The sequence below is a fragment of the Choloepus didactylus genome, chromosome 4, assembly GCF_015220235.1.
Source record: "Choloepus didactylus isolate mChoDid1 chromosome 4, mChoDid1.pri, whole genome shotgun sequence".
NCBI classification, from domain to species: domain Eukaryota; kingdom Metazoa; phylum Chordata; class Mammalia; order Pilosa; family Megalonychidae; genus Choloepus; species Choloepus didactylus.
In genome coordinates, this window is record NC_051310.1 from 97488733 (window position 1) to 97777090 (window position 288358).

Here is a 288358-nt window from a genome sequence, read left to right on the forward strand (position 1 = left end):
AAGTTCCCGGCCATAGTTGACATGGCCCAGAGTAGCAGGTGGCAGTAAGCTTTGAACCACAGGTCATCCACACAGTCCCTTCTGATGGACGCTGGAGTTTTCAGGTTTTTTGCTATTGCATACAATGCTGCAGTGGACATTTTTGTACAAAATATCTTGGTAAACTTTTGTCTGTGTCTGACAGAGAAATTCCTGGCAGTGAAATGCTGGAACAAAGAGTAAAGAAATGTTAACGTTTTGGCATATATTGCTAAATTTCCCTCTCAAATGATTGTGTCAATTTACACTCACCAGCAATAAATTCTCTCATATCCTGGCCAGCACTGGCCATCACACTTGCCAATTTAATAGATTAAAATATATGTAATCTTAATCGACTACCCTGAACTCCCCATTTCCCCTGTTTGAGGCCTCATAGGCATGGAGATGCCCAAGGAGCCCCAAGATTCCAGCCCCAGCTGTGGGAGTCTTCCCAGCCCAGTCTCCAGACACGGGAGTGAGCAGACCCAGGAGTGTTGCTGCCAACAACAGCCCTCAAGCCAGCCCAGCTGACACCACGCAGAGCAGACACAGGCCATCCTGCAAAGCCCTGCCCGATTTGCAGATTCGTGAGCCAAGGAAATGTAATGGTTTAAGAAAAATACATATATATGTATACAGATATGTATCTTCATTTATGTTCCTTTCATGTTTGTTTTAATATCTACTGATGTAATGCATTTGGATAGTATCTTTTGACTCATGATGAAACCTGGGAACTTTATTAGATACACATATCCTCCACTTGCCTTTATCCTTGACCCTTTCGTTTTTTGTTTTTAATTATTTATTTTTGTGGTAAAATATATGTAACCCAAAAATCATTTTAACCATTTTAAGTGGACAATTCTTTGACATTAAGTACACTGACAATACTATGTAACTTTCACCACTATTCCCAGACTATCTTCATCATTCCAAACCAAAATTCATACTCATTTAGTAATTACTCCCCACTCCCCCTTTTTTTGTTTCCTGGCTGCTAAAGCAAATACCATGCAATGGGTCAACTTGAAATAAAGGAAATTTATTGACTCATGGTTTTGAAGCTAGGAGAAGTCCAAAATGACACCATCAAGGCTGTTTACTCACAGAAAATTGGGGCGTTCTGGGGTGGCTGCCAGCGATCCTGGATTCTGGGCTTTACTGCCACATGGCAGCATCTCCTGGCTTTTGCCTTCCCTTCTGAGTTCCATTGACGTTCAGCTGGTGGCTGCTGCCTCTGCTTTCTGTGACCTTCCCAATGAGGTCTTCAGTAATGGGATGAAGACCCATCCTGATTCAGCTGGGCCACACCTTAACCGAAGTTACCTCATTAAAAGGCCCGATTTACAAGAGTTCACACCCACAGGAATGGATTAAGAACATGTTTTTCTGGGGTACATTCAGCTCCAAACTACCAAGCCCCCTTACCCCCACCCCTGGTAGCCACTATTATGCTTTCTGTCTATGGATTTGCTTACATTCTAAGTATCTCATGAAAGTCATAAAATATTTGTCCTTTTGCATCTGGCTTATTTCTGTCAACATGATGTCTTAAGGGTCATCTATGTATACCCTGTGGTTTTTGATGGCTGTATCTCTGATGGTTTCCTTTATAATGTTAAACCTCTTTCTCTTTTTTAATTAAACCAACCTAAATAGCATATACATTAACTCCTTGCTGGTCAAGATGAGGAAATTTGTGAACTTCTTCCAGTCTTCTCTGAGAGTTATTTAATATTGTTGTACTGACATGACATAATACCCACTTTATGGAACCATTATGTTCAAACTTTATGTTTGGCAATGTATTGGCATAAAGTTTCAGGGTCTGGCTCTTTTCTTCAGCACTTTATATACATTGTTCCTTTGCGCTGGTCTGAGGCCAGGCTTAAGCTTTTCTTTTCCCTTAAAAATGACTGCTTCTATCCAACTGCTGAATTCTGGCGATTCTTACTCATCCTAAACAATCAGAAATGTTTCTCGGAAATGTTTTGTTGTTGATTTCTCTGAATCTTTTCCTCCTAGAACATGGTATGCCATTAACAACTGTTGATTCAGCTTTCCCCCCCCCCCATCAGTTTGGGAAAATTAATCTTCTATCATTAACTTATTTTTAGTTTTGTGTTATTGGGGTTTTGAGCGTCAATTTGTTTCCTAGCTCTGAAGTTGTTGGTTTTTTTTTTTTTTTTTAATGTCTTTCAGTTTTTTATCTCTTCTTTGAACTGTTTTTATTAAAATCCAAGCTCTTGGTGAGTTCTATAACTCAAAAAAGTCCAAAAGGAGAATACCTCACCCCCACCCCCCACCCCCCCACACATCTTGGGCTACATTTTCTCTGGGATAGATTTTTTTTTATCTGTACTTGTTTTCTAATTATAAAATGTTTGGATTGATGCCATATCTTTGTTTGTTTGTTTTTCTTCCTCTTATTCTTGCTTAATAGACACAGCTTTTCCCAGACTTTGGCCTATACATGTATTTTAGGTGAATTCTCCCTGACTCCTTTCCCTCTTTATCTGAGATTTGTTTCCCTGGCAGCTGCAATTCAAGGGCTGAACATTGCTTTGTCTTGGTTTTTCTGTAACTGAATAGGAAAGGGTGAGGGGCTTAGGCGAGGATGTAGGGGACCTCCCTTGATGGGGTTCAATAAACTCTGCCCTCTGGTTTTACTAAGTGTCCTAGACCAGGCCCCATGGGGATTGGGGGTAAATACTATTCCAATGACCCTCACGACAGCAGAGTCCCCTCCAATTAGCAGCACACTTTGAACCCTTTGCTCCCCTCAGGGAGGGTCAGGCTGGGATATTTGTTTTTGTTTAATTCACTCAACTCTAGTAATTATTCCTTTATCTGCCCCTGCCAAAGAAGGGAAGGCCACACAGAATGTGGCCAGGCCCAGGGAAATGCAAATGAGGCACTCACGTTAGGCAAAAAAAATTGAGAGTCAAAAACTCACTACAAGATAGATAATATCTTAATGCAATATTTTAAAAACTAAAATAAATGCAAAAAAAAAAAATCCATGATGAGCAAACAAATCAAGGTTTTAAATAAAGAATCCGACAGGGCCAGGACTAAGGTGAGCCTGAGGCTGAGTTATGCAACTGCAGAGCCAGATCTACTATCTTCAACCAACTACGAGGTTCCTGCTGTCAGAATAAGACCTGAAATCTTTATTTTTTATTAAAACAATATTATAGCAATGTTAAAAGACCTACATAAAAGAAACCAACAAGCCACTTCAGGTATTCAAGTTATTTTCATTTGATCAAACTTCATTTCAGTCCTTTTGCCTGAACGTTATCTTCCCATAGTTGGCATCTTGGCATAAATAGAATCTTGTTTTTGCCTTTTTACACTTAGCATTGCACTGTAACGTGGTTTCCATCTAGCTGCATGGTCTTCCAATTTTAACATTTTAGCGGCTGTGTAACATTCCCCCCCCTACTGCTGTACCATAATTTACTTAACAGATTGAGGTAGTGGAAAAAGGAGGGTCAGACGATGGTACCAGGTATGACCCTGTTATGGGTCTAATCTCTGTCTCACTATCTACATCCCCTTTTTGGAGCCCCTGCTTCAACCCAAGGCTTGGCTGCCCTGTTGCATGAGTGACCCTAGCCCCACTCTCCCAGCCCCCTTGCATGGTGCTGGCCAGTTGGACCAGAGGAGGGCCCCTGACCCGGGAGAACCCACCCATACATTGTTCTAATTATTATCAGTGGCTCCCTCCTTGGCTTCCTCCTCAGCTCCCCGGCCCCAACTGACCTTCCAGGTATCCACCTCAGCTTCTCCTGTCCTTCAGGACTCAGACTCCCTAGACTGGGAGGCTTTCATCCTAAGGGATCCCTGCCACAAGCCTAAGTGAAGAGTCCAATCTTTGCCCACCATCAAGGTCCCTCAGCTCCAAGCCCTGGCCTTCCCCAACTTGGTCAACAAGGTGCCTCATGGCCTCACCATAGGAATTTCATCAGATTTCCCAAACAAAAGGTTGATTTTTACATTCAATAAAGAGCAACACCTTGCAAAACATTGGTGACCCCCAATTTATTAAGGCAACAGATAAGAATAAATAATTTTCACAGGAGGAAATGATTTTTGGTAAGCATTGGGAAAACAGGAAATCTCACTCACTAATAATGAAAGACATTCAAATTAAAATAAGTTAACAATTTAGAACTTGTGCTGGTTTGAATGTATTATGTCCCCCAAAATGCCATTATCTTCAATGCAATCTTGTGTGGGCAGACGTATTAGTGTCGATTAGATTGTAATTCTCTGAGCGTTTCCATGGAGATGTGACCCACCCAGCTGTAGGTGATAACTCTGATTAGATCATTTCCATGGAGGTGTGGCCCTGCCCATTCAGCATGGGCCTTGTTTAGTTTACTGGAGCACTATATAAGCTCAGACAGAAGAAGCGAGCTTGCTACAGCCAAGAGGGACACTTTGAAGGAAGCACAGGAGCTGAGAGAGGAACTGCAGTTGACAGAGACATTTTGAAGATGGCCGTTGATAGCAGAGTTTTGCTGACGCTTTGGAGGTACTAGCCCTGTGTTTGCCCTGAGAAGCTGCAGCCTAGAGAGGAACATCCAGAACGTCCTGGGAGAAAGCCATTTTGAAATCAGAACTCCAGAGAAGGCGCCAGCCACGTGCCTTCCCAGCTAACAGAGGTTTTCTGGACGCCATTGGCCATCCTCCAGTGAAGGTACCTGATTGTTAATGCCTTACCGTGGACATTTTATGGCCTTAAGACTGTAACTGTGTAACCAAATAAAACCCCTTTATAAAAACAAATCCATTTCTGGTATTTTGCTTAACGGCAGCATTAGCAAACGAACAGACCTATTGAACTAAGTTTTGCTCTAGGAGGTCAATAGTATTTGTTGAATGAATTAATACATTAATGAATTTTAAAATAATGTCCAATTCTAGAGAATTTTGGGAGAATTGATGGGTCTGCTCATATATTGTGACAGTACAAATTGATAAAAGTCCTTTTGGAAGTAAGAGGGCAACATAGAGTAAGAACCTGTCCAGCACCGATACAGGGACAGGGCTAAGACTTCACGTGTGCTTTGCTTAGTCCCCTCTTCTAGACAGTTAAACTGTGAACAGAATGATCAAACCAGTTGCAGAAAACTAATCAAACTGGCTCCAGCAAAAGCTTTATTATAAGAATCCAGAGCTCTCAGACTCCAGAAGAACCCGAACAATCAAAACCAGGATGGTCAGAAATGCAGTGCAAGTCTAGAAACTTTGCCAATGGAAGTTCTTGAAACTTCAATTTAGTTGCTTCACTATTAATGACGCAGAGATCAAATGTGTCTCTGGCTGAGAGACGTCTGATTTGCCAACCTGGTGTGGGTGGGTTCTCCCGGGTCAGGGGCCCTCCTTGGGTCCAACTGGCTCGCACCATGCAAGGGGGCTGGGAGAGTAGGGATAGGGTCACTCATGCAAACAGGGCAGTCAAGCCTCCGGTTGGAGCAGGGGCTCCGAGAAGGGAATGCAGATAGGCAGAGATTAGACCCACACACTCATAAGTAACAGCGTCAATAATGAGCCCCTTTGGGACTTTAGAATTTACGTCTACTTCCCATTAGCCATCTTACTTGGGCCCCAAACCTCCCTGCAGTGGAAGTGTTGGTAGCTCCGGTCTGAAGACGAGTAAGCCAAGTGGGGAAAGGGCTTTCCCATGATCACCTAGCCAGCAAGTGCTTCTTCATGTCCTTCATAAAACCCCTATCAGGTGAAATAGAATTGCCTGTTCTTTACACCTTACAGTCCAAAAAAGCAAGACACAACTTGGGAAAGTGCTTTGGTTAGAACCCTTCTCCATCATTACCGTATCTAAATGAAGGGAAGCCAATTAAAAATTAAGGGATGTAGCCACTAGGGGGCAGCAGAGACTGGCAGTGACTCTGCCTCCACTCTCCAGCTGCCTGATTTGCCACCAATTCTTTGGTGAGAATACTTCAGCTATTATTTTAATTAGCAGATCACTCAATCCATGTTTGCAAAATATCTGTGAAAATCGGCATACACCTCCCTTTCTGACTTTCTGTTTGAAACCTACAGGATTATCTGATCTGTGCACACTGTTCTACATAGAATAATTCATTTCATCCTCATAGCAACCCTACGAAGTAGGTACTACATTATCCCCATTTTATGGACAAGAAAATTAAAGCACAGAGAAGTTAAGCATTTTGTCCAAGGTCACACAGCTAGGAATTGACCAGACCAGGATTTGAAACCAGGCAGTTGGGCTCTGGCCCACATGTCCATGAGGACCTTAGTGATGTTCCTGGGAAGAGGGCAGCTCCTGTTCTCCTGACATCAGTGCAGAGCCACGTGTCTGTTGACTTGTCCACTCACCAAATACATACTGAACACCAATATGTTCCAGGAATGTGCTAGATGATGGGGATAAATGGTGACCAAGACAGGCAAGGTCCCTGCCCCCTTGGTGTTTATAGATATCATTAAAAGAAACTCATTGCCATTTACCATTTATGGGGCATCCAATAAATGGATTGGGCAGGCTTCTTACATACTTTACTCCATTTGCCCTTCATTACCCTGCAAGACTGATACTAGCATTTATGGCAAGGCCCATTAGAGCAAGGCTCTGTGATTGGACTGCCCAGATCTGCCTTCTACTAGCTACATAATCTTGGGCAAGGTATTTAAGTACCTCACCTAAGCCTTGGGTGCTAATAACAGTTCCTACTTCAGAGAAGTGTTATGAGAAGTAAATGAGAAAATCCACTTGAAACATTGAAAGCAGCATTCAGTATATGTCAACGATTAGATTTTTCTCAGTGTTTAAGTAAGTGAACAGAGGCCCGTGGGGATTAGGCCCCTTGCCCAGAGGGAGGGGCAGAATGACACCGTCCCCCACCCTCCCCACCCCTCAATCCCGAGGCAGTGCCCTTTTTACCGTGGTTCCAAATTCTAGGAAGGTGGAAGTCTTCCTGGAAGTGATGGAAGTCTGCATGGGCCAGAGATTGTTCCAGAAGAAGAATGGCCACCTGCCCATGCAATATATGCAAGAAAGTAACCTAGAAATTAATAATTAACAAATGATCATGATTACTGAATCATTATATAATTTTTTTTCTTCCCATATTGTAGAATAGCCAGAAGTCAATACCTGAAATTACTGAAACTCAGCTAGTCTCAGCCTTGTGTATACTCACTATTGTAATGATTATTCTAGCCTCAGCCCTGTTTATAGTTACTTTCGTAATGTTCATTCTAGCCTACTCTCTCCACCCTGTGTGTAGTTACTATTGTAATCATTATACTAGCCTAGTCTCAGCCTTGTTTATATTTATTATTGTGCAGGTTATTCCAGCCTGGTCTCAACCCTGCTTGTACTCAATATTGTAATGGTAACAACTCCATCTCCCCTTGTGTGACTCCAAAAAACCCCAAATTCCTTGGATTCCTGGAGACAGATTTTTTGGACCCATGGGCCATCTGATCTCCTGCTTTGTGCATAGCCATAAACTCTGTCTCTTTGAAACCCCAGTGTCATGGCTTGGCTGTTGTGTGCATCAGGCAGAGAACCCAACATTTGTTTGGTAACAAGAGCAGAGTGATCTGCCTCATTCACGCCAGGAACCCCAGCCGTTCCCACCACCTTCGCTCTGTATCTCAGATAGTCGACGGCTGCGGGCCTTCACTCTTAGGTAAGATGGCCTCACCCTAAAAGGGCAAAGACCCGGAGCAGAGCTGCCAGAGGCCAGGGTAGGCTGTGGGAGACTGCAGGCCGGCCGTGCTGTTTGCTGGGACCAAGGAACTTCTGGTGGGTAGATTTCAAGAGATTTCAGTGTCCTAACTCAGAGAACCTGGGGGCCCTCACAACTTGGTCTAGCTTCTAGTTAAATCTGAGCCTGCAACCGGGGGCCCTTGGTAAACTCTCCATTTTTGGTAAATTGACTCAAACTCGGAGTTTCTGTCCAACTCTGGATCTCAGCAGCCCAACTTGGAGGAAATTTAAATCTTAGGGCACAATATCCTGGAAAACCCAGAGCAATTTTTTTTTCTCCAGACACGAATGCGCAAGGTCCCGAGGCAGAGTTTCTGGGGCCTGGAGTGGGGTGGCTCTCTGGGCAGGGAGGGCTGCAGTGGGGGGACTGGCAGGAATTCTCCGGGGACACCTGGTCGGCTTCACATTGCTGTTCCCACCAGCCCGCAGCCTTCCATGCAGGGCACCCACGCTTGGGCCACAGGCCTGGAAACCCTGAGCCTCGTGGAGCCTCACCTTCAGCCTCGGCCCCAAGGTGGACAACCTTGACCACTATACCGGATGTCTCTGAGCCTCCTGTCTTCTATAAACGTGGGTGACAAGCCCTGCCAGGCCTCCATTTACCAGGGCCTGGAAAAAACGGGCAAGAGGGACCCTTGTTCCAATGCAAATGGGGTCCCTGACTCCCCTAGGAAAGAACATTCCTTCAACGCTAAGGAGCTCTTTGCTGCTCCATCGAGACTCCTTGAGGATAAGGATGAGGTTTCCTGCCTTTGGGCTCCTACTTCTAATTTTAAATCAATGTATGCCCTAGGACAAAAGCTTTCTCTCCTGGCCTTAACTGGATCAGATCAGCATTTCTCAAACAAATTTAACCAAGGGAAGTGCCTCAGAGGAGGGTTTGCCTTTTCCAGCCAGTTCTTTTGGTTTTGGAGATGTAGAACCCAGAGGAAGAAAGGGGAAGAGGAGAAGAGGCTGGGACTCCCAAGAAGGGGGGCAGAGGGCCAGTAGGGTATGCAAGGGGTGGGCCTGAATCAAACAAAATAGAATCGCAACTGCGAGAAGGGCCATGAGGCATGTGACAGGGATTTTCCCTAAGGAGGTCAGTAACAGGTGGCTGCCTGGTGGGACTGGAGCCCACCTGAGTGGACCAGAGGGCGTTCTGCTCGGAGGTGGTGGAGGTGACAGTGTGTGTGTGTGTGTGTGTGTGTGCGTGTGTGTGCGTGTGTGTGTGTGTGTGTGTGTGTGTGTGTGTAGGATGTGGGCCAGTTGATCTTGAACATCTCTTTAATAATATTCTGACTTCAAGAACCAGTAGAGAATCTGCAACTGACTCTTCAAATGGGCAGTTTGTTATTACACACTCTTGGTAAATATTATTTCAATGAGGTGTAATAGTGCAGCAAATGAGGCCATAATTTATGTAGTCATTCCCGTGTAGTTGAACATTTAGGTTCTTTAAATCTGTCACAATTATAAATAGTGCCTCAATGAACATCTTTATGCTTAAGCTTTATTTGCTTAGGCAAATTCCCAGATAAGTAATTAGTAGGTCATATAAAATGAATGGTTTTTAATGCTCTTGATTCGTAATGCTAAATACATTCTAAAATGGTTATTCCTTTAAACACTTTTTATGTTGGAAATATTTTAAACACACAGAAATTAGAGTAAATGGTAAAATGAATCTCTAATCTTGATCACCCAGATTTAATAATTATCAGCACTTCAACAGTCATTTTTAATCTTTGTTCCTTTTTTTTTTTTTTTTTTTTTGGTGGGGGGATGTCTGGTGTATTTAAAAGCAAATACAGGCATCATGGATTCTCACCTATAAATCCTTAAGTTTGTACCTGTAATTGATGGAACTCCTTAAGAATGCACAAACCTGTATCAAATACCCAATACGTATTCAGAAGTCCCTGATTGTCTAAAAGATGTTAAGGTTATTTTGAAAGTTCCTATTTCACTGCATTTCTGCTAACACTGGAAATTCCTGTGTCAAAATAATTTTGCTAATTTGATCAAAATTATTATTTCTTTGGTTGGATTTTTTCCGTGCTTATTTGCCATCTTGCCTTTCTTTCCTTCTTCCTCTCTCATCCCCCCACCTTCCTTTTTCTTTTTTTTGTTTTTGAATTGATCCTTCATTTTTTTTGCCTATTTATCATAGTAATATATGTAAGCTTTACAAATTTCAACTTTTTATTCAAAAACTACACAAGCAATACATACTCATTATAAAAAGAATACAAGATGCTGATAAGGAAAAAAGATAAAGCTACTTGTGATCTCAACTCTGATGAGATTTTGGATATATTTTCCAGACTTATTCATATTAACATACGTAATTTGCTTACAAACATTTCATATACCATTTTATAATCTGATTTTTTCATTGACTCTTTCCTATTGATAAATCTTTTTATTGTATTATAATGAATGCACAGTATTTCCATTATACCTTAGTCTATTTAACCAATCTCTGATTATTGATTATTGAGGCTATTTCAAATTTGTCATTATCATATGCAATGCTGCAGTGAATATCCTTGCCACAAATCCTTGTACACTCCTGTAGCTCTTTCTTTAGGATAAATTCTTAGATGGAGAATTCTGGAGACAAAAGTCTATGCACATTTTGATAATACTAAGTTACTATATAGAAAACTGTTACCACATTATTCTTCCAACTGCATTGTCTGAATGTCCATTTCTTCATATCTGTTATAATTATTTCTAATATTTGCTACTTGATAGGTCAACAATAGATCGCTCTGTTGTTTCCATTTGCAACCATTTGCAGAGAGGTTGAACTTTTAAATACATTTATTTCCCATTTGTATTTTTTCGTATGTGACTTGACCTGTTCTTGTTTTTCTTTTGGTGTTTTCCTTTGGTTTTTCTTACTGCTTTGTAAGAGCTTCTCATATATGAAGTATCATTTAGAGTCCCAGCAGGAAGCAGATGGTGTATGTGTGTGTGTGTGTGCATGTATATATATATATATATATATACATGCACACACACACACACATATATATTAGTTCATTGAATTAATTTATTCTCTACCTTTTTTCTAAAATATATTTAAGGCAGTTGTTTAGAATGCATACAATTTAAGAATATAACATAAATAAGGAAATTAGGATAAACAGAAAATAAGGTTTTTTTTTAACCTATATTTCCCTTTAGTCAAGTTTATGGACATGATTCCAAAGAAGTTGGATCTGTGATCATTTTTCCTCTAAACCAAACAGAGCTTGCCTGAGTTATATAAAAATCATCAATAGAGTTTGCTAACATCTTATTTCCTAGGTCACTTCCAATGAAAAAAAAGTTATATCTGTGTTCTATAATTTTGAGAAACTTAAAGTTACTGACAGCACAAAGGAAAACAATACAACCCTATTTCCACCACTCAGATTCAACACTGGTTACTAGACTGTCATTTTTAACTTCCGTTTTTTTAAAAAACTTTGTCAAAAAATTTTAAAACAACAACAAAAAAACATTTCAAACAAAACAAAACAAAGGAATAAGAAAAACAATTAACCTAAAATAGCTATATTGCTTCCATGTTCCTGCATACCCCAAGAAAATTAACAAACCATAACCAAACAAAGGAATAAGAAAAACAGATAACAGGTGGCATATTAAGGGGCATTTATTGTAGGGACCTTTTACAAATGGCGTGAGTGAAGTTTAGGGACACTACAAGGAGTGGTGCGGTTCCCCTGGTCTTGAAACGGTGTAAGCAGTGACCATCCCAGGCCTGGAGGCGCCAGCAGAGAGAGCAGCTGAGTAGAAAGGGCCCCTGAAGGGAGCTCTGGCTTTCCTTAGAGAGATGCAGCCAACCCACAGAGGCGCAGCCAGGAGGCAGGTGGTGAAACGAATTCTCTGACCCAGCACTTGTCTCCCTTCCTTTTGTCTCTTGATGGTGCCTCCAAATGGCCAAAGCCCCAGGAAGCCAGCAGGCCCAGGCCCTGTTAATGGCTTCCCCTCAGGCTCTGAGGCCCCAAGCAGGGTGAGGAAGGTGTAAATGGAAGATGCCCAGCTCATCTGAGTTGCTGAATCTCTTCTCTGGCATATGCATTGTAAATGCACTTCCTTAATTTATTTGCTTTTAGTATTACTTAGTATTTAAAAATTTAACAATTTTTTTTGTAGTCATATCAGTCAATCATGATGATTTTTACCTTCAGTGTTTCACTTAGAAAAGCATTCCCCATCTCCATTATTTTGTTATTATTCAAACAAAAATAGTGTTTTCCCTCTAGAGTTGGAAGGAAAAAAAAATCCATTAAAAAGCCACAAACAAGCAAAACCCCATTTTAGCAGCTTGTTTCTTTTAAGGGAATTCACACAGTTCTTTCCAGGGAAATATACATTTCTATACTCCTCCCTTCTATTTTGTGTAATTGGTTTGTTGAATGAGCTGATCTGGTAGGATCCAAATTAAGAGAGAGTTTTAGTTTTTTTCCCTCAGTGCTGCCTTAAAATCCCCTTTGTTGACTCTGCCTTCTGCCAGTGAGGAGCAGTAGCTGGCTGCTACCCGCTTGTGAGAATCACAGCTAAGTAGACTGGAAATGTGTGAACTGGCTGTTAAACCATCGAAGCTTGAAATTGGTCACTATGGGAGAATTTACACCAGGGGAATCAGCAAAAGCTACAAATCAGGGCCTCCACCCACCCCATGTCCCTAAAGCCGTTTACCTGCACACCACAGCTCTCCCCACTCAGGCTTCCCTGGTGAGCACCTGCAGGAGAGAACAGGGAGCATGGTCTGGTCTTTTCTGCTTCCTTCACCTAGCTTTTCCATTCTGCATCGCCCATCTCTCCCCATTACTGCTGGCTCCTGCAGGGCTGGGGAACAGAAGGAGGGATCCTAGGAAGAGGAGTAAAAAGTCTCCTCTGATTTGTGTCATCGTAAACTGTCCTTAGCTGCCCACTTTTGACAGTTATCCAGATGTTGGCTGTCTGGTATGGGATGTCTTTCTGGATTTTTCTGAGACACGCCCTTACCTACTTTGATCTGAGTGATACATTTTACAGTCAAATACTGATGAAACCCCTTCCTCCTTCAGCTCATGACTTTGGAGGTGCCCCATAGCCTCTTTCTGCTTGGATTCCCTTCACCTAAGCAGGGAACCGATTGGGGCAGGTTCCCCTTAGGTTGGCTCACGCTGGGCTACACCAGCCTCTGTGATGTGTGCTTGACTCATGGGAACCCCATTGTCCAGCCAAAAGGTGGAAGTGCATCTGCCCAAGGGCTGCCCACTCTCCTCCCAGCCCCAGCCTGCTTCTGCTTTCAGTCACCGTCAGACGAGAGGGGCTTTCAACCTCTACCCTCCTAAATGGAAGGGACAGGTGGCAGCTCTCCAGAGAATTCTCACGCCCAGCTCTGGCAGCAGCTGGGTGGCCTGGGAGTTTTGAGGGCTCAGCAAGCATCCACCTAAGAAGTAAAATGTCAGTCTTTCCTTCCTGCAAACACCCCCAATCTCCCCAAGAGGGGTTCCCTTTGAGCTTCCCATTTGTCTCATGGGGATGTGCCTCAAGAAAAGGGAAATCCCACAGCACATAGCTCCATCGTAGCCCAGCCCCCCACCCCCCACCCCCAGCTTTGAGGAATCTCTAGCCTACCCTTCTCTTTCATAGTCTGGGGAGAGGGGTGGTAGAGGGCAGATAGTCACCTCTTACCAAGTCCTCTGGGGATGTGTCCCAAAGCTCTCCCTCAGATCATGGGGACAGTTGTCACCTATGGTCCTCAATTTTGAGGCTTTTGCCAAATTTCTGAGACAATAGGACAACTCCCTTCCTACCCACTGATTAACTGAGGTTTTTGGAGAAGACAACCCTGCTTAAAACTTGATCACAAGAAGGAAAGACTCTAATTGCAAGACCTCTGTTGATTCTTTGTACTGCTGAAGAGTGGTAATCCAGAGAAGATGGTTCTTTGCACCTTGATGAGGGTTTGGATATGAAAAGAAATTCCTGGGATCATTTTTTTTATGGGTGGAGGGAGAGCAAAAATGCTGTGTATGGTAAGCTGAGGAGAAAGCTGAAGTTTCGGAAGCAGCCTGACCCGGGAGTCTGCTTAAGGCCTGTGCATGTTGGTGGGTGGGAGGAGGGTTGGGGAGTGGGTGTGTGGAGGAACTTTTGGGCAGGGATGACTAATATTCTATTTCAAGTTGTTTCCGATGCCATATTCCCAATTCTTCAGCAAAATTCTGCTACAAATAATTTCCTTGGGTTCATGGTAATTTTGGGAACTCAAGAAGGAAAGAGTCTGTTTCACATTTAGGTCATAGAGGGTGGAAAAAAAGAGACCAGCTCTACCAGGTGAGATGGAGGAGGTCACGAAGTGAAAGAAGCAGTGCTGAGGAGAAGTAAATACATGGTCGTGAGTTGAGTGCATGCATGTGTGTGCACATGTGTGTATATATGTGTGGGTTAGCACTGAGTGGAGGTTGCTGAGTTTCTTCCAATTATATCCTATGTAGGACTGACACAGGTTCTTAAATATTAAAAGAAGAGGTGGTTCCCCAAATGCTGAAGACATCCAAGCAGCCAATATTCATTGTGAGGAGTCTGGAGGCAGCAAGCTATTTAATTTTGTCTTCTTAATCTGACCTGAGAGCCTTTGAGTTCTGGCAAGGAAGCTTATGCCATTTGCCTACTTTTCTTGCCAAAGTGATTGGATTCCTTCTGGTATCTCACGGCACCCCATCAGTCATTTTTATGTTTTCTTTCCATTGCCTTTCTATTCTCTCATTAAGTAGACTGTATTTTATTTGCTCTTGTCTTCTGCAGTGATTTGGAAATGAAAAGTCTCATTTTAAGTGCTATGAATCACTATCATCAGTTTTGTTTTCAAAGATAGACTTAAACTTATACTTACAAAATTGTCAATGTCGAGGACAAGAGAAGACATTTTTCTCCGCTAGGATGAGGAATTTAGCACAACATCCCCACTCTGCCCACACACTCCTCATGACAGGTTCATTATTGCATTCTGGGTTTATAAAACCCAACTTTCATCTGTGAATACTATCAATCAGCTATTTCAAAATTGCTTCTGACTTTTCACCCAATTTTGTGTTATTATTTATAAAACTCATGTCAGTATTTTTGTGTTTCATTGATTGCTGTGTCTGCTGCCAGCTTTGTTCTCCAACCCCTTCCCCATTCTGAAATTCTCACACTTTTTCTTCTGTCTGACTTGGAGAATATCTTGGAGTAATTTTTCAGGAAGGGTCTCCATGTACTACTCTTTCTAAATGCTTGTATAGCAGAGACTAATTTTCTTTTGCTCTCATCCCTGAATAATACCCAAGCCTTAACTTCTCTGTAGAGTTGTTTGCCTTGTCTTCGAGAGTTTTGGGAGCTGAGGGGTGGGGGAAGGGGGAGGAATCCTTGCAGGAGAGGGGCCATTTAGATATCCTCTGATTCTTGGCCAAAAGCTCTCTCTCTTTGCCACAGTTCTTCACATCCTCATGGCTGCATCTTTTTTATAAGAGTCATTCCAAAATCTGCTTGCTAGGCTTTTACTGGATCTGTAAAGACATATTTTTCTAACTTAATTGTGTAAAACACCGCCCTGGTTAAAAGGCAGAGTCTGATTTGGCAGATTTGGGGTGGGCCTGAGAGTCTGCATTTCTGACAAGCATGCGGGTGATGCTGATACTGCTGGTCCAGGGACCACGGTAGCAAGACTTAAGAGATTTTGGTGCTTTCAAAGCACTTTCACGAAGGTAGTTTATTCCATCTGATGCGTGTCATTGATTTCTGTGAGGGAGGCAGGAGACAAGTGTCGGGCAAGGAGATTAGTAAGGGGAGAAGCTTGGTGAGCCTCTCTCACCCCCCCCACCCCGCCCCGTGCCTGGAACCCAGCCCTGAGGACACAGGAGTTCTCCAGGGGCCTGTGGCCTGCTCCTCCCTGTCCACATCCTACTCTTCCTCATGCCAGTGGGGAGAAAACACCACCCCTTGCTAGTCCCTGGGGTAAGGAAGTTGGAATGGGGTCTGCAGGCAGCTGAGCCACAGCACATCTCTGCTGGATGTTGGAAAATCAAATGGCCCCTGCTCTGCAGGAGGCTACAGTCTGGTGGAAGGTTTAAGACGCAGCCTGCAGCAGGGTGCACGTTATCAAAGCACTGGACCAGGACTTTCAGTGGGGAGCACGGGGCAGGGGGGCGGGGGGAGATGCCATGGGGCTAAGCCTTGACGAGTGACTTGGCATAAGATCAGTGGAGAAGAAAGAGGGAAGGATGTGCCAGTTGGGGGAACAGGCTCCCTGCAGCACTATGGGGACATGAAAGGCCTTGGACAAGTGAGAAATGCCGAGCAGGGGCCCAGTGGGGGGTGATGAAGCTGGAGACGCAGGTCTGTACCAGGTCAGGGACCACCTTGCGTACCCAGCGCAGGTGGCAGACAGTTTTCCTGCAGGCGATGGGGACAAAATTTCCCCAAACCCCTGCCTCCATCTTCCTGCCACTGCATTTTAAGCAGAAGGTCTGAACTCTGACTTTCCTGATCTGTCAAGAAAGTCTACCACCCCCCTTTCCTGAAGCATCTCCCATTGTCCTGTGCTCCAGGCTGTGCAGGCTCTGTTCTCTCTTCCAGGAATGTTCTGACTGTCTTTCTTTACTTGATTAGTTCTACTCATCCTGCAAAACCTCCTCTGAGACTCTTTTCTGACCTCTGTCTCCTCCCAGGCTCCCAGGAGACTCTGAGCTCCATGATGGTAGAGGTCAGGTGTGCTCGCCTTGGCACCTTACACCTTGTTCAGTGACTGCCCTGTGAGATATCTGGAGACAGATGAAGGAACGAATGTTGGAGGACCCCCTGAAGTTCCTACCTCTCTCTCCACTTTGATTTCTCTCTCTGTGGCTCCTTTTGCTCTGCATTTAGCTGAGTACAGTCTCCTCTTTCCCAATTGATTCTTCACTATAACCTGCTTCCCCAGTCCTTCCCAAATATCTTTTCTACTTCACCCATTGAACCAGTGTAACTGCTAGTTGAGGTGTCATTAGTGATGTCCTTATCATCCAATCCAGTGGCCCTTAAACCTGCCCATTGTCTGCCCACCCAATCTTCTACCTTCTCTTTCACAATTGCTCCCCAATTTATGCCTGGGAGTTCTCAAGCCCCACACTCCTGTTCACCACCCCTCTGCTCAGGCTGTGCCTCTTCTTTAAAAGGCCATTTCCCCTGTCCCTAACTCCCAGGTCTGACTCCTGTCCCACCTCTACCCATGGACCTTCCCCGACACTACAGGTAATAACAATTCCTCCCTGCACACGGGACTCTACACCACTCAATGGGTGGGTAATTGCATGCTCTCCACTGGGGTCATTTTATGCCCCTTTTTGCATACAGTGCCTGGCCCAGAGCTGGTGCTCCAAAATATTTGTGAACTCTTCCTCCAGGTGAAGTTCCTTGAGAGGGCCTTGTATTCTCCACTGCCCGGCTGACCCATTATGCCCAGAGCTGGCTTGCTAGAAGTATTTGTTATTGATAGCTTGATAGCCCTAATCTGGCATCACTCCTTTTAAATGGATTGAATATACCCAAATACCCACACACCTAGATGATTAGGTAATTGAATAAAAATAGCCCAGTGCATAAGCCCCAATAGCTCTCTGGAAAATCATCAAGAGCAGTGCTGCCCAACTGAACTCTCGGTGATGATGGAAATATTTTATAACTTTGCTGTTCAATACAGTAGCCACTGGCCACATGTGGCTGTTGAGCACTTGAAATGTGACTAGTGCGGCTGAGGAAACAGATTTTTAATTGTGTTTAATATTAATTTGAATTTAGGTAGCCACACGTGGTTAGTGGCAACCCTACTGGATGGTGCAGCACTAGAACATTCCCAGTTCCCCCTCACTTCTTCTCTCCGGACCCCTGGATCCTGCCCATCTCTGCCCAGGGGCCCGTCTACCTGCCTCTCACCCCTCTTGTCTGGCAGCTTGATCTGGACCCATTTCTCCACCTCTTTCTCCACACTCGCCTCAGACACTGTGTTTGGCCTCTCAGTGAGCCTGTGAAGCAGGGTCCATGTTCCCTCCAACCCAGTCCCCACCGGCCCCACTTCCTGCCTGGCTTCCCTCGGATGGCAGCTGACTGATGACTGAGGAACAAGGAGGACATTGCACTGGACATGACCAGTCACGTAAATGCCATCGTATTTCTCATGAGACCGTCTCCACCTCCTCTTACATGTGTCCCCTTGGAGCAGGGCCAGTGTCGGACTTTGCTAGATGAACAGTTCTCAGGGAAAGGGCATGAGAAGGAGAGAGAGGGGCAGGCCCCTGGGGTGATTGTCTCTATCTTATTTTCCTTAGATATCTGGTTTGAGATGAGACCCACTTTAATGAAAAACCAAACAAGCAGACAGGATGATGATATCTTTTGTATATTTACTACGATACAGCAAGATTTTCCATACCAGAGATGATGATCTCTCCTTTCGAGGGATCCAAAGGACATTTGCACACATGACATTTAAGACAATTCTTCATTTCTCCGACAACTTCCAGAAGTGCACATATAATAAATAAATAGAAAATATATCTTTGTCCACGGTGATGCCTATAAGAAATGTTTACATACAAAACATGCTTACATCTAACTCCCGAAAAAGGACCAGCTATTTCGGCAAGAGGAAAAAGACAAGCATTTCAGAGGAGTATTGTTTTTCTCAAAGGCCTAACTCTCTTTAACACTTACAAACAGAAACAGTGACCGCAAGAACAATTTTCTAAGCAGTAGGAAAAATTCTGCTACCAAGAAAATGCCTAAATCTTGGCTGTTGGTGATGGTTCAGGAAAGAATGCTTTATGTACAGATCTGACACTGTCAAACATACATACAACTCTGGGAACTTTTAAATAGATATTTTTGAAATGAACTGAACCAAAGACATTTAACATTCCTGGCCCCTGAAAACGATCACATCCTAAGTGGTTCACAGTGTGAGATCCTTGCACTAAAGGAGTTTGAAAATTTAACAAAACTGGAGACACAAAGAACATGAGGTCATTTAAACTCCCCTCCCCTTTTCCACTCATTTTCCTGGAAGAGTTCCCTCCTGTGGTTTTGGCCTGAGAACTGCTGTGTCTTAAGAGAAGGAGTCCCATTGTCCACTCCTAGCAGCCAAAAGACCTGTTTGGTTGGAAACCCCTTTCCGGGAGTTGGCTCAAACCAGGGAGTTGACTTGCTCACCAAGTCTTCTGGGTGCAGTTGGGGGTGAGCCAAGCGAGCCCTCTATGAAGGGAAGAATTTGTGGCTGGTGCAGGAGAAGGGACAGATTTACATCATCACGAGACCCAGGGAGCCCCTGGTACCTCATGAGAGAGTATATACAAACCACAGATAGAGTTTTACCTCTTCCAGGAGTTCTCAGCTCTCTTCAGGGTGGGAAAGGGAGAGAGCAGGGTTTTAATCAGTAGCTGAGAGGGCCTGGGGTGGACCTAACAATTCTTCAGACCCCCGAGACCAGCCAAGTTGGCTCCCCGAAAGCATTTAGAAGTGCTCTGATGCCATCTGCTGGGCTGCACCTGCAGAACTGCAATAACAGGTAGCACCAATGGAATTAGCCCAGGTGCTGTGCACTGGAACATGGTACTTCAGGTGGAAGGAACCAAGTGAAGGCAGCAGGGACCACCAAAACTAAGAGGAGGTGTGGGTTTGTGGGCACCGAGAGAAAAAGTCACTGGTTAATGATCTTTAGTTTCTCTTCATTCAAGAGGACTAGGGTACGCTAGGGCCGGCTGTTGAGGCAGTGTGGTGTGGCAGAAAGTGCTGGAGTGAGGTTCCCGAGCCGGCCCTGCCCTGGCCTGGAAATTCCTTCCCATCCCAGGGTCTCATTCTCACCATCTGTAAAACGAAGGGTTTGGACTAGATATATGGTGAAGTCTTTCCCAGCTCTGAAATTCCAAGACCACCGAGGCACGAACACATTCTCCAGTGTCCTAGAGTGCTTTTTCTGCACTGTCTCCCAGAAGAAGGGCAAACGAGGCACCAGCAGATGAACTCACTCGCCTGGACTCGATCCCCTCTCCTGCAATCGGGGTGAGCTGGGGACTGAATTCCCCGCGCTGCGGCATAAGCCCAGCCCACGTCTCACGCATGCGCGCTCCTCTGTGGCCAGCGGAGGTGCCCCTGCAGTCACGCGGCTTTGAGTGGTGACAGAGGTGAAAGGGCTCCACCTCTGCATCATGACAGCGGCAGCCTCACCTCCGCTGGCCGAAATGCCCCCTTGCCCTTCATCCCAGCATGCACGGTGACTTCTGCCGTGGGAAAGGAGCCGGCTCTTAACACGGTAGCCCAGAGGCAGCCGCCTGAGCCACCCAAGCGTGCGATTTCACATTCTTTCCTCTGAATTTGCACTGCTCTCCATTTCACCTCTCTTAGATTCCTCTGCCTGGCATCAGCATGTACATACAATTACCTGCCTGCCTCACCAGACTGCAAGCCCCTGGGACTAGGAATTACTTTTTACCCCTTGCTCCTGTATGCTCATGTCAGCTACTGCTGGATTCAAGGTACAATCTGAAAAGCCGCAAACTTCCGGAGTCTCAGAGCAGAAAGGCCTTTAAAAGTCACCCAGTCCAGTTCCCAACCTGTTACCTGAAGTCTCCCAAGAGGTCAGACACCTCCAGTGGATTGCCCCTTATCCAAAGGTAGCCAGTTCTATCTCGGAGAGCTCTTTCTACACACCAGCTCCTAATTCCATGACTGCTGGTTCTTGTTTACAGGAAGAAAGATTTCCTTAAGGCCAGGGCTCTTTCTCCTACGTCTGTCTCCACAATGTGTGTGCTGGAGAGCATGGAGATCTGTGGAGCAGAGGGACCCAGCGCCCCCAGGCTACCACCTTGCTGGATCAAGGCTCCTGCTGCCAGCACTACCCAGTTCTCCTTGAATGGTCCCTACACCCCCTACCCAAGAGGCACAGATAGGAGAGAAGCACCCAAGAGGCTGTGGGAAAGAGATTTCCATCGGCCACCACTGCTCCCAGAGCTGCAGGTAGACACTAGAGTGGGGGCAGGTGGGCAGCACCAGGGATGGCTGATATCCTTCCCTCGGCCCATCAGGGCTCACATATGGCTTTCCCAGGCAGCTGCGAGACAGGGGCTGGGGGTCCCAGCCATCCCACCCTGGTCTGTTGCCAAGAGCCGCTGTCATAGAGTCCACCGCAGGGCGGCACCGGGCAGCAACTGTCCTCACAACTTCTTCTTCTTCACCACGGGGATGGGCACAGCTTGGAAGATCTTGGCCTTGTGGTCCTTGGTGTCCAGGGTCACCCAGGTTGGCCGGAAGCTGCCCTTGAAGCCAATGAATGCCATTTTCTCTGAAAAGCAATGGTGAGTCACATGAGCAGAAACCCCAAGAGAGAAAGGTTCTACCCCACCACCTTCCCAGGCTCCCTATCGCCATTCGCCTGCCTCTGCCCAGCACACCCCTTCCCCATGTGCCCCCCTTGGGAAGAGCTCAGTGCCCAGCTACTGGAAGAGCTGATGTTTGTACAGGGCATCCAAGATCTCACCTGAGCCTCACAGCCACCTCGGCAGGGTGGTTGCTCTGTTCTACCCATGAGAGCCACCGTCCAATAGGATACGGGGTGAGCTGGGCAGGAGGAGACCTCACAAGAATCCTACCTACCTTCCAGCTGACCATAAGAGCACGAATGAGTCCCTGACCCCCTCTGAAGCCCAGTGTTCCCATCATCAAATGGCAGTATTGGTCTACAGGATCTCTTCCCCAGCTCTAACATTCTCTGACTTTAGGAGGATGTTCTGAGAAACGAAGGAACTTGTCCAAGGTCACAGAGTAAGTGGAACAGCCCAGTCTAGAACACTACATCCATGAACCCCATGCAGCGCTCTCTGTCTTCAAGTTCAGAGCTTGCCCATCCAGGGCCCTGGGGACCCTCTGTGCACACTCCAGAACAGCCGGCCTGCGAGGCGGGTACACTTTTACCACCACCAGGAAAGTGTCACTTGACATAGGCCATCTTACACACATCAGATTTTGGCAGACGGTCTTAATTTAAAAGATGGAAGCCTAAAAAGACTCCAAGACTGGGTTGGAGAAGATACTTTGGCTGGTTTTAAGGGCTTTCATTGTTCCCAATTTTTCTCTGGGAGCTCCCTGGGAGAAAAGTCCCATATGATGGGCTTCTAGTTTTTGTCTTTTGCAGTCAGGATGATGCGGTAGCTAAGAACACTGGCTTTGGACTGGGAAGATCAGGACTGAAATCCTAATCTTCAGCAAGTTACTTAAGTGTCTGATTCTGTTTCCACATCTTAAATGGAAATAATAGTACCTTTTGCACTGGTTATTAATGAATAATTGAGATAATTATAAAATGTTCAGCAAGGTGCAAGGCTGAGCATTAAATAACTACAATTATCTTTATCATTATTATCTGTAGAGCTGCTCTACCTTCCTTCTCAACCTCCCCAAAGACCGAATAGTCTGTGATGATGGTAAGTGTTTGTTGACATTTCTGTCCTGGCTGGCTTCTTCCCTGTAGGTTCTGTGCATGGTTTCATCATTGAAAAGCTGTGTGACCTTGGACAAACCACTTAGACTTTCTGGGCTTTAATTTTCTCCTTTCTTACCTAACTCAGAGGAACAAGTGAGGGCTTAAGCCAAAGTGCTTTGCAAACTGTTAAGGAATGTGCAAATGCTGGGCATCAGCTGGGATGTTGAGGAAGAATTAGGACCCCTGGCCAGTCAAAGTAGCAGGAGTTGAGATAGGAGAGTCAGACAAAGACTTTCCAGTTTTCTGCAGGTACTCTTGTTGAATAAAGAGCCACTCGCCGAGTACATGGGTGAACAACTCTCTAACAATTTTCTTCCTATTCTGGTCCTGAGTTAAAATAAAGTTGCTAGAGGGTCAGGATGGTGAGTAGATGGCATCTTGCCCATCAAGTCCAACAGACTGTGAGTTGTGTTGAGAATTCTGAGGCTGCTCCCAAGCTTCATGGGAAGAGTGCTCTTGGCTCTGCAAGGGACATGCCAGGTTTTGCCATCTCTGGTTTCATGGTCAGTTTAAAACCCAGTCCAAACCCCTTACCTTTCAATCTGATTCCCTTGTCTGCTCCAAGCTTCTCCAGCAGTCTGGTCCATGGCCCCCTGGAGACGTATCTTCCCTTTGATGCCATGAGGATTATGGAACTGAGTGAAAAGGGCCAGATTAGATGAATGGAATAAGAGCAAACTGGAAAGGGGTACAAGGGGAAGGATGTTGGATTGTGTATGGTGGGACTTGAGTTAGCAGTGTCTGGTGGCCTGGCCAAGAGCTCAGCAAAAAGCAGCCTCTCCTGCATGCCAAGCTGATGGGCTCTTTCCATGTGGTGACGAACATCCTGAACACCCCTCCCACTCATTTGGCCACAGTTGGCGCCCATGACCTGCTTTAAGCCTGGACTCAGCTTGCTGCTTTTCCACGTTTGTCCCCAAACAGGACAGAGCATGCACAGAGCACACCATTGAGGAGGCCAGCAACTATGCCAGGGCTGGACGCACAGTAGGACTTCAATTTACATTTCTTAACTCGAATGCTCTCAACACCTCAATCCTGCTTGTATCCAAGATGCAAAATAGAAACATGGTGATTGAGAAAGCCAGAAGACAGAGAAGGGAGCAAAAAGGAATGGAGATAGAGGGGAACCGAGGGCCAGAGGAATCGAGCATCTGTTAGATAAAGCAGCCAGCAGCTCCTGATGGTTCTTGAGCCTCATGGACCAGCCGCATCAGCATCACCTGGGAGCTGGTTAGAAAAGCAGAATCTACCCATTACAGACCTTCTGAATCAGAATCTGTGTTCTAATCTCCAGGGCATTGTGTGCACATTCACAATTGAAAAGCCCTGTGCTAGAAGATTTCTCTCGGAGCCTGTGCCTTTGGGTCTTCCTTTGATGGTCACAGATTTTGGCCCAGAGCCGGCCTCCTTTGAGCCATAGGGAGAGTGTGGCCAGGTTTGAGACCTTTCTGAGAAGAGCATTGTGTATAGTTAGGACATGCTCAGGGGAGGGCTGGCATCTTCTGTTCATGCCACTTCCCTCTCTGATATTGTAAGACAGGGTTACTGCTTCTAGTTTGCAAATGAGGAGATGGAGGAAAATGGTTCCTGAGTATCTGAAAAGACCTGCTGAAGGGGAATCATGCTTGAAGGGGCAGAGCTTGGAGTAACGGGTGTGCCCAGCCTGAAGGTCCCAACTTGCAAAAACCTAACTTGGAAGCAGAGTCCCTGCTCTCCTGTCTTGGGTTGTGTTCAGGCCAAAGTGCTGGGAAAAGGGGTCTTTGCGGTGGCAGACTCAGCCTACTGGGCCAGACAAGAGGAAGTGAACACCCCACTCAGGAATCGAAACAAGGGCAGAAGCCCAATGGGGTTTCCATTCTCATCTCAAAGGAACTCTATAACCACAGACCGCTATCCAGACATGGAAAAACTGTATAGGATTCTGGAACCTGCTGTTACTCCCATTTGTATCCCATTGGAAACAGAAGGAATGCTCTTACAATGCAAAGGACTTGTGTCCAGTAAGAACAGATGGGAGGCAAACTGGGGGCTGCATCACACTCTTCAGGAAGGCTGGAAGAGGAAAGCCCAGGGGTTGGTGGGATGATGCTCCATAAGGAGAGAGAGTGCATTGCAACAGATTCAAGTTCTGTTCCTAGGAAGATGCTGAAGTCCCTTTGGTGCTGCTAAGCCTTCCTTCTGGGCTGGGCTCAAATGAGGGTCATGCCCTCCAGGTGGGGATCTTGGTTAGCTCACAGGAGTGGGACAAGGAGACTGGGCCTCCCGTCTGTCATCAGAGCCTCTTGATGGGTCCCAGAAAGCCACTGGCACATTTTGGGAACCTCTTTCTGCCTGGTAAGGATCCTCATGGCCTCTAAGCCCCTGCCTGAGCCAGCAGGGAGTCTGCCATGGGTGGCAGGAGAGAGGCAGCTCCCAGACACCTTGAGAACTTCCTTTAGTCCAGGGATCCTGAATGTTTCTGGAGTAAGCAGTTGCCCCCTTCTTACCCTGGGCCCTGGGACAGTGGTGGCACTGTGGACGCAGTGGGACAGGATGGGGCACTGCAGAGGGTTGGGCTTGTATCCCTTCCCATCCCTTTCCAGAAGGTCAGAGAGGGGTATGGTGGTACCCAGTTCCCATCTGGGTCCCCACACCACCCCGAGGGAGGGCATCCCCAGGGAGATGCACAGGGGCTGCTGCACAGGCTGAGAGGGAGCACTGAGCAGAGGGGCTCCAAGCCCTTTGCCCTGCTCCAGGCAAGCAGCTCTACACTGCAGTTTCTCACTCCAGTAGTCTGTCTGCTGTTTCATTTCAAGAAAAAGCTCTTCTGTCCCAAAGAAGCTTGAAAACTAATGATTTCTAGTTGTTAAATTGGCAAATCTGACCTGTCTGCACGTCACAAATATAATGCTAAAGAAGCATCTGATGGGGGAATGGAGCAGGGGACTAAATGTGGTTAAGCAAAAACGCAGTTCTCCTGAATCTCACACAGTGTTGCATTCATATCACAACCATTGTGTAGTTAGCACCTGGGAGGCATGTTCACTTTCATTCAATAAGTATTTACTGAGCACCTACTATGTGGAGGTACTGCAATAAGGATGTAGACTTTTCTGCAATGCCAGATTGTGGCTCTTGAGCCAATTCTATGCCCTTTTAACCAACCAAGTACCACACCAGAAATGCAAAGATGAGTTAGAACTGTCCCCAACATCAAGAAGTTCACAATCAAGGTGGGGGAACAGACGTGTCCACAAGTCCTATTGTGAGTAATGCTTTAGTAGAGGTCTAACTTTTTGGCTGGATTGGAAGAGACTTCACCAAGGAGGTGAAATGTGTGTTAGCTTTGGAAGGTGTGGTATGGAATGACCAAAAGTTTCTGAGGGAAGGGCAGAGGTGATCCCTATATTTAAGAAGTCCAAACCAGCAGCCAGGACAGAAGAGGGATGAGCATGGGGAGCATGCAAGAGGGAAGAGGGAGGCCTGAAGGAGACGGAGCCTGCAGTCTTGGTGACAGACCAGGAAGGCCAGGACTGAGCAGAGGTGGAGAGAACCCCACAGAGGGGACTGGCAGGGGAGCAATGATGCAGATAGAATTGACAGGATATGGACATGGAGTGGGAGTGAAAGAAGGAGATGGTCCAAGTCAAGGATTTGGTGCCCAGGTTCTGCTTTAGCTGTCTAGATGGATGATGATTTAATCAAAATAGGAAAAACAGGAGGAGTGACTGGTTTGGGGGGATTTTGAATAAATGATGAGAAGTCAGTTCCATATGAGACATCCAGGCAGCATTATCTAAGTAGCATTTGAATGTGAACCTCTGGCACTTGGGAGAGAGAAGTGGGCTTGAGATATTCAGAGGCCACCAGCATTTGGATCCTTTTGAAGGTGTGGGAGGGATGAGATCATTCCAGAAAAGCATGTAGTGATGGGAGAAAAAGGCCAGGGCAGGCTTCCCATTTGTAACTGGGTAGTCCCATCTGCCTTAGGCCTGACCTACATTCACAGCAGCCCTGGCTCCAAAACGAGAGTCAACAGCAGGGAGGTTTCCCAGCTTGTGAGCAAAGCGTGGAGACTCCCTCAGCTTTCCCAGGCTGCTCTGTGCTGAAGACTCAGTGATGGTAGGGGCCCTAATCCGGGGGCACTTCCAGAAGCACAGGCCCCGACTCACTTGTCAGGGACGGCCGCCACATAATTGAAGAGCTGCTGCGGTATGCCCTGCAGGATGGCGTTCCGGAAGCTCGTGTGGCTCACCACGTGTCCCTGGTTCCCATCAACCACCACTACCTGGATGCCATCTTCTGAGCTGGGGTACTTCTTCCCATCCACCTGCAGACCCAAAGCAACACAGGTGTGAGGTGAGGTCCGGGGGCAGCCGAAGCCCTTAGATCCTCCTGCTGGGGAGGTGCCCGTGGAGACCCTGAAGACAGAGGCTGGCTCTACAGCTGTTCAAAGCTCAAAAGCCTCTTAAATCAATTCCTTGTAGGCCTCGCAGTGAGCAAACCACCACCCTGTAGTGGCCAGACAGAGGCGCTTACTTCAATATAAGTGAAGTCGTTCAGAAGGTGGAAGAAGCGCTCTTTGGAGCTTTCCATCTTCACCTCCAAGAAGTGGTCTTTCGTCTTCTGGAAAACAAAATAAAAGTTGTTCAGTTTGGGGAGTCAATTGGGTGATCATCGACGCCTACCCCCCCACCCCAGTTCACAGGAAATGGTTCGTGGAGCTGAGCAGATGTTGAGAGAGGAGCACAGTTGGGTCTGACTCCACAGAAGGGGGTCCAGGCTCACCCACTGCCACTCACCAGCTGAGAACCAACGAGCTTCTTGGGCATCGGCACGTCCACGACGGCCCTCTCCGTGTACTTGGGGTAGGCTGTGGCCGTGCAGTCGCTCACGCCTGCGTTCTCTGGGATCAGAGCCTTAATCTTTATTCTCTCACAGCCTTTCACAGAGCAGAAGGCAAACTTCTCTCTCTCGTTCTGGGCTTTCAGCTTCAGGAAGAGCAGCCTGTACAAAGGGAGCAGGGATGCTTTGCTTTACTGAAGACATTTATCAAGCACCTGCTGTGGGCTGGGACCTGCGGTAAGACCAATAGGCCTTATAAGGTTGAGCATGCCTACCAAAGGGTTATATGTGGTTGGAGAAATAAAAAACAAATACATTGCAGAAAGCTAATAATAATGACAGTTACCATTTTCTGGGCACCTACTAGATGCCATGCACATGCCATAAATAATATTATAATACATTATTATCTATTATTAAATATTATCACATTTAATCCTCTAAACAATCCTGCCAATAGGTACTGTTATCATTGTGATTTCCCAGGTGGGGAAACCATGGCTTAGAGAAGTAAAGTGACTTGCCCAGGACCACATAGGTGGTAAGTGACAGCAGGACCACATAGCAGGTGACACTTTGACTCTAAAGCCTGTGCTTTTCCCATCACATCACTGTGCTCAGGAATGGAAACGAAATCAGTCTTCCTAACTCTACTTTTCTCCAAACTATAATTTATTCCTGCTAATTTTGAAGGATGAGAGGCTGTCCCAGTGTTAGAGGGAGTCAGATTATGTGAAACCAGGGTTCTAACTTGGGATCCATTGCCCAGTGTTCTTTCAGCTCAGACAAAAAATGTTTTCTGACTGCCTCCCACTTCTGAAACAGCATAAGATATGATATGAGCTGCCTGGCAGACCTCCCTGGATGTGACCGTCTGCTGAGTCCAGTCTGCCCCGGAAGCCATGTTTATACCAGGATACCGTGATCCCCTTCACCTCCACCCTGCACAGCTGAATGGACCCGGGGAACACATTTGACTCACAGAGGGGCCATTCATTGGCTAGCCAATAACCAAGAAGATTATCTCTGTCAAGAGTTGGAATTAAGAGATCTAGAGGCCACTGTCAACTACTGGTTGCTGCTTAAACTGAAAGGCCACAAGGAGTCAGGGCTGGAGCTACCATTTCATGCCATATGCCTGCTAAGGAATCAAGAGAGGAAGGCTGTCTGCAGCAAAAGGCTGATACAAGAGACCAAGCATGAGTGCATTTGTGTGTGAATGTTAAGAGAAAGCAAGAGTTGGGCAGGCCATCTTGTCTCTGAAGGCTTTGTCGTTTCCAGCCCCAGAGCCCATGAGATCCAGCTGGGTTATTTCCTTTAAGATGCCTTGGTTTCCTTTCTATAACACCTCCACTATATTTGAGCTAACTTGAGTGGTTTTATGTTCCTTGCACCAGGTGACTCCTAAATAAAGTAGAAACCAACTCGTGCAAAGGTGTTGCCCTTGGCTTCTAGCACCCATGGTGTCACCGGGGAGCCGGGAGGCAGGTGGGCAGCACCTCTGGACAGCCTGGGAAGAAGGCTGTTCAGTCCTGCCCATCCCTGGAAGCATAGCACCCTCAGGTGGGCAGAAATCACTGCAGGGGATCTGCTGGAACAGCACTGGTCCCAAAAGGAGACCAAGGGCCAGAAGTGGAATCAGTCTTAGGGCTTCTGCACAAGACTGAACAGTGTTCGGATTTCCTCACTGTAAGACTGTATCAGATGATCTTAACCAGGAGAGGCCTAAAAGACCACCGAGCCCATCCCTTTCATTTCATAGCTAGCATCTGCTTTCCCAAATCCTGACCTGCGACATGGATGTGTCTGAGTCAGCTGAACTGGAAGGCTGTGGGAGGTATGAAAGGAACCGGCCCCTGGCATCGGGAAGCCCTGGACTCCCAGCCTGGTATGCCCAGGCAGTGCTTAGAGCAGTGCTCGTGGCTGGATGCCTTAAATACTAAATTTAGATTTAGTAACACCTCACCTAGGTGGTATCTGGCAAACCCAGCCATCCAGATCACAGCTAAAATTGCTCTTTTTTTTAACCTTGAAAGATTAAGAGAGAGGATTCAGAGATCATATATTTTCACAGTTTGGAACACCCCCCTCCCATTTTTAGCCTAGTTACTTTTATTTTACCCCTAATTACAGCAATGTTTATCAAGTTTCCTAGCCCATAGCAGATTAAAAGGTAGGTGCTGAAGGCAGGTGCTCTGAATCTGAGTAAGAAGTAACAAATTTTTAAGGCAGTAAGGTCACTAAAAACAGCCCTAAGAATTCAAAAAGCTCAGGAGTTTGGCTTCCTTCTGTACTACAAAGAAACATTCTGAAACCTTGCCCATGGTCCCTCGGGGATCACTGAATTAGAGCACAACCTAATAATCAATAGCCATGATAATAAACTAAGCCACCAACAAAAAGATTGAATCTGCTTAAGATGGCAAAGGTACTTTAAAAAGCATAGATTTTTAAAAGTTTTGATTAAAGAGGTTCAACTTGTTTAGTGGCAGTTTTTCCATTTGAAAAATTCACATCTTTGAACATCCCATTTCTTTTGATCCTAAAAGATGAAGAAAATGTGCGTGGATGGTGTCATGGGGACTTTACCTTATTAACATTTATTCTTTTGATCATGGTATTTTCTGCTGGTGTGAGGGGAAGATGTCACTTCTCCTCCTCTAGTTTACATATGGAAGTATTTTTCCAAGCCCTCCTGAACCTCACCCACTTCCTCGTTCACTCCCACCCGAAGGAAGGGAGCCACTCATCTGTTTGGGGGACTCGGGGTGTCTGCCCCTGTGGCTTGCCCCTCCGTACCCTGCATTTTCGGGACTGGGCCCAATGGGGGGAGCCTGTGATTGCTTGCTACTGCCTGGAGCTGGCTGGGTAAGTTTGGGGATGGTATCAGGAAGCTCTGTCTTCTTTCTCATCATCATCATCAGTAAAGCTGATAGTTCACCACCCACCTGCCTTCTTGTTTGCCCCTGGATTGGTTCAGAACTTGGTGGGGAAAGGTGCTATTTCTTGCCCCCCTCCCACTTCCAACATTTTACTTATGTTTCTGATTTTCAAATTCTAATTTTCCCTTAATCAATTTGATAGAACTATATCTCCTAGGAGAAAGAGAGAGAGAGAGAGAGGAGAGAGAGAACACGCACAAACATGGTGTCCATTTCCTCATCATTGATTTTGATGTAAGAATAGAAAAATGGCCACAGAATGATCTCGTCCCCTTATTCCCCAGAGGGTTTGCTACCAATAGCGTCATCACTTTGGACATGTGTTGGCATGTGTAAGATGTTAAACTAAATTTTTGAAGTGAGGGGACTTGTCTCCCCAGAACAGATGCTTGTCCCCCCATCCTTTTTCTGTCATATAGACTGTAATGCAGTTTAGCAAAAGGGTGAGTGCTCTGCATACAGACAGGCCTGGGTTCAAATCTGGCTGGGCCTCTTTCCAGCTGTGGTCTCTGTGCAAGTCACTCTTATTTTCACTGTGCCTTCTGTTCCCATCTCTAAGTTACAGATAATATCATCTGCTCCAACTGGGGCATTGGGAGGATTTGAGTTGATGTGCCATGTTTTCTCCATTCTAAGATCCCCTTCTTTCACAGTTGTTTTTTTTTGTTTTGTTTTGTGTTTTTGTGAAATAGGGCTATTCCCTGCAACCCACATGTATATTTAATATAGGGTTTATTAGGCTTAGCAGCTTCATAAAAGTCACTGGTGGATGATATGATCAGCCTTAGAATGGAGGTGCCGTGGAAAGTATCCCACATTTGATGGGCACTAACTACACGGCAGTTCTTAGGATTACTGGAAAGGGCAGGGGAGAGAAATGAGGACGAGCCGCTTTCCTGCTGCCGAGGGACCCCTCCTCACCCAGAGTCCTCGTCCCAGTAGTAGTGGCTCCTGCCGGGATAACTCTGCTCCACCTTGTCCATCTGCAGGGTCCTCACGAAGGTGCCCGTCTTGGATGTTTGCTTGAGCAGGCGATTGTGGACATCCGAGAGGATGGAGAAGGTGGTGCCTCGGGGGTAACAGAACCCCACTCGGATCCAGTCGCCCCTAGGATGGGAGACAGAGGCGGTTACAATCAAGGATGTCCAGCAACGGGGTCCTTCAGGGTGCACCTCGGGGAGAGACCAAAAGACTCTCCATTTTCAATAGGGAATTTGGAAAGAACACTTGTGATTGCTAAAGACTGAGCTGCCGAGTGCTCAAGGAGAGAGGAGGAGACGGTGAGTGCCATTGAGAGAGGAGAGCAGGATGGTTGGAATGGGTCAGCTAGCCCGTATGGAGTTTGGGCAGGGACAGAGACATCTTTTCAACTGGACTGCAGTTAAAAGCACACAGGATCTGGAAGACTTGGTTCCAGCACTTCCCTGGGGTGGTTTTTTTTTTTTCTTTTAAAAAATATTTTTATTTAGAACTATTTTAGATTTACAGAAAAATTGTGAAGGTAATAAAGAGTTCTCATATATCCCACACTAGTTTCCCCTGTTGTGAACATCTTATGTTAGTATGATGCATTTGTCACAATTAATGAATCAATATTGATATATTATTATCTAATGTTCTCCTGGGGTGATTTTAAAATCACCAGCATGATTTTAGGTCCTGGTCCATCTTCTTGGGTCTCATTTTCTGTATCTGATCGGGGCCTCATAGGAACACTGTGACAAGGAAATAGTGTGCATAAAAGATACTTGATCCTAAATACCTGGAGCCCTGTACAGAGGCCCTTGGTTAATCTCCTCACCTTTCAGAGCCTCGATTCCTTCTCTATAAAAGGGTAACAGGAATGACCAAATATTTTTGCCATCTACTGAGCACTTTGTAAGGCCACTTGATCCCCTTTGCACTGTGATGAGGTAACTTCATCCCATTTCATAGATGTAGGAATTGAGGCTCCAAGAGGTTAGCTGCCCTGCCCAAGGTCACCTACCCAGCAGAGTGGGGGCTGAGCCCATGTGTTTTGATTCCAGAGCCTGAGCTCTTAGCTCTGGATACCTCCTCCTATAAGGACCGCATGGGCTAGGCTGAGGTTCTGTGAGCAGCAAGTCCAGAGCTGTGCATCGTCCTCACCGCTGCCCTGAGCTCAGTCAGAGCAGCCGTCCCCAGGTCCCACCGCGGCTCCTGGCCGGGCACCCACTCACTTGTTGAAGTTGATGAGCCAGATGGCGAGCTCAGTGGGGGCCTTCTGGTCCCAGTGGATGGTGTAGCCCTTGTGCAGAGTGACGACCGGCTGGTACTGCTGGTAGTGGGTGCTCCTGGTGAGGGCCCCTTCCAGGTAGAGGGGGTGGCTGGGGAAGTCATTCTTGATGATCTTCATCCGCAGATTATTGGTCTTATAGGCCTGGATGTACATCTTTAAAAACCCAAAAAGGAAACACACAATGGGGCTGTTACAAGGGATTATTCCAAGAGTGTCTGGTTAATATCTGACTACAGTCTGCACTTTCAAAGGCACGGTCTCTTTACAGAGGCCCTTTTTAGAAAGCTTGGGTGAAAGAAAGGCCAAATAAGGGGAAACTCTCTTTTGCTGGTGAATGCTGCCCAAACCATGCTGTGCAATCCATCTAATACATTCTGTGCCTCTTGAAGAAAGTGCTCTGTTGAAGAACTACTAGTGGAAACTTGGGTGGAATCTGCTTATTAGTATAGATAGCAAATTTGGGGAAACCGAGAGAGATTTGGGAGGAGCAGGAAGGAAGAGAGGGTGACGGAGTTTTTCTAATTCTCCTGCAGATGTAACTCCCCTTTAATTAGCTGTTGCCCTGACTGCATTCGAGAGCATGCCTGGGTGTGTTGCCCTACTTCTCTCTCTCGGTATCTGCTTGGCTTGCACAGCCAGACCATGTGGGTTTAGTAGCCACTGGATGAATGAATGGCAAGGCTGTCAGCCATAGAGTCCCAGGGACAAAGGAGCTGGATGCTTTAGCCCAGGTTTAAACACTGTGTCCTGTTTTCTGACCATGACAGCCTACACGCCTAGTATTCACATGGAGTCATCCCTGGAGCTGCGGCCAAGAGAAACCAGAACACAAATGTCTTTGGAAGGAAGAGGTTATCTTCCCTCTAGTGTCTTTTTTTTTTTTTTTCCCTGTACAATGAAAAGAGAAACTTTAACCCTGCTCAACTTACGGGGTTGTCATGAGGATCAAAAGATAAAGGTATATTACAACATTTTGTCAGCTGAAACGTGATGGGGGAGATTGTTAGTCATAACCAACCAGTAGCCAGTGATGATAACCTGGAACACTCTAACAGGCAGCCCTTTGCTCCAGTAGACAAGCAGCAAATTGGCAGGAAAGGGTGGGAGGGAAGATCGAGGCCCCGTATAGAACATCTTGTCTTTGAGTTGGAGCTGCTGAGTAGTGCCAAATGTGTGGACGCCAGGCCTGAGGGTTTGGTCATCCTCCAGTTATTCGGGGCATGGCTGCTCACTGTTTTCCAATCTCTTAGCTCCCTCTGACTCTGCTTCCCTTCTTATCACGAAATCCCTTGCCCCTTGTCCTGTGCAGACATGCAGCAGGGGCCTCACCCTGGCTCATTCCACAGACCCACCTCCTCTCCCAGGGCTGCTGAGCAAGGCTGGAGGAAATCCCACAGCCTGGGAGATAGGTGCCTCTTCAAATTCACCATCTCCTATCTCCACTGGGTTTTCAACACTGCCAGGCAATCCTTCCCCATGCCTCTTGTCAGCATTTTCCACTCTCTGCAACAGCTCTTCCAAACCTTTATCACTCTCTCAGGCCACCCTGGTCAGGCCCACTCCTGCATTCTCTGCACATGACCTCACCTTTAACTGCAGGGAGAAACCGAGGCCAGCTGAGGGGACGCCCCCCACTTCCTGTCCCCTTCCCCCAGCCCCTGTCTCCCCTGGTCCCTCCTTCTGCTGCTCGCCTGCCCCTCCTGCCTGCTCTGCACCTGCTCCCCAGTGTGTACCCTGCCCCCTCTGCGCCCGCCTGGCCCTCCCCAGCCTGGCACGGCTTCATGCTCCCATCTCTTCCTCGTGGTGGATACAGACGTCTTATCCCCATCTGTGTCCGCCTGGCTGAACCAGGGCCCAGGCTCTCCAAAGAACACTCTGGAAGGAACCTCAGAGCCCAGGAAAGCTCAGCCAGGGCAGAAGGTGAAAGGAAACTGCGTATTAGCTGTTTTCTCCCACCCGTATTCCTTCTGTTCACAGTGGAAACAATAAATACCAGCCTCCCCTCTCATAGGGGAGTTATGAGAACAACTTCATTGATGTATGTTTCTGTCCCCCTCTGGGGCCACCTCACTCACTGCACTTCCCTCCTAATTTGACAATTCTTAATTTTCTCAAGCCTCTCTCCCCTTAGTCCTTTATTCATCAGTCATTCATCCAAATATTAACAACAACAATGTAATAATACATAACTAACATTTCCACTCCTTCAATACTCCAAGCACTGTCTCAGCCTGCACTTTCCAATACAGTAGACACTTGCCACCATGGCCACTGAGCACTTGAAATGTGGTCAATGCACCTGAGGATCTGCATTTTTTATTTTTTTTTACTTAATTTAGATTTAAATTTCAAAACCGAAGCTATATGAAATATTTTTCCTTGAAACACTTTATTGTTTTGATAGGACTACATTTCACTTTGTTGAAAATTTAGCATCTGAATGGAGACGGACTTTAAGTATAAAATACACACTGGATTTTGGAGATTTAGAAAACAATGTAAATGTAAAACATCTCATGAATAATTTTGATTATGTGTTGAGATTATCATATTTGGAGAATATTGAGTTAAATAAAATATATAATAATAACATTTCAATTAATATTAAAATTTCATTTCATTTGTTTCTTTTTACTTTTAATGTGGCTCCTAGAAAATTTAAATCACCTATGTGGCTTGCATTATTATATTTGTATTGGGCAGTACTGGACTTAGCACTTTACATGCATTATCTGAACCCACACTCACATTCTCATTGAGGAGTTTCAGTTATTTTCCTGATCTTACAGATGGGGAAACTGAGGCTCCAAGAGTTTAAGTAACTTGCCCAAGGTCACATAGTAAGGGCCGGAGTCTGACTTGAATTCAAGCATTTGCCTGTAGGGTGCACTTTTTCTAAGGAATATGCTTAAAAAATGTTTTGAATTTGACTTTATGGAAATTCTATTGGGGAGAAGGAAAGGAAGAATTTAAAAAAGAAGCCCGTATCCCTTTCTGGCCCAGCACAGAGCTGGATGCAGAGCAGGCACTGGCTGCATGCTGGCGGCACAGGTGCAGGAGTGGCCCGGGCATGCCCACCTGTGCATAGCGCCCACTGCAGATCACGCCCCTCCAGTCAGGAACATCGATGCAGTCTGGGTGCCGGACCAGCCAGTTGTCCTCCTTGGTGAGGTAGGAGCCAGGGTACTCCGACACGGAGCCGTCGACATCGTGGAACACGGACGTCTTATCCCCATCCATGTCCAGCTGGTTGAACCAAGGCCCAGGCTCTCCGAAGAACACTCTGGAAGTAATCTAAACAGAACCCAGGAAAGTTAGGCTGGGCCAGAAGGTGAAGGGAAACTGCAGCCGTCATCAGGCGGGGGCAAATTTTCCGATTTCCCCTGACATTATAAACCAGCCAAGCCAAAGATGCTCTACCACATGGCTGACCTCTCGAACGGAGCCAGAAAAACAGCCAAATGTTTGCCATGCCATCACGCTCAGACCCAGCATGTTGTTTTGGCCTCTGTTCATTGGGCTGGCTGCTATGGGTGAACCCGAGACTGCTCTGATTCACGGGTTCAACAGACTGCAGAGATGAGGAGGGGGCACTTAGGAGTGTGTGTGAGTGTGTGTGTGTGTGCGCACACCTGCATTTCAGGAAGACAGCTTTTCAGCATGAGTCCTTGGAGATTTCTATGACCTCTTTTAGGCCTTCAGTGGCCTGAATAAAGAAATTAAGTAACTAAAGTTTCAATCCTTTTCCCCTAGCCTGCCAATAACTGAGCAGACAGGTGAAGGGCAGGAGCAGAGAGGAGGAGGAGAGAAAGGTCTGGGAGACCCATAACCTGAAAAAAATGCACCAGGATATCTGAACCTGCCTAGTCTCAAAGGGCAGCTCTGTCCTGATCCCCTCAATCCCAGCACCGAGTCTGTGGGCTCTATCTATGGCAAGGAGGCCCATGTCTATATTCCACTCTCGGGGAGAGATCAAACAAAGCATCATAAGGAAAGGCCTCCCTTGAAAAGTGCTGGGATTTTCAGATTAATTGTGCCAACTCAGGTTGCCCAGCCACAGGATTCAGTATGTCAAAACCAAGACCCTTAGAGGAATGTCCTCGGGAACTTGAGTCCTGCATAAAGCTCCTACTGAGACTTGGATGAGTTTTGAGCAGGGTGAGGGCAAGTGGGCATTTACCCAGACATGAACTGGGGGGCAACCTATGCTTGTACTTTTCCAGTTTGGAAGCAGAGAGGACTGGGATGTGGCCCAGCCTGCTTGGAAGAAGCTGTTCAACCCCTGTGGTGGTGGCAATGGCTCAAAGTCCAGGCCCTGGGGGACTTGTGAATCACTGCCCAACGTCTGGGTCTGCCTGGAGTCTGCCCTGGCGCCTCACTCACCGGGACGTCCTCAAAGGCAATGTTGGTCACATTGTTATGGGGGCAGCTCTGCCAAGCGTTGTTCAGGCGGAAGGCCAGGGCGCTGGTATGCCGGCCCTCCAAGGCCGCAAACTTTCGGAAAGTGCAGTTCTGGATGTTGACCGGGCCATCGTATAACTGAATTCCTCGGATTGGAAAATTCCTATGGAGTTAAGTAATTCAGATGTCAGGCTGAAAGCTATGTTGTGTCGCCATGTTGTTTGCAACCTCTGAGGTGGAGAGTCACAGAGACTGCTGGGTAAAGCCATTCCTGATCTCCACCTCCAGCAACTTCCCTGACCCTAGACCATTATTGATTTATTAATTAATTCATTAAGACACAACTTACAGGCATAGTAAATATAATACATATTTGCTGGATGAATGAATGAATGAATAATGAATAACTGTCTAGTTGCAGGCTTGAGGTTTGGGGAATGGTCCTCTACCCAAACATTTCCCCCAATTTTTCCATCATATGAAGAGTCATTGGGTAAATACTGTAAACACTGCTGAGGAGTGCCAATATTATGTCCCTCGGGAGGGTAGAGCTGTTAGTCATTAGCGTCTTTGTCTTAGCTGCTATAATTTAATCAGATTAAGACCCAGATGAGTTTCTCCTCTGTGAGTAAGCCTTTTTTTGAGAATATTCTGGGTTTGGGAAATAGAGGTAAAAATAATTGCAATGGAACTTTCCAAGCATCCCTCGGAGAGAGGGCAGGCCCCACTAGGAAGGCAAGACTTTGGATTTCAAGAAGACTCCAAGCAAGGTCTGAACCCGGGAGGCAGAGGAAAGGAGATGGGAAGAGGCAATGGGCTTTGGAGTTGATTGGAGAACTAGTGACTTGGAAAAGGTTGGCCTTGGACCTAGCAAGCGTAGGCTGCTCAGAGAAGCTTCTCACATTTGCCTCAGACTCATGAGCAGGACATGGAAAGTGAGGGCCTGCATTCTTGGTGGACTCCTCAGCTCAGCCACTCCTTCTTGGGCCTAGTGCCAAATCTGGGCTTGTTTATTCTCCATAAAACTTTTGTGGTTATACTGATGTATATGGCTTTATATTTATAACTGATTAACATCATTGCCTTGGATCCTGATTCTCATGGAGCGGCCTCATGCATTTTTCCATTTAGGGTATTTTAGGGACAGCCCATTTGTACTAGCTCTATAATTAAATTTTGTGCTTACTTTACCTTCAAACCTAGTCCTGTACAGGATTAATCACCTGTGATGAGGACTTCGTGCTCCTAGGTTCCTGCCCTCAAATGCAGTTTGAGGAGCCGGCCTGAGTCTGACATACCTGTCAGGCTTGTGTTAACAAGCTCACCTCTGGAAGTCATCAGAATACTCTGGCCCTGGGGGGCTGGTAACCCTCAGCAAAGAAACCCCAAATATGCAGACTCAGAGTTGCTCATGAATATGATAGGAAAGGATTGCTCCATCACTTAGACTAGACAGAAGCAAGGAGGCTATGATTCTGCCTTTGCAAGATCTTTGAACTCAGGCTGGGGGTTTTAGACCTGTGTATGTCTTATGTCCTGACTATCTGTAGAGAAAGAGAAGAAAGTTCGGGGAGATGGAAGGAGTGATCTTCACACTCAGAGAACAGGGACTCCCGTGCTGTTGTCCGGCTCCAAGCCTTGCTTTCTGGCTGGAGTTCACATCGGGGCAGAAAGAAACACCATCAGCAGGTGGAGTGACTTCCCGCATCACTGACCCAGGTTGTGGCTTTTTGAGGAATTGACCGTGTCCATTTGCACTGTCAGCTCATCAGCTCTCCAAGTTCCCCTACACCCACCCCTCCAACCACCTCGTTGTCATCCAGCCTTTGTTGGAACTCCTCCAGCAACACAGAACCCATAACTCGACTCTTCCAGACAGCCCTGCTCTTCTGCTGTTGAACAAATCGAACTGTAAAAAAAAATCTTTCCTACACTAAACCGATTCTATCCCTTTGGACTCATGTAGATTGAGTCTCATCTATTAGGTGCACAGCAGCCCTGCAAGTGTATGATGAAACTGCCCAGAGGTCCCCCCAAGTTTGTGCCTATCTCCTGGTTGATGATCCCAATCTGCATGTGACACAACAGCTTTGTGTCTTGCCACCCTCCTGGTTATTCCCCTGCAGATGTGCTTTGGCCTGACCCTATCACTGTACAATCCTCAGAGGAGGATGAAATGCTCCACTGGGTGTGCAGTCAGAGTGGGGCTCACGGTCCTTTAATTCTCCTTAATGCACACTTAGACCACATTATGCATTTTGGTGGCCACATCATCCTGTTGACTCATATTCAACAGTATTTTTTTTTACTTTCTCTCTTTCCATTCCAGATTTCATCCCACTATTGGTTAATCTCAAATGCGTCAGTGATTTCTCTGGTAGGGGACAGGGAAGTTCACAGTTAGCAACAGAAATCACCAGCCAGCATCTTTCCTTCCATTGCTACCCCTTAGGTAAGCCATGCAGAAGAAGGAAGCCACCATGGCTGCAAACCTACTGGCCTATAGGGAGGGTCCTTCCACTGTGGTCCAAGCCGCCTGGGCCCCAGATCCTGTTGTCCATCATCTCTGTCCCCACATTGCCACTCTCGCCAACAAACAAGCTGTTCTTTATCTCCTGCTTGGAGCCATCGTCATATGGGAAGGTTCCACCACTGTAGAGAAAAGATGGTTAGGATGAGAAGCCCAGAGGTGACCTCCCAAAAAGGACCAAACACAATGACAGTTGCTCTTACCTGGCCAGAGTCAGGCCGATGCCATTGTCAGCAAACCTAGACACAAGAGCAGACAGTCAGCATGTGCTCTCACTCTACATTCAGAGAAGTCATCATCAAGGGTAGGACCATTCCCTGCCCCTGGAGTCATACTGTGGACACTAAGTGGGGGAGGGAATCTTTATATAGGCAGAGGTTTTGCTGAGGGAGTTGGAACTCTCACATTCTGTACACTAAGGGGATATTCTAGACTCCCTTCCACTTAGTGTAAGTGACCCAGCATCTGATGCCACAATGCGTTAGCAGCAGGCAGACTGGACCCCATGTGCTTTCAGGGGAACTTGGAGGATCATCCCAAGTGGGGTGTGTGGATGCAGTTCCATTTCCCTTTTTTTTAAATCCTCACTACTATTCTAGCTCATAGCAAGAAGGACAAACAGTTAGCTAGTTTCTAAGTTTTCTAGACTCAGGCAGACACTGGCCCTGTTGCAATTGCATTTGTGGCCATCTTTTCAGCTCTTCTTCATCTCTGCCCTCTTTGAGGGTCAGCATGAGCTCTCTTCTGGAGGGAGTCTGGTTTTGAGTGATAAGGGAGTGCCCAGAATCTGAGCTGAGCCTAGGTCTGTGCAGCCACAGACCCTAGGCCAAATACAGCAGCCACCTTCTGTAACTGGGCTCCCTGCCTCTGCTCCTTCCACCTGTCCTGGACACCACCCTGCCAGCTCCACTTCTCAAAGTGCCACTCCCACCAATTACTCTTGCTAAACCACCCGTGGGCTCCTATCACTGATGAATCTCAGCCCAAATCCTTGTTTTCACATTTAAGGCCCTCGTCAATCTGCCTTTCCATCTGCTTCAGCCTCACCAGGCTTGTCCTGATTGCCTGAATGCTCTCTGATTCCTGATTCTTGTTGGCTCACCCTACTCTCTCTCTCCCAGGACATTGAACATGTTCATACCTCCCTATTCCTGAAGGCCACCCAGTTCAAACCAGTCACTCATCTTCCAGGGCATCGTGCTTTCTGGTTCTTTCCCAAAACTTCCTGATTCTTGCTTCCCAGCCCCCTTCATGGCTTCTCTTAATTGTTGTTGTCCCTTGTGCTCTGCCCTCTGTCTTCTCATTGTCCTTTCGTGTCCCTGGTGACCTCATGAGTCTCACAGTTTCCATCACCACCAATCTGCTGGTGACTCTAAACTGAGTCACGCTTCCCACCGGCTCTTCCAAAATTTGGGGCAATTCCACTATCTTGCAAGGATCTCAAACTCAACATGTCTACAACATGTCTGTTATCTTCCATCCAAGCCTGTTCATTGTCTCAAAGACTCAGTTTCAGCCAAGCTCTCATTATCTCTAATTATCTCTTGTTTGAATATTGCAGTAGCACTTAATTGGCTTTCCCGCCTCCAGGAGTGGCCCCTCCCATCCTTGCCCATATGCAGCCGTTGCTAGAGTGATCTTTCAGAAATGGCCACATGCCCAAAGTCCTCCGATGGTTCCCCATCTTCTACTGTCAGCCCCTGACTGCACCAACCCTGTCCAGTTTTGGGACTGCTGCCTTGGCACAAGCCAGTTTCTGGGCTAGGTTGGAACAAATCTGGCAGAGGATCAGGAGATCCACCCCATTGTCAGGGGCCCTCATAATTTGTCTTGCTGACTTAGCTGGCATCCACTCTCTCTTTGGGGAGCTGGACTCCCAAATGCCCAGCAAACCAGAACCCAAGATATTTGCTGGACTTAGCTGAAGCCACCAAAATCCCCTTCAACCCAGTGCTTGAACTTCCTGTTTAGTGTCCCTCTCAAATATCACTGGCCTTTACTCTAGGGATGAGCAGCCTGGCAGCTTATTCCATTGTCTAATGCCTTGTATTATAGAAATGTTCTTCCTTCTGTTGAGCTGAAATCTGCTTCATGCCCATAATTTGTGCCTCCTAGAGCCAATAAAAACAAGCCTGCTCTCATTTTACCCCATTACCCTTCAGAAATATAGAACTGGTTCTCTTCTATCCCTTCCCCTCTTCTCAAAACTGATGTGTTTTCTTTGCCTGTGTGGAAAGAAGGCCCTTCTGACCATCTGCCATCAGTGACACTTCCTTTGCATCTCTCATTCTGAGTTTGGCTGTCACTGGGCTTCTTGGTTCTCTATCCCTGAATCAGCATGTCTGTCTCTCCCTGCGCCTCTGCCTTTTTGCATAGCCTCTGCCACATTCTGTGTGAGTTCTGTGTCTCTGGTTCCCTCTTCACACACTGTTCACTCCCTCTTGCTCCCTTTCACCTTTATTTCTTCTTTAATCGGTTACAGTAAAAAGGAGAAATACATCTATTTGCTCCATAGAGTTTCCAATCTCCCATTTTTAATACAAAAGACAGACAAGGGGAACATTTCATGACAGTCCCTTAAAACAAACCCCCACGCAGCTGCCTGTCCTTGCTGGCCCTTGTCTGCTGAGCCCAGTGGCTGTCCATGGGGACTCACACCAGAACTCCATGATTCTCGTCTTCTTCATTTGGGCACTGGAGTCTGATGAACCAGAGTTTCAAGTCCCAGCTCTACCACTTAGTAGCTGTGTGACCTTGATAAATTCACTAAACTGAGACTCAGTTTACCATCTCTAAAATGGAGATGATAATTTATATCTTTGAGAAACATGGCAAGAAATAAATGAAACCCAGGGCTTGGCACATAGTAGATGCTTAGAACACACCGGCTTCCTTCCCCTTCCCTTCCTTTGCTGTCTGGCTGGGTAGCCTCAGCAGAGCCCACTCATGACTAATTGAGGCAAATCATGACCCCAGCACCTGGCACTGCAGGTTAAAGCCAATGTGCCATTTTTTGTTTTATTTGTCACTCCCTACCTTGCTGCCATTTTACATCCCTACCTGGTTTAGAGGACCAGAGGACACAGAGGACCAGACGTCAAAGCGTTTTGTCTTCTCCCCCTGCCTTTCCCTTCTCCCCCCTGCCTGGGAGGGCGTCATCTCCCCTCTGTGCCGACTCCACGCACCCCTGACTCACCGGCAGCTGTCCAGCCACACATCCCCACCACGCAGCCAGGCCCCATGGTCCTGGTTCTTGTAGGCGATAAAGTTCTTGATGATGGCAGGTTCCCTGGGCTTCATGGGGTCGGCATCCTTGTGGGGGCTATATCTGGAACACACCATTGGGAGGACATGCTTGGGAGTTTTGTGGGGACTCCTATACTGGCTCCCTCCTGGCTCTTCTCTCTACGAGTGGGACCTGGGGAGAAACTGACTAGACCAACTAGCATCCCCCAAGCTCTGGAATGCACTTTCTGAGCTCCACACAGAAGCAAGAGGAGGTCTTTCCTCCAGGGCTCAGCTGCATGCAGGCTACAGGCACTGTCACTGCTACTGCTCGTCAGCATCTCTGAGGAGCCCAGCCCCAGGAGGGGTCAAACACAGAGGACAGTTCAGACACCAAAACTGGACATGAATGTGGCCCATGTGGCCTGGAAGGAGTCTTGAGATGTCCAGCTCTGCTGCTGGCTCAGGGGTAACCTTAAGCTAGTGCCCTTTCTGGGCCTCAGCTTCTTTGCTACAAAATGGAGTGATGAGCTGGATGCTCACCGATGTCTCATTCAACAAAAGTCTCCCATGGATATCATCATGTCACTGGCGTTATCCACTTTTGGTCTCTTTACTAAAGAGTGCCAGTTTGGCTAATTACTCTGAGGTTTTGACAGCACCTTTAAAAAACAGCCCTTGATCTTTGATTTAGCTCTGGATTTATTTATAGGCACAACTTGCATATTCCTTTCCATTTACTTGTTAGTGAAATCCCTTCCTTCTTTTCTCTCCAATTTTTTATCCCTGACCAACTTGCTGTGAACATGGCCATTCCTATTGGCTTACCAGGTATAGGCTTTTGCTGAGGGATCAAGAAACCTTTTAGAAATTTCTGTTTCCCTTCTGCTGCTGGGGCTTGAACCCTACACTTCTGGGATTCAGACTTTGCCCTGCTCAGACTCCACCACAGCACCCCCAACAACTAGCTCAGTGCTCGGCACCTAGAAGCACTCAATAGATGCTTGGTGAATGAATGAAGGATGGAATGAAGGAGGGAAAGGATCTGGGCTGAGAGTTTATGTGGAGTGCGTGTGCCCCTGAGGGTCGATTACCTGGCAGAGATGATGGAGAGGAAGGGCCGCTTGTCCTTGGCAGAGGCCTCGGTGGTTTTGACTCCGTTGTCGATGATCATGCCAGCCTGGGGAGAGGAGACGTTCAAGGACACGTTAGCTCCCACTGCAGGCCGTGGGCATCTTTTCATACCCAGTCGCATTACATGCTCATGACTGCTCCAGTAGTAGCTTTGCTCTCAGGCTACATTAATGAAAGTGGAGGGTCTGCAGTGAGGAGGTGAAGAGTCTGCCTTATTCTGCCTTGCACAGATGAAATCTGGAACAAGCTGTCTTCTTTGAGGTGCAGATGAGGAAACTGAGGTCTAGAGAGGTTACGTATCTTGTTTAAGGCCACACAGCTAAGTCTAGGCCTGAAACCCACATTGCTTTTCGCAGTTAAGAGCCTAGCCTCCAAATCAAAGATGTGTGTGTGCTGTTTCTGGGAAATCTGTCTGCAGAGATTCGAAGGAAATGTTGAACTTAAGTCTCATCCTTCCCTCGGGGCAGGGGTCAGTGACCCTCCCACAGTCCTAATTTGGTTCCTGCCCAACTTGAGAAGAGAACCTGGCTTTCTTAGTTGGCTCCAAAGTGTCCACTTTGTCAGCTGTGGGGTGGATGGGGGGAGTGGAGGCAGCTGGACAATGCTGAACAGTGAGGCCGCCATGCTGTCTTCTTTCATAACCCAATTCTCTTTGCCCCTTTTGAATGCTCAAACTCAGGTTTCCCTTCATCAAGTAACTGGAGGACACTGGCTCTCGCGTTCCTTAGCTGACTTATAATTAAGGAGGAGTGATATGAGTCAGATGATATGGGGACAGAATCCAGCTCTGCCTCTCATGAGCTATGATGCAGACAAGTCCCCGCACCTCTCTAGCCTCATCTGTATTTCCATAAGATGGCTAATGACACCTATTTCACAAGATGGCATGGGGGCTAAATAAGATCACCCAGGTGAGACTGCAGGGACAGGAGCCTCCCTCCGCAGGTGTGGAGTTGAGGCTTCTTGGGTGCGAACACCAGGTGTGGGGGCTCCCCCTTTGCTCAGACTATCAAGTCAGCCCAGTTTGAGGTTCTTCCTCTTCTACCTTTCTCAAGGCCTGCCCCTCCACCTGCTCCTTTGAACCCTGCCTCCCTCCTCATTGGAGGCCATGCCCCCCGCACACACTCCTGCCCTTTCCAGCACCTCCAAACCTTCCAGGCACTACACGGCCCACCTCCCTTGCTCATAGGGAGGCTTCTCAAGGGAAGGTTCTCAGCAAGCAGCTATGCATCCTCTCCCCCACTCCGCAACAGCAAAAAGGCTTCTGTACCTGCTTCTGTGTGGAGACCATTCTCAGAGGTCCATGCAGCCTCAGAAGTGCCCCAATCTGAGGCTTTGTGCTAATTCTCTCCCCCTGGCTGCCAAGGGGATATTGCTGCCTCCCCTCCTCTCCCCACTGCCCTACAAAACTCCCTTCTTTCTTGGTCTCTGGAGCATGACACCGCTGGGGTCTCTTCCTCTCTCTCGTTCCTCCTCACCAGGCCTTTTTCCCCATCCCACCTGCTGGCCCACCTGCTGGCTATAAGCATTTTCCAAGTGTCTATTCTGAGATTATATCTATTCTTTTCAGCCTCCCCTTGGTTGAGTCATCTTTGTTTTGTTTTGTTTTTGTTTTTGGACCCTAGTGTGTCTACTCCCTTCTGGGGGTCTCAGTGTCCTCATCTGTAGCATCAGGGATTGGACTGGGGGACCAGCCTGGTCACCCAGCCTCTATCTACGTGCTTCCCCAGCATTCCCGAGGCCACCTGTGCTTCCAGAACAGCATCTCTGGCCTCAGCCTCACTCCCAAGCTCCATTCCTGTGTCCCATGACTCTGGGCTTGACTGATGTCCTGACTGTTTTTTGTTTGTTTTTTTTTTTTGGATGAAAATGATTATTATTTAAAATTCTTGACCCAGGAATTAGACAGTGGTCCTTGATAGACTGGAGATCTGTCATCTTGGTACCACCTAGCTCGGTGCTGGACACACAGCAAGTGCTAAGGAAATGTTGATGAGCAAATAGAGATGATTGGGGAATTTCTTATTTTCCACCCATCTACTTAGCTCTGTGTAGATGCAGCAACAATTTCCCAAGAAACAAAGCAAAAGAGAGCAGAGGAGAAGATGCTACCCCCACCTTTCTTCAGAAATGTGCACTGATTTTCTTTAGCTTACTGGCCGGGCCTAAAGTTTCATGGTCAAGACTACCCCCATACCCACCAACTGAAGCACAAAATAAAAATACAGATGCTTAGCTTAGAGACAGCCAGGAGGAGCGCTCTCCTCACATCAGCTCAAGAGAAGGCACGTCTTTTCCCCTTGATTCTGACCAGATGCTCAGTCAGTGCCGAGTCAAGAACCGGCATTAGTGTGAAGAACGGCCAGTGGCCTGGGAGGCCTTGGAAGGCTGCTCCATTTTTCAAGACCCATGCCAGGAATGCAGTTGTTCCCGGCTGTAGCCGAGGGGCTGTCCAGCTCTAACTGTCTGCAGGCCTGGGCCAGGGGGACCAAAAGGCCGGTTGTGGAGGTGCAGTCTGGAAAGACTTACCCGATAGTTGGAATGCGCTCGGTTGTTATGGAATTTTCCCAGTGGAATGTGCTCTGAATAACCTGGGGAGTACATTCCCACTGAGGGGCCCGTTGGTACATGGTGAAAAATGAACCAAAATCCAGTTTCCTGTTGAGGGAGGGCACAAGGAGAAAGCCACAGAATTCAGCACCAGCGAGCTTCTCGGCAGGGTAACCAGGGGCCCCAAACAAGGGGTGTGCCTAGTACTATCACCCAGACCCTCACCACCACCCCCAAACACACCTTCACCCAGCTCAGTTCTTGAAGGGAAACAGCAAAACATCTGAGGCAAATGTAATTTGTGGAGCCCCCACAGACTGCTAAAATCCTTCATAGTGTCCTACTCAAGCTCCCAATTACTGGAGCTCAGAGTCATTGCAGGGGTTAAACTGATGTCTGATGGGAGGCTCTCAGAGGTTCACAGAGCTCAGAGTGGGAAGTTCCATCCATGGTCTCAACCTTCCTTTTCATTCTACAGAAGTAGAAACTGAGGCCCAAGAGAACACCTGATCTGCTTGGGGTCTCGCAGAAGGAAAGCAACAGGGAGGGCTGGCTAAGCGCTGCACGAGCTGTGTAGACAGAGTGTTGTGTTTCTATCTTGTCTGCCCCTTCCCAGGTGTGTGTGTGTCTCTGGGCCCTTTAGCACTCCCTGCCTTAGTTTCCCCTAACAGATGGGGATAATAATAGTATCCATTTCACAGGGTTGCTGTGGGATTAAATTATTTTAGCCTAGAATACACTTAAAGTGCTTAGTGCCCAGTTACCTATGACCATCAGTGTTATGAAGTGACAGAGCTGTCACTTAAAACTAAGTCCATCTGACTGCTAGTCTGGTATTTTCCTCTTTACTCCAGCTAAGCCTTCTGCATGGCTATCTGGATTTTAGGCTCAGAATACACAATCCCAAGGTAAGCTATAGCATTATGTCTCCATCCCCACACCCTCCCCTATCTTATACCAAAGAGGGGAGATTTTCCACTCACCTCAGACCCTGCCGCCGCGCAGTTCACGAGGTTGTTGTTGGGATTGGCCATCCAAAAGGTGGACACAGCACTATGGGGAGGGCAAGAGATGGAATGGCATCATATAAAGGGCCACTAGGTCTCCTTTGGCTGCACTGGTAACACACGTCAGGTACTTCAATATTGGTTTGAAAAGCCTCTTATCAGAGATTTGAGAAATCACTGATCTATTGATCTGAAACCCAGTTTTCTCATTAAAAGGCATTGCACTTAAGCACTCAAAATGTTCAGAAGTTGAAAAGGGCATGGCCCTTTAAGGTAGAAGGAGTTTGAGGGTGAAGTCTGAGACTGGCTCTAAAAGGAATATTAATCCAAAGAACCCAGGAAAGTGGCCATTTCAAGGCAGAGGCAGGCTGGCTGCATAGGAAGTGTGCATACACGCTCTCTTGCTCTCTGTCACTCAGTCGCACTCTCGCTCGCTCTCACTCTCATTCTCTTTTTCATGTCTAGATATGGATCCGGGCGTTTGGGACCTGTGTATACATCATGGGAGCCGAGGGGGCACCCCGCTTCCTCTCATCAAAGGAGGACTGCTTGCATCAGGAAAATTCCCACGAATGAGACCCGTGGTTCTCTTGGGATAAGAACAAAGCACTTGAGGCCCACTGAGAAGAGAGAAGACATGTTCTTGCCTTCTCTCTGAGAATCGGTGAGCAGGTCAGAGGTTCAGAGCTATGAGGCCCAAGCTGCTCAGAAGCCCTGAATGTGGAAGTCAGATGCCGAGCTGAGGAGTCAGGGGAGCACGTGCTCACAGTGCCTCCCTGGAGTGGTGCATGGGCACGGAGGGGAGGGGGCTGGTGCTTACTTGCACTCCTGCCTGGGCTTGGGGATGTAGCCCGGGTAGGAGTCTTCTGTGATCATCTTGCACATCTTGCTGTCGCGGTCAGAGGGGAGGAGGGTTCCAGCCTTGACAAGTAGGCCAAGACAGTGGTCAAAGGTATTGCGTTCCTCTGGTCCATCCTCCGTGAAGAAGCAGTGGCCCAAAGAGTTATAGCCCACAACATCCTTGATCTGCAGGTGTCAAGACAATGGAACGTTTCATCCAGGGTTCAATTATTCATATGTTCACTTATTCATTCAACAAACATTTAAAGAGCATCTGCAACATACCAGGCTCTCTGTGGAGCACTAGGGGTTTGGAGATGAACCTGTCACAGGTATTGGGCCTGGGGAGGGCAGGGTAGGGGGGGATGGAGTGGTGACTTTCAAAAGTCCCTTCCAGGTAGAGGTGTTAGGGCCAAGACTCCATGGGGTAGGAAAGGGGACAGAATGTCAGAAGTGGGAAGGATGGATCCGAGAGGAGACCAAGGCCTGGGGTGGCATGGGCCTACTCGGGTGGAAGACACAGCTTACTAGGATTTTATGTGGAGGGATTACACAGCAGAGAGTCCACTGAGTAAGGGTGGTAGGGATGACATAACCCAGGAGGTGGCCTCTGAGCTGGGCCAGGAAGACCTTTTATTGAGACCAGTGTTGACGTTCCTCATTGTGCCCTCACCCATGAAGCCAAGCAGGCTTTTCAGTGCTTAAGCACATCAGAACACACTTACAACCCCTGTGCAGAGAACCAAGAAGAGGGCAAACTCCAGCTCATCAATGTCGTTCTTGGAAATACAGAGTCCGTAGGGGAAGCAGAAAGATCACTTGAACAGATGTCAAGAGGCCTGGGATGCAGTCTTAAGCAGAGCAGCGAACCAGCACAGGGATCTCAGACAAATCTCCCAACCTTTCTTCAACTCACTTTTCCCCACCCTAAAATGAAAGACTTGAATGTCATGATCTCTGGGGCCCCTTCTGGGTCTGAGACCTATAAATTTGTCTATCTTAGAGTAGAAGGGTCCTCAGATAGTGTCTATCCTGACCCCTCCCTCCCATCCATTCCTGGACTCTGCTCACAAGCATCCCTGATGAAACAGGCATCTTCTTCTGCTCAGACACCCCAGATATGAGCCGCTCGCTGCCTCAAAAGGTAGCTCAGTACCTCACGAGGTACCTCACCATAGGACATGGTTGCCGGGGAGAAACACCTCACTCTCTTGACTGAAATCTTCCATCCTTCCTCTCCACTGTGCCCAATGATGTCACCCAACAAGGGAAGCTCTTGCTCCCCTATGATGTCAATTCAACCCATGTGTATTAGTACCTACCACCAGGCCAGGCCCTGGAAAATACACAAGCCAAAGACAACCCACCCACCCACCCCCACTGTCAGGACTGTTAACATTTTAAGGGGCTGCCCTGTGTCCTGTATGGTGTATAGTAGCACTACTATCCTCTACACACAAGATTCCAGTAGCATCCATTCAATTGTGACAGTCAAATATTCCCAAGTGGGAGGAGGGGAGGACAAAATCACCCCCTGTTAGGTAGCACTGATCTAGGGTAAGCACCCCAGTTCCCTCCAGAGTCTCTCCTGTCAGAGTTTGCCTGTTTGCCTGCCCCCTAACACCCAGGCAGCCATCCTCTGGGAACATCCTAGAACAAGAACCCTTCATGTGCCAGTATTGGGCTTGGCTCTTATGCCTTTTAATTTTGTTTAAATCTCACACCACCCTCTAATGAATTCCTTTTTAGAGAAGTACAGTGATCTGTCCAAGGTCACATAACCCAGATGTGCAAAGCCAGGATTTGAACCTCAGTTTTCTGGGTGTGCCCATTCACCACGTAAGGGAGGATCCAAACATAGAAGCCACTCTGTTCCAGGCAAGCTTTCTGTTCCTCTCGGACAGGCGTCCCTCCCTTACTCTTTGTTAATAGGCAAGGGACTTATCTCGAATCCTGTTCAGTCCTTCAGTGAGCGTTTCAGTCAATACCAAGTTCAGCCGATGGGCCACTCCCTTTTCTCCTAGTGAGCTATGAAAGTTTGTTATAAATAGCGTGGAGAGACGAGCATGGAGGAAAAGGCAAGGAAATGTGGGCTGCCTGAGTTGGCAGGGATGTCTGAGATTGAGTCCAACACCTTCACTTTATAGAGTTAGCCACAGCCAGCAGGAGAAGGGTCGTGGAGTGTCCGAGGGCTCTGTTCATCCTCGTGGTGGAGCCGCACTCAGATCCCAGCCTCTGGCCACAACTCTTTTAAATCCTATGCAGCCCTTGCCTGCTGTCTAGATCACGCTTTGGGTAGCTCTTCTTGGAATGGGAGTGAATAATGAATCAGGTCCATTCTTATTATAACAAACACTCCACAAAGAGATTCCCTCTCAAGATCCTTTTGATGTGCTACAGAGAGAAAAAGCCTCATCGAGAGGAAGACAATAACTACTGTTTATTGTGTGTCAAATGTTTTACACGTGTTATGTCATTTAATTCTTATCACAACTATTATCCTTAATCCACAGATGACACTGAGGCTTAGGATATTGCCCAAGGCCACTTGCCCTACAAGGACAGAATTGGGACTTGCTTCCTGATTTGTCTGATTCCATAACTTGGGTGCTAATCAATACTCAACAGTGCAGGGGGGGAATAATCCTCTCACATTGGATTGTTTTTCTTTCTTCTCATTAGGAGCAGGGTGGGGCAGGCATATAGGGAAAAAAGGGAAGCAAGAAAAAGTAGAAGAAAGCACTGGGTTGGGATTAAAAGATAAAGGTTCAAGTCTTGGCTCAGTCACAAGCTTGCTGTGTGACTTGCCTGCCTGTCTCAAGTACGACAGGGTGACTTCAAAAGTCCCTTTAGCGCTAACATTCTACAACTTAGAGCATTTCCCAAAATTAAATATTTAAACTGTGGCATAGCTTGAGATAGGTAGACAGAGAGACGATAGGTGATAAATTGGTAGATTTTAGCTGGATAATCAAACTTACAGACTTACAGGTGAGTACCAAGCCCCTACGCTTGCTAATCAGAAGTCATGTGTAAGCTCCCTAAGGCTCTTGGCAAAATTGTATTTTTCCTTATCTTATGTTCTCCTGGACTTCTTCCCTGTGGATGGTTGGAAGTTACGGAAGTGATCCCTGAAAGCTGTTTTTAGTCTCCAGTTGTTGACAGATGGAGTCTAGGCATGAGAATTGAAGAAGAAAATTCCTTCCTTTGTCCGACAATCGAAGACCCAGAAACAGCCATGAGGGACTTGTTCAATTAGGGTGACCATTTAGTTTGCCATCTGAACCAGGACCCTTTGTGAGTGAAAGGGGGTGCTACTAATAATTGAGCTGGGACAACAGGTATAAAATGGGGAGGTTCTGTGCAAACCAGGACATGTAGTCACCCCAGTTATAATAATTTCTACTGTCAACCAATACCAAGCAAGAAAACGAAATTGCTGTTTAAAACAAATTCAAGCAGGAGTCAACTGTACCTGTTTTGCTTTCTAGGGTGGGTGTGACATACTTCATATGAGTGAGAAACTTGACAACAAATTTCATCATGTTAAAAAGTAGAATGTAATGACCACGTTTCTATTGTTTTTGTTTGAGCTGCTAAAGAGAAGAGCCTTGGCTTGGGCAGCCATTTGTTTAGCTGAGTGTTTTAATGAGTTTTTGAATATGCAAATAGAAGCTGGGAAAGGAAACAGAAAACCAAATTACTCTTTCTAAAAAGGAAAGGAATGAGTTTCTAAGCCCCCAAAAGAAGGGAGTTGGGAGGAAAAATTGGGAGGAGTCAAGAATGCAATGAGTTTTTTTTTTTTTTCAGGGATGGGGTGGGAATGGTTGAGGCTTGAGGGAAAGCACTGGGTCCCTTGAGATATTAATAAGGAAAGGGGGGAGAGCTGTGGCTCCAATTTGAGTTGTTTCTTGAGTTAATTTCTAAGGTATCCCTTCCACCTTTCCATTTCTTGCCCCAGTCTGCCAGTAATAGCCCTGGGCCTATGAAATTTGGGGGAAACCAAGGACAAGAGTCTGGGTTCCACATCTGGGCTTATGTGGGAGGGAGAGATGAGAGCAGCTGCATGGTCAAGAATTGAGACTGGGAATTTAAGAAACCATAAAAAGGAGTGACCAGGAAAAACAGAAGACTTTCCCACAATTCCAGAGCTTTGAGTTTGGAGGAGAGGACACTGGGTTTCCCGCTATATATGTATGGGGGCTCAGGCCATCTTTACTAGAGTACCAAAGAAAAGGCATCTCCCTGTGGCTGGAGGCTGGGAGACGGACTGCAGTCCACGTGAATGGTGTCCCCTGCAGTCGTACAGGGAACAGCCTGCATGGCCAGATGTGGCAGCCTCTTAGGGCCAGTGATTTCAAGTGTCTGGCTGCTTTAGGAGGCATTTTTGGGAGGTAAAATGTGTTGAAAGGTGACACATTTTGAGTAATGAATGAGGTGGGGAAGAAGGAAAGGAAGTGGTTTATTCTCCCACATACTCCTCTACCTAAAAGAAGGAAGGAAGAGAAAACAAGACCCATACTGGAATCTTTTCTACCCGACTCAAAAGTACTGGAATGGATTCAGTTGCCTCCAGGAGGGAATAAGAATGTGATTCCCTGTTTCTGGTCTCAGAGCTCAGAAACACACATTAAAGATGTCCATCTTACCCCTCATTTGTCCAGCCTGCAGATAATGTGTAATAGAGCCTTCCTTTGAAGGCAGGCTTTCCCACGTCTGCCAGCATCCTGGAACTTTGGTACTCTAACTACTGTGTTTTGAGAAGACAACATCAGCAGTGTCAATATCATGAGAGCATTTCCCAAATTGTTCTGTGGAACACTCATTCTGTGAGATGCAATAGATATGTGAAGAAGGGGTTCTGTGGTTAAATGAGTTTGGGCATCGTTAGGATACTCCGAGTTAGCCTTTACAATGCTAGCATGTATTATGAATTTCCAATTTCCAAAGAGGGAGAGAGGATATGTGTGCAGTGTTTGCCAAAGCCATTTAACTGTAGAATCCACACTTTTTTTTTTTTTTTAGTGGGGATATCTATTATCATCTCATGGAACCAGTGATGTTTACACAGAAATAGTTAGATATAGAAGCACATAGTGATAATACTGTTTCATGTCAGTGCTGTGTATGCATTACCTGGTTTAACCTTCCCCCAGATACTTTGAGGACCATTCTATCAGCATCCTCATTCCACAAAGGAGGAAATGAAAGCTCAGAAAGTTTTTATAGATCCCCCAAGGTCCCACCAGCTGCATTCAGACCCAGGTCTCTGTGCCTCTGCTCTTTAACCTCAGTGTTCTGTGGCCACACGTAATATTTGCTATGGTAAAAAAAAGACAAGAGCAAAGAGTTGGATGAGGATGGAAAAGGGAGCAGTGGGTTTGTTGAGTAGAGGCTCTTTGGTGACATTGCTGAGTGGCATTGTTGAGAGTCGTCACCAAGGTGCATGGGAGCAGAAATTTAGAAACCACATTTTGTCAGTTAGGAGGGGAGTAAGAAGTTGGAGTAGGAGATGTCGCACAGTCGGGCCACTCTGCAAAAGTTGGTGATGAAGAAAGGGAAAGGGCATAGGTGGCTGCGCAAGGGGGAAATAGGGGTAAGGAGACTCTGTTCTCTGAGGATGGAGGACTCCAGAGCATGTCTATGGAGGATGGGACAAAGGAGACCACAAGTTAAGGTTTTCCCAGGACATTATAGGATCAGCTTAGGGGAAAACTTAAGGCACCCCTCAGCTCTGCAAATCTAGGAACCCCTCTTTTTAACAAGCCAATGACTGCCTCTATGAGATCTAGGGATCCTCCAGATTTGGGGTGGCATTGGGGAATTGTCTTCCATGATGCTACTACCGCATGGCCTCTGCATTCTCATGTTAGAATAAAGTCTTTGTCTATAGTTGGCCTTCTTTGAACCACCAGCTTAAAATATCTTCCCAAACATAGCCATTGGTAAGGCCTTCGAGACAAAATGAAGGAAGCAGATATAAAATACCAATGGAGGTTTTCCAGCTTCTGAGGCAGAATGTGGAACTCTCTGCCCCAGTGATGGAGCATTTGTAAGGTGAGATTCCAATCCATAAACCAACCCCTCCTACCCAAGGGTGCAGCTTTGGGGGAAGGGCACTGAACACATTCTGTTTCCTTGCTGCCTCTTGGGCTCAGAGAGCTGGAGGCCTGCACTTCTAGATTCTAAGCCATGGCAATTGGGTTTCACCTTGGAAAGGCTGCGCAGGGCTATGGGTGCCAACCCTAACCCACCAGCTTAGCCATCAAGCCTGACCCTGAGCTGAGTGGGGTTGGGAGCCCGATGTGGCCTCCAGCACAGGGCCCACAGCTGGCACCTCAGACAGACTTGTGCATGGTGTCTGGGCTGCATGGCATCTGGCTGACACCCAGGGAGCTGAAGGATGGTCCCTTCCAGGTTGGCAGTGGCATTCCTCGGGGCTGGAGAGGAGGAAGGCCTTGGTATGCAGGGTGGGAAGGGTTTCCTGGTTCTGAGAAGTTACCCAAGACTCTGGCTCCAAGATTCTACCTCTTCTGTGAGTGCAGCTCACCCACCTGGCCTCCCCAAATGAACCAGTTCTGTGGGCTACTCCTCCCTTGCTGCCTGCCCTCCTGTACCCACACATTCATTGGCTTCTGTCTCTTCATTAACTCAGACTCCTGGTGAAAGGCTTGTGCTAGCTCTCCCAGCCTCTCCTTAACCTGCATCCTTGCAGAGATGCTCACTCTCAGCACTGTCCTGACGGATGACCCTGGGTGTCACAAGTCCCTGACCCCACCCTCAGCACTTCTTGCCCCTCCGTTGCCTTCCAGAGAGCTCATTCCCGTGGCTGGGACCTGGTCAGTACTCTAAGCAAGGCTTGCTCTTACCAAAATGGGAAAAAAAACATTCCACACTTTCCAAAACTTTTCAAACTTTTCTAACAGAGACAGCTATCATTTTCTCCATATAATGAAACAGATGACCTGACTGATTAATTCGCTTGCCTGAGAGCTACACGGCAAAACCACAAGGTGTGTGCTTGCCCTGACTCAGGACCATTTCTACCCAAGCCAACCCACATCTGCAAGTTTCCACTTGTCTTGATATTTTTCTCTTTATTAGAGTTAAATTTGGGCAAATTTAAACTAAATCAAAGCACAACACTTTCAGATGAATGCTTAAATCAAGTAATGCTCTCAAGACTGAGACTTTTGATCTTTCTTAACCAATTCTAGATTGTTCTTTTCACCATGTATTCCGATCATAATCACCAACGTGAGTGAGAATGTCTATATTTTGCTTCATTGTATTAATTCAGTGAATTATGTACCTATTCTGTGTGGGCCCTGAGGACAGAAGAGCAAACAAGACAGACCAGATTCCGGCTCCCAGTCATGGGAGTGTGAGTAAATGAGCATGTTCTTTGTTCATTTAATCTTTGAAACAACCGTGTGAGCTAGGTAGTGCCATCATCCCCATTTTACAGAAGTGTAAATGGAGGCAAGGAGAAGCCACACGACTGGCACAGGTTCACACAGTAAGTGGCAGGACCCAGATGGGAACCCAAGTGTCTGCTTCAATGTGTTCTACTGCTTCCCTGACAGTCTGAATTTATTGTAAATCCTGTTTCTTTCAGCTTCAGCCAGAAAATATTTGCCATTGCTTCTTCCATGAGCCAGAAAAAATCCCACATCTTGCACCAATTTCTTCAGCTGCAGCCCTTCTACCCCATGATGAGGAGAATTAGCCCCAGATTGTGATCAGCCCTTCCTCACGAGTTTACCAACGAGGCCCTGCGTCTTCCCCATGGCCCTTGCAGCTCATGAATCCTCACAAGTGCCCTGTGTTTGGTGTTCTTTTTCCACTTGATGGAGGAGGGCACTGGGGTCCAAAGGGTTAAACATCTTGCGTCAAGGCCCACAGTGCATAACCTGTGGGTCATGCCCTCAAATCCAGGTCCTCCTAGACTGGGCTGCAACGCCCATGCTCTCTCCTCTACACTTGGTGGGAGGTTTTAGATCAGAGAATTTAAAATGCAGAGACAGCCGGTCCTGCTTTATAATGGAAGAACATTATAATGGAACAGAACTGAAAGTGGCTACAGGCCCTGGGTACATCCCTTTTGCTTTCTTCATCTTCCCATCACCACGCCCTTGGGGTAATGTTCATTCTATATGGTGTCAAGCAGGGGTCACACACTCAAATGCCCCCAGATCTCTTGCTTCCCTGGGAAGGATGTGCTTACCAGCAGGCCATTGGAACCGTGGACAGTGACGCAGCGGGAAAACGTGTGGTGGATGGAGAGGTCCCTCACATACGTAGGCGGATCGTAGCCCCCTTTTTCATCCACATCACCCACCAGGTGGAAGTGAATTGGGTACTGACCCAGCAGCTGCTGTCCCATGTGTTTCAGCTCCACACCCTCCAGGTGTGCTGCCTTAAACCCCAGTGCAAACTGGGAGAGAAAAGGTGAGAGTCAGACAGCGTCCATGAGGTACTTCCTGATCCCCCTGGCTGATGCTCACATTTTGAAAAGGCAAAAGTTGCCCAAACGGCTTCGTGAATTACCGCCCTGGGTACTCAGTAAATTAAAGATGCTCTCTGCATATGGGCTAAGCGGTCTGCCCCTTTTTATGCTGAGAGAGACCAGCAAGGTGCTGCTAATGATACAGAGATGTTTCAAGGCAATAAATTGCTCAGAAGAGAGGTTCAGAGGAGCTGTGCAGTATCTGGTGTTGCTTCAGCCCCCCTTCCCTCCCAGCCACTGAGTATTCTGGGGAAAGGATAACCTAGGAGAAGCTGGGAAAAGCATGCCCTAGAAAGGTTGGGGAATTCAGGTTAGGGTAGACAGTGGGGCAGCAAGAGTCATCACCCACCACTGAGGCCCTCTCCCAGCAGAGGGAAGGTGGATGCTGAGCCAGGGGTCTTCTCGAGACCGTGCACTCTGGGAGTGTGCATGAGGAGCAGTGGGCCGAGCCTTGCTCAGTGAGCACTCACATGCTCCCTTCTCTGTACACCCAGAGCCATGCTAGCTTGCTCAAGGGAACCATCTACCAACACAGAATACCTGTACTCCAGGAATGCACCAAAAGCACAGTCTGAAAATTAATCCTATAAAAAGTTGGGCTCAGCCTATTTCAACTAGGGAAGGATGCTCTTAGGGACATACTAATCATTCCTTCCCAAAGTGTCAATTCAAATGCCATCTCCAGTAGTGGCTGTCCTGGAGAGCTGTGTTGAGAATGATTCTGAGGCCTACTTTGGGCTCAGTGGGAAAGAGTACCTGATCACGCAGAAATTACTTTCAAGTTTGCAAAGGCTGTCACAGCGGCTTCTATACCATATGCTGGCTGTTTCTAGTTTAGTCTCTCTAATGAGGTTCTCCACTGAGGACAGGGCTGCCAGTCTCACCCCCTCATCATCCCCAGAAGATGACTGGAAATATGTAAAAGCGTCTTTGGTGGTTACAGTGACTAGGTAGCACTGCTATGATTTAATGATAATAGGGTAGAGATGCTAAAAATCCTATAACATTGGCCCGCACAACAAAGAATTGTCTCACCTAAATCATCAGCAGTGCCCCTATTATGAAACTCTTAAACCACATGCATTCAGCTTTGAGAGAATTGTCTTCACAGGACTGCAACATAATACTATGCTCTCAGTTTTGGTCCCAAGTCACTGAAAGCAGTGGCCACATGAACTTTTGTGTGTCTTGTGTTATTCAATAGGCCAGGTAAAGACACTTCATGTAGTGATGCAAAAGAAATTCCTCTTTGAGCTTCAGGCTAAGAAAAACCAAGCCCCAATGAGACAGTGTCATTTTTCCTTTATTACATGGTGAGAACTCTGTAGTCTTGACTCTCTTTCAGGAAACTAAAAGGTAAATTTAATGCTAGACCTTCTAGTTCCTCTCCCCTCCTTATTGTTTTATCCTCATTTTAAGGAGTTGATTGTAAATATGGCTTTTTGTGTGAGTTAAAGCCAGTCATTTTAGGAAGTGATCAGGTGAAATAAAAATGAAATAAATGATTGGGGGTTGAAATCACAGAGGCTGGCAGTGCAGAGTGACGTGGACGGTCACCTGGGGGAGGGTCACTCCCAAGTTGAGTCCATCTCTCTTGTTCCCCAGTATTGACAGGTGGAGCCTCATGCCAATGGAAATATATAAGACTTCTCCCACTCCCCGAAGGCACTCTTCCCTTGGTAAAAAAATCCTTCCTCCTCCTTCTCCCTCATCCCCTGCTCTACCAAGAATCCCTACCCATAGGCTGGCATCGTGGGCATTATCCCAGTTAGGTTGGAGCCAGTGCCCCATGTCACATCCCATTTCGCAGGTAGACTGTCTCAGCTGGGTAGGCTCATACCTTGATGTGACCCCCAAAGGTGTCAAAGTCAAAGAAGCTGCAGATGTGGTTGCTGTACGGGTAGCATGCGTCTTCCATCTCCCCCATCACCATGATGTTCCGGCTCAGGAGCCCAACCTCGGCCCGCATGTCCACACCATCTATCTCCTCCCCGATGTGCAGGTACATTGGTTTCCCTAGTGCAGAAAGAGGGGAGAGTGGGAGATAACAGGTGCTGCATGCCCACTGCGTTTGTTCCAGGACCCCAGCCAAGTGCTCCACAGATGCTACCCGTCCTGTGTGCATGGGACTCCCTGGTCCCACTTTATAGAAGAATGAAGCCTGGGGAGGTGAAGCCACTTGGCTGAATGTAGAGCCAGGACTCACAGGCATGCATGCTTTGGTCTGTGTTTTAGCTAGGCACGTGCTACCCAGAGGAACTACATTTTCCAGTCTACCCTGCAGTTAGATGTGGTCCTAAAGCATGAGCACAAGTGACAAGTGTAACCTCCAGGCTGCCCCTCTTGCTCTTCCCTGGTAGGCTGGAATGTGGATGTGTGTTGGTGGGTCAGCCTTGCCCAAGCAGATGAGAGCCATGTCCTAGAGATGGCAGAGCAATGCAAGGGAAGAAACCTGGTCTCTGGATGACTTCACAGAGCTGACGCCCTGGACTGCCTACCAAGTGGGATTCTTACAGGGATAAAATAAGCCCTCTTTCTTGTGAAAGCCATTGTTTTAAAGGAGTGCAAATCCATATTCTGTTAAGGCAGGCAAATCCTCATGTGGAGTGCGTATCCACAGCCTCATGCTCTGGAAAGAGCCAGGTTGGAACTTCGGTGCACTGCACCGTGCTGGGCTCTGGATGTCTCAGTGGTACCACATGGAGCAGTGGAGTAGAGCCTGCACCCTACTCTGTGTTCCTTCCAGCCCTGGAGGAAAGGAAGCTCTCTCCCCTTGTGCTACTGGGCCACTGACCCCATCCCACTATCCCTTCCCATGTTATCAAGGTCCTTGACGCCAACAGCTCAGCCCTTCCAGTAGCCTCATTTCTCTCCCTATTCTGGCTCCTTCTGTTCCGTATTTAAACTTTTCTAGGCCTTCCTATCCTTAAGAAACTAACAAACAAAAAAGCTTTTTGCCCCACTCTGCTATCCCTTCTAGCTATTGTCACTCTCTCTCCTGACTGGTCAGAGTCCTGAACTCATGGCTTATACCTGCCTCCGTTTTCACTCCACAGACTCCCTCTTTAACCACCCTTAACCCGGATTTCACTACCACTTTTCCATTTAATCCGTGGCTAAGTCCACATAAGTTTTTCCCTTCCAGTGTCTTCCTCTTCCATCTGTGCAGAAAATATATTTTAAGAAAGGTACAGGGTGACAAGAGTTCAAACTTTGGAACTGTCTTTGACTTAGAGTCCCAAATTCTGCTTCCAAACAAACCCCAAATTCTTTTCTGGAATAAAGAGATTTTATCTTGGTTTTAAATGTAGCTCATCCCTGAGACTGCTGACCTGACTGGCAGGCATTTTCTCTTCCATTTCAGCCTGCAATTACAGAGAGAAACAATCTCCCTTGAGGGTTTGCAGCCTGAACCACACCACCTACCCCACTTGATTCCGACATGGTGACCTTGACTTGAGCCGTACAGACCTTGTCCCAGAGCCCAGTTGAAAAGGCCACAGTTATAATTAGGCCTCCAACTTCGCCCACTGACAGTGACCTTGTGCTGATCTTTCATCCACAGGAAAGCTGACTCCCCTGCCCACCCATTCACCCAACGCACATCCTGTGAGTCTGCAATATTTCGGAGGATGTTTATTGTTTTGGAATTCTGCCAACTCAGTGAGGTGGTGGTTTCTTTGAAGCATCTTAGTTCAAGAGGTAAAATTGGTGCATGGGAAAACTGAGAAAATATCTTCTTTGAAGTCTGTATTAGTGTCCTGTTGCTGCTGCAACAAATTACCAAAAACTCAGCTGCTTAAACACACACAAATAGTTCTGGGGTTCAGAATTTCAAAAGTCAGTTTCACTTGGCTAAAGTTGAGGTGTTCATCTCAAGATCCTCAACTTATCCAAGGGACCATTTGCAGGTTCTGAGATTAGGATGCATGCATATTTGGGAGCCATTATTCATCCTATCACAGAGCTATCGCCAAAAGTCTCAGGTCATAAAATACATTAACTTTACAAAAGGTCTGTTTACTATAATGTACTTTAGCATCTCTTGTCCCCTGAGACTTTCTGATGTCAAGCGTCTGTGCCCCTGCCAACAGGGATAGGAAGGAGGCAGTATGTGGGGGCTATTGGGCCTTCAGTTACATTGAAGATTCTGACCTCAACCAGAGCAGAGAATTTACAAGAATTTAACTCTGCAGAATGCTGGGTCCCTTCCTCCTGTGCACCGCATAGGGACATAGTTCTTCGCAATTCTAAGGTCCGGGAGCAGGGTCCTCCTGGGTCACCCATTTGGAAGCCTCTCCTGTCTCTGGCTCATCTCATACCCATGGGCTCTGTGGCCTCCGCCAGCATGCCAATTATGAGCCTTTGCAGGAGGGGAGGCAGAACCTTCGCCTGCAAGAGCTGTGCACCAGGTTCTCGTGCCCACTGACCCTGGGGAGCCAGCCAGAAAGCAGCACCTGGACCAGCATCTGATGACTGATGAGAAAAGAGCCTCACATGTGTGCCGGCTTTCAACACCATGACTTCAGCAAAGGTTATAGCAAAAACTGGTTATAACAGGCAGTCTTTCCTACTCCCTGTTGGTCTGCCTGAGACCTTCTCAGGGCTGCACTGCATTCTGAGGTTCTTCCTGCTGAATTCTCCTTCCTCTCCTCTCTCCCTTCCAGGGTGTCAGTCCCGCATCCTGGACTGAAGATCCCGCCTATTCCTGCCCCTCCCTCTTTTATCCTTCACGGGCATTTACCCCAGTAAACCTCCTTCTGTCTTGACACATCTTCCTTCTTTGTTTTTGCCTTGTGGGTGGAAGACCTTGGGGTTCTATGCAGAAATCAAAGTCTTTTCAGCACCCTCTGCTTCCCTGCCTTTCCTAGTCTCCCAAACTACCCTTGTTTGGTCTCCAAACTCCCTGCAGATAAATGGGTCAACAAAGCTGTACCTTCTTTTTCACAGAACTGGTATAACTTTCTCTCAGGCTTCCAGGCCCCTAGTGTTCCAGGCCCTGGGCCTCCAGGTTTTCTGGATCTAGACCCTCTTTTCTTTAGTAGTGGACCTCTTAATGGAAAGCTCTACATCCCAAGAAACCCCCAAAGGTTTCCCCAGCAAACCAAGGCCCTCTGACTGTTCTTGGGGAACAAAGGAAGAAGTGACAGCCAGTGCCCTAAGAGGCAGCCCAGAGCTTCCCACAAACTGGCCAAAGCAAGGGACAAGAGAGCCTGAGGGACTGGGTCCTAGGAGGTTCTGTGAGAGCATGCTTCCCAAAGGGATGAGCCCCCCGCACCAAAGAGTTGAGCGCACTGAGGGAGCCAGGTTGCACAGAGAGCAGAAGACTCGGACCTTCCTGCACAGAATTTAGCAGGAAGAACCTCAGAATGCAGCAGGCATGGGAGAGGGGTTTCTATGCAGCACTGAGGAGCTTGACTCCCTGCCTACCAGCCTGCAGGATCTATGGAGAGGACCCCAACCTCCACGTGGGCTCATCTCCCCTCACTCCCACCCCATTCCTTCTGCTCCAGCCAGACCATCATCCTTCCTTGAACATGTCTTCGCTATTTCACATCTCAGAACTCTTATGCAGGCTGCTCCATTTACTTGGGACATCCTCTTCCCATGTTGCCCAGGTAACAAACTGCTTTGTCCTTTGAGATCCTGCTCAAATGTCTCCTTCTCAGTGACATCTCAGAGCTCTCATGGTTAGCTTTTCCTTCTCAGTATTTCCACAGGACTTAGCAGAGGCAGGGAACCAGGACACACATCCCCAGTCCTCCAACCATCGCTCACATGAAGTATGTTTCTGTGCTCTGGGGACCACTTTCAATTTGTCAGCATCTCCCTTAAAATAGGGTGGCCAGGAGAACAGAGACCAGAGGCTCCCGCTCCTGATGTCAGTCAGAGGGCCTTCCTCAGGGTCCCAGTATGGGGGAGGGTGTGAGGACTGTGGCTTGGAGCCAGGTGTTCCGCTGGGATCCTAGCTCAGACTGTGGCAGAGTCCCTGAGCATGTTTAAGCTCCCTGCACCTCGGGCTCTTCATCCATAAAATGAGGATAACAATAGCACTCATCTCATCAGGTAGCTATGAGAGATACATGAGTTAATCTGTGAATGTGCTTAGAATGGCACCTGGCACATGGTAGGGATCAAGTGTAACAGAAGTGACACCTACAGCTGTCACTGGCATTGTCCTCAAGTTAAAGCTGGAACCCAGGGCTCTGACCACTAGCTTCCCACCTATAATGACTGGCAGTTGGTAGAAAGCAGGTCTGGCAACTGTCTTTGTTCCACGGGGGAAATCAGCCAGGCAGATGGAGGGACTGTGTTTATCAGACTTCTGTGAGCCAAGCACATGTGCGTCAGACTGAGAGCCCCGAGAATTATCCCAGTCCCACCACTTCTTCCCCCCAAAGCCTCCTATCGGGGCCTTCAAACAACGCGTCAGCACCGTCCTCCTCTGCGGCAGCCGGTTTATCTGTCCTGCGGCTGCATTCACAGGCCCCTCCCAGCCTGCTATTCCGGGGAAGCTGTGTGCCCTGACGGCCCAGCCTCCCACCCTGTCTGCAGAATTCTCCCACCGGCCTCCACCCCTCCTTTCCTCTCGCTGCACTGGTACAGGAAGGACAACCAGAGAAAAGCAGAATTGGCTGTGCCAGATCTTTCCCAAATAATCTGGAAGGATCACACGAACCCTAGGCAAGGGGTGGGAGGAGGCCTCGGGAAGTAGAGGGGCTCACTGCAGTCGCCCCACATGGGGCTTCAAACACTAACTTTCTTTCCTGGCAGGTACCCCACAGATGCCCTAGGGCCCCCCTCCACACACGCACACACACACACACACACACACACACACACACTCACGCACACCGGACCTTCTCTACCCTGCAGACATGGTATTAGGCCTGGTATTAGGTGAAGAGAAGAATAAGCATCAAGGATTTCCAGTGGGAGAAGCAGACACATGTACTCAGGAGGGCCCAGGAAGCCTGGGGCTGAACTTGCCTGCCTTTCTCAGACCTTCGGGGGTGAAGGCACAGACTCAGGGGGACTCGGGCTGGAGGGCCCCAGGGAGGCAAATTCAAACTACAGAGCCCCTAAGGCTCCCCCTGCAGTCACCTTCAGTCTGAGAGGCAGGGATCAGGTCCTCCACGGAGGAAGGACTCAGTAGCATGCCTAGCTTGGAGCCAGATGGTTCTGAGTTTGAATCCTGGCTCAGATAGTGACCTGCTTGGTCTACACAGGTGCCACCCATTAGAAATTTCTATGCTCATGGCAATGCTTTATTCCAATATGGTAGCCAAGAGCTACTTGTGACTATGAAACACTTCAAATCTGGTTAGTGTGACTGAGGATCTAAATTTTTAATTTTATGTAATGTTAATTAAATTTAAATTTAAACAGTCACTTGTGGCTGGTGGCTATTGTATTGGACAACACAAATCTAGACATTTAATTTCCAGGAACCTTGATTTTCACGTCTGTATCATGGAGAAAACAGTAGTACCCACCTTATTAGGCCAATATGTAGAGTGACATGTTTGGCATTCACTCAAAAATGGTTAATAAACAATTTATATAGCATTATTTACAGGTGTGGGGGATGGTTACAGGAGAAGTGGGAAGGTTGGGATGAAAGCAAGGCAGAAGATCAAGGAGATTCCAGTTGCCATATCTGAATGTACTGGGAATCACATTGTGGTTGGCAAAACTTTGAAAGAATTTTTTAGAAGATTCCTGCATTTTTATTTGGATGTTGCCCCATCTGTCACCCATAGGAAAACTCTTAAAATGCAAAAAGGTCCATTTGCTGGACTTTGGGGGCAGTGAGGAAGGGGGATCCAGGAGGCCCTCTCCGCAGCCAACCTGGGGAGCAGAGCCCCAAGAGACAGCTGGGGAGGGGGAGGGACAGTTACAGAAGAGAGAAATAGGTGGAACCCTCGCTCCATATTAATTGGAGTGAGGGTCAGATGGAGAGCCAAGAAATGGGCCTGGGTTGCAGCAGGAGAAATGTGAGCCTCCTCCAGAGACAGACAGGCAGATACACCCCTAAATGGGGCTTTCCCAACTCTGCCCACGAGGAGGGGCTATTTTCTTGTGGGCCCCAATGCTCCTGAGCAGAGTGAAGTGGACAGTCCACTCCAAGTCGAATAACTTTAGGGGAGTCGGGGGAAGCTGGGGTGTGGGGTGGGAGGAGATACAGACTCAGGCAGTAGTAACCCAAGGGAGCTCGGAAGGTCCTGAGGAGAATTTGGCAGTTTCTCCACTTTTCCTTTCCTTTCTTGGTACTCAGGCCCAGAGGCAGCTCCATCCCACTTTCCGTCCAGCCTCAAAAGGCCGGAAGAAGCAGCTGGGCCCGTTGCTCAGACACTGTCAAGAGGAGGAGCAACCCAGCATGAAGGCCAATGCGCACTGCTGGGTGGGCCAGACAGGCCCTGACATCATGTGGACCCTCGTTCCTGGGGCTGCCCTTGGCACCCACATGTCTTGGGTATCCAATCAGGACCTGCTGAAAGTGAATTCCTCCCTCCAGAGCCTCGGGGCACACAACAATGGGGTGCACTGGAGGGCTTGTCTGAACAGACCAGAAGCACCCTTCTCCCCAGGAGTGCTCCTACTTCCACCTCCACCCAGGCAAGGGTCCAAGGTTTGCCTTTGCAACCTCCCGGGTGGCCCCCAAAACTTCCCCAGAACCATGGATCACCTTACAATGAGCAGTGACATCAGCTCAAATGGTCTGAACACCACTCCTGCCGAGAACCCAGGGGACACCAGACATCCCAGAAGACCCGTACACAACACATTGTCCCTGGGGACACAGAAGGCATCTGGCAGGGACCCAAGCTCTAACAATCCCTGGGAACTGGCTGCTCTTGGTGCCCTCCTGTAAAGGCGGGTATAGGAGTCTTTCCTTGCTATGAGAAATCCGGGGCAATCCGCCCTTCAGTGGCTTTCCATTGCACTCAGAATAAAGCCCCAAACTGCCACTGTAGCCTCTCCCTCTCTCCAGCCCCATGCAGCCCTCACTTTCTCCACTCCAGCTACTCTGGTCCTCTTCTGTAGCTGGGACACTCCATGCCTGCTCCTAGCAAAGGGTCTGTGCACATGCTGTTCCTCTCTGGCAGTACCTCTCTTCCCTCATTAACTTCTACTCTTTCTCCAGATCTCCATTCAGTCATTAATTTTTCTGGGACTTTGCCAAATCTTCCTTTCCTATGCTTCCCATGACCTTCCATATTCCTCCTGCAAAGCAGTGATCTCGCGTGGCATTCTATCCTTACTGGGATGACTCCTTGATGGTATCTGTTTTCCCTGCTGGATCGTGGGCTCTCTGAGGACAGGGCATGCATCCGTCTCACTCAGCCTGGCATCTCCGGGGCCCAGCACATTGCCTGGCACACAGCATGTGCTGTTTAGCTGTTTGTTGAATAAATGATGAGATGCTCCTTCCCACCTCCCCACATCTGTCTCTGTCAATGGAAAAGCCAGGGTGCCCGCCCAGCCAGGGGTGGGGGAAAGGCGGGAACACGCCTTCACCAAAATGGCACCCTCACCTTGAAGCATGAGGACAAGTAGAAAAATAACTGCAGACCTACAACATAACCTCATCTGTTGGTTAATAGTTCTGATAAAAGTAGTTGGCTCACATCTCTCCAAAAGCCCCTTTACCTGAAATTTGCAAAGGAACGGAATTGATAAACACAGCTACCGAGTGGTATGTGATTGACACATGTAGCTACTGAGTGGTTTTCTTGGGATTTGAATCCAGGTGTCTGATTCGAGAGCCTATGTTCTTTAAGCTATTCTGTCCCTACCAAAAAAAGGTCTTCCTCAAAGTGCCTCCTTGGAAGGTGACCAAGAGCAGGTCCCCATCTGTTAGTATGGGTCAAACCACAAATAACCACTCCCAGAGCATCTTTGTATAAAACTATTTCCAGAGTTGCTGTTCTCACTGTGGTGTAGAATCCTTCATATGAAAACCCATGTGACAGATTCCTCAATAGCTCGGCACTAAAAAAGTTGTCCTCTCGTTTATTGGATAATGATATTTAAGTAATTTATGACATTGCCTTCTCTGCTCTGGCTGCCAGGAAGCTCGGAGATAAATTTTGTGGTCTATTTCAGTAGCTTCTATTAACTCCAGTTTTCCCCTCAGTTTTTGTTGCATTTATTCTCCTCCCTTGAGTTCTTTGTTACTTAGACCTTTGTTTTTCATTCTGCTTTTTTTTTTCTGGTTGTCAGATTTACTTAGACCCATGTTTATTATAAGCTGCCCCAAAACCTTTTACAAACTAACTATCATTTTAAAAGGCAGACTCTGTTACCTTGTCAAGGAACAAGTGTGTATTCATCTCAGCCTCTGTCCACAAGTTGTTGCCTCCTTCACCCCCTCCAGTAGAACCCACCAACTTGCCGTCTCCCCAGTACATTTACAGCCTTCCTTTTGCAAGTTCTGAGTTCTAGGGTCTGTGCCCTGGTATCACAGCTGCAGCGTTCACCTCACTAACTTGACCTCCAGAGTCCCATCCCACCCTGGATAAAACAAGGGATTTGGACTCCATCACTGTCTCTCAACTTTTCAAAACCTTTGCCAAATTCTTTCTCTTGTACAACTCCACACCAGAATGATCGTGCTGAACTTTGTTTTTTGTGCCCCCCCCCAAAAAAAATGGGTATTTTGAATATATTTAGATCTACTTTCTTAACCCATAATCCTCTTCCTATCCTAGATTCTATCACTTCTCTGGGCATTATGGTCCTGCAGCATCTGTTATTTGTAATGCTCAGTATTGTTCCCCTTTATTCTGGTAATACCTGACTTCCTTTGGGGACCTACCTTTCTCCATTTGATACAGTCTCAGAGGGACTCTCGGTGAAGATGCCTTGGCTCCTCCTAACCAGGGGGTGAGCACACAGTCCTCCAGACAAACCAGAGGTTCTCTCCCTGGAAGGTGACTCCTGAGCACCATGTCCCAGAGACTCAGCCTGGTTCTCCCAGACACCGATGCCCTAAGGATGCTGCCCATTAGTTCCTGCTGCCAAATCCCTGAAGCTTTCCTGGCCCTTGACCTTTTGCGACGTGGTTGTTCACAGCTTCTGCTTTAGTTCTCTAAGCTGAATAGCTCCCCAATGAAGTCATTTTTGGCTTAAGATAGCCAATGTTCTTGCTTACAATCAAAGAACTCTAACTGATAGCTAGTACCCCCCATGGAGACTCATGATCTGGATTATATTTGAGGTCGTTTTTAGCTCTAACAATCCATGATTTCAGTAAAATCACGTAACATAAACTACAGGGCATGTAAGTCAAGGTTTAGGAGAAGGAAAAAGAAAACCCAAAACCTACAGAGAGAAGGAATGTGACATTTTGTAGTAGACTAATTATTGTCTAACATATAGCCACTCCCTGTCCTCAGGCCTAATGGGAGAAATATGCTTCTCCATCCCGCTGATGTTGATCTTGACCATGTGATTTGCTTTGCATTGGAATGTGAGTGTGAGAGTATGCCAGTTCTGAGCCTGGGACCTAAGAGCTCTTCTACATTTCTGCCCACTTCTTCAGGAGCTTTCAATCTCCCCCATGAGAACATGTCTTAAGAATGATGACAGTCATATGGAAGATGCCTGAACCCAATTCTCAGCCTGGACGAAAGCCAAGATCAATCTATAGCAGCTGAACTCTAGACAACCTGAAGACGCATGAATAAAAAATAAGTGATTGTTGTTGTAAGTTACTGAGCTATTAAGATCTTTTTGTTATGCAGCATTATTGCAGTGATAGCTGACTGATACGGGTTTGTTGTGATTTCAGTGAACTTTAAGTCTAACATTTTTCAGATTCATCCACCCTATGGCGGGATTAGTAAGGGTCTTACCTGCCACTTTGACCTGGTTCCAGGCACAGGTTCTGCAGTGAAGTACCTGGAACTCTTCTGCCTGGTACATGGAGTAATCAGTACTGGCAATGACCAGGGTGTCTCCTGGCTTCCATGACTGTACATTATCCTCCAGATTCAGGATTGTGCTGTTCACATTGGTGTCTACGATGACCGTGAGTTTGGGCCTCACTGTAACCCAAAACAGGAAGGACTGAGAGGTAGCCCTCTACTCTTGGCAAACTTTTGGCTGCCAACCTCTTCCCCTCCCTTCTCTTTCCTAAATAAGTAAATGCCAGGCTTGCCTATCCAAAATCCAAATCACTGCCTTCACCCCATCCCATTCTTGGTACAGGTTTTTGAAGTCAACAAAAAACCTACCAGAAAAGAGCCATTCATTAGCTCTGGGCAGCGGAATTTTCCACTAATTCTCTAGCTAGAGTTAAATGTGGCTGCCTCACCACACCCACTTTGGTCAAGATGTAAGACAAATATAGTTTCTCGCAACTATTATTTACAGTAGCCATAAACTTCTCCCCCCAAAGAACTCGCATCCTTAATGACTGCCTTCTGGAGATGACGAAGGGCCTTTGTGAACAACCCAGCCATTTCCAATCCCTCCTAACCATCACCTCGGGGACTGGGTTTAAAATGAAAGCACCCAAAGAGGCAAAGAACTCAGTATCACAGCAGGCAAGGGCTGCAGGAAGGTCTGCTCTGCACGTCGGAACCCTGGTTTTCTTGGACCAGGCCCTTCCCTTCCTGAAAGGCTTACAGGCAGGGTGGAGCTCTGCTGTCTCCTGCCAACACCAAGCATCGTCCCAGGTCACACAACTGCTCTCCCTTGCAGAGATCAGCGAGCACCCTGTCACTGGTGATGACTGGAGGCGGCTGACCCAGCCATCCAAACTTGCGATGCCTAGCTGCCAGCTCAAGGAATGGAGCCATGACTGTATTTCTGTCCCCAAAAGGAGCTGCTTACCAGGCTTTCCACAGAGGAACCTCACACGGTAGTTCTGGCAGGCTTGGCCCCGGTGGTAGCACACAAACCTATAATCCTGGCCTTTTTTGTAGACAACCTCGGTGGTAAGGTTAACTCCATCCTCTGTCACAGCCTGGGAATGGCATCAAAATTACAGAGCAACGTCACTTTTTTTTTTTCTTTTTTGTAAAGAAGGAAAATAATGATTAATGTTATAAACATATATTCACAAGTCTAAAATTGTCCCTGCTGCAAAAGCTATTTACAGTGGCCCAAGATTATTATTGCAACTATCGCCCTTATCAGTTTTGTTATGAGTGACAGGGGTGTAAATCTGCTTGGCAACGTGGCATATGACTTCCAGGGATGAATCTGGACCCGACATCGTGCGATGGAGAACATCTTGACCAAAAGGGGGATGTGAAATGAAATGAAATAAGTTTCAGTGCCTGAGAGATTCCAAAAGCAGCTGAGAGGTCACTCTGGTGGGCACTCTTACTCACAATACAGATAACACTTTTTAGGTTCTAATGAATTGGAAAAGCTAGCAGTAAATACCTGAAACTATCAAACTACAACCCAGGACCCTTGAATCTTGAAGACAATTGTATAAAAATGTAGCTTATGAGGGGTGACAATGTGACTGGGAAAGCCATGTGGATCACACTCCCCTTTGTCCAATGTATGGATGGATGAGTAGAAAAAAGGGGGAAAAAAACAAAACAAAAACACCCAGTGTTCTTTTTTACTTTAATTGTTCTTTTTCACTTTAATTTTTATTCTTACTATTTTTATGTGTGTGGTAATGAAAATGTTCAAAAATTAAATTTGGTGATGAACGCACAACTATACAATGATACTGTGAACAATTGACTGTACGCTTTGTATAACTGCTTGGTATGTGAATATATCTCAATAAAATTGAATTAAAAAAAAAGATTGGGTGAATTCACAGGATGGATAAATGCTTTGCCTGGGGTTCTAACTGATACCCAAACCAGCAATTTCCTGCATGTCCTTTGGTGAACATTTATGGTGCATCTATAACTCTTTTAGGACCTGGGCAAGCTACTTTTTACAACTTGTGCCATCCCTGCCAGTGCCATGAGCAGTGGCTGACATCTATTGAGGATTCATTATGTTCAACCTATTTGTGCCCACACATGGCTGCACATTGGAATCACCTGGGGAGTTTTTCAAAATACTCACACCCAGGCCCCATCCTCAGAGTCTCTGATTTGATTGCATCTGGGGTGTGGCCTGGGCAATGGGATTTTGAAAAGCTGCCCAGGTTATTCTACAGTACAGCAAAGTTTGAGGACCAATTCTTCCAGTTTCTGAGTTAGGAGTTTTACATATATTATCTTCTTGTGTCCTTACAGCAAAACTATCAGGTACTTACTATTAGTTTTACAGATAAAGAACCTGACCCTCCGACAGGTTAAGTAACTTTCCCAACATCACAAAGCCAGTAAGTGGCAGAGTCACAACTTGAACCCAGATATATCCAACTACAAAGCTGCTCCTAACCTCCCCCACTCTGCCCTCAGGCCTGATGCTCTTTGTTCAAATGTCTGCCTCCCTCCCCCCGTCTCTGGGCTCCGGGGGGCAAGATCAGTCATTGCCCATCTCCATCTCTGTGTCCCCACCATCCAGTGCAGGGGTCTCTGGAGGGAGACTGAGGGAGCAGCTACCAGGCCAGGTAGAGAATTTAGGAAGTGGGCTTAGAGGAGGGAGCCATCCCTGTCAGCTGGGGTGCACCCCAGAGCCAGGGTGTGTCTGCACCAAGGCTGTGAACCGTCATTCAGAGACATGCAATTTTGGACCAAGGACTGCAGCTGTTGTCGACTTTGGCACAGAGACCAAAGGGACCAGGGCTGGGGAACTAAGGAGGGAGAGTACAGTCAGCCTAAAAAAAAAGGAGGGGACTTTTTAAGGAAACATTGTTTTGTATCTAGCAGATAGCCATTGTCTTGGGCTTGAGAGGACAGCCGTGTACATGTGAGCTCAGCCACTGCAAAAATTCAGCCCTTTCCTGCAAGCAGTACACCCCACACCCATTATCTCAGGTGGTCTCCACAGCAGTCAGAGAGGCAGGGGTTGCAAACTTGCTCTTGGAGGAAAACTCTAAGGCTCAGAGGGGTTTAGATGCAAGCTCAAGGTCACTTGACTGTCAAGCCCAGCTCCTCTGATCTGATATTCTCCTCTGAAGCCAGCGTGTTCTTCAGCAGGGGACCCCATAATACTGATGTCTGAGCCTGACGACGCCATCGAATGGAACTGGACATTTGTGAAAATGTAATACCGAGCAATAATTTCAAGGGAACATCTACTCAATTCTGCTTTTTTCTTTCTTTTTCTATCCTAACGTATGACTTTGGTTTTGGATAAGAGTAAAAAAGCCTCTACCATCATTCAAGCAAACTAATCTTCACTTTAAATAAGCATGATTTCATTGTTATTAATTGTAATAATTGTTAATAAATAAATAATTGATCATATTATAATTAATAATAAGGGCAAAATAATTTAAAATAACAAAAAAGTTACTGAGCACTCACTACGGGTTCATATATGGCTGCACCAAATCCACAAAATGATCCCATAAGAAATAATTATTATTCCCATTTTTGCACATGAAGAAACCAATGCACCGAGAAGTTGTCACTTGACTAATATCTACGACTGGGACCAGGGCAAGGCAAATGAGCCACTTGAGGTGCAAAATTTCAGGAGACGCTCACTCTTAGAGTAATGCAAGTGTGAGCTTGGCGGCAGAGTGATTCCTCCTGAAATTTTGTACCCTGGGCCCCTCACTCTCCTCTCCCTAGTCTAGGCCAGCTGGTATGCCACAGCTCATAAGTGACAGAGCTGGGATACAATCTCAGATCTCTTTGGCTTCAAAACTCATCTCTGGAGCCACCAGATTAACCTCCAACCACTGTGCTAGCTGCTGTGGGGGGTGCAAAGATGGTCCAATGAGGTCTCGTCCCCAAGGAAATCTGAGTCCAATAAGTCTCGCTGGGCTTGAAGGGTGGGCAGGTTTAAGAGAGAAGGTGGGAGGCAAGGGGATTTCATGTAAGAAGAAGAGCAAGGCGGAAGACCTGGAAAGAGTGGATTTTTTTTTTTTTCTTTTGCAGTCACAAAATATCAAATATTTAAAAAGGATTCCTTGTGGTCAACTGTGTCAGTCTTGCTACTTCCTCTTGCTTTCCAACCCTCCTCCGGCAATCCTGCCTGGGCCCTGAAGCCCTTGCCCTGCCCCCCCCCCCCCACTGGTGATTCTGCAGCCCCAGAGAATCTGAGCCAGTGTGGAACAGGTGTCTCGAGGACCCGTGCCATGCCAGGCATGGGGTGGGCAGAGCCACGAACAGGACGCCTGTGCATCAAGGACACCAGCAGCTCCTGTGGGCAACAGAGCCTGTCTGGGTTGTGCAATCAGTCCTGATCAAGGGCTTGCATTCACTTTAACAAAGCCACCCTGCTGAACCATGCTTCAGTTTCCCATTTGGACCGGCTCAACAACAGTGGGTGAGTGCCGGCCATGTGCAAAGCACCCTGCATCAGGGGTTCAAAGGTGAGAACATAGGCTCATAATGCCTCCAAGGTTAGGAAGATGCAAGGTGCTCCAAGGAAGAATTTGTAAGTTCTTCCCAGGACAAATCCAGCCAATGTCAGCCAGGGAGCACAGGTCAGGGTTCCCGGGGACTTCAAACCCCAGCCCAGCCAGGGGCCTTCAGGAGAGCTCCATGGTAATACTGCTGGCCCCAAGGCTTGTAATCCAAATGGGAAACTTCTGTGGCTGCCTAAGGAGCCTCCTGGAGAGATGAAGGCACCAGGAAAATGAGGGTGCTTTGGGGCCCATAGGGAGCTCAGAGACACCAAGTGACCACAGTAAATTGTGTTTTCCCACAATGGCAAAAATGGGCATACGGGGAGTGCAGTTTCCTTTCAGTCTCTTTGGTGGGTTGATTAACTAGGGCAATTAGCTCCCACCTGGTGTGTTTGGTACTTATAAAAAGTATGGAATCCTGCTTCTCTCACTTGTTATGAGCAGACATCAAAGCTGGCTCTCTTTTGTAGCCTTGGAACTATCCAGGAGCACATTCTGCTTCACTATCACCATTTTTACCTTTTATGAGTATAAAGAGATGCTTTTGCTATGTCTGGGGGCCACTGTTGATTATTAGGTTGATGGTCAGAAGTGGGGGGTTGGACTGTGATTTCCAAGGTGGCAGCACTTTCTTCTTTTCTCTGGAGATGAGTCTTGAATTCCCCTCTGGAGACACATACTTCTTATCTTTTGAGATAACCACTTCCCAATGGGCTTCTTTGTTTTGCCAAAAAAAAAAAAAAAAAAAAAAAAAGATCCTATTCTGGAATTGGGAGTTTTGAACTAATGAGGAGATATATTGCTCAGCAAAATATTGCCAAAGAATGCCCTCATTGTAAGAAGGCTGGTAACTGAGTTGGTTTTCTTTTATTCTCTGGACTTCAAATAGTTGAGAACTTGAACTCAGAGGATTCATTGTCAAAGGTCCCCCTCTTCTTGGAAGGAAGTTGGGCTTTATAAAATGGTGGCAGACTGGTGGATACAGAATATGTGGCTGGGTCTCCATGGAGGGTATTGACTTATGCACTCAGTGAGTAGTGATATAGGACTATCCCCACACCAAATCTCTCCTGATATCGCTAAGCCTTCAGTAAAGTTTTGTTTAATGTTTTAGTTTGGGTTTAGCCGTGCTTTGGGAAACTCAGGGAAGGGCCTGAGTCCATGCTGGGAGTAAAGTTCCTAGAAGAGTAGGAAAAGTCTAAGGAGAGCTGTTTTCCAGGAACAGAGAGGTGATCTTTCAAACAACAGTGGTGTGGAAGCTGGCAACTGGCAGAGCAAACACCAGGCGGGATTTATAGAACATGTAACCATTCCTGGAGGATTTGCAGAAACACTTGGGAAGGGGAAGCTGGTAGGGCACTGGACATTCTGTGGTCAAATGAACTGGGGCTGGGGGCAGGGGGAGATCAGACTGTTGCTATTTTGGAATAAAGCAGAAATATTCAGGGTTGCAAGAGAAAATTAAAATTAAATCTGGAGAAAATGTGATTTGGGGGAATAAGTACTTTTTGATTCTATTGAGCCCAGGAGGAGTCTACAACTTGCAACTTCATCGGGGTGAGTCCTTCTCAATAGTATCAGGGCCATGTGAAGGGAAGAGCCTTAAACAAACAATGAGAAAGGGTTTCCTTAGCCTTTGCTTATTGCAGAGTAGAGTGTCCTCCCTTGGAAAGTGGCCTCTTGTCCCTCAGTCGCTCACAATGCAAGGTGGAGAGGGCAAGTTCTGCCCAGGATACTGAGGGTGTGGTGGGGTAAAAGCACAGTCAGATGACCCAGGGCCTGCAGTTAGAGGCTCTGGAAGAAAGCATTGTACAAATACTGGTCATATTTTTATTGGCTGAAAGAGGATTAAGGCAAGCAGAAACGGTCTTCCTCAAATGTCCTGTAAATCCATACAAGCAATTATGTGCCCTCAAATCTTATTTTGGAATAAGGCTGAGTGTGAGTAAATAAACACCACTTACCTTGCCTATGTGTCTGTCTATCCTATTATCTGTTGAGCCCAGTAGCTCACCAGCTGAGGGGGTGAATTGTGAGGACTGTATATTTACTCAAAAGTTTCATGATGGAGCCAACTGAGAAAGCTGAGGTCTCCTTTAGGTAGTTAACTCCAAGTTAAGATGCTAAACAAATACTGTCTATTTGATAAATTCAGGCTTTCATTTAGCGCTGTGGAGAACAAGGCTGTTGGTGCGTTCTGCATCTGGGTTAAGCTCAGACTGCACCCCAGATCCTAGCTGGATCCTGTGCACTCAGGGTCCCAGGGGAAATCGACTGAGAAGTGAAGATGGGGAGGACAAGCCCATCCCTGCAGCTGGAGGCACTCTCAGCTTTGGTAGAAGAAGCAGGTTAAGGAGAAGGAAAAGGTACTCTGAAGTAGGATCCAGGGGAGAAGCTGAGTCCCAAGTCGAGTCCTAGCTTTCGAAGTCACTAGCCGTGAAGCTTGGGGCAGAAACTGAGATTCGGTTTCAGTCTACAAAATGGGATTGGTATTATCTGACTTATCTATCTCATAGGAGGGTCATGAAAATTACGTCACTCAAATGGCAAGAAAGCTTGTGATCTATAGAACCAGCTTCAGAATAAAGCCCTTATAATTCTCTGATTGCTGTGCGTTTGGTACCTGTATATCAATGGGGCGAATGCAGATTTTTCCTGGGTGAGCTGTCCGGAGGTCTGAAATTTTCTCCCCTTTAGTGTCTGTCACTTCATCATGGTTGAACCACTCCGTCCACTCCACATCTAGGCAGAAAGTGAACAACCGGGTCAGACAGGAAGGGTACATGGGGGCAAATCACACTCAATGCAGTCCCAAAGCACCCTCAGCACAGCCAGTTACTTAATATCACCTGTCCATTGCCACACCCAGCTGGGGCACCAGTGCTCATCAACACGATTTCCCACCTCTCCAGCATCTTAATTAAAAAATGGCTCTATTGGACTTTCTTATTTTACAAAAACAATATATATTCTTTGTAAATAAAAAAGCAACTAAAAAAGATAGAGAAAAATAAAATCCATCTGTAAACCGATTATCCAAGGACTGCCGCTAGGATTGCTGCTTTCTGCCCCCTACCATGTGTGGGCATCGGCCAGGTCCTATTCACATCTGCATCTCCCATCCAGTACCATCACCTAGTGCATGAAAGGTGTTCCATGAACTAAACTAAATACCATGGACCCATATGGAGGTGATATTAGAATCTTAACACGGGGAAAATATCCTCTTGGGCTATTCACCAATGTAGCTTGATTGACTAAACACAGCCTGCAATTTAGTTGACTGTGAATGGTTATACCATTCTATCAGTGCAAGAGGAAAATCCTTGTCCTGTTACAAGAGTGATCCTAGCCTGTGTTGGATCGAACTGTGTTCCCCAGTTTGGACATGGTTTTGGTCTTGGACCACATCCTGGTTGGTGTGGACCCATTGTAAGTAAGATCCTTCAAGATGTGACTTCATTAAGTTGTGGCCCAACTGAATCAGGTTGGGCTTTATTCTGAATTACTGGAGTCCTTTACGAAGCCACAGAGAGCAGCCAGAGGCTAGAATTCAAGGAACTTTAAGGAGAAAGGAGAAGACATTGCCATGTGATGGAAAAGCCAAGGAAGCCCAAAGACTGCTGGCTAGCCAGAAGATACCGACCCTGGGAGGAAGTTAGCCTTCTAGACACTGAAACCATGAGCCGATAAATTCCTGTTGTAAAGGCAACCCATTGCCTGGTATTTCTTTTAGCAGCCAGGAAATCAAAACATGGCCATTAATTGAATTGTTAATTTTCTCCAAATTCTCCAAAGCCTCACCTTGAACCCACTCGCTGGATGAGGAAACATTGAAATGCTCTCCGTGCTCCGTCTGGAATAGTTTGAACACCCGGGCAGCAGCGGAACTGCCATGTCCTGTCAGAGAAATCAGAGGTTTTAGCAGTTGAAATAGACCCTCAAATTCAAAAGAAGTGATTCCAAGGCAGAGAAACCACCTATACACACGGATCTTGAGAAGTTTCTTTAAAAAAAAAAAAAAAAATTCAGGCAAATCTTCCCTCTTGGGAAGCAGATTACTATTCCTTTTGTTTCATTTTCTAGACTTTTGGTTGCATCATTCCAACAAATCCAGATTTTTGGAGCCCCATCATTTCTCACATGAATGAGTCCCTGGAATTCGAACCAGCAGCACCTCCTGCAGCCTTCACTGGGCAGAGGAGGCTGCCACAAAGTGGGGATAATAAAGACCCATCCAAAGTGTCCTATTTAGCTCAACATATTACCCCTGCTGGCTCTGTTCTATTTCTCATCTTTCCTTTTTACTTATTTTGGATTAAGTCAATGAAGACTTCTTTGAAAATGTAAATATTATTTTGGGCAACTGACCTTAAATCAGTATTGATCTTTGCCACCTTTATTTAAAATGGCCAGTTAAGCATCTGGTCACTCATCTTGGTGATGGGAAATGGCTCAGCCATGTTTTCAGGGAAGTGGAACATTCAGAAAGACCCTGAGTGTCTTGTTCAGAGAGGCACTAGAGAGAATTAGGCTCCTGCTAACTATTTATTACCATGATATTCAATATGATCTTCCACTGAAGAAGAGGGATCCCCTTTCACGGTTAGGAAGCTCCAAGGGTGTCTGAAAAAAAATAAAATAAAATAAAATAAAATAAAATAAAATAAAATAAAATAAATAAAGTTATTTGCATATCTGAACCCCAACTGGAGGCAGAGTTGAAACAGGGTGTCACACGATGGGCGTCCCTGCCCACTGTTTTGGGGAAATGAGTTCACTGGCTGGGTGTCCCTTCTTCAGAAGAACAAGAACCATTTTTGCAAGCGCTGGTCCTGGGCTGCTGGTGTTTGCATATTGTGAGCCTTTTCAAATCCATTCTGGCAGCAGGCAGGGTATGAATCACAAATAAACAAACAGGCCAACAGACCTACCATACCACCTGCCAGGCCCAATTGTGTCCTGAAGCAAGTGCTCCGATTCCCTTATGAAAACGGGGAAAACATGTTCTGAGAGAGAAAGGTTGTTTCTCTGCTGTCCAGCTGCCCTAGAGACGAGCTTGAGGAAAATGCCAGAGGCCAATATGATTGTCCCAGGAGCCTGTGCTGAGCTGTGAAAAGGAAAGAGGCAGCTTTTCCTCTTGAAGGGGAAGGGAGGAGAAAAAGTTTTAAGATCTTGAAAGCTCACACATCCATCTCTTTCCTCTATTAAAGTGTACACCTCTATGGGGCAGGAAGGTTATCTTACCCCCATTTGTCTTCCCCATAATGCCTAATGTGGCCTCTTACCATGGGACCTCCAGAGATTTTTGTTCTCAATGGCTTTTATGATTTTTGTTTCAATCTTCTGTCTTGGAAAGGAAGTCACTATTGAATAATGTTTAACTGAGGTTGAGGATTTGACTGTGTCATTCTCTTGCCTGAAATCCTTCAAGGGCTTCCCATTGCCCTTTGGATGAAGACCGGGTTCCTTGGCACAGAGCACCAGGCCTTCCTGCACCTGCCTCTCCAGCCTCATCTCAGCCTCTCGCATACCCTGCTGCAGCCTGTGCTTCCTTCATTTCTTCAGAAGAGCCACACCCTCATCCTGGGCTTCTGAGCCTGCTGGTGCCCTGGTGGAGAACTCACATGGTCTCATCCTCACTCACGAGTCTGCACTAAAGACCCCCTGAGCCTCTGCCCACTCTGGGCACCCTCATGCCCCATCACTATTTCCCGTTTTACATCTGCCTTCCCATGAGAGTTCAGTAAGCCTACTCCAGCAAAGTGCCTTAGGTCAATATCTGCTCAACAACCATTTAGGAAGGAATGAACAAATGAAGGAAGGAAGGGCGCTGGGTCCAAATCTCAGTTCTTCTGCTGATTTTAGATGCTTCAAGTTTGTCACTCAAAGTGTGCTTCTGTGCAAAGGAGGGATAGAAATGCAACTCCTGCCTCTCTATCTCCTTTAACCCCGTGAGTGTCCATGACAACATGGTGAGTGCCCACCCTGCCCATGGTTCTTGTTTCTAAGGAGAGAGCAGTGGATAATGTTTATTGAGTGCTTGCTTATTCTGTGCCAGGCACACATACTTTGCTCATGTTATCACATTTAATCCTCCCAACCATCCTTTGTGAGTGCCTAACATATCCCGATTTTACACATGCAGGAACCATGTAAAAAAGAGAATGAGTCACTTGCCTGTGGTCACACCTAATAGGGGGTGCAGCCCAGACTCGAATTCAGGCAGTCAGATGCCAACTCCTGGGCCCTTAGCCACTACCTCCTCTGCTCAGGCCTGAAGTAGTCAGTCCCCGTTGCAGTTCTAGCTCTTGTTGTAAATTAATGAACTGAGCTTTTGGTTTTATAAAACCATGAAATGGAAGTGCTCTTAGTTTTTGCTAACAAAGGAGCCTTGTAATGCCAAGATATCTTTGTCATCTTTGGCTGCTTGGGTTTCCTGCACAAACCCTGCCAGTTTTTGGTCTTGGGCTGTTGGAGAATGTGCCTTGGAACCTGGGGTATCCAGGATTGCCAGAGGGATCTCTGGACAGCCAATAAAATTGTTCTGCTCCAACTCCAGAAAAGGTTCTGGCCTGTCCCCCGATCTTGCCCACAAACTGGGAAGATGAAGGGAGGGGTGTCACAACCTCCAAACAGCCACGGGACAGATCACCCCTACTTTCCACCGAGCTGAGAGCTGACTCAATATGATAAAAAGGAGTGGTTCCTGTGGGGCAAACAGAGTGCTCTTGGTGCCCATGTATGTGCATGCCAAAAACGGGCATGATGCTACAATCTGAGGCAAACAAACCACACCAGTGCACATCAAAAGGCCCCTTCTCCTTGGGTGCTGGGCTGAGTAGAACCACTTTGCATACGCTCTAAATAATTGTCTGCCAATACCCAAGGCATGATATGACCAGCAGGGATGCCCTTCTTTGCTAAAGAAGGGCAATTAGCTTTTGCATAAGCTACACAGCTGAGATATGACTCTTGCATGCAGTAGATGCTCAATTAATGTTTCTTAAGTGACTGACAGAATGAATGATTTCATATAAACAGAGACCTTATGCTTTTTAAGAGTGGGATATGCTTTTAAGGAAATACAGGCCCCCTCTAGGAACATGTCTGATGCAGGTGGACCATGAGCCTGCCTCTCTCAAAGTCACCACTTAGGGCAGGGTGGCTGTGGGGAAGGAGAAGGGAAAGGTAAATCTCAGGTGGCACAGGATGGCTTCAGTGTTCTGGTGCCGGGTGAATGGGCAGTACCTGAATCCAAGGTGCAGGAAGTGCTTGCTGCCCAGTTTGGTCATTGCCTTCCTGGCCATGTCATCCAGGTTTCGAGATCCTTCATCATTCACTGCAACAGAAAGGATGATTCTGTCGGGCACCGCATTCAAATACTGGACCAGACGTTCACTCTCTTTCTTGGATCTATAGGTGTCAAATCTAAATAGGGCAGAGAGAGTGGATTTTAATAGTCCTGCCAGCAGCCAATATATATATATATAAACATGGGTCTATGTTGCAGCAACTAACCTGCATCCAAAGTTCCCAACGGCAGTGATTTTTAAAGAAATAAGCTTTTATCATAAAAAGAAATGATCATCTCCAACTTGACAAAGGTATCCCCCCCATATACATAAGATAGGAATGATATATGGATTTTTAAAAATCTATACCACTGGTGGGAAGAAGTTAGAAAGGGAAGACATAATTTTGTAAAGATCCCCACTCTTCTTCATGTAAGTATAAAGATTTTGTGCAATTACAATGGAAATTTCAAAAGAACTTGTCTTGGAACCTAACAAGCAAAATAGTTGTAAAGCGAATTTAGAACAATAAAACCACATGAATAGCCAAGAAGATACTGGAAAAGAAAAACCATGGTGGTAGGGGTGGTGGCTGGGTAGGTGCTCCTGAGTCCTCCAAAGTTTTTCAGCTGTTTGCATAACCTGATCTGATCCTGCCTGTGTCTCTTACCCTCCACTCTCGCACCCCAGGAATTGTCTGCTGCAAGCCAAGCACATCCCAGCAACCTGTGACCACACCAGACACCCACTCCATCTTCACTCATTCACCCCCACCTTTCCTCCACCTAACCAAATCCTCACTACCTAATTCCCACTCCTCCAGGAAACCTTCTCAGATGACCTTAACCTGCATTTATGTGCATGTATATGTGCATTATCATATTCTTTATTTATGCATGCATATTCAGCTACCAGGTCCTTGAGGCTGCAGACACATATTTTAAGTGGAGGAGACTTGGAGTGAGCAAGCATTCTATCCTTGTAATCTCCACGGCAGCTGCCTGGATAACTTTTCTTTATCCAGTTCAGTAATGAAAGTTGGAAAGCTGCAAGTAACAATACCATATGTATTTAGGAAGCAATGCCAAAGGGTCAGTGCAAGGTTGAGGAGACTGTTGTCTCCTGCATGGAGACAGAGGCTTTCTGGCATACTCTGCACCCACCCCGCTTGTCCTGGCGGGGAACTGGCAGAGGCAATAGAGTAGTCAAGGATCCAAGAAGACCTGGGTTTGAATCCCAGCCCTGACACTCATCAACTTCGTGGTTTTGAGAAAATTTAGCCCTTCTGAGCCTTGGCATTTTTATGTTACCATGCCAATAATAATGCAATCTGCCTCACAGAATTTTCATGCAGATTAAATTTTATATGGCAGGTAAAGTGGTAAACATGGTGTTCTGCACATGGAAAGCCCAATGATTGTATCATTGTTGCTAATATTCACCAGAGGGCAAGGCTTGGCTGTCCCACATGCACCAGCAAGCACTTCGGCCCTTGCCCAGCCTGACCCTGGTTCCCTGTCACTTTCACGTTGACATTCATGGCTCATGCCAGTTCTTGTGGAGTTCCACGTCTCCCTCCTCCAGCAGCACCAGGTTGGCTCTGTCTCCACTTTTCTACCCCAGCTGTGTCCTTCCAGAAGAGAGAGTGAGCGGAGGGAGCGGGAGACCTGCCCACTCTGCTCCCTAAAAATCTCTCAAATCATCCATTTCTCTCTCCATTACTCCTACTCAAGTACCGCTGTTGTGTCTTGCCTAAACCCCTGCAATAGCCCCTGAACCACCTCCATTGCTTTACTTTTATCCTCCACAACCAATCCATTCCCCATACAGCGCTTGGGTGGTTTTCCATTCCACTTAGAATAAAATCCACCTTCTTACCGTGGACTTTAAAGTCCCACATCTGCCCCTGCCTTTGTCTCCCACATTACTGCATGCCTCTCTTCCATCCTTCACTCCACTCCAGCCTGTCTGTGGCCTTTCTGTTCTTGGAGGACATTGTGTCCTTTGTCACCTCTGACCCTTTGACTTGCTGTTCTCCATCTTGAATTCTCTTTCCCTGACTCATTTCCACCCTGTGGTTCTCATCTCAACTGTTGCTTCCTTATACTGGCCTTCACTGACCACCCTATCTGAATTGGTCTTCCCTCGTAATTCTCTACCATTTCACTATGTGTTTTTTTTTTCCTATTACCACTTATCACAATAGGAAACTGTCTTGTGTGTCTATGCATGTCTGCCTTTGTTTCTGTTAACTCAGCTTCATCAGGCAACTGCCTGGGGAGGAATATCTCTCTCTGAGGGCAGATAATTTTTCTGCTTCATTAACTAGTGCACTTCCAGCAGCTAGTGTAGTATCGGCTAAAGCACGTGCTCAATAAGTGTATGCTGAATGAATGACGTTGTCTTTAAGTTAAGGCAATCCTTACCGGTCAGAATGGACAACTGTCCCTGATTTGGGGTCGATGACATGAACAATGACTCCACGATGACCCCAGCTCCTTTCAAAAAAATAGCCTCCTTCCTCCATGCCACCTGGGTGAAGGGTCTTGTTCAGGAATGTCCAGGAGAGCTTTTTCTGTCCATGCAACTCAAGGGTACCTCCGCTGCCAACGCCAATGTACTTCAGGCCAAAGTCAGGGTCCGGTTGAACATTTTCATCAGCCCTATGAGAGAGAACAGCTCCCCAGAGTTGGCCGACACTTCTCTTTCCTAGGGACTGAGCCCAGAAGGGACTGTCTCAGCTCCCTGTCTCCCACTGTGGCCACCTTCAAGCCAGTCGCACTTTTAGTAATCACATAAAGTCAGTAAAATAGCGTTAGCAACAAGATCTTCACAAGCCACCAAACCAAGTCCAAAAAGGCCAAGCAGAAGTATTTCTCATTAGTTTACATGTTGGCACTTCTTTTTAGCTCTAAGTATTTTGCTTTTTGGTCCATATCAGATGTGGAATCTCCTGGACATGTACTGCATACCCTCGCATATTCTTGGCTATCACTTCTTAGAACTCTCAATTGCTTGAACAGGGAACACAGCCAGAGGCAAATACCGAATGGAATTTTTTTTATATATTGTCCATCACAACCTATTAAACACTTGCAGAGTCTCTCGGAATCGTGACATGATTGGAAGGTGGCTGAGAGGCTGGCGGGGACTTCTGTAACAGAAGTACAGCACCCAGACCACAAGAAATAAAATGCCTCATGTACCTTTTGTATCATCCAAATCACTGTGTCTGTCTTGTTCATGATTATGATCTGACAGGACATAATGATGGCTCCTGCTTTATACCAAAGCCTTGTCATCTTGCCTCCCTCTCTCCCTTGGAGAGCCTCCTTCCTGTCAAATCCAAGAGTAGCATTTGACCCATGGAAGCCATCTACCCACCTTCCATACAGAACAATGCTGAAGTTGCCCTGGAAAGGGCAGAGGGCACTCCCAGCATGCAGCTCTCCTCCGTTGTCAATCAGAATGTGCCGGACACGCAATATAATTGGCTCTTCATGGTCTTTAATGACTAGCTTTCCTGAAGAAGTAGGAATGGGGTGAGGTTTAAAAATATGAGTGTTAGGGGTAAGGTATAGCAGAGTCAATGACAGATCCCCCTAACTCTCCCATTTCATCCAAGCAGGTAACAAGGTATATAATTTTTTTTAATTCAGTTTTATTGAGATATATTAACATACCATGCATAAGGCATATCTTTTTAACACTTCTCTGCTTGCTGGGCTAACAAGTAATTGCTTTCCTCTCGGCCTCACCATGTGTAAATAATGCCCACCTGTTTAATGCCATCATTGCACATACTGCAACCAATGACTAAGAATCTAAAAGTAAAATAAGCAGGACTGCTCAGAGCACCAAAGGATTTTCCTCTATAAATGCTTCTTTCACTAGAATTGGACCTCTGACAGGCCATTCCGAAGTACTCAGAGCTGATGATTATCTCACACAACCAGATGCTCTGACCTTAGCCCAAAGCATGTGACCTTTGTTCTGTCCATCTGAAGTTATGGCAACCTGCAGGCCACATGCAGAGCCCATATGCTGGGCTCTGGGGCAGTGGAGGGAAAGGCAGGATGCAGGCAGATTGGCTTACCTCCCTCTGAGATGTGAATAGAGTGGAAGGTGGCAGACGAGGTGAGCAGCAGCTTCCTGCCCTGGCCAATGTGAACATGGTGGTCCTGGTCATGGCCTGGATTCCAGGGTTGCAGCTCAGGGCTCTGGTCAGGGCACTCAGCTGCCACTGCCAAAGAAGAGAGAAGTCACTGCTTCCATCCGCCAGTCACGGACCACAAGGGGTGCCTCATCCACCTTCACGACCCCTGCCTCCAGAAGCAAGGCTTTAAAGAGCAGAGAGACCCCCCCCCCCCTCCGCCATACAGAAGTCAGGAGCCTTAGGGTCCTGTCCCGTCTGTTTCATTAGTTCATCAGTTAACTGTGGCCAAATCACTTTCCTTTCCTGGGCTCAGTTTCTACCTTTATAAAATGAAAGGTAGACCAGATGACTCCTTAGGATGCTCCTGAATCTAAAATCACACAATGATTTCTCAGATTATTTTGATTCCAAGCCAATGTGTCCCCTGGAAATCAGTGCTTGAAGAGTTAGCAACACACCTTCCGCTTCTGCATGAGAATTTGACCTCTGGTTAATTTTCTAGCTCTCTTGCCATGGAAACTGTACCACCAAGCAACATTGTTTATAACACGTGGTTGGTAAATGCAAACTACAAATACCTATAAACTGTAGGTTTATAAATACTTATAAATAACTATAAATAAAGGAAGCTTTGAGCTTCCTTGAGGGCTGTGACTCTCATAATTTGGCATGTCCCTTGTAGGAACCCTGAAAGTTCTACCCATGGAGTTGTTAGACAAGACACTGACTCTGGAGGGGCATAAGGCTTCTAAGTGGGTGGGGCGGTTCTGACAATTATCCAATGAGGTTTCCTCTCACCTGAGTTGTCACCCGGCAAACTGATGAGAATAGCTTCTGATGGCTGTGTGGAATGCCACAAGTACTACTCTCATGGAAGAGAAACACCTGACACTGTCCTTGATGGCAGATGGGGTTTCCCATCCTGTATACCCCAAGGTGAATCTGATGCCAGGTGTGGTCTATGGTAGCCTTGTGAGTCTGAGTCTTTAGTTGAACCCCAAAAGACCCCAAGATGGGTGTTGCAGAGGCACTTCCCCCGGCCCCAGAAGCAGCCCTGGGGTGGGGGGGGGGTGGTCTCCACTGTCACGTGGCTAACAAGACTCTAATCCAGCAGCATACCATGGAGGGGTGGCCATAGGAGGACTCTCAGAAACTTGAAGAGTCTCCTTGAATAGCAAGGAAAAATCCAGCAGGAAAGAGGTGGGAGGAGGCAATGCGAAAAGCAAAATGAGAATGGCTTGGCCTAGAGAATAGGCCCCAATGCCTCCCCACCCCCTTTTTTCCATCACTAGAAATTGTAAAGTATAAACAGTAAATTTCAAAATAACCTGGGTGGGGGAGTGGAGAGGTGGGAGTGAGAGGCAGGCGAGACTGTGGCAGTGGCGATGTTCCAGATGGTGAAGATCCTGGGGTGGGTACTGGAAGGAATGAAAGCCCTGAGGATGGGCATGTAAGAGAGGCCATGTCTCTTGAACGAAGTGAATAACATTCACAATGTGGGATGGGGACCTCAGGAGGGATTCTGGCTTCAATGAAATCACTGGCACATCAGAGCTAAATTTTATCTCCAGAGTATGAGTGTCTGTCCCATATTTATATATCTCAAGGAGAACTGGAGAGGAATTGCCTCTTCCTCTACACTCATCTGTGCCTGATATGGACTCCTGAAACCCACTCACATTGCAAGATCTTCTTTGCCCAGATGAAGGGCAGGGGCTGGTCCTTCTCTCCATCACTGCCCGGCATTCGATGCATGTGTGCTGATCTCATTCTCCATCCTCTACTCCCAGTCCCACACCACCCCTGCTTTATGCTCCATCTGCTTCACTGTCAGGCCTAACTTAGACTTTGGATCTCTTTCACTAAGAAGAAAAAGTCACAGTTTTTGGAGTTTTACCAAAGTAGCTCTTCTAGCTGATGTAAACCCCGAGGGCTCAAGTAGTGGCAGTAAAATGAAAAAATGTGGGACCTGCTCATCAGTGCAGTTTTAATTTTAATGTAACAGCAGAATTGCCAGCAACTGCCCAGTTGGGCTGGCAGGCAGGCGCTCAGCTTTGCACTCAGCAGTCAAGGGTGCTGATGAGGGCTGGGGCTATGGAGCAGCCTCTCCCTGAGGGGCTTCTGAGGGCCAATGTCTGTCCTGTGTTTGTCTCCAGATGGGGTCAAGGGCTTGGCTGGCTTTCAGCAGAGGATCAGAGGCCCTAGGCTGTCCTCCAATGAGTCCTGCACTTGGAATGTCAGTTTCCAAGAAGGTGACTCCCAGCTGAATGGGGAGCACATGTGGTCCACTGGCAAACCCAGTGTTCAGGCAAGGAGCCATAAGCCTGCTGGAAAGGAATTATTCCAACTCCATAGGGCAAGTCATTTGGTCACACATGTCCACATTCCCCAGGACAGACCTGACTGCTCCTTTTACTCTCCAATTTTACAAGCTTGCATCAGACTTTGCATCTGGATTTGGAGGTGGTCAGTTTGACCTGCAGGGTCTCCCGTCATCAGGAGTACAAGTCCCAGTTCTCCAGTAGCTCTGATCACACAGCTAAAGCACAGAACTAATGAGCTTGCCCTCAAATGGACAGCCCTTCATTGGAGCTGGATATTTTGCTCTTGGGGAGGATCACTCGTCAGAGGATTTATACTTGTATGAATCAATGAGTGCTGGAAGTGGTCAGTGCCTTCGCTGAAATATCACCATGGTAACCACCAATGCTTTCCCAGGAGAGCCACACCAAGGAGGATTGAGACTGAATGTAGGCCCAACCTTCTTAGAGTATGAATGGCAAGGATTAGCTTCTGCATCCTTCTGATGTTAGAGAAAAGCACAGACCAGCGAGAACCAGAGGCCTAGCTGCCCTTCCAAATGGTTTGTACCCAAATGGCCAGAGAGATATCCAGGATGTGGGGAGATATACTCAGGAATTACCTGATTACACCTCGCCAAGGCCCCTGAGGTGGATCACTCTCAAACATAAACCAAACCCAGTGGCTGGCACATCGTTAATGTCCCCTTCCTGTGTATTGACTGAAGAAATGACTCTGATCCAATATTGTCAATGATTGCAGTGAAAGTTAAAAAATATTGATTGCATTTTATGTGTCCTAAGGATCAGAAAATTTCTACAAGGGATCACAATGAAGGAAATTCACTACTTATGACTATAGATTCCTTCCTTCACTCAGTGGGTTGAGAAAAATGCAAGGCTCTTTATTCTTATTGTACAAAAGCACCAAACTCAATAACAATAGTATTTTTTTAAAAAAGAAAAGAATAATTGATGGTGATGTTAATACTTCTAAGCTCCTACTCAAAATTTAGAAATAGTCCCCATTTCTCACTTTCTACCACAACTTAGGTTTGTTTGATTTGCTGTTTCCTATAGCCCAGGAAAACCTGCCTTATGCTTCAGGATGTTAATTCAAAACCACTCAAAGAAAAGGTTGAAGATATTGAGGTCAGAAAAATAGCCCTAAATCTCACATAAGAGCCGCTCAGCTTACAAAGTGCTTTAACATACCCAGATATTCTGATGCCAAAATGAGAAAGAACTACTGAGATCAAATGGCCCAGAGGTGGTCAGCTGGCTCTCTAGATAAGTATCTTGTGTTTTTTTTTTTCTGGCCCCCAGAGTGGTCTTTAAATTTTTAACTAGTTGCCAACATTTAAACAATAAGGAACTTTTACATAAAAATCTAGATTTCTGCCTTCTCTAAAAATTCAGTAGATCTTGCAACAAGGGGACCCACTCTCCCCAGCCAACACCCCTGTTTGACCAGTTTCATTCATTTATATTACGTGCATAGCCCTTCTTAGACACTGAGTGTGCCTCTTCTGATTCTAGACTAACTGCTTCATTTTATGATGAAGAAGCTGAAGCCCAGAAAGTTCACTGGGTTCGTAAGGCTGGGCCAAGCCCAGGCATCCTGACTCAACCCCGTGGCTCCTTCCCCTGGCCCCAGCAGCCTTGCTTCAACCAGGGGCTGTGCCCTTCCAGGCTGAGTTGGGGAGGTCCACCTGCTTTGCCATGGCTCACCTGTGGATGTGGCCCCAGGGAAGCAGGCCAGGGTGAGCCAGCAGATTATCAACACAGCCTTGGAGCAGAAGTTCTGCTTTACAGCAGCTTCCATCACGGCAGAGTGCTCCTGAAATGGAAACACACCTGGGTCGGACATGCATGCAATCCTGGCAGGCGGAGTCAGTGTGCAGGGAGTCACAGCAGGCTCCGGGAATATAAATGGAGCCAGAGGCAAGGGATAGGCATGGCCCACATGGCCACATGCCAGTTGACCCAGTGCGGAGTCCTCACAAGTGACTTCCCTCAGTTGCTGTGACTCAGGGCTGGGCAGATTGGGGCATGCAAACCCTGCCACCATCCTGCCTGTAGCTCAGAGACCGGGCGATGCATGGAATTTCATCAAGCAGCCCAACAGAATGAAGCTTTCTTCTTAAGCTAAGAAACAGAGAAGAAGAAAAATACTCCCCTTGAACAGAAGCTGGTGATTAGATGCCTCCAACTTGCAGTGTGATCTCAGCTGATTGTTTAACCTCTCTGGGTCTCAGTTTCCTAATCTGTAAAGTGAGCATGTGGACTGGCTGATTTCTAATCTTTCCCCCACCTTTAATAGTCTATGCTTCTAAGACCAGTCTTAAGTAATAAAACAGAAATTCTAAATATGGATGCCTGCATGTTATAAACCCTTTTCATATTACCTATCCAAGAGGAAGGTGAAGCAGAGATAGCTCATTGTCCCCATATCCATTTTCACTTCCTTCCTCATTAACAGAATCCCACATTTTATCTGGGCACATGGCCACCTAGAATTAAGACCACATCTCCCATTCTCCCTTGCAGTCAGTTATGGCCTTGGAATCAAGTTCTGGCCAAGTATGGGAGAAATATGGTGTGTGTATTCCCAGAAACATTCTTAAGGGAAGGCAGGTAGCTTTTCTTCTCTCTTTTATCTTTCTTGCTGACTGGAATGTGGATATGATGGCTGGATTTTTGGCAACTATGTTGGAGTATGTGGTGGGAGTCAAGCACTGAGGATGGGAAAGCAAATAAAGGGAAAGAACCTGGACCTGGGCCCTGTGGAGAACTGAAATAGCCCTAGACCAAATGTGTTTGGATTTATGTGCAAGAGAAGTAAACATCTCTTTTATTAAAGCTACTCTTATTATTTTTTTCTTTTACTTATACAGAAGGGGAATATAGGAATCTCTCCAGATAAACCTCAAAACAGGGACTTTTAAAAAGATACACGATTTCCTTGTCAAAATATAATGCCACGTGAAGAAACGTCTTTGTGTTCAAGTCCTACGTGGCACACACAGAGCTTAGCCTGGGTCTTGGGAGTGGCCAGCTTGAGTTTCTATGCCCTTCTCCCAAAGCCTCCCCTGAGTAGGAATGTAGTTGTGCCCACAAACAAACAGCTCTTCTCCCACACTGAGCAAGGGGCTCAAATGTATCACACCCGTCACAGGCTCCTCCCTTCAAACTAGTTCAGCAGCAAATCTGATCATCCCTGACCTCTCAGCTCAAAGCGAAGCTGTGTGTGTGAGCCTGGTGAGATGGGCAGGCGAGAGGACTCTGAAACGGGAGCACACTGGGCCTTTTGCCTGGTATCTCCCGCACAGGTGTGCTTGGGGGGGTGGGGGGCAGGGAGGAAACCACGTGCTCTGGTGCTGTCCTCTTAACAGGCCCCTGCTGGATGGGCCAGAACAACGCGGCCCTTTCTGGTTGCTTCAGCACGACCGCTGAAGTCACGCACTGCAGCATGTGGGAATGGCTCCCTTCCCATGGCCCTGGAAGGGGAGGGCTCACGTTCATTCTCTTTGCGATAGAAAGGAGGGGAAAGCAGGGCCAGGGATGTTTCCTGGTCCCCAGGGGAAAGCCAGAGCCCTGCTCTCAGTTGAGTTCAGGGGAGATAATTGATTTGAGCCTGACCAGTTTAGAAAAACCAAAGCAGTTGGTTGTCTGGTGCCAAGAAGCCCCACATCATCCTGAGGCTCCTCTGAAATGAACTTGTTCTTTTGGACCATGAGCTAGCACCTTAGCTTGGTAAGGAAATACAACAGGCGCAAGAGTGGAGGCAGCGAGACATGGGAGGCGGAACGGGTGTGGGGACCCAGCCTGCCCTAACTTGCTGGGTGACCCTCATCAAGCCTTCCCGCCTGTGGGTCCCAGACTCCCACATGCACAGTGGGAAGGCTGCTGGACATGAACTTTTAAGCTCTGACAACTTCTGAGTATATTGTAGATAATTCCAAGGACAAAAAAATAAATAAATAAAAATACTTCTGGACAGATGTAAAAACCATTCCACTTGGAGAGACTAATGCTCAAGCCCCCTTTTCCTAACGTTAAAGAGGTCTTCTGCTGCCACCCAGCTACAGCTGAGCCATGGAAAGCTGAGAAACCTCCCTGCCCAAAAAGGTGAACCCCACATTTCAGAGTGAGAAGTTGTCCCTGTGCTTTCTTGCTCGTGAGTGGTTTCCCAGAGCCTGAGTCCGTAAGCATCAGAAACATTCTGTTGAAGTGAATCCCAAAATGTTCTCAAATTTCACTTGGGAATTCTTCATCAAGGGAGAACAGCTCTCAGTTGGCCATTAAAAGCTTTCTGGCATTGAGAAGTCAGATTCGGACTCTCTGGTTGGCAAGATACAGTCTTGAAATGGTTCCCAGCTGTTGACGGCCTCGAAGGCTGCACATTGGCTCAGGATGCCAGAAGTCTCCCCAGGAAAATGGCAGCTGGAGGCTGGCTGAACGTCGCCCTCGCTGGGTCAGAAGGGCTGCTCTGAGGTAGGCTGTGATGGCCATGAATCCGGTCTGTCCCTCTGAGGGTGCAGCGAACCACTTCAGCAGAGCCACGGTGAAAGGAGAATGCAGACATCTTTTCAGAAAGGACACACCACAAGTCTTCACAACAACAAGCTCGAGTTTTCCAGAAGCTCAGCTTTCTCGATTCCAGCTGCTGCTTGGACCTTGTTTGCCAGGACTCGTGGGCCGAGCAGGGTCAGGAGCCAGAGGCGCTGTCTGCCGGCCTCTCTCTTGGCTCTCCTCGTGGCCAGCGCTCTCCAGGCGTCTGGGCTCGGCTCTTCTTTCCAGGTGGCCTGGGCTGAGTTGCTCCACGTTCAGGACTTGATACCTGCAGAACAAGACGATGGTCAGAGCGTTATAAGAGCCTCCAGAGAAGCCCTGAATCCTTGTCAGACTTCCCCAGAGCAACAGGACTAAAAAGAGCATGGCCTATGGCTTTCCCCAGCCCCACAGACTGAGAATTCCTGCTGCCCAGAGAGGCTGCAGAAGCCACGGCTTTCCTCAGGGATTGGCTGAAGAAAGGGAGAGAGAGGTAGGGCCAAAGAATTAGCTGAAGTTCAGAGACAGGAAGTGAAATGAGATTGAGTGCGGATGGTCTGGGGAGCTCGTTTGTTGGGATCGGGGAGACAGACACCTCTCTTCTTGGACAAACCTAGACAAGGCTTAGCCCGGCAGCTAGCAGAGCAGGGTGGTGGCCAAGAGCATGGGCACTGGAGTCACGAGGGACTTGGGTTCGAATCCCAGCTATGTCGAGAAACATCTGCCCACCTGGGCCTCACTTTTCTCATCTGCCCAACTGGAATGATATGCCCTAAATTTCAGGGTCATTGTGATGATCAAATGAGATGCTCTGTGGAAAAGCTTAGGGCCAGGGTTGACTCGCAGTCAGTGCACAAGATGTGGGAGCTGTTGGTGTCGAGGACGTGTGGTAGTCCAGGTGAAAGAGCCTGGGAAAGGGAATCTGAGAACTCAGGTTCTAATTCCAGCTCTCCCGGCTGTGTGAACTTTGGCGTGTCATTCAACCTCTGAGTCTTAGCCTTCTCATTTTCCAAATGGGAACGATAATGCTACCTGCAACCAGGGCTTATTGTTGAGTATCGATAGAGAAATGCAATCTCTAAAAATGCTAGCTCACGTGTCCCAGCTCTCAGGATAGGTCCCGTGGGAGGGACAGAGAGGACTTGGGTGTAAATCCAATCCCCCACCCTCCCCAGCAGCTTACTGGCAAGTGGAGAGAGAGGCACAAATAACTATACTCCAAAATGGCAAGCCGCTCACTGCCTCCCTGGATAAATGGAAATTCCCTCCTTGCCTCATTATCAGAGTTTAAGGGAGATATTTGATTTGAGCCTGAGCCTTCTGGACACTTCCCTTAGGGGGACACGTGCATATATGCCTCTTTTCCTCCTTTGAGGGGCGAGAGGCTTTGGAACCAGTCACACCCTCGTGAATTCCCTGGGGCACACTTGATTTCCTCTTTTATGCCACTTACTGGTTATGTGTCTTTGAGTAAATTACTTCATCTTTCTGAAGCTCACAAGCTTCTCACCTTCAATGATAATAATTATAATCAAAGCAAACACAGACTGAGCCAGTCCTTGCGAGGTGCCAGGCACTGCTTTATGCCCTTTTCATATATTGACTAATATAGTCTCTCATTCCAGTCTTCTGAGGTAGGTACTATTATTATTCCTCATTTATGGGTGGGGAAATTGAGGCACAAAGCATATAAGTAGCTTGCCCCAGGTCATCCAGCTAGTCGGGCGATGAAATCTGAAGCTTGGTCTCATCTCTGGAAATTGTATTTCTAATTCCTAAAGATTAAATAATTTGCAGTTTAGTCCCAGGTTCTCAGAAGGTAGGAGCTGATAGGATTATGAGAGATTATACACCAGCACTTCTCAGACTTTATTATACATAAATCTCCAGGGAGCTTATCTAACCACAGATTCTGACTGGAGGGTTTTGGGTTGTGCCCGAGGGTCACAGAGCTAGTAGGTAGCCCGGGCAGGCTGCGGACCCAGCCCGTGCTCTGTAAAGTGGGAACAAGGACCACCTCTCTCCCACCCAGGTTTTCTGGAAGAAGCAAATGTTTAATATTTGCCATTTCTCTGCAAGATCTCCCTCCAGCTCTCTTGCAGTCAGGGAAGCCTCTGTGTCTCCACTTCAGTTTTGATCTAGGTTTTTTGTCCATGGGAACTTCATTCTAGGCCAGGGTCCCTGGAGGGTCCATTGGAGCTAGCAGAGCTGGACCACCTGCTGAGGATCAACTTAGATCCTTTTCTGGATAAGAAATGACATGTCAAATGTCATTTACAGTGGCCCCTGCAAACCACGGACACAGGAAAGCAGAGCTCAGAGATCTCTTTCCCCCAGGACAGAAGGCTCTTTTGACAAACTGTGGAGCAGAAATCCTTCTCTTACATTCCCAGCAAGAGCCCCATCCTTCTCTCCTGAATCCCACCCTTGGCCTGGCAATCCCCTTGCAGAGAAGTGCATCTGTCTGGCCACCTGGTCCAGATGCAGCTGCCCCAGAGAGAGAGGAAGGAGGCAGGACAGCCAGAGCACCCTTGGGGATCAAAGATAAGCACCGGAACCCTGGCAGCCCTGTGCTCCCTCCGCCAGCCTTTTCTCAGAGGGGCTGCCCTCAGCACAGCCTCTTTTGATGAGCTGTGTGGAATTGCTGTGCCAGGGACAGGAGGCTTCACCCACCTCCTCAGAGAGAAGCACTTAGAAGAGCCTTTGCTTCTGCAGCCCAAGCATCTACCTGGATGCTATATGTAAATGCTCAGCTGCCATGATCTGCTCCTTCCTTTTGAGAGCACATCTTCCCAGACCCCTCTCCTTGCTGCAAAGACCAAAAACCCCAGGGACATTCCAAAGCCTAGTTTCTTCTCCAGAAGCTGTGCTTTTAAGTCCTAAAGCCTAAGCTCCTTGCAATTTAGTCTCAGGATCACAGAATATAGGAGCTGGTAGGACTGTGAGGCATTAGCCAGTCAGTTCTTTAATGTGCACATGAATCACCTGGGGGCCTTGTTAAATTGCAGTTTCTGATTCAGCAAGTCTGGGGTGGGACCTGATTCTGCATTTCTAACAAGCTCCCAGGTTGGTCCATGGACCACACTTTGAGCAGCAAGGATCTAGTTCAATCCCCACCCTCCTCATTTTACGGATGAGCAAACTGAGGCCCACAGAACACAAAAGAGTTGCTCACGTTGACCGGGAAACTTGAGCCAGTATTTGAAAAGACAAGGGCTGTTTCCCTGACCCCAAATTATGGGACACATGTCACTTTCCCTACCACCTGGCTTGCTTGAGAAAGAAGGAAGGACAGGCCCATTTGTTCCTGCCTCTGTTTCAATCGGGGCATCACATTAAGTCACAGTTTGGATAGTAAACACATTTCTCAGGTACCCTTTATACATTCAAAGAGTCTTAATTATCTTCTACAAACGAAACACCTCCTTTGGAAATTCCCACTGGGAAGCCACCTGCAGAGCCAATGAGAAGAGATGCTACCATTTCCTTGTGATACCAAAACCTTCCATCATGGATTTGCCCCACCCCTGAGCATGTTAGAGAAAATCCTGGTGGGTCCTGCTCTGCCATCGAGTCCAAATGCCTCACCACCTCACCCCATCAGCTACAGGGGCTGGTACCTTCCAAGCCCTCTGCAGCTGCAGCTGGGAGTTAGGCAGCTCAGAAACCCACCCTTCCCTCCTGTGGAAATCAACACACATGCTCAGCACCCCCTGGGCAGGGAAACTGTGCTGGAACTGTGGGGATAGGAAGACAACATTCCTGCCCTCGAGGATTTTCCCATCCCATGGTTCTGTGCATGTGGTGGAATCTAAATGATGACCATGGGGGAGGCGGGGCAAGATGGCAGACTGGTGAGCTGTATGTTTTAGTTACTCCTCCAGGAAAGTAGGTAGAAAGCCAGGAACTGCGTGGACTGGACACCACAGAGCAATCTGACTTTGGGCATACTTCATACAACACTCATGAAAACGTGGAACTGCTGAGATCAGCGAAATCTGTAAGTTTTTGCGGCCAGGGGACCCGCGCCCCTCCCTGCAAGGCTCAGTCCCGGGGGAGGAGGGGCTGTCAGCTCCGGGAAGGAGAAGGGAGAACTGCAGTGGCAGCTCTTATCAGAAACTCATTCTACTGATCCAAACTCCAAACATAGATAGACTGAGACCAGACACCAGAGAATCTGAGAGCAGCCAGCCCAGCAGAGAGGAGACAGGCATAGAAGAAAAACAACACGAAAAACTCCAAAATAAAAGCGGAGGATTTTTGGAGTTCTGGTGAACATAGAAAGGGGAAGGACCCTGAGGCGCATATGCAAATCCCGAAGAAAAGCTGATCTCTCTGCCCTGTGGACCTTTCCTTAATGGCCCTGGTTGCTTTGTCTCTTAGCATTTCAATAACCCATTAGATCTCTGAGGAGGGCCCTTTTTTTTTTTTTTTTATCCTTTTTTCTTTTTCTAAAACAATTACTCTAAGAAGCCCAATACAGAAAGCTTCAAAGACTTGCAATTTGGGCAGGTCAAGTCAAGAGCAGAACTAGGAGAGCTCTGAGACAAAACGCAATAATCCAGTGGCTGAGAAAATTCACTAAACACCACAACTTCCCAAGAAAAGGGGGGTGTCCGCTCACAGCCATCATCCCGGTGGACAGGAAACACTCCTGCCCATCGCCAGCCCCATAGCCCAGAACTGCCCCAGACAACCCAGTGTGACGGAAGTGCTTCAAATAACAGGCACACACCACAAAACTGGGCGTGGACATTAGCCTTCCCTGCAACCTCAGCTGATTGTCCCAGAGTTGGGAAGGTAGAGCAGTGTGAATTAACAAAGCCCCATTCAGCCATCATTTCAGCAGAGTGGGAGCCTCCCCACACAGCCCAGCAGCCCAGAACTGCCCTGGCACTCACCTGTGACATAGCACAGTCATCCCTCAACAGAGGACCCGGAGTGCACGGCCTGGAAGAGGGGCCCACGTGCAAGTCTCAGGAGCCATACGCCAATACCAAGGACTTGTGGGTCAGCGGCAGAGACAAACTGTGGCAGGACTGAACTGAAGGATTAGACTATCGCAGCAGCTTTAAAACTCTAGGATCACCAGGGAGATTTGATTGTTAGAGCCACCCCCCCCCTCCCTGACTGCCCAGAAACACGCCCCATATACAGGGCAGGCAACACCAACTACACACGCAAGCTTGGTACACCAATTGGACCCCACAAGACTCACTCCCCCACTCACCAAAAAGGCTAAGCAGGGGAGAACTGGCTTGTGGAGAACAGGTGGCTCGTGGACGCCACCTGCTGGTTAGTTAGAGAAAGTGTACTCCACGAAGCTGTAGATCTGATAAATTAGAGATAAGGACTTCAATTGGTCTACAAATCCTAAAAGAACCCTATCAAGTTCAGCAAATGCCACGAGGCCAAAAACAACAGAAAATTATAAAGCATATGAAAAAACCAGACGATATGGATAACCCAAGCCCAAGCACCCAAATCAAAAGACCAGAAGAGACACAGCACCTAGAGCAGCTACTCAAAGAACTAAAGATGAACAATGAGACCATAGTACGGGAGATAAAGGAAATCAAGAAGACCCTAGAAGAGCATAAAGAAGACATTGCAAGACTAAATAAAAAATGGATGATCTTATGGAAATTAAAGAAACTGTTGACCAAATTAAAAAGATTCTGGATACTCATAGTACAAGACTAGAGGAAGTTGAACAATGAATCAGTGACCTCGAAGATGACAGAATGGAAAATGAAAGCATAAAAGAAAGAATGGGGAAAAAAATTGAAAAAATCGAAATGGACCTCAGGGATGTGATAGATAATATGAAACGTCCAAATATAAGACTCATTGGTGTCCCAGAAGGGGAAGAAAAGGGTAAAGGTCTAGGAAGAGTATTCAAAGAAATTGTTGGGGAAAACTTCCCAAATCTTCTGAACAACATAAATACACAAATCATAAATGCTCAGTGAACTCCAAATAGAATAAATCCAAATAAACCCACTCCGAGACATATACTGATCACACTATCAAACACAGAAGAGAAGGAGCAAGTTCTGAAAGCAGCAAGAGAAAAGCAATTCACCACATACAAAGGAAACAGCATAAGACTAAGTAGTGACTACTCAGCAGCCACCATGGAGGCAAGAAGGCAGTGGCACGATATATTTAAAATTCTGAGTGAGAAAAATTTCCAGCCAAGAATACTTTATCCAGCAAAGCTCTCCTTCAAATTTGAGGGAGAGCTTAAATTTTTCACAGACAAACAAATGCTGAGAGAATTTGCTAACAAGAGACCTGCCCTACTGGAGATACTCAAGGGAGCCCTACAGACAGAGAAACAAAGAAAGGACAGAGAGACTTGGAGAAAGGTTCAGTACTAAAGAGATTCGGTATGGGTACAATAAAGGATATTAATAGACAGAGGGGAAAAATATGACAAACATAAACCAAAGGATAAGATGGCTGATTCAAGAAATGCCTTCACGGTTATAACGTTGAATGTAAATGGATTAAACTTCCCAATTAAAAGATATAGATTCGCAGAATGGATCAAAAAAAATGAACCATCAATATGTTGCATACAAGAGACTCATCTTAGACACAGGGACACAAAGAAACTGAAAGTGAAAGGATGGAAAAAAATATTTCATGCAAGCTACAGCCAAAAGAAAGCAGGTGTAGCAATATTAATCTCAGATAAAATAGACTTCAAATGCAGGGATGTTTTGAGAGACAAAGAAGGCCACTACGTACTAATAAAAGGGGCAATTCAGCAAGAAGAAATAACAATCGTAAATGTCTATGCACCCAACCAAGGTGCCACAAAATACATGAGAGAAACACTGGCAAAACTAAAGGAAGCAATTGATGTTTCCACAATAATTGTGGGAGACTTCAACACATCACTCTCTCCTATAGATAGATCAACCAGACAGAAGACCAATAAGGAAATTGAAAACCTAAACAATCTGATAAATGAATTAGATTTAACAGACATCTACAGGACATTACATCCCAAATCACCAGGATACACATACTTTTCTAGTGCTCACGGAACTTTCTCCAGAATAGATCATATGCTGGGACATAAAACAAGCCTCAATAAATTTAAAAAGATTGAAATTATTCAAAGCACATTCTCTGACCACAATGGAGTACAATTAGAAGTCAATAACCATCAGAGACTTAGAAAATTCACAAATACCTGGAGGTTAAACAACACACTCCTAAACAATCAGTGGGTTAAAGAAGAAATAGCAAGAGAAATTGCTAAATATATAGAGACGAATGAAAATGAGAACACAACATACCAAAACCTATGGGATGCAGCAAAAGCAGTGCTAAGGGGGAAATTTATAGCACTAAACGCATATATTAAAAAGGAAGAAAGAGCCAAAATCAAAGAACTAATGGATCAACTGAAGAAGCTAGAAAATGAACAGCAAGCCAATCCTAAACCAAGTACAAGGAAAGAAATAACAAGGATTAAAGCAGAAATAAATGACATAGAGAACAAAAAAACAATAGAGAGGATAAATATCACCAAAAGTTGGTTCTTTGAGAAGATCAACAAGATTGACAAGCCCCTAGCTAGACTGACAAAATCAAAAAGAGAGAAGACCCATATAAACAAAATAATGAATGAAAAAGGTGACATAACTGCAGATCCTGAAGAAATTAAAAAAATTATAAGAGGATACTATGAACAACTGTATGGCAACAAACTGGATAATGTAGAGGAAATGGACAATTTCCTGGAAACATATGAACAACCTAGACTGACCAGAGAAGAAACAGAAGACCTCAACCAACCCATCACAAGCAAAGAGATCCAATCAGTCATCAAAAATCTTCCCACAAATAAATGCCCAGGGCCAGATGGCTTCACAGGGGAATTCTACCAAACTTTCCAGAAAGAACTGACACCAATCTTACTCAAACTCTTTCAAAACATTGAAAAAAATGGAACACTACCTAACTCATTTTATGAAGCTAACATCAATCTAATACCAAAACCAGGCAAAGATGCTACAAAAAAGGAAAACTATCGGCCAATCTCCCTAATGAATATAGATGCAAAAATCCTCAACAAAATACTTGCAAATCGAATCCAAAGACACATTAAAAAAATCATACACCATGACCAAGTGGGGTTTATTCCAGGCATGCAAGGATGGTTCAACATAAGAAAAACAATCAATGTATTACAACACATTAACAAGTCAAAAGGGAAAAATCAATTGATCATCTCAATAGATGCTGAAAAAGCATTTGACAAAATCCAACATCCCTTTTTGATAAAAACACTTCAAAAGGTAGGAATTGAAGGAAACTTCCTCAACATGATAAAGAGCATATATGAAAAACCCACAGCCAGCATAATACTCAATGGTGAGAGACTGAAAGCCTTCCCTCTAAGATCAGGAACAAGACAAGGATGCCCGCTATCACCACTGTTATTCAACATTGTGCTGGAAGTGCTAGCCAGGGCAATCCGGCAAGACAAAGAAATAAAAGGCATCCAAATTGGAAAAGAAGAAGTAAAACTGTCATTGTTTGCAGATGATATGATCTTATCTCTAGAAAACCCTGAGAAATCGACGATACAGCTACTAGAGCTAATCAACAAATTTAGCAAAGTAGCGGGATACAAGGTTAACGCACATAAGTCAGTAATGTTTCTATATGCTAGAAATGAACAAACTGAAGAGACACTCAAGAAAAAGATACCATTTTCAATAGCAACTAAAAAAATCAAGTACCTAGGAATAAAGTTAACCAAAGATGTAAAAGACCTATACAAAGAAAACTACATAACTCTACTAAAAGAAATAGAAGGGGACCTTAAAAGATGGAAAAATATTCCATGTTCATGGATAGGAAGGCTAAATGTCATTAAGATGTCAATTCTACCAAAACTCATCTACAGATTCAATGCAATCCCAATCAAAATTCCAACAACCTACTTTGCAGACTTGGAAAAGCTAGTTATCAAATTTATTTGGAAAGGGAAGATGCCTCGAATTGCTAAAGACACTCTAAAAAAGAAAAACGAAGTGGGAGGACTTAAACACTCCCTGACTTTGAAGCTTATTATAAAGCCACAGTTGCCAAAACAGCATGGTACTGGCACAAAGATAGACATATAGATCAATGGAATCGAATTGAGAATTCGGAGATAGACCCTCAGATCTATGGCCGACTGATCTTTGATAAGGCCCCCAAAGTCACTGAACTGAGTCATAATGGTCTTTTCAACAAATGGGGCTGGGAGAGTTGGATATCCATATCCAAAAGAATGAAAGAGGACCCCTACCTCACCCCCTACACAAAAATTAACTCAAAATGGACCAAAGATCTCAATATAAAAGAAAGTACCATAAAACTCCTAGAAGATAATGTAGGAAAACATCTTCAAGACCTTGTATTAGGCGGCCACTTCCTAGACTTTACACCCAAAGCACAAACAACAAAAGAGAAAATAGATAAATGGGAACTCCTCAAGCTTAGAAGTTTCTGCACCTCAAAGGAATTTCTCAAAAAGGTAAAGAGGCAGCCAACTCAATGGGAAAAAATTTTTGGAAACCATGTATCTGACAAAAGACTGATATCTTGCATATATAAAGAAATCCTACAACTCAATGACAAAAGTACAGTCGGCCCAATTATAAAATGGGCAAAAGATATGAAAAGACAGTTCTCTGAAGAGGAAATACAAATGGCCAAGAAACACATGAAAAAATGTTCAGCTTCACTAGCTATTAGAGAGATGCAAATTAAGACCACAATGAGATACCTTCTAACACCGATTAGAATGGCTGCCATTAAACAAACAGGAAACTACAAATGCTGGAGGGGATGTGGAGAAATTGGAACTCTTATTCACTGTTGGTGGGACTGTATAATGGTTCAGCCGTTCTGGAAGTCAGTCTGGCAGTTCCTTAGAAAACTAGATATAGAGTTACCATTCGATCCAGCGATTGCACTTCTCGGTATATACCCGGAAGATCGGAAAGCAGTGACACGAACAGATATCTGCACGCCAATGTTCATAGCAGCATTATTCACAATTGCCAAAAGATGGAAACAACCCAAATGTCCTTCAACAGATGAGTGGATAAATAAAATGTGGTATATACACACGATGGAATACTACGCGGCAGTAAGAAGGAACGATCTCGTGAAACATATGACAACATGGATGAACCTTGAAGACATAATGCTGAGCGAAATAAGCCAGGCACAAAAAGAGAAATATCATATGCTACCACTAATGTGAACTTTGAAAAAGGTAAAACAAATGGCTTATAATGTAGAATGTAGGGGAACTAGCAATAGAGAGCAATTAAGGAAGGGGGAACAATAATCCAAGAAGAACAGATAAGCTATTTAACGTTCTGGGGATGCCCAGGAATGACTATGGTCTGTTAATTTCTGATGGATACAGTAGGAGCAAGTTCACAGAAATGTTGCTATATTAGGTAACTTTCTTGGGGTAAAGTAGGAACATGTTGGAAGTTAAGCAGTTATCTTAGGTTAGTTGTCTTTTTCTTACTCCCTTGTTATGGTCTCTTTGAAAAGTTCTTTTATTGTATGTTTGTTTTCTTTTTAACTTTTTTTTCATACAGTTGATTTAAAAGAGAAGGGAAAGTTAAAAAAAAAAAAAAAAAAAAGAAAAACAAGGAAAAAAAAAAGATGTACTGCTCCCTTGAGGAGCCTGTGGAGAATGCAGGGGTATTCACCTACCCCACCTCCATGGTTGCTAACATGACCACAGACATAGGGGACTGGTGGTTTGATGGGTTGAGCCCTCTACCACAGGTTTTACCCTTGGGAGGACGGTTGCTGCAAAGGAGAGGCTAGGCCTCCCTATGGTTATGCCTAAGAGCCTCCTCCCGAATGCCTCTTTGTTGCTCAGATGTGGCTCTGTCTCTCTAGCTGAGCCAACTTGAAAGGTGAAATCACTGCCCTCCCCCCTACGTGGGATCAGACACCCAGGGGAGTGAATCTCCCTGGCAACGTGGAATATGACTCCCGGGGAGGAATGTAGACCTGGCATCGTGGGACGGAGAACATCTTCTTGACCAAAAGGGGGATGTGAAAGGAAATGAAATAAGCTTCAGTGGCAGAGAGAATCCAAAAGGAGCCGAGAGGTCACTCTGGTGGGCACTCTTACGCACACTTTAGACAACCCTTTTTAGGTTCTAAAGAATTGGGGTAGCTGGTGATGGATACCTGTAACTATCAAACTACAACCCAGAACCCATGAATCTCGAAGACAGTTGTATAAAAATGTAGCTTATGAGGGGTGACAATGGGATTGGGAAAGCCATAAGGACCACACTCCACTTTGTCTAGTTTATGGATGGATGAGTAGAAAAATAGGGGAAGGAAACAAACAGACAAACGTACCCAGTGTTCTTTTTTACTTCAATTGCTCTTTTTCACTCTAATTATTATTCTTGTTATTCTTGTGTGTGTGCTAATGAAGGTGTCAGGGATTGATTTGGGTGATGAATGTACAACTATGTAATGGTACTGTGAACAATCGAAAGTACGATTTGTTTTGTATGACTGCGTGGTATATGAATATATCTCAATAAAATGAAGATTAAAAAAAAAAAAAAAAAAAAAAGACATAATGCTGAGCAAAATAAGCCAGGCACAAAAAGAGAGATATTGTATGTTACCACTAATGTGAATTTTGTGAAAAATGTACAATGTTTTATACTGTAGAATGTAGGGGACCTAGAGATACCAATTAGTGAAGGGGGAATGATAATCTAATAAGAACAGATAAACTATGGAGGGTAATCTCAATGTTATGGGAATGCTCAGGAATGATTATGGTTTGTAAACTTTCTTGGATATAGTAAGATCATGTTGGAAGCAATAGAGTTATTTTAGGTTTTTTTTTTTTTCTCTTATTCCTTTGTTTTCTTAGGGGTTGTTAATTTTCTTGGGGTATGGTAGGAACATGTTGGAAGCAATGTAGTTATTTTAGATTATTTGTTTTTCTTACTCCTCTGTTTGGACAGGGTTTATTAATTTTCTTGGGGTATGGTAGGAACATATTGGAAGCAAAGTAGTTATTTTAGGTTATTTGTTTTCCTTAATCCATTGCTTTGTTTGAAATGTTGTGGGGTTTTTTTGGTTGTTGTTTGCCTGTTTGTTTTTAATTTTTTGATAAACAAAGTTAAAAAATTTAAAAAAATCAGTAGAAAAATGGGAGTAAAAACTAAATGACAAATAGGGTGGGATGGGGGGATGGTTTGGGTATTCTCTTTTCACTTTTATTTTTTATTCTAATTCTGATTCTTTCCGATGTAAGGAAAATGTTCAGAAATAGATTGTGGTGATGAACGCATAACTATATGATCATACTGTGAACAGTTGATTGTATACCATGGATGACTGTATGGTTTGTGAATATATTTCAATAAAACTGAATTAAAAAAAAAAAAAAAAAAAAAATGATGACCATGACCTTCCCAGCAGGCCAGGTACCTGACTCTTAATTACTCACTTGAGGTTAAAACACAAGAGTAAATAATTTAGCCACAATTACATTCTAAATTTCCTGATTTTTGTTGAGAACTCTGCTGTCCAATGTAGTGGCCATGAGTCACCTGTGGCTATGTAAATTTAAATTTAATTAAAATTAAATAAAATTTAAAAGTAAGTTCCTCACACTAGATACACTTCCAAGTGATCAATAGCCATGTGTGGCCAGTGGCTACCCCATTGAACAACATGGATTTTCAATACCATTGTAGAAACTTCTATTGCACAGTGCTCAAAGTGTCGTTTAGAAGATCCAAGCTAGAGCTACAAGTCAGTTCAGAGCAAGGATTCTCAAAATGTGCCTGGACCAGCAGGATCAGCAGATCCTGTTAGAAATTCAGGTTCTCAGTCCCCACTCAATGGGGGAAAGAACAGTGTCTTCAACAAATGGAGCTAGGAAAACTGGATATCCATATGCAAAAGAATGAAGGTGGACCCCTACCTCACACCATGTGCAAAAATTAACCCAACATACAACTTCTCTAACAAAAAAAATAATAATTAAAAACAAAAAAGTGACTCAAAATGCATCAAAGACCTAAATATAAGAATTAAAACTATAAAACTCAGCCCCCACCTGACCTATTGAGCCATGGAGTCTAGCACTGTATTTTAACAAGCCCTCCAAGTGATTCTGATACACACTCAAGTTTGAGAACCACTAGTTCATGTGTTAATTCAGTTCAAAAGAGACATTTGTCAGCCATCATTAACCTGTCATGGGGTGTTAACCTCATGAATATTTACAAGGTATTGACTAAGTACTCAGGCTTTGTCACAAGGCAGATCCATATTAAATCTACCAGCTTTGTGCAACCTTGGCCAAGCCATTTAATCTAAGCCTGTTTCCTCAGCTGTAAAATGAGATAATGATAGTAGCTGCCATCTAGGGCTGCTGGATCCCAGAGGATTGGATGAGATGATGTCGGCAGTGCATGTGGCACAGAGGCTGGCACAGAGAAGTTAGTTGGTTTTTATCGTCCACATGTGGCCACACTTCTCGTTTGCTGCCTGACGTGGCTGATCCTCGGCTGACTCACTTGATGGGGTTTTTAGGGAGCCTGTCTCACTGATAAATTGGTAGCACTGCATCATCAGTTGAGAGGTACATCTAAACAAGAAACGCTTCTTCAAAAGCTTGCCACAGAGGGTCTTATGCAGGAAATTCACCCCCATGGGGCAATATGTTTATGGACTGGGGAAAAACACAAATATGGCAATAATGGAAGCCCGTGCTAGGTTCCAGGCTAAGGTTCTGCCAGGATTATGTGAAGTGTGGCCAACAAGGCTTTGTGCTGGAGAGAGTGTGGGCCCAGGATTCCTTCAACTGCAGAGGCTCCGGGGACGGAGGAGGTCATTTCTGCTGTTAACCCAGGAGGGCTTTGCTTGTCCCTCACATTTAAGGACAGCAGAGCTCCCAAAAGGGCGGGGGAGATACAACGGTAGAAGATGGTTTTATTTACTCATCCCAGTATTAAATGGCCACTCTTCGGGGATATTCTGTGGATGGAGACACAACACATGCCAGGGAGGGTGTTGTTCAGGAGGAGGCAGAGGGTATCGAGGTGAACGTGGTGCCCAGGGAGTTAGCAGACAGGGTCACTGATCCCAAACCATTGTGCCAACTTCTACTGGCCCCAAATGTGTTTGCTCATGCTCTGCTGCTTCCTCAACTTGGGTGTCCTTTTCTGGCACCACTATCTGCCAGCTGCCACTCAGATTTTGGAAATTCTAATCACTTTTTTAAGATTCAATTTCTACCTCCCCTGGGGAGGTCTCCCTGGCTTTAAAGTCTGTATCAATCGCTTCCTCCTCTGCATCCCCAGCTTTTTGATGTAACCTTTATTTAATCTTTTGCATTCCACCTTTGGAGTTTCTGAATGTCTTCCACATTAAGTTGGAAGCTCCTTGAGGGCAAAGGGTAAACACATTTTTCTTTTCACCATGGTCCTTAGCTCAGTAGCTTGGCACACATTGGCCACCCAGTCCATGTTTGACAAATCAGTGAGCAAATGTGTTTGTCAAATGATCGCTGAATGAACAAATGAATGGGTCATTTGCCCACTCTGCAACTTTGGACTCTGTATGGTGCTCCCTAAAAATCCAAGTGGACATATTTGAACATAAATTGGAAACGTTTAAATAAGTTGATGATTTTTTAAAGTTACGACTTTTTTTTTTTGTCTTTTAAGCATCACCTTCACTTGAAGGAAAAATGGTATCTTCCCTATTAAAGGTGGTTTTATCCCCCAATATTAAGCAATAGGGGAAGTCATATTACAGAACAAGGTCTTCTTCCCTGGACTCACCAGGTCCCAAGACAAGGCTGCCCCTACCACGGCAGGAGGCTCCAGCAAGGAACGGCCCTGCCTCTCCCACCAACCCCAGCACTCACCCGAGAGCCACCTGCACACCATAAAAGCTAACCAAATGTCCCAGTGTCCCCAGGCATCAGGACACCTCCAAGACTCACTTATTCCTTAGGAAGTCCAGCCCCTTGCACAGTTCCTCTTTCTCTGCAGGTAATTCTGGGACTCCCAAGGGTGCCTATGCATGCCCACCAATCTGTCCCGTTGCTGCTCACGATGCAAATGCACTGGGATTCCCCAGTCACAGCCCCCAGTGCACCCAGTCTGCCATGCCGGGGTTAGCTGGGCTCGGACTCTTCCCTCCCAGGCTGTCGTGAGGAAGGCCTGCTGCCGCTACCTTAGCACATGGTGCATGGGAGCTGCTCCGTCCAACCTCACTGTGGAACCTTCCGGTCTCTTCTACACAGAGAGGGAGGGCCCTGGGCTCAGTTACAAGTCCCACAGCCAGCTGACTTTGGTCTCCATGTTAAATTGGTTAATGAAGAGGTTTATTTCAGTGCATGGAGATCCAGGCAAGGCACATGCTAGAGCAGCTGGCCGCCCTCCACCCTACACCGCCCTGGCCACACCTCCAGCTCTGACATTGAATCCGTACAACAAACGGACGGCTCCTTCCATTACGGTGATGTCTCTCCCAGGAGCCTCAGTGGCCTTCCTGAACCATCAGATATGTTTATAAATAAGTGTATCCGATCTGGAGAGGGGCTCTAAATTCCATGAGCCCACCCCCGGCTCCTCAGTCTCCTGATACATTAGTGGACATTACTAGGTATTTGGGGACAGGAGCTGCCACCTGACCTCAAAGACAAGTTGGACCTGGGTCCCAACCCAGCCATCATCTACAGGAAATTCAGCAGGTCTGCTGCCTGGCTTTCCTTAGGGCGGGGAAAGCCTGGTGAGGAGAGCCCAAGAGGCTGCCAGCTATGGGGCTTTTATTCCCAGCACCTTGTCATGGGCAACTGCGGGGACCCAGCCTTCAGTTCCCTCGAGCTCCTCAGGCCCTGCAGCTGAAAGGTCAGATGATGACATGAGCAGGCGATCAGAGTTCAGGGACTTCAAAGGTTAAGCATCTTCCAAGACTCTGAGTCAGAACTTAGAGCAACCCAATTTGGGTCACCAGCTACACATCTTCTCAGCTGGTAGTGGGTTCTTCATTGCAGCAATAAACACTCCATCAATTGTATTTTTTGACTGAAAACACTAGCATCAGCAGTTTGCTTGGCATTTCTCCTGGCCTGAAGTTGCCCTAAGTGTGTCCACTTGTTTTTTAGGCCTGGGGAAGATTTCTGCCAAATGCTCCCTGGCTCTCCTCTTCACCCCCCGCCAGGGTCAAGAATTGATTGTTCCACACCAGGATCATTTTGAGGGCCCTTTCGATGCATCCTCCCCTCAGACATGTTTAAAGCCTGACAGACCCCCCAAAAAAGCTATATTTCAAAGAGGACACGATCACTGCTAAGTGAGTGAGGCCTCCTGGGGTGTGTGGCATGTGCAGAGGAATGGCAGAGCGGAGCCCTGTGCCAGAGGCGCCTTCTGCTCTAAGCTAGGAGTTTGGACTTTATCCTGGGGTAGGGGGAATGCATCCATGTGGACTTGATAAAGACACTCCTAGCAGGAACAGGGAGGATGGATGGGAGGGGAATGAGGTACAGCCTGGAAGACTCTGCTGTGGTTTAGTGAATTCAACAAGTATTAAGTGCCTATTGCATGACAGCTCTAGGCACTGGGACACAGCAGGAAACAACAGGAGAAAAGACCCTCGGCCTGCCCTCAAGAGCTTACACTCTAGTGTGGGGAGAGGGTTTGGGGGGCAGGGGGTGGGGATAGATTAAAGAACAAATAAGCAAGTAGTTGTATCATATGTCTGATGGTGTCAACAGCTAAAGAAAAAATAAAGGATAAGTGGTGCTGTGGGTTGAACTGTGTTTCCAAAAAGATAACTTTGAAGTCCCAATACACTTTGTCCCTATGAATGTGACCTTATATGGAAATACAGTTCTTTGCAGAAGTAATAAAGTTAAGATAGGGTCATCACAGATTAGGGTGGGTCCTAATCCAATAAGACTGGTGTCCCTATAAGGAGAAAGAGAATTGGTGGCACAGAGGAGCCACACTGGGAAGAAGGACAAGGGATGATGGGGGCAGTGTTGGGGTGATGCTGCCCGGGAACGCCAAGGATGGCTGGCATCCACCAGAAGCAAGAGACAGGTGAGGAAGGGTTCTCTCCAAGAGCCTTCAGGGGGAGGACATCCCTACTGACACCTTGATTTCAAACTTGCAGCCTCCAGAACTGTGAAGGAATATATTTCTGGTGTCTTGTCACCCAGTTTGGCATAATTTTTTATGGCAGCCCTAGGAAACTAAGACACTTAGGAGTTTCTATTTTATTCAGGTGGTCAGGGAAGTTCTCTCTGATAAGGTGACACCTGTGCAGAGCCCTGAAGGCAGGGACAGGACAGGGGGTAGCAATGGAAATATCCAGATAGAAGGAACAGCAAGTGAAGGGTCTCAGGGGGAGCAGGTGAGATGCTTCCCTAGAGCAGAAGGAGGCAGGTGCTGGGGCAGAGGGACCTCAGCAAGGATGGAGAAAGGTGTGGAGCTGAGAGGTAGTCAGCAGTGAACACCCAGGTGGCTGCAGCTGGGGGAGGAGGGGGGCAAGGAAAGGCAGGACATGTGGAGTTGAGGAGGCAGGGCAGAGGCCCACCTGGTCACCGCTTCACCAGTTATCTATTGAGTGGGGTTGGCATTAAAAACACCTTCCACCAGTTGCTTTCATATTTGTCACAGTGTGTGCAGAATTGAATGAACTGGACATTAAGCTCCATACCATCCTCATGCCATAGCATGACTTCAGAACTGACGACTCGTCCTTTTGGAGCCAGCCCCTCCAGACACTGTAAGTAGATTGACTTGGGCTTCACGGACCCACCACACAACTGTCACCTGGATTCCAGGTCCCAGAGGGAAGAGAGGCCAGGTAACAGGGTAACCAGCAACTTCCAGCTGAGTGGGCCACACAGCGCTCACCTGGTGGGGAAAGATGTTCTCAAAACTGCAAAGCCCTGGAAACATCAGCTGTTCTCAGGGGGGATTGTATGTGGCCCTCTTCCTCTGGTTCATCTATTTTTGTGTTAGCAAACTAATTCTAAAGAGCCACTTTCAGAAGGGTAGGGTTATAGGAAGGAAAGGGAGGGAATGGGGTGCCAGAGGGATTCATCCCAGAGACCCTGAAGGCAGTGGGGCCGGCGACCTGAGATGGAAGGTCTAGAGGAGTGAGAACATGTGTGTATACGTGTGTACGAGAGAGAGAGAGAGAGAGAGAGAGAGAGAGAGAGAGAGAGAGAGAGAGAGATAGAGACAAGGAGGAAGAGCGATTCCTCTGCAGAGCTTGATGAGCAAGCAGCTCACACCCCAGGAGTTCTGATTCTGTGGCTCTTGGACAGGACCTAGGGATCCACATTTCATTTTAACACATGCTGGAGGAGTATGATGCAGGTACCGGTTTAGACCTTTGTTTAGACTCTGGATATGTCCAGCATCGCATTCTTGCATGTGCACTGCGAAAGGGAGGCCTCCTTCAAACTGGAGACCGGGGCCTTATAGGAGCAAAGGCCTTCTGACATGGGAATGTTGCATTCCCCTGGGAGCATGTGGAGCGATGGGGGCAGGTAGGGCGTCACATTCTGGTGAGATGCCTTCAGCTCCCAGGGTCAGGTGTCTTCAGGACAGGTAAGGTCCAGAGGTGAATTCAGAGCTAAAGATGATGAGGTCAGAGAACCAGCCTTAATGACTGGTGGGAGAGCGTGTTGTATTCCAATTGAATGAGGCAGAGAGAGAACTGGGTGGGGGCGGGATGGGGAGAATTCCAGGGAGGGCGAAAGCAGACCATGGACCTTTGGGGCCCACAGTGGACATCTGAGGGTTTTGTAGCCTGTTTCCATTCCCCTTCTCCTGCCTTCGGCACCTTGATCTTCCTTGGTGACCATCTCTCCCTCACTCTCTGTCCATGTGGTTCCAGTGGGGCTGACACCCTGCCCCTTGGCTCTCGTGGTAGACGTGACCCAGGCTGACCAACGAATATACCCCACCCCCCTCACTGGTTCAGGGATGGTCACACGACCGAAGAGCAAGAAAAGGGGCTTGACCAAACTATCAGAAAAGCATGGTTCTCATCCCAGGCATTTGCCGAGACTGGAGTTGAATAAAGGGTACACAGAAGAAAGCAGAGCCTAGAGGTGATCAAGACAATACTTGATCACCCAGCTCTAGATATGCCTGAAGGTAGAATTATCCCTGGACTTTTCAATTGCATGAGCTAACAAAGTTCCCTTTTTGTGTAAGCCAATTTGAGTTGTATTTTTGACATTTACTATGGAAACAATTGTGACTAATAAGGAGGCAAAGGGGGAGGGCAAGATGGAAGTGAGTTCCTTACAAGTCTCTTTGCTCTCATAAAATGCCCAGTTGATCAATGAGGACTCATATAACTTTATTGTGGGAAGAGCCTTCCTTTCCCCAGTTGTAGCCAGAAACATGCATGTTCCTAGGAAAGGTGACCCACGTCAGAGAGAAGGATAGTCATTGCCACTACCAGCTTCCAAGACACTTTCCTGTAGAGCCACTGAACTGCTCACTCCCCTTCCCAGACCCAACTCATCCTGCGCATAGCAGCCAACATGAATCACGGCATATTTCTGCTTAAAAGCCTTCAGTGACTTCCCATTGCACCTAGAATAAATCTGCAACTCTCTGGCCTCATCTCACACCAGTCTCCACTCCTGCCATCCTAGCCTCTTTGCCATTTCCCTGAAGATGCCAAGGTTGTCTCTGCCCTGGGGCCTTTACACCTATTGTTCCTACAGCCTGGAATGCACCCCTTCAGATCTCAACTTAGACGCCTGTTCTTAAGGAGGCTTTTCCTGATACCCCTTTCCCATCTGAAGGTCTTCTCTGTTGAGACCCTTTGTAGCATCCCAATTGCTTTCTTCATTACACTTGCCACTGTTTACAATCATGCAATTACCTATCGTTGATAAGCTTCATGAGGGGAGGGACTGTGGCCACTGCTAATGCTACTGGGAGTGTGGTTCCGGGATCAGCAGTGTCAGCATTCCTCGAGAGCTTGTTAGAAATGCAGGCTTGGGTCCAGGCTGCCAACTCAGCATCCCCCACGATTTGTGTGCTGTGCATTGAAGTTTGAAAAGTGCTGCTCCAAGGGGCTTTCTGACTCAACATTCAACCCAACTATGAGACGAGTCCGACCTGCTGGTTTCTGTGCATCTCTTTCCATTCCTCTTCCCCACCCCACCCCCAAAGCATTAATATTAACCAAGCACATGACAAAGGAGATGGGCCATGAGATATTCCGCAAAGAGCCAGGGGCCCCAGGGTTTACGTGAGAGCCCTCAGATGGGCATACAGCTGATAAGGGAGTCCCTTGGGTTCGGCTGCAACAGGAGGCCAATTTGCTGGCACCTGCTGCGCCTGGAAGCCAGGCTGGAATGTCATGAGGCCGGGCCTGGCGGCAGTTCAGAGAGCTCCGTCTTCCTCCCGGCTCCTGTTCTCAGGCTCACACAAACCCAGGAAGGGCAGAGACGGGGAATGTTTGCACAGCAGATAGACTTTCTCCACTCCTCCCTCTGCCCAGCCAGATTGGAGTCGAAAGAGCATGCTTGATTGGGGTTCAAGTTTGGGCCAGAATCCTCCTTTGATCTGAGAGGCTTGTCTTTTCCTGGGTTATTTATTTGTAGAAACCACTTCAGTTTCCTACTACTTCAAATGCACCTACAGGAAGCCCAGCAGGTGGGGTTCTAACGTGTGGGCCCTGTTTTACTGCCCAGTATGTCCCTGGCTGAAGGTGCCTGGGACCAGCTACCTAGATCCATGCACGCAGGTGCAATTCACAACCTTGGGCGATGGCACAAAACCCACTGCTCTTTGGAAGAAAATGGGCCTTAGTGAACCTAACCTGGAGTGGCGATGAGAGGGGTAGGCTAGAGGCAGGAGGCCTGGGTTCTAGCCCTGGGAGAGCCTGGATAAGACACCCCTGAGCCTCAGTTTTCTCTCTGTAAAGTGAGACCCAGTGAAACACGTATCTGTATCTTACTCAGGGCCAGGCCCCCCACGAGGGCTGCGACGAAGATGAGTAAGGAGATAGTGCCTGCTTGGAGAAGCTCAGCTCCCGGGCCCCAAGTCAGGCGGGCCTGACTCACCACTAGGGGACCCCAGGGCTCCACTTCATTGTTTTTTTTTACCCTAGCATATTATTATGAAAATTTTCAAACCTAGGGCCAAGTCAAAAGAAGTTCACACTGAACACCAACACACCTACCAGCTAGAAGCTACCAGTAACACTGTGCTACATTTGCTTTAGCACCTCTCTCCATCTCTCCATCCAGAAATCCATCCTATTTTTTTATGCATTTCAGAGTACATTGCAGGCACCAGTATACTTCTCCCTAAACACTTCATCTAGGCATATTATTAACTAGAGCTCAATATCTATTTAGTTTTGTTTTATTTGAAGTAAAATTTACATGCAAACCTCAAGTGTACACTTGCCCGGTTTTGACAAATGCATACACTTGTGTAGCCCAAGAACCTATTGCTTTATAAAACTTTATCATCACTCCAGAAAGTTCTCTCATGCCCTTTCCCCATTACCCCCACAAGAGGCAACCACTGTTTCAATGGAAAAATATCAAAACCACACCATAGACTAGCTTTGCCTATTTTAGAACTTTGTATAAATGGAATTATTCAATAGGTAGACTTTTGTGTAGGGCTTCTTTCACTTGCCATGTTTTTGAGATTCATCCAAACTGCAGTGTGTCAGCAGTTCATTTCTTATAACAGCAGACTAATATTCAATTGGGTAAATATACTACTCTACATAATTGCTTTAATGTCTCTGCTCTAGGGAATACCAAACAAAATGGAGTTCAGGAGGAAAAATGAGGCACATCTTTGCTACCAAAACACAGCCAGACAGGACTATATTTGTCACTGTCTTCAAACCCAATGAGATGTAGTGGAGGCAGGTGCCTTGGTTCAAATCTCAGCTCCACCACTTTCCCAGCTGGGTGAAATTGGGCAAGCCAAGTAAACTCTCTGCTCTCCAGCATCTATAAAATGCTGGTGAAATGTAACCTTCCAAACGGCTGTTGTGAGGAATAGTGGGATGAGGCATGGGGAGTGCTTGGCAAGTGCCTGGCACATAGTAAATGTGCAATAAATGTCACTCTGTGTCAGTGAGGAGGAACTTCGACTTTTACAGTCTTGGGTTCGAGCCCCACATGTGCCACTTAATGGCTATGAGATTCTGGGAAATTTCCATGGACTCTTTTTAAAATAGAAGTGGCTTAATCCTATTTTATGATATTAGCTTGTGAATTTTTTTCCCTCTTCCTGTTTTTACCCATAACCTCCCTTTAAGTTCTTAGGCTAAGATTCCTCTCCAGCACAAGGGAACATCGCTATCTTCTACCTAATAGAGATTTTGAGAGAATTAAAAGAGACAATGTGTACAAAATGCTTAGGAAAACACCTGGTTTGCAGTAAGTTCTTATAAATATTAACTCCCATCACACTGCCCTCTCTGAAAGGGCAAAGCTGCAACTGACTCATGTTTGTTGAAAACAGTGGATGCTCAAGGAATGCTTTTGGGTGAGTCTTGCCGTGAGAAGTCAGGATGCTGGGCACACAGTTCAGCCTCAGCCTCTCGGCCCAAGAGATGCTTTTGAAAATGGAATTCAAGGGGAGGGACTGCCAAATGCCTGGAGCATCTCCTGGCTCTCAGCTTGGTCTCCCAGGGGCTGCAGCCCACCCTTAGTTCACTGGGGAGAGAAGCAGCCAGGCTGCAAGTGGAGCCCCTGCCTCAAGCTCTGGCTCCGTTAGCTGAGTTGAGCTGTGGTCCAGGATGCTGGCCTGGATTCAGCCCAAGTCAGAGGCTTCAGCTGGAAAAAGTGATTCCTGCTTTTTGCTGTAAAATGGGAAAGAGCTGTCCTGGCTAGGAGAGGTAGAGGCCTTGGCAACTCAGGGCAGGCCTCTCTGGCTCCCTGAGGGCCCACAGAGGCCCAGGGGATGGTGCCTGGTTGAGATCTGACCCCAGCTCTTTCCTACACCTGACCATCAGTTTGCTTCTTGGGTATTAAATCTGAAAGTTGTACTTCCAGCACCTTAGTGCAACAAGGGGCCTCAAAACCATCGAGTCCATATGTCACCTAAGGTCCCAGAGTGAAGATTCAAAGTCAAGTTTCAATTAAGTTCAACATATGTGTATCACATATTAGGTTGAAATTATCAATAATCAACTGTTTTTGATCTGCAAAGATGGCAATTTCGTTTGACTCAACCCGTGCACAAACATAGCCCATCTTATGTGTCCACCACTGTCCTTGAGTCTGTGAGGTGGGGTGGTGGGTACAGAGATGAGGAAAGCACAATCCTCACCCTTAGGGCTTCTATTGGTCTTAATAATGTAAACTCTGTTGAGATCTCTTTCCTAAGCAGTCCAACCCCATACTCTGAAATCCATGCCATTTGAATTGGGTCAGTTACCTTCTCAGGGCTTCAAAGACCCTCATATTCCACAGGTGGCCAAATCTCTGCCTTCCACATGGGTCTCAGCTCTGTTGTCTGTGATCCACCATTTTACAGGGGGTCCTCCTGGCAGCCATGTGTGTTCAAAGGGATCCCTGACTCCTAAGCCAAACTGACTTGGGGAGAGGGCTACAACGGACCAAAGCTGGGCTGATTACTTCCCAGTTCCGGTCCCTTGCTGAGGTCTGGCTTTATTCCTGCCAGATACCTCTGTATCATTATAATAAATCCATTGTATCCATTTTTTTACATTTGGCTTAATATAGCCCAACTCGGTTTCTATAGTTTGCAACCAGAAGAGTCTTAGTTCTTCTGCCCATAAAGGAGTGATCTGGCTTTTTTCTCCCAAAGTCTTAAATGGACAATGGAATTTTCAGACACAACAAACACATTTTTCTACATGGATATCTACCTTATTCTCGAGGTCTCTCCTATGTGACCCCAAACCCTAGCTCTCAATGGCCAGGACTTTGTAAGGACTTTTTTCTAAGGACTTTGGTTCCCTCATCTCCTTCCCCTATGTCCCAGGGTCATCTGGGAGTGAGTCACACAGCCTTGAAGGAGTCATGAGGATGGCACCGTGGGTATGGGCCATTTGGGGGGCAAAAATGCCTTTCAATTATTCAGGCACTTATTAGTGTGTTTATGATTTAATCCATGTAGGAACAAAGACAAGCTGAAGATCAAATAAATAGCTTCCAGAGATGTAACACTGTGCATACTTTGTTTTCCTCCCCCTTAAGTGTTGAAAATGAGATAAAGCACCACCTTCTTTGGCTATTCTCCAGGGTCTTGGCATAAAAGATAAAAGGGAGGGGCAAGAGTACCTCTCAAAGTGTGTTATAACATGAATGAAGAGAGTAAAATTCTCATTTGGATGAAGACAAAGGATTAAAAAACATGCACGCATTTCAGTATAAAGGAAGATGATGCCAGAGGAAATGTCTGCAAGCCAGGTCAGACGTTTCCCTTGCCATAAAAATAAATTGCTGTCCCCAGTACTAAACTATTACCATTGCAGCTATTATTTATTGTTTGCACTTCCCCAATTTCCAAGAAAAAATTATTCAAGTAGCCACCGATTTCCAACACATTCTGATTCCAGTGACGCACTTCCAGTGATTTCTATGGGCCAGGCCTTGGGCTATTGACTCATGATTGTGTTTATCCCAGAAAGGTTAGGTGATTTGTCCAAATTCACATAACCAGCAAGTGATACATCTGTGGTAGGGTTCAAATGATCAGGCTTTGAAGCCTTTACATTTTCTCCAACCACTCTGCTTTTCTAAGGAAATAACATTCCATCTGAGGACAGCACTGAACCCTGCCCAGGACCTTTGCCTCTCCCTCTCTCGCTTGTGAACTCATCCTGTCGCCCTTGAAGTTCGCTCCGTGACCTCCTACCTCCCGGTGCAGAATCTCTACTTCGCCCTCCTGGGTGTTCAGGTGGCCTCCTGGCTGATCCCCCTGCCCCTGGTCTCTTCCTCATTGCAGTCCCTCACCTACACTGCTGCCAGAAGGGTTTCTCAGAAGTCTTCTTGTGTTCTACACCCTTTCTAAACCCTTCTTCATGCAGTGAGCCCCAGCTGCTCACCCAGCCTCACGTCTTGCCAGTCTCCACCCCCACCCTTCCTCCTCTTCTGCTTCTGGCCACCCAGGTCCTCCAAAGCCCCACAAGCTCTCGTGGTCTGAGCCTTTCCTTGTGCTGCTCTGCTCCTGGAGACCCTTTCCATACTCCCCTTCGGGGTGCCTTCAATGTCACCTCTTCTCTAAAGCCTTTACTGGATTCCTAACATTTATTAAACACCACTTTCTTCCTTATTTTTCATCTCAATTGAGCACTTACTGCACCGCATTATTATTACATAATTTTATTGCAATTTTCCATGCCAGAATGTGAGCTCCTGGAGGGCAGGGAACCTTAATTTCTTCACCTCTATATGTCCAGGGTCTGTCACAGATTAGGACTCAGTAAGTGCTGGTTGAATGAACAATAGAATCAATGAGCCAGCAGATCAATGAACAAATGACTTATCTCTAAAAAGGGACTCAGAGAAGGATTAACTCTGTCAGCCACTCAACTGGCCCATCTCATCGTCTCCTCCCTGGCCTTGTTTGCTTCCTGGCCCTGCTGAGAAGGCGCGGTGCACCCCAGAGCTTGTCCGCCCACTTCTCTTTTTCTAGGCCTGCCCCTTCCTCTTCTACACAGTCACTGCAGGAGCTCCCACCTGTATCAGCAGCACCCAGAGCTGGCCCCGCGGACTGGCCCACAGGTGAACACCTGACTCAAGCCAGGTCAATGAGCCACTTCCCTGGGATGTGACACGTGAGGCTAAAGGGAGATCAAGAGCAGTCTTGCTATGGTGGAAGCTGTTAGATCTAAGGCATCAGACCTGTCAGCCTCCCTGTTCCCTGCTCTTCTACCCTCAGAGACCAAAAAGGCCAATGAGAAGATAGAAGTAGAGAGAAACAAAGAAAAGGGAAAGAAAGTCTTGACAACATTTGAGCCCCTCATTTCAGTCATTTCTGAGGCCTGACTCTCCCACTGGCCTTTTTACAATTTGGTCTTTCAATAGGACCTGGGAATTCTTCCAGCCCTTGCATTCTCTTTTGGATTAAGTTACTTTGAGCTGGGTTTCTGTCACTTACAACCCCAGAGCCCTGACAGGTAAGGAGATAGGCAGGCAGACCAGGGAGAAAACTAGGCCTTCCCCTAGCCAAGGAGGCACTGCCCTATGGCCCAGGTGGACAACTGTGGACCAACTGCTGTGAGAAGGGGCTACCTAGGCAACCTGGGAATTTGGGAGGGAAAGGAGCTAAGGCTAGCAGCAGTGGTTGACTCGTCTCTTCCGTGAAGGGTCAAGGAAGCATCAACCCCTACCCTCAATCCTAGTGGTCAGCAAAGTCCTGATATCATGGCCCCTCCTCACCTCCCCCATCCTCAGGACCCATCTCCTTGGAGAAGTGAAAAGAAGACACCAGCAAAGAAGCTGCCACCCTCTCTCTCCTTCTACACATGCACCAAACCCCTGACTAGGAATCACTCCTCTTGCCAAGCCCCACCAAAGCTCCCCCTGCACCTCCCTGCCCCTCGCGTCCCCTGACGCTGACATGGTCCACATTCTCCCACCCCTTGCCCAGACAACCAAAGCCTCCTCACTGTAGCCCAAAACATATATTTATTATGTCATGTTCTTGTTCAAAAGCCTTCGATGCTGCCCCTTCCCCCCTCCCCTTGCCAGCACATACAAACTTTTGACGACTTGGCAAAGTTTGGCCCCTACCTAACTCGTCAAGCTTCACGCCAGTTAATCTTTAGCATGTGTCAGACAAAATGGGCTATACACCGTCTCTCAAGCAATCCTTTAATAATTTTGCCACTGTGTCTTTGCTCACTCAGCTCCCCCGCCTGGACTCTCTTCTCATCTATTCATATATTTTGCTTACTTCAGCATATTTCAACTCTGCCTCATTTTTTGAGAACCTCCCTGATAATACCAAGTGACAGCTTGCTTCCTGGTTCACTTTTATACGCCCTCTCTCTGTTGCTCATTCCATGTAACTGCACATGACTTTCAAATTCAGAGAACCCCTACATGTCCTTCAAGATCCTCTAGTCCACCTCACTCAACTGGCACATGAGCAAATTGAAACCAGGACTAGGGAAGTGACTGGCCCAAGATCTCTTAGGTTACTGGCAGAGCCAGTAGCCATTCCTGTTGTGTGAAGGGAGTGTGCAGGGGGGAAGATGACTCAGGAGTTTGTAGCTGGATGGATGGTGGGCCCCTTGCCAAGAGAATGGCAAGCAAATGTCACAGCTGCTTGGAAGTCCTTGCCGTGTTTGAGATGCTGTGGGACATCCAAGTGTAGGTGTGCAGTAGGCAGTTGTGTAGGTAGGTCTGGAGATTGGGAGTGCTAGAGATCTGAGCTAAAGACGTAGTTTAAAGAGGTCAATGAAGCCATGTGGGGGTGGTGTTAGCTCATAAGGGAGACACACAACTGTGAGAATGTTGAGGCCAGAACCCTGGGAGCACAGAAAAGTTTCAGCTGTGGCAACCCTGCAACATCAACTTGGGCTCCTCTTAGGGGGCTGCATCCCATGTAAAGGGCTGGCCCTGCTTTCAGAGGCTGTGGAAACCTGCTCCTGGGGAGCAGCTTCCTGCACCTCTTTCCTCCATCCAGGGGACAGCAAAGCTGTCAAAGTATTTGAAGTCCCCGCTGGGTGCATGGGAGCCTGCAGTCCTGCTGCCAGCACCTGGCAGCCAGCCAACCCTGCCACCTGCTGAGCCAGGTGCCCTACCTTTCCCTGCTGCAACAGCTGCCAGCACAGCCTCTGCTCCCACAAACTCTAGGCTGCTCTGACTCCTCTCCAAAGAATTCTCCCTCCGAAGGAACATCAAGAGGCGGTTTCCTTCCTTCCTTGCTGATGCTCAATAGATGAATAACCCCAGAGAGATTCTCTATAACTAGAACTTCATATCTCTCCCTAGAAATGCCATTTTCTGCGTGAGTCCTGGCCAAGAAGAAAAGGCCCCATGGCTTAGGTCTTGGCATGCTGAGACTCAGCCCATCCTCATCAGCTGTTCTTGAGCCAATAGGCTTATAAATGTGTTTCAAGGTGTCCTGTGAGTTGTCTGAACCAACCCAAGGTGTCAGAGCACAAGATAGGAACAGCTGAGGGGCGGCTGCCCAGGGACCAAACTTCTCATCATCCCTTTCCCAGAACTATGGAGTGAGTGGTTTCTCTGTAGGAATAAGACTGGCAGAGGCCAGATGCCACGGCCAGAATAAGGAACTGACGTGGCTCCAAGGGCAGCCGTCCCAGGCCATGCCGTATCCTACAGGGTTCCGCACAGTTTTCATCCAGGCTGTCTGGGAAATAGTCCACTTTCTCTTTTCTCTGGGTCATCTCCTTCTTAAAGGTCTGAAGATCATCCCCGTTCAACCTGCCACATTTGGGTGCAGAGCCCTGGGGCCCCTCTTGGGGATGACAACCCTTTGTCCCTGCAGGAGGTGTCTGAGGAGGCATTGCTGCACGTGCCGGATAGCTGCGCATCACCGCATCCTCATCTACCTGAAAATCACTGAATGAGTCCCAGGGAATATTCGTGTGTGTCCAAAGCTGAGTGCTGCACCCCTGCCATTTCCCGTCCCTCTTGGCTGGCAAGGAGACTGATTATCATCTGCTTTCTGGCCAGCCGTCTTCCTGACATCCCTCAGCTACCCTGTGCTCCTTAGCATTCTGATACAGCCGCAGTTTTGCCTTGCTGGGGGAAGGTGGCCTCACCGTCGGACTCCTGACCACCTGGAGGGAGCATCTGCCTTCTCATTAGCTTTGCTGGCCACTGGCTTTGATGACCATGGTCACTAACTGTAGCTGATGATCAAAGATATCTTGCTGGAGTGGAGACAGAGAAAAGATGTGATTCTGAATGTCCTGCTGCACACCGTACTGTGGAGGAGGAGCTGACTGTGGCCCTCCGTCTGCCTTGCAGTAACTCCTAAGCTCTCTGTCTTCACAAAATGGTTCTGAGTTGCAGCTGGCACTGCTGCAAGAGCCCAGATTCCATCCACCCCAGGAAGCCTCTGGTGGCTCATGTCTGCTTTATCGATGGTACTTGTATTCCCACAGAGCCTGAAGTTCATTGGTCAGTAGTTCCCAAAAGCTATATAAGAATTACTCAGGGTACTTCAAAAATATACAAATTCCTGAGATCTCCTCTGGAGATCTTGTTCTGTACGTTCTGGATTGGGACCCAGGGATCGATATGTTAAAACCCCCTCAGGGCTTTTGATGCATGGCCAACAAACGGAAACCACTGACTTGATCACCATAACAACAATTATTCGGCATTCACGTTTGCGGCTGAGTTGCTGAACCAGGAAATAGGACGTTATGTTTAGGGAGTTTCCTTTTCATTTCAGCCACCTGGATAGCTTTCAGATATTTATCTTATACTGCAAATCCTTTCCCAGTCAGAGGTATCAAAACCTTCTGCAGACAGGTGTCTCTCGCCTCCATCCACGCCTCTGGAAGCAGGGATGAGCCGGCCTCCAAGCTGCTGGGCTCAGAAGGGCCCTCCGGACAGCTGAGATCCTCCACGTGAGTGGTCCCCTGAGCACTGTTCCTCCTTCTCCCCGGCAAAATTAGCCCGGAGCGACTAGCCCAATGCCCTGCTAAAGGCCAGCCAGCATAGCACCATGCAGGAGAAGGTGCTGGACCAGGGCATGCATTCTGGGGTGAGCCCGCCCACAAAGGTAGCTGATTCAGGTAAGTGACTTGGCCTCTCAGTGCTTCCTCATCTGGAAAGTGTGGAGAGTAACAGTGCCTGCCCCCAGGGTTGGTGTAAAGATTAAATAAGATAGTACATTGGACATACTTAGCTCAGGGCCTAGCAAGTACACGCTGAGGAGGCTGCTGCCATTAGGACATTTGTCTGATCTGTTGGTCTAGGAATCCATGCACGCCACCACCTCAAGGAGCAGATGAGCTCGGACACATCCAAACAACATTCTCATTTCTGTTGGCCCAGGTGGCTAAGCAAACGAGTAGCTGCTCCAGAGTCCTCCTACCTGGCACCGTAATTAGTGTAGGATAAGGCAATCCCCTGGCAGTTAAAGCCAGGCATATATCCAGATGCTCCCTTATTGCAAGTGGGAATGTAAAATGGTGCAGCCAGTTTGGAAAACAGTCTGGCAGGTCCCCAAATGGCTAAACATAGGTTTACCATATGACCCAGCAATTCCACTCCTCAGTGCATATCCAAAAAAAATGAAAACATATGTCCACACAAAAGCTTGTACATAAATGCTAATAGCAACATTGCCCATGATAGCCAAAAAGTGGGGGAAAATGTCCATCAACCATCGAAGGGATAACAAAATGCCATATACCCATACAATGGAAACATTACTCAGCCATAAAAAAGGAAGAAGTTCTGAAACATGCTACAACACAGATGAACTTCGAAAACATTATGCCCCACGAAAGAAGCCAGACACAAAAGGCCACATATTGTAAGATTTCATTTATCCAAAAAGTCCAGAATAGACAAAGCCACAGAGATAGAAAGTAGATCGGTGGTTGCCAGGGGCTGGGGGAGGGAGAAATGGGGAGGGACTACTAATTGGGGCGACCATGTGTTCTAAAAATAGATAGTTGGTGATGGTTTTGCAACTCTGTGAATATAGTAAAAAGCCACTGAATTGTACAATTTAAAAGGGAGAAGTTTATGGTAAGTAAATTATATCTCAACAAAGTCATTATTTAAAAAAAAAAAAGAAAACCATGTGCTGCTGCTTGCTCTCCAGGTGTCTTTGGAAGCATCACTTAGCCTCTCCGAAACTCAATGACCTCATCTGTAGAGTGGGGATGAGACTGCTGTGAGGGCTAAATTCAAGAGTGTTTGTAGATTCTATGGCACAAATTAGCACCCAATAAACATTAGTAACCACTACAATTACTCTCAGCTAGTACCATCATCACACGGAGTCAGGCACAGTCTGTGGAGCTTACGTGCCTTATCAGAATCCTCTCTGCAACACAGCCTGGCGGGCAATCTGGCATCTGTTTGTAGACAAGGAGGTGGTGCTATGCTCACTCACATAGCTAGGAAGTAGGCAAACCAAGATTCAGATCTATATCTGTCTCACTCCAAAGTCTATCATTTATTGACCGACTGATTCATTCATTCAGCAAGTATTTATTGAGTGCCCGCTATGTGCCAGCACTGAGCCAGGCATTAGGGAATGCATACTGAGCAAAACAGCCACGTTCCCCAGCCTCTTGGAGTTTACAGCCTATTGAGAGTGCAAACACTAATCAAATAGTCACAAAAACAAACGGGTAATTGCAAGCTACAACAAGCTGTATTAAGTGAAAATACAGGTTGCTATGAGAGAGTATAGCATGAGAACTCAATTTAGATTGGGAAGGGGGTGGAAGGGAGTCTCATGCAGGATGGACTGCCTTACCCAAGGGGAAGAGAGAAGGAAGAGGGCTCCTTGCTGGTTGGGTGCAGATAAATGCACAAGTCATGCATGTCCATAACATGTATTCATGAGTTTGGGGGGTGGGGGGACTTCCAGCTCTATACAAGAAATTCTCTGTAACTGATACTGCAAAGGAATTTGAAGAAATGTCCACAGGACCGTCCTTTCCAAGTGTCCATACTTTCCTCTCCCTGTGATCTGGTCCAAAGCGAAATGGTTTGCATGGGGATTTAGACTGATGTGGGTGGGTGAACCTCATGGAGTAGTTTCGGGGTGGGGTTCTGAGGACAGGGAAGTGGAGCTGGGGTGGGTGGAATGGGGCGTGTTAAGAGAGTTCAGGAATGAGGTCAGGCACCCAGATCTGGGTGGAGGAGACAGGAGGGACAGGTCTCGGAATGTCTGCTAGGTTCGCTAGTTGTCAGGTGTGTGTGTCTTTGCCTGAGACTCGGGGATCTTTGGCCTTCACCCCATTTGTTCTGGTCTAATCCGGCCAAGCCTCCTGACTCAATCCAGCTAACCAGCAGGACTCTCGGACTCAATCATGGCCTGCCCGCCCCATCCTAGGCCACAGCCAGGGTCACCACAAACACGCTAAAAGCTGTAAGGATTTCGCTCATAGATCCCATTGAACTGAATGAGTTCACTGGAAACATTACATTTTAACACCTGTCTTCCCTGGATGAAGACCAGGGGAAGGAGGCGAGAGATGGAGACTGGAAAACCAGAATGAAGAGTGCGGTAACGATTAGGATTTCCCACCATTTACTCATTTATGAACCACTGAAATATTTGTTTGCCATCCCCATACACTGCCTATATGATCTGTCCTACCTGTAGCACAATATTTACTTGCTGTATTTCTTAAATGTATTCCTCTTCAAATATTAGTTTTATTCCCACCCTCCACAAAATAATGGTCAAATCCCTGGTCACTGTTATTATAAAAAATAAAATGATTTATTGCTGTCTTAGCTTAAAATCATCCCATAAAATATTTCTATTTAGGAATACCCTGGATTAGCTGACTTGGGGGTTCTTAAAAAATTATGAGTTGGACTTGATGCATGCTGGGTCTCGGGCCATCTCCTGATCACCCCATCAGAGGCTGGCCCAGCCTCTTTGTCCTCATTCCTGCTCTTTGCCCCAGCCTCACTGCATTTCTAGAGCAGCCTCAGAAGATCTCAGCACCTCTGACATCTGGGAATGACAGTGTCATTCCACACTAACCTCTGTCACCAGGAGCCTGGCCTGAGGTTGGAGTCACTGAAGCGGGTTGGGGGCACAGGAAGGGGTCAGCCAGCCTGACGTGGCCCAGGTCCCAGCCTGCCATGGAGCAGCTGGCCAGGTCCCATCGGCTTAAAAGCCTCAGGTGAAATGGGGAGAAATCCCTCTTTGGCTGGCCACAGCCCCATGAGTCATCCTGGGGGCGGTTTTCAGGAAGGAGGCAATGGGCACCCCAAAAGCCCAGGGAGGAAGGAGCAGAGCAAAGCAGTCACCTGGCTAAATCTGGAAGAGGGGCCCACAGCTGTTTCCAGCCCCTTCTGCCCCCTCACCCTGGCAGTCGGCAAATTTTAATGGCCTTTGCTTCTGGCCTGGGCTTTGTCAGCTATTTCCCTGAGATACACCACACCACTAGGCAAGGGGCCCAGGCTGGCTTGGGGGCGCAGGCAGAGAGGCCCCTCAGGAGCAGCTGCAGCACATCCCCAGAAGGGGCATGGTGGGACTGGAGGCAGGGGCCCCCAGGGGAGCAGGAAGTCCACACCCACCAACCAGCTGCTCCCGAAGCCAGGCGTGGGTACCAGGAGGCTGGCTCCCAGGGCCGTGTGCACCTGTGAATAGTTGCTGGACAGAAGCTTTCTGGGGAAATGAGTGTGTGAGGGCAGCTTCCCCTAGGACAAGCCCCATGGTTAGTTAATGATCCAGGACTGGGGTGAAGCCACACAGACACCGTGCTAGGAGCTGGATGCCTGAATTCTCACCAGGCTCTGTCATTAATTCCCTGGGAGGCCTTGGGCAATGTCTGGTTCCCCCATGCCTCAGTTTCCCCACCTGGAAAATGAGGGAAGGGACTCATACTTTCCCAGGTGCCATGCCACCATGATGCTAGCTTTACTCCTGAGTGTGATAAGCCTCCCTCCTGACCCAGCTGGGAATGTGGGGAGCTGGGTGAGAGAGCACCCAGGGGAAGTACCTTCACCCCCACCTGTGTGCTGGCAGCCCCCCATCTGCACCTCCAGCCAGAACCGTCATCCTATACAATCAGCCTTCTCCAAGCCGAGGCCTCAAGTGCAGTGGAACGTGAACCACGCAAGGGCAGGTGCTCTGGGTTGATACATTCAAAGGACCTACAACAGTGCCAGCCTCATGGTAGGTGCTGGAAAAATATGAGTTGAATGAATACAAGAAATAAATGGGTAAGAAGATAGCTCTGGAGTCAGACCACTTCTACTCACCAGCTGTGTGACCTTGGACACATTATTTATCATTTCTGATCCTTAATATACGCATCTAAAAAGTGGGGATAACCGTGGTACCTACCCTCATAGGGCCACTGTAAGGATTAAATAAGATATGATATTTAAGACATTCAGTGTGTGTTGGGCACATAGTAGGTTCACTATTATTTATAGGACAGCTCCACCTAGGTGTCCACCAACATCTCAGAGGTCATCTTGTACAATCTGACTCACCACCTCTCACTAGCAAACTTTTTTCTCAGCTGCTCTCACTCTCAGTTTTGTGCCGCCACCTACCCCATCACTAATCAGAAATCAAGGGTTCCTCCTGGTTCCTCTCACTTCTGCATTCCGAGTACCTCCTTACTCACTGCATCCTTCCCACCCTCCTCTTACAAGTCTCTGGAATCCGTCTCTTCTCCATTCCATGTGCCATGGCCCTCGTTCGGACCCCTATCCTCTCGTAAGCCTCACTCGAGGTATCACAGGGAGTCTCCCCTGATGGAGACCCCTCCTGGTCCCTGCCCCAGGCATCTCCAACACCCTGGGCTTCCCTTTATCCTAGCCCTTGCTGCAATCAGCTATCTGCATGTCTGCCTCCCTCACTATCTGGTTCTTCTGGCAAGGAGTGTCTTTGTACTCAATAAATGTTTGTCGGCTGATCGATCACCAGAAGACCAGAGTAAAGGTCCTGGTGGGTGGAGGGAAGCCAGGTAAGAGGAGAAGAGTGAAAGGCAGTGAGGATGAGAAGCCACTTTTTGCATAATTTGTTGCCTTTTAATCCACCTTGATTTTGTTTAAAAGAGACAAAGGTAAAAGAAGAACTAGAAGTAGATGTACAAAACAGATGGTACCCAACTTCTTTCTGTTACAAGTGTGTGTTTACAAGTTGGTTGTTCAGATCCTGGCATGGCATCTTCTGATAGAAACTCAAATCAAGAAGAGTCGGAGGCTGCTATTAATTAGCTCACAATATATGCCAGGCTCTGTGCAGGGACTTTGCATGCATCTTCTCATTTAATCCCTGCCAGCAAGGAATTATTATCTCTATTTTCCAAATGAGGGAACAGAGTTGCAGAAGGTTGGGTAACTTGCTCAAGGTAAGTAAGGGAAAGCGTTGCAGGTTGAATCCAGATCTGTCTGATCCCAGAGCTCATGCTTTCTCCCCCTAAGTTCTGTTGTTGCTCATGCCCATGAAGACAGGAAACTGTTCTGATTGGTCAGCTGCCAGCCTCCCAGCCCTGTAACTGGCCAAAACTTCCCACGGGGAGAGCTCTGGTGGCTACCAACACCTGCGAGGGGGAAGCCATGAACATAGGAGAGAAGAGGGAGAAAGAGCCTCCTCAGGGACATACCTCATGGGCTCAATCAGCAGAGTGAGTTCAGGCCAAGAGCAAGTGCAAACGCCTGAGAGAGAAACAGGGTCCAAATTCTGGAAGTTTTACCCCTCTCTCCCTGCCTCTGTCTGCCCCATGATGGTGGACAGGGACCAAGAATAACTGGAGCAGTTCCTGCCCTTTATGGGGGGTGGAGGAAGAAGAGTGCCCCTTCTTGCCTGAGGCTGTGGGGTCTCTCCCTCCCACCCCTCTCCTCCTCCACCCCATCGCTGGCATGGGGAGCTTTTGCTTGGGTGGCCCCTTGGATTCTGCAGGCTGAGAGCAGAGGTCACCAAATGGGTGCCTGAGGAACAAGTCTGGCCTGCAGATGTATGTACTTCTGCCTGCATAGTGCTGGTAAGAATTTTAAAAATTGAGAAATTTCACACAAATATCTGAATTCCCAGCTTTGCTGGAAAATCTGAAGCTCTGGCAACCCAGGCCCAAATTCCCACATGGCAACAATCAGCTGGAGCTGAGTAGCAGCCTCCCCCTTCAGCTGGGGCACAGTCTCTCCCTCAGGTGGGGATGAGATGCGGGGGCTGGAGGGGGCACCGTCTAACCGTTCCTAGCCATGACCCAGGTTCTGGGAGAGCGGCCTGGATCTTTCCAACAGCTGAGTCTTCCCCACTTGAGGCTTTTGAGTTCAGAGAACTGCTAATGAAGTTGAAGCATGGTGGCCACTGGGTGTGGAGCCAGACAGCCTCCAAGCCTGCCCACTTTCTGACCAGCAAGCTCAGTCCACTCCAGGAAGCCTGTTGGTATTTCTCATGTAACATAAAACTCCTCTTCTTTTGGCCTGGGCACCATAGGGCTCCCTCTCAGTGGCTGTGACCCCCACACCCCAGGGCACCTGGACAAATACTCAGGCATGGCAGGGCCCAGAGCCTCCCACACCTCAGGCCGGGCAGCACCCAACAATCCCAGCAGGGTGGCCCATGTGCTCCCCAGAGCTCCAGCCTGTTTACTTCCTCAGGGAGCGCTGCCGGAGCCAGGCCTGCTGATGCTGGAGAAACCATTTCAGAACCACCGGGCAGATATTTCCATTCCAATCTCAAGGAGCTTCCAGAAAACCTGAACAAATACGTGAAACTGCCACCTCGCCAGTCCCAGAGGCAGCGTCGAGGAGGAAGGCATAGCAGAGACGTGCAGTGGGGTCCTAGTCTGCAAGAAGGGTCCCAACAGACCTCCCCTGGCCTGAGAGAACATGGTAGCTACAGTTGACTGGTTCTGGGACCCCTATGGCTCATTCCCTCCAGCCCCGCTACCCTCTGCCTGGAATTCCCTCCCTTCCTCACATTTCCAGATCACACTCACTCTTCAAGTCCTCATGGGGATGCATATCCCTTTGAGGCTTTCTGCCATCCCATTACAGCCCAGGAGGAGCTGTGGCCCCCTTCTGAAGTCCCTCTGGATTCCAAGCTTCCCTTTCCACCTCTCACTTATACTAGAACTGGGTGTTCAGGATGTCCTCTTCCTCGCCAGCCTGTGGAATCCTTTGGAGGAGAGGATTGAAAATACCTGGCTCCATGCCCCAACCTTACTCCTCATCAGCGGGGTGCCCTTGGACCCACTTCCCCTCTTGTCACAGCTCTTAGCACCTACCCAGCGGGGTTGCTGTGAGGATGAAGGAAAAAATTGTGTGTGACGTGTCTAGCGCTAAGCCTGGGACATAATTGGGGCTGCCTAATTATTGGACAAATAAAAAACCTGAATGAATAACCACCTGAGTGAGTTGCCACACACATCCTGCTTGCTGCTGGCAGCTACCCATGGCCCACAGGGAGGCGGGAAAATGAAAGGAATGGCATTTTATACTGTGCCCTCCCTGCCCGCGAGGGGCCCTTTTGAAGCTTTTCCAGTACAGGCCTGCCTGAGGCCTCCTGCCCTCCAGCCCCTCTGGTCAGCAACACCTCGACTATCCGGAGCAGCCCCTGGAGCAGCCCCAAGCACCCAGCAGCTGCCCGACTTTCTCCAGCCCATGTAGAGGCTGCAGGAGCCACAAAGGCAACGCAGTGCTGACCCCCACCTGCTGCCCTCCCCCTTTCTAGTCCTCCCACCCCCCCAGCTCAGGCTCCAGGAGCGTGCCTCCTTGCTGAATGTCCACCTTTCTGCTGGCGAGGGAGGCTGGGAGGGCAGCCGGCTCCACACCACTGAACGTGCTGCCGTCCCTCCTGCAGGGCCCAGGGCCGGCAGGGGATACAGAGACGGACAAGGAGCCCTCAACTCCACACCGGCCTTCCCCAGCCGCTCATGTCCTCTGGCTCCACACCCAGCCCTCCCCAACCTGGGACAAGCTCCCCTTGTTCATCCCAATTCATTCTTAAGTCTGGCCTCCAAGGAAACCACAAACCAAACACACACACATGCACACACATGCATCCTGGACGCCACAGTCGTTTTCTCCTGACAGAGCCTCCTGTGAAAAGGGCTCCTGTGCAGTGGCACATGGTTCCTGCCAACTGAGGCATGGAATCGGAGCCGCTGGGCAGGGACGGACCTTACCCCGGTGAGTGGGACTGCCTTCCCCCTCGGCAGCTGCCTTTCCTCTCCCGCTACCCAGAAAGCCTCAGCCCCAGCCCCTTCCGGCTCCTCCATGGCCTCCTTCTCACAGGGCTCAGCGACAAGGTGCAGCCGGGCAGCCTCAGCTTCCGGCTGCTAAACACCCTGTGACTCAAGCCCCCCAGTAACCCAGCAACAAACACGCACGGAGCACTTTGTACATCCAGGGAGAGCAGGGCAGGGGCTGAGGAATGTAGGTTTGCCTGGCCCAGGTCAGATGTTTGCTCTGCCCCTTCCTAGCTGAGTGATTTAAAGCAAGTTGCCCTACCTATCTGGAACCGTGTCCCTCTGCAAAATGGGGAATCCTTCCATGCACATCTAAAGAGATAACGTGAAGGTGCTCTGTGAATTTTATGGAGCTGTGTAAATTACGGTTACTATTGAACATAGGAACTTGGGTAGATCCTGGAAACACAAAGGTAAATTACACAGGAATTCTGCCCTCAAGGGCCTCCCTGACTGGTGAGGGATCATAAATGTGGAGCAACACAGAGGAAAGAGCACCTCTTAGAAGGTCCAGAGGACATGCTCAGGGGGTTCAGATGAGGTGGGACACATTCAAGTGAAGGGACCTTGGCAGTGAGGGGAGATGGAGTGGCCCCTGTCTTTGAGCCCAGGTCAGGGTTGGACGAGCAACAAGCAGCACAGAGCACACGCCGGGAACAGTGGGAGGAGGCGGAGTAGAAAATATGTTTGTAAAGTGCAGTTTTCTCACCCAATATGGGTGAACAGAGAGGCAGGGTTGAAGGCCCAGAGAAGGGCAACAAGGTGACCCCACCTGCACAAGGAGGTTTGGAGGTTCGTGGTGAAACCCCCAGGCGGAGTGGGGGGCTATGTGTCTATGCCATGCGCTTAGCTGGGGCTCACTTTGCTCCCAGCAGCTGGCGTCCTGGATGAAAAGGAATGAATCGTGAGAATGTCCCCAGATAAGCGCACAGATGCTTGGTTCCAATGCTCTAGGCACTTCCTGCTGATGGAAGGCAGTTGGGGAAAAGGATCATGCTATCAGAGAGTATTTTGTACAAGAGGCCAAGCAAGCCAGCACAATGGTGCTGCAACATGGCCCAGTGGTTACGAGCATGAACCTGGCATTTGCTCTGATTTTTGGCTATAGGACCAGCAAACCTTCATTTCCTCAACTCCAGCAACCTCCAAGGGATATGGTAAGGAGAGTCACAAAACAATGCCTGTGAAGTGTTTTGTACCAGGTTGGCACAGAGAAATGCTTTGTTATCCTTTTAGCTTTCACCATTTTGAACAACTCTCCCAAAGGAGCTTGGGAGACCTTTCCTGATTCCACTTCAACCCCCTCCCCCCCACATTACTCATACTCCTCTTGTCTCTTTCAGTCCACTCCACTTGCAAACCCTTCAGTCTGCTGTCAGACATGGAATCTGGTATGGCAACACACTCCCCAATCTGCAGCATCTCAGAGGGCCTGGTTAAAGTCCTGTTGTTCCAACGAAGCAAATCCTGCCAAGCAGCCACGGGTTCCCCAAGGTGCCACGCTGTCAGGTGGGCCTGGCACTGCTCAGGGTTTTAGCAACCTCATGAGGTCCCCTTACCCTCAGGACCCAGGGCCAGACACATCCCTTACCTTATTGAGCTGAGGATGATAGCTAGAATGGGACTGTGGGGTCTGTCCACAAGGAAGGGGAGGTCTCCTCCAGGGATATCTGGACCAGTTCTGGAGGATGAGAGCTGGGGGTGGGGAGAGATTGGAACTAACCGTCTCTGGATAGGGCTTAATGCAGCCAGGGGCTCAGAAATTCTTCAACTTCTCTGCTTAGTCCTTAACATGCTACCCTATAATTCTGCCTTGTTATAAAATATTACTTACAATTTTCTACTGCCATGGTCCTAGTAACTGAAGGACTCTTTATTTGCTCAACAGCCTGTTGGCTGGAAAAACAAAAATTTGGGGATGGAAGATGATACCTGGATAATAAAGGAGGAGGCCTTTGGATTTAATGGAGGTGAGGGAATTGGCAAAAATTCAGGAGCAAAGAGGGGAAAGGAAGGAACTGGTGGGGCTGGTCACTGTAGGAGGGACTACAAAAACAGACATGTTTGAGAAAGGTTTTCAACTGTTTTTTTGAAGTACGTGTCCTCAAAACCCTCCTTCCCCATGAAAACTTCAGTAAAAATTCTGCAGTGCTCACTAAGGCTTTTGGTGCAAGTAGATCAAAAACAGAGAGAACTCAAGGACAGCCAGACATTGGCAAAAGCAATTTTTTTTTAATTACTGCCTTCATTTCCCAGAGATAATGGCAATTTTCTGCTCTCCAGAGTACTGCCCGCCCCTGCCCATCACAAACACCAGCCCCGGAAAGATGGTACGGTTTCTCCCTTATGAAAGAAGCAGAACTCAAGGTAGAACAAAGCACAGAGTATTTAACTCCTCAGTTTGGGGAACAGAAGGCTGTACCAGAATTGTCAGGCCAGGAAAATGCACCGGCACTGGAGAGGGTGGAGAAATTTTCCAAGCGTTTTTTGGTTTAAAAAGAAAAATAGAGAAAAAATATGAAAAATCACTTCCCCCTTCTCTCTAAATATATCGAGTATGAGTCTTTTTTATGAGCAACCCAAGTTACACACAAGCTATTTTGATGTTTCCAACCAACAAAAGGACTTAACATTTTAAAAGAACACTTAAAAATAAACCTTGTAGATATTTCCATTTTCACTCAAATTTTATTATTATTATTTTTTAAATCCGTGGTTCAAGTTGGGGCATGGTTCTGATCTTTCCAGACTACCTGTGGCCAACAGTGAGGCAGAAAGGAAGCGGACTATGGCAGAAGGGGGCAGTGGCCAGGTTGTCGGCTATAGCACCCCTATGCCCACCCCAAGATCCCTAGGGAAGGGGAAGCCCTGAAGAAATCCAGGGTGTCCACAAAGCCTGGAAACACAAGTAAGTATAAAAAAGCAAGGGCATCTTCAATCTATAAAAAATGAAATAATAGTATCTATTTTTCTAGACTTGATGGACACCCTGGAGATTCAGATCATCAAAAGACAGGCCAGTAGACCACATGCTCAAGACAAACTGAGCCTTGCTATGGATCTGTGGGACCAGACAGAAAAGACGGAGTAAAAGGCTGAGCCTGGATGGTGAGAGGTGGCCGTGCAGGGCCCTGGCCTATATTCCAAGCCCAGAGCATTACACATGTCACAGATGAGCAGCTATTGACTGAAACTCTACTCTGTCTTGTGCCTGAGCCAGGCATTGGCAGGAGGTGGATAGTCCCCCTTCTCTGCCTAGAAATATCTACTCATTCTTCAAGACTCAGCACTGTTGTCACATTCTCCATGAAGCCTCCCTAACACTCCCCAGCCCAGCCCCTAACTGTGGGTCCAGTGTTTAACGCCCCTCTTCTGTGCCTGCCAGGTGTACCACATGTGTGTTTGTGAGCAACTTGAAGCCAGGGTACATGATTTATTCTTCTCTATATCTCAGAAACCCAACACAGGGATTGGCACTTGGAAGGAACTCAGGAAATGATTGGTGAATGAATGAATGAATGAATGCATGAATGAATACTTGTCCACATGGTCTTCATCCCACACTCTACTGCAGGAGGCACACCAGAGCATAACCAACCACTATACAGAGTGATAAATACAATGATGGTGGTATGGAGAGAATGATGGTATATGGAGGAAGAAGCAATTTATTCTGCTTGGGGATGGGCAGTGCTTAAGAAATGCTTGACCTGGGCCTTGAAATACCAGTAGGATTTTACCAGGGAGACACCAGGGGCAAAGGGACTTCCAGGCAGAGGGAAAAGTGGGAGTGAAGACATGGTGAACTAGGGGAATTTGGAGGAGCTTCGCACAGAGGAAAGAAAGGATGCAATGGTGGGATGAGGGAGAGCAGGAGGAAGGTGGGGCTAGACTATGAAACCCACTGAATTTTAGGGTAAGAAATGTGGCTCCTCTCTCTCCCTCATTCTTCCTCTTTCTCTAGTATTCCATTCATATACAGTTTTTAAAAAGAGGCAAAACTAATATATGATATTAGAAATAAGGACAATAGATACCTTTGAGGAGGAAGAAGGGGATCGTGATTGAGAGGGACCACATGAGGGGGTTCTGAGGAGCTGGCAATGCTTGTTTTGTGATAGTTCTTTGAAGTGCACATTATGATTTACGCACATGAATGTTTTTTTTATTTCTCGATAAAAATGTTTTTAAAATACAATTAAAAATGCCCACTTCCTTGAGATCTGGTAGGTTTGTGCAGGTTAGTGTGAAATAGTGACACATCCCAAAGTAATTTGGGCAGAGAATAAAAATATATATGCAGTGATCCCCTGAGAAGCTGGGGGAAAATGCAGAAATGTTGAACTTCCTCACCTGGGCTGTTGCTGATGTTCTCACAAACATTGAGGACTGATGGTTTGTTGTGCTGATCCCTCTATCTTGGAGCTTGCTCTTATGAAGCTCTTTACTGCAAAGGAGAGGCTAAACCTGCTTATAATTGTGCCTAAGAGTCTCCTCCTGAGTACCTCTTTGTGGCTCAGATGTGGCCCTCTCTCTCCAGCTAGTCCAACTCAGTGGGTGAACTCACTGCCCTCCCCCGTATGTGGGACCTGACTCCCAAGGGTGTAAATCTCTCTGGCAATGCAGGATATGACTCCCAAGGATGAATCTGGACCAGACATCATGGGATTGAGAACATCTTCTTGACCAAAAGGGGGATGCGAAATGAAACGAAATAACGTTTCAGTGGCTGAGAGATTTCAAATGGAGTTGAGAAGTCACTCTGGTGGGCATTCTTATGTACTATATAGATAACACTTTTTAGGTTTTAATGTGTTGGAATAGCCAGAAGTAAATACCTGAAACTATCATACTCCAACCCCGTAGCCTTGACTCTTGAAGACAATTCTACAACATTGTAGCTTACAAGGGGTGACAGTGTGATTGTGAAAACCTTGTGAATCGCACTCCCTTTATCCAGTGTATGGATGAAAAATAGGGTGGGATGGGGGAGTGATTTGGGTGTTCTTTTTTTATTTTTATTTTTATTTTTTATTCTTATTCTGATCCTTTCTAGTGTAAGGAAAATGTTCAAAAATAGATTGGGGTGATGAATGCACAACTATAAGATGGTACTGTGAACAGTTGACTGCACACCATGGATGCTTGTCTGGTATGTGAATACATCTCAATAAAACTAAATTAAAAAAAAAGAAAAAGAAAAAAAATAAATTGGGGTGACGAATGCACACCTATATGATGGTGCTGTGAACAGTTGATTGTACACCATGGATGTTTGCATGGTATGTGACTATACCTCAATAAAACTAAATTTTTAAAAATTTTAAAAATAAAAAAATTTTTAAATGCCCACTTCCTAATTATCTCAATTATTGAATATAAAGTATTCAATAAACATGCATTTATTTTTTTCTTGGATACATATATTCTGTGGTTTCAGCCATTGTTTCCATCCTTGATGGTTTAGAAAGGAAGGGCCAGTCCACTGCTAATCTATGGATGGACCCCAGCTGCCTCTGCCCTCACTCACACCCCTCCTCTCTCGATATTGCATCCTACATCCAAAGGAAGGATGGAAAAAGGGTTGCTTAGTTTTTAGAAAAAAAATTGCTTGTTTGGAAGTAATCTTATTTCTTAGGAGAAAAATAAAATAACTTACTACGTTCTGAGGCCTGTTCTTGCTTGGAGAAAGGTGAACCCCATCCTCTCTGACACTGAGCACCTGCAGTGGGAGTCCCCCCTCCAGCTGCCCAGGGACTGGTGGGCACTAGGACAAACTGGAGTGTTCATGCCCCTTCTCCAGGGGCAGCCACCACGCAGGCTCAGTCTGGCCAGGTCATCTTCTTTTCCAGTGGTTTTAAAATAGGTCTGCATTCTTGAATCTCCTCCCATCTAAAGGGGAAGTCTAATTCTTCCCTTGAACATGGACCGGCTTTTGTGACTGACTCCTAACAAACAGAATGCAGAAGTGGTGCTGAGTGACTTCTCAGAACAGGTTAGAAGAGGTGCTGAACCTTCCACCTGGACCGCTCTTTCTTGGGACAGCCACTCAGACCCAGCCGCCATGCATGGAGGAATCCCAGCAGCCACATGGAAAGGCCACACCTAGCCCCAGGGGAGGTTTCACCTGAGAGTCAGCACCAGTGAGGGGGCAAGCCCTCCGACGGTCCCCGCCACAGCCTTTGAGCTGATGCAGAGTGGAGCAGGCACAGCTGTCTCTGCTGAGCTCAGACCGCATTGCAGATTTGTGAGTAAAAGGAAAACTGTAGTTTTAAGCTGCTAAATTTTGGAAAGGTTTGTTTGGCAGTAATGGGTAACTAGACTATCTGGATTTTAACATGAACTTTCCAGTTTTTTAAAACACTGGATGGGCCAAACAAAACACAATTGCACAGGGGTGGTGAGGAGGGGCAGAGGGGAGTTAATGTGTAATGGGCACGAGGTTTCTGTTCGGGGTGATGGGAATGTTCTGGTAATGGATGGTGGTGAGGGCAGCAAAACACTGTGGATGTGATTAATCCCACTGAATTGTGTGCTTGGGAGGGGTTGACAGATGGGAATTTTTATATTGTATATGTGTTTCCACAATTAGAGAGAGAGATTAAGGAGACAATGACAATTAAATGCAATACATGATCCTGGACTGGATCTAATAATGGAGGAGAAAATGCCCCAAAGGACATTGTTGGGAAAATGGAAAAAAATGTAATATAGATGTATGCTTTATATCAATGCTAAATTTCTGGAACTTGATACTCTTAAGGTGGTTACATATGTGAATATCCTTTTTCTTAGGAAATATACATGGAAGTATTACATGTTCAAGGAACATGATGTATACAACCTACTCTCAAATGTTTAGAAAATTAGATAGGTAGATAAGTAGGTAAGTAGGGAGAGAGAGAGAGAGAGAGAGAGAGAGAAATAAAGAGGAGGGGAGGAAGGAAGGAAGGGAAGGGAGGGAGGGAAAGAACAAATGTGACAAAATGTTAAAAGTTGGTAATTCTAGGTTTTGGGGTAGGGGGTATATTGGAGTTCTCTGTATTATTTCAAAGTAAAAAGTTTTTAAAAAACACTTAGAAAGTTAGGGGGGGAAATCAACACACAATTGCAGGCTGGTATAAGACCCATGGGCAGCCACTTTGAAACCTTGGGTTTATAGACACAGCAAACAACTGCTGAGAGCTTCAAAAGCACCCCAGTCCCAGCACACAGAAGGACATCCAGCTAGAACCCCAGAACTCTTTCTGATCTAGCTCAAATGCAGAACACACAATCATTTTAGACATAAAAGTGAGAGGAGTTACTGTATCCTGCTGATCTGTGAATCTGCAGTTTTGACCAATTTTTGGACCAAAAGGCTCAAGAAAATCCAACCGACAGGAACCAACAATGACCTGCACACAGTGTCTCCCTCTTTCTCTCTCTCTCTCTCTCAATCTCTCTCTCTCTCTCTCTCTCTCTCACACACACACACACACACACATACATACTCACTCATAGGGTTTATTTTAAACTGATGCTTCAGAAACCTGAAGTCGCCTCTGATGTGGTAACACGTGCAACAAAGATCAAAGACTGAATTACTCATGACCACGACTATATAATAATATCCTAAGTTCACACCCATCGAAATACTACTAAACATGACAAGGGCAAAAATGTTGAACCAGGTTTTGCAAAGCAGAAGCAGGCCAAGTTGGAAGAGAGCCTCCGGCATGATGTATGCCAGGCATTCTAGAGCCGCCCCTGCAAACACATTCTTGTCCTTTATGGCCAGAGCAGGTGATGCTTAAAACAGGGGCCACTTGAATAACAATAGATGGGAAATGCTGACAACAGGTTCTTTCTATCTCTGTCTCTCCCTCACTGTCATTGGGATTCTAAATCCACCTTTCCCCTGGAGTCCGTTTGTACACAGAGCAGCATGGGGAAGGCCCAGCAGGAATTTGGCACTGCCGCCCCAACAGCCCCACAGCCAGCAGCTGTGCCCAGAGGCCTCTGAGGGAAAGGGCCATAAGTGTGATTTGTGGTCAGCATGGGGACACCTGTCTCCGGTCCCCGTGCATCCCAGCCTGAAATGCTCTTGGCATCCAGAAATGTCAGTCTCTTGATTTCCCCTCAGTAAGGAGATAGAATAGGAGCCCCACAGGGAACCAGAGAGTTTGGGGAGCCCAGATAGTACAGGCTGGGCTTTGGAGTTGCCAATAAATGGAGTGGTCATGGGTGCCCTGCATTCATTAGCTCTACAGGAGACCCCAGTTCAGAGCTGGGTCTTTCCCTACCCTTTGGCTGCTGCTTGGTTCTGAAAGTAGCATGATTAGCCCAGGTCACAGCTGCCTAGTCCCAGAGATCCTAGGTTTACACCCCCACACATCCTGCTCCCCAACTTAACCCTAACCCCACTCCTATGTCCCCAGGAGACTAGTGAGACAGATGGTTTGGGGAATGTGTGGCCCACTGAACCCACCACAGGCAACCTTGGACACTGCCAGAAAGGCAGCCTCTCAGGTTTTCTGTCCTCTCCCAGCCCCCAGCAGCCCCATCCTTTCTCTGAACCTCTTCCCACGTTGCCTTCTGGGGCTCCTGTTCTATTATCCTCAACCTTGCCTAAGCCTCAAAAGCCTTCACAGGACATCCCCTCCACCCACTCCCTGGATGGAAACCCCCTTCTTACCTAAGCATACAAAGGCCCCGTTGGCCTCGTAAATGACCTATTTTTCACACACACACCCAGAGCTCTGGGCTGGAAGGTGGCATCATTGTCTTCTAGACCAAAAGTCCACAACCCAATAGTACATGAGAACCGCCTGGGGAGGGAGGAGCTTATTTAAAATGCAGGTCCTGGGCCCCCCTCCAGAGTGCTCTTTAGGAGGCCTTCCACCATCCTTTCCCTTTAACTGTTCCCCTGCTGCTGTCTTACCCTCAGAGCCCACCTTCTCTGCGTATCTCTAGGGGTCCTCAGGTTACACACAGCCTCCTCATGACCTTTAACTCTTGACCATGAAGTCCCAAAGGAGCCGTGGAAAACTTCTCAGCAATGTTTCTCTCACTGTAACTGCTTCTGGATTTACTCTCCCTGGACATGACCTCCAGAAGGGGCCAGTTCTGGGTCTTCCTCACCACTCTGCCTAATACATGGTTAGTATACACAAAATATACATAAAACAGTCAAGAACTGTTGAACGAATTAATGAATCCAAGGCAGACTCTATTGCCCTCATGGTACAGATGAGGAGACTGAAACGCAGAGAAGTTAACAGACTTGCCCAATCACACAACTGTAGGTGGCAGAACCATGCCTTAGACCAGGGACCCTGGATGCACCACACCTTGCTGTCCAAGACCCATCCTTAGCACTTAGAGTCCTGATTAAATGATGCAGTTAAAAAAAATAAAGATTTTTTTTTTCTCTTGTTAACACAGGATTTCCAAAAAGTTCATATGATGAAAGAAATAAAATGCAGGGAATTCCTGAAGGAAACCAAAGCCATCCAACTCCTTCCTTGCCCAAGCCACCCATGAAGCAGGAGAGAAGGCACAGTAGTCGGTCCTGTTAAGCTTCAGGGCCCCCAAGACTGGCCATAGCCATGGACAAAACCGAATCACAGATCTAGAACCTCAGGCTGTCCCAGTGTTGGCTTTTACTCCCTGATGGGCTTGGGTCCAAAACTACAGCAGACAAAGGACTATGAGTCCACTCTATTGCAGGAGTCATGGTGGCTACCAGTTGGTAATTCATGCTGATTACAGTAATTACTGAAGAAAGTGGAACTGTGATTTCTTGCCAACAGATGAATGTGAAAGAAACTAAATTACAAATATTGACCAAATGACTAATAGGAATGTTGAACAAAGAAAGTTGATGGGTGGATGTAGAAGTTACCAGCTATCAGCCCAAACAAGGAACCCTGGCCCTTGAAGGAATGTGATACAAAGAGTCTTTTATGCAGAGCTGCCCCAGATCCCCTTAGAGCACCAAAACTGGTTAGAAGTGGCCAGAAACTCTGGAGGAGTGGCCTGGGTAACCACTGGGAAGATACACACACACTTGTACACACAGTGTGCATACACACACGCACATGCACATACCACACCCACACACATGCGCACACACTCACACACCCTTCTTGATGTGCTGGGTCAGGATGCATCAGTTCACAAGAGCTTCTCAATAAACAATAGTAGCCTGGAGATTTGTGAGAGGGGATTCATTCACAACAGGATTTGGGGGACATTCCATAAACAAAAGTGCAGGTCTGCAAGGCTTTCCATGCTCCTTACAGAAACCCTAAACTCCTTGCAGGTGTTTGATCAACCTGCTGAAATCCTCACCTCTGCCGTGCACTACCTCAGAGCTGCCCTTCCAGATGCATCTACCTGCGAAACAGGAGTGTGTCCTGTGGGCACAACTGTGATTTTCAAACTTCATTGGTGAGCAGCTGGTCTCTTCTCTAATAAACCCTTCACAAAATCCTGGTACTTAGTAGATAAGAGCAGAGTGGCTCTGGTTGAAGTGGGGTGGAGGCCAGTTTGCTACTTTCTTTCCTTGAAATACCCGAAAAACCTTTGCATAAAAACTAGGGTTCCAGGAAACACAGCCTGAGAACAACTGATCTCATGTGCCAAATGTGATGGGCTGATCCAGAGGGATGAAAATCACTGGAGACGTGAAAGAAGAGCCTCGGTGGAGCAGTGAGGGCAGAAGTGACACAGCAGAGCTAATGAGGGACAGGGTGGTGGGGAATTGAGGGGGCAGCTGCAGACCTCCCATCAAGTGCATCTGCTGAGGGACAGCAGCGACTGAAGGAATCACTCAAGATTGTTCAGATGTCAGGAATCCAGGCAATGAGAGGAGATGGACAGAAGAGCTCGGGTGGAAAGGACAAGCCCCTCAACCCCCAACACGGACAACGCCAAGGTGAGGAGGGGCTGTTGAGACAACATTCAGGCCCAACGCTCAGGCCTCCCTCAGGACAGGCCGTTGGAGAGTCAGCAAGGCCAGGAGCAGCTGTGGGTGCACATGAGAATCCTCTGGGATGCACAAAATGCTGGCTCCACATGGGTTCCCATCATGAGTTCCCAGGGGCTGTTCTCTGCTTTAATTTCATAAAACACTTTCTGTGCAGGGAGAAGGGGCAGGGGTCATTGCCTCACTTCAAAATAAGGAAGGCAAAACCTGGGCTGAAATTCCAGTCTTCAGATTCCCACCAGATTACTGGATCACATAAATGCAACTGCCACTGAAGCCTGGGAATCATTTTTAAGCCTACTAACGTCCACTCCCATGGAAACCTGCTCATTTGTTTGACCTATTCCAAAGACATATTTTTAATCATGGTACCTGCCACAGGGGCTGGGAAAAATAAGAGGAAGGAAATAGTTCCAGTCATCTCAAAGCTACTGTTAGTTTTCTTAGCGGATCAAATTCTGCTATGTTCTGCTTTTGGAAAACCCCATGTGTGCAATCCACAGTCATAAATAGGCTAGGGAGTATACGTTTACAGCATAAGAAAATGTTAACTATACCAAAGGATATTCACTTTACAGAATGATTAGCCTTAGGTTTCCTTCAAAGAGCACAGTTTAGTGTTCAATATGTCTTTTAAATCAAGCATGATGATTCCATTATTTAAATTGTCCATAGCCTTATTTAGTTTGGCCCATTTGACATTTGGACTGGGCCTTTCACCTCTGAAACTGCTGTCCTGGTACTCAGTGTTCTGAATAGCTTCCTAGGGCAGCCCAAATCGCTTTTCTCTGTAAGAAATCCTTTCTTTCTTTTTTCACCTTTTTTTTTTTTTTTTTTCCTTTACGCTTCACATTCAAACATTTCAACTGGGCCTAAATTAAATATATGGGGATTCTGACCAAGACGGGGTAGATCTCTGATCAAATCTTTCAGAGACTGAGAAAGGGAGATGGGGCAATTAAGATATATTGTGGAAGTGCTAAAGTGGTAATTTGACAGTCAATTAATTTTCCAGTTTAGAAATTCAGCAGATTTGAGGGGACGGAGGGAGATTTTCTCTCTTAGTCTCCTTTCCACTATATCTTGCCACAATTCCTCCAAGTTTCAGGTGTGTGAATGCATCCTTCCCTAATTCTCAGTAACAAAGCTCTATGTTTCCTATTAACTTATCAGGCTGGTTTCCATGGGATTTCACTGGTTCTGCTCACATCACTGTCTTCAGACTGAAAACTCTCAACTTCACCACAGCCCTCTGTTTGCAAGCCCATGTCCCTTTCCCACCTTCTACTCCCAGGGTGACTGCCTTAGGGGCATGGCCATGTCCTTCCTCTCTCCCTCTCTCATCTTAGGTACAGAGAACGGAGTTAACCATATGCTTGAGGTCATGGACCAGAATCGCCATCAGAGCCCTGTCTTTCCATCTCCTTATCCTGGAACAGGCTCAGGCCCGCTTAGGAACACTGTGCTTCTATGGCTAAATGGACAGAGTAGAAAGGGCACAGCAGAGCTGTGACAGCAGAAAAACTAAGCCCTTAAAGAGCCCTGCCTCTTATTGTGAGACTGTGGACAAGGTACACAGGTGGGCCTAGGTCTCCTCATCTATAAAATGTTCTTCATCCAGGTATTATAAGGATTAAAGGAGACTGTCATGTAAAGAAATAGGTGGAAATGAAAGCCCTTCAGGGGACAGGTTGAGAAGAAACAAGAGGAAAAATTGGATGAGAGACCATAAGGAGTGGTGGGGACCGTGACCAAATGGAGACCACCCTGGAGATCAAAGACCAGCTTAAAGACATTCTAATTGTAACTAAGGTCCAGCACATCACTTCTGTGAGCCAAATGTTGCTATAACTATGACCTTCACCCCCCAGGCACATAATATGTCCTAAGTAATAACAGTTAAAGGTAGATGATCTATGATTTGACGTCTGCATAATTTAGAAGCCAAGAGACCCAGCTCAAGTTCAAGACTTAGGTATCTGTCAGTTTCACCCTGAACAAGAATTGAGTTGTCACATAAAACCACAATTCAGTTTGCAACACAGATAACCTGGGAATACCCTTCTATTACCACAAAAAGCAGCACCATAAAGTGTTAAGTGATATTTGCAGTGCTCACCAGGTTATACTAACATAGTCCTCTGCTCATCCAAAGGCTAGGCCTGGAAGCACAACAGAGTCCAGGCTAAAGATTACTATGCACTGGAAAGGCTGCAGGGGAAATGGAAGCACACAGCAACACAGAGAGATAGACCCAGGGAGACAATCAAAATGCCCAACTGGTAACTTGACATCACATAAATTTTGTAAGTCATACGACTATGTAACACCAAGAGAAAAATGCACCATTGCGTAAACTAGAAGGTTTTTGAAGGCAGGCTCGTATATATACGTCCCCTCCCATGCATAGGACAGCCTGAGCACACAGAAGGTGCTTGGTTAGTGATAAATGAATAAAAGCGATCAGAAGAAGTTGCTGGGGAAAAGGAAAGACCTGCAGACAGTGACATTCCCAAGTACTGATGTGTGCAACTGTTGGTGGGAGTATCCAGCAGGTGAGGCTCTGTATGTCATGCCAGCAAGGTTGCTAGAGCCTTTTCTTTTATCATTGATGTTTTTACTGCCTGGACAATAACACACACAAATGCACCCCCAGGCAGTCTGCAACAGCAGAGGATAGTGGGAGTGGTGACTTCATGAGATAACTATCTTCAAGATCTTAGTTGGGGCAAAGGTGAGCATTCTAAAATCCTGAGGGGTCATCTGTGCACCCTTCCACTCTGCCTCTGACCTGAGGACACCTGAGACATCTGGCCAGCCGTGAAGCTGGTGGCGTGGTTCCAGAGTGAAATGGCTGGTGGAGACTGATTCTCCTACTTTTGTTCTCTTCCCAAATTCTAATGAGAAGGCGCAATAGCCTTGCTTACTTGATTGAACCAGGGCCATTTATGCTGTGGCTTGGCCGACTATCAGCATTTGGAGTGTATTAAATAGCAGGTCAGACAGAGGCCTTCCCAGCCCAGCCCTGTCCTGGAAATTCTTATTAACATTTCCAAGAATAAGAAGAGAAAATAATGCCTGCATCAGGGAGGGTGAAGAAAAGGGCTTGGGCACTGGAGTTGGGAATACTGGATTTTAATCAGTGTGTGTTCTTAGTCTCCCTGAACCTCAGTTTCCTCATCTGTAAATTGAAGGTAATGCCACTGGAGGTGTGTTGTGAGAATTAGTAAATGAGATCACATATATAATACAGTGACATGGTACCTGATACATAGTAGACACTCAGTAATTGCCGTTGTCTATAAATGGGGATACCAAAACCTCTCCAACCTACACCACAGGTTTACCATGGCAGCCCACGAGGTAAGAGATGTGAGTATTTGGAGGTGCTGATTACTTCTCCTTTCTTCTTGGTCTCTGGCTGATGAGGAGTACATGTAAACCCAGATGGAGGTTTGCTTTTCTCAGGCTCTCAGGTAACAGATTAGAGAATGTGCCAGAATGTCCTCAGGCTCACCCCAAACTGCTGAAAGCTGGGCCAACAGGTAGGACCATTCTGCTTCTCCCATTGGCCCAGGGTGGTCACTTTCTGAACCAGAAAAAGCTGATCCTGTTGAATCCGCCCTGACCAGTCTGCTTAACACATGGGAACCAGACATGCGACCGCCAGCTAGCTCAACAGGTCAGAAGAATAAAAGATAAAAGACAATGAATGCTTTCTATTTAGTAATGAGCTTTCAAAATACTATGAAGTATAAATCAGTGAAATGAGACAGTATAAAAGGGCCTGCCACTCTGTCGAGAGCTGGGCCAGGTTGCAGATGCCAGGATAGGACAGAGGGAGAGGCTGGTGCAGACATCCCCAGCATACACACAAAGTTCCAGATGTGCTGAGTCACGGTGCTGTGCATGGGGACATGGGCAGCTTCAAGAGTCTGCAGGAGGGAGGCTGCTGGTCTGGAGCAGAGGCCACTGGGGAATGTCTTCACTCGGACCTTGGGAGGAGAGGATGGGGGCAGCAAGCAGAATTCTCAAGGGCACACTGCAAGGGATTCCAGCTGAGACCCCAAAGAGGTGGCTTCCCAAACAAGAGCAGACCTCGTGCCTCCAGAGGCCAAGGGCAGGTGAATGGGGGCCAGCAGGGGAAGGGGTGGTGAGTCATCACTATGCACAGGGCTGTCCGGGACCCTAGGGCAGAGTCAGCAAAGAGTAAAACAAACATCCTTCACTTCCCCTTCTCAAACTCCTGGCAGATATCACTAATCAAACACAACACCCTTTCCCAGGGATCCCAAATGTGACTTCACAACCTTTCTCCCTTGAGTTGATAAGAGAGGCAAAAGCTATTTGCTATCCCAGGCCTGAAGGAAAGACCTGGAGACCCAACAGGAGGCAGTGTTGAGTGCTTTAGACATGCCAAGTCCAGGAGGCATGTCAGCCTGCCCTGTTGTGCTGTCCTGGAGTCTTAGAGTCTGCACATCAGCTACTTGCCAGCGGAGCCTCAGCTCCCCATCTGTGAGATGGGTGGACCACACAGGAGGATAGGAGAACTCCCTGCCTGGCCTAGTGGTTGTGCACATGGGAGATGTTCAAGAAGGGTCAGGTGTCTTTTTCTCCTACTTCATCATTTCATCTTCTGGTGGTTCCCTCATCTTGACCTTAGTCAAAATACGCAGCTCATTAAATTATGCATTAAATATGCAGCTCTATCTCTTAACACCTGGTAAGATCTACTCAGACTTGAGTAGGAGTATCATAAGGAATGAAATGGGAAAACGGTGTCTCCTCACAATAGTCCCAAGATAGGAGGGCCCAAGGGATGGCTTGAGTGGTATGAGGATTAGAGAAGAGGAAGGGGACTGAATCTCCAGGGCCGTGGAAAGCTGGCTTGGGGCTGAGAAGTCCTTGCAGGGGCCACTGAACCACCAGAGATCCCTGTGGTTGCCAGCAGGTTTCCGAGACCCCATCCCTGCCCAGGTAATTCTGGCTCTGGGATACTGGGCTGGATTCACCCCACTAATATTATCCAATCCAGAGGCCCCAACATGGGGAGACACTTTGCCTGCTGGCCAACCCTCCAGAGAGTCCAAGTATGCTTTAAACTGGTTGCCATCAATGGAATGACTTGTACTTAACTCAAGGGGAATTAACACATACAAACGTCTGTGAAAACCACACAGCCTGACACACTCCCGTGGGAACAAGAACGCTTGTAAACAGAGGCATACTCTCATTTCAACAGGGAATCCAAACAAAACTATTTCCCCAATTCCCTTCCCGGAATCTTGTCCTTTCCCATTCAAATCTTAGCGTAAGAAATGATCATGGTTTGTTGTTGTTGCTGCTTTACTATGCAAGATAGCTGGGGCCCAGAGAGGTTAAGCAATTTTCTCAGGACCATGCAGCTCAGCCAATATGGGATTCTGGCCCCTGATTCCCAGCCCCATGTTCTCACTTGGTTTAACTATTTCCCAAACTTGGCTCTCCTTCCTGACCATCTGTTTGAAAAGCTGAACAGTGAGGTGTTCTACGTGGTGGCAGATGGAAGTCAGTCAAAGCTTATAAACCAAATGGCACCATGGTGGGCAGGGGCAGGGAGGGACACATTCAAACTGGATATATCCTCATTTTATGCCACCAGCAGCAAGATAGGAGACAATAAAACCAAACCATCAGCCAAGAAGCTGTGCTTGGTTCTACTGAGCCCCCTTGTAATGTTCACCATCACCCAGCAAGTGGCTGTTTGAAATGTGGTGCTAACACTGTGAAAATCAAACTAGAGCTTTCAGTTCCAGGCTTGCCCACAATCTCTTCTGTCCTTCCTGTGGAAATTCAAGGAGGAAGACAGGGGCTTGTGAAAACAAGTACCTGCAAGAACCGGCTGGCGGGAGTTTGAAGGGAGGCTGGCGAGATCCACGCCAGGGGGATCTTGGCCCCTCTTTCAGAGACCTGCTGCCTGGCACAGGCTGGGTTTGGCTTGGAAAGGGACGGAACTGTGACTGCACACATGAGAGGGCCGTCAAAACACCGTGAGGTCAGTGCAAACATCAATCAACCTCGCTACCTACAAGTCCCCTGAGGTGGTGGCCCCCAGGGGCAGGCAGCAGGGAGGCACATGCCTTCTGCCAACAACCACGCTTTGAGCACCTGCTGGGGCCAGGCCCTGGGCTCAGCACAGGACTCACGGGAAACACACTCACGTGGAGCCAGACAGCTGCATACAAGGAGTGCCAGGATATCAGCCCTCTCTCGGAGTATGTGTCAAAGCCAATGGGCATAGAATGGCTTCTTCAGGATTGCCAGATCCCACTAGATTGCAGAGATGGGGGAAGAATTGGGCAAGCTGGCACACTCATTTACTTTCAACTTGAGGACTCTCAAGATGCACCAAACAGGAGGAAAAAGAAACTGGCTACATCCCTCTTCTTGGGCCCGATGGCATATGGTAGCCTTCCATCATGGTGGTCTCTAGAAATTCTGACCCCTTCCAAGATCTCCTAACATGAGTCCCTTTCTAATCTCGTGGTGAGGCAGTAGCATTCACCTAGGGACTTCCCTGTCCCATTTAGAGATTTGCCTCCAATGTGAATTCACAGTCCAAGTCCTTGGAAAGCTGTACCTTGAGTTAGTCTTTCATCCTCTCTCAGTCCAGCTCTGTTCTGTGGCCCATGGGCATGTCTAAGCAGCCTGTGAGAGGAGATTCCTTGGAGAGGAAGGAGATTCAAAGGAAGGAAAGTGCCTCTCTTCTCCCCAAAAGACTTCAGCCTCTGCTCCTGCACACTCCCCCACCTCACACCCCGATTAAGCAGCAGCCCTGTCGCTTGTCTTCTTGGATAAAACCTGTCTATTTTATCTCTTACAGACCTCCTGACTCTGCCCCCTACTTTTCATCCTTGTCATTTTCACCTCCAAACTGGTCTCCCTGCACTTATCTACCTTCTTCTGTCCAGCCCACATGGCTGCCAGAGTCATCTTTCTGAAATGCAAACAGATTCATGCCTTTCCCCAATTAAAATCTCTCTACGGCTCTTAAGGGCTTATGGGTCAAAACTCCTTAGCATAATCCCTTCTAACCTGGCCTCTGCTGACCTCTCTGGCCAGCGATGGCCCTAGTGGATGAAACCACTGGGAATAAAACAGAAATTAAAGTTTCTGAACACAGTAAGCCAGGGAAGAATGTGATCAGGTGGCAACCCCTTCCATGCTCCCACATAATGCTGTACCGTCTCTATCCTCATACTGTACTGTCATAGCTGTTTCCTTGTGGGATTACGTGCTCCAAGGGGCCATGGGATGCGTGAAGTTCATCTCTAAATTCTGGACAACCAGCACAGACCCTGGGGCACAGTGGGCATTCAGTAAATGTTGGCTCAAAGAAACCTCTCTAGGGCTGCCATAGCAAAACACCACAAATTGGGTGGCTTAAAAAAACAGACATTTATTGTCTCACAGCCCTGGGGGCTAGAAGTTTGAAATCAAGGTGTCGGCAGGGCCATGTTTCCTCTGAAGCCTGTCGGGAAGAATCTGTTCGTGCCTCTCTCCTGGCTTCCGGCAGAGATTTGCCAGCAATCCATGGTGTTCTCTGCCTTGGGTGTCACATGGCATCCTCCCTTCTGTCTGTCTGTCTGTGTCCAATTCTCCCCTTCTTATAAGGACACTAACTGTATTGGATTCGGACCCACCCTACTCCAGTTTGGCCCTGTCTTAACTAATCACATCTTTGAAGACCCTATTTTCAAATAACATTGCATTCACAGAACCAGGGTTTAAAATTTGAACATGTGTTTCAGGGGGACATAATACAACACATAACACATAATCAAACACTTTCTTTCCAACTGCTGCCTTCTCGAAGGTTTCATAGCCTTATGACAGATTCCACATGTAACTGTATTTGATACTCCATATCAGACAGTCTCATATCATTAGTTTCTCTGATCCTCACCACAACCATATAAGCTAGACATTAACAGCAATAAAATAATGATATCTAACATTTATTGAGCATTTATTATCTGCCAGAAATTGTACTGTGTCCCCATGTTTTAATTCATTTACCATGCACGACAACCCAATGAGTTGAGCACTATTGTAATCTCCATTTGATAGATGAGGAAACTGGCTTCAAGAGGGTAAGGGACTGCCCCAAGTTATATCATTCTTAAGTGCCTGGGAATCAAATCCAGACCCAACAGCTTCCATAACTTGTGCCCTTAACAACTATTATTGCCCCCATTTTACTGATGAGGAAATTGAGGCTCAGAAAAGTCAGGGAGGTGTTCAAGATCAAGCTGCTAGTAATTAGCAGGGTCAGCTCTCCACTGCTTGTCCTGGCACCAGTCCAGTACCACTCCCCAAATCTAGTGATTGTAACTGTGCTTCAGGTTGGCTGAGGACAAACCCATTGAAAACCAGGTTCCCGAGATAAGAAGACCCCGAGAAGACATAAGAATCTGCAAACATAAAGGATGCACTGTAGTACCAGCCCTAGGGAAATTGATGCAGACCAGAGGAAGAAGGATTTGGGCTTCGCATGAATGTTTTTGGCAGTTGGGAAGACATGTGACTCATGGTATTTATAAGGAACAGGCTGCCCAGTTTCCTTTGACCAGAGCCCCAGCTGTCTGGGTAGCAGTACTCCCATGGAATACCACTGCCCCAGAGAATTCCAGATTAAACAGAGGAAAACCAAGCAGGGAAAAGAAACACACGACACACACACACCGAGGAGAAGTGGCATGTTTTTGCACAGCTCCAGAGAATTCTGGGAAGGTCCAGAGCTGGAGCCATGAATTTGGACTAGAACGAAGGATTAATAGTGGGAAATTCAGGATGTTCTCAACTCAATCCTCAGGCTGAGAGAAATGCCTGCAAAAGCCCACAGGGCTCTGGAGTCAGACAGACCTGATTTGAATTTTGAGTCTGCCCCAATGTGGCTCAGTGCCCACGCCATTCAACTTGACTGAGCCTTAGCTCCCTTATCCACAAAACAAAGTCATCAAGATCTTTATCTCAAGGATCACCATGAGGATCAAATGACATAAGGCACAAAAAGAACCTTGCACATAGTAAGCACTCAGTAAATGTTCCTTCATTACCATCTCCTCCTGCTCATGTAAAAGAAGATCCCTTCTGCTCCCCTTAAAACAATAAAATAGCTTGAAAACAATCTAGCTCACCATTCTAAATGATTAAAGCAGTGCCTGCTGGATCCCATGAAGCTGTGAAATATAAGAAGGGAATGCATATGTGAATGTAACTTCAAGGGGTTTCTCCAGTATTCCCACTCCAGGTCCTCTCATGACCAAGAGATATATAGATAGGAATAAAAATTCCAGATAGAAAGCAATTTCTGAACCTCAGCCCATCACCTGCTGACTAAAACAGACATGAACAAGCCAAGCCCAGTGAGATACCTTGGGCCATCCCTAAAAGTGGCCATTACTCTAGACAGGACCCAACCCATCCATGACTGGGCTCACAAGGCTGCAGAGTTCAAACCCTGTACCTCTCCATGGCTTCCAGGGGTCCTAACATTGTGATGGCCATAGCACCTCTGCAAGAAGGGAAATGGATGAGGCCAGTTTAAGAATTATATAATCCCCCATTTTTAAAAATAGGAGTGGGTGTTTTTGGAAAGAACTGGCTGGGTAGGTTATTTAACAGCCTTTCTGGATAGTCTGTGGGAACTCAGAGAATGGATTTCTCTCTGGGGCTGTAGAAAGATGCATTGCCTGGTACAGCCAAAGAGGTGTGAAGATACCTTGGCTGGGTTGAACCATCAGAGAAAGATGCTTTAAATCAGGACAATGCAGACAGAGTCTGATTCTTTGTAAGCTAAGGAGTGGCTCTCAAATGCATCCTGGGATGAGAGGAGTTTGGAAGCCATCCTCCAAGATGGAACTCTCTATGCAAATCCTTTCTTCGGCTACTGTGAAGCCCTTTGAGGGATGCAATGGATCAAGGCTGATGAGGGCCCCACTTCCTGTACCCAGGTTAGACATCACGCATCAATCATAGCTCTCTTTCTCTATGAGTCTCAAGACACAATCCTTTACACAACTCTCCCAGCAGCCACCAATAGTCACTGGGAATTGGCATTAAGTGACCCTTCATTCTCCCTGAAATAGCCAATAGCTAGTGAGCAGCCCACTGACTTCATCTGGGTCCTTGCTCTATCATGGGGTTGGCTTGCTGAAATAGAGAAGACATTCTAATATCAGGTAAATGCTCCCCGCAGCTTCGAGTTCTGCAGGGCTTCTGTTGTGATACAAACACAGCTGGTTCAAGGGTGGAAACTTTCACATTTGTTTGGGGGTAAATAATAAGCACTTTCAAGTATACATCTCTTTACTGTGCCAAAGTTAAAACTATTCGCAAGTAAGTACTCTGATTCTCCCCTCCTTTGGGCCCATGGTAAGTTCACACTTCCCTGCTCCCTTTGAAGTTGGGCTTGACCGTGAGGCTTGATGTGGCCAATGGTATATGAGAAGTGACCTCTGTTACATCCAAGTGAAGTTTTAAAAGCTAGTGTGTGATTTCACCAAATTCTCTTGCTTCTTTTGTGGAGGATGGAACCTCCATCAGCCTAGATCCCTTACAGATTTTGATGGGCAGAGCTTCCTTGATGACCCTGCCTACATGACTGAGAAATAAATCTTTTTGTATTAAGCTACTGATATTTAGAGGTTGTCTGTTATGCAGCATTTGTTTGCTTATTCTGACTTTTACAAAACATTTCAACCAAGCATTCCATCTGATCTTCTGAACAGCCTTATCATATAAATAAGAAAATCAATGCTCAGAGAGGTTAAGCAAACAAGGAATACTGAAACCTTTTATTTCTACTCACCAACTACTAATTACAAAAAAAAGAGAAATGTATATTCTCTGACCAAATAATTTTCACAAGAGGTAGGGCATGTAGAGAGCCATAGATCTCACTGAAAAATTAAGTATTACCTGAGAATTGACCAAGAAGCACCAAAGTTATTTGGAAGATGATCAACCACAATCTTTTAAGAATAAAGTCACCACAGCCTCCTAAATTAAGGACCTCACTATCTTTGCAATAATCACCCGAATCCTCATATCTAGCTACCTGAGCCCATTTTGCACTGCACCCCATCCTTCATTGTTCCCATAATCCTCTCTGCTTCTACTCTCACATTACTTATGGAAATCCTATTTTCTGTAAGCAATAACCAATTATCTAAATAGCTTTCTCCCCCCTTCTCTCTCAAATGACAGATACTACACGTTCCAGGGCAGCCTGCCCCGTGATCTTCCACATCCCCAGCTCAAAGCTATATATAATCATCATAATTATATTAGCCAGTGCATTGTAATTTTAGTTCCTTCCTCCTACTACATGGCTTTCAATTTCTCATTCTACATAAATAGCCTTATTGTAAGCCCTTTACTGTCAGCCAACTCCATTCTTTTCTGGAAATAGGCAGAGTATATATTACAAACACAAAAATATAATAATAGATTTCTCTTTACTCTCTTAAGACATACAAATAATATCTCTCTGATGATGTCATGGGGAGAGGGCACCGTCTCTTCCAGTAGTTCCTAACCTACTGTAAGGGCACATAGCAAGTCTTAATCGCAGGTATTAGCTGGGCACCCGTTTGTGTCCAGACCTGGGCTTGGTGCTGGACAGGCAGAAAGGCATGATGACCTCTTGCCCCCATCTGACCTCTCTCCTATTGTCCTGTCCTGAGCCCTGCCCTCCTCCTCCAAACCCACCACCAAGGAGTTTAAATTCAGGGGATGGAATAAGGTTAGAGTAACCAGAGGAAATCACAAGAGCTGATTTCAGAGGCGGCTCTGAAGCATCCTGGAAAGGAAATTCTGAGATCTGGAGGGATAGAGAAAGGCTTGCTGGAGGCCGTGCAGCTTGAGCTGGGCCGGCGAGCAGAGTCTATTTGAGGGCCTGGCCCCAGTGGAGGAGAAAGGAGGTTAGGACGAGGGAGGTGTTAAGGCCATAATGGTGGTCCTGGACTTGCTGGAAAGAGGCTCTGGAGTAGGAGGCAGAAAGGGGTGAGAGGAAACATCCAGACAAACTCCTGCTTCCCCTAGGGACCTGATTCTCTGGTTTTGGAGCTCTCCCCTCCATGGCTAAACCCCTACTGAGTGGTGGTATGGAGAAGGGAAGGAGTTAGGGTTGTGAGGTCCCTGCTGAGATGGGAAAGAACAGAAGGATTCTTTTATTCTCTCTCTCCTGTTACCTGGATCAGATGCAATTCTTTAGGATGTAAGCATACCATCTACACACTTTGTTCTGAAATCCACATGCAGCAATCAGACCCTTTAAAAAGAATAGCACTGCTGCAAAGGAGAGGCTAGGCCTCCCTATATTTGTGCCTAAGAGTCTCCTCCTGAATGCCTCTTTGTTGCTCAGATGTGGCCCTCTCTCTCTGGCTAAGCCAACTTGAAAGGTGAAATCACTGCCCTCCCCCCTACGCGGGATCAGACACCCAGGGGAGTGAATCTCCCTGGCAACGTGGAATATGACTCCCGGGGAGGAATGTAGACCCGGCATCGTGGGACGGAGAACATCTTCTTGACCAAAAGGGGGATGTGAAAGGAAATGAAATAAGCTTCAGTGGCAGAGAGATTCCAAAACGAGCTGAGAGGTCACTCTGGTGGGCACTCTTACGCACACTTTAGACAACCCTTTTTAGGTTCTAAAGAATTGGGGTAGCTGGTGGTGGATACCTGAAACTATCAAACTACAACCCAGAACCCATGAATCTCGAAGACAGATGTATAAAAATGTAGCTTATGAGGGATGACAATGGGATTGGGAAAGCCATAAGGACCACACTCCACTTCGTCTAGTTTATGGATGGATGAGTAGAAAAATAGGGGAAGGAAACAAACAGACAAAGGTACCCAGTGTTCTTTTTTACTTCAATTGCTCTTTTTCACTTTAATTATTATTGTTGTTATTTTTGTGTGTGTGCTAATGAAGGTGTCAGGGATTGATTTAGGTGATGAATGTACAACTATGTAATGGTACTGTAAACAATCGAAAGTACGATTTGTTTTGTATGACTGCGTGGTATGTGAATATATCTCAATAAAATGATTAAAAAAAAAAAAGAATAGCACTGACTTTTCACTGCAAAATAGCATTGCAAAAGATTTACTTTAGAAAATCGATCTCTCTTAACTCACTTGGATTTTTAAGCATAAAGTTCAATCTAGAAGAATATTGGAAAGAAGGTACTAGTGATGGACACATCCCAGGAAAAGTATTTATTCTTGCCTTTCCTCAGCCAAGGAAAGTTTCTATGCTGGAAAAAGTACCTCACCATCCACCAAGCTGTATGGCAGAGATTATAAATAGAAATAAAGAAGTCATTCTGACATGTTTATCATTTTGTCTTTAACTCCTGGAGCCCCAAAGCAGAAAAAATCTGGATCTTTTCCCCTCTTACTTGAAAAAAAAATCATGTATTTTTATGTTCCCAAATAATATCCCACTAATAAAACATGGTCTTTTATTTTAAAAAAGGCACAGAACCAATGTCTTTAATTAAAAGCTGTTTATACTAACTCCTCAATTTTATCACTAAGAAAATTAAGGAGATGGAAAGGAGGGAGGGGGGAGGGAGGGGGAGGGAGGGGGAGGGGGAGGGAGGGAAGAGGGAGGAGGGAAGAGCTGGGAGGGAGGGAGGAGACATTTATTGAGAACCTGTTATATACCAGGTGCTGTGTGAACATTTTCCATATATTATCTCATTTAATCCTCATAGCCAGACTCTCTGGAAAATATTCTTGGTATTTTATTTTTTATCATGGTCAAGGAATTTGAGGTATGGTATTTAAATGACTTTCTCAATGTCACACAGCTAGATAGAAGCAGAGCAAGAACTAGAAGCAAACACCTTGACATGTAGTTTAAATTCTAAAGTCTTGCACGTGCATGAATGATTTAAGTCCCACTTCAGTAAACAGCAGTCTTGACTGGCTTAAAGATATTGCTAGCACCCAGTGCAGAGCCAGGGAGTCCAGAGTAGATGGCCTACCGGACAGTGAAGTGACCAGCCTTGTCCCATAGCTTCCCTCAGCTGGTCATTCCCACAGCCCTGTGACTTGTGCCAGGCAGGCCATATCATATCTGTTTTACGAATGAAGAAACCGAGTCGCAGAGAGGTTAAGGGGCTCACCCTTAGTCACAAAGTTAGTAAGTGGTAGAGTTAGGATAAGAACCCAGTTCTGTCCAATATTTCTTCTACTTCTCTACACATGGGCTGCATTGGTGGCTCATCCTTTACACAGGGCAGGGGAGGTGGCATTTTTCCCAAACAATTGAATTGCAACCCTGATTTCATTGGAAAGGCCTTCTCAGGGTTCAGGCAAAGGAGAAGGGAGACTTTCCACTTCCATTGACCACCTACCAGTCATCAAAGAAAGGGTACAAAGCACAGGCAGTCAGACCTCACTGCTGTGCAGGGGCTGTAGCCCCTGATTCAGATTGGTGAGTGTGTGTGTGATAGCGGGCAGGAAATCAGTGCTGTAGACCAGAACTGCCACCTCTCCCCCAACCATATTCCAGAATTCTACCACCAGAGTTGCTGTTTTAAAAATGCAAGTGATTCTGTCATTCTCTTAAAACGTTTGCATGATGTCTGGGCAGTTAGCACAGACATCTAACTCCTGCCCTCCCAGATTCTCCCACTGAAATGACACTGGCCATGAAAGCAGCTGCTGAAAATGGGAAGGTTATCAGGTAGGAACATGCTGGCAATATCAAGGAGTTTCTTGGGCTCTGTATAGTATAGGCTGAGCCACAATGAATGAAGATTTGGAATGTAAACTAGAAATTCTCTCTCCTGAGAAACAACAACATCCCTGGAGACTAAGATAAGAACATCCCCGGCAAACTCAGCCAATGTGCCCTAATTAAAACACCAAGGGCTGGAGGCAAAGGGGCAGTGGCACAAGCAAGGGGCAGACCATGGACTCCATTTGCCCCTGAAAATCCACAGGGGTGCCAAAGCCACACAGCAAATGGAAAACAGACATGTGGTATAAACACTTGAAAGGAAGGGGATGCAATTAGAGACTGCATCTAGTAAGGAGGTCAGGCCAAACCAAAGCAGGATACAGAAATCAGATTCACTAGAACAGAGCCCCCATGTGGAAAGCTCCCTGGTGGAGAAGGCCCCAGAGGCCTCCCCTTCCTTGAAGTCTGCTGAGGCCCTGGACTGCCGAATCACACTGCACGCTGCACCACGAGAGGTGCAAGCAGAGCCCAGCCTCGCCGTTTTAGCCCAGGCCTAGATGAAGCTCCCATAATTCAAAAACCAAAACAGATTTTTAGAAAGAGCCTATGATAAGGAAATAACTGAAACTATGGTATTGTAAACCATAACATTCTAGGAAATTTCCCACATACCTACTTGTTAAATTGCACTCTGAAATTTATCACCTTTTTGCATATATGTTATATTTCACAATACAGAAATAACTGATACTGTGGAACAGTAACCCATTGAAATTTGCTCTCTAACTACTTGTTAAATTGTACTTGGAAAGTTATCACTTCTATATAAATGTCATAGTCCACAATTTAAAAAAAAAAGCCGATGAAAAACGCTGCCAACATAAATGAAGATTAATATCCCGCCAGAGACCAGAAATGAGAATAAATTTGAAAAAATACTTAAGTTATCATCTCAACTTAAGAGAACCGGGGCTTAATGAAATAAGAAACTAAAGACGAGGTGATAAGGCAACAAGATAGCTACTGAAAAGAGAAGAAATAGGATACTGTAAGGTTATAAAGAAACTGAAAATGCAACCATAGAATTTAAATCTGCATTGGGAAGGGAAAATAGTAGAAGAAACATCGGAGAAAATAGCAATTTGGAGGAAACTTTGAGCAGATTTCCTACAAGGCCTTACTGAAGACACTCAGTAGACAATGACATCGTCTAAGGTGCCCATGTGGAATGAATTCTGTCTGGAGGGCTGGGAGTAGGAAGGAGTCAGAGAAGGCTCTAAGAGGTGGTGACACTGAGTTGGTGACATTGAGTTGGGTCTTGAAGGATGAATAGGAGATTGTCAGGGACATGCAGAACTTGAAGAGGAGCTTTCAAGGGAAAGGAATAGATGGCCAGAAGAATGGAAGTGAGGAAAAATGAGCCACCTTGACTGAGCACGGAGAGGTCACCACTGGGGACCAGGCAGAGGTGGAGTCGGGGGCTGGGCCATGGTTTCCCTGAGTGCCATGCCAGAGAGTCTGGAACTTTCTCTTGCAGATCAAAGGAAGTATCTCAGCTCAGCTCGGTACACTTTCGCTACTGCCAGATATGGAGCCAGGTACTAGAAATATGGCATTGAATAAAACACGCCCTCCCACTCTTGAGAAGTTCATGGGTTTTAAGTGAGAGAGAAACATGATTAAATTTGTCTTTTGGAAATGATATAAATTTTAATTCATGCTTGTAAAACATCAAAATTATTCCAAAAAGCATAATTCAGAAGGCTGGCTCTTTGAAATCATCTGCCTGAGTTCAAGTCTAGACTGTGCCACTTGCTGTGTGATCTTGGCCAAGTTACTTCACCTTTCTGGTGCTTTGGCTCCCTACTCTTAAAACAGTGGTCCTGCTCAGATTACAAATGATAATAAAAACAATGATGATGGTGGCTAACACTGGTCGAGAACTCGCCATGTACTGGCCACTGTCCTAAACACATCTGCATTAACTCATTTGATCCTCACTGTAACCTATGGAAGGAGGAACTATTATCACTCCCACTTTATTACCCCTCTGAAACACAGAAATGACCAACTTCTGATCACTGAGGTATTAAGTAAAGTGCTCAGTCATGTGGAGATAATGATTATTAGCTCTTATTTTTATTCTCAATATCCTGCCTTATTTCCAAGAGAAATGCATCAGTAAAAATAAAAATAATTGTGCTTTGTTATGGGGAAAACTTGGCAGTGATTATAAAACACCAGGTTTATTTTGAATCCCATACTCCTTGAGTTCCATATGACCCAGGTGTAGGGTTTTCTATGTCTGTCTCAGTGTTTTGAACAAAGCCACTATTGGCTTCTACCCCATCTCCTTCCACAACAGAGCATGTTAACCTTTCAAGATAGAATGCATGTGATTCTTTAATTATTATTCTGGTTATTTTTGTATGTGTGGTAATTAGGGTGTCGGGGATTGATTTTGGTGATGAATGTACAACTATGTAACGGTACTGTGAACAATCGAATGTACGATTTGTTTTGTATGACTGTGTGGTATGTGAATATATCTCAATAAAATGAATTTTAAAAAAATGCATGTGATTATTCCCTGACTTAAGCTAAGGCCTAAGCTAAGTGTTTGCTAACAGCACTAAACATACCTGTGTTTTTTTAGCCCAATAAATTAGACCTAATTTGCTTTCCTGCTGTCATTAAACAAGACTTGACTAGATGTTTTTTATAAACATGTTTAACCAGAAATCTGATTAGTATGATCAGTGAGCCAATTCTGCCTGATCTGTGATTAGTATGATCTGTGAGAAAATATGGAATTCTCCCCACACAACTTGAAACATCAGATGTCCCTGGAAAGAACTGTAATAACAGGGATGACAAAAGTTGCCACCATTTTCTGAATGTGTATACTATACTCGTCACATGTATTAGCTCAAATAATCCTCAGGACAAGCCTAGAAGCAGGTATTATTAGGTCCATTATACAGGTGAGAAAACTGAGGCTCAGCAAGGCTAAGGAATTCACACAAGACCATGCAGTTGATTAATGGCAGAGCTGCAATTTGAATCCAAGTCTCTAGAACTCCATGTTCTTTTATACCAGCTTATAATACAAGTAAGAGGATAAGGAGAGCCTACAGAAATGACCTTGAAGTCTCTAATCTCCAACCAGGTAATCATAACATTACTAAACAACAAAACACTTGGGAGGAGTTTGCCAAAGTTAGCTACAAGACATTAAAACAGAGGATGGGATGAGGAGGAAAAGCTGATTGTGAGCTCCCAAGCACAATGATGTAATTTCTCTGGGACTCAAAGCAGCTGGTCAAATTACCAAATTCACCAGAGAAATCAAGGTGTTTGTGGACCATATTTCAGGCTCACAGAAAGTGTGATAGAATGTGAGGGGTTCATCCCGGTGAGTTCAGTAAGGTTGCTCTGGTATGTATCACTCTTCCATGTAATTACTACCTTTAACCATGTCCAGAAAAGAATAAAACAAATGCCATTGATTTAGCCTTCCAGGGCTCAATCACAATGTGCAACATGTCACATTCATAGAAAATGAGACACTGCCTGTCTCTGTGTAGCAGGTTTTGGGTCAGGGTAGATGATTGCTCATCCTCTAAGGGCCAGTTTATGTGTCTTCTCTTTTCCTAATTTCCCCAGTCTTGATTAGTTCCTATCCCCCTTGTACTTCTGAACCAACTGACATATCCTTCTATTATAGGGTTTTTCATGGTGAATTGTAATTATCTGTTTACTTTTGTTCCCTCCTCCCCTACTAGACTATATGCATGCTGGGGAAAGGGGCTTTGGCCTAGTATCCTGGTGTCTACTATGGGGCCTGATATTTTGTTAGGCTTCCCAAAACAGTTTATCAAATCAGTAAGAAAGAAGATGGCTAGGTGATGGCAGGTTGATGGATAGGTAGGGGAGTAAACGGATGGAAGTCTGAGTGCCAAATGGATAGGGGAAAAGTGGCTGAATGATTGGATGGATGGCCAGATGGGTGGAAGGCTAGATGGATAGATGGGGGTGAGGATGGAAGGAAGGAAGGAAGGAAGGAAGGAAGGAAGGAAGGAAGGAAGGAAGGATAGAAGGATGGTCTAGTGATTTGGTAAATGGAGAGTCTAGTGAGTGGGTAGATGGATAGAAAAGGAACAGACAAAAAAAGTTTTCAAAAAGCCACGTAACTGAACCATTTAAAGGACAAGTTCAAAGAGCAGATATGGCTCCAAAAAGAAAATGGAAAGTTGTTCTTCAGAAGAGTCCAAAGATGATCTTATCCAAACCAAAAGGGAAAAAGTAGTTTCAAGCTATATTTGTGTGACTTCTTTTGCTTTACATAGGACATTAAGGCTGGTCACAATATTATGCATCCATATTACTACTGAGAAAAAAACCAGTTATCAATTGTGGTAGGCAGAAATCTAAGAGTCATCTCCCCAAGATTCCCAGCACCTGGTATACACATAATTCTCCCAGTTATTCAAGCAAACACTAATCTAGATACTCCTGTGAAGGGATTTTGCAGATGTAATTAAGGTCCCAAATCAGTGAACCTTCAGGCTGGGAGATTATCCAGGTGGGTCTGACTTAATCACATGAGCCTTTTCCAAGCAGAGCTGGTCACATAAAGAGAAGTCAGATGTTCAGTGCAGGGGAAAGATGTGAACACCATTGCTCCTTGGAGCTCAGGGGACTCCAGCTGTATTGCTCACCACTTTGCCTCCAGCCCTCAAGGCCTTTATCCCATTAACATTAGTGAGTATTTATTGGTTTTGATAGGGACTCCAAGACTGAATTCCTCCAAGCCCACAGCACTTCCTCAGGAAGGAGGATCATAAACCAGTCCTCAAAGATTTCTTTCAATTTGGCCCCATATGTACTATTTTGAGTAGAAATGCCTTGACATTTTTGGCAAGTGGATGTAACCTCTCCTAGTATAATGAACATCTGATATTTCTACCTGTTGCCTGGAGAACTGCTCCTCCCCCTGCTTCAAACCTGTGACTCTAGAAGGACCCTCAATCTGGTCATAGGTATGGACAGGTGATCCAGGTATGGCCAACCAAAATATCCACTTTTCTGGTGACAACAATTAATGTGGAGTAAGCATGTGATCCAAATTAGGACAAACAGAGCCTCCTCCGAATGATACTTTCCAATTTGGAGCATAGGGAGAAGGTCTTGCTAATAGGTCTCAGTGGTGGAAGGATGCACACTGGGGATCTCCACCTTAGCTGGCCTGCGTCCTGGGTCAGTCTGCCTCTATGCACCATCTTCCAACCCTAATATGCCACAGACTATGGTGTGATCCTGGGTGAGTTAGCACTCCCTTTTGACCCTTAGTTTCCTCGTTATAAAATAAAGATAAAAGTGCCTAGCCTAGTCTACTGACTTCGAAGAGTTAATGAGAGTGACAGGAAATGGGTGTCAAAGAGTTTTATAAATTTCCTGTGTATAGTGGATGGAGCTAGGCAAGGGGTAGCAATGAGTAGGGAGAAGAGACATGATGAGAGAGGGAAGCTCAAGTGGACACTGCTCCAATTCATCCTCAGCTGTCTGACCATAAAATTCAGCAGGAGCCAGGGGAGTAAATATCCCTGCACAGAGGCCCTCTCCGGAGTCCATTTGCCTGCAAACACCCAATCTCAGCAACATGACAACCATCCCAGATCCTGAGACTATTCTGCTACAAACGGCTCTCCACAAACATCGGTGCAACAGCAAAACATGGACAGAAACACTGCAAGAGAATGCATTAAGTGAAGGCCACTGTTTAAGAGTTGGAACTTCGTAACTACTGGACTAGCTCAACGTCTTTAAGATGGCCTTTAGCAATGATGTCTTAGTTTCCTCCAAACATGATCCAGTGGCTCCCCTGATAACAATACAAAGTACACTCTTCATCTTGCTATCCAAGGCCTCCCAAAATTTGGATCCAATCTACTTTTCCAGACTTATCCTCTCTCTACTTCCTTTTTAAACATCCTTCCCTCCATACTTGTGCCCACATTTTTCCTCTTATCTCTAAGCTTGAACGCCCCCTTCTCTACTCTCATTCTGAATCAGTTCCCAGCTCTCCTTTAAGTCTGTCCTGAATAAGCCCAGCCCGCAATCTAAGTCTCTCATTAAAACTCATAGTACTTTTTGTTTATGATGCTCATTTGGCTTTGCTCATCAATTCACTTCCATGTGCCATTTCTCACCTTGTCTTGTGTCATAAACCAAGGCTCTTTCTATCTGAAACAAATACACCAGAACTTAGACATCTAGATGCTTGTTATCTCATCCAGCACACCCTTGGGAGGGCCTAGGGACTTATTTCAATGTCTTTTCTTGAAAGAGTGAACTTCAAAGCCTGCAGCACACTCTTAAGACTGTTCTTAAAGGTGGCAAATTTTTATTCTTCTTAGGATTTAATTCCTGGAAATGGATAGAGTTCACTTGAAAAGAAGTGGAAAGCAAAGCTGATGATCAAACAGTATAACACCCTTCAGAAGGTGTAGTGTAACCCTAAATATTACTTTTAATTTTCTTCTAGTGCCTAGAATCTTATTTAGAAAGCAATTACAAAGAATTTTTCAAACTCTCCCAAGCAGCTGTCCAATGGAGCAGTTATACTTAATTTTATCACTCCCTTTCCCCCTTCTCCTATGCTACCTATCCAAAAAGATGGAGTTCTGTGAATATGTACTGAATAAAAGAGCAAATGGACAAATTCAGCCCTACTTGCTCTTTCCTGATTCTTGGAAGAACACTGTCCTCTTGGACCATCTCACATTGCAGGAAGACCACTTTCCCTTCTATAAGCACTCACCATGGATGTCCCTCAAATGTGGGGTCCAGGGAACCCTATGGACATAGTCTCAGGGGCTCTATCATATAAGCATGTTCTAGATTCACCTGATGAGCCCCTATTCAGAGGTCCTGCACACAATCTCAGTGCCAGATTGTGTTTGTGAGGCCCTTGGGCCCAGATGAGGTCAAATGATGTCTAGATGCCCTGTAAAACATTTTCAGTCATTAGAAGTAGTAGAAAAACAGAGTTATCCCATAGCACATGTTGGTATGAGCATGCCATTCTTCCAAAAAAATGTATTACAGGATATTCTGGTTGCTAGCAGTTCCATTATGTACACCTCGTCTTTGCCCACACTAATGTTCAATTGTTCATTAGCAGTTCATTAGCGGGAAGTAGATACACAATGAAGAATATTTTGTTAATCAGTATTTAAAATTTTGTCAGTGTTAGATATTGGGAGATTTCCTTTTACATCAACTGGCTTAATAAAACAATGAACTAGTGACTCAAAATGAGTCTGGCGTTAAAAAGTGAAAAAAAAATACGATAACTCAAATGATGGCCCTTTATACACAAAATCAAATAAACCAAGACACTAACAAGTAAAATATAAAATATAGAGAGATCTAGATTTGGCAGAGATCTAGACTGGCATTGAGTTAATGCTGACCATGCAAATTTCATTTATTTTAGAGATTTGTTTGCATATAATTTGTAAATTTGCTTTAGATTTGTAGTCATAAAAGAACTATAAGCCTAAGGAATGTATACCTCGTTTTATGTTTTTACGTATTTAAATAACATATTAATAAGGGTAATTTAAGCCAACACTACACATCCACAAGAATAGTTTCCCTTGTACCTTGTCCCTTGCTCAAGTAAGAGCAACACAGCTCCCAAGGCTTGCTAACCACACCATAACCACCAAAGTCACAGCAGCACAACCGGCTGGCAAATGTGCTCTTTACACACCTACCTTACTGCTGGGCAAAGACTTGGGCAAAGGGAGAGCCTGGCTCACCAGGCGATTTAAACCTGAAAAGGTCTGCTTGTTTGCATGTCTGCTTTGTAAACATTGTCCTGGGCCAGGCAGGAAGGGGCAGGTTTTAAAAACACCCATAATCATCTTCTTCTGTGTGTTCCCCTTGCTTTGGACCTGACTCACAGAGCACAAGCGGTCTTTAGTGGCCTTGAAGCAGACCAGTTTCTCCAGTGTAGATGGGATCTCCGAGCCAGCTGCCGATTTTATCAGTGTCAGCTGCTTGTTCTTTGGGCTGTTTAGGCATCAATCTGCCTCTTCTGCTTTCATGTGGTTGTGGGTGCTAGGGAGGGAGAGGATGGGTAATTGCCAGAGAAATTGGGGTCCAGGTGCTGGCTAAATGCCTAAAGGGGAAATGTGCAGTTCCAGGGCAGCCTGACGCCTCTCCAGTCAGACATTCAACTTATCCCTGGCATATGACTCTCCCAGAAATTCAGGCCTGGGCTACCCCCCACGTCAGGGATGAGCTAGAACCTTTCCAATGACAACAAAAACACCAACCAAAAATGTGGCCCTTTTACTTGCCACCTGGTTTGGGGACTATGGCAAGAATTCTTTCCAGCCTGTTATCAACCAGTGGGAAGATACTGGTTTCACCAGAAAAAGAAGATACATTTGCTCTGACATGGGGGTCTTTAATGGGAGGACTCCAATGACAGGGGCCTTTTCTGCAGAGGCTTTGACATGTTCACCTGACTGGAAGGAATCCCTGTCTTCCCTTAGAGAAGACACAGGTGCTTCAGGCAAGCCCAACCCTGCATGGGATCTGCCCTTGGAAGTCTGGAGCCCTGGGTGAAGGGGGCTGGCACCCTCATCAAGGTGTCTGGGCTGGAGGGGGCTGGAGACAATCCCATCCAACTTTCTCTTTTTACAGATGGTGAAACTGGAGCTCAGAGGAGTCGATCAGCCTCAGGTCATGTAACTACTTTGTGTTGAGGTTAAAAGCATAGCCTAGGAGAGCCTCCTCCCGAATGCCTCTTTGTTGCTCAGACGTGGCCCTCTCTCTCTGGCTAAGCCAACTTGAAAGGTGAAATCACTGCCCTCCCCTCGACGTGGGATCAGACACCCAGGGGAGTGAATCTCCCTGGCAACGTGGAATATGACTCCCGGGGAGGAATGTAGACCTGGCATCGTGGGATGGAGAACATCTTCTTGACCAAAAGGGGGATGTGAAAGGAAATGAAATAAGCTTCAGTGGCAGAGAGATTCCAAAAGGAGCCGAGAGGTCACTCTGGTGGGCACTCTTACACACAATTTAGACAACCCTTTTTAGGTTCTAAAGAATTGGGGTAGCTGGTGGTGGATACCTGAAACTATCAAACTACAACCCAGAACCCATGAATCTTGAAGACAATTGTATAAAAATGTAGCTTATGAGGGGTGACAATGGGATTGGGAAAGCCATAAGGACCACACTCCACTTTGTCTAGTTTATGGATGGATGAGTAGAAAAATAGGGGAAGGAAACAAACAGACAAAGGTACCCAGTGTTCTTTTTTACTTCAATTGCTCTTTTTCACTCTAATTATTATGCTTGTTATTTTTGTGTGTGTGCTAAGGAAGGTGTCAGGGATTGATTTCGGTGATGAATGTACAACTATGTAATGGTACTGTGAACAATCGAAAGTGCGATTTGTTTTGTATGACTGCGTGGTATGTGAATATATCTCAATAAAATGATTAAAAAAAAAAACTGATACGGATTGAAAAAACAAAAAAACAAACAAACAAACAAACAAATAGCTTAGGGCTTCTGTCCCCTAGCCCAGAACTACTCCCACCATATTACAATCATGCCTTCAAAAAAGAAGTTTTCCAGTTCCCGACATTGTCTCACATACTCTGTGGCTATGCAGCAAAAGTCATAGGAATCAGAGTACTTTAGGTTCAAAAAGAGGTCTTTGGGCCAACTGATTCATTTTCCAGAGGGAACAATTGAGGTCCAAAGATAGTCACTTACCCAGAATAGAAAATGAGTCAGAGACAAGCAGAGATCTGTGGGTCTGCAACCAACAGATACCTGAACTCAAACAAGAGAACTCCCCCACAGTCACTTTGCTATGCATCTTTAGGCAAGTTACTTGCCCTTTCTAGGACTATTTTTCTCATCTATAAAATATGGATAGTATAGAGCTAACCTCATGGAGCCATTGGGAGATCTAATGGAGATAATCGATGCAAATACTCAGTATAGTGACTGGAGTATAGTAAGTATTTAATAAACAATAACTCATCATCATTGCCTTCACCACTCTTTGTTTCCTAGTCCAGGGACTTTTGCATTTCATTTTGCTTCTTGTAAGATTTGTTGTTGTTGTTGTTTTAAATAAATCCTGAGATTACATTTTCATAGTTTGATATTTTTCTGATCCCTTGTCTTAGGAATTTGGGTCACAATTAAATTGAATACTTTCAGCACAAACATTAGGAGGACAGAGCTCCCGCCTGGTTATTTGGTGGCTGTGTGATTCATCATCGATGGCCTTTTGAAGTAAGCATACCCCCAACCCAGGGAAGAAGGCTGCCCCAGTAACCTCTTTGCATACGGATGAACAGAATCCAGCTACCCCACGGCCCCAAGGAAGACTCTGTCCCCCTATGGAGGTGTGAAGTCTGGTTGACATCTGGGACTCCCGTGCCTCTGCAATGGGCAAGGAAGGTGAGGCAGTAACTGCTGGCCTCTTTACAGGAGATTCCAACTGGGCACTCGGGCCAGGGGACCGTTCATGACTGAGCAGGAATCACCCTCTCATTTAGGCCTCTGGGAAACACCAATAGAGAACAATGGTTTTAGAAGCCATTCAGCATGAGAACGATCACAATCCAACTGCCAACTGCTTCCCTCCTGGCATTAGTGCCTTTACAGAGCTGCAAAATGTGCATCATTTTACCACTTCAAGTGCCCATGCCCCATGTGGGGTTCAGGAGCAAGGTGGGTGGCCTCCATGTGGGTGCACACACCATGCTCAAAGCACCCCAATCTCCTCATCAACTAGAGTTACAATTTGTAAAGTCTTAACTTTGTGCCAGGAACAGTGCTAAACATACATTTTCATATGCATTTTTTCATTTAGTTCCCACAGTGACCAAGGAGGTGGTGACTGTGGTTGGCCCCTTTTTATGGGGCTCCAAGAAGCTAAGAAACTTGTCAGCAACCATAAAACCAGTCAGAGGCAGAGCGGAGATATGAACCTGGGTCTGAGTCCCGAGTCCAAACACTTAACCTCCTTGTCCCAGTTTAGATGTATTATGTCCCCCCAAACACCATGTTCTTTGATGCAATCCTGTGGAGGCAGACGTATTAGTGTTGATTAGATTGGAATCCTTTGATTGAGGGTTTCGATGGAGATGTGACTCAATCAACTGTGGGTGAAACATTTGATTGAACAATTTCCATGGAGGTGTTATCCCGCCCATTCAGGGCAGGTGTTAATTGGATCTTGGAGTCCTATAAAAGAATTCACAGACAAAAGGATCTTAGAGCAACTGCGAGTGACATTTTGAAGAGGGGCTGCAGCTAAGAGAGGACAAAACACCCCAAGAGCAACATTTTGGAGAACACCATTTTGAAATGCAACTTGGGAGCAAGCGGACACTAGCCATGTGCCGTCCCAGCTAACAGGTTTTCCGGACGCTGCGGGTATGGAGAAGGTATACTTGTTGATGCCATAGCGTAGACACTTTTATGGCCCTAAGACTGTAAATTTGTAACCAAATAAACCCCCTTTATAAAAGCCAATCCATTTCTGGTGTTTTGCATAGCGGGCAGCATTAGCAAACCGGAACATTCCTCGTTCTGCTTTCCACTGCCCCCCCCCCCCCCCGTGTCTGCTGGGGCCAGCTTGCTGCTCCCAACCCCATCTCCAACAGCAAGGAAAGGGACCAAAGAGGGACAAAGACCTAACACAGCATATGTTGCCAGTACTCCTAGCATCTCCTGGAAAGATCTGAATCAAGAAAAGACAAGGATGAGCTGAAGTTCTCTCTGGATTTCATTATCCAGTTTGTTTCTCCTTCCTGCCAGGACCATGTGGACTCAGAGCTGACTGGAATGTTAACTCTCCACAGAATCATGGAGAAACTCAGCCAAGTTTCATGATTGAGAAGATATAACTCCTTGCCCAGGAAGTACCCTTCAAGACAAAAATCAAGGAGGGAGGGGGGAAGCACCCAGCTTGGATCTCCAGATTCCTAATCTGTGACTCAGTGATGACCTTTTCTTACCACTTACATAGCGAGGATCTAAAGGGCATTAAAATCGTGATAAACTCAAAGCCAAAATTACTGTATGGGGAGACACTTTTTATCTGATGGTAGTGAGCCCAGGTGCACTGTGAGAAAACATCCAGGGCAAGAAACAGGCAGGACTGGATGGCCTGATAACCATCTGGAAAGGGCACCCCCTATGGGCTGATGCAGCCCCAAGAGCATCCAGCTTGGCAAGCTAGTAGTGCCTTTGTGCCCAGAGAAGTTGCCCTTTCCTAGAAGCACACACAGCCCTGTGCCAGGGCACCCAGCTTGGTGAGCAGAGCGGGAGGCAGATGTCAGCTCTCATCGACCCCTCATTCAGGCACCTCTGTGCAGTTCACAGACTGCAGCAGCTCTGGTAGAGGATTCCAGTTCATCCTCAGCATTCTTTTCCAAACCCAGGGGTCATTTCCACAATTTTACAAATAAGAAAACTCAGGCCTGGAGAAGTTAAGCAGCTGCCTCAAGTTCACACAGCAAGCCAGTGGCAGAATCTTGATCCCAAGACCTCTGACCTCAAAGCCATTGTTTTCCTGACCACATCACATATGGGCATGAGAACATGGTAGGAGTCTTCCGGATCTTGTACCAACTGGTGGATTTATTTCAGTCTTTCAAAGATGCAAAGAAAAGCAGCAGGAACTGACCCGGAATTGCAGGAAGGTGATGTCACCACTCTAGCCAGCCCACACCCCATAGTCATTATTTTAAAAGCAATGAGACCATCCATTAAGGCTGGTGCTGGAGCCTTGCTCCCGGTAACATCTGGGTGTGTGGGCAGGGACTGAAGCAGATACTCCCAGGGGCTGCATTGCTGACCTTGTGGGTAAGGGCTGGAGCTTCTGCTGGTGTCCACCCCCACCCCCCACCCCCACGCCTGGCTGAAGGCAGAGGCACAGGGCATCAGGAAGGGTACAAAGGGCAAAAGGGCTTCCTTTGAGCTCCAGCACCTGCCCTGCAGCAGTCAACAGCCTAATCCAGCCTTCTGGACATGCAGCCAAGATTCTGCGTGGCAGCCCCCCTTGCCATCTCAGGGTCCCTTCCTCCTGGGTACTCCCACACTCACAGGCTGGCCCTGTGCCTCATTACCACTCTCAGAGGGTGGACAGCCAACACATCCCAAGGAGAGTAACTGACCACTCAGACGGCAGCCAAGATTAGTGCAAGGACCAGAAAATATTTGCAGAATTAGGTCAGATAAATAAACAAGTAAAAATACTGCTTGCTATATGTCATCACATAAGTATATCCAAGCACAGTAATACTACAGAGTAAATAATTCTATAAAAGGTGGGTGTGGTAGATTGATCACAAAAATGGACCCATAATCCCTCCCTCTCCTCTCCCTCAAGATCCATGTCCTCTTCAATTTGACTTTGCAGCTCCTCCCATCAAAAGGTAGACTCTGAAGCTCCTCCCCTAGAATCAGAACTGGCTTCGCTTTGGCCAAAGGAATGCAGCAGAAGGGAATGTGTGCTAGTTTTGAGTTCTGGAACTCAAGAGACCAGGCATGCTTTCCCTTCTCTCACAGAGCCCTGTCAGTCACCTTGAGAACAAACATGGACTAGTCTTCAGGATGATGAGATATGCGTAGTCCAGTCACCCTGAAACCCCCAGCAGACAGCTGGCCAACACCAGTCATGTGGGTGAGGACATCCTAGACCAGCCAGCTTTCAGCTGTCCTGCCAGTTGAGTGTAGATGCAGGAGTGAGCCGAGAACAGCAGAACCTTCCGGCTGATGTATAGAGCTATAGTTAATGGTAATTGTCCAAAGCCACTGGTTTGGGGATGTTTATTACACAGCAATAGCTAACTGATACATTCAAGAAGGGAGGCTTGGAACTCTTCATAAAAAGGGGATGCTGGGCAAGAATGAACAGTAGTTTTCTGGATGATTGAGCAGAGAAAACAGCATTTGCAATGGCAAGATGGTGAGAAGCAGTGTTGTGTCAGTGGGACCATCATAAGTTCTGGGATGTTGCTAGAGTCTAAAATGAAAGGGAGAAGTGATTGGACAAGAAACTGGAAAGGCAGATGTGGATCAGCCACGAAGGGTTCCGTATGCCAGGCGGAGCTTTTTCCCCACTGGTTCCCGAATTCTGGGAGCATCACTTTATAATCAAGTTTTGGAAGGCTAAAAGAAGAGGTAAATCCAATGTTTTGCTCCTCCATCAAATATGACCAGAAACAATGGAAAAGTCAATTACCTTGACAATCTATTTAGAATATGAAATTTTTCTCTAACTCAGTTACAAAGTAAGGTTTCTGAAAATATGGCTTGTAAAGAGCCCTCAAGAGCATGGTCATAACATGTTTGAAGAAAAATAAAGCTTGGCATTAGGAAGACACCCAAAGCAAGATGGTATCAAAGTCAAGGTCTTCCCAGGATGTTATCAATGAGAAATAACAGCAGTCTAAAAGGAGTTGCCTCAACCAATACCGAGAAGCTCAGCTGTGAGAAGACATGGACAAGCCAGCCACATTCAGCCTTCGGCTCATCGATTCATCCATTCATCCCATAAAAGTAGCAGGCATTGACAGTCAGTCTTGCAATAGGCCCTGAGGCCCTATAAATAAGTAAGACATGCGGCCTGATCCCACAACGCCCCAGGCAGAAGGGGAGAGCAGACATTCAAGCAGGCCACACTACACAACTCCAGGGGTCTGTAATAACACAAGAGTTCTAGGGGCCCAGGGGATGGCGAGGGCATGTCAGTGACCTATAGTTGGAGGCTACTGACAAATTCCTTATACTACCTATGATGCAACCTTGCATTAATTCCCATTTCATGGCAGAGACTGTACAGGATGGCTCAGATCATGTCTTCCCTCTAATCCGGGCCATGTGTGGCCCCCTCAGTGGCTGGTCTCTCCAGGCCTTGACGAGGCATCCAGGGAGGAGCTATCTAGCTCACTCCTGTACCAAACCTGCCCGCTCTAGAGTCAGCCAGGTGGCCAGCGGCCCAGGGTGTCCCCCGAGCCTGCTCCTCGCTTGGCTGCGTTCTTGGAGCAGAAGGCCTGGCAGAGCTGATCAGTTCTCTTAGGGCTTTGGCAGCATCTCCAGGCCTGGTCAGCTGAGATGGAATCTCTGAAGTCACCCTGAGGAGCAGATCAAATATCTGGCTGAATGCCTGCCACGCGAGGCTTATCGCAGGCCTATCATCTCCCACTCTGGGGACTGGATCAAATAAGCTATTCCTGGCAGCACAAATCAATGGATAAAGGAAAGACTGTTCAATAAAATTGTGCTTGGATAACAGGTTTGTAAATTGAGGGGGAAACTGAGTTAGAACCTCTCCTTGGGCCATGAACTGAAATAAATTCCAGGCAGATCAGAGTTTAAAATTCAATCCACAGGACCACCAGAAGACTTGAGAGTTGGATTTTGAGAGAAATAAAAACAGTAAACGATCCACAGACTGGACTACATGAGAATATTTCACATATTTTACAAAATAATCAGAAAGAAAGTCTGGGAGAGAGGATGATACAAATATTTAAAGAGATCAGTTATGTTGATAAGAAAAATACAAATACCCCATAAACGGGCATATGATATGAACAGATAATTTCAAAAAGAAAAAAAGTAACTAGTAAACAAACACATGGAATGTTCTTGGCCCTTACCAGTACCCAAAGAAATACAAATGTAAATAATCAGGTATGATTTTTCACTGATTAAATTGACTTTTAAAACTTTAGTAATATCTAATGCTGGTGGAAATAGCTTTCTTATACAGAGTTAATGGTCATGTTAATGTGCATAAAACTTGGGAGGCCATGCGGATAAAGAATAAGAATGTCCATGTACCTTGACCCATTTAATTCTACTTCCAGGAATCTTTCTTATGGGAATCATCCAAAATTTTGGAAAAGGCATATGAAAAAAAATGCATTGTAGTATTAATTTTTTTTAATCATCATTTTATTGAGATATATTCACATACCACGCAGTCATACAAAACAAATCGTACTTTCGATTGTTTACAGTACCATTACATAGTTGTACATTCATCACCGAAATCAATCCCTGACACCTTCATTAGCACACACACAAAAATAACAAGAATAATAATTAGAGTGAAAAAGAGCAATTGAAGTAAAAAAGAACACTGGGTACCTTTGTCTGTTTGTTTCCTTCCCCTATTTTTCTACTCATCCATCCATAAACTAGACAAAGTGGAGTGTGGTCCTTATGGCTTTCCCAATCCCATTGTCACCCCTCATAAGCTACATTTTTATACAACTGTCTTTGAGATTCATGGGTTCTGGGTTGTAGTTTGATAGTTTCAGGTATCCACCACCAGCTACCCCAATTCTTTAGAACCTAAAAAGGGTTGTCTAAAGTGTGCATAAGAGTGCCCACCAGAGTGACCTCTCGGCTCCTTTTGGAATCTCTCTGCCACTGAAGCTTATTTCATTTCCTTTCACATCCCTCTTTTGGTCAAGAAGATGTTCTCCGTCCCACGATGCCGGGTCTACATTCCTCCCCGGGAGTCATATTCTACGTTGCCAGGGAGATTCACTCCCCTGGGTGTCTGATCCCACGTAGGGGGGAGGGCAGTGATTTCACCTTTCAAGTTGGCTTAGCCAGAGAGAGAGGGCCACATCTGAGCAACAAAGAGGCATTCAGGAGGAGACTCTTAGGCACAAATATAGGGAGGCCTAGCCTCTCCTTTGCAGCAACCGTCTTCCCAAGGGTAAAACTTATGGTAGAGGGCTCAACCCATCAAACCACCAGTCCCCTATGTCTGTGGTCATGTTAGCAACCATGGAGGTGGGGTAGGCGAATACCCCTGCATTCTCCACAGGCTCCTCAAGGGGGCATGTAGTATTAATTTTAACAGTAAAACTTTTTAAATGGAGTTTATGTCTTTTTATAGCAACTAAAATGATGATTATGAAGACTGAGGCAAAAACTTAAAAATGCTTATGCCATGATATAATTCTATCAACACTACTTAAAATACACACAGTTTTAACACTCAAAAAATATTCACCAAAATTCTTATGGCGTCTAAGTGGTGGGATTGTCATAGTTTTTTCTTTTCTCTAATTTCCAAGTGATAAAGGGATTTAGTTATGTAAATCATATAATAGAAAAATGTTACATGCATACACACACTACACATAACTGTATACTCTTTTTTAAAAAGTAATAAAATGCCTCCCTTGACCATTCCAACTCCTAGTTATTGCTCCTTCTTCTAAAAGCTTTAGAAACAAACTGGTTGAGCATAGTACCTAGAGGGCAACCCCAGCCATTTGTGCAATGGTTGAATGGGTGTTTCCTTTCTGCACAGGGGCCTAACACACTGGAGATGGGGACTGCATGCTGCTAGTACAGGTTATGTTCTGTTGTAGTAACAAGTAACCCCCAAACTGCAGGGTTTCTTTCTCACGGATATGTGTGAAGGACCCAGTGCTGTTATCTGCACTTAAGGACTGGGGCTGACCCTTCCATCTAGACCATTGCCAATTGCCACAGCAGAGAAAAGAGAGGGTAGAGAATCAAGCATTAGCTCTTAAATGCTTCTTGGAGAAGTGATGCACATTATTTCCATTCATATTTCATTAACCAGAGCAAGACATTTGGCACAACTAACTTCAAGAGGGTGGAAAGTATAATTCTCCTCCGTGCCTAAACGAAGAGGAACTGGATATTCGTGAACAGTGATGTCTGCCACAGATTGTTTCTCAGCTTTTCATGTGCCCACATCTCTTTGTCCAATTGGACTGGGAGCACCCCTGAGAGATGGGCTGGGCCTTGTACATCTCTGTCCACTCTGCATTCTCACTGCGATTCACACATACAGCACGGCCCATGGCCGGCAAAGCACCCGGCCCATTGCAGGTGCTCCCTGTAGCACTGCATCATGATGAAGGTTGTGTCTATACCACATGGGAGACAGTGATCTCAGATTAAATTCCAGACATTGTACCCTATATATAATCACCTGGGTCTGCAATTGTCTCTACATCTCATCTTATTACAACCATGGACTGGCGTCCACCATTCCCTTAAACAGTCCTGGCCAATTTTAGCAAGCTGGAACCGTTTCTTAATTTCTTCAGGCCTTGACTTTTAAGACTCTTTGGGCCTCTCATTTCAAAGCCTCATCTCTCACAACATTTAGCTTCATCCGCATATTCAAGCCACACAAATCTGCTTGCAGCTTCTTTAATGTAGCAGGTTGTCTGATCTCTCCCTCTCCAAAGCACCCTTCTCTGATCCACAGACAAATTCTTACCACACTTTGTAAGGTTCTAATCAAGGATTAATTCTTCCAGGAATCAAGGAGTTCTCCCTGTTTTCTGCCCCCTTGTGCCTTGTATGGACATACAATATTTTATGATTCCTACTTATTCACAGGAGTGCCCTCCACCTTGGACGATAAGGTAGACAGCAGGGGTTATTGGGTATTGTATCCTCCATATCTGGTACAGAGTGGTCGATTAATAAATATTTGTTGAGTAAATGGGTTAAGCAAATGCAATATCTCATGATTTTATTGATTCACCTGACACTGGCACAGAGCTTTAAGCCCCTAAATCTTTTTCAGTAAACAGGCCAGACCGATAAGTGCATTGGTAGCTTATCGCACACATAAGTGGGCCACAGAGCATACCACAGGCCCTGTGAATGCCTTTAGTCTACTCATTAGTTTCCTGGCAGTCTCCTTTTTGAGCACATCTTGGGTTTCAAGTTCTCAATCAGAACTACCCAGGATGAAAAATAGAGCAGCTGAAGGTGAACATGAGTGGCGCTGAATTTTGCTGCAGTCCTATCCATTTACAAAGAATTCTACAGTTCTGTGTATAATCAGCAAAGAGATCTGTTTAAAAATCTCTGTTTAAAATCCTTGCTAAGCTCTGTTTAAATAGTTTTAAAGTTTTTTATGGAAAAAAAGGACCTCTTTATGGAAATACTTTCTGGTACAAACTGTATAAATTACAAAATGTATCAGAAGGAATTTTGTATCTTATCTTCAGTTAGATATAACAACCGAAAACTCCACAGAATTTAAATTAATTGGTTTTTTTAAGTAATTAAGGGTGGTGATGGTAGCACAACATCTTAAATGTAATTAATGCCACTGAAGCCACTGAATTGCACACTTAAAAAATAGCAAAAATGGCAAATTATGATATATATATCCACAATAAAAAAGTAATTAATAATCCCTGTGGAAAAGATGCTAGGTTTCTTGCTTGATCATGCCACTCGTCACCTGAATGTACATCTCCAGCCCAAACCTTCTCCAGTTTTCCTACATCCACCCACGTTCTCAGCCTCTGAACCAGGGAGTTCTCCCTGACTACTCCCTCTTCCTCTACCTGTGTTCAATCCACCCTCCAGTTCTGTCCATTGCATCTTCTAAACACCAGCTGAATCCATCTACAGCTCTCCCTCTGCCAGGCACCACTCCAACCCGAGGCCTCTGCTCTCCTCGCCCAGTGCTCTAGCCTCCTCACTTTTCTCCCGGCTTGCTCATTTGCCAGCCTTTGCCCACCCACCTCCAGCATGAAGTCTTCAGAGAGCAGCCAGAGGGATCCTTTTCATAAACAAGCAAACAAAAAATCAGACAACATACTTCCCCCACTTAAACTGTTCAATGACACTCCAGTGCTTTTAGGATAAAGTTCACTGTCTGAACATGGCCTGAAAGATGTTGCATACTCTCGCCTCTGCCTACCTCACCCCTGCTGCTGCTCCAGTCTTGACCCCTTTCCTCACTTTCCTTGCCCCAGTCAAACTGGCCTTCTCTTGGTTCCTCTTGGGTCCTCTATACACAAAATTATCACTGCTTGGGACATTCTTGTTCCCACTCTTGGTCTTTCTAATTTGTACTCATCATCCTCCTAGGTTCTGCCTAGATGTTGCTTTCCCAGAGAAGCTTTCCCTGCCTCCCTCCTTCCACATTCACCACCCACCTAAATTAGATTCCTTGATGGTTTTCTCTCAGGGTGCCTTCTAACTTTTCATCATATCCCTTATCTCAGTTTGAAATCACATACATGTTTGGGTCCTGATATCTTCCTATCTGTCTCTCCCTCTAGATCTGCACCATCCAACACATGTGGCTATTAAGCACTTAAAACATAGCTTGTCCAAACTGAGATGTGTGATAAATGTAAAATACATACTGGATTTTAAAGACTTATTATGAATAAAAGAATGTAAAATATCTCATTAATATTTTTAAATTACCTGTTGAAATGATAATATTTTGGATGTATTAGATTGAAGAGAATACATTATTAAAATTAATTTCACTCATTTGTTTTCATTTTTTTAATGAGGCTGTTAGAAAAATTAAAACCATTTATATGGCTTCCTTTGTATTGCATTCTATTGGATAGCACCATTCTAGACTGTAATCTCCATGAAGGCAGGGACTCGGATCATTTTCTTCACTGCTGCATCCTCCAGAGCCTAGCACTGCCTCCAGGAGGTATATTATGAGCTGATTTCATGCTACACACTATGCTTTTGTCTGGAATTCATGATGCACACTGCTTTACAAAGGCCTTGAGAAGACCTTCAATAATGAAAATGGGCAACTTTGTTTAGCCCAGCTTTTCCCCAAGTTATTTGACCTCTGTATATCTATTAATAGCCTGAGGAACTGGTGCTCCCGAGAAATGCATTTTAAGAAATGCTAGTCTAAGCTGTTTCCAAAACCATAATTAGTAATAAATTGTTCTACTTTTGTGAGTAATCCTACCTGTGGAAAACCCAGCTGTGATAACTAGAGAACCACCGTTCAACCCTGACAGCTGCCCCTTCCTTCGGAGAAGAAACAAGCACCTACCACAGAAGCTTCACAAGTGACTGCAGATACTGTGTGCAGTCAATCATACTGACAAAGAAATATTTTAGGCCCTCGTTCTTATACAGTCCAGCCAAATGCATGCCTCTCAATTTCTCCAAATTTTGGAGAGTGGAAGTGGGAAAGGAGTGCTGAAAGAAGGCGAAAAAATTTACCAGATGACATACGCAGACTTGGCCTGGGGCTCATGTCCTTCAGATTTCACTCTTGCAACTGACCTAGGCTGCAGGCCACGTAGATTCAAACACTGCAGCTCTACGCAGCTCCCCTCTGTGTCATACTCCAAACTAGGCCACAGAAATTCTAAGAAATATATGTGTGTGTGTGTATATATGTGTGTGTGTGTGTGTGTATATATATATATATGAATGTGGTTAAAAGGGGAAACGTTAGGTTGTATATATGGCAATGGAATAAAATTTAAAAGAAAAATCCATGGACACTTACTAAGCAGTGAACTCTATGTTAAACCATGGACTATAACTAATAGTACAATTACTAAAATGTGCTATCATCAGATGTAACGAATGTACCATACCAAAGCAAGGTGTTAATAACAGGGTGATATTTGGGAATCCTGTATTTTATGCATGATTGTACTGTATACCCACAACTTCTCCAATAAAGAAAAAATACCAAGGCAGTTAGGAATTTCCCCAAGAGTTTATGAGCAAAACATTTTAGCCAAGGTGCTTACTAAGGCCACAGGATAAGGGCTCACATACTACTGACCCCAGCCCTGAGACAGGATACAGAAAACAGGGATGTGTCAATCTGAAGGGATATTGTTAAGCAAGGGGGTGGTAATGTGAGTCCCAGAAAAATTTCCTCAAAGGCTTGGAGCTCTACCTGCAGAGAGACCAGACCTCATGTCGGCAGAGACTCAGGCCACAAGATCCCTGAAATGTTTCCAATCTAATATTCTATTGCCTTCCATGACCTATTGCCCTACTATCAATAATTCACATTGGTCTCTGCTGAGCCCTAGCAGTCATGTTCTCTACTGAGCTACAGTGAGAGCTGGCATTCTGGAATCGATTCCCACCAAGAATACCACCCTTGGGAAGGAGGAACATAAGCCCTATCCTAGCCACATGGAGCCACACACCATCGGGAAAAATAACGCAATGCCCACCCACTGGTCATACCTCTCCCCTCCTCAAAGTCACTCAGGTTAAAGCCTAAACTGACTCAGCTTTAAAATACCCTGCCCCATCTTTATGATCTCCTTTCTAGCCATAGAAGACTCCAAGATCTTTCCTACGAAAGCATTTTCTGGATTCTCTGCACTTAGTTCAGGCTCTTGCTTCCTAACCCTCTCCTCTCTCGCCAGCAAATTGTACTCTCCTGCAAGGCCCGATCAAACATCCCTTCCTCCTTGTCCCTTACCCGAGCAAAGCTCATTGTCCTCTCTCTGTAGTGCTTCTGTATCTCTTTGTTCAAACCTTGCTTACAGCTCAGATTTTAGGTAGTTGAATGTCTATCTTCCCAACAAGACTGTGAGTGTCTCTGTATCCCTGGTGTCTAGAAAGAATTGGCCAATCAACAAGGAGTGCATTTGGGTTGTAATCACTCTCAAACTGCTTTAACATGCATTCTAATATTCCCCTAAACAAACTTTCTCAAAAGTCAAGAATCAAGCAATATCAGTCATTATTGAGAGCACAGGCTTTTGGACTCACACTGATCTGGATCCCAGTTCCATTGCCACTATTTCTAGCCAAGTGACCTCAGGTGAACAACACCTCAGTGGGCGTCTTCACCTGCAAAATGGGAACAATGCCTTGCCCAGAGCTGTCACGGGGATTAAATGAGGTGATGCATGCAAAGTTCTTTGTGTGGCACTTGAACTTAGTTGGTGCTCAATAAACACTGGATATTAATAATAATGAGACCAACCACAGGGTCACGGGAGCACAGACCTCTAAGAAGGTGACTGGCAGGCACTGGTTTCATTACTCTCTTATAGTATCAATTCCCAGAGCTATACAAGAGTCTGCATTGAATTTTTTCTACTAAGAAATGCATTTGCTTAAGGGACTGGGGCTCAGATGCAGGACTCATTCATTTGTATATTTAATAAATATGTGAGTACCTGCTATGAATTAGTCCTTGGGAATAAAACAAAACATGAAAGAGCCTCTGCCTTTGAACATCCTAGAAACCAGTAAAGGTCCTATCCTGAATTGAAGAAGTGGCTCTCTGTTGTATTGGGAAGCAGCAAAGAATGGAGCCAGTCCTGTCCTCCACACTGAGAGCATGATTACCTCCATAATGTCTCCCAGGATGGCCTCCAAAGGGCCCTGCATGAACCTGCCACACCCCATTCAAACTGTGACTCCATCCTTTCTGCTCCCCCGTCCTTGGAGGGGTGATGTCCTCAAACAACCTCTACAGAGCAGATGCTCAAGTTCATGCTTATTAAGCAAGATTCAAGAGAACCACTTTTCTGTATGTTAAAAAGAAAAAAGCTTCTTATTTAAAGTAAAAATGAACTTCACTCCATGGTCATTCTCAGAAAATCTCAGGATGTGTTTATATGTTACATTTGTAACAACATTACCCAATGATTTTAAGATTTAAAACAGATTTAAGCTCTTTCTCAGCCACCTGGAAAGCTCATGCATATACACAACCCACAATTATGTGGTCGGAGGAATCTTTGAGCCCCTTCAAAGCTGTGAACCAAACGGACACCACTGATACTAACCATGCCTTATTTTTACAGAATAGTTTAAACAAGAAGAAATCCTTCCATATTGAAATTCCAAAGTCAAAACCCTGCAACAGTTTTCTCTTTCACTGCCAGGAACTGACTTGAGAACTCCGATGAACTCAGGACCTTCTTAAGAAGTCACAGAAATAGTGGCACATCAGCCCATCAGAATTTGCAAACCATCAGAATGCCTTCCCTCTCCAACAAGGAAGGTAAGCAAGGGACCAGGGAAGAGAGCTGCTTTAGATCACATGGAAGTCTAAAGAGCCTGGGCTCTTCTCCACCTTTCCTAAGAGTCCTAACTTCAAGTTCACATTGACAGTTAGGTTAGGAGCCCAAGGTGCCTTTGAGAATCACCAAAAGCTTGTCTGTCTCATCTCTGACACCTATCTCTGCATCAGAAAACAGAAGAGCAGATCCAAAACCACTTGTAAGGAATCTGATCTTCCAACCGGAATGAATCCTGGAGCAGGCCGTTTCCCAGAGATGGCAAGTGAAGCATTCACCTTGGGCACAAAATTTAAGGGCACACTAAAAAAACTCAGTAAAATGTTTAAATATTATTTTAATGCAATATTTAGAAATCAAAATTCATGCAAAAATTCCATGGTGAACAAAATATCAAAATTTTAAATAAAGATAAGGATCAAAATTACTGATTTTTCCTTTTGCTGCTAATTCCCATAAGGGGCTTACGTTTACTTGTCTCTAATAAAAGGCTGTGAGTTGCTGGGCCTGTGAGCACCAGTTGAGAGTAGCCCAGGATGGTGACAGGAGGAGAGAGAAGCAGAATGAAGCACACTCACAACTTCGCAATGTTGGTGAACACAACCTTTGCTGAGTTACATGGAAGCAGACCTCACTCAAATAGATTAAATTCCTCTGGAAATAAACATGATTTTTAAAGGAAAGGAAGAGTACTTATGTTTGAGGTTTTCCTGAACCCAAACCTTTGGAAAATTAGTCAGTGCCTTTAACACAATCAGTTTTGAGATAGGCTGCTCATAAACCACTAGTTTGTCTTAAAAAAACAAAAACTGTGTTAAATGTTTGTCCAAATCTTCTCCCCGACTTACTCCTCTTGGGTTCTTTCCTAGTGATCTTTACAGGAAGGAGAATAGCATTCCACACCTACTGGCAGCCAGGGAGGCTCTGGAATTGCAGGGCTCAGGGAAGACTCTCCTAGGAAGCTTTCAGCAAGCAGAAGGAGACCACGCTGGGCATCCCCCCATCCCTACCACCATCAGCAGCAGGGACAAAGTGCCCTGAAAAGGTGCTAAGCAGACTCCCAGGGGTGCCACCCTGTACCAGCTCCATCACCTTGGCCGTAAGTGACCTCATCTTCCAACTAGAAGTACCACCACTCCCTCAAGTGGGGAGAGAAGGAAGATACTCATTGTGGGGAAAACCACAGGCAGTATCCCCTGCAGCCATGCCTACAGCTCAGGCTCACCAATGGCCAGCCCCCAGACAGTTCTGGGGGGTTAGGAAGCAAGCGTTTGTGGCGGCCTGTGCCAAAAAGTCAAGGCCACCTCGGAACCAGCGTAAGTCCAGCCCTGAGGAAAGACCTAGGAAACAGAGAGAGTTGACTTCCTATGGTTTGGGAGTGAAGTCCTCAGTTCATGGCGTTCCAGATTGTAAGATGATGTAAGATGATGTGAGCTGATGCACTGGCCCCTGGATGATCACCCACCCTCACTCCAGCCTTCCCCCAAATGGCCCAGGTCAACAGGTTGTTGTCACTTGGGTCTTGGGCTGGCAGGCAGAATAAGCCCCCAGGCAACTGCAGAGGTCTGTCCAGAAGACAAACCCCAGTTACCAGGGCAGCCCTTCCTTCTGTTAGTGTTCCTCAAAAACCCAGTGGGGTTCTTCCAGAGGTAGAGATGTTTTCTAAATCCTCAAGACTGAACATGCCTTACTTTCATCATCTTAAATAATTCATATGATTAGGTTTTTAGAGCTGGCTCTATGCCCAGGAGGGGTTCTTCCGATACCTTTGTAAGGACTGAAACCACCCATCAGAAAGGGGCGGGGCTCTCTTTGGGTGTTGTGCCACTCAGGGTATCAATTTCCTTCTTTGGGAGAGCTTTGTAAGAGGCACAAAGAAGCCACAGCTGGGGACTGGAGCCTGCTCCACCCTGGGAGCTCTTCCATTCTTACCCCCTGGCTTACGTTCCTTTTTCAAACCCCACTTTCAAAAATATCCCACATTCAATTTAGCTACTTTCTATGGATAAAAAGGGATGCAAGATCCTGGATAGAGTTTTTCAAGTCTTACACCCTAGAAATAAACTTTTTTTTTCTTACCAGCTTTTGTAGTATCTAAAATCCTGGGGCATTTGACAAGAATGATTGACAAGGTTGAAAATAAAAGGCCCATTTTCGCAAGAGGCTCACAGCTCCATTTGCAAGAAGCTTACAGCTCTACTTGACTCCTCCCTTGGTCAGCTACAGCTTGAATTTTCTAGGCAGCACATGTCACAGACCCTTTCCCACAGGTGGCCCACATACCCCAAATTTGTTAATAGGGGCTTAATCACACACAGGATAATGCTAGTTTCATTTCATTGAAAGTCTTTGACACAGAAACCAGCAAGACATCCAAAATATTAACAAGGCATAGCAAAACAAACCATAATAAACCTAAGCTAATACTATTAATATGACTGCCCAAAATGAAATGAAATGATCCACTACAGAGGTTTTCAAACTGTGCTCTTTAGAACCCATATAGTTCTATGGAACCGCTCAGGAATCTCAAGATAAAAACCTGACCCTTACTGCCCCCACCCCCAAACAGCCACTTTTTATCTGGTTTGTAAATTGGGATAAATAAGATTTTGTCAGGAAAAATAACCACATTTTATGACTAGAATAATTTTTAAACCACTGGTCCAGGAGACTAGAGTTCCCAGAGACCTACAGCTGCTCAGCAGAACTGCTCCACAGAACACACTCTCTCTCTCTCCCACCAGGTATAGCACAATGTCTGGGCAGGTGAGGGAGCCTATGCACCTGAGACAGGCAAAGGGCTGCATGCACCTAAGAGAGGTTGCAGGTGAGAGATTTAGGCCTGTTTGTGCTTCGGGATCTTTTCCCTGCCCTTCTCTCTGCCTTCTGAACTCCTTTCCCCCCATCCCACTTTTGCCTAACTAGAAAATTCCTGAAAACCCCTGCTAATCCTTCCAGACTTTGCTCATATCCCCTTCTCAGAGAAGCTTCCTGTATCTCCTCTGGCTGGGTTAACAGCCTCCCTCGTCTTCCCCTCGGGCCCCTGCCCTCCTCCTGACTGATCCATCCTGGCCCCACCGTACCGAATAGCAACTGCTAATTTAGATGTCTGTCTCCCCCACTAGACTGTTAGCTCCTGGAAGGCAAAGATCATGTACTCAACTCTGCTTCCCTGCTGGCTCACCTGGGGCATGCCACATAGAAAGTGATCAAAAAAGTGTTCTCAACTTATTTTCTGCTTCAGGATGTGGCAGCAGATGACAAGAACACAAGGTCACACCCTCATCTTGGGCTGACAGAATGCATTTGTGATAACTGGCTCATCCTCCCAGGAATGCCACAGGGAAGGGGTTAGAAAAAAAAAAAAGTTGTGATCTTTACAGTCAAGTAAAGTTGTTTAAATGTAAACATGCATTCTCCATGTCTGAAACCAGAGTTAGACGAAATTCCCTAAGTGATCTCTTAATACCCTAGAAATTACATTCAAATGCCTTTCCTAGGCAATGATAAATCACCATTCGCACAATGGTCTCGCACTTAAAAGTAACTCAGTCAGGAGCTTTGGAAAATTTCTTATGACAGGGAAAGGGGTAAACTTAAAGGGGTTCAAGATATTTAGTCTACTGATAAGAAGGCTTAGGGGTGACAATGATTATCTCCAAGAATTTGAAGGGTCCTCCTAAGGTCAGTAGGAGGGCGCAGGCCAGCTGGGCTCCATCTAAACGAACAGAAACGACTTAAACTACACCAAAGAGAGTCAGAGTCAGAGTCACGTGAAATCAAAAATGACCTCAGACCTCGTGACGCAAAGGCAGCTCCATGGATCAGCAGCACGGGCCTCCCCTGGGAGCTGGTTAGAGATGCAGGCTCTGCATCAGAACTCGTATTTTAATGAGCTCCCCTGTGATTCATTTGCATATTCAAGTTTAAGCAGCACTGGTCCAGCCTAACCCCTTCACTTTACAGATGAAACACAGATGTCCAGAGTAGTCAAGGAACCTGCCCAAGTTCTCACAGCTAGTCCAGACTGGGAGCTGAGTCACCCCAGCCAGCACCTTTTAATTCTGTCTCCAAGGGACACTCCCATGTCCCTTGACTGGCAGAGCCGCAGAAAAGGAGGTGTGTGTCCTGTCCTCAAGGCCACTGCACTTCCCTCAGACCCAAGGCTGGGCCCATCTATGCTCACAGCCACAAAGAGATGGGCCAACAGCACGAGCTCCTGACCCCAGAGAGGGTGAAACAGTGCATCAGGCTCCTGGGGAAGCCAGCGGCCCTCCTGCCCCCTTGTGATGTTCAGAAACAGGAGAAGGACCACAGTCTGGCATGGATACTTTACATGCCAGAAGGACCAGCCCCCAGAAGTACCTTCCCTGTAACTGAAAATGCCAAACGGCTAAGCTCTTCTATGGACAGCTGAGAGAAAGAAACAAATAGGGTTTTCAAAGCAGTTGTCTAGTCAGAGCACTTTAAACTCAAGTTGTATCTAAATGTATCATCGGCTGCCCTGGCGGATGATTCAAAGATAACTCCTCAGTGATTTCCAATGCCAGGAGCCAGACTGTCCACGGCTAGAGAAAGGAAGCCAACTCTAAGCTGGCTGCCTGCTGGTGTGGAAAGGGAAGGAGGGATCCTGGGAGCCAAGCTGAGCCCAGAGAGGGGCAAGGAGGAGTGGCAGCACCTCTCCCTTCTGGATAGGGATGTATGTTTCCTGGCACAGAGGGGACTAAGCAGAAAGCAAATGTATATTTGATGACATTTCTCTGCAAGCAGCCTCCCTGCTGAAGAAACAAGCTTGAACAAAGGAGCCTGGCACAAGAGCAGACAGAAAGAAAAAACAGGACTGGGGAACCTAGCAAAGTAGCTAGGATGGGCCCCAGAGAGAGTGGGCTGTGGGGGAATGGGGGAGATGCAGATATTAATAAAAGTCACCATGATAGCCAAACTCCTACCCAATTTTGCAAAGTTTCCACATACTAGTCTCTTAGGAGAGAAGGCTAATGCCCAGCTGAGCAGCTGGCAAAAGAGCAGAAAGGAACTTGGCACTGAGAAGACCCACTCCCTGATCCCATGCCCACTGACATACCCATCTTACCAACCCATTCAGACACTAAAGAGTGAGTATGTGATCCTTTCCTAGCCACATCAAAGGAAACTGAAATTGCTTCAATAAATGGTCAAAGTCAAGCAACAAGGAGGCAGCTGATGCATGACCCTGTCCTGATGTGATCAAACATCTGGGTATTTGCAATCATGTAGAAAGATATGTTCAGGTGACAGCCAGAATTTTTATGGATATGGATCTGGTGGATGCAGCTCAAAGAAAAAAAAAATACTTTTTTTCCTTTTTAGAACCCAACCCACATGGTTGCATTTCTCTTTGGAGCTATAGCTATATCTACAAATGCAAAATGCATTTATGCTATCAAAATTGTTCCACTCTGCAGATACCATGAAGATCTGGAAAGGGGGTCATATAAGCAGCAGGATTCAGAGGAGGCTGACAAGACTAACTGAATTCACCCCTGTCATCCTGCTGAATGCCACTCTTGCCATTTGATCTGTCTGTTCCTGGAACTCAGACATTGCTACAGCAGACATAATGCCACAGGATCCATGGAGCCCCCCTTTAGACTACTTATTCCTCCCCTTGTCCCTGCATTCCAAGAGTGTTCTGTAGTTAAATAGTTTTCCTACCAGAAAGTCGTGGATGCTACCAACTGGAACCTGTGTGGCAGTCCAGAGAAGAGAGCCAGCACCTCGAGGCCAGCCAGGGGCTCATGTCCTTCTGCTCCGTTCATGCCTCCAGGTAGACGAAAATCATGGAAGGACTCCCAGCATCTGTGGACAGCATCTGTTAATTCCACTCATTTCAGGTGGAGAGTGCTGACTCCTTCTGATCTATTAAGGGAAAAGAAAAGAAGAAAAAATCTAAGAGCACCAGACTGTAGTGCTGACAGAGTGTGTGCATGTGAATGTGTGCGCACACACACACACACACTTCTAAAAAACTTTTTATTATGGTAACATATATACAAATGAAAATTCCCCATTTTAATCACTTTCAAGTATACAATTCAGTGGTATTATTAACTACATTCAAATACTGTGCTACCATCACTACCGTCCATTGCTGAAACATTTTTCGTTGCACACACACACAAATGCACACATACTTTTTTAAAAAGCAATTTTATCTGGAAGGTTGGGCACATTAAAACTCCATTATCTATACTTCTAAGGTCAGTCAGACAGAACTTCAGAATGCTAGAGCTAGAAGGGACCTTCAAATCCAGCTGGGCCCAATTAGGTGCCCAGGGCTCCAGGCAAAGTGAGTGGCTTCATCAGGATCCCACAGCTAGGAAGTCTCAAATACATAGGAGTGAGTCTGCTGCATGGTAAGGACCACTGAGGGTTTCTCAAGACCAGGCTATGCCCTCTAGACCAGGCAGACAGCCCTCACTTCATCCAGAAATGGGGCCATGGAGGCCACTCCCCATCAATGCCCAAGAGTACTCCACTCCCAGCAAAACAAGTTCCCTTGGAAGGAACAGGAAGGGGCTTGTGGGAGAAAGAACAGAAAGAATTGATCACCTGAACTCAGATGGTTGTGATAATATTTTTTAAAGGACTTACTTTTATTTTTCCTCCAAGTGGGTCCAGTGGGAAAAACAGGCAAGTTGTTTGTCTCCCACAAAAATTCTTCCACTTATCCTTAAATAGGGACTTTTTGGGGGCACTGTGAACAACTTCAATACTTTAATAAATTCCTTCAAGTGTTCTCCCATGTGAAAATTAAGTGGAGATGGAGTCCCTATGAAACAGTTACTAGGTTAGGAGAGAGGGCAATTCAAAAGAAATACACAACTGTCTGTAAAATATACCTGCAACTGCTACCATTTTAAGAGGTTTCTCTGTGCTCAGTTCTGTGCTAAAACTTACATCTTTCCACTTCATTCTCATAACAACCCTGCAAGGCAGACTGTGCTATCCCCATCTTACAAATGAGGAAACAGGCACATAGAGCACAAGTGAATTTCCCAAAGTCACACATGCTGTACTACCCCCCCCCCCAAATGTGCTTTATGCTTCTCAGAAGCAGACCTTCTGAATTTCTTGAAATTTTAAAATAAAGGAAGATACACACTTCTGTATAGGTGGAGACGACAAAAATAAGAGCCCCAGCAAGTATCAATTCTTACAAAAAGAGAGAGATGTTTAATTTCATGCAAAGATCAATTTCTACAGTTCTCCCACCTTGATTTCTAGCAACCAAATGAAACGTCATCTACTGGGCTAAAGTAAGGAGCCCAGGGAAGCTTCTTTAACTTTGTTATGCACTTTGGGAGAAATGATTGGGATCAGAAAACAGCGTAAGTTGCTTCTGCAAATGGATTCAAACACATTCTCTATGATATTTTTCTATCTGATCTCTTCTCCATTCTTTGAAAGTAACTGTGAAAATAATACACCCTCCCAGTATTAAATTTACTAAATAATTCAGTACAACGAAACACATGACGGCACACCCTGTGCAGAAGCTGGATCTCTAATAGGTCTGGCATTGTCTCTCTGTCGGATCCTCATGGATCGCACATTCATAATACCTCTGAAGGGGATCCCATGTGCCCCGAGGAAGACCTGCGTGACTCCAGGAGGTCTGTACAGAGCTCAGCGACAGGCTGATCTAGAACTCTGTCACAAAGCGCAGGCTCCCGCGGGCTGAGCTGCCCTTATTCTCTCTACTCGTTCGTGCCGTCTCGGAAGAGGGTACTGAAGGCCCCCGTGGACTAGCAGTCCCTCTCCTCCTTTCCTGCGCCCCAACTCCCCAGGTCTGGGAGGAAAGCCCGCGACTTCCCGGGAACCCAGACCGCAGAACCCGAGAGGAGGAAGCGGCTGGGAGCTGTCCATGGTGGCGCCGAGCCTGGACACGCAGCGCGATCAGCTCCCCGCCCCTGGGTGCGCCCGGGATAACTCTCCAGGCCTCCGGGATGGAGAGACGAGCTCTTTCACCACCTCCGGGATGCGGCTGCAGCCAGGCACTGGTTCACACATCACGAGATTAGTTTGAAAAGGGAGTTCTCACCTGTGGGGCCGCTTTGGCTGCACGAAGCAAGAGTCAGGACCTCAAACCGGGCTGCTGGCGGCGCGCCTGGGACGGCCGTAGCGTCCAATCCTCGGAGATGCGCGGCAGTAGCGGAGAGCGAGTCTCCGGCTGAGAACCCCGGGCACACCCGTCTCGCGGGGTCCATTCCAAAATGTCACTGGCCCTCCTTCCCGGAGCTGCAAGCTGGATGTCTGGCCTGGCTCCGTCAGGTCCTCGCCTTGCCTTCCAGCCTACATGGGACCCTTTCCGGAGCCTATGTCCCACCAAACCCTTGTCCAGAGTTTCTAGGTTTGCAATTTCAGCTTAAACACCTGCAGGAGCCCTTGAGGTCATCTAAAATCCAGCTGCCTCTACCCGACCCTAAGCCAACTCATCTCGGTGCCTAAGCGCTCAGAGACAGAGGGATGTCAAGAGGAAGACTGTGCGGAGGAAAGAGCAGCAGGCGCGCAGACCTGTTGCCAGGCGCACGCCTACAAATGCACAGCGTGCGCGGGTCCTTGTCGACTGGGCTCCACGACCGGACCATAGGGGAACCGCCCCCCCCCCCGCAACCCCCCGCTCCCGCGCCATCCAGTAGGGGAGAATCTACGGAAAGCAGCGCTCTGTCTCCTTAGGATGCGCTCCAGAGCACCGGTGCCCCAAAGGATCACACAATCTCAGAGAAATCGCACAGAGACCAGTGATAGGGGCGTGTACCCCTCAGCAGACTAATGGATAGAAAAACTGATAGAGGCGGACAGCACAGGGTGGACAAACAGAAGCTGATGGCGGGTACCGGGTAAGCTGAGGCGCGGGGCCCCGGTTCTTCCCTCCCGTCGGAGGCTCGGGCAGTCAGCGCAGCGCTGGCGCGCCGGGGCTGGCCCTCTTACCTCAGGATCGGTGGCCAGGGCAGCGCAACAACCCGGGGGTCTGGTCGAGTATAGACAGGAGCCGCGAGCCCCCGGGGCGTGGAGAAACCGGGGAGCCGCTCTTCTGGGAAATCAGGGTTCAGACCCTGGCGACACTCCGCCGTGCCGGCTCCCGGCTCCCGGTCGCAGACGCCCCTTGCGCTGCTAGCGCTCACCAGTCTCGGCTGAGTGCACCGCGCTGGGCTCTGCTCTCACGCTCCCCTGCTACCCGCCAGAGCTGCCCCTTTTATAGCTGCCGCCTCAGCACTCAGCGCCTCGCTGACTCCTCCCCGGAGCCCCTGACGCCGGCGCGGCACCGACCCGCCCCCAGCCCGGGCTCTCCCCCCGCCCGCGGAAGTGGGGCGGGAGCCCTGCGCCCCGGCTGGACCTGGGCGGGCTCTGGCGGCCGCTCGGGTGAACGCAGAGTCGGGGCCCGCAGCGGCCAGGTGAGGGCGCTGGAGCCCGGGACTCCGTGGAGCGACCGCGCAGGGCAGCCGGCAGCAGTTCCCGGCCCCCGGGCGGGTTAGAGTGCCCCGTGCGCCGGCATAAATCACCCTGGCGCCCAGTGGCTTCCCCAGGGGAGGGGCAGCCGACAAGAGAAAGGGCTGCGTCCGCCACAGAATGGCCGCGAGATGGGGTTCAAGGCTATTAAAATTCAGATTAAAAAAAAAAAAAAAAAAAAACTTAGAAGAGGGACCTTAAAAAGAGAGCCCAACAGTCTCTCTGAGAGGAAAATGCGTGGGTTTTTAGTCAGAGACCGTCTTCTGAATCCGTATTTAGACATGGCAGCCACTGACCTGGGACAGAGCCCTTCCCCGCTCTGGGCCTGTTTCCTCGTCAGGAAGCTTCCTCACGGGACTGGCGGGAGGATTTAAATGAGGTCGTGAAAGTACAGTCTCTAGCACACTGTAGGTGCTCAGTAAGTTAGAATCCTTCCTGTATGTGGGGAGCCTTAGTGCCTCTTTACTGGACAGGCCAAAGGGTCTCAAAGATCAAATGAGAAGGCATGACTGCTCTAGTATTTCCCTGTCTGAGGAAACAGGTCCCTGGGAGGCCTAGAGTCTCCTCTCCACTCTGCTAAGAATTTTCTGTGTGACTCCGGGCCAATTACTTCCCCTCTGTAAGTCTCAAGCTTTTTTATCTGTAAAAGGAGGGCTCTGGTACCAGTTCTCCTTCCCTTTCACTTCTTGGAGCTTGCATCTCTGTCCCCTCACCCAGTTAGCCCGTACCCCTCCTAGATTATACAGCTCTTCTTTCCTTCCAGCCAGCACCTGTGAGAGCCAGCTCTGCACGTACTAGCTTTGTGAATAGAGGTCCAGGCTTTGGGACCCGGCTTTAGCCAGAACAGAAGCTGCAGGAATTGATGTCCACATTCTCTGGGTTAGGGCCGAAGCCATCAGTCACCTGGGAAGCCCTGCATTTCCCCTCCAGACCTTTCTGAGGAAGCTGGCCTTGCTCCTTTTTGAGGACGGTTATCAAGATTCTCAGCCCCTTTTCTGACTTCTTGGGAGGCAACAAGCTGTGTTCAATGGCAAGCCCCCTCCCTGGCCTATCCTTTCCAGCAAAATAAAATGCAACCCACCCCCTCATACCATGATTCCTGGTTCTTTTCCTTCTTTAAGTGGGAGCCCCCAGACACCAGAACTCACAAACATTTGGGGAACAATGGGGAGAGAGAATGCTGAGCATTTAGCCTAAATGAAGAAAGGTTGGCTTCAAATCAACCTTGCTTAGAGCAGTAAGAGTAGACAGGTGGGGACTGTACCCTCTCTCACCCTCAGTGAGTAAATTTGAGGCCTGCAAGGCATGAATAGAGCTGGACAGCTCTCTGGGGAGAGAGGCCTGCTCCACAGGCACCTGAGAGGGGCCCCTGAGAAGTTCTTGGTCATGTTTTTTTCAAGGCACAGAAATATCCAGCACATTCCTCTCATGTCCTGCATGCTTCATCACAGGCCAGTGCCCAGGGGAAAAGAGCGATGTTGATGAATTACAAACAGGCTCTGCACATCTAGCACGAGATTCTTCAGCCAGATCTCCATTCAGCACTCAGTGATGCAGGGGATGTGCCATGTAATCTCTCTTTTTGGGGGGTGGGGGGGTGGATAAGTTAGCAACAGTCCCCTGGTGAGTTTACTACTCACACTTCCCTGCATCCAGGGCCTAAATGCAGACATGGAAGCAGGTCAAGAATGGCTGTGTTAGTTTTTTGGTTCTTCTTCCCAGAACCCCCCAACAGAATCTCTTGAGAGGGGAAGGCCTGTCCTTCCTCCATTCTTTGCATTTACCTCCAGCCTGCCTTCTCAGGGCGGGGGGTGCAGTCCCCTCAACCACAGCGTTGTACAAGTGGAATGGCCTGCCTGCTCACTGCTCCCGCCAGCTGCCCATGTCTGATGTTTTCAGTCTGCTGACAGGATTTCAAAGTCTGCCCCTTAGAGCAAGGCTCACCACACTCCAGTCAGCTAACTAGCAAAGCTGCTCCTATAGCAGCCTGCCTGTGCTTGGTTTGAAAGGCTGGCCACAGCTGGAGCTGCATCCTCCAAGCTTCCAGACCTGGTTTCCCAAGAAAACAGCAGACTCACCCTAGAGAGGTGGGGCCAGCGAATAAGGAGAGATGGGAGGCAGGATATCATCAGGGAGCGCGTGAGTGGGCTGTGGGTCACAAGGCTTCCAGCAGACCCCACAAATAAAACCACAGGCATCCCAACCTTAACCAAATACTTGGCATATTTAAATTCCACCAACAGGGGTCACCCTTGGACACTGAGCCTGAAACTGGCAACTCAAAAGGGAAATTCCCAGCCCTGAGCTCTGGGGCCAGATTTCCAGGACTAATTGCTGCAGGGTTCCTGTTTTGTTGGATGCAGATGAGGCTGCCCAGAGATGAATCCTCAGATTTTTCTGGTGAGTGAAGATCTGTGCTGGAATTTGGGGTAGGAAGGCCTAGGACACTGGCCAGCCAGTTAGAAGCTCTGAAAGTGGATTTCTACATCTTTCTCTTCAAACTAGTCATCGCCATAGAGAAAGCACTCTTCTTTCCTGTGTTTTTAATTTCTAAAATGCCTGTGAGCTTGTGTGTTTGTGGATGTTTTCATACCATATATTTCTTTTTTCCTAATCACAAAGCTCATAGATGTTCCTTGCAAAATAATTGAAAATTTCTGAAAACACACAAAGGAGGAATCATCAAATTGCAAACATAAAGAATGTACATTACAAAAACTTGACAAATATAGAAAAGCATGAAGAAAAAAATCACTTCTTCTCAAAGGTAAGCTCTGTTAACTTTAGTAGATAGCCAGGTATTTTGGCATGTATGTTACACATTTAGATGCACAAATACATAAATGTATTTATTAAAGCATTCCATAAATAATTCAATATCAGGCTTAAAATCCTTCTCCTCCACAAGTTTGCAAGTTCTGGTAGAGTGGGGCTGTGGAGGTCGTGTTCCTCAAGGTCACTCATGTCCCTACAGCACTTCCTCTACAGCCCAACACCAACCGAGTCAGCGCATAACAGGTATTTGCGTTATGAATGACTGAACACACAATTGAGCATTTTTTCCAAAAACAATTATACTTTGAAACAAGTTGTTCATGGAAAAGGAAACCCAAATGGTTCATACACATTTGAAAAGATGATCAGCTTTGCACACAAAGAAATGCAAGGTAAAACTACATGAATGACCTATCAGATTGGGAAAAACTCCAAAAATCTGATACTTCACCTTGTAGTAGGGGTAGGGGAACAGATCCTAGCAAACATTACTGGTGAAAGCTCAAATTGGTATAACCTCTGAAAACGCTTTGTCAAAATTTATGAAAATGTGCATAACCTTTGACTTAGCAATTCCACTTCTAGTAATTTACCTACAGATTTATTTGCACAATGTGTTCAATGACAGGTTTACAAAGTTATATGTTGCAGCCCTATTTGTAAGGTAAAAAGTTGGAACAGCCTGAATGCTTAGTAGTAGGGACTAATTAAATAAATTATGTTATATCCATACAATAGGACACTAGGCAGATGTTTAAAAGAAAAGAATAAGGATAAATTGTATGTAGTAAAATGAAAAATTAAAGTGTAAAGCACTGTATATAGCATGCTACCATTTGCCCAAAAAAGGGGAAGAAAAAAGAATGTATTTTTGCATTTACTCAGAAATGCATAAGAGATTATCTAGCATGGTACATAAGAAAATAATAGCACTGTTCCCTGTTTGGTGGTGATGATCTTGGTGGGGAAGTAGGAAGAGGGGACACAGGGTAGGAGGCAGTCTTTTCCTTATGTACTTTTTTGTACCTTTTGATTTTTGACTCAAGTGAATTTATTACCCAATAAAAAAAACAAATCATTTTTAAATGGCAAAAAGTCATATCACATATAATGCTAGCCTGTTTTTTTCACTTAGTAATATATCATAAGCATTTCCCTGAGTCTTAAATTCCCTTCAACATTATTTTAATAGTAACATACCATTTCCTAATATGGACATACTTTATGTAAGCAATCCCCTCTTACTGGTTTTGACATTCTAAATAAGGCTGTGATTTGGAACATCTTTGCACTTCTCTCACATTATTTCTTTGGGATAATTTCAGGTATGCACTTACTTAAGGCCAAGTTACCCTCTAGAAAAGTTGGACCAATCTCAACTCCAACAATCAACATATAGAGGGCTTATTTCCTTGAATCCTAGCACTTAAAAAAAGAAAGAAAGAAAGAAAAAACAAACCTTTTGCCAATTGGTAGAAAAACATTGTATTCCATTGGAGTTTTAGTTTCTTTGCTTTTATTATCAGCACAAACACAATTATTTGAACATTTGCAGTTTGCCATTAGAAATTGCCTGGTCATAGGAGAGAATGCTTCTGGGAACCATCACACCAAACATTTGTGAGTTTAATAGATGCTGGCAAGAAATTGCTTCAGTGAGGGCTTTAGACTGCCTCGATATTAGACAGTCCTGGCATTTTAAAGAAGCATTACAGAGAAATCAGTCAGAGTTTTCCTTCTGAAACAGATGTCAGAGTATTACCCTCCTCTATTGAGACCCTCCAATTTACTTCTCACTCAGAGAAAAATCTGGAAACCTTACTATGGCCTATCAGACCTTATGTAATGGGCCACCCCCTGCCACCCAAACCATAGTAACTTTCCTTCTTTAACACACCAAATACTTTCCTGCCTCAGGGCCTTTGTGCTTGCTGCTGCTTCTGTCTGCAGTGCTCTTCCCATACCCAGCCCCTCCCGCCACTCCCTTCCCCAGATACCTGCTTGAACACCCCCCACTTCATTCAAGTCTCCGCTCGAAATTCAGAAAAGCTTTCCCTATCATCCCTATATAGATCGTTCTCCATCACCATCACTGTGCACTCCATCTCCTTACCCTGATTTATTTTCTTTTTCCTTTTCCTTGTATTTATTTGTTTATTGTCTTTTGCACCAAAACCACAAAAGGTAAGCGTTAATGGATTGGAAACAGTCTGTTTCATTAATCGCTGTATTTCTGGTGCCTAGAACAATGCCTCAACAGAACAGTGGTCACTCAATAAATATTTGTCAATGAGTGAATGAACTTCAATCACTCAACTATTGGATCGGTTGTATCAATAACCTATTTACAGAAGGTAGGTATAGTAAATGTGATTTATCTTCAACATTTAGGTGTTTTGACTCTTTCTCCAAAGATCAACAAATTCATTATTCAATTCCATAAAAATGCTTTGGGGAGCAGAGCGTGTTTTGTTGGCAGCCCCATGTTTGTAGTTCAGGAAAATGAGGACACTGCTCAAAGAAGAGCTCCAGGTCTCTCTTCTGTTCAGCTCAAATATCACTGCCACTGGGAAGCCTTTTCTCTGATCTCCCCTACCTGGAGTTCTTTTGGAAGTCTGTCGAGAATTCCATGGTAGAGTCACAGCAGTGTGTGTGTGTGTGTGTGTGTGTGTGTGTGCACGCACGCATGCATCTCTCCCCACAACTCCCCACCTCCAGCTGCGACCTTTGGAGGACAGGGATCCATCTTACCTATCTCTGGGTCCCCAGACTAACACAATGATGGGCTCAGTAGACAGGTATAAATAAACATTTCTACCTCAAGATTTCTGCAATGCTCCCAAAGAGAAACTCCTGGCAACCAAAAAACTATATTTCCTAATACCTTTAGCTAGAACATGTACACCTCATGGTTCCAATGACAGCATAATAATTATTTTTTATGGTGCCATGAAACCTCTTGTCTTGTTTTCAAAGGTATGGAAAGTGTACCAATGTGGGAATGGGCAGTGCCTAAACTGCCACTAAGTCAGTTTGTGCTCTTGGGTAATTCCCTCCCCATTGATTGGCCTCTTGTATAAAAATGAAGGGGTTGGACTAACTCAGACCTTGCAGATGGGAGGTCTGTGACCACAGGCCTGCAGGCACTGGCCTGCAGGGTGCATGTGTGTGTCATAAAAGTTGACTGCCACTGCAGTCCACCACGTTCCCTGTGCTCCATAATGTTTTTCACCTGGGCCACCTCCCACATTGACAGTCCCTTTCCGCCCTTGTAGGTGTCAGTGGGTGTGATCATTGAACCAAATGCAACATTTTGCATGGGAGTATTGAAGAGGCCACTATTTTATATCTGAAGCAAAAAGTTGGATCCATTGCTTGCTAAGCAAGGAGAATTGTACTGTCTTGTTGAACCCAGAAAATTGCTGCTCTCATGATGAATTTGGGGAAAGTGCAGGGTTCAGGGAATGATGGGCTCAGAGCAGCAGAGTGTCTAGGGATTGGGTGACCTTTAGCAGAGGAAGCAGCATCATGGGGGGAGGCTGTTACTGATTAGCCGACTTGCAGAAGTATGGGTGGTGACAGAAGAGAGTTCTCACCAACTGCCTTAAAAACCAGTTCTCCTGATTACTTGTAACTATGGTCAAAGAAGAGTAAGACTTTTCTTGAATTGAGGGTATAGGAACTATTAATTCTCAGTGAGGATCCAATTTATTTAAATGCCAAATAATCTAGCTCAGCGACTCTCAAACTTTGATGTGAATCAGTTCACCCAGAACACTTGTTAAAACAGATTCCTGGGTCCCAACTCCAAGAGTGTCTGATTCGGTAGGTCTGGGATGTGTGCCAAGAGCCTGCGTTTCTAACACATTGTCGGGTGAGGCTGATGCTGCTGATCTGGGAACCACAGTTTGAGAATCACTGGTCTGGTATGATAGGATTTTTTCTTAATTATTTGTTGGTTAAGAAAATGTTTAGTACAAAATGTACTAGTGAGCCCAAGAATGCTGTAAAATGGCTTGTTGGTCAGAGCCACATTATGTATATTTGAAAAATAATTGTAAATATATAGGTGAAACCTAGTATTTATTGCATCTACAGATAATGGTTAGAAATTATGAATTCTGGGACATTTTGCAATACTGTCATCTCCCTCCCCTCTTCTCCTTTTCCCCATGTTCTCCCTCAGAATTTGTGATCCACATCATGTTGGGGAATCCTAAACCAGGTATTTTCCAAGAAATTGTCCAGGTGATTCTTTGTTGACAGATCCTGATTTGGCACACGAACTTCTCTGAGTAATGATAATAAGCCAAGGTAATTTGAATATAAAGACTTAAAAGCCAGCAAGTTTACAAAACAATTGGTAGATGGTGTGTTTGTGTGTGTGCATATGTGTGTGTGTGGGTGGAGGGTTTGAAATTCCCCTTCATATAATAAAGGAAAATTTGTTGATTGCTGGGTGATGTCCATCATTCTGGTTCTTTTAAGATAAACTATTTTGCCCAAGTGACACATCTGTCTTCAGAAGAAAAGGCCTACCCTCTTGTAAGTTTCTATTGCCACATTCTGAAATGCCACAACTTATTTTAAATGCTTGAAAGAGACAAGAAAACACTTTCAGTGTTTCTGAAGATAAGCAATTTTACAAAAATTACTAAAAAAAATAAATCCAAGGGATATTGTTATACACAAAAGCCATTGCTATGCAGTATACAGGTCCAGGAATGAATAAAGATTCAATATATATCTGTTTTCCATATATTTCCAAGAGGCTTTCTGCTACAGTGTTAACGTGGGAGATCCCTTCAGTAGAGAATAAATTATTCGATTTCTGTATATGATAACAGCTAGTATTTATTGAGAGTTCAGTATGCTCTAGCCTCATGTAATCCCCATGTTAATACCATGAGGTGGGGATCAAATATCCCCATTTTACAGATGAGGAAGGTGAGGCACAAAGAGGTTGTATAGCATCCCCGTAACACACAGCAGTGGCTGGTGGAACTAAAATTCAAGATCAGGCAGACTCCATATCCTGCAACACCATATCCACTATACCATAATGCCTCTCAAAGGCCCAAAGATGTGATTCCCTTAGGCACCTTCTCGGTGTCTTTCTTGTTTTCTTTATAGTGCTTATTACAATTTGTTTTTTTATTTCTTCACATATTCATTGTCTCTTTTCCCTACTAGAATATAAGCTCCAAGAAGACAGGGACTTTGTTTGCTCACTGCTACATCCCCAGAACCAAGCAGAGCATTTGGAATAATAAACATTTGTTGAAGGAATGAATGAATTCTGTACATCAGTTTGCTAGATAAATGAGATATGATTTTAAAAAGGTCTATTGTTTTCTTTTCTGTTGGCTACTAATTATGTGCCAAGTGGTCTTGTTTTTAAGAAAAAGCTCATTTTTGCACTGGAAAGAACAAAGTTCACCTTTAAGGTGATAGCGGGAGGTGCAGAGGGTGAAACTTTCCCCAGTCATATAGATCTGCCTTTTACATATATTTATCCTTAAATTATGCTGAGAAATTGAAGGCACCCAAGTGGCTCTATGTAGGCACCCCAAGTTGCCTTCCTAATTACAGACCAATATATCAACTGGCTTACCTGTGAGGGGTGGGAATAATGAAGTGAGAAAGAGAAGGGGACTCTTACCTTTTTACTTTATACTCCTATATTGTTTTAATTTTTCTCCCCCGTGAGCATGTATGATTTTGGAATGAAACACAAACTATACAAAATTTTAAAAGGAATAATTTGTAAGGAAAGGCTTGGCAAACTACGACATGTGTACCAAACCTGACCCATCCCCTGTTTTTATAAATCAAATTTTATCAGCACACAGCCACATCCATTTGTTTACATATTGTCCAGCTGTTTTCACACTACAGCAGCAGAGTTCAGTATAGAGATTGCCACAAAGCCTAAGATATTTACTATCTGGCCCTTTCTAGAAAACATTTGCCAACACCTGATCTAAAATCTTTTATTATAAACCCTTTAAAGGGGAATTATTTTCCTCCACAAAAACAGTGACATGGCCTAATGGGATTTGGGTTCTTTCTAGCTATTAGGAAGCTGGTCACTGGCTAAGATCTTATTAATTAATGTATTCAACAGTGATGTGCACAGCACGGAGATAATACTCAGCTAACAAAACAAAACAAAACAAAACAAGAGGAAACCTTTCTTAGCATTTCTAGGGAGGTAAATATTTGCCTGCAGGTCTGGAGAGGCTTAAGAGAGGATGGGGCAACTTTGTTTCCTGCAGGACAGAGGATTGTCTACTCTGCTTGATTTTCCTTCCTAGCCCTGGTACCGCATGACACAACTTACATTTATTTGTGTATTGCCTGTTGTCCCACCACCACCAGAATGTAAACTCCATTATATTAGGGATGCAGTAAACATGATTTATGTGTAAAGAATATGATACTTAGACCATCTAGATTATCTGATGCTATTGGAATTGCTGTATTTGTTCTTTCTTTCTTGTGGTTTTGTAAAAAAAAATTTTTTAATACATTCTTATTCCATTTTAATAGGTTTACCCCAGTAAAATTAAGACTATGTTCCACGAAAGATGCCATGAAGAGAATGAAAAGGCAAGGAACAAACTGGAGAATATATTTGCAGCATGTGTAATAAAGAAAGGATTAGTATCTAGAATATATAAATAATTCTTATGAATCAAAAAGAAAAGGATAGAAATCTATTCAGAAAAGTAAGCAAGGGTCATGAACAGACACTTCAGAATAGAGAGCTTACAAATGACCCATAAAGTTTTGACAAGTCCATTATTCTCAGGAGTAATCAAGGACATAATATTTTACATCCACTATTTAGGCAAAAAGTTAACAAAGTCAAACAATGTCAAGTGTGAAAGACTAAAACCCCTGTCCACTGTTGTAAACTGATGCTCTTACTCTTGGGAAATGAGCAGCTGGAGAACGTGAATACACAGACACCGTCACCTCGGAGACACTCAGTATCCGGCTGTGGACCAGCATCATCTGGGAGCAGCTTAGAAATCTACCGCCACCCCCACCCCCACCCCAGACACAACCCACCCCCAGGCACACCTAATGAATCAAAATCTGCATTTTAACAAGATCTCCAAGTGATTCGAATGCGCATTAAGGATTGAGAAGCATTTTCTAAGCACTGGTTCTCAACCTTGGATGCCCATTAGAAACACCCGGGGAGCTTTTAAAAGTCCACTCGCCTGTTCAGGCCACACCCTGGGATAATTAATTCGGGATTTCTGCTTGTGGACCTGGGCATCAGTATTTTTAAAAAGTCCCTTAGGTAATTCTAATACGTAACCAAGGCGGAGAATCTTCTCCCAGAAAGAAGTCTTTCACATCATGAGCTGTTCAAAAGTAGCTTTAATAGCAAAACCCTGAAAAAACAACCTAACTGTGCACCAATAGTATGAGTGGATAAATAAGCTGGGGGTAGATTCATAAAATACTATATAGCAATGAATATAAATAAACTACAGCTATATGAATTAACATGGCTAAATCTGGAAGGCATAATGTTCAGCAGAAGAAAAAAAATAAATAAAGAATACAGCTGTATGATTATATTTACAGAAATATGTATATATATATACACACATGCATGTAGACACACATACCCCAAGAGGTAAACTGTAAATGAGTAATGGGAAATTCAGGATAGTGGTTACTCTGTGGAATGCAAGAGGCAAGAGCATAAGATTGAAGGAGAATGGGGGTTTCTAAGATACTAGATACCTATTTCTCAGGTTCCATTGTGGGAATATGGCATTCATTTTATTTTTATTCCTTAAACTGTACAAATATGTTTTATCCATGTGTTTGGGTAAAATATTAAAAATTTTAAAACTTTAAAATATTTTTTTAAAAAGCATCTTTTATAAAAGTTCTTCTGAGTCCCCCTTTTAATGAAATTGTATACTTCACTTGACCTCTGCTGCTGTCTGCTGAGCTGGTGTGCTCAGCCCTTGCTGTGACGATCAGGGCCGAGGGGACCACGACCCATTTGGGTCTTTCATCCCAGGGACCCTGGCCTGCTCTAGGACCTCGCAGGGGCCTGCCCTGTCAGTCTGTGCCTGTCTCAGGGAGAGCAAGGTGAGCTCAGGAGCTACAGGCCCATCTGGGGGACACCTGGATGCCGAAGAAGGAGAGCTGGGGGGCCCTCAGAGAGGAAACAGTATCTGTGCATGTCTGGAAGCCACTGGGTCTGTCTCCATCCACAACCAGACAGAGCCATGTGTGAACAAGCTGGGACCAGCCAAATGGTAAATCATTTAGCTGCAGAGTAATGATTAAATAACAATGTGGTGGTGGTGGGGGGGGGGTAGGCAGAGTAGAATGTCTTACCCTAGGGCTTTCAAAGTGTTTTCTGTTTGTTCTGAACCCAAACATCCACCATCCATTTAATGAGTGGGTCCACACCCGCACTGCCTCTTGCAAAACATTTAAAGTGACAGAATTTCATTTGACCCTTCCTCGACTGTGTGGTACATATCACTACCATTTTAGAAATGAGGCACAGGCCCGGAGCAGGTAAGAGATTCGTCCAAGTTCACAGAGTTACCATGGCACAAAAATGCACAGGCAGACCTGCTGCCTCCCTGTCCAGGGCTTCCGCCCCTGTGTCCCTCCCTTCTGGCTCTCTAAAGTCTTCTGCACTTAGTCCGGTGCAAACAGAGACCGCTTCCTTATGCATAGAATTCTGACAAAGCATTGCTCCTCCCTGGGATTGATTGAAACCTTCAGAGGCTTTCTCCTGCCTACAGGAAAACCCAAGCTCCTTAGCCTCTCCGTAACCTGCAGTCACAGTTCTCAGAATAGGAAAATAGTTGTGTAAAAGAGCCTGTGGATACCGTCTTATTCACTGTTCGTAATGTTTTGGAATCATTGGTTTCATAGAGAATGCTGAAACTGTGGACCTTCTCCCCAGAAAAATGTCTCAGTTTGCCAGGCTGCTATTAAATATACCACTATTCCAACCTAGCTTAGCCCCAACACCAAAGAACATGCCAGGCAGGGAGTTAGACATGAGTTTAATGGGACTTACTTACAGGAGATGATTTGTTCCACGGTGGTGGTGGGCTGGGAAAGATGGAAATTAGTGCTCCACAAAAGTAGGGGGTGCCAGGGGTGGTTTATAAGGGTTAGGACAAGGAGGGGTGTGAGAACAGAGTGGCAGGGTCTTGTGACACAAGGGTGTGGAGATTTGTTAGCAGAAGTGATCAGGGGAGGGAAGTTTTGATGCTCCCCTTACATTTTTTTCCCTCCCCTGAGGAGGTCTGATGACTTTTAAGGTCTGTCCAGGTCAAGTAGGCAGCTACGTGAAATCACTATGGAGGGGAGGCGGCCCAGGTCCTGGGTCCCCACAACCACACTGTGGGTTGGCCTAAACAATGGGAATTTATTGGCTCATGGTTTTGAGTCTAGGAGAAGTCCAAAATCTAGATATGGTCAGGCTTGCTTCCTCCCCGAAGACTGTGGCATTTTGGTGCTGGCTGCAGGGTAGTCCTTGAGGTTCCTTGGCTTTCCCGTCACATGGAGATGTCCCCTCCTTTCTCTTCTGGGTGCCCACTGACTTCCTGCTTCTGGTGACTCTTCCCTGTGGCTTTCCCTGACGCTGAATTTCTTCTGCTTAAAAAGGACTCCAGTAATGAGGATTAAGACCCAGGCCCATTCAGTTGGGTCACTCCCTAGCAAAAATAACATCTTCAACAAGAGCTTCTACTTACAATGGGTTCACACCCACAGGAATGCAGATTAAGATTAAGAACATGTCTAAATTAGGGTACATAATTTAATCTAACACAAAGACAGACATCCAGTTGCATGAGACCCCTCATGCAATTTCAGAGGGGTCACAGACCTCAAGCCCCCCGTTAAGACTCGCAGATTGAGTGGACGCCTCGCTTCACACATGAGGATACTGATGCCCAGAGAGGGTAAGGTCCCCTGGCCGGGATAGAACAGCTCGGGGACAGGCCTTGTTCCCAGTCCAGGGCTGCTTCCCTGAACCCCTGCTGGGGAGCCCACCGGCTGCTCATGCATGAGGCTCCAGCTTCTGCAGGGATGACTGTGCCCCGTGCCACTAAGGCCTCAGGGAAGAGGTGGCATCAGAAATGTACCTCATGGGATGGGATATTTATATGAACCTCATCTTTTGCTTTAGTGACTCTTGCAAATGAGGGGATAAAATTTATCCAGAAAGACTTGTTCTGTTAAAAGCAGCATTTTCTGGGGGTGTGAGATAATTGTGCCAGCCAATTGAGTTCCAGAACAAATTACAGAAACAAAAGATATTATGGATACCATTTCCATAACCACTTCATGTGGATCCAGAAGAATGGGTTTGGGATCTCCTCTTTGTACAAGTTTATTAGAGATACAATTACACCTCACCACCAGGGAAGAAACCTCTGATAACATTTTGGTGCATGTCCACCTGCTTGTCCAAGTGTGCGGAGAAGGTGCAGGGGGTTGGAAGGGCATCACACCACATAAGCTATTTGGTAACCAGCTTTATCATTTAACAGTGTATCTTGAAAATTTTTTCAAGTCACTAAATATTATTTTGTAGCATCACTCATGCTGGTTGCAGAGTAAGTAATGCATTATATGGATGTAACAATAACTAAGTCCCTCTTGCTGGAAACTTAGATTGTTTTCAAGTTTTCACTATTACTAACAGCGTAGCAGTGATTATTTTGTATAAGTACATCTCATCTCCTTGATTATTTCCAAAGGATAAATTCCACGCAGACAAATCATTAGATTAAATGAATGAACAATTGTAGGCTTGGGGTTCAAATTATATCCTAGAGAATACCAATTTGGGCTCCCATTAGCAGTGTAAAATTAGAGTGCCCTTTTACCCACACCCTCACCAACCCTGGGTACTATACTTTAAATATTTATGCCAGCTTTATCACTTAAAATGGCATTTCCCTACTCAAATCTGCATTTCTTTGATTGTTATGGACAGTGATCTCTTATAACAGCCTCTTTGTGTCCTGTGCTTTTATAAATGGGGCTCATCATCAGTCTATTATGTGTATTTTCACATCATCTGTCATATCTGTTATAAATTTTTCCACCAGTTTATTATTAGATTATGCTATTCTTTTACTATGAAAGTTTTGTATTTTTAATTAATAAAATCTATCAATGTATCCCTTTGTGGTTTTAAGCCATAATGATAATGGCTATGCCAGGCAAGTACAGAATACTGCAGGAGGCCTTGGGAGGACACACTGTCTTGAGTTGGGGGTCAGGCAAGGCTTTGTAGACTCTAGAATCGAGAGGGACTGAGTCTTTTGTCTTGAGGTTTCTAGCCTGGGAATTCTTTGTATCTGGCACAGCATGACTGTCCACCTTGTTCAACTGTCCTGGCTATTCCTGGCTCTTTCCTCTTCCATAGTAATTATAGGAACACCTTGTCCGGTTTCATGAAAAAAAAAAAAAGCTGTTGGGATTTTTATTGGAATCATATTAACTCTATAGATCTATTTTGAAAGAACTGATATATTTTAAATATTGAACCTCCTTATTTATCAACATTGTATATCTCTCACTAATTTAGGTCTTCTTTCATGTTTTTCAATAAAACTTCATAATTTTCTCCACATCTTTCAATAAAGACCTATATATTTTTTTCCACAATGTGTCTTATACACCGTGAACTAGATTATTCCTAGGCGACTTATATATTTTTAACGCTATTGTAAACAGTATCTTTCTTTTTTGTTGCATCCTAAACTTTTTTACTGATGAACAGGAATGCAATTGATTTTTGTGTATTGATTTTGTGCCTAGCAACCTTGCTAAATTTATTAAATAATTTGTAGATTCTTTCAAGTTATCTATAATCTTAATCTGAGAATAATTCTCATTTTCCTTTTTATAAATTTTATTAAGGTATAATTTACATATCACAAAATCCACCCACTTTAAATGTACATTTGAATGATGTTTAGTAAGTTTACTGAGTTGTGTGACCATCACAATAATCAGGTTTTAGAATTTATTTATCACCCCTTTTTTTCTATGTCTTATATATTTTTTCTTTTTTGATCCTACTGCACTGTTAGGATGTTTTGTGTAATTCTGAACAGAAATGAGGGTAGTGATTACTATTGCTAATTCCTAATCTAAAATGGAATAATACTTTTGATGTTTCACCATTAATTATCATGCTTGGCTTTTTTGTTTTGTTTGAGATAACCTCTATAAGGTACAGATGTTTCCTTCTATTCCTAGTTTGATAGAAGTTTTATGTTTTTTCTTTTTTAATCATGAACGTGAAAGTGAATTTCATCAAATGTTTCTCTGTATCTGTTGAGATGAGCACATGATTTCCCTCTAAAAGCAGACAGTTTCCAATTAGACTTCCCATCTTGGAGGGAGCTTTAGGTTTCATTTACAGTCCCTCAAGCTCCTGGTCCAAGAAATTTCCTCCAAAGAGAAAACTGGTTTCAATGTCCCTTTTCTCTCTTGGTTCTTGTCTTTCTGTAGCATTTGGCCTGCCTATTCCTTATTATTGTTTTTTTTTGCCAGTTCGTGCACCTGTTTATGATTTTTCCATTTTATTCGATCGAGTTAATTGTTCTCACTGGCAGAGTCAGTCTACATCCCAAGATCACCATAGAGCAGAAAACAGAAGTCACAGGACAATTCCTTTTAAGTTCATTAAGTATGCTTTATATCTGTTACTATTGTGGATGGGATCTTTGTCCAGAACATTTTCTTACTGGCTATTAGTAATAAATTGGGAGGTAATTTATTTTTGTACATTCATTGTCTAATCATTTTATTAATCTCTTATTAATTCTAAGTCCTTGTTCAAACTGATTTTTTTGTTTGTTTTTTCCTTTGCATGAGACAAGCATATCTCATTCCTTTTTCTTGTCTTAATGCATGATTATAAATTCTGGAATTACATTAAATAATTATGGTGATAATGTTCATCCTTGAAGGTACAGGGAATGCCTCTAGAGTTTCAACCTAAGTATGATGTTTACCACTGGTTTCATATTAAGAAATTATCCTTCCATACTTATTTTACTAAAATGAAAAGTGGATTTCTGGAAAATTCATTACTACTTTTTAAAAACATCAATTAGATAATGTTTGATGTATTAACTTTCATCATATTGATATTTTCTAGGAGTTTTTGTATAACTAGAATAAAACCTGTTTGATCATGCTGTATTATTGTCTTTTTGGTAGAAGACTGGATTTGATTTCCCAGTATTTTATTTAGCACTTTTGCATCTCTATATGAGATCAACTTTAGGCTCTTAGTGTGTGTGTATGTGTGTGCACATATGCACACATGCCTTGGTAACAGTTTATGTACTGTGGAATAAACTTAATAGCTGGAAAGAATTTATCCTTCAAACCATCTGGACCTAACATTTTTTTGAAGTTAATTTGGCAATTTTTTTTTCAGTTTCACCAAAGGTTATTAGTCTATTCTCTTTTGAGAAGTTCACCTTGATCAAGTAGCTCTGCTCTAATACATTTTACAGTGGTTTACAAAGCACTAAGTAAATACTTTTTCATACCTATTAACTCATTTGATGTTTACATGTCAAGTGAGGTAATCAAGGAAAAAGAAACCAGAGAAATTAGGGAACCAGGTCAGAATCACGAGCTTGGATTTAATATCAGAAATTAGACCACAGGACCTACCCCCTCTCTCTAAAGCCTCATCTGGAAAATACTAGAAAAAATACTATGTTATGCACTTTTAATTCCTAGTTTTCGAGAGGGGCAGAGGTTGGCAGTTGTCCTATAGAAAGGGAAGCACTGAGAGCGGAGGCACCGCATTTTCAACTTGAACCTAACGGTGGTCCCTCAATCAAGAAACAGCATTCAACACTGTGAACGCAATCAACAGCACTGAATTATATATCTGAATGCAATTAAAAGAGGAAAGTTTAGGTTGTATATTTGTTACTACAATAAAGTTTTTTAAGAAAACCACCATGGGACTGACTGTACAACACAAATAGGAAACCCTAATGTAGACCATGGACTATAAGTAATAGTACAATTATAACAAATGTTCCAAACTCATGCAAGGTGTTAATGATGGGGAGTATATGGAAATTCTGTATTTTCTGCATGATTTTTCCCTAATAAAATAAATAAAATAAAAAATAATTTTAAAAAAAGCATACCCAGTTCTGTGTTCTTCAGACTTGTGACACTTATGAACATTTCCTGATGGTCCAGAGGTCTGTAGACCCAAATTGCTTCTCCACATACCCCAAATAAGGGAAATGTTCCCCAAAGGAGTGTCTTGACAATGTGTTCGCTCTTTCAAGCATCAAAAGTGTTTCCACGTTCCAAATTCCACTCTTGAACAAGAGTGCTTACATTTCTTTAACAGAAGACAATACTTTTTCGATTTTGAGACATTCTACTCTCTAGTTTTAAAAGGACACACAGCCACTCTATAGAGAGGAATGATTCAAATTATGATTTCAGATTTTCCTGTGGTTATAACGACTGATCCAAATTTGTATCATTTACCCTGCTTAACTTCAGGGATCAATAAAATACAGTAATAATAAGCAAAATTAATATGGGTCACAATGTTATACCTAGGCCCTTGTTTTAATACTTATGAAAGGATTTTCACAAGTATAATGCATCAGTCCATATATCAGAGATACTACACATACCTCCTCTATACTCTGAAAGGATTTGAGGTAGCCACTCAATCTTCCCTTCTTGGCTAGGGAGAAAGAAATGGCAAGTCATCTTAAACAAAAAAACCTCCCCCACATTGTGAAAACCAAACACATACCCATCACAGTTCTGAAGGGAGAACAGCTCCAGAAAGACTGTGACTCAGGAAGGCTGATTTGGAGAAGTTCCCTGAGGTTCTGTCCTTGGCCTACGGCTGTCACCACATACACCATCCTCACATGAATGTTGCCCCCATGTTTAAAGTCAGGCAAGGGTAGACAAAATCCCTTGTTTTGGGAGAGAACCCAGGAGTCAGTGTGAACTGCTTCCAGTGGACATAAATCACCAATATCAAGTCACAAAAAAATGACAAGAAAGGGCTTTGCCACCTTAGTTTCTGTTTTTGTCAATCTTATCATCTTTTCCTGTTAACATTGCTGCAATCGGGCTGGCCAAAGGAAATTTACTCAATTATTTCGGCAGGTGAGAGGAGGGAAAGTGATTACAGATGTAAGCAGCATACAGATAAGATCAGAAACCAGGACGCTGGAAACCTCAATGAGCAGCTCTCTAGCCCCAAAGGCAGGCCTTGGGCTGTCCTTCTTTCTGTTCTTGGTCTCCTGGACTTCTGCGATAGTGAGCCAGCTGCCATCCTTCCAAGACTCCCCACAGGCACCCATCTAAGATCAGGAAGCAGCCTGCACACGTGGGTATTCACACTCTCCCCGCCCAGTCTTATCATTTCCAGTTAACGCATACTCAGGAAAGCTGGTTCTAGCTGATGCTAGTTTTCCACATAGCATTCCTCATGGGTCTTGTTTCTGGTCAGGTGATCAAAGGGCTAAAAAGACTCTCTGGAACACACTTAGCTCCAGGTTGGTGAGAGGATGCTCTTTCTTCCCCAGAGAAGCTGGCATACTGCTCCCTCGGGCCAGGTTGCAGTGAGGTGGCCTTCAGACGTTCTGTTTTGCAGCCAGAATCCAATGCAGACTCTATTTAGATACTCTCTGCCCTTTACTGCTATGTGTTTTATATCTTGGCTTCTTCCAGAAGTAATCTAAGGTCTCTTACAGGTTCAAAGCATATACCTTGAGAAGGGGAGGAAGTTTGTAAGCCCCAAGGGTCTCTTCTTAAACCAAGACAAAATGTTATTTTCTTATTCACTATTTTCTTTAATGGAGAGATGAAGGGGAAAAAAAAATCACACAAGCCCACACATTCTGATCCATGCATCCTTTATTCCATCACCAACCACTGTGCTGCATCCAGGCAACAGTACACAAACTGGCAATCAACCATAATCCAGTTGTACAACAATCTGAGGCTTCCAGTACATTTAAGGCTTTTAAATTTGAAAAAAATAAAATAAAATAAAACCAAAGAACCCCCAAACCCAAATCCTCAACCAATACAAGTAGTGTAGCAATTTTACACATCTTATATTTTTGATGCTTATTCAGCGCAACTCCAGTGTCAAAAACCAAATAACCCCTAAAAGAAAAAGATTAGTTTAGTGAAATTTTAATTACATAAATTCTCCAAAGCATAAAGTTGTCATTTTGTCTGGAAATGTTATAAAATTTTTAATAGCAAAACATAGGAATAAAAACATATTAACAAAATGTATTCAATCATTTACATTACAAACAAGGAATTCGCAGTTCATTGTTGTAGCCTGACAAAAGAAAACTACCCATTAAGAATCTATGCACATTGTAATTGGAAATATGTACAGTACTTTAAAAAAGCCTATAAGGAGGACTTTACAGAAGGAAAGTCTGCTAGGCTCTGTTAGACCAACCAGACAATCAAAATATTAAAACTCTGTTGGCTAGTAATAAATTTACACTTAAAAAAAACCCCAGTTTCATTTTGTTTAAGAATATTCCAGTTATATTTATATGGTTACAGTTGTAGAAGCTGTTCATGATAGTTCCAGTAAATCACCCTTCAATTGATTTGTTTAGGGGAAGGTCAGCATGTTGGAAAAAACTAACAAAGGAGTGTTCATCGCAATAGTTTTCCAGTTACACTATCAGAGCTTCACAAATGGACAGAACCCATGAATCCAGTGGCGGAGAGAGCTGTGTTTCAAATACTGAGAACACTGGTGGAGAGAGAGTTGAGTCCTGCATGTATGAATAATAAATGATGGGTAAGGTAGAGAAAACAGATGTGAGCATACTTTATACAGCACTAGAAAACTGTTCTCACATTCAGCTGTCATTCCAGTTCCTGTAAGGTAATGAAGCTGGAGATTACTACTGTTCGGATTAACAGGTGTGAATTAGAACAACCTCTAGATTCAAAAGATTGAGATTTCATCAGCTCTTTGATTAGAATACCCTAGAGGTTGGGCACTTCTTCATGGTTATCAAGCCATTATAGCTATCCAGTTAAAGCATGTGCAAAACAGAGGACTCTTTGTTCACAGTAAATGAGGTAAAATCAAGTTTTCTTCTTCAGGAATTGGGAAGTTCGTGAGATATGAACTGTTTTAGTCTTTCAAGATATTGTGCATAAAGCTCTATGTCATTATGCCCGGCCCCTTCAACCCAGAGGGGTTCCACGGCTCGGGGGCAGCGCTCATACATGGCCAGGCCGTGGGAGAAATCAATGACCTCGTCCTCCGTACCGTGGATGACCAACACGGGAGAGGTGACTTTGGAGATCTTGTCAATGCTGAAAAACAGAAAGAGGGGAGGGGAAAGAAAAGGGACCCCTTTAGTTAACACTCTTGGAAAATATACATCCTCTTTATTGATAAGTTAATCAACATCTGCAGGCAAGGAAGTTAACACTGTGTTGTTGTGGTTTTTTCATTTTCTTATTTTTTTTAAATAAAGTTAAAATTTTGGAATAATTAGATTTACAGAAAGTTGCATAGATAATCCAGAGTTCCCATATACCCCTAACCTATTTCTCCATAAGGTTAACATCTTCTATTACAGTAATACATTTGTCAAAACTAAGAAACCAATACATTGGTATATTACTAGTAACTCAGTTCTAGACTTTATTCAAATAACACCAGTATTTCCACTAATGTCCGTTTTCTGTCCCAGGATCCATTCCAGGATACACATTTCATTTGGCCATTGTGTTTCTGTTAAAGCTTTTTAAATTAAAAACAGAGTTCCTAAAAACCATCTAACCAACAAAAGAGTAACTAGCATTTTTGATTTATTCATATCTATGAGATAGGACTTTATTAAAAAAAACAAACAGGCCAGAACTCATATATCTGAGTGAATGACTCCTGAAGTGGGACACTGAATCCACTGCCACTCAGTTTTTCAGAACACTCTTTTGAGAGTTACCTTCAAGAGCTGACTAAGATACTCACAAAACCCATTTCATAAAAGCAAATGCGTCATTTTTAATCAAAACCTGTACTACTTAGGCTCAAAAATTTAACTTAATCCCTAGATATGACTCCAAATGACTTCTGACTTTTTACAAAGCTCACATCTACCCTCAAAGGATAAATATTTGAGGATCTTCAAAAGAATGCGCTGCAGGCTCTGACAGGATATTCCAAAGAGGAAAGCAAGTGCCACAAAGCCTTGATGGGCTGGGTATCTAGGTGGCTTCTCGGCAGGGTAACAGTCAGTTAACACAAGAATAAGTCAAGAGAAGTGATCTCTCCAGTTTGTCCTCCTGCCAAAGTCTCTCTCATAGTTTACCTTCTGTCCACATTGGATCCTTGCCAAAGTTACAAAAAGATATTGGTTGATATTACCTGTGGGAATCTTTTCGTTAAAAATATTAGCTAAAATTTATTAAACATTTATAGCCAGGTGCTTTGCAAGGAGCACCTTACACTCAAAATCCCATTTAACCCTCAATGAAGCATATCAAGAAAGGAACAATCCTCTCGGTTTTACCAATGAGGAAACTCAAGTTCGGAGACATTATTAAATAACTGAAACGAGGTCGTGGAGATACTACAGGGTCCTGACATCAATTACACATTCCAAAGATCTACAAACAACTGTCATCTAGGCTTTACTAAGAATTTGTGAAACAGTCGACCACTTGGAGACATCCCAGGAAGATAGCAAAACTTCACCACCATGTAATTTGTACAGATAAGAGCTGCTGTGGCAGTCTTCAAATTTGCAGATTAGAAATCTTGTTTGGAAACCTACTCTCTCCCCATATTTAACTTTAAAGTGCCTTGCTCTCCTAAGAATTGAGAGAGCTCAATCATATTCAATTAAAAAGATATTTACTTCATGGCTGTGATGGACCTGGGACTGCACAGTATGCTGCAAATTTTAGAGAACGTCTACTGCTTGTAGAGTGTATCTGAAGTTTAAAACATATATATACATACTTCTAATATATTGTTAATAAGTTGCAATTACTTGTCATGGCTGTATTTTAAGTTATATACTAATTTAAAAGTCAGGAAAAAAAAAACTTTGCATTTTGTTGCCAGGGTAATTCCTGGCAGTTCTTTCCACAGACATGCTAAGAATCTGTGTTTCAACAAACTGGCCTCTCATTACCAATTCAGCACAAATAAGGCCACATTTGAGGGGCACATTAGCCCTACTTGGCATTCCTAGCCACACCGCTAGAAATTTGCAGCTCAACTTTCCCATGAAGCTGAATGTCACTGAATCCTGGTATAAACCACCCAGGAACTGGAGTTCACCAAAGGTGTTAACACAAGATTTCTTCCTGTGAAATAAGACAATCTGTGTAACAGATGTTTATGTAACCAAATGATGTTCTTGCCCCCCGACTTCTTTCCCCCCAGCAAGTCAAAGTAGAATGACAGCAATTAACGGGCAGTCAAAATCCTGAAAGTTAGGCTATTTCTGCTGAGGCTCTCTCTATAAAATAGCAAGATGAGGTGGCCAGTCCTGTTGTAACAGTCTTAGGCCACTTTAAACAGTGTACTTTGGGAAAAGTTTAGGGGGAAATATGTTTTACTAAATACACCTTCCTCAACTTAGATTTTTTTAAAGAAGTATAAATTTTCAAACAGAGTTATCTAAGAAACCGATGCGCTTGGTACTTTTGCATTTCTAGTCAAGTTATCCATTTCTTTCCCTTCCTCTTAGTGGGAATCAGAGAATGGCAGGGATTTGGTTGGCAGTGGCTCCGCATCACCAGGACAGGCTAGAGAGGACTGTAGTTGGTGGCGGGCTCTAGTTCTCCCACTTTCCCTTGTGCGTGTAGCACCTGCTGCAGGGAAACAGCACTGGGGAAAGGGAGAGAGCAGGATGAAAGAAGTGCCCTGCAGGGGTCTGGGATAGGCGCTGGGTATGTTCACTTACGTTCCCAAAGATCGACCTTTGGCTTGCAAGTAACTTAATCTTTTATTCTATTTACAAAGATTAACCAAGTATGGCACTTCTCCCCTTACCTGCGCTGTCTGATGGAAAAAGTCAGAGAAATTTCAAAATTGTAAATACTTGCATTTTTTATTTAAGTGGGTATACCACTGCTAATTGCCTCATCACATATTTTGTATTTAGTGCTCCATGATTCAACAGCATCTGTCCATGTGAATAAATGCATGAATCTTGAACTGGAAGCTTCTTCAGGACATGGGCATAATTCTTTTGATCCTGCCCAGGGTGCTGTATGCAGTGGAACCAATCAATCCTAATCTCAGAACAATCAAAATCCTTATATATCACCTGGTAGATTTTTACAAATGACTCAGGCTCAGGGAATAAAATCTTTCGCTAATGTGTGTGTGTGTCAAGTTCACCTCTACTACTCCAGGTGACCAGCACAGGGTCTCATGGATGGCTGCACTTGGTAAATATTCATTCCTGGCATGTGGTTAGTGGAAGTGTCAAATCCAAACCCAAGTCCCCGGACTCTGTAAAGAGATTCAACTGCTAATTGGCTGCCTTAGCATTGCCTTACAAATGTGGACTTACCTGGGGAAAGCATCAAAGCAGTATGTTTTCCTGGTGTCTGGAAAAGCCACCCGCAGACCAGACATCAGAGGGGAATGGAGAATGACTGCTGCGCACTCATACCGCGATGCTAAGTCCACTGTGGGGACGGTCCCAATACTCTGGCCATACAGGATGATGTTCTCAGGACTCACGCCGTACCTGCAGAAATCAGACAGTGCATGCCATTAGCTATGGATGAAGAGAGAGAAAGCAAAAACATGTATACATGCAAAACTCCCTTATCTACCATTTAAAATCATATCATCTAATTTGAATACTGTAGCATAAAATAAACGTGAACTTGACAAAAATAAATGTTAGGGGTGTATTTAAGAAAACTCTCTAGTAACTAAGATTCTCTGTTCTTAAAAATGTTGCAGAAATAATGAACATAACCTCCTTTTCTGGCCAATTAGCTACACAAATGTACTACAAATTTCATTTTGGTATCCATACAGATTCATCTCATTTCCCATTATTCCTTCTTTATATTTTCTTTGATAACCATAAATGCTTTTCTAGAAATAAAAATACAAATATATTTGTCAAACCATAAAATTTTTTAAGAACCCTGCAAATGGAGTTTTAATAAAATATGAACATTAACATTTATCAGAGAAAGGTTTACTCCGATAAACCTTTCTTTATTTGAAGACAATTCTGTTTCCTTTAGACTCTTCTCAGTGCTAAACCCTTCCTAGTCATTTATCTATGATCTCCCAATTCATTCTCTTCCATCTGTTAGTTGGGCAGATAGCTAAGCGGAATGCCGACCACATTACCCATCCTCCCTTGCAGTCTGGTGTATCCAGAGAACTAAGCTCTGGCCAATGGGATGTACGCAGAAGTGATGTGTGCAACCTCCAGGCTACAGCTTTAAAGGGTAGGATGTGCTCTCCCCCATCTCTCTCCTCTTCTTCTTGTTTGGGTGCAGACATCATGGTGAGCCACCCCAGCCCATGCAGAAGAATGCAACACCCTCTATATGCTGGCAGAACAAAATAGAAAGAGCCCAGAAAAATATCTGCTCTACTTATAACCTACAAAGGATATCCATAATATATAAAGAGCTCCAGGAAATGAAATGACAAATAGGCAAAAGAAATAATGACATATCACAAAGAAGAGACATAAATGCCTAATAAACACATAAAAGGATGCCAATGCAACTAAAAGATGCAATACTAAACTTATTACAGTTTGTAAGAAGTTACAAACTGTCAAGGAATGGGAAATTAGGACTCTGCTACACTGATGTAGGAGTAAATTGGTAGAACCACTTGGGAAAACAATTTAACATCTGGTAAAGTTGAAGCTTTATGATCCAATAATCCCACTTTTGGGTAGAATGACTTACTATAGCTTAGAGACACATGAAATGCTTTTTGAAGACAGCCTTCAGTGAAAAGAACTCCCATTCTCTAGCTGAGGGGGATAGAGGATTTCAGCTCAACCTCCCCCCTCAAGCTCCACAGGAAACCCTGAGAACAACTTCAAGGAGGGAATAGGTATTTCTGACTGGCAAGCCTGGAGAAGGGCTTTACAGAGAGCTGCCATGTGGGTGGTATGTGAAGGGTGGGCATGATTGGAACGTGAAGAGACAAAAAGGACTTTCTATGTGAGAAGCACAATGTCGACCAGCCTAAGACAGAGCTGGGGAGACAGGCTGGGGACACATCTTGGAGGAACTCGAATGGGAAGTTCCTCCTGTTTAAAATGAAAACAACATCAAAAACAAACAAACAGAAGGAGGATCTAAGATGGCGGCATAGAGAGGAGTGGAAGCTAGTTAGTCTCCCTGGAACAACTAATCAGCAACCAGGAACAATTAGTAAATAATCCATAATAACTGCGGAGGGACAAATGGGACCATCCACTCATCATACACCAATCTGAATTGGGAGGAATGCCTGAGATCACGGCATAAAATCTGTAGGTAAAAACTGTGGATCCAAGTCAGGAGGCCCCTTTCCCCCACAGCCCAAGCTGCAAAGCCTCATGGTGCTAGAGAGAAGCTCTCTCCCAGCAAGCAAATATAGCTCAGCTGAGCTCCAACTAGGGTTTTAATTAACAAGCATGGTCTGCTTGCTATGAGCTATGAATCCCCAACAAACAGAGGCTTTGGGTGATGACTGACCTTGGAGAGCCAGAGGGTGGCCATGGACTGGCCCTGAAGGGGGCTTTCTGTCCCTGTTTCGGCTCAGTGGAGAAAGCCTCAGCCATTTTCAGTCCCCAGCGCTCTGACTCAGACAAGGGTGGAGACAGCACAGGCAGAGTCTATTCAAATGCAAATGACCGCTCCCTAGGGGCTTATCTTCCCCAAGAGGAAAGGGGTGCCAAGCTCTACTACCTGCCTTCCATTCAGAACCAGACCCCAGAGCCTAAGGGAAAACAGCCATGGGCCACACCTCCTTATACCAGTCTAGAGTTACAGGCTGGCAGGCACCACCTGCTGGGCAGAAAAGCACAGTGACCTGAGGCCTCACAGGGTGTACCAATTTTCTAAGACACACCCTCAGGGAAACCAGATACTGAATATTTCTTCCTTCTGGGACCTGAGACCATTCTGGTCTGGGAAAACCTGATTGGGGTAATCAAGGAAACCATGCCTAGACAACACAAAACTACAACCTACACTAAGAAAAACTAAGTTATGGCCTAGTCAAAGGAACAAACTTACACTTCAACTGAGATACAGGAATTGAAACAACTAATAATAAGTCAGTTCAAAAAGTTTAGGGAAGATATGGTGAAAGAGATGAACCATATAATGAAAACACTGGGTGTACATAAGGTAGAAACTGAAAGTTCGAAAAACCAACTGGCAGAATCTATGGAAATGAAAGCCACAACACAAGAGATGAAAGACACAATGGAAACATACAACAGCAGATCTCAAGAGGCAGAAGAAAACACTCAGGAACTGGAGAACAAAGCACCTGAAAGCCCACACACAAAAGAACAGATAGAAAAAAGAATGGAAAAATACAAGCAACGTCTCCAGGAACTTAAGGACAAAATGAAAAGCAAGAATGTACATGTCATTGGTGTCCCAGAAGGAGAAAGAAGGGAAAAGGGGCAGAAGCAATAATAGAGGAAATAATCAATGAAAATTTCCCATCTCTTATGAAAGACATAAAATTATGGAATCGAGAAGTGCAGCATACCCCAAACAGATTAGATCTGAATAGGTCTACGCCAAGACACTTAATAATCAGATTATAAAACGTCAAAGACAAAGAGAGAATCCTGAAAGCAGCAAGAGAAAAGCGATCCATCACATAGAAAGGAAGCTTGATAAGACTATGTGTGGATTTCTCAATAGAAACCATGGAGGTAAGAAGGAAGTGGGGTGATCTATTTAAGATACTGAGAGAAAAACCACCAACCAAGAATCCTATATCTGGCAAAATTATCCTTCAAATATGAGGGAGAGCTTAAAATATTCTCTGACAAACAGACAATGACAGAGTTTGTGAACAAGTACATGCTCTACAGGAAACACTAAAGGAAGCACTGCAGACAGAAAGGAAAGGACAGGAGTAAGAGGTTTGGAAAACAATTTTGGGAGATAGTAGCACAGCAATGTAAGTACAATGAACAAAGATGACTGTGAGTATGGTTGAAAGAGGAAGGCTGGGACCATGTGGGACACGAGAACAAAAGACGAAGGATAAAGACTGGGACTGTGTAACTCAGGGAAACCTAGGGTGCTCAATGATTGTAATAAAAGGTACAAATACATTTTTACATGAGGTAGAACAAATGAATGTCAACATTGCAAGGTGTTAAAAATAGGGTGGGATTGGGGGGAAAATACAATCAATGCAAACTAGAGACTATAATTAACAGGAACATTGTATTATGCTTCCTTTAATATAACAAAGGCAATATACCAAAGCTAAATGCATATGGGGGGGAGAGAATAGAGGAAGGATATGGGACTCCTGGCATTGGTGATGTTGTCTGACTCTTTATTCTACTTTAGGTTAACACTATCTTTCCTTTTGTTGCTTTCTACCTGTCATATTTTTGTTTCTCTCTCTCTTTCTCTCTTCTTTTTCTTTTGTCTCTATGCCTTCTTTGACTCTTCCTCCTTCTTTGTGGAAGAAATGGAGATGTCCTTATATAGATAGTGGCGATGGGCTGAATACATCAACTATACAGGTAACCAACGATTGTTTACTTAGGATGGAATGTATGGTGTGTAAACAAAACCATCTTAAAAGAAATGGGATGAGAGAGATGCTCAGACAAAACCCTAGACATTTTGGAGACAGCCATTGAAACCAGAACCAGGAGAGAAGCTAAGAGATGAAATCCAGAGTTTGTCCCCTAGAAGCTAAGAGAGGACTCCCCAGAAGCTTTGAGAGAAACACCCTGGGAGAAACAAGCAAGGATGCACAGGAGCTGAGAGAGACAGAACTAAGACAGGGGCCCAGAGACATTTTGGAGAAAGCCACTGAAACCAGAAGTTGAATCCAGGAAGGAAGTTTCAACAGAGTCAGCCATGTGCCTTCCCATGTGACAGGGGAACCCCAGATGCCATAACCCTTTCCTCAGAGAAGGTAACTACCTCCTGATGCCTTCATTTGGACACTTTCATGGCCTTTAAATCTGTAAATCTGTGAACCAACAGACCTTCATTGTAAAAGCCAATCAGTTTTGGTATTTTGCATTTCGGCAGCTTTAGCAAACTGAAATATAGTCTTATCATCCAATCCAGTAATTATACTCCTACATATTTTCCCAACTGATTGGAAAACTTATGTACACACAAAAATCTGCATGCAAATGTTTATAGTAGCTTTATTCATAATTGTCAAAACCTAGAAGCAACCAAGATGTCCTTCAATAAGTCAATGGTCAAAATAGGATGGTTCATCCATATAATGGAATATTTATTATTCAGCCATAAAAAGAAATAAACTAGTAACTAAGAGAAGACATGGACAGATCTTAAAGCACATTGCTAAGTGAAAAGAAGCCAGTCCAAAAGGCTACAAACTATATGATTCCAACCACATGGCATTCTAGGAAAGACGAAACTGTAGAGTGGCTGCCGGAGTTTGGGGTGTGGGAAGGGTGAGGGCAGAGGGCTTAATAGGCAGTAAAACTATTCTGTATGATACTGTAATGGTTATACATGACGTTATGCATTTTCCAAAACCCACAGTATTTTTTTTTCAAAATAAATGCAAAATTTAATGAAAAAATAAATAAATAAAAGAAATAGGTTGATGAAGAAAACTTGAGGGCACTATATTGAGTGAAATAAGACAGATACATAAAGGCAAATATTGAATGGTCTCACTGATATGAACTCATTATAATATGTAAACTCATAGACAGGAAATACAAGTTACCAGGATATAGAACGAGGCTAAAGAATGGGGAGTGGTTGCTTATTGTGAGCAGAACGTTCAACTAGGGTGAATTTAAATATTTGGAAATGGACAGGGGTGATAGTAGCATGTAATGAGAATAACTAACAGTGCTAAAAGGTGTCTGAATGTGGTGGAAAGGGTAAGCTCAGAGTCACGTATGTCACCAGAAGGAAAGTTGGAGGTTAAAAGATGGGAATGTATAAAACAGTGAACCTTGTGGTGGACAATATCCATGATTAACTATACAAATATTAGAAATCTCTCTCATGAACTAGAACAAATGTATGACACTATAACTTGAAGTTAATAACAAGGGGCATATAGGAAAAAATACATACGTATTGCCAACTATATACTACAGTTACTAGTATTTCAACATTCTTTCATCAACAGGAACAAATGTACTATACCAAAACTCTGACTCAATAATGGAGGAGGTGTGATTAGGGGTATGGGAGGATTTGAGTTTCCTTTTTTTTTGTCTTTATTTCTTTTCTGGAGTAATGAAAATGTTCTAAAAATTGAAAAAAAAATTAATTGTGGTGACGGATGCACAGCTGTATGATGGTACCATGGGCAATTGATTGTACACTTTGGATCTTTGGATGATTGTATAGTATGTGAACAATTTCAATAAAATATATATATATAAACAGACAAACAAACAAACAAGACAGGAAAAAGAGATGGTCCTCTCTTCCCCAAAACATCCACCCTCCACGTTATTTCTAAACGAGGTGTCAGTGCGGCCCTGCTTATTTCAATCAAATGTGACCCAGCCCATTCAAGGTAGGTCTTAATCCTTTTACTGGAGTCCTTTATGAGGATAAAAGAGAGAAAACACCCAGAGAGTTTTTAGAGAAAAAAAAAAATGCCCTGAAGATGCTAAGAGAGAACCCACAGACACTCAGAGAGAAAACCACTGAAATCAAGCTGAAAGCAACAAAATCCGGGAGTGACGGACCAGCAGACACTGGCCATGTACCTTGCTATCTGACAGAAGAACCCCAGATTCTAGCAGCCTTTCTTCAGAGAAGGTATTCTCTTGTTGATGCCTTAATTTGGACATTTTCATGGCCTTAGAATTGTAACTTGTAATTTAATAAATCCACATTGTTAAAAGCCAATCTATTTCTAGTATATTGCATTCTGGCAGCTTCAGCAAACCGAAACAGATGTCATAGCAGATGAAGCGAGAGAGTCAAGACCAGATCAGAGTAAAAGCAAAGCAGATGCAAGGTCCTGTTTGCTCTCTGTCAACTCCAGGTCTGTTTGCAAATCCAACTGAAATCTCCTGAATCTCTTCATGAAATCTATAATCCTTCACTTAAGTGTATAAACAGATGCTGGCTACACACTGTTCTCTAGGGAACATATTTCTTTTATAATAGTCTCAAGTTAGAGTGTCAGCAAATCTTACTAGGGTAAGTCCAGGATTACCACAGCTGGTCCTGGGTCTCATAGCATTTTCTGACATTCTGAAATCTGACCCTTGGCAAGTGGATATCCTGAATAGTTCAGACTTACGTAGAAGGACGGGAATCGGGACAGGAGGTTCAGATATTAATGATATCAGACTGTCAAAGAGCCTGCAGTTGCACGGTATCTTACATCCCATCATCACACAAAACTAAGATCTCTCATCTGAGAGCCTCCTCTTGACTGTTATCACCTGTTTCTCCTCTTCTCCTGACTCTCTTTAACCCTGTCTTGACTTGATCATGACCTCTAGTCCCTCAAGTTTCTCCCAGGCCAGTATTCTGATTTCATGTCTCTATACCCAAGCACAGTCCATCATCATCAATCCAGAGTGTTATATCCCAGAACCCTTTGACCTACTGATCATTCTACTTTGTTATTCATCAGCCCTGGGCTTAGACTTAGGCAAGAGAATTTGCCAGAGAAGAAGGCAGCGAGGCAGGCTACAGACAGTTGAGGTCTTCTCTTCCCACTGAAACCATGGCTCCATCCAACCTAGAAGTTGGAATCCATGATGTTTTTGATCACAGTCTATGGTAAAGGCTCAGAATCCATTCAGTCTTGCATCATGCATTTCTTCTAAGTAACTCAAGAGGAGGAAGACACTAACAAGATAGTACTTGGTAGTATCATATTGTAAGTAAAAGGTCAGCAGGGAGATGTCACAGAAAAGCTATGAGGCCAAGATAAGCCACAGCTCTGAGTAGGTAGAAAGATTAAAGCTGTTGGACGTAGAATAAAGGGGCTAGTTAGGCAGTGGTATCAGGATGTCTGCATGTGTGAGAAGGTCAGGAAGAGAAAATGACCAAAACAAAACAAGGATAAGACTGGGCAGTGGGGATTAGGAAGTCTGAGAGAGAGCTAGCACAGCCCAAAGGTCAGAACTCACAAAGAATCTACAGAATAGGTACAGGACACCAGCAGTTCCAAAAGAAGAAAAAATGCCTAGGAAGAAAAGACTGAGTTGGGGAAAAGAATTCAGGGAGGAGCCCATCTATAAACTCACAGAAGTACACAGATGATGTGAAGGGGGCAAAAAGCAGGGTGAGTTCTGATAAAAAACTAACAAAACTCAAAACAGAGCAGTAAACGAAGGCTGTTAAATAGGTTCCACAGGCCAGCTAGGAGTCAGGAAGACAGAGAGCTCACAGGCACGTTGTGGGTTTGGTGGTCAGGGGAGCCTTTACTACCTTTAAAGGTATGATGTGACAAAGTATGTACTTTCTGCATCACTGAAAGACACTCAAGATAGGCTTGTTATTGACCACCATGTCATTCTTAAATGTTCTTCCCCTTTGGCTCCCCCAAAGTCACACTGGTTATATTTATTCTTGTCTGTCTAGGTACTCCTCTGTGTTCTCTTTGCTCACGCCTCTTTCTTCTCCTACACTTTACCTGGGTATTCCTCAAAGCTCAATCCTCACCCTTTTCTGGAATTTTTTTCTCTTCATATTTATTTCCTTGAAGAACTCTCTGAAAGCCTGATGCCTGACCCAAAGTAGTTGTGTAATATATATTTAAATGAATAAATGGGTGGCTGGGGTTTATCAAATTTGTTTATTCACTCCTTATCAGTTATATCACTCACCTTAGCTCCAGCCCCACCTCTTCCCACTCTACTGGTATTTCTTCCTAAGCATCACACTCAATTCCTCCCAACCTTGACTCTTCACATTTCCTCCCCTATCTTTCCATTTCTACCAATTACCATTCCCTTTACCTCACAAACATGAGAATCAGGACTAAATTTTCCACTCTCCTCTCTGCTTTGCGCCTCACATACTTTTAGTTACTAAGTCCTGCCATTTCTACCTTTGAGATGTTTTCCATACTCATCACTTTTCTGACACAAGTTCTGTTGCTTTTATCATTGGCATCTTGTGGTCCAGCTATCAGGATATGAATGTGCAAAGTTTGCCCAATAATGAGCGTCTCCATCAGGGTAACCAGCGTCTGTCACCCAGATATTATCTTTTTGGAATCCTTACTATGGCTGTCTCTATATCCACCCCCATATCATGCTTAGACTGCTCAAACTACCAATCCATTCTGTCCTATCCTTTTGGTTTCTATCATCGCTTCATGATGTCCTAGTTCCTAACTACTGAGCTGGTTTCAATCCACTGCCATGCTCTGACTCATACCATCTGCCTGCAGTCTGACAGCTTACCAGCTTCCATCCTGGCTCCTCCCATGGCAGACTCTGGGAATCCTCTATGCCTGATCAATTGCCACATCTAATCACCTGGATTCTCTCAAACCTGCCTTCCTTCCAGTTCTAAGTATGTAAACTGCCATGTGCTTGTCATTCACACTCTGATCCATCCTGTACATGCCATCAGATACATATCTTCATCAAAAAGGAGAAAAGAAAAAAGAACTTTTGTTAAGTATTACTTTCCTAATAAAATCCTTTGGCATATTACCATCTTTAGGATTAAAGTCCTTCTTAAGATTAACCTCTATAATCTGGCTCTGCCTTACCAACTCAACCTTTTCTTTTCCTCCAAGTGAACTTTCTGCTTTTGTGGGTTAGACTCCTCACTTTCATAAACACCCTTAGCCTGGAATGTCTTCACTCCTCCCCATTCCTTTTAGTTGTGTCTCATTCCTGCACTTTTCCTAACCACTCCAAGTCTATACGATATTTTCTCACCTGAGCTGTTTACTCAGGTACTTAGCGAATGAGGGCGTATGTGATTTTGTGGTACACCCTCTCCTGCTGACGAGATTTTAAGCTCCGCACAGGTAGGTAGTATTGTATATTCCTTTGAGAGAGTTCACAACACACAAGCTCACTAGCCAAAGGCTGTTTTTAAACAGATTAAACCTAACAAAAAAGAGGCAGACCATCAAGAATCGCAATAACATTTAGTAAGCACGTGAGCACTGATGTTTTTAGGCATTACGTAAGATTTACATAAAACACAGGGCAACCATGGGGAAGTCACGACCCTGATACTTTCTGTAACCGGCAGGGTGATCCACGTAGTAACTCCCTTGGAAACCGACCATTTTTGCTCTCAACCTCTCCAAGTGTCTACCATCTATCTCCAGCCACAAGCCACAATGAACATCACAGACTTAGGTCTCAGTTCCCACTCAGCACACAGGCCAAGACCCCAGGAGCCCTCTGTAGCCACAGGGGAGGCAATGACTGTGGGGGAAGCTGAGAGCTTGGAGGAGACAGTGTCCCATAGGAATAAAGGCTTATAAGGTAAAATGTGTTTGTTTTCCTTTTAATGTAAGGCTTCCTTGCCTTTCTGAAGTCATGACCAAGGTTAACTACCCTAAGACACATTGCATCCTGTTTAAGTCAAAGGACCTTGACTTTGTCCTTTGTCAAGAACATCCCCATTTATCTGCAGAAAAAGCATGCCTGGCACAATTCCAGTTACTTTGAAGTCAATATTTTAAATATTTCAGAGCAAGAATTCCCAGTGGAAATATTTAAGACAGAGGACAAAGATAAATACACAAGGTAACATAAATGTTAATTGAAAGGATGGGGTTTGAGGATATTCAGAAACCCTAATAAACTTTAGAGCTTCAAAGTAAAAGGATTGGCTGTGCAGGGGAAACAGGAGTGTAAACACGACCTGCCAAAAAAAATTCAAACTGCCACATGGAATACTTCTACCTCCAGGCATATAAATGGTAAATCCATCTTTTACCTTCTGCAGCCAAAGTGTAGCAAGTGTTTGCTTTATATTTTAATTATGAGGAAGATAAAACAGTACCAACAACCTAAATCATGCTTGTTTTTCCTTTTTAAAAATACACCTTTGTAGGTGTAGAAAATTTTTCAGCGTTAAACTAATTAATGTTTCATAAACAGATTTCTACCGGTTGTTAATTCCTGTGGCAAAAGCAAAGCCAACACATTCTGAAGTGTCTCTGCTGTATTGACACTGTTCAAGAAAATAAAAAATTTCAAAGGTTAGTAATGTCAGCTGTATATTTGTTTCTTTTTCCTGACCAAGGGAATTTGATTCAAAAGGACACTCAAGCAAGAAAACTACAACTTCCGGAAGTTTTAAAAACCTGGGTGCAAAGAATTCTCTCAACACGGTTATAAAATAAAATGTGCCATTCCTAAGTAATTATAACCTCCGAAAATTTTTAAAAATTTTAAAAATCTGGATGCAGTCATGGTATTCTTTCAACATTGATTATATAGTAAAGCACACCATTCCTAAGTATATACCTCCAAAGAATTAAAAGCAGGAGCTCAAACATACTTGTATATCAATGTTCATAGCAGCGTTGTTCACAATAGCCAAAAGATGGAAACAACCCAAGTGTCTATCAACAGATGAATGGATAAACAAAACATGTTGTAACCATACAATGGATACTACTCACCCTAAAAAGGAATGAAGTTTTGATACATGCTACAACATAGATGAACTTGGAAAACATCATGCTAAGTAAAATAGGCTAGATACAAAAGTTCAAATACTGCATGATTCCACTTACACAAAATATCTAGAATTGGCAAATTCATAGAAACAGAAAGCCAGTTGGGGCCAGGAAGAGGAAGAACAGGAAGTTATTGCATAATGGGTACAGAGTTTCTGTTTGGGGTGATGAAAATGTTTTGGTAATGAATGGAGGTTATGGTAGCACAACACTGTGAATGCAATTAAAGCCACTGAAGTGTATAATTAAAAATGGCTAAAATGGCAACTTTTATGGTACCTACCTATATCTATATTTCTATCTATATATCCACAATAAACTTAATAATAATAATATATATCAAATACAACATTAAAAGATGTCTTTTCACTTGAAGAAAAATTGAATGTGATGGGAGTACACCATATGTCCATGGTAAGAAGGAATGAAATTCAAACCAGGAAATAACACAAAAACCAAATGTGAATTTTGGCAAAACAAATATTATGGTTAAGACGTTTATTAAAGTACAGGGAAGAAAATGATCAAATTGGGGATGGGAAGTCAGGAAAAGGTTCACAGAAGAGGTAGAATGGGGAGCCAATCTCGAAGGGAGGGGAGAAGTGAATTATCAAGAGAAGAAAAGCAATAGTCAGGAGGCGGGGGGTGAGGGGCATCCCACAAACGTGGGCCTGGCTGGAGCAAGGGCTTTATATTAGGAAGCAGCAGAATTTAAGAAGAGTGAGGCAGGATATGGACCAGTTTGGAATGTGCAAAAAATGCTGAGAGTTAGAGTAGCTGAAAGTTGTGGCAAGGTGTGACAGTTAAGTTCACATGTCAACTTGGCCAGGTTAGGTGTCCAGTTGTTTGGTCAAACAAGCACTGGCCTGATTGCTACTGTGAGGACATTCTGTGGACTTAAATCATCAGTAAGTTGATTGCATTCAACAATGAGAGAAGTCTCATCCAATCAGTTGAAGGCTTTAAAGGGAGACGTGACTTCCACAGCCAGAAGAGAGAATTTCCATATTTACTTCAGCCAGCCAGCTTCTCCTGGGGAATTCATGAAAAACCCTCACTGGAGTTCCCTACAGAATTTGGACATGCCCATCCCCACAGTCACATGAGATAATTCTCATAAAAATTTCATAATATTTACATATAACTCCTTTAGGTTCTGTTTTCCTAAAAATAAAAAACCGACTAATACAGCCTTGGTATCAGGAGTGGCTCTTGAGAAACAGAATCTTAAGGATGAGATTTCTGAATTGGTGCTGGGGTTTCTGGAATTGGTTCTCTAGTCTGACTAGTTTCAAAGGCACTAATGACTCCAAAAATCAAGATGGCACTGATAGTCCATGGTGGGAGTTGACAATAGAGATATGCAAAATATCACCACTAGCTACAGCTCCTCAAAAGCTTATTAGAGGCAAGGCTGTGGGTGTTTTTGATACCCTAACAGAGTTTTGTGAAGTTAAAAGGTATAATGATGTTGGCTGGTTGTTTCTAAATATGCTGTATACAGTTGTATAAGAAAGGGATTAGTTAAAGGCTCAAATTATCAACTTAAGCAGTGCATGAAAGATGTGAAAATTTTTATGTGTGCCCTGAAAGAAAATCTTATTTTCTGTAGCTTCAGATTTGAGATTTCTGAAAACCAGATCCACAGTGTCATTGTGTGAGTGACTGAATTACAATGTAAACTAAATTCCCAACCTTGCACGGTGTCTGCTATTAAAGTGTGGGCACTAATTGGAAAAGAATGAGATCCTTTGAAAACTGGGATGGGTACACATGAGTTGATAAAGATAGAGGTGGGGACAGTGAAACCCTAGATTCTGCTGAGTCTTTGCCAGATAACCCTGTAACGGTTTGCCCTAAGGAATCTGCCATCCAACCTCCACCTTAAGAGATTAACCCTGCTGCCCCTGATAAAACTGCAACGACCTCCCCTGAGAAAACATTCCTCTGTTTGAAGAGATTAATCCTGATTAACTAGATGAAACTGCAATAGAATGCCCTGAGAGACCCACCCCACCACCCTTCTTTTCTTCCAGACCTATACCTAGACTGAAGTCCCAACAGACACAAAAAGGGAGGTACAAAGTGTGACCCATGAGGAGGTGTGCTATACTCCAGAAGAACTGCATGCTTTCTTCAATTTATATAAACAGGAATCACAGGAATTGTGTGGGGATGGGTATTAAGGGTGTAGGATAATGGTGGAAGGAACATAAAGTTGGATCAGGCTGAATGTATTGATATGGGCCCACCAAGCAGAGATTCTGGATTCAATGTTGTAGCTCAAGGGATTAGAAAGGGCCTAACAGTTTGTTCACATGTTGGCTGAAGCATGGACCAAAAGGTGGCCTGCACTGCCTGAGGTCGAAATGCCAGAGCTGCTGTATAATGTAGAGCAGGGGATCCAAAGGCTTAGAGAGACTAGAAGATCAGAGCGAATTTATCGTGTAAGACCTGTTCACCCACCTCAGGAATGTCCAGGGGACACAACTTTCACCAGGACTGTGGGGAATAAATTTGTGAGACTAACTCCATCATCCCTGAAGAGCTCTGTGGATGCTCTTCTCTGCAGGTAAGATATTACTGTGGGAACCCTTACTGAACTTGGATCCTTAAAAACAAATGGGGAGCCTAAAGAGCAGAAACTAAGATGGCGGCTAGGTGAGACAGGGCAAAAAAACACCTCCGTGAAAAATACTAGATAAAAACCAGAAAGTGACCCAGAATATTGGTTACAGCGATGCGCCAGCTGGACAAGGTCTGCTACTACCGCTAGTACCACAGGGGCTGTATATTTGGTGAAACCAGGAGTCTGCATTCTGAAACAAGTGAGTAAGCTGGCTGGAAGACCCGCAGCCGCGTGGCAGTGTAGGGAAGCCAGGGGTTGGCGTTTGGAGACCGACTGGTTCTTTTTCAAAAAAAAAAAAAGGGAAAAACCCAGGAGTGGCTGCAGCTGTGACAGTGGGAACCACGCAGTAAAACACAGCAAGAAGGGGCTGGGCCGGCCTCTCGGTGTCTGGCCTGGAGGATAGCCTGGTGCAGCTACCCTCGGGCCCAGGGGAGTGGAGGGGAGAGCCGGAAGCAGAAAGAAACCCCGCGGCTAGCAGCTGGCTCCTCAGAGGGCTGGATAAATTCCTGCCCGGGGCTGTGCCCACAGCCCAGAGCCCCGCCAGCTGTCCCGGAGCTGGGAAGGAGGAACTGTGCGAGCAGGGGGTGTTGAGACGCCCCATTCGGCCATCTTTGCATCAGGCTGAGAGCACCCCTGCACGGCCCGGCGGCCCGGGGCTTCCCTTGAGGGACGGCGTGCACTGCATTCCCTCAGCAGAGGTCCTGGAAGATCACAGCTGAGAAGGGGGGCCTGCTCGGAAAACCCAGGGACGCTACGCCAAGTCCGGTGGTTTGTGGGTCAGTGAGAGAGAGGGTCTGGGGCTGAACTGAAATGAAGGCTTAGACTCTTGCGGTGGCCTTGAATCTCTGGGAACCTGGGGGATTTGAATATTAAAGCTGCCCTTCCTCCCCTGGCCACCCGGATACACGCCCCACTTTCAGGGTGGATGGCTCCAGCAACACACCCAAACTGAGTTCTCCAACTGAACCTCACAAGAATCATTTCCCCACACACTGCGGGGACAAGGCTGAGGAGAACTGACTTGAGGGATATAGGTGACTCACAGACACCATCTGCTGGTTAATTAGAGAAAGTGTACCCCACCAACCTGTGTTTCTGAAAAATTAGATGGGTATCTTTTTTTTTTACAACTTGAAAGAAACTTATCAAGCAAAGCAAATGCCAAAAGGCCAAAAACAACAGAAAATCTTAATGCATATGATAAAACCAGACGATATGGAGAATCCAATTCCAAACACACAAATCAAAATATCAGAAGAGACACAGTACTTGGCACAATTAATCAAAGAACTACAATCGAGGAACAAAAACATGGTAAAGGATTTAAAGGACATCAAGAAGACCATGGCCCAGGATATAAGCGACATAAAGAAGACCCTAGAAGAGCATAAAGAAGACATTGCAAGAGTAAATAAAAAAAATAGAAGATCTTATGGAAATAAAAGAAACTGTTGGCCAAATTAAAAGACTCTGGATACTCACAATACAAGATTAGAGGAAGTTGAACAATGTCTCAGTGTCCTAGATGTCCACAGAACAGAAAATGAAAGAACAAAAGAAAGAATGGAGAAAAAAATAAAAAGTAAATAAAAATGGATCTCAGGGATACGATAGATAAAATGTCCAAACTTAAGACTCATTGGTGTCCCAGAAGGGGAAGAGAAGGGTAAGGGTCTAGAAAGAGTTTTCAAAGAAATTGAAAGAAGGTTCCCAAACCTTCTACACAATATAAATACACAAAGCATAAATGCCCAGCGAACTCCAAATAGAATAAATCCAAATAAACCCACTCCGAGACATATTCTGATCAGACTCTCAAATACTGAAGAGAAGGAGCAAGTTTTGAAAGCAGCAAGAGAAAAGCAATCCACCACATACAAAGGAAACAACATAAGACTAAGTTGTGACTACTCAGCGGCCACCATGCAGGCAAGAAGGCAGTGGCATGACATATTTAAAATACTGAGAGAGAAAAATTTCCAACCAAGAATACTTTATCCAGCAAAACTCTCCTTCAAATTTGAGGGAGAGCTTAAATTTTTCACAAACAAACAAATGCTGAGAGTTTGCCAATAAAAGACCTGCCCTACTTCATATTCTAAAGGGAGCCCTACCAACAGAGAAACAAAGAAAGGAGAAAGCGATATAGAGAATTTTAACAGACATATATAGAACCTTACATCCCAAATCACCAGGACACTCATTTTTCTCTAGTGATCACGGATCTTTCTCCAGAAGGGACCATAAGATGGGACATAAAACAAGCCTCAAGAAATTAAAAAAAAAAAAATTGAATATACTCAAAGCACATTCTCCAACCACAATGGAATACAAATAGAAGTCAATAATTTTTGAATTGTAACTCCACTATTTACTTCCTACATGATATAAAATACACAAACTCTAATGACAATCAGTGGTTTTGAACACAATGTAAAATATGTAATTTTAGACAACTATATAAAGGTGGGGGAATGAAGGAGTATAGGAACATAGTTTATAGGTCCTATTGAAGTGAAGGTGGTATCAAAGAAAAACGAGATTGTTATGGATTTAAGAGGTTAGTTTTAAGCCCCACACTAAACACAAAGAAGTTATCTGAGAATATGACCATAGAGATGAAAAGTAGAGTATGGTTTAAGAGAAATGGGGGAAGGAGCAATGGGGAGTTAAGAAATGAGTGTAAGGTTGCTGTTTGAGGTGAAGGGAAATTTCTAGTAATGGATGGTAGGAAAGAGCATTACAACATTCTAAAGGTGATTAATCCAACTAATGGAATGCTAGGGAGGGGGTGGAATGGGAAGATTTAGGCTGTATATATGTTTCCACAATTGGAAAAAAAAAAAAAGACAGTCTAAATAGATGACAATTGAATGCCAAGGATGAACCTGGATGGGACTGGAGGATGGAGGACAGGAGGCTCAAAGGGACACAGTTGAGACATAAGGAAAAGGAAATACAGAATGTAAGCTTTGTATCATTGTTGAATCTCTTGTACTTCTTAGCTGTGTTTAATGGGATTGCATAAAAGAATGTTCTTGTTCATGGGAAGTGTATATGTGAATTATAGTGTTTGTTCAAGGATGTGTGCAGCTAGCTCTCATATGTTCAGAAGACAGAGCAATAGATGGGGATAGGGAGATATAGATAGGGAGGGAAAGAAATAGCGATGTGACAGCATGTTAAAGTTGGTGGATTGGGCTATCGGGGGAGGAGGGTCAGGGTATGATGGAGTTCTGTGAATGGGGTTAGTATTGTTTTTGCAACTGTTCCTATAACTTTGAATTTATTTCAAAATAAAAAAAAAAAAAAATCAAACAAACAAACAAAAAAACAAATGGGGATGACCAGATCCCAGGTTGGGAGAAACCAAGTTGGAGCACTTAATTACCAAAGAAAACTACCATAATGGACAGCATTCTCAAAGCAGTAATCAAAATAGTCTGACTTGCAGAGACCTATGGTTTTGGATAGTTGATCATGGGGTGCCTAGAAGTAAAATAGATGTGCAATCTACTAAATTTTTACTTGATCTGTTTAAGCAGAAGAGATCTAGGTCAACTGAATAGAAGTCTAACTTGAATTCCAAAACCGTCATGTACACACAACTATGTGATGATAATGTGAATCAGTGATTGTATACTTCGGATGGTTTCTATGCTGTGTGAATATATCTCAATAAAATTGCATTAAAAAACAAATAAAACAACAACAACAACAAAAAAACAGAGCCATGGCCTCTTAATTCCAGGACTTGAGACAGTTTACAGACCCACAGCCCCTTGAATGACAGGAAGTCCAGGTACCTTTGGGGAAGGACCCTGCTATACTGCCAAAAATTTATACTGTCAATCTTCCTCACAGTCTTCCCCAAAGAGACCTATGGGCTTTTTACCAGGGTAACTGTGCATTGGGGAAAAATAAATGATCGGACATTTTGGGGATTATCAGACACTGGCTCAAAAGTGACATTAATTCTAGTAAACCCAAAGTGACACTGTGGTCTACCAGTCAGTGTAGGGGCTTATGGAGGTCAGGTGATCAATGGTATTTTAGCTCATGTCCATCTCATAGTGGGTCCAGTGGATCCCTGGACCCATTCTGTGGTTATTTCCCCAGTTTCAGAATGCATAATTGGAAAAGACATACTCAGCAACTGGCAGAATCCCCACGTTGGTTCCCTAACTCGTGGACTGAGGGCTATTACGATAGACAAGGCCAAGCGGAAGCCACTAGAACTGCCCCTGCCTAGCAAAATAGTAAATCAAAAGCAATACCAGATTCCTGGAGGGATTGCAGAGATTACTGCCATTCTTAAGGACTTGAAGGATGCAGGGGTGGTGATTCTCACCTCATTCCTACTCAACTCTATTTGGCCTGTGCAGAAAACAGATGGATCATGAAGGATGACAGTGGATTATTGCAAACTTAACCAGGTGATGACTCCAATTGCAGCTGCTGTTCCAGTTGGGGTATCATTGCTTGGGCAAATCAACACATCCCCTGTTACCTGGTATGCAGCCAGAGATCTAGAAAATGCTTTTTTCTCAATTGCTGTTAGTAAAGACCACCAGAAACAGTTTGCTTTCAGCTGGCAAAACCAGCAATACACCTTCACACTCCTACCTCAGGGGTATATCAGTCTCTAGCCCTATGTCATAATCCAGTCTGCAAGGACCCTGATCATCTTTCCCTCCCATAAAACACCACACTGATACATTAAATTGATACTGTGTTGGTTAGACCTAGTGAGCAATAAGTAGCAACTACACTAGACTTACTGGTAAGGCATTTGCCTGTCAGAGGATGGGAGATAAATCCAACAAAAATACAGGGGCCTTCCAGCTGAGTAAAATTTCTAGGTGTCCAGTGGTGCAGGGCATGTCGAAATATTCCTTCTAAGGAGAAGGATAAGCTGTTAAATCTGGCTCCTTGACAACCAAAAAAGAGGAACAATGACTATTTGGTCTCTTTGGATTTTGAAGACAATATATTCCTCATTTAGTTGTGCTACTCCAGCCCATTTACTGAGTGACCTGAAAAGCTGCTACTTTTGAGTGGGGACCAGAACAAGAGAAGGCTCTGCAACAGGTCCAGGCTGTTGTGCAAGCTGCTCTGCTACCTGGACCATCTGTACCAGCAGATTCAATGATGCTGGAAGTGCCAGTAGCAAACAGAGATGCTGTATGGAGCCTTCAACAGGCTCCTAATAGGAGAATCACAATGCAGACCCTTATGATTTTGGTGGAAAGCCTTGCCATCCTTTGCAGATAACTATTCTCTTCTTAAGAAACTGCTTTTGGCTTGCTAATGGGTCTTAGTAAAGACCAGACACTTAACTGTGGGCCACCAAGTTACCATGAGATTTGAGTTGCCTTTCATGAACTGGGTGTGGTCTAATCTGCCAAGTCATCAAGTTGGGTGTACAGAGCACCACTGCATCATAAAATGAAGTGGTATATACGAGATTTTACTAACACAGGTCCTGAAGGCCCACGTAAGTTAAATGAGGAAGTGGCCCAAATGGCCACAGCTGCCACTCCTGCCACATTACCTTCTCTTTCCCACTCCACAGCTATGGCCTCTTGGGGAGTTCCTTATGATCAGTTGACTGAGGAAGAGAAAACTCAGGCCTAGTTTACAGATGATTCTGCACGATATGTAGGTACCACCCAAAAGCAGACAGTTGCAGCACTGCAGCCCCTTTCTGGGACATCCCTGAAGGACAGTGATGAGGGGAAATCCTCCCAGTGGGCAGAACTTCAAGCAGTGTACCTGGTTGTTCATTTTGCTTGAAGGAGAAATGGCTAGAGGTGTGTTTGGATACTGAATCACGGGTTGTTACCAATGGTTTGGCTGGATGTTCAGGGACTTGGAAAGAACATGATTAGAAAACTGAAGACAGAGATCTGGGGAAGAGGTTTGTGGACAGACCTTTCAGAGTGGGCAAAAAACATGAAGATATTTGTGTTCCATGTGAATCCTCACTAAAGGGTGACTACAGCAGAGGAAGATTAATAATCAAGTGGATAATACTTTAATAATCAAGTATTCTGTGGATAACAGTCAGCCTCTTTCCCCAGGCCCTCCTGTCATTGCCCAGTGGGCTCAAGAACAAAGTGGTCATGATGGTAGGGAAAGAGGTTATGCTTGGGCTCAGCAACATGGACTTCCACTTACCAAGGCTGACTTGGCCACAGCCACTGCTGAGTGTCCAATGTGCCAGCAGTAGAGACCAACACTCAGTCCCTAGTATGGTACTGTTTCCTGAGGTGATCAGCCTGCTCCCTGGTAGCAGGTTGATTACATTAGCCCACTTCCATCATGGAAGGGGCAGCATTTTATTCTAACTGGAATAGATACATACTCTGGATATGGGTTTCCTTCCCTTCTTCTGCCAAAACTACCATCCATGGACTTACAGAATGCCTTATCCACCGTCATAGTATGCCACACAGAATTGCCTCTGATCAAGGAAACTACTTCACAGCAAATGAAGTGAGGGAATGGGCACACGCTCATGGAATTCTCTGGTTTTACCATGTTTCCCATCATCCTGAAGGAAATGGATTGATACAACGGTGGAATGGCCTTTTGGAGACTCAATTATGGCAAGAAATAGGTGGCAATACCTTGTAGGACTTGTAGGGCAATGTTCTCCAGGAGGCTGTATATGCTCTAAATCAGTGTCTACTTTATAGTGCTGTTTCTCCCATAGCCAGGATTCCCAGTCCCAGGAATCAAGGGTTGGAAATGGGAGTCGGCACCACTCACTATTAACCCTAGTAATCCACTAGAAAAATTTTTGCTTCCTCTCCTTGCAATTTTAAGCTCTTTGCTAGTCTATAGGTCTTATTTCCAAAAGGAGGAGTGCTTTCACCAGGAGACACAACAATTACTCCATTGAACTGAAAGTTAAGACTGCCACCTGGCCACTTTGGGCTTCTCATGCCTTTGAATCAATAGCCAAAGAAGAGTATTGTTCTGGCTGGGGTGACTGATCCTGACTATCAAGGGGAAACAGGACTGCAACTACTCAATGGGAGAGTAAGAAGAGTTTTTCTGGCATATAGGAGATCCCTGAGGGCGTCTCTCGGTACTGCCATGCCCTATGATTAAAGACAATGGAAAACTGCAAAAGCCCAATCCAGGCAGGCCTACCAATGGCCCAGAAACTTCAGGAATGAAGGCTTGGGTCATTCCAGCAGGAAAAAGAAGCACAGCCAGCTGAGGTGCCTGTTGAGGATAAAGGGAATATAGAATGCGTAGTGGAAGAAGATAGTGATAAATATGAACTACAGCCATGTGACAAGTTACAGAAAGGAGGATTGTAATGGTTATAAATACTTCTTCCATGTTTTGAGTATGTTTGTACATATACATACAGCAAATATCTTTGTTTTCTTCTCTATTTTATCCCCTTATCACATAAGTTGAATCAGATTCCTGTTGTAGTATTTAAGTTATAGGATATAAAGTTTAAGAGTGAATATTAAACCAGGACTTGCATCCTATCGTGGGAAGAGTTTGTGTGTTTCTGGTTGTATGCGCAACAGTTGAGTATTGTTAAACAAAAATATGACTATTATTGCTTTTATTTAGATATTAAGTATGGTTTATATGGTTTGAATAGAACTTGCATGGCTGCCAAGTTGACAAGGTGTAGACTATTATGGTTAAGTTGTTACCTCAACTTGGCCAGGTTATGGTGTCAAGTTGTTTGGTGAAGGGAGCACTGGCCTGATTGTTACTGTGAGGATATTTTGTGGACTTAAGTCATCACTAAGTTGATTGCATCCAAGGCTGATTATATAGATAATCAACTGAGAAGACTGCCTTCAACAATGAGAGACATTTCATCCAATCAGCTGAAGGCTTTAAAAGGAGAAGTGATGATGTCAGTAGTCAGAAGGGTGAATTTCCGTCTCCACTTCAGCCAGCCAGCTTCTCCTGGGGAATTCATTGAAAACCTTCACTCGAGTTCCCAGCTTGAGGCCTGCCCTAAGGAATTTGGACTTGCCCAGTCCCACAGTCATGAGACAATTCTTATAAAAATCTCATAATATTTACCATACATATATATAGACATATATATTAATATATAATAAATATCTCATATTTACTATATGTATATGTGTGTGTATATATGTATGTATATATATAGTAAGCAGTGTGTTGTGGAAGATACAGCTGCTCAGACCAGATGCTTATGTAGCAGGTAGGGGTGGGGACAGGAAAGAGTTAAAGATAATTCTACAGGTGTGCTATAGGTGTGTTGGAAAGATTGGTAGAAATGGGGAAGTTGGGAGGCAGACAATGGGTGGTTGCAATTTTGTTTCACAAAAAGGAATAAGTTCAGTTCAGGAATAGACTGGGTTTCAGGTAACTGTGAAACACTTTAGCAGGGCATATAAAAGCCAACCTCTCAGGGTTAATTAAAGAGAAAAATCTTCCAGACATTCAAAAAATTGTGGTGAAATTTACATAACATAAAGTTAACCATTTTACAGAATAAAATTCACTGGTTTTTAGTGTATTTGCAAAGTTGTGAAACCATCACCATCATCTAATCCTAGAACAGTTTCATCTCCCCAAAAGAAAACCCTGTCCACATTAAACTGTTACTCCTCATTCCCTCTCCCCTGAGCCTCTGAAAACTGCCGATCTGCGTTCTGTTTGTACACCTATGCTGGACATTTCACACAAATAGAATCAATCTGTCTTTTTTGTCTGGCTTCTTTCACTTAGCATACTATTTTCAAGGCTCATCTGCATTGTAGCATGTATCAGTATGTCACTCCCTTTTTAAAAGCTGACTAAATTGAATGGATAAACTGCATTTTGTTTACCCAGTCATCTGTCAATGGACACTTGGGTTGTTTCCACCTTTTGGCTCTTGTGAATAGTCCTCTTGTAAACAATGTTTTGATGTCTATGCTGGATAGATCAGTCCCTGAGCTCTCCTCATTCCATCGCCTGCCAGAGCAGAGAGTGGCTGGGAAGAGGAAGAAGTCTAGGGAGTACCTGTCCAGGCAAGGAGCAACTGGAGCAGAGCTACGTGATCAAAATTTAAATTTGTAAACAGAAAGATAATGTGTCCTTTTCTTAAATGGGCTACTATGACAATAACAATGCACAGAATAACAAGAAAACATAATTTACCATGAGATAGGTTACAGCAAGGGGCATGCTAATTGATATAGCTCTTCTAAACTTATTTCAAAACACATCAAGACATCTTTTGTAAAGCAGCATCTGCCTTTGTGCATGATGTTAGAGTTGAAAGAATCAGTTTGCATTTTAACCCAGAGGTTTGAGATTTCCTTCCAAAGAGTGGTTCAGGGAAGAGTTCTCAGTTTCAGGTCTAAAGTGATCTTCAAAATAACTCAATTCTTTATAACATTCAAGATTGTTTTTCACTCATATAACACTCTTTCTCTGTGTCAAAGCAAAAATAAACAAGACATGGGTGATGACAAATTTAATTTTTAAAAAATTATATTTCAGAGAAAAAGTTATAGTCTTAAAGAATATAAAATTGAACTCTCATTGGATCTGTTAAAATTAAAATAGAATAACTTGCTTGAACTGACGAGCGTAATTGTGCATGAAATTGTTCTAATGATAACTGAGAATTTTTTGTCATTCTGTAATTAACTAACGCATCGGAAAAGTCAGAAAACATTGCCTCCCCACTACAGCTGCACAAATACCTGTTAAATGGTTATAATACCATCTACCCTATAACATTTTTGGACAGGATTATATTAGCTGGTTTATGTAAAATACCTAGCATGAGCATCTGACAAAATAGACATTCAATGTCCCTTCTGCCCATACCAAACACAGAGAAGGTCAGATACTCTCCCCAAGTACAGCCTTAAAGCATCTCCCTTTTCTACCTCCAAGAAAAGCAACCAAGAGCAAGGTCCCGATTTCATGAAATTTCTGTGACGGGAAAAAACTTTAAAAATAGAATACAATTGCCCACTTAACTTAACCCATAAGTCAAGGCTGAAAGTTATTTCTTAGACCTAGAAACTCAAGTATCTGCTTTTCAATTATTTCACCCCACTATACAGTGAATTCTGACAACAGGTGTAGAAGACAAGAGCCACATGGTCCATGAGTTTGCCAGACTTGACAATGACATGGATCTGAGATGGGAACACTACAAATCCCCTTAGTTCTTGCTAGGCAAAACCATGCGAAAATGGCGGAAATGTCAATGCGGGTTTGAATCTGTTATGTACCCCAGAAAACACTATGTTCTTTTAATCCATTCTTGTGGGGGCAGACCAATTGTGGATGGGATCTTTTGGTTAGGCTATTTCAATTGAGATGTGACCCAGCCCATTCAAGGTGGGTCTTAATCCCCTTGCTGGCGTCCTTAAAAGAAGATAAAGGACAGATGAAACCCAGAGAGCTCAGAGAATCTAAGAGATGAAATCCAGAAATTGCCACAGAGAAGCTAAGAGAGAAAAAGTTCCTGGGGAGCTGAGAGAGAAAGCCACTGAAACCATAGCCCAAGAGAGAAGGACCAGCAGACGTCGCCATGTGCCTTCTCCATGTGACAGAGGAACTCCAGATGCCAGCAGCCCTTCCTCTGAGAAGGTATCTTCCTCTTGATGCCTTAATGTGAACATTTTCATGGCCTTAGAATTGTAAATTTGTAAACTAATAAATTCCCATTGAAAAAGCCAACCCATTTCTGGTATACTACATTCCAGCAGGTTCAGCAAACCCAAACAGTGACATATGAGGATGGAAGGCATTTTGGGGCTGGCGTATCTTCTTGGAGGATCCCCTCTTCTCCCTTGTCCTGGAAGTCTAGCAGTGAACGTGTGCCTACAGCTGGAGCCCCCAGCCAGAGGGACCACTAGAGAGACAAGTCCAGGACCCAAGCCTGGACCATCTGAGTCTTCTTCCCTCTTCTTCTAAGTCCAGAGAGGACACCTTTGTCACCACACAGAAAGTGACTACAAAGAGGGAAAGCAAAGGTGAAAGAGTGCCTGCACCTCGATGCCACCATCTGAGGCTTGGTACTCAGTCATGTCTCTCCTGGAGTTTATACCTGGGTGGAACTGGTTTTCTCTCTCTTGAAGCTGGACTAAAATTAGTCTTTTGTAAGCAACTCAGAGTACCAGTTCATGATGATGTGAAGGTCTGGGGATAAATGGTTTTGCAGGGTGGGGAAGATTTGCAGGGAGAATAGGCTTTGGAATCATGGTTTTGCAGAGTGGGGAAGATTTGCAGGGAAAGTAGGCTTTGGAATCAGACAACCAAGGAAGGGTCTGAATCCCAGCTCCGCCTTGCACCAATTACATGCCTGCTTTGTATTCCAATCTCCTCAGCTTTAAAGGGCTAGAGTAAGTCTTGCCTCCAGGGACTGCAGCAAAAATTAAATCAGGTAATCAGTGTAAATGGCTGGGTTCAGGTCAGGCCAGCCTTAATTCTTAGGCTAACTGCAAAAAAAACCCACAAGAGGTGAGTCAACACCAAGCTCCCTCCTTATTTTACACATAGAGCCACCCCCCACCCCCACCTTTCTAGGCTGCTTTCCTGTTTCCATATCCAGAATGTGGCATGGGTAGGATTTATGGTGGTCCCTGGACACCACAGCACATCACCTAATCTGAAACCAGAATGCTGGCTCGCTCTCTCGGCTCCTGGTGGGCTCTGCCCTGCTCTTACTATTTACTCCCTTAAACATATTTTATGTACACTCAAATGGAATGTGTTGAAAACAAACAAACAAAAAACACTGCCAGGCAGACCCAGTGAAGAAACCTTTGGCTACTCCTTGGTGGCATCTTCTGCTCTTTTTCTTGGACCCAATTTCCCTTTTGTGTCTGTCTTGGTTATTTTTCCTCCTTGTACTCCCCACTCTTCATTTTGCTTCCAGGACCCTTCCATCTCCTCCCTCCTCCTTCTTAAAATCAGAACGTTATAGCATCAATTATGGAAATACCCTGAACCACAGGGCAGAGATAGAAAGGCCCTTAGAGACTATACAGATACATCACTTTATTTTATAGATAAGGAAGGCAAAGCTTTGAGTGAGGTTAGGAACTTAACTCAGAACCATGATTACCAAAGTCAACTGCTATAAATACATGCTTGAGTATGGACTAAATAGGGGAAGAACAGTGAATTATATGAATTACATCTAAGCAAGTAAAAGCATCTCTTAATTGGGGTGGTGCAGCACAGCTTCAGAATCAAGAACTGTCTGAACCTCTCCTCTGCCACTGTCAAGTTTTGGACATGTTTTCTAACCCTAATCTGGGTTTTAGTTTCCTCATGTGAAAAATGGGGTTCCTACTTCACAGGGTTGGGATGTAGGTGCCAAGAATGCTAGCTATCACCTCCCGCCCCCACCTCAAAGGCAAAAGCATTTAGAAATTAATACATCTACAGCACCAGCCCAAGCATTCGGGTATAAATGGTGCTTTGAAAGTGAACATTCCTCTTAAATCTGATTTATTATACTAATTGTTTTCTTATTAGATGGTACAAAGGAAAATTTCAGCTCTCCTGGATTCTAAATGAGATTTTACTATAAAAGGAAAAACAATAAGCAGTGAATAAAACAATAATTTTGAAAAGGAAGAATGAAGTTGGAGGACTCATACTTCCTGATCTTAGGACTTATTACAAAGCCATAGTAATCAAAACAGCATGGTACTGGCATAAGGACACATACAGATCAATGGAATCAAACTGTGAGCTCAGAAATCAACCCTCATATTTATGGTCAACTGATTTTTGACAAAGGGGCAAAGACCACTCAATGGGGAAAGAATAGTCTCTTCAACAAATGGTGCTGGGAAAACTGGATCTCCATTTGCAAAAGAAAAAGGAGGACCCCCCCCCCCATCACATCTTATACAAAAATAAACTCAAAATGGATCAAAGACCTAAATTTAAGAGCTAGAACTATCAAACTCCTAGAAGAAAACACAGAGAAGCATCTTCAGGACCCTGTGGTGTTAGGCAATGGTTTCTTAGACTTTATACCCAAAGCACAAGCAACAAAAGAAAAAACAGATAAATGGGGCCTCATCAAAACTAAAAGCTTTTGTGCCTCAAAGGACTCTTTTCATAAAGAGTGTCTCCTACACAATGGGAGAAAATATTTGGAAACCACATATAAAGGTTTAATATCCAGAATATATAAAGAAATCCTTTCAACAACAAAAAGACAAACAACCCAATTAAAAACTGAACAAAGAGTTGAAAAGACATCTCTCCAAAGAAGATACACAAATGGCCAATAATCACATAAAAAGATGCTCAACACCATTAGCTGTGAGGGAAATGTAAATCAAAACCACAATGAGATACCACTTCACACCCATTAGAATGACAGCTATTAAACAAAACAAAACAAAACAAAACAAAAAAACAGAAAATTACAAGTGTTAGAGAGGATGTGTAGAAATAGGAACACTCCTTCTTTGCTGATGGCAATGTAAAATGGTGCAGCTGCTGTGGAAGACAGTTTATCAGAAAGCTAATTACAGAATTACCATATGACCTGGCAATCCAACTACTAGGTATATACCCAAAAGAATTGAAAGCAAGGACTTGAACAGATATTTGCACAAATAGTGGCAATATTCACAGCTGTCAAAAGATGGAAGCAACCCATGTGTCCATCAACTGATGAATGGATAAACATAATGTGGTATATACACACAATGGAATATCATTCAGCCATAAAAAGGAACGAAGTTCCAATACATATGACAACATGGATAAACCTTGATGATATCATGTTGAGTGAAATAAGCCAGATACAAAAGGACAAATATTATATGATCTCATTGATATGAAATAATTAGAATAAGCAAACTTGTGGAGCCAGAATCTACAATACAGGTTTTACCAGGGGATGCAGCAAGGATAGGGATTGAGAAGTTAAGGCTTAAAATGTACAGGATTCCTATTTGGAATGATGGAAATGTTTCAGTAACATGTAGTGGTGATGGCAGAACAAAATTGAGAATGCAATTAACAGCACTGCAATACATACCTGAATGTGGTTAAAAGGGGGAAATGTAAGGCTGTATATACGGTAAAAGAATAAAAATTTTTAAGAAATCCATGGAACTGCATTACACAGTGAACCTGAAATTAAACCATGGACTATAGTTAATAGTATAATTATAAAAATGTGCTTTTATTATTAATTGTAACAAATGTTCCACACCAATGCAAGGTGTTAATAATAGGGTGGTACATGGGAATCCTGTATTTTATGCATGAATGTTCTGCAAACCCACAACTTCTCTAATAAAGAAAAAAAAAAAACAGTAATAAGTAGGGAAAATTCATTTTTACTTTTATAGTAAACTCTTTAAAATCCAAAGGCATTAACATTTACCAGTAGCATAAAGAAAAAGGATTATATAGCAGCTAAGCCTATTCCTAATACTGTGCTCTTTTACAAATACGGTAGAATATTATATTCCTGATATATCTCACTGGGGATATACAAGCTTCAGGGAAGTTTGGTGGCAACAGAGAAACTGGGATCAGTATAAGAACTGCATTTTATCTAAACATAATGTTGACCTCCCTGCATAAAGAGCTTGTTAACCTTTTGGCTACCTCTCCAACTCTACAACTTGCCTGGTAGTTTTAAAAAAGAAAAAGCAGCAGCAAAACAAAGGAAAACCACTCCTTGGAGTAGCACAACAGTTCTGCTACCCTTTTTCTCTTTGGAGATGAAAGGATTCCCCCAGGAACATCACAAAAGGAAGCCAATGTGGGTAAGTGGAAATACAGACAGAAATATTTCTTTTTGCAGCATCTTTCATATCCCTGAATATGAGTAAAACTGTAACAGAATTCCAATTTCTAAATTTAAATACTCAAGGGCAGTTGTTAAAGAGGTCAGCTGCATCTAAAATATCACCTCCCCCAGTCTGTCCCGGACATGTGATAGGGGACTGTATGTGCCAGCTCCATCCTCGCGGCCTCCAAATAGCAGCCTGGGACTCCTCAAGTACCTTGCCAACATGGACTCTTCCATTTCCTTTTCCAAGTCAGTCTAAATTAAGGCCTGCAACTTCAACACTATACTTTAATTGAAATCCAGTGTAGTGTATAAAGATAATGAAGCAAATTTATTGGCCACTAAGAACATCATGCCCTGTGACATTAATAATTCAAAAAACACCCAGCTAGCCACATTCCACTCCATACAATTTAACATACCAGTTACAATATCCTTACAACCCAGTCTTTGGAGTAAAATGCAAAAACCAGAGGTGTAGCAGCACAAAGAGCAGATTCTGTGTCTTTTGAAGGCAACACAAGCCTGATCCCCCACCCCCACCCAAAGGTCCCCATTTCAATCCACGTTCTTGACCTCTGTGTCTTACATTTATCCTGTTGTGGTCATGACTTTTCTTTGGCAGGACATAAAATACCGTGTGTCTCCTATTTTAAATCATTTCAGAAATCGAGACTTCATATGCGTTGCATGCCAACAATGCTTCAAAGAGCTACAGAGGCAGAACCAGGTTTCCGTTCTGAAATGAAAAGGTTTTGTCACTGCAGAACTTCAGACGAGAACAACATCCAGATGTATTTACCGTACACTCTGAGAGCCCAGTGTTGGCGATCTCAGTCCCTATCCAGGTAATTCAGGGAGGACAGAGCGGGCCAGACCACCAGAAGAACTGGAGGCAGGGACTGCAGGACCCGCTGTGAGGCTCCCAGATGCGGGGATTAAGATGCCCCGACAATGGAAGGGTGCTGAAAGAAGAGTAGGGTCAGACATGGGTAGGGGTACCCCTAACTCAGGCAGTGGTCTTTGGAATCTGCTGCTGGGTGTACCTTCCTTTACTCTGAGCATACGAATTTTATTCGGCTCCTATGAGGGATGTTTATCTATACAAACTTCCATACGTCTGCTCCTAGGTGCTTACCTGGATTCCCGTCCTAGCTTTCACTGCGTTCCAGCAGCCACTCCATTCCAAATCAGTGTCCCCGGGTTCTCTCCTCTTTCAAACCATCCCATTTCTCTCGAAAGTTCCATCCCAAGGTGTTGGGTACTTTAACACAGAAGACTGTCAAAATCCTTTCCTCAACTCTGGAATGTACCCACACTATTATTTCTAATACATCTGACTCCCTATTGACAATTTACTTTGGTTTGTGGGTTCCCATTAAAGAAATGTAATTTGGAAAAGGAAGAGCTTTTACTATTGAATTTTAAAGTTAGTGAAGATATTTTCCCAAAAAAACTCAAAAGAAATCAAAATGATACAAAATCTTCTATGAAGTATTCACAAATGGTTCCAATGCTATAACTTTATTTGAATGCATTTTTACCCTCTTCTACAACATATTAGAATTCCTCAGATTAAAAAAAAAGTGAAACAGAATGTAGCCAAATAGCTTATGAGAACATTAAAATTTTATTAAGAATTAATATTTGGTACTTCTTTGGTACAAAACAAACTTTACAAGCAGGTTTATACGTTTTCATAAGGTGATTATTTGAATTGGGTGTTACATAAATATAAATACCACAATTTTAAGAGGAGCTTTTTTTGCCTCAGTGGTTACAGCTCTGCATACATGCTGGCTGCGTTCTCTCTCTGCGGCAGAGACAGAAATAAGAATAATTTACTCCTCAAATATTACCATGTGCCCTCTATGGCCAAGGGTGCCATGTGTTAAGGATACGATGAGAAACAAGGAAACTTGCATTTCACCCTCATGGGGCTTACATCTGATTGTGTATGCTAATTTTACTTTAAAATAAGAATGCCAGAATTAGCAGAATGTCTTGCTAATTTGTTTCATATGGCTAATGCTCCTGTACATCATATTAGCTCTTGAGACTGGTAGAGATCTCGGAAAATCTGTGTTTTCAAAGATTTAAATTATTTTTGGGAAGAGACACACCATTCCATTTTCCAAAAACATTCTCAGTTTTGCAGAAATTGCCCTTCTGTTTAGTTGCTTTCCTGGTTTCATGGACATCAGCTTGGATGTACTAAAGAAAGTGAGGTCAAGAACCTGAAGACCACAAAATACTAATCCTGACCAACCCTGTAAAGACATCTATAGGCACTGAACACGTGGGAAACATAAGCACTGAGGTGATTTTCTGACTTTGGATTTCTCGTCTGTCAAGTGAGGGAATGAATTAGGTTGGGATCTACCTGCTCCAGCCCCTCTGGGCTGTCACTTTCCCCAGCAGGCTCAGCCCTCTAAGTCATAAATCAAGCATGGTCAGGCAGAGGAGAGATGTTTTCCCAGGGAGGGCTGAGGTGCTGTCTGCTGGTGAAGAGCCCCGACAATTAGAGGACTCTTGCAGGTGGTGGTGGTAGTGGTGGGGGTGGGGGGGTCATCACATTGAAGCTCCTTAACAGCAGGGACTCAATCCTGTTCACTCTGGCAAAAGTGCTTGGCACATAGTAGAAGAAGCTGTGGTGACCACAGATTTTCCATACCTTATCTTCAATCCTAACAACCTGTAAGGTGGTATTTCAGCTCCATTACACAGGCAGAAAACTCAGGTTCCCAGCAGCTAGGTGATTTAACTCAGACCAAGAGCTAGTAGGTGGTCTATTTAAACCTTTTAGAATAGAAAGGCTAGTCAAGAGCAGAGGACCTTCTTTATCAAAGATGCACATCAAAGAAGTGAGGTGCCACTTGCCAAGCAATCAGATAGCTTAAGTTCTCAACTCAAATTTCTCTAGTAACTGGGTAGTACACACTCTCCACTGGCTAACCACCCCAAATCTCTACTGAGATGCACACCCAGCTACTGAGCCATACTAAGTGATTTGGATTTCACCACATGGGAGAAGAAAGGATTTAAAAGTTTAGCTGGTCAAGGACATGGAAAATACATCAAGGCCAAAGCTCCTCAAGAAGAACTCATCAAACCCTCTAGAACATTTTCAAACACAATAATGTTTTGATTTTCCACTTTAAGTTAGATGTTCCTTTCTCCTTGGGCCTTGGAATACAAGATTTGAGCACAGCCACATATAACCTCTGACGGAACATATTTCAACCTCCAATTCTGAGCAACTACCAACACACCGAGGGAATAGACAATCAGAGGAAAATCAAAGACATATGCAGAGTCTATAAGTTTTTCAAAGGAACCAACCTTAAGAATCAAAGTTAATGAAAACTATGACATATCCTTTGACTACAATAGAAATACTAATGACAGCAGAAATAGAAGCAATTAACCAAGAAAGTGGGAAAATCTTTGAAATTAAAAAAAGTACAGAAAAATGTTTCTAAACCAACTCCTGAATCAATGACTATTTGAAAAATAATGACAAGAACACCAGGTATTGAAGCAATATAATGATAGCCATCTTGACCATCAAAATAACCATAGCTATACTACTACAAAACTGGAATACGAAATTCAGAGCTTGAAGAATACAGATAACCTCTATTCCAAGGGTCCTTAACACGGGCCTGTTAACTCTTAGAAATTGCAGAGAAAATTTTGTGTTTATGGGTCATGTCTTTTGGGCAACTTTCGGTTGATTTGTTTTTATTCAGTTTTGTATCTCCTATTAGCCAAAAGCTTTATATCCACTCAACTTTCTGGTTGAAACTATTCCAGAGATTAAATAGTGTCAACTAGGCATGCTTTCTTTGTGCCTTTTCCCTGCAATTCTTTGACTGACTCTGGTTATTCTGCAATTAACTAGAGCATAAGAACATAACAACAGTAGTTCTGTAACTAAGAGAACAAGGACATACTACTTGGTGCAGGATTCAAAAGATCGGTAATGGGAGTTGTAATAAACATTGGCAAAGTAAAGCCATGGTACTCTATTTTTCCCCAGGAAACTCACCTAAAACAAAAAGATCCCCAGAAGGAGGAGAAAGCAACAGAAAACCCCATCCTTGATAAAACTAGGAATAAAAAAGAAAAAAGTTTTGTTTTGTTTTTTAAAAAAGAAAAAGAAAAGGGAAAAAGCAAACACCCCAGGGCTCCCTGGTGCAGGAGCCACAGAACCACAAAGGCCAACACTCGATTCCAGTCACAGAGCTGCAGCCGGCCACTATGGAAGGCAGGTTTAAACCTCTTTCCTGGCTCCATTTTATATCTCCAGTCTTGTTTTTATTTTTCCCTTATTGTAAATTACCTTTCTCTTATATTTCGTCCATCATTGTAGGCAATCAATCACAAATCACTGCATAGTACAATACCTGATTTCCAAAACAACGATCCTGAATCATCAATAATTGGTTGTTATGTACATTCTGCTTAGAGTAGAAAAGAAGTACACGAGATATTTTAGAAATAGTCTCATCACAGATGGTTGTAAGTGTTGGTGCTTAACGGGATGCAGACCAGGCTAACCTGAGACCCTGCTGTCTAGAATCAGACTGTGGATTTTCCAGGTTGCTGTCTTGTCTCTCACCTCTGGATGTCTGACCTGGAGCACAGGACCTCATACACACTGACCTCGCAAATGCTTGTCGGGCGAATGGAACCCCTGAGAGTCCCAGATAAGCAAAAATTTAACTCCCTTTAAACAGTGTCACTTGGCTCAGTGAAAAGTTAAACTTACTCCCAATGTCTGATTCAGGAAAACTCCTTGTAATAGCCTGACATAGGGGAATCTGACTGGCTGGAGGTGAACATTCACCAACTGTTCTGGTTTGCTAATGCTGCCACTATGCAAAATGCCAGAAATGGATTGGCTTTTATAAAGGGGGTTTATTTGGTTACAAATTTAGAGTTCTAAGGCCATAAAAGTATTCAAACTAAGCCATCAACAAGAAGATACCTTCACTGAAGAATGGCCGATGGTGTCCAGAGCGCCTCTCTCAGCTGGGAAAGCACGTGGCTGGCATCTGCTCTTCCTTTGCTCCCAGGTTGCATTTCAAAATGGCATTCTCCAAAATGTCTCTGGGTCTCTCTTAGCTTCTCTGGGGCAAACTCTGGGCTTTATCTTTTCGCTTGGCATCTCCAAATGTCCTGTCCAAGCATCTGGGTCTGTGTCGCCTCTCAGCCTCTCTCTTAAATACTCCAGTGAACTAATCAAGACCTACCCAGAATGGGAAGGGTCAAATCTCCATGGAAACATTCAGTCAGTGGTCACACCCTAATCAAAAAGATTAATAAATCTGCCCCCACAAGATTGGATTAAAGGAACATGGCTTTTTATGGGGGGCATAATATATCCAACCAGCACACCCATCTTCCTGCCTTTAGACCTTCAGCTGAAACAGAGCCATCCTGGCAGCCTTTCCCACCAGCTGCTGACTTCTCTTCCCAGTGGAGTCAAGACAAGGCTCCCTCTGTTCTGAAGACTCCACAGAGGAGAGCAGGCAGCCAACACAATGTGCGCCTGTCATATAGAACCTGGCACCTGTCAGCTCCTGACACTCCACCCAAGGAATTCGGACCCTCTTCCTTTCGGTACGTTGTTCCCTAGATTTGACTGGGAACCCATTTCTGGCTGTTTTACCTGCTTCCTCCAAAGTCAGCTACTTAAAAACACCTGCAGTTGTAGTGGGAAAGGCAAAGACTTAGGAGCCGGGGAGACTGAGGTTAAGATCCACTTGGCCACTTGCTATATATGACCACGGGGTAAGTGGGGCACACAGCCCCTACTTTGGAGAGGTGAGGGTTTGGGGATTGAATGAGAAAAAATAAAGTGTCTCCCACAAGCCCTGGCCCATAGTGAGGGCTCCACCAATGCTAGCCCCCCTGTACACTCCGCACCTCTTCTTTCCTCTCTGCAGGGGTGGTAAAAGCCACCAGAGTTAAACTATTTCAAGTCGTTGTCTTTTATTATTTAAACACATTTGGACATAATACATATGTGCTGGTTTGAATGTATTATGTCCCCCAGAAAAAGCCACATTCTTTGAGGCAATCTTGGGGGGCAGACATTTTAATGCTGATTAGGTTGGAATCTTTTGAGTGTTTCCATGGAGATGCGCCCCACCCAACTGTGGTTGATGACTCTGATTGGATAATTTCCATGGAGGTGTTACCCCACCCATTCAGGGTGGGTCTAAATTAAATCACTGGAGCCATATAAATGAGCTGACAAACCGAAGGAACTCAGTGCAGCTGAGAGTGACATTTTAAAGAGGAGCTACAGCCAAGAGGGACACTTTGAAGAATGCACAGAAGCCGAGAGAGTAGCTGCAGATGAGAGACAGTTTGAAGACGGCCATTGAAAGCAGACTCTTGCTCCAGAGAAGCTAAAAGAGGACAAATACCCCACATGCAACTAAGAGTGACATTTTTGAGGAACTGCAGCCTAGAGAGGAACGTCCTGGGAGAAAGCCATTTTGAAACCGGCACTTTGGAGCAGACGCCAGCCACGTGCCTTCCCAGCTAAAAGAGGTTTTCCGGACACCATTGGCCATCCTCCAGTGAAGGTACCCGATTGTTGATGACTTACCTTGGACACTTTATGGCCTTATGACTGTAACTTTGTAACCAAATAAACCCCCTTTAAAGAGCTGATCCATTTCTGGTGTTTTGCATTCCAGCAGCATTAGCAAACTAGAACAACATAGAATACTTCCTAACATTTTATCTTTAAAATCACTTTAACTTAATTCTGCTTGAAGACCAGAGCACTATCAAAGACAGGCCACTCTGGGGAAGGCTGAGAACATCCACGTCACCTCACTAGTGCAGACCATTGCTTCTGTAGCTGTCAGGCTAGGAGAGACAGCTACCATAAACCATGCAAAGAAGCAACTCCTCTCGCACTGACTCCGTATGTCCTTTAATGATTCGGCTTTCTTTTAATTTCACCAATATGAAAATACTGTATTTACAAAAATGTGACTTCTTCTACTTACCTAATGTTTATCACTGTCAATTCATAAAGCATCTCTTAAGAGTCACTCAGTGTGCAGTGGCTGTGTCTGAGCAACTCTGGAACACTGATAAAAGGGAGTTTTGGGATTCCCAATGATCCCCATGGTAAATTTCTCTTGGACAGGGATAACACAGTAAGATATCATGAGCACAAGCTCTAATAACAGGACCCAGTCATTCCTTTATTATTGGGTAATGAGTAAGCCGAAAGGGGTGTCAGCATTAACTACATCACAGGAGAGTCTCACCTGTGGAAAGGTTGACCTACAACTTAGGGTGCCATTCACAGGGGCTGCAAAGTGGACAGTGAACCCTGGAGTCTTATGACGGGGTGGCCCTGATCACCGACACACATGACCACTGCGGCAGTGCACAGTGAAAACCACCGGTTTATGAAACTACTATTTAAAATATTCTTTTGGCTTCTAATTCAAGATGATGACCTGAGCCTGTATATTAACTTCCCAAGCAACTCCAAACCCCACTGAGACAGAAGGAATAAATCCACAACAGCAGAGAAAATAGAAAGACAGGGCTAATACCAGAAGATAAGAGATTTCAATATGTTACTAAGTGATAGAAAGAATATGGAAATGTGTCGATGGATGAAACAGAGTGGGAAAAGTTGTACACTAGCACATGCTACAAAAGGGCTGCAGGGAAGGGGTGAGCCGCCTGAATCCCAGGGAGGAGTATGGCTCAAAATGAGCATGCAACTGAAAAATAGGTGAGCTACAGAAAATCTGACTACAGAAATAAACAGATTTTCTCATCCTCCTTTAATACAGAGCATAAAGCTTCCTCTCCCCTTTAACATAGAGTATACAGTCCTCTGGGGTAAGCTGACACTTCTAGTAGGTGCCCTCAAGTAAAGTCATCCTTATCTGGCACTAAGGACTCCCCTCACCCTAAAACAAAGCCTGCCAGGTAACATGCTCTGCCCCCGTATTAAAGTCCCACACAGACGTCTCAGGAGAGAGATCCAGTGAGCAACAGAGCTGCTCACACCACACAGAGAAAACCCAATCCAGCCAGGCAATCTTTCCTTCTTCAGTATAGACAGATAATCAAAATGATGGTGGTGGTGATGATGATGAAAGCTAGCATTTACTGGATGTCTGATACGATTCTAAAAACTTTACATGTACTGCCTCATTTAAATCCTCAACACCCATATCAGGGTAGATACTAATACTATTAAAATATTTTACAACCAGTAAGTGGCAAAGCCAGGATCAACCAGAGTCTGAGCCCAAGCCCAAGCCCAAGCTCTTAATCACAAAGCTAAACTACCAACATATGAGGAAAGCTAACAGCACAGAAGACCCAATATGCACCGCAGAGGAAATGACAATCAAAGGAACAGCATTTAGGATATTACAAAAAAGTATACTCATGTATTTGAGAAAAAGACATCCATAAAACACAAACTGGGAGCTATGAAGAAAGGGAAGTCAATGGGCAAAAAAGAATTCCAAGATGAAAATTGAAGGCTAAAATAAAAATTTTAACTCAGAGACGGGAAAATAAAATTGAAGAAACCTCCCAGGCAGGGAGACAGACTAGACAAAGGAGATGGAGACTATGAGAGACCAAGACAATCCAGGAGGCCCATCTAGCAGGAAGCCTAGAGAAAGAGAACTCTGAAAATGGAGGGGAAAAAAATGTTCAAAGAAATATTAAAAGAAAATCTCTCAGACCAAAGGATACAAGTCTTTAGTTGCTAAGGAACCACGCCAAGTATCCAACATAATGAATTAATACAAATATAAATAAAAATACCCTCACTTGGAACCATTTTGTGAAATTTTGGAACACCAAGAATAAAGCCAAATTCCTAAAAACTTCCTTAATGGAAGAAAAGGGACCATCTACAAAGTAACAAGAATCTACCCAGCACCAGGCTGTAATCGTATGGTGGGAAAGCCCAAAGTCCAGGAGGACAACAACTTCAAAGTTCTCAAGAGAAACTATTTTCAACCCATAAAGGTAAGGGTACAATAAAGTGATTTTAGAAGGTTTACCTCCTACAATCCCATTCATTTGAAGATATTAAGAATGTACTACAGTAACTGGGAAAAAAACCAAGAAAGTAGACATAGACCCAGAAAATAGTGGTCCAACCAAGGAGAGAAGTGAAAGGAAGGCCCTAAACGAAGAAAGCAAGAAAAAAAATCCAGCAAAAGCAAAATACAATAAAAAGAAGTCATGATTCAAATAAACTAAATATATAGCAATTTTAAAGCCATTGTTGGAGTATGCATTTACACTGATCCAGAAAAATCTAGAAACATTGATCTTTGAATGGTCTGAGTGGCCTGGAAGCCCTGAATTTGTATCTGCAGGGATGAAAATGTTATTCCAGCACATCATGCGAACCAACAGTAACAGCAATTCGTTGATTTTTAACTCTTGGATCCAAATGACAGAAACCCAAAGGAAGACTCCGTTGTGGTTAACAATATACCTTACTATGTTTATTAAAACTGCATATTCTTCACAAGTCCCCAACGGCACTCCTTCTTTAAAAAATGAATGAGGTTACTCACGACTGTAAGAGGACACGAAGCACAGGCATTATTCAGACTAATTCACAAAGTTATTACATATATCCTCCTCTACCTTATTCTGCCCTTCACAAATCAACTGTGTCTCTTCAGCTGTAGCACAATGACAGCATTGTATTGGAAGGATGCCACAGTCCTCCAAGTCACCAGATGCTAATTTGCAGTAATTACATTTAAGAATCCGATCTAAAAATCAAGGCTGAATATAAATAAGGTCAATGGCAAGGAGATACTGATGGGCAAAATACAGGCTTAAAATTGCAAGAAGTAATTTAAAACAGATGGATGTAAGAAAATCTTCAATGTTGGCTTAGAAAAAATTAAACTACAAGTAAAGACACCTAATTTGACAACAGTTCATGTGGAAAAAAAAATCCTGGGGGGAAGGTCTTATAATTAATTAAAAGCTTTAAATGAGGAAAACGTCTGATGGGGCAGTTAAGAAAGCGTACACAGAGAATCTTCAACTACTCCACGGAGAAAGATTTCTAAACCACCTTCCTTCCAACCCATATGGTCTCTTGTGTCGTATGACAATGCTGGTTCCAGCTAGTAGCAGTTTTAGGCCAGCATCATCATCCTATTTAGCAGTTCTTAAGAAATCATTTGAATATTTTACCACAACAATTTAGAACTCCAGGGAATCCTAGGCTTCTCTGGAATCATGGAAAGGGGAGAAAGTAAGGCTTGCTACTCTAATTCAACCAGAATTGCACTGAAGAAAAATAGTTCAGTTGCTAAATAAGGATTTTAAACCACTGGTTAAATGCACTTTGCTCTAATTTTATAAAATGAGGGGATATTGGGGAAAAAATGAAAATACTAAAGTTAATGTTAAGAAGCACAAGTCTCATAAACTTAATAAAAAGTTGAGACACAGGAGGAAATTATTAGATATACTAAAGCTTTGATTTTTTGGCCCTCATCAAAATGCCCACTGGCCTCTGACTGGTAGAGTCTATGCTCAATTGCAAAGGCAAAAAAGGACACTCAGCCTGCCTGTTCCTATCGAGACCACATTACCTGGACAGTCCAGATTGGAGGGACATGCACTCCCCACTGGTCAAACCACCTCTGTCGTATTACTGCTAACTTTAGCACGTCTCAGAAACGTGGCCCATCCAGCATGTGCTCAGAGAGGAGGACCAGAATGGCGAAGGATCCTGAAACACCTCAGACCCAGAATGGTCAAAAGAACCGGAGACATTTAGTCTGCAAGGGAGATGATTAAGTAGGAGAAGAAAATTAAAAGACAGAATTGAACTTAACAAAAGAAAAACTTCTTAGAAGCATCTGACAGTTGATATTCAGGTATTAATTCAGTTATTCAATCAAACTACACTTACTGAGACTGAATAGCTATCAATATTAAAAGAATCATTGGCAAAGATAAATGTGGGACTCAGGAGGTTGCTACCAGGGATGGTGGTGGTGGAGGGTGTGTGTGCAGAGGAAGGGCTATATGGTTAGGAGTAAATTATTATCATTTTCTGTAGCTTTTATGTAGGATAATGGGTTTGAGGTACTTATTACATTATAAAATTAACACAAAAGCTAAACAAACAAAAATATAGCAGGACATGAAAGTATAACAAGAAGCTAAGATTATGATCAATAATATTTTGCACTTGACATTAGAAATACTTTTTAAAGGAATAAAGAAATTATTGAATTAAGTATGTTAGACTAAATGAATGGATCTTAGTCTTCTAGATCTTACACACTAGCTAAACTGCTCTCCCCCCCCCAATCCCCCACCCCCCAAAATGGGAACTAATTTGGGTTGCCAAATAAAGCATTTTAAAAGACTACCTTTACAATAAAAAGTAGGAGAAGCAAAAATCTCAGCATATTGGACCTATCAAATATATCTGGATTTATGAAAAACTCCATTGCCCTCATGTTTATTTTACTGTGGATGAGTGAAAATATCTTCCTACACCAAAGACTGGCCTTTGGGATCCACTGTATTACAACTCTAATGTTCCTTCTAATGATCTTCTGCTTGCATACTATAGTGCCTTCCCTAGCAACAGAAATGCTAAAATCTTAAAACCCAATGATAAACGTAATGCACTTTATAGGACACGTCACGGTTAACTAGAGAAATAATCACACCCCTTAATATCTCTGGCTATAATTCAAGAAGACTTAACTTTAATGGCTTGGGAGGAGAGGGGAGGGATTTACAACGATTTTCCTTTTTAATGGCATCCTACATCAGGGATTCATTCTGCCAAGAAACCTGCAGAAGCTTTGGATATTCAGCTCCTGTAGTGCCAGAAACCTCTCATTTTAGGGTTATTCAAACCCAATTTCAGGAATGACAACAAGCAGACGTATGATAATCAAAACTCAAATACACTAAAAAAATTTAAAAGGTCAAGTATGGAAAGACTAAGTTGCCAGGCCATTTAGACATAGCTGCATTGTTCACAGACAGACAAAAACATTAGAAAGCAAACTACAAAAGTGAGGACTAATGGCAACAAGTCAAGAAAGGGAACTGATGTACTGGAAAAATTTAAAAGTCAAAAGAAATACATTCAAGTCTTGCATTCACTATTTAACAATCACATGGACTGAGGTAAATAATTTACTCTCCTTAAACTTCCTTTTGCTAATTTATCAAACGAAAATAACAGAATCTATCCTACCTTTCTCTCAGGAATGTTCTTAGGAACAAAGAGTTAGTGTATGTGAAAGTGCACTGAAGATTACAAAATGATTTGGAAATATTGTGGTTTGCTATTTTTCAAATCTTTAAAGGCTATATACCAATATAAATGTATTCATTTCTTCTTCTCCTTCCTATCAAGTTTTTTAAAAAATTACTTTATCACACTTACATATAAGTACTTTGCAGATTTACTCTCCAGAACAGCCCTACTACATACTGCTATCGTTCCTCCATTTCACAAAAGAGGAAACTGAGGCACAGAAGGATTAAGCAGTGGAGCAGGATTCAAGTTGTCAATTGACACCTGAAATATATGTTTACTCCTCAATAATAATACCACACCACCTTCTCCCAAGTATTAGCTATTAAGGATTGTTTACTAATCCTTGGCCATATTCATCCTATCAGAATCCTCAACCAAACAAATAGAAAAGCAGTCAGAATCACCCAATGTGTTGAAAGCAATCTGAGTGTCCACCTCAACAGAAAAGAATAATTTCTTTGTTCCTTTCAATCAATTTCCAAAGGTTCAAGAGATATTTCACATCTTCAGAATACTGTTAGACAAAGTATAAAATCCCATGGAGGAAAATCTCTCCCAAGGTGTTCAAAGTCAGCTCTGAAAATGCAAATTGAAGGGTTTTGTTTTTTGTTTTGTTTTGTTTTGTTTAGCACTAGAGAAGATCTAGTAACAATGAAATATACTGTACCAAGTGTCTAGCCCAACTCCTGACACATATCAGGCACTCAAATATTTGTTGAAGGATTGAAATTTCTAAAAATCTTAATTTCTCATCATGTTTAGATCCTGTAATTCTGAGACAAGAAATCCAAAAATAGTGTTACAATATATTAATTATGTATTGATAAGAATATCATATATATAATGTCATATTACATATATCTAATAAATACTAATGCAATATATAAATAGTAACATATAGTAATAATAATAAGTAACAGTACTAATCTAGAACACTGGTGTCTGAACTTTTAATCATGCATCCTTTTTCATAAAAAGGAAAGCATGTACTCCAGATATACGTGTGTGTGTGTGCTTTAAAATTATGTATTTATGTCTCTACATAGTATCTTATGGACATTTAAAACAAAAAAAAAATGGGCATGGAAAATAATAGATAATAAGCAATAAGCAGAAATGTAAGTTCTGATATTTTCTTTCTGCACCCCAAAATACAGTCGTGAGCATCTTCCAGAATGCTTGCCCCACCACTACCATCACCACCACCTTCAAAGACTATAAACATAACACTGGCTGATCTTAGAACATGGGCTCCAATGTCAGGCTGCCTGGCTTACCTTTTACTGTGTGACCCTAACCAAGCCAGATATCTTTCCTGATTCCTGATCCTCTGTTCCCACATCTGTGAAATGGAGACCACAACAGTCCCTATCTCACTGAGTTTGTAGCCATGATTAAAATTACATAACACACGAACCATCCTTGACACAAAACAGACATCCAATGAATGATGACTAAGCCAGAACTAGCATCTAATGCAAACCTCCTACTTTATAAATGGGGAACAGGAGGCATTCAGACCACACAGCTGTGCATCTCAAAGGCATACTAGAAGCCACCTCCCCTAGATTCAGCTCAGTGCTCTTTTCACTGCCCCCTACAAACCCGAGATAAATGGGTCAGACCCTGGAAGCTCCCAATCTACCTACCTTTACAACATTGATGTTGAAAAATATGGCAAGATCCCAGTGTCTTTCCTTTGATTACCATTTGATATTAATTCTAATACATCCCTTAAATCTATTCTCATATTGCAATCCATACCACAATAAAGGTGTAACCCTGTCAACCACAGCATACCAAGGAAAGCTCAGCTCCGCAGCTCATTCATCACCGGGCTTGAGTGCTGACGCTCAGAGCACAAAAATATTGCAGGGAACTGGACAGCTAAGATTTGTGTATTTCAATGCATGCAAATTTCCTTTCTTTCTTTCTTTTTTTTTAAAGAAAGGCCTGAATGAAAGTAGTAATGATAGAGTTGGGGTGAGGGTGGGTGGCGGTAACAATGACACAAGACTGGCAGAAAGCTGATGACTGTTGAAGGTGGGCGATGAGGACATGAGGTTCCTTTCAATACTTTATTTACTTTGTATATAATTTGAAATTTTCAAAAAAAAATTTTTTTTTTTTTTTAAAGAAAAAGAAACAACATGGCAAGGAAAAACCATGATATAGCTGGTCCACAGTTTAAGGTTCCCTGAGAAGATGCAGCCAACAGACTGGCAGCTATGAAACTACAGACAGAAGGCTTTCTTGGAATTTTGCATTCTTTTAGTTGTCAATTGACACTTGAAATACATGTTTACTCCTCAATAATAATACCACACCACCTCTTCCCAAGTATTAGAAAAACATACTAGAACAAGATGGCCATCAACATAGGTATTGAGCATGGAGAGGCTACATACGTGACAAAAAAGAAAACCACCCCCTCCTCTTACTCCTCTTGGAAAGACCCCACAGTCAGGTGAGGTTTCTATTGAGAAAACAGCCTTTGTTCTCCATAAGGAAGGCCAGCCATTCGGAGGATGGACCTCGGCTCCCTGAGCCCTTATCACCCTTTCAGCCTCCTCTGGTCTGGGTGACACATTCACACCCAACGGATACCTGATGCCTCCAATCCCAGAATCAAAGGAAATTAAGACCCCAAATCTTGACCCTGAAAGGAAGAGTCCTCAATACAAACACTGCCCCCCAGGGATTCCACCCACTGCTCGAAGCAACACTCACAGGCCTTCTGGGTGTGGGGTACTGTACTGGGCTCTGGGTGAGTCCAAGGAGACTCAGACGCTGCCTCTGCCCTCGAGAAGAGTCAGATACAGTCATAACTCAAAAGGCAATGTGAGAGGAGCTGTAACAGCCGCAATCAGAGAGTTACAGGAGCAGAGAAAGGCAAGTGTGCAAGTCTTGCTGGCCAAGGCTTTGTAAGGGAGACGTCTGAATGGGTGCTCGAGGGATTCCGAACAGCAGCCTGACAGCTGGAGAAGGGTATTCCAGGTAAAGAGCACAGAAGAAGCCAAGGCATTCTTTTTCTTTCATAAAATACACAGGCAGCAGCCTTTCATTCTAAATAGTACTTTTCAGAAAAGAGTCACTGATGAAAAAGAAAACTCCTAGGAGATTTAGATTCCAATTGATTTGGGTGCTAATTCATGAACTTTGCAGTTCCTTAGTGAATGTGAACATGAGAGGGTAACTCGAAAATTACAGAAGAATGGATTTTAGGAGATCCAGGTGCATGCCAAAGTGCCCCAGAAACTCTTGTTCCAATTGCAGTTCATAGGGAAGATACAGGGAAACAGACAGGCAAGAGGAATTATGCAAATTAAAATTAATCTTCACAATACTTATTCCTGCAAAAGTGATTTATCAGGTTTCCAGAAAATAAGGTAGCAGAAGCCAGCAAGCAGGCGGTAACAACAAGGCCTGCGGTACACAGGAGCAGGCAGGGCCTTCTACCATAAATCACACTCTGGCTGCTAAGAGGGCTAAAGCAGACCCTGAGCTCTCCTGCTGCTCTCCCTCACACCTCTGAAGGGATCACAGGGAACCACAAGCCTGGGGACATCGACAATCAGTCCCCAGGCTCAGGAAGTGACCCAAGAGTCACAAACCAAGTGAGCTGAACAGACACATCTTGATGCTGTTAGGGTCTGTCCCAGCTAGAAACCAGCCATTCACATGAGCTTCTGTTCCTTCACTTCCAGGTTCTTTCGGAGGCCCTGTTGAGAATGCCGATCAAAGACACCGCAGAACCAGGTAAACAAATTGAATAGGCCTGTTACAGGGTGACTTGGGCCAGTATAGGGGCAGAAGTGGGGTTATCCCAGCAAAACTGTCAACTCTCCCAAGTTTTTTCTTGGTGGAACTGCTTTCCTTCTTTGAAGGGTCAATTTCCAAATCTATCTCTAGCCCAGACCTTGCTCCTGAGCTCCAGACTCATACCCTATCACTCTACGTCTCCACTTGTGTGTCTGATGGCATCTGAAACTCAACAAATCCAAAGCTAAACCCCACATCTACTCTCTAAAACTAAGCCACTCAATTAACAATTCAATTAATATCAACTCCTGTCTTTCTGTTGCTCAAGCCAAAATCCATAGAGTCATCCTGGACTCTTCTCCACTCCGTGCATTTGCAAATACTGTTGGCTCTACTTTCAAAATACAGCCAAAATCTGAGCACTTTTTGCCACCTGTGCTGCCACCCATTCTGGTCCAAGGCACCACCATTCCTCATCTAAAATACTGTGATTGAATCCTAACTGGCCTCCTTCCTCATTGTAATGTCACCCCACCCTCCCATTTATCATTAACCAACAGCCAGTGATCGTTTTGAACTCTAGGTGAGATCACATCACTTTTCTCTCCAAAGCTCTCCAATGGCTCCCATTTTATTTAGTAAAAGCCCGCATCCTTGTAATCATCCTTGTAACGGACCCTACGTGTGCCCCCCATAGCCCCACTTCTGTTACTTGTAGTCCTCATCTCCTACCATTCTCTCTGTTCTTTGCCTAACTCATTTGTCCTGTTCCAGCCACCCCAACTTCCTTAACCCCCTTGAATCCTCTAAAAATTCTCCATCTTACGGCCTCTGCTCTGGCTGGTCCTCAGCCAGGTCCTGCACACAACTGCACAGCTACTCCTCTACTACTTTTGGCCACATGTCATTTTCTGTATGAAACATACCCTGATACCTAACCAGCCTTCTAAAATAGCAACCCACATGTCCACTCTCCAGTGCTTCCATCACTTTACCCTGTTCTATGTTTTTCTATTTTTTCCCCATAGTTTTATCATATTCTAATGAACTATTATTTACCTAATTACTACAATTAGGGCTGTTTGTCAGGATCTGCCCACTAGAATGAATGCTTTACAAGAGCAGGGATTTTGTTTGTTTTGTTCCCAGAAGAATGCCTGGCCCACAGCAGGCCTTAATACAGTTGTTAAATAAGCAGATGCAATGGGATAGTGAGGTTGAGTCAGAAAGGGGTATTTCAGAATTCAAAATCCTGGAAGCCGAGCATTCCAGGTGATCACAGGGTGCAAGGTGTGGCCACAGGTACAGGCTGCAAAGTGGTGCGGAGAGGAAGAGGTGAGGGAGAGATCAAGGAACTGTGAGGCAAGGTTGTTGAAAGGACCCTTGGCATCATAGAATATTTAAGCTGCACAGGGTGACAGCAGGAGACAGGGTGGGAGATTGAGGAGTATGCAACCATAACGTGGAGGCCAATGGGTACCAAGAGTTAAAGAAAAAAACCTTTTATAATATATTTATGCTTACAATCTATATAAAATATTTATGTTTACTTCCAAATAAATTTTGAAAATTCCAGGTCTGAAATAAGAGAGTCAAACACAGAATTTAAACAGACAAAAAACTGCAAGCTGTGCAATGAATATCACTGCTCCAGGTAAAGGAGAATCACAGCAAATTCTAAAAAGGAGGCAATATTGTTCAACCATGAATTACAATGTGGGGTCCTCCAGCTGCCCCCCTCAAGCAATTTACATGTCCCAGTGTACCTTTAAAACACAGACCACCCACCCTTCACCCCAGGCCTGCTGGTTTAAAATGAGGCTATCCAGGCCCTCTCCAGAGTCTCTGAGGATGGGGTCCAGATAATTCAGTCCTTCCTCTCCCCCCAGGTAATTCTTACTCACATTCAAGTTTGTGGACTCTGTTATCATCAACTCATTCATTTATTTGCTCAACAAATATTCAGTTGGCACTTACTATGAGCCAGGCACTGCTCCAGTGGCTAAGAATGAAGCAATGAATAAAGCATTGAATAAAGTAATGGATAAAGCAGTGGGTACTGGATAAATCATTAAGAGAAGAATGTGAGACAGGGAGAGCTGGCTGTCGCAGTGATTCAGGCACATGTTATCAAGGGCCTGGAAGAAGGAAGGAAGGAAACGGATAAGGGAAGCATCAGAGAACTTTCTGGCAGACCAGATGCGGGGATGAAGGAGAGGGAGGCATGGAAGAAGACTCTGATGCTTGGAGCCTGGATATATGGAGGAGGGGGTCCGTGGTCAGAGCTGCAGGGTGGGTGACCACCTGGACAGATGAAGAGTTGTGTGTACCATACACTGAATCTGAGGCACGCAGGACAGCTCGGCGGGTGCAGTCCAGAGCACATGGAACCCTGGGACTGGAACCTCCGATGGTGCTCAGGGATGGAGAAGGACCTGGGAAGCTTTCCGCAGTTATACGACAGCTGAAACCATCCTAATTCCTCCTTTTTGTAATTATATTTTTAAACTTAATATATTCTTAATTGATCCTTCTGGCATATTCTTAAACTTTTGGGTAGGAAAAACTAATTTATATCAATCAAATGTATGATGGTAGGTTCACTTTTTTTTTTTTTATCAATTAATTTTGGTTTATTATTAGTTTAAAAAATATTTTCTTGAAAATAGTATAAACAGACCATGCATATAGTTAAATATATTATGCAAATGTTCCTCATTATTATTAAAGGTAAAAAAGTTTGGGTTTGTGTGTTGTTGTTTTTTTTTTTTTAATCTTCATTTTATTGAGATATATTCACATACCACGCAGTCATACAAAACAAATCGTACTTTCGATTGTTCACGTACCATTACATAGTTGTACATTCATCACCTAAATCAATCCCTGACACCTTCATTAGCACACACACAAAAATAACAAGAATAATAATTAGAGTGAAAAAGAGCAATTGAAGTAAAAAAGAACACTGGGTACCTTTGTCTGTTTGTTTCCTTCCCCTATTTTTCTACTCATCCATCCATAAACTAGACAAAGTGGAGTGTGGTCCTTATGGCTTTCCCAATCCCATTGTCACCCCTCATAAGCTACATTTTTATACAACTGTCTTCGAGATTCATGGGTTCTGGGTTGTAGTCTGATAGTTTCAGGTATCCGGTAGGTTCACTTTTTAAAATTACTTATTTTACCAGTCTAGTTATATAATATAAACTAATCTAAAAAGTGATTAGCATGTGAATCTTCCTTTCCTAGCATGTATATTAAAATTAAAACGGTATAGACTTCATAGGTTACAAGAACAACAGTGATAATTAAATATCACCGCAACTCAAAATGGAGACTCTAAAATATCCCTGAGTTATCTGTGACAATAGGGACAAATCAAATTGTCTATGTTAAACCAGCACACAAAAATCTTGTCCTGGCATCACAACTTTCGCAGTCGATATAATTATCACTGCACACAGTTTAGTTTACGTGCATGGCAATCATTAAAAACAGTTTTGGATACGGTGGAATTCTCATTTGATTACCAACCAAAATAACAGAGGCTTTAGCTAGCAGAGTTATAATTAACATCTGGAAACTGATTCTATGTGGATATATTCTGAATACAGGATTGCTTTCTATTTTTTTCCCCCCCAAAGTAACTTCCCAGACTTCACTGCAACCATTCAAAAATCTAAACTAAAGGAACAAACTAATAATCAGTACTGGGGATCCTTGGTGCTCTTTCTTCATTTGAAAACTTAAGCAGCTCTTTGTAAATAAGTCATCTTGAGGTGGGGCTCACCTCTGTGATTCAGCAAGTAATTGATATACAACAGTTAACTGTTAGTCTGAGCATTGACTGTGGATGACCTACACTTCCTGGAACAGGTTTCTAGTTTCACCATGTTGCCACGGCCCTTAAAACACTCTCAAGTAAATCAATAAAGTGAAACTTACCAATGGGCTCCATTACACAGAACCCTGAAAACAGAACCAGAGTCTGAAATACAAGGCATTATGGGAGCACACATGCTTTAAAAGGAGGCATGTGATTTGACCTACAGCTCTTGCTATTGAAGGCAGTGCCATCAGCCAGAAGCAACCAGGGTGTCCTCAGAGGTGGAGACAAGACTGGGTCTCGCCTTCTGGTCCTCTCCATCACAGACTCTGTGCCCAAACAAGTTGTCTGGTTCCTGCCAGAAAACACATGCCCAGCTCCTCAGAGGTAGGCCTGGAAACAGCACGGGCGAGGGAGGAAAAGAGGAATGATTGCAAGTGATTGCAAGGCGTTGGATTACAGGTTAGGTTTCTTCTCTTTTTAAGATCTCCTTTGGGGATATAGACACCTTGATAGATGAAGGGCTGTCAGATTTAAAATACTAATGCCTACTACTCCCCAAAGCTAAAACAGGATACACAGAGCCTTCAAGGCCACAAGCAACAAATCCAAAGAGCCTCTTGCCCCTGAGCTGCATATAAATATAAAGCATTGTTTTTACCATGCCTCTACCTCTACACCCAGCAAGGCAGGCTTGGCCTGGGTATGACTGACATCTATGAAGAGAGGGAAAAGAAGCAATTTCTTTAACATTCCTTCTGATCTAAGTGTTAGTCTTTAGCATGATCTCAGTATTTGGTCATTTTATCTCTGATAATTTTATTAACAATCCTAAATAATATCACCGGTAATAATAATAAAAGCAGCTCCCATTTGGCATGCTCTTACTATGTACAAGGGACTGTGTTAAGCACCTGACAAGAGGCAGTCACTGTTGACTACTGCTGTTTTTTATTAAACCCAGACTCAAAAAAGTTAAGAAATGCCTGGAGTCAAGCAGCTAGTAAGTGGCAGAGGCAGGACCTAAACTTAGGTTTGTATGACTCCAAAATTTGTGTGCTTGACCTCCTTCCAAACCATCTAAATGAAGAAATTAATCATTAAATCCTTTCAAGCCTGGGATCTCTAACCCTAGTTACACAGAAGTTGGCAGGCACAGTGCAGTGGTCCAGCCCTCTTCCGTCCTCTTTTCCCCTGCTTCCTTCACTCAACGCCTTGCCCATTCTCCCATGCCCCACGGGCTATTCAGAATTATGTCCAATTACAGGTGACTTTTCACAAGTGGCCCCATGGTCCCATGGGAGATGGTGAATCAGCTGCAGGGCAGGAGAAAGGAGGGGCAACAACACAGGAGAGACCTACTTTCCATAGCCTTTCCTTTCCAGGCTTTCAATGGGGGTACAGACACGTGGTCACAAAAAAGCAATGACATCACCGCTCTATTGACCTGGTTTAAGAAATTAATTATGATCTATTCTTTAAGGTCTATGCTCTCTTGCAGAGTGGACTCTGTGTCACAAGAAGAGGCTGAGCGGAGAGGAGAGATGGTCTGATGCAGCCCTCCATAGCTAGAAGAGGATGACAATGCCGGAGCCTATGGCAGCACCTGCACAGCAGCAGTGCCTGGGCATGTGCTTCTGGCCACAGCGTCCTTCTTTCGGGACTACACCCTTCCATAGTCCAAGTGAGGCAGCTGTGCTTATTCATACCATGTTAGCACCAGCCCTTGTCCATCCCCAGGTTACAACAGAGTGAACCATGAGCACCAGGGAGCTATAAGCTCGATGGAAGGCAGCTCCAGGAAAAGAAAGTCAGGAGGAAGCAGAAATCCAGCAGGAGTGAGGAGATGTGCAAGGGCCATGAATAAGAAGAGGCTCTTCCTTGTCTGTAGGAAGAGCAGTGGAACAGGCATGCAGAGAGGAGATGTGAGGAGCCAAGCCAGCCTAGATGGAGGAAGCTGGAGAGGGTAACTGCCAAGGGCCTTGCTGGCTCCCAGGTACCCAGCTTTAGCTCCCATGAGACTCAGGGGAAGCTTGTGAACATGAATGTAGCTATTTCCTTTCAGTATCTGTCCCCTCATTTGGCCTATTCTAGTGGGTTCTTTGCGGCCAAAGAGCTTGGACCAAAACCATCTATATGAATAAGTAAAAAAACCTTCTTTAACATTCTCTTTTCTTCAGTTCTTAAACAGTTATCATTGTGGCTGATCTTTAACTGTACTCTGGCTTCTGGCTGGTGTCTATCAAAACTGCCTGCATACACACAGATACACACACACACACACATGCATATACACATATACATATTCACTTATACATATATGCATATAAGTACACACGTATACACAAATATACACTTGTACGTATATAACACAATACATACATACATACAAACATTTTTAAAAAATCTACCTAGGAAATTCTAAAGTGCAGCCAGGGTTGAGATCCACTGTAACAAACTAAATCCACTGTTTCCCAGTGAGGTCAAGAAAAGCAAATTCAGGAACATTCAATGCTTTCCCTGAAAATCACGAAACACAGACTTAAGAAAAGTGCTTCGGGTATCATTTCGTTTGACCCTCTCCTTTTGAAACCATAGAATGTGGAGCTGAAAAGTGGGAAGTACCTTGTTCAGGGTGACAGTGAATTAGTAGGAGAGCTGTAATTAGAACTAATTTCCCTAGTCTAAAAGTCTTGTGTTCACCTAACTTTTGTAAATCAAGAAACCTGTTATTTAAAGCAATCCTGCCAAAAAAAAAAAAAAAAAAAAAAAAAAATGATATCCGCTAGCCAAATAACTATCTCCTAAGTGTGTTGAGAGTTTGGATGGCTGTATTTAAGGTTTCTTAAAATGGAACAGATTTATAGTTTCAATGCGTGCTTAAGCCAAACTCAATATGAAAGGTAACTCTGCTACCAAAAGCGGCAACTCCTAAAGCCAGAGTATGGAATCTTATCTGGATGATCAACACTTAATAGAGAAGAGAAGTTACTAAACTGGGGAAGAGAGTTAGGAGTAGAAGCAGGGACTGCCTTCTAGGTAGGGAGGAAGTTTTAAGTGACCTCAAGAAAGTATGATTTAAATGACTTCTGCAGGAAAAAAAAATGTCCTTCCACCAATATGCATTGCACCATTAGTGTTTTAAGACTGACTTTTAGTTAAGCCTGAGTCTCCAAGAGTACCCCTAAATAAAAACAAATAAGCTTAGAAGGGAAAACACATTAAAGCAATATTGCCCGTTAGCACAAAAATATGAAAAAGTCTGTCAGATCCTTTGCAACTAGATTATTGGATGAAAGTAAGACCACAAAACAGAACCATGGATAAGTATGTTTTGATGGAATTGAGTGTGTTCAGTTCCTGGAGCTGTAAAGAGAGAAAACCTGCACGATGGCAAGCGAGGGAAGCCTGAAGAGCCAGATATTGCAAAAGAGCATGTGAGTGGAAAGGTAAGCATACCCCAAAGAGACGGGCTCTCTGAGCACATCCCCCAAAACACACTTCGACTACTGCAGTTTCTCAAGATCACTCCTTAAGAAGAGTCACATTCTTCCTAGCTAGGATATTCTTACATTGACTACCTTGAATTGCAGGCTGTACTCTATTTCCTTTCTCCAATATCCTTATGCTTTCACTTTATGTCAAGTGGTATTCATAACATGGTCTGTCTTTCTTGTTCCTAATCCATCAAACTCAGGTGGAACTCCTAGCCCTACTTCCCATAATGGCACTGTAGCATTCCCTCTGAGGAAACCGAGAACAAAGCAGCTAGGTCATTAAGTTCAATGTGCCCAGCAAAGTAATTCGTTCACTCCTCCCAGGGGGAATCCACGAAGCGTGGTAAGTCTAAATACCACTCACAGCCAAAAGAAGGTGCTTTTCCAGAAGCCTGAGACTTGGGGGAGCCCACCACAGCCCTGCCCTAACTTACAGATTTTTCCAATTATGTATCCCAAGAATCATGGAAACAAAAGCTATAAAACAGGGAAACATGATTACACATTCAAAACGCCTCTAAAATCTATTCCATCCTCTCACAGCAAAAAGAAGCAGTTTGGGATCAACGAGCCTCAAAGGGAACCTAACCTAGTGCCTGGCACGAGCATAGCATCAGTCAATGCGTGGTTAATGTGTAACGGTTTGTCAGTCAGTTGAATGAATGAATGAATGAAACATGAAGTCATTTGTAATTTGCCTTTTGCATCTAAGCACTGAAAATCTCTTATTTCTCTTCATCTCCCTGCATTTGCTTTCTCTGACTGTGTCAATGATTCTCTGCCTATGTTACCAAATGCCTCTCTCCACCGCAGTCCTCGTCACCACATCAAAAAGAAAGATCAAAGACTACTTCTGTGGATGGTATAGTTAGTAAATATATATAAAAAAATTGAATCACCAATGCCCCATGCCCCTGTCTCTTCAGATTAAAATGTTTCAGCTAAAACACTCTCAGCCTACTTTACCTCTTCTTTGGGTGACATGCTTGTTTGGGTTTATACTTTCAAATCAGCTTAATTCATGAACTCTTGTATCCCAGGTCCCACTTCTGCACAGTCTAAAGCTGCTCAAGTCTGAGAGGACACCCCGTGAAGGGTATCTGTTCAGGAGGCTGACTCTGCCTGCTCCCACCTTAACCATCAGGTGGCCTTTCCTGTAGATTATTCATCGCTTCTCTTCTCTAGCTCGAGTTACAGCATTAGGCTCCAATAAGGCTACCCTGATTTTCACAGTGTCCTTTCTGCAGATATTTCAGCGTGATTCCAATTCATTTCCTGAATCACTTATATTTACAACTTACTTATAAAGCATATAAGTGACTCAAATGCAAATATGTCTTAACCTTCAAGCTCTCATCATACTTAGGTTCTCAATTTGTCTCTCCTCTTTTTCCCATACCAATTTACTTCATCCATGCTGAGGCCACACGTTCTTCTTGACTTCTTCAAACCTTACATCTCATCTTCATCTTTTTCAGTTGTTTTTTTTTCAAATGCTTAAAATAATCATCTACTGCCCAAAGAGCAGGGAGCACCTTTCAGGCCTCCAAATTTGCTTCTTCCCCAAACCCTTATCCTAGACTACTTGCTCATTTAATACTCCTCACTGGAAGGGGCTTATTGCTTTTATCCATGCATGTGGTGTCTGCACACCTGGTAGTATTTATGTTTGAAGTCCCCTACCAAGGGCTGGGCAGCTCACTTGGCACAGCTAGGTAATGTCTGAAGGATGGAGAGAAGTACAAAGGACAGGATTATTATTATTCTTCTGTTCAATACAGACAATTCAATGTCACAGAAGCATCAATATAACAGATACAGAGTGAATCAGGCCTCAAGCCAAGACATCTTAACACTTTTAAAATATATTACCTCCATGAATACTGAAATCTGGAGATAACATAAGACCCAACTCATTGTAAGCATCCAACTTAGGAAAAACTGAATTAATCCCATGTATTTATGGGGCACCCATTACGTGCAATTCATTAAACATATTCAATGAGTGCCTATAACTTTCAGGCACTTTGCCAAATGCTGGGAAAATAAGACATAGTCCTTGCCCTCAAGGAACTTCCAGTTTAGTGGGAAACAACAGGACACAGCAACACAGTATGACAAGTACAAGTATGGGGCTGAGTACAGCCTGCATCAGGGGCTTCTAATCCAATCAGATTCCAGACAGGATGGCGTGTTCTGGGACAGGAAAAGAGCATCCAATACTGGATCTAGCCTAGATCTAGGAGAGAGGGCAAAGTACCCTCACAATCCTCCTAGAAGAATAATCTAAGTATGGAGACAGAGATGACACAGGACAAGGCAAGATCTCCTGAGGAATGCAGTTAAACCAGAAGGTTCAGAAAAGAGAAAGATCCCCAAAGAAGACATGGGGGGAGGGGGTGGGGAGATTAGGGAAGGGGGTCTGACCCAGCCTCAGCAGAATGGGTACATGTGGTAGAAGGCACTCCTGCCATGGCAATGATCTAAAAGGATCCATAAGTGGGGAAAGAATAGGGCATGTTCCTGGCAAGATTAGAACAGAAGAATCATACAGAACAGTGGGAGAAAGATGGAAGGAGAGGCATTAGGGACTAATTAGCTTCAGAATCAGGTAACCCTTGTTTTATTAGAAAAATTGAGACACATAAATGCACCTCTTGAGAAATGTGATAAATAAGACTCCATGGTGATACAGAAAGTATTAAACTAGCAGCCAAGAGACCTAACGCTGAGTTACTATGCAGTTATCCTTCCCAGGCCTCTGTCAAATGAAAGTGAGGTGGGTGGAAGAGAGCAGTGTCCATAAGTGGGTTGGGAAGTAAATTTAGAGGCTTACAACCAGCACTTTTTTCTTTAAGTGCATTGCCCATAGAAAAAAAATACTGGTTTGTGAAACGTATTTCAGTTATGTAGACATAAATGTGCACATGTGTGTGCTTGGTCAAGATGTAAAATGTCTTTCTGTACTCTGGGGTCACAGTGAAAAAAGTCTGAAAAGTACAGGGCAAAAGTTTTCTTCAAATTCTAAGATTCTCATTTAGTCTTTAAATTCTAATCTAATTTAGATGAATAAATCAATATGAATATGAGTTCTGGCATAAAATTAAACAAATCATGGAAAGAATTCAGATAAACCATCAGATAATCCAAAATTTTACATTGTCCAAAACAAATCCTCTTAATTAAACTAAATATGACGAAGTCTCCAGGAAATAACTACGCCTCACATATGTTGTAACATAGACACACCTGCATATTCGGGCAAAAGGTTAGCCTTATCTTTGAATGCTTTCGTTTTAATGCAGACACCCACACATAGGAGCAGTGTTCTATGGAAATTTCTATATAAAACCTACTCAAGGTAGGATTTTAATGTTTCGCTTTTAAAAGATCTAATGCCCACCTTTACTTTTAATACCTTTACCAACAGCAACTTCTGGCAATCTATTGATTGCTCGTGACACACACTTTTGAAACCTTTTACTGGAACAGGTGGCTTTTAACTACTTGTGGATTCTGACTCAAGACATCTGCATATGATACATCCTCATCTGCTTAAACACTTTTCAAAAGGCTATAATCCAAATGAGAACATCCCATTCAGGACAGCAGGAGAACATGAATAAGGAAGGTATATTGAGTACTAAGAACTTCCCTGTTGGGCAAGCCATTTTCCCAGACACGCAAGGGGTAATTTAGGAGTATATGCATGGACGTGAGTGGAGACAAAATTGTTAATGCTGACAACCTGCATAAGCCAAGGAAGTATGTTTCAGTTAAAAACCACATAAGTGCCACAGTGCCCACTGTACTTATTCTGTATTCTCATCTGAAGAAATCAAGTTTCACCAGAGACATGATATCAGGTATTTTCAGCATCACTGCCACCAAGTAGGTGGGAAATGTCATAGATGTCAAAAGCTGGAGCACAAACAGGTGACGTGGCTTGCCCACTTACCAGACTTTTGTCGAAGTTGAGAATGAAACTCAAATTATTTGTTTGTTTTGCCACATCTAACCTCTAAACCATTTCCCCAGATCTGTACCTGGCATGTACAAGGCCCTCAATAAATACTTTCCAGTCCTTTTGTGAATGCTAAATTCAAGGTCACAAGATTCCTCAAATCCTAAAACATAAGAGGTTCAAACTCACCCAGGGCTGTGTTACTGAAGCTCTCTGTGGAAGGAGCCAGGCCCACAGCCACCAGCTAACTTCCCGCCCACACAGCGCCAGCTACTCTGCCCCATCAGGAGGCAAACTTCCGGCACCTAGGACCCTCCAGCTGCCCCCAAGGCTGCCAAGACACTGCTCCTCAGCGCACTTTACAATCGGAAAACCTTTTGGAGGTCATTCTGTCTCATCCCTTCATTTTACAAGGAAGGAAAACGGAGGTCTAGAGACTCAGGTGCTTTGCCCAAGGTCACTTCAGCCTGAGGACCTTCAGCGTTTGGTTGCCAGCTCAGACAAACTAAGCACGAACCAAGTTCGGTACCTAAGCACCCCCACGCTGCCATTTGAGGCGACCAGAGCCACAAAAGACCCAGTCGGTGCACCAATGGAGCACCCAGGCGTGCCAAAGTAGGCAAAATCCTCCATCTGATCTCTCCAGGAACCTTACGGTTGGCGGGGTTTGGGAAGGGGATGGGAGAAGGCCAGGGATGGAGAAGAAAAGCGAATCCACAGCGGCCGGGGGTCTCTCAGCTCGCGCATAAGCCCGAAGGAGGGCCCCGTCTCCCTGCAGGCCGCCAAGAGGCCCCCAAGAGACCCCCCTCCCATGCCCATAGCCGCAGGCCGGGCCTGGCGACCCCCGCCGGGCTCACCGAGTGCGCAGCGCCTGCCACGCGGCGTCGATGTCGGCGTAGAGGTTCTTCTCCGAGGGCTTGCCCGAGCTGACGCCGTAGCCCGAGTAGTCGTAGGAGAAGATGTTGCAGTTGATGCGCGAGCCGAGGCCGATGTAGAAGCTGCACATCTGGCCCAGGTCCACGGCGTTGCCGTGCGAGAAGAGCAGCGTGTAGCGGCTGGAGGGCGCGCAGCGCACGAACATACAGCCGAGCCGGTTGTCCCGGGCCGTGCGCGAGAAGAAGACCTCGACGGCGTCCAGCTCGCGCTGTGAGTACTGCCAGTCGGCACGCTCGCTGAGGTGCAGGCTGCACGCGCCGGGCCCCGCGCCCTCCTCGGGCTGCTGTGGCGCCGACTGGGCCGCGGCGGCGGCGGCTGCGGCTGCGGCGGCCGGGGCCGCTGCTGGCGCGCCGGACGCGCTGGGGCCGCGCTGCTCAGGCGCCAGCACCGTGTAGGTGGGCTCGGGCGGCAGGAAAGCCAGCTTGGCGGCGATGCGGCTCGGGCAGGGCGGGCAGCAGAAGAGCCAGCACAGCTCGCCCAGAGAGAAGCCGTTCATCCTGGGGCCTGGCTCGGGCATCGGGCCGGCCTCCCGCCCGCCGCCGCCGGCCCGGCTGGCTGGCAGGCTGGCTCCGGGACGGAGAGAGGGCGGGCGCGAAGGGCGGCTGTGGCCCGCCCGCCCGGCGGCAGGAGGAGGCGGAGGCTGAGGAGGGGAGGAGGCGGGGCCGGCCCGGCGGGCGCGGCGCTCCGAGCCTGGGCGGGTCAGCGGCGGCCCCGTGGCCCAGGCGAGGCGCGGGCGGCCGGGGCCCGCGCGCGGCACACAAAGCCGGCGGCGGCGGTCATGGCCGGCTCGTGCGCGCCGCCTCCCGCTCCCGCATGCCCGCCGCCGCCACTTCCGGGTTACCGCGCGGCCGCCGCCGCCGCTGGCCCGCGTGGTCGGGCGCCCCCGCCGGGACGCGGTGGCAGGACTTGGCATCGAGGGCGGGCCTCCCTGGCTGTTTCCCCTGGGCTCCCCCAGCAAGGGCAGGTCCTGAAGTCGGCAGGAGCTTTCCAGCCACGCAGGGGTGGGGAGGAGCAAGGCGTCCCGGGCTTAGGGGGTCTGCACACCGGGCCCTGGGTCGATCCCCACAGGGAACCGTGGATGGGGGCAATGCGGACACCTTCACGGTCTGGAGAGCGCGCCCGAGGTCGACTGGCGCTCTCCGACAGCGCGGGGGTCCGGAGAAATGCGGCTGGGGGCCCTGCACACTGGGTTGCTGAGCTGGTCCCCAGAGGGGATCATGGAAGGGATACCGGCATCTTCCGAAGTGGGCTGCTCCCCTTCCTTCCACCCGCCTGAGATTCTCTTTCCCAAATCCATGTTTCTCTAATAGATGGAGGTTCTTGGGAATCTCCTGACAGGAAAATGAATGAGTGGAAGAGAGTTGGAATGAGCCCGAGACATTTGGCTCTTGATGCCTTTGCTGCTTTCTCAACTGATCTTCCTAAATGCTCAGTCTCATAAGGGGTGCTGGTGCGGGATAGGAGATCATCTGTGTATTTCCCTGTTACAGGAGGCCGTTTCTGCATGCGTAGCAACCGTGTTACGTTTTTAGGGCCATGATATGATTTTAGAATATCCCTGTGTCTACAACAGCCAGCAATTATAACAGGGTCATACTGTATTTAGCAATACACCATGTTGGGATTCTAGTCTAGGCGTTTCTAGTACCACCTTACAATAGATTTCCTGGTAGTAACCAGATGTCCTTTACAGTCCTAATTTCTTTGGAATTGTTTAGTTCCAGAATTTTTAATCATGAAAGATTTCTTATAATTATTTAAATCCTCTGTAATCTTAGCAGTCAGCTTTAAATGTTTTTTGTTTGTTTGTTTTTTCTCAAATATAACTTTCAGTGCCTTGAAACGGTGTATGCTCTGGTGCCAATTACACAGAGCCTTCTAGATTTCCTTTTCCCCTCCTGATTTGGCAGCTGGATTCTTTTTCAGGAATTGACAGGCGATACCTTTCCACGACTGCCAAGTTGGGCAGCTAGACACACGGATGTTGGCAGCATCACCACTTGGGACTTATTTTAACTCACAGATGTCCAGAGAGGAATTTTAACTTCTGTTGTGCTAACAAAAGGAATATTTTTGAATACCCGCATCCAAATTTGCCCATACTGATTTCACTGACCTCCAGGACCTTGTTTTAAAAGGTTATTTATTTCTTCACTAAAATAATTTTTAAGTGTTTTTGACCTACTCAAACTTGGTTACAGAAGACCTGGCGGCTATCAAAGCCTATTTAGATTAAATATTTGAAAAGTCCGTTTTGAATTTATTTACACCAAAACCCCAATTTTTAGCTTCATAGGATTGGGTTTCTTTTAATGAAAGCTTTATAACTTGCTACATGCCCTGATACTTTGGGTATTTTGTTTCTTGTATTCAACATACATTTGTGTAACGTTTCTCAGGCTCACAGCACCCACTATGCTAGGTACTAGAAGGACAAAGATTGAGCAAGACAGCCTCTGCTGTCAAGTAAAAAACAATTAGGGCATCTGCAAAAGATTTATAAAGTTTTTCCTATGCCTTTAAAAAAAAAAAAAGATCAACTCTCCATAAAAGCTAAGGACACAGTCTTGAATCCTGTTTAGTGGTGATATTTCTGTGGGGAGCTAAGGTGACAGCCAAGTGTGTTACTCCCTAATGATCTCATTCAGAACAAGAACTGAAGTTTGGGAACTTCTAATACGGCCCTTAATCAATATTTCTCAAATACCACCCCTCTCAGTGGCCTTCTGATAAAAGTTGTAAAGTGCCCAGTTCACAGAAAAAAACAGGCTTTTATATTCCAGATGGTTCGGAGGCAGTGTTAACATTGTTAGGAAAATTAAGAAACTAAGGTATTTATTTATCTATATCCTGCCTCATTACACAAAGGATTTGTACTGTGTAATTCTGTATTCAAAAAAAGAAACAAAAAACAAACAAACAAAAACCAGGAAAACAACAACAACAAAAAAACCCAACCAACTAAATAAATAGAAGCCTAACTCTTCTTCCCATTAGAAGGCTACAAAGAGGTGTGCTGAAAGAGTAATTACTTCCCAAGAAAACATGTTGGTTCAGGTTTGGATGAATATTAAATGGAGTCCCTAATGTTAAGTGCCAAAGAGCAGAACTTCTCACTCTTTCTCAACTCATGGCACATGTGGGTAATGGTAATGTTTGCATGGCACACTGAGCTGAAAGGACGGGCTACCCAGGGGCTCCAACCCCCTCTATCTATCAAACTAACCCATCTGAAATGTGAACCCCAGGGCCAAGGGGTTCAATATCCCAGCACACCTCTAACACCCACAACACCCTAGCCATTGTGCCCGGGGTCTGTTGGTTGGGAAACTTTAACACAGAAAGAATAAGTTTGCTCTAAAAAATATGTAGGTCAGGGACTGCCAGGTATCCCCTTGACCTTAAAGAATTTCTTTGTGATCCTCATAATCCAGTGGAGGAAGGTCTAGCTTTGGGTTGGGGACAGTAAATATATTCACTGGTTACCTACCAGGAGTCAGTCACTGAATTGACCCACCTTCAGCAAGCACACTGTAGGGTATGCAATTCTATGTAACTATTCTGCTAAGCCGGCCAGGATTGATTAGCTAAACAATATTCCAAATAGTTAAATGCATCAGTCTCTAGGATGCTGTTATTTAATGCTGGCCCTTTGCATAGTGAACTTTGCCTTCCAGATTAGTGTGCCTGGCGTTGGGTTGCTCAAGACCACCTTAATTTAAAGTAAAACTGTGTTGGCATAGTAGGGGAGAATGATCTATTTTGTGTTGCCCATATGAGAAGGGTGTATGTGGTGGCAAACAATCTGGTTATTTAGATGGAAACTAAGAGAGAAATGTAAGATACCTTGCCCTGTTTGACTCTATTTTTGGGGGGATTTTTGGGAGGGGAGAAGGAGGCTACTCAATCTTCTATAAAGGCAGGGATCCTGTCTCTTTTGTTCAGCACTTTATCCCTCATGCCTGGCAGAGAGATGCTTTCGATAAATATTTATTAAATGGATAAGTTAAAGAATGAGCGAGTGATTTAGTGGGCACATCAAGAAACCAAGCCTGTTCCTTCTAGTTTGGGCAGTAGTATAGTATGGACTTTGAGGAAAATGCAAAGCAGTCCAAAGCCAATGCCAGCAGCACACTGCCTAGTCTATACATGTCCTCTGGCTGAGGAATTTCAGCATTCCTTTCCTTTTTTGCTAACAGAGCTTGAATTTCATTCTGGGTGACAGTTCTTTCAGTTAGGATGCACAGTCTCCTAGCTTCCCTTGTTTTAAGGATGGCTACATGACATCGTCCTCAAGAAAGTTGGGGGAGCTTCTGGGAAGACTTTTTAACAGGAAAACATTACAGATGAGTCTGTTTTCTTTGTTCCTGCTTGGGGTGCAGGCAGTGTTGCTAGAGCTGCAGCAGCCATCTTGCAACCATGAGGGTAAAATTCATAGCTGAAGAGTGTGGAGCAGAAAGCTAGAGTCTAGATCCCTTGTGGCAGTGTGGAATAGCTGCCCCAGCTCTTGCCAGTCTTTGTCTGTACTTCTTTTTGTGATAGGAAAATAAATCCGTTTATGTCACCGTAGTTGGGTTTTTTGTTACCTGCAGCCCAATGCAACATTCACTGGTGCAGGAACCAAAAGAGAAAAGTGTTATTTGTTCTTAACTGCTTTCTCATTAAGAAAAAAGAGAGTATTTTATTGCTAAGTAGTGGGACAGTTATGCCTAAATCCTGCTTTTTCCCCTATAGAAAAATATTAAAGTATATGAAAGAAGGGACAGATTTTTGAGATATCTATCAAACTAACCCATCTGAAATGTGAAGAAAATAAAAGCTTTGAAAATAGGAAAAATGACAGTTTGAGGTGATTCCAAGAGATCTCTATCTGTTAATTAGGGTAAGGGGCCTGCCATTCATCTAAAAGGTTCTGGAGGCAAAATTCTTTTCCCGGAACACTTTTCAACCTAAGGGCTCTCATCCAAAGTACTGTAAATGATGTCACTGGAACCCAGCTGGGGAGAGTTCTGAGATCCACAAAACTGAGAAAGCTCTAAGAGATAAGGATTGAAAGAAAACACCAGCCAACCACAGAAACGTGTTTTCACGGTTTCTATAACCGAGGTCATTCCATGGATGATTATGTCCTCAAACCTGCATTTCTTACTTGTCTCATCCTATCACCTATTCATGGATTCTCAACAGAGCACCCACAGAGTCCCTGAATTTGATACAGAACTTTGTCTTGGTTAACTACTTGAGCACAGGGACTGTGTCCATCTTGGTTTTCTCTGCATAATCAGCACCAAACATGTCCTAGCACATGGGAACTCAAATCCCATTTGTCAATTGATTGGAAGTAAATATCTAGCAATTCCTAATCAGCTTTTCTTAATACACAAAGGTGAAATAGACTATTTTAAATAAGTAATTTTTTTAAGAATGGAAAGTGAGAAGGAAAAGCCTCATGTGCTGAACTTGCAAATCTAATTGTAAGGTGATAATAGGAGTATCAAAGCATCAATTTAATTTTTTTTTCAGTGTTGGATGGTTGCACATTAAAACAGTATACACAAATGATTAACTCGTGATGCTATTCCATGGAATTTACAATAACAAATATTAAATACGTACCACATGCAAAAAAAATAGTAATACCAGAATAAGACCAGACAGAGAAATAAAAAAGACTTAGCAGTGTCTTTTTCATTTATATCTCTTTATTTATGTCTCACATATGATGAAGTTGACATTCAAATCAGTGGGGATATATTAACTTATTCAATAACTGGTTAAATATTTGAAAAAAGTTTCAATTCTGATGAATCAAGGAGTCAAAGATTTTTCTTTTAAATAAAACCAGAATACTACTGGCAAATATGGATGATAATTTATGTTATTTTGAGCATAATACCAAAGGCAGAAACCACAAAGGAAAAGATCATTTGACTACATACATTTTCAGTCTTCAACATACAGAAATACAGATAAAATGATATGATATTGAATATTTGCTGCAAAAAAGCAGAGAGAGGGTGAGAAGGGGAGATGGAGATGAAACCATACTGGCCAGGAATTCATAATTGTTGAATCTGGGTGACGAGATTCATTGTATTAGCCTCTCTACTTTTGTATATGCTTGCCAATTTCCATAATAAACATTTTAAAAATTGTTTTAAATCTTCGAGATTTTGAAAAACAAACTGGGGAAGAACATTTATTATAAATTAAAACAAAACAAAACGAAACACTCCAATGGAGAAAAAGGAGCAAAATACGCGGACAGGCATTTTATTAAAAAGGAGTACATATGGCCAATAAGCATATGAAAGATGTTTAGATGCCATGGTTTTAAAGAACCAAATTTTTAAAAATGTATTTCAACCTATTTGAATTGACCCCCAATTTTTTTTTAATTTCAGTATTATTGAGCTATATTCACATATCATACAATCATCCGTGGTGTACAATCAACTCTTCAGAGTATCATCATATAGTTGTGCCGTCATCACCCCAATCCATTTTTGAACATTTTCTTTACACCAGAAAGAATAAAAGTAAGAATAAAAAAACAAAAGTAAAATAGAACACCCAAATCACCCCTCCATCCCACCCCCATCTTCATTTAGTCTCTGTCCCCATTTTTCTCCTCATTCAGCCATACACTGGGTAAAGGGAGTGTGAACCACAAGTTTTTCATCATCACACTGTCACCCCTTGTAAACTACATAGTTATACAATCGTCTTCAAGAGTCAAGGCCACTGGGTTGGAATTTGATAGTTTCAGGTATTTACTTCTAGCTATTCCATGAATTGACCCAAAATTTTAAGAAAGGAATAAAAGTCATTTGTACTCTGTTTCCTACACCATTGAACATTTTGTAGGAAAATAAGCACCCTTATATGCAGCTTTCTGGTGGGAAAGTTCATTGGTATAATTTTCTGGAAGGAAACTTGACAATATATATCAAAAGGCTTAAAAACATATCAAACCTTTAATCCAGTAATTCGGTTGGAATTTAGTCTCAGGAAATCCTTCATTTTGCACATAGATTTTAAATACTAGGATGTTTATGACAGCATAGTTTACAGTACTGAAAAAAAAAAAAAAAAAACCCCTTGAGAACTTCAAAGACCAAAGAAGCAAATGATAGTACATTCAAACAGTAGACTAACTGTGCCATTAAAAATGAAAATGAAGAAATATTTTTATTATTATAGGAAAATATCCACAATATGCTGACTGAAAACTGAGCACAAAACATGTACAACAGTATGGAGATATACTTTAAAATTTTAAACCCAGAAAAAACTCTATCCCTGGCTTATGAAATTATGGTTGTTGTTGTTTGGTTTGTTTGTTTGTTTCTGGCATATGGGTATATTCTACCGGTCTCCACATTTTTGTAATTAAAAGAGAATAATAAAAGGCATTTTAAAATCTAAACCAAAAATAAAAATCACAGAAAGAAAATGGCTTAAAATAATGAAGGTGTTATAGCTCTTTTAGGATACTTTAAAAGTTAACAACCTAAGATCCAGTAATTTCCCAATAGCATAAGATCAAAATAATGTCATTCCAGTTGAGTCAAGCAAAGTTTAACAAGATCTACTATGTGCCAGAAATGTGATGGGTTCTACAGGAAATAGAAAGATGAGCAAGACACCTGTTCCCCAAGGGCCTTTCTTTCCTCTGTCTTATAACCCCTCTCTCCTTTGAAGTCCACACTCTCTAGTTGTGCAATCAACCTTTCTCAGTGTGGTACCTGTCCAGCCCCATGAAGCACCTTTCTCTTCTGCAATGACTTCTCCAGAGGACTTCCTCTCTTCTCTCCTCCTTTCCCTTCCTTTCTTTCCACAGGGATGATGGCAGTACTCATGTTGACAGCACCCCAGCTAGATGATTAGCCTGACCCACAATTCTCTTTTGCATCCTTCCTCCTGACCTTGTTACTTTGCTTTCCTGAACTATCCACCCCCGAGCTTGTTATCATGCAGCACTGTTATTCCCAGAAGGCTGAAATCCCCTTCCCTGACAGCTTCCTATTCTTACACCATTCTGTTCTTCCCACTGAACCTCCTCCAGATTTTCCTGTTACCCAGCCCCCCATTGATCTTGGCAGTCGAGAATTCCCATCCTGACCTTGGTAGATCATGTCGGTAATGCTATTGCTGTCAACTTGATATGCAACCCCTCTCCCCTTCTTGACCCTCTGCTGTGTCCACTTGGGTAATCCCCTTCCCTGGTTAGATCAAATATTTAACAAAGTGTCATCAAGCATCTGCTCTGTGCCATAAAAATCAGTAAAGAGCTGGGATTTCCAGATTTCGTCATTTTATAAATGCATATTTTTCTATTATTAAGTTTATTAGAATGGGAGGCATCTTGGTTTGGTGGATGAGTCCTGAATTTAAAGTGGAATAGATCTGGATTTGAATCCCACTGATGAACTGTGTGACTGTGGGCAAACCACTCTTCTGAACCTCAGTTTCCCCTCTGTAAAAGGGGGTGACAGGACCTTTTTGGAGAAAATGCCTTGTAAATTGATAAGAGCTTGTGCACGAGTGAGGGGTCATGAAAGCAAACACTTCAGCAGCACATGACTAAATTCCAGCCCTTTATAAAAGTTTCCAAAAGAAAATGTTTCAGCAGTGGCTAAGCACCTGGGTTCAAATCCCAGCCCTGCCGGTTAGTAGCTGAGTCCAGTTAAGCATGTGGTTTAACCAGTCTGTTCTTTGGTTTCTTGGGGCTTGGTGAAGATTGAAGGTGATAGTGCATGCATGGAGTTCAGCTCAGGGCCCAACACATAGACAGTGCTCCCTAAATTATTCTTTTTTGGTAATTTTGAGATTTGTGGCAGAGAGGAACAGATCTCATTATTTTTTGCCTGTTTCCAGAAAATTCCTTTCAACTAACTGTGCTTTGTACTCTGCCAAGTGTCATACTTAGCATATTATGATGATAATGGTGTTGATGATAATTATAGAAGCTAACATTTATTGAGTGCTTACTAGTTCATGTATTAATGTTTTAATACATACTGTTTACATATAGCAACTCAGTTTACTCTCACAGCAACCTTTATGATGAAGATACTGTTATTACCCTCATCTTATGAATAAGGAAACTGAGGTGCAGTGAGGTTAAGAAACTTCTAAGATCACACCTCTAATAAGCAGGAGAGCCTGGATTCACCCTTGCTCTTAACCACTACTGCATACTAACTTTCACTGTAAATACTCAATAAATACTGATTGAATGAAAGCATAAATTTATGCAAAAATCAATGTCACAGACTGTACTGAAAAAAAAAAAAGATATAAGGAACAGTCTATAAAGTGTATTGCATATATTTTAAGTATTTTCTTTTTTTAGGATAGTGGTAACTTGTCTCCAAGATGGCCTTTGCTAATTCCTTTCCTCCCTGAGCCAGCCATTCCCCCAATGAGAGGTGTGTTCTATTCCTCTCCCCGCTTGAATCCGGGTTCGCCTGCAACTTCTGTGACTAAGAGAGTATTATACAAGTGACTCTGTGAGACTTCCAGGGCTAGGTCCTAAGAAGCTTCACGACCTCTGTCTGACTCACTTAATATGCTTCCTCTGGGGAAAGCTGGCTGCCCTGCTGGGAGCCCCCCTCAAGCTATCCAGGTGAAGAGTCTGCATGTATTGAGAGAGAAAGAGATCTGGTCAACCTCTGGCTCCTCCACCCATCCCAGCCCAGGTATCAGACATGTGAGTGAAGAAGCCTTCAGATGATGTCAGCCTCAGACACCCTCTGAGCACAGCAATCTGAGGGACTGCAAGTGAGAACTCCCCAGCTAAGCCCAGCTACCTGTAGACCCATGAGAGATAATGATAAATTGTTGTCTAAGCCACCAAATTTTGGAACACTTTGTTATATCATGATAGATAAGTGGAGTAAGAATTTTTTCATCATTTCACGTAAAGTCTTCTTTATTAGAACCCCTTGGGAGAAATTTTCATCTAATCTTGATTCTGAAAAGAGTTGAGCAGTTTGCCCAACCTCCACCCCCCCACCCCGCCCCGGCCACTCTAACTATGGACATTATGAATTGTGTGGTCCAAAAGTTGATCCTTTCATGCTGGCTGCTAGAGAGCTTGGAGCCAAATGGCTGCCCCTCTTGAAACTGGAGTGTAGACGATTGTTTGCAATTATAGTGTCTTTTAAATTTTATTTTGTTGCCTCTCTGGTTTTTCCTTCTTTATAAATTCCCACTTATAATTTATACCAGCTTACATTTTAGGTATCCTTGTAGCATTTCTTAAATAATTTCTTTAAAACAGCAGGGTATACATTAATTAAATAAATATCATTTCTGCCAAGAAAGGCACAGGGCTTACAGAAGGGTTACAAAGTTGAATAAGCCATGGTCTTGCCCTCAGGGAGAAAGACCCATATGAAAATAACTTGCAAATACCAGAAACAACAACAGTGATATGAGACATACTGAAAGTTCTTTGAGAATACAGAATGATTAATTCCTTCATGGGGTAGGTGGCAGACGTCTTTTCGGAGCTGGGCTTACTCAGAAGGAAGGAGTCCTTCTAACCCAAGAGAACAGTGCAAAGCACAGAGGAGTCAAAATGCTTGGCCTGCTGAGAGAACCAATAGGTGATGTGGCTCCACAAGGTTTGGGGCAAGACATGGTAGAAGGTGAAATTAAATTCCGAGGTTGGAGTTCAATCCACAAAGCCCTTACATTGCTTGTTTCCTTCCTCTAATGTGATCTCCTTTCTTGGTCCACCTCTTGAAATGTAAAGCTCAGACTCAAACTCCACACTCCACAGGGGACTTGACAAAAGCAGAGTAAAGGGGAATCATTACCTTCTTTGTCTTGCCCGCAGCTTCTGTTAATGCTATGTGTTAAAAGACAAATCAGACTTAAGTTTGCAGATTGCAGCCTTTTCTTTGGGATACCAAAAGTTTTGCTGCAGCAAGGAAGCCAGACCACTTGCAAAAAATGGAAGCAGCTTTGAGCTTCCATGAATGGCAAACATTTTTATAGACCTAAAAAGAAAAGTAGCTTTACTCCTATTGATTAGATGAGGTTTTGTCCATTCTATAGGTGTGGGGATAGATAGGGCAGGTGGGTTTTCATTTTGTATCCAGTTAAAATGTAATGAACTAGGGGCTTGATTGGCTATCTGGGTCAGCTGCCTTGGTGGGGATTTCAAATTTCAAAAGATATAAAGAGGAAATTCAAGGAGTTCAAAGAGGAAGTGCGGATGGGTTTTTGTTTGTTTGTTTTTGGCTCTGAGAGGTCCCTAGGGCTTTCTCTATATAATTTTATCATGCCTAAAGTTGTACTAACTTCTCAAGATACAATATATGGCATGATTAGAGCTATGTCATGCAACCAAAAAAAGACGAACGGAGAAAAATAATCGGAAGGAAGTATCCCATAGTATCAGAAGTAGTTGTCTTGAGCTATGAGACTATGGGTAACTTTTATTTCTTTATTTTATCTCCTTGTGGTTTTCTAGATTTTCTATAATGAGAATGTAGGAAAATAAAAATAAACTTTATTTTTTAATGCCTTCTATGCCATGCTGAAAAGTTTTTATTCATTTTGTAGGCAATAGAGAGACATTGAGGATTTGTAGAAATGTAATAATCGTACCTGTATTTGGGAAGGATGATTCCAATACCTTGTGGAGGTGTCTTTCTAAAACATCTGCTTTCTCCATTCCTCTAGGAGTATCGAGAATTGCTGGACAATATTACAAATAGGATAGATTGGTTCCAGTGTGAGGTCCAACTTGGCAACCTCATTGCTTCCCTGTATCCTCTGTTGCTTGGCAACTCTCTCGCTGACATCCTCTCTCATTCACCAACAGCTTTTCCAAATCTGCTCCCCTGTTTTTGCCCAACTCTGCTTTGCTCACTCTCTGCAGGTGCCTGTACTTCAGATTCTAGGATGTATTTGTCAGGGTTCTCCAGAGAAATTGAACAAACAGGTTATATGTATATATTTATACTAAGAAATTTATTTTAAGGAATTGGCTCACACGATTTTGGGGGCTGGCAAGTCTGAAATCCGTAGGGCAGATTGGCAGACTGGAAATTCCGTTAAGAGTCGATGTTGAAGTCTTGAGTCCAAAATTGGTAGGGGAGGCCAGAAGGATGGAAAGCCAGAGAGAAATGGATGGTATAGTCTTGAGGTAGAATTTCTTCTGATCCTGGAACCCTCAGTTCTTTGCTTTTAAGGCCCTCAGCTGATTGGATGAAGCCATCCACATGTGGAAGCTAATCTCCTTCACTTAAAGTCAACTGACTGTAGATGCTAATCACATCTGTAAAATACCTTTACAGCAACTTCCAGGCCAGTATTTGGCCCAACAGCTGGAAACCATAACCTAATCAAGCTGACACATAAAATTAACCAGCACACATGATAGGACCTCTCAACTTCTCCCTGCTCTACAGGGCTGACTTACCCATCAGGCATGGCAAGCACAGTGCTGAGGGCCCACGATACTTTTAGGGGACCACAAAAATGTTTTGATTTCTCCTAAAATCAGAAGAATAAAATGAACTTTTAGGTCAAAGAAAATGTTTTAACATAGAATATATTGGTATAATATCTTTATACCAATGCAGTCATAAAATATAATTTTTTTTAATGAAGGAAGGGGTCCACAAACAGCAAAAATACCTAGAACCCATGTAAGGCATACTGTGACTCTGCTGTTCTATCTCAAAATGCCTCTCTATCTTCACTCTCCTCTCCTAGAGAAGGAGTTACTTTTTTCCTTCGAGTATAAATCCATCCACTGGTACCACAGACCCATAGACTCCAAAGATTATTCTTGAAAACTTCTCACTCTATTAGCTTCAATTTCAAGTGTTTTCTGGATTCTTCTCTTCAGCTGATGAGGATTCCCAAGCCTCCCCCATCTTATAAATAAATAAAGAAACCCTCACCTTCTTGGTACCCTCATATCTACTCACGCTTCTATGCTACATTTTCCTTTCACTGCCAAGCTTATTGAAAGGTTTGTCTGTACTTATACCTCTGCTTTATTCATATCTGATAATTCCACAATGGTGCTTCCCAAACTTCTCTGCACATTAAAATTACTTGATGTAGAATTACACATTAATCCTTTAAAACGTTCAAAGCCCAGATCACACCCCAGACCAATTAATTCACAATCTCTAGTCGCGGGACACAGGCATCGCTGTTTGGAACTCCCCAGGCTATTCCAGTATGCAGACAAGTTTGGAAATCATCACCATAAACTCTTGCTGGCTGCACCCTTGAAGATCACCAAGTACTTTCTAATAGCTAAGTCTATATCTTTCTCCTGGCCATCTTTCCACAGCATTTGAAATAGTTGGTCACCAATCAAGTACAAACTCCTCGTATTCAAAGCTTTCCATGGTGTGGCCTCTAACAAATTAGAACTTTGTGCCATTTAGATGAGTGAGTTTAGTGGAATGTAATTAAAAAAAAAAAAAAAAAAAAAGTGGTGGCAGGCCCTGGAACCTAGAAATGATCATATTTTCTGATGTGGGATGGGCCCCAAGAGGGTGAACCCACCTTCTGAGGATGGGAGAATGTCCTGCTCGGCAGGCAGAACTTGCTTATTCACTCGGCAGCCACTCGATCTGCTGTGCCACCATGGGGAGGTGGGTGCTAACAGAGGTGAATGGAAAATGCTATGGAGCATTGAGGAGGTAGTCACACTCCACCCCTGGGAAAGTAGGCAGTCAGGAAAGGCTTCAAAGAGGTGACTTGTGAGCAGAAGAAAGTATCCAGAGCATGTAGAGACAGGCAGTGTGAGTGCAACACAGGAAGTTGGTCAGAATCAGGAGGGAAAGCACTCACAGATATGGAGCCCCACCTCTGTGCCAGGCAGCAAATAGGGCACTGTCATGGGCTGTGTTCCCCAGAAGGCAGTCTGACATGGAGACTAGTGTGCAGCAAGTTTTGAAGGGAGTGCTCCTGAGACCAACACCTGTGAAAGGGAAGGAACAGAAACAGGATTGGGCAGAAGGAAAAGCTGGACTGTGATGGAGACTCAGCGAAGGCCTCAGCTGCCCACACAGGGAACTTTGAAGATCAGAGAGGTTGAAAAGTTTTCTCTAGCCACACAGCTTGTAAATCTAGGAGCAGAATTTTGAATTTGGTCTTGATTCCAAAGTTCATACTCACTCTAGGATATACATTCTCAGTGGGGATGATATCACCCCCAAAAGGGTAAAGACTGATTCTTGGGGGGACAAAACAATCTTAGATATTACAGGGGTTTGTGACCCTCCCTAAAAGCTATAGCACATAAACAGATATACAGTATATCTGTGGTGTTAAAATTTTATTGAGAGGGGGTTGGTTAGGAAAATAAATGTCTAAGAGGGCTTGGAAAGAGGAAGTCATGACCAAAAAAAAAAACATGAAGAAATACTATTCTAGGGAATACTTAGGTGACATTAAGAGGAGTAACATAAAATTACACTATAAATTTTGGTACTAATTATAGAGAAATTAAAATGCCAGGATCAGCACCTTGAACTTCTCCTCTAGGCAGTGGGAAACCATCTGGGACTTTTAATTAGGGAAGTAACATGTGTTTTAGAAATATGCCATGAGAAATACTGTAAAGGATGGATCGGAGGTGGGGGCAATAAAGGCAGGTAGTCCAGTTAGGGCACCATTGAAACAAACTGAGAGTTAAAAAGAGTCTGAACTGACCACTGAGAGATGGATGGAGAGGAAAGGACGATTTTGCAAGAGACTAAGAAAGCAGAATCAATAATTTTCATAAACTAACTGGGTGTGGGGTCAAGTGTGACCGTGAGTCTTGGTTACTGGGAAGATGATGGTCTCACAATCAGAACAAACCTAGAGAGACGAGCCCGTTTGAAAGACAGATGGCGAGTGTGAGCTCCCTGTAGGACCGTTGGGAGGAGAAATGCGGGAGGCTGGTGGCAATCCTGGCTTGAAGCCCCCAAAAGTGAGCAGGATTTTTAAAACATTTTGGGGAGTTATTGAGGTAGAAGTGATGGTTGAAGTCATGAAGCAGATGACCTCTCTGGGGAAGAGAGTGCAGAGGTAGAAGAAAGTTAAGCAGACCTCACTAGAGAATGACTAAATTTAGGGATGGGTGGAATAAGAGGATCCAGTAAAGACATCAGTGACAAGTTAGGGTATAGAAGGAAACTAGTACTTTACCATGCCAAGGGGATGTTATAAGGAGAAGTGGTCAACATGCCAAATGTTACAGAGTAGAAGATAAAGACATTTGATTGAGTTATTAAGAAGTTATTGCTATCTTTTGAGAGAACACATTCAATTGAGTGGAAGACACATGCAAGGAATCGAGAATCATGTAGTAGTGAGTTGTTTCCATAATTGAGTTTGGATTATGGAGGCTGACAGACCTGTATTTGTACTCTCACTCTACCATTTCCTGGCTGTGTGATCTTTGGCAAGTCATTCTAAGCTTCAGTTACCTCATCTATGTAAATTTCAATAAAAAAGAAGCCTACCTCTAAGAGACTAAAGATTAAATTTTATATATATGAAGAAATTAGAAATATATATAAAGAAATTAGAATATATTAGACATTTGCTCAATAAAATTTTGGTTACTATGCTTGATCAGTATCCAGCAAAGAAGAGGAAGAAGTGGGTATAGCAGGATGTAGAGGAATTTGGTGTTAAAGAGTAAAAGAGAGATATGACTATATTTTGTTTCTTTTATGAGATAGAGAATATGTTTGCAGGCACAGGGGAAGGACACAACAAGAAGAAACTGAATATTTAGGAAGGGATTACTGATGGAGCAAGGCAAAGGGAAAGAGGGCAATAAAGAGTAAAGAGCACAAATAGAAGAACCAGGCTTGACCAAAGCCCACACTTCAACTGCAAGATCAGTTGTAAATAAGAGAGGAAAGGTGGAGACATGAAAATTGTGAGGTTGTAAGTAGGGAAGCTGAAAGGGTTCTTAATCTGATCTTTAAATTGTGTGTGTGAGTGTAGGGAGGTTATCTACTGAGAACAAGTGGAAGGAGAAAGGATTGGATCAGTTAAATAAAACTGAGATTTGAAATATTGCTGAGGAATATATAACAGTGTGATTACAGGATGAGCAGCAGTGAGGATCTGATTAAGGGTCCAAAGACCTTTCATTGGAAAAGAACTTTGCTGAGTATTGACTGTTATAAAACCAGCCAGCAGTGTTGACTCAAACACTGACCTTTTGGAAGGGACTTCAGGATAGGTTATTCCTCTTTAAAATTACTCATCTAATTAAAGAAAGCAAAACCGAAACATAATGTTCACCATTAAATCAGAAGAAGGAAATACAACGCATAATTTAGCTTTCATCTGGGTTCACATTCACTGCAAAAAATATCTCTAACAAATCTAGCCCCGTATTCAAATAATTTCCAAATCTACAAAATTGGGGATAGGCTTTGTGATTAACAGTAGAAGTAAGAAATCTTGGAGAGTTGGCAGGGGCAGTTAATTACTTGTGTTCTTTGTGAATCAGATGTGGAATAACAGAGGGATTCTGCCATCGATTTGGGGAATGACTGGGCAAGGAATATCATTTGTCTATATCCATAACTATGCCTGTCAATCTGGATACGACTGAAAGAGCTGGCTGTTGCGATTTGCATCAGTATTTCTGTGGGGCTACTGCAAATCAGAATGGTAATATTATCCATTCATAGACAGATATAAAACCTTATCAAAATCTCTGCAGTCAGGGTCCATGCTCAAGTCTTGGTGGGAATTCATCAGAGATAAACTGGTGGGTGTCCTATATTTAGTATTTCAGATTCAGATTCACCACTTCAGACCTGAGCTCCACTGTCTGATCCAAAGAAGGCAGAACTACCAGAAGAGATCTCAGAGCTCTAGACCTGGGAGGATGGAGCAAGGAAGTCAGAGATAATGCAAAAGCCTATTATAGCTCTTGCCTTGATAATCTGGTGGTTGTCAGGATTATAGGCTCTGGAAGCTCCATTGCACTAGCTGGGCAAGTCTAGTCCTCAGAGTTTTGAACTAGATTCAGTGTCTTTTTGCATGTAGTCCAGTGTCTTAGCTTCCCATTGACCTACCCAACTTTACTGACAGGCCCTTGCTTGGGTATCAATGCTTAACTGTTACCATCCTGTCCAAGTGACCTGGGACTGTTACCCTCAGGTGCTATCAGTGGACAACTGGTCCCTGTCTTGTTTCTCCATCTGCAAGAGTCAGAGAACAGGAACATCTGGTATCCCAAATATGTTGAAAGATTTAAATTAAGGTAACCCACATACAATATGATTAAAGAGCATATGATCATAACTGAGATGCAACTTTGTTAATTGAAGCTAGTACCCAGAGCTATCCTGTAGTTATAGTATGATTATGCCTGGTATGCCCTGAAGTATCACAAGGACCTTTTATACAAAGAGGCAGGCCAAATAATTTGCATTCCACTAATTTCTGAGATACAGCTTAAACCTAGGAGATGGTAAGATGCGTTCTTAAGAGTTTTGAGTAGGAAAGAGGATTTCTTAACTCGAGCACAGTTTGTCTGTCTGTCTTGATGGTGTGTGAGCTCAGTCACCAATTTGCAGTTTAAAGAAAAACCAGATCATGTATTGTACCACAAACCATTTGTGAAATACCAGGAGTATGATGTATTCAACCTACACTCAAGTGTTCAGATAATGGATTGATAAATAGATAGACAGACAGATACATAGATAGGTAGGTAGGCAGATTGATAGATGAATAGATAGAATGATATGGCAAATGTGGCAAAATGTTAAAGTTGGTGGTTCTGGGTGTCTAGGGGGAAAGGGGTATGTTAGAGTTCTCTGTATGTATGGGGTTTGTATTATTTTTGTAACTGTCTTGTACATTTGAAAGTATTTCAAAATAAAAAAAAAGATGTTGTTGTGGAATGGGTGAGTATAAATAGGATTGGTGTTAAAATATATAAGTATTCTGCCATCTGTTTCCATAATTTATTTCATAGATTTGTGTGCAGATGTATAATTTCATTGTTGGGCCTCTCTCCAGGTAATCTCAACTCACAAATCTTGAACATCAGCCCATCTCTCTCCTCACATATTCACACCACTGCTCCACATACCTCCTAGACATCTCTACTAAATGACCCACAGAATCTCTTTTTTTCCAATATGTCCAAACTGAACTCAGTATCTTCCCCAGCCCCCAGCCCTCCAAGCCAGACCCTTCTCCTAAATTTCCACTTCAGTGAATGGCACGGCCCAGAATCCAGAGTCAGACAGGTTGCCATTATCTGTGATTCCTTCATCTTTTTCACCCCCTGTTCCCAGTTAATTTCTGGGTCTTGTGAATTCTAACTCCTGTCTTTGAATCCATCCCTATCTAATCCAAGTTACAATCCTTTCTTGCCTAGATTGCTGTCTTAGCTTCTAGTCTCTGCCTCAAGTCTTGCCTCCCATAAAATTTGATCATATTATGTCCCTGCTTCAAATCCTTCAAGGATATCCCTTTGACATTAGGATAAGGTCTCAACTCCTTCATATGGCCTCTGAATCCTTGCTCATCTCTCCAACCTCATCTCTAATCACTCCTCACCTCACAGTAACCTCCTCTCAATTCCTTAAACAGGTCACACTCTCTTTTCCCTCTTCCCCTCAATAGACCATATGCTCCATAAGGGCAGAAACCATGTTTGTCTCAATTATCATCCCATCCTCAAGGCCCAATACAGTGCCGGGTCCTTGATATATGGTTGTGTGTCTGTGGGTCCATAGCACTATTCCAGTTTCCCTTCTAATTTGTCTTTGTCAAAATGCATTATCATTTAATCCCATATTCCTAGCTTAAGTTTCTATCACACCAGGTCACTCCATCCTTGTAAGATTGTATGTATTACACTATACCACATTATTATCAGTGGTTTGGGCATGATTATATAGATAGTGGAGGTTGTACGTATTATTTACAGCCCACTTAACAGTTTTCTCACGTGAATCATGAGGCTCCTCCTGCGTAAGTCATACCTGTCTTCCATGGTAACTGGTTTTGCAGGTTTACCTAAGTGCTTATCATCCTCTTCAAAATTCACTCCAAAGCGCTCCAGTCTGGTCACCCTGTCTCCAGGACATACCCATTCATCCCAGTCCCCTTGAGGGACACTCCTTCCTACTCAAGTGTTGGTTTGTTATTTCTTAGAAAGTTGATGTTTCAGCTTTGCTGTAGTGTACTAAAATTTAGAGATTCTGATAGTCTCTACCCTTGTGACTAATATTAATGTTGCCATTCTTCCTTTTCAAAATGGCCACACATCTCCCTTACCCTCACCCCCACCCACCCACTCTTCCAGCCAAGAGTAGAAGTTTATGAAGCCCATTCTCCTCCTTCATGACAGTGACTTTCAAGCCTGGTTCTCATGTTCACAGAAGGATCCCAATCAAGGGTGACTTAGCTATTCCATTTTTTTTGAAAGTCTACTGAGAAAGGTTTATTTTGGTCACTCATGTAAAATTAAAGAAATCACTAACCTATCAAATTTTAAGAAACATATTTATTAAGTAAATAATGTGAAAAA

The 288358-nt window shown here is 44.6% G+C and overlaps 2 protein-coding genes across 8 annotated transcripts; both read right to left on the reverse strand.

The window, feature by feature from the left end:
- Nucleotides 1–18217: 18217 nt before the first annotated feature.
- On the reverse strand, nucleotides 18218–187982 carry LOC119531689 (cell migration inducing hyaluronidase 1). Of its 7 annotated transcripts, XM_037833225.1 has the most exons (32): nucleotides 186924–187451; nucleotides 185474–185651; nucleotides 184535–184738; nucleotides 90909–91609; nucleotides 88498–88606; nucleotides 84407–84553; nucleotides 83695–83833; nucleotides 82737–82973; nucleotides 80267–80446; nucleotides 77571–77641; nucleotides 76820–76915; nucleotides 75639–75757; nucleotides 69403–69535; nucleotides 68421–68612; nucleotides 58400–58581; nucleotides 56278–56487; nucleotides 48031–48236; nucleotides 47187–47256; nucleotides 46183–46311; nucleotides 43614–43699; nucleotides 42491–42622; nucleotides 39498–39533; nucleotides 39261–39416; nucleotides 36747–36927; nucleotides 35442–35657; nucleotides 32305–32516; nucleotides 31028–31213; nucleotides 27122–27326; nucleotides 26859–26945; nucleotides 26492–26649; nucleotides 22872–22972; nucleotides 18218–21140 (listed from the first exon to the last, which is right to left on the reverse strand). In XM_037833225.1, exons 5-32 carry the CDS (start codon nucleotides 88589–88591, stop codon nucleotides 21013–21015), a joined length of 4089 nt encoding a protein of 1362 aa, XP_037689153.1. In that variant the 5' UTR covers nucleotides 88592–88606; nucleotides 90909–91609; nucleotides 184535–184738; nucleotides 185474–185651; nucleotides 186924–187451; the 3' UTR covers nucleotides 18218–21012. The 7 variants fall into 7 exon arrangements, with proteins under 7 accessions (XP_037689153.1, XP_037689154.1, XP_037689155.1 ...); XM_037833226.1 differs by lacking the exons at nucleotides 185474–185651; nucleotides 186924–187451 and adding an exon at nucleotides 187814–187982; XM_037833227.1 differs by lacking the exon at nucleotides 185474–185651.
- A 19064-nt stretch (nucleotides 187983–207046) lies between these two features.
- ABHD17C (abhydrolase domain containing 17C, depalmitoylase) lies at nucleotides 207047–269435 on the reverse strand. Its single transcript, XM_037833230.1, has 3 exons — nucleotides 268728–269435; nucleotides 211735–211914; nucleotides 207047–208510 (listed from the first exon to the last, which is right to left on the reverse strand). Exons 1-3 carry the CDS (start codon nucleotides 269321–269323, stop codon nucleotides 208291–208293), a joined length of 996 nt encoding a protein of 331 aa, XP_037689158.1. The 5' UTR covers nucleotides 269324–269435; the 3' UTR covers nucleotides 207047–208290.
- Nucleotides 269436–288358: the final 18923 nt, after the last annotated feature.

What these genes read in the sequence shown, in the direction of transcription:
- LOC119531689 (XM_037833223.1), bottom strand. Translation starts at nt 88,837, where the DNA reads ATGGTGGCAGGGTTTGCATGCCCCAATCTGCCCAGCCCTGAGTCACAG. An exon ending in GTGTGGCTGGACAGCTGCCG is followed by an intron (nt 39,534 to 42,490) that starts GTGAGTCAGGGG and finishes TCTTGTGTCTAG; the next exon opens with GTTTGCTGACAATGGCATCG. An exon ending in CAAGGGAATCAGATTGAAAG is followed by an intron (nt 21,141 to 22,871) that starts GTAAGGGGTTTG and finishes ATTGCTTTTCAG; the next exon opens with AGAAAATGGCATTCATTGGC.
- ABHD17C (XM_037833230.1), bottom strand. Translation starts at nt 269,323, where the DNA reads ATGCCCGAGCCAGGCCCCAGGATGAACGGCTTCTCTCTGGGCGAGCTG. An exon ending in TGGCAGGCGCTGCGCACTCG is followed by an intron (nt 211,915 to 268,727) that starts GTGAGCCCGGCG and finishes TGATTTCTGCAG; the next exon opens with GTACGGCGTGAGTCCTGAGA. An exon ending in TGCTTTGATGCTTTCCCCAG is followed by an intron (nt 208,511 to 211,734) that starts GTAAGTCCACAT and finishes TCTGTTTTTCAG; the next exon opens with CATTGACAAGATCTCCAAAG.